Here is a 288,358-nt window from a genome sequence, read left to right on the forward strand (position 1 = left end):
GCTTACCATTGCCTGCATGCTGGGAGGAAAAAGTCCTGATGCTATAGGAGACAACAGAAACCTCCAAATGACAAGATCATGCAGAAGGATGGTGGTCAGCATAAACATACGACGCTGTATGGGCATTTGTATCTCTGGCAGTATATTTTAATCTTGCAAGAGAGACTTCTCATGTAGTAGAGTGTACAGGCAGGCATAGAATACACCAATTACAAAGTGCTGGCAGCTGTGTGCCAAAGTAAACGGAAGTAAGGAATTTGACAGTAAATTTAAAGCCAAAAAGTTCATTCACAGTAAAACCATAGCAACATACTTCTAAGTGTCCCTGACTGTCCAGTGGCTTCAATGTTCTCAGTATATCTTTTCGCACCAAACTGCCATTTCCACTAGTATAGCTTCAGGAAACTGTGTCCCACATTAATCACACACAGCTGTTGTCTCAATTGACAGTAATTGCAACTTGCAAGAATATAGTCACATGGCCATTTTTTACTAATTATTGTATTTTCAGTAATCCCAGTACCAGATTATAATAATTTTTGGTGCTTTTCTTAGGACAATTTATTCCTTAAATTGTACTTTCCAATTTGCTGAAATGTTAATAATTCATTCTGTTAGCTTTTCTGTGATAAATTCTACATTGTCATGAGTACACCTACTCCTCCCTAGTAGCTTTTAAACTTGTCCAGCAGCTTTAGTCTCACCAAACAAAAGGGAAGCACCTCAAAAAATATTAGGTACTAACACTTCATGTGAAGATAAGAATCTGGCAGAGTGCCATAACAAATTGAAAAGTTCAGCTACTCAACTGTCCTAGATACCAATTAACTCACGAGAGATACCAAGAAGCAGGCTTCGCTATTTTTTATGTTCCCAAAACTAGTTGCTTTTACTTCTACTGTGTGAAGCGGTATCAGTGTGCCCACGCTGATACCCTGTTACCTGACTAAGCATCGAAGTACAAATCACATTTAAAAATACTAATTAATGCTCTCCAGTAAATTAGTTTCTGGTTAGCTTCATGGCATTACTATCCAAAACACAGTGCTGACCTTTAATTTGAGAAAAGGCTTCCTTCTCTACACATCCACTTGCAAAATTGTTTTGACTCAAAACACTGTATTTATGATCAGAACTCAAATCTGGATTTTGCTTTTTTCTTCCAGACTTTTAGTGTCATGACAAACTGGTATTTAGCCTCGTCTCAAACTGAATCATCGGTACCAAGAGGCATCCAGAACTTCGGCAAAATAAAACCAGGTTTATTTTATCACAGTCAGTTAAAAGTATTTTTAAAGTCTCAAAAAACCCTGTTGGGGAGTTCATCGTCTGATGCGACGAACTTCAGACCCTTTCACTGTGTTGATTGCACAGGTGCTCTCCGGGAGGTTTGCCAACCTGTTCCATAGAATCCATTGCCACAGAAGGGGTCAGGTTGGGAGGGCCCAGAGTGGGTCATCTGCTCAGACCTCCTGCTCAAGCAGGGTCAGCCCAGAGAACACGGCACAGGATTGTCTCCGGACGGTTCTGGAATATCTCCAGTGACGGGGACCCCACAACCTCTCTGGCCAATCTTTTCAGTGCTTGGTCACCCCCGCAATAAAGAAGCTCTTCCTCACGTTCAGGTAGAATTTTCTGTGCATAAACTGCCAGCCCATTGCCTCTTGTCCTATTATTTGGCACCGTCGAAAAGAGCCTAGCTCCATCCTCTTAGACCGTTAGACGCTTACACACATCAACGATGATTTCCTACAGCCTGGGCGTTTAACTGGATGCGGAGCGCGGTTTAAGGCACAGGGCGGGATGATTTAGGCGGAGTGACCCTGTAAATGCCGCCTTCTCGGCCCCGCAGCCTCCCCTCCCTCAGCGGCGGGGGCGGCCCCACTGCCTGGAGGGGCGCGCGCGCGCCTGAACCCTCGCGAGAGGCCGCCGCTCGCGCCCGCCTTTGCCACGTCCAAATGGGCCGGCGGCGGGGGGGCGGTGCGGCGGGCGCGCGCAACCGGCGGGCCGCCGCCCCGCCCCCTCGCAGCGTCGCCGCCAATCGGAGGGGAGCGGCGCCGCGCCTCGCTGGCGCGATTGGCTGGCGGCGGGCTCGGGGGCGGGGTCGCGGCGCTCTCGGGGTCGCGCTGCCGTGGCCTCAGCGCGCTCCCGCCGCACGCAGGGCTCGGGTGGCGGCGGCGGCTCCCGACGCGCTCCCGCTCCGCCCCCCTGCGCTGCCCGACGGGAGGTGCGATGGCTTCCCGCAAGAGCCCCAGAGCCACCGGCGGCAGCCCCAGCCCCGGCTCCAAGAGAGGTGAGCGGCGCCGCTGCTGCGAGAGCGAGGCGGTAGCTCTGCGGGAAGGGGCGGGGGCTCCAGCGGCGGCCGGAGCCGGGGGAAGGGAAGGGGCCGATGCCGCCTTTCCCCGTGATGCGGGGCAGTCGCCAGGCAAAGCGCTGGGATGCTGCGCCTTCTCCCCGCTTCTGCTGCCCTTCCCTCCTGCCGGTCCCCCTGGTTCCTCCCGCGCTGCGGGAGCTGAGGAGAGGGACGCAGGGATAGATGGCCGTGATGTGTCCCTCGCGTTTCCGCCGGTCCCTATCCAGGGAGTTCACGTGGAGGAGAAAGTTGTCGGGCCTGGGCGGCGGGGACGCCCCTCGAAAGCTCCATAGAAGAAGATGAGCGCCGGGCAGGCCTCAGCATCTGAGGGTACTCTCGAGATCTCTTCCTCCGGGAGATGAGGTAGAACCAGGATGGCCCAATCTCAAGTATTTCATCTTCTCGTATCCAAACTTGGATGTGGAATATCTCCTCAAACTGACCTGGTTAGGTCGAAATTACTCGATCTGTTGTAGATGGATGATCAGCTGATGGTTTCTGTAACTATCGGGGCAAGGATGAAGAGTCTCAGAAAAATGCAAGGAGGAGGTTTTTTTGAGGCAGTGATTCTCCTGTCCCGCCAATAAAGAACCCCTGGAGAAATCTGGCTGTTCACTGACTGCTGTGGACAGTTTATGTAGGGAAAGTTGTTTTATGTGCATTGGCATTTCTCAGCATAGCAGTATGCGCCTGAAAGAGGGCAAAAAAAGTGTCTGTACTTCTGGGGTCACTATGCAGCCATGCGCACTGTGCTGGAGAAAAGAGGTTTTTTTACCACACACTGTGTGTCGTAGCTTCTTTGGATTGGAGCTGGCTGTGTACAGAGCTCCAGTGATAAAATGTGGTGATGACACAGAAATAATATCTGTTGTCCCTCTTTGAATATAGCAATAATAGCGAGAACAGTGTTCATTAACAGCTGAACCATATAGGATTAGTTTACCTATCACATGACGAATTAAGAGGGAAAGATTTCAAATATACTTAAGCTTGAAAGAGTTTAGAGATAATATTGTAATGTTTGTAGAACATTACAATATTGTAAACACTTGTAGAAGTGTTTTTTTTTTAAATTTCATTTTTAAATCCTTTTTTCAATTGCTGACCTGGGCTGTGCAATCTGTGTTAATTACATAGTCCAGCTTTTGCTTGGGCTGGACATGCTGTGATGTTCACCCAGTATTAAGCGTGCTGAATACAGATTTTTCAATCTGAATGCCTTAAAAACATGCATCCCTGTTGTAATTTTGAATACTGAATATGGGTTTTAATATTTTAAATATCACTTTACATAGTTGTCAATATCTGAAAAATAAATTTATTGGTAAACTGAATCTCTGACTGAATAAAAAAAAATTCCTTTTTTTTTTAATTTGTAGTCTGAGTAAAATTTTCTCTCTTTATATTAAAATATGTCTTTGAGGGCATGAAGCAGTATGGGTAATGTGTTAGGCACTCTACTGATATGTAACCTCTTAAATTTGTTAGTATGCAACGCTCCTAGTTAGAATCCCTTAAACAACTGTAGCAATTGCAGTGTGAATCTGATGCTGTTTTCATAGTTGCAGCTGCAGAAAGAGGTAAGGAATGGTAACTCCTGTGCAAATAAAGGAACAGCTGAAGGAGCAGAGTGCTCACAGCAGCCAGTAAGCTTTCCACAGTCAAGGGATGTGAAAATGTGATGAGGAAGTGATTTTGAGATGGCAAGTAATTGTGGCTGTGTCGTATGAAAACCTCAAGTCTGAGGCAGTTTTTGCATGATAGAAGTATTCACTTTCACAGCAGTACTTGAGAGTGGATGTGGCTTCTTGCCAAGGCCTTGCTCACAGCACAAACTGCTGAGGCTAACAGCTTATTTCAAAATCTGTGCACTCAAGACAATACCAGCATTAGTAATCTGCTTTTAGGTTTCTCTGTCAGAAAATATTTACAGGAAACTACAAATAGATTAAATTCAAAATAGTTCTAACTGTAGTTTATATAGGTGTTTTCAGGTGCACTATATTGTCAGAAGTGGAACTAGAAGTCTTTTAGAAATAGAACTCTGGCTTTTACTTTTAGAAGTCATTTACTAGAAGCTGTGAAATCAGTCCTAATTTTAAAAAAGCTTTTATTTTAGCTTTGTAGTGCTACTTATTCTTTAAATTACATTTACAGAATTGTATGATTGTGCCAATGACATTATTTAGAGTACAGAAGTGAAAACCAGGGAAAAATTTGACACCTTGGGGATACTTAGAGAGGGAAACATGTTTGTTATTATCTTTACTGGAAAGTTTGGCTGCTTGTTACTAGCCTGCAGAATCCATTGTAAAGATGTAGTCTCTCAAAAGGAAGACTATCAGTGTTAAAGACTAGATCAAGTAATAGATACTTTCTGCATTGATACTTGAGGCATCATTAAATGAAGAACAGTTTTGTTACAGAAACAAATGCATAACACCTGGTCATGAATCAAGTCACTCAAAGTTGATGAGATGTGAAATGTGGAAATGTCTTGGGCATTGGAGAAGCCTTCCAGCTGAGGGTCAGCAGCCCAGCTAACTTCAAATGCAGATGACTGAAAAAATATGGGTTACTTTGTAAGCTATGCTTACCTATAGAAGTCCAGATAATAAGACAACTATCATTATGCTGCTGTGTGGGTCTATTGTGTCTTACAGTATGTAAATGAGGACTTACTTAAACATGTTTTTAATGAAGATGAGTTGTGCAATTATTATTTTCTTTGCATCTCTAATGTTAAGTAGGAGAGTTCTCCATTAAGCTAGGCACTAAACAAACCACACATTTCCAATGCAAGGCATCTGTATCTACAGCAACTGTATTTTATATTAAAAAAACCCATTGTCCTGTCTCAGTTCTGAGGCTGTGTTGCCTTCAATCTCTATGATGACAAAGAACCCTAACATTGCTTTGTTAAATTTTCTTTAATCTCTACACTAATGACTTGGAATCTTCTGACATCCCCTGCTTTTCTCTGCAAGATCCCAGGAGATGGTAGTTTCCTCATTTTGCTGTTTTAACCATTTGACTTCCTTACATGTGTATATGTATTGCCATGTTTTTAACTCCTTTCAGTCATTCTTTGAACCCTCTAGTGCCCCTTACTGTAATTCTTTGATTAATTTTTGGTGTTTCAACTTTCTTCCAATTTGTTTAGGGCTTTTTTTGGTATGTATTCAAGGTCACTCAATGTATTTATCCAAATGCAATTTTGTGTTATCATTACAACATTTTAGTTCACTGCATCCCGTCTAGAAAGAAGTTGTGCCTGTTAATTTACAAGAATTTCTACTTTTTTATCTCATCTCCCTTTTAAAGACTACTTTAGAGTGTACTTTTATCTGGGTGAGGATCTCCATTAGCTTTCTAGTTTACCCAAACAGCTGCAAAAACTCATCAACTAAACAGATCATCTTTGTCTACTGAAGTTCTTTTGTTGGGAACACTGAACTTCACATGAGTGAAGCTCCAGCGCTTGAAGTGGGATTGCCCATCCATTCTGTGCTGTCTCTCAGCTGCTGAGTTATGGTCTAAGATCTCATTTTCTTACACCATGGATTCTGTTTAAATATGTTGCTTTTATCTATCTAAAAATTTGGTCTTTCTGATTTCTGGTCTCAACTGCTGTCCAGTGTGCTTGTTTATTATGCTCATTACACTTGTGTAGTGTGTCATCTGATTTCTTGTATTACAATCTATCCATTATTTCCTTTTTCATGTTAATTGAAACACTTAGGAAGAGGGGTGTTCAGGTGTTGGAGGTCATAAGTGAGATGTAAATTTGGGATGCTCTGTGGGGCTTAAAAAATGTTTTGACTTGCCAAACTGTTTGCTGACCGAATGTGACCAAAGTCCAAGCATTTGCTGAACCAAAGAGAATTCTCATGATTCAATTAGTGTGGCACTCCGATTTAGCTTTTTAAACTCAATGTCAAAATGTTTTCTTGTAACATTATTGGTCTTCAGAAATATACAGCAAATTGTTACTACTATGTTACAGCTTCTATAGGTCTATTGTGAACAAAGGAGAGATACTTTGTGTCTCACTAGTGGAAACTCTGTATACTGTTTAAGAAATTCTGTAGTGATTTCTGTTGAAATTTATCCTATTGCCTAGTTTAGGTGCTTACAACTATTTGAAGACCTTAGTTTTTTACCATTAATACCAGATGCTAATACAAATAGCAAAATCATGGAAATGTAGACAGCTCTTTATAATTAATCTGTCTGCCTTGGGTCTTATTCAGGGTGGCCTTTCTGGAAGGCATATTTAATATATTGTAAAATAATCTGCCAAATTAAAAAAACAACAGTAGCAACAGTAATGGTCCAGACATCTGTAATTTGCATGATACATTGCAGCAGTGCCACTGGTGAAATTACTGTTTGCTGATTCTTCTCCATTCTTCTCTTTTTTCTTTTAATTCCTTTTATTTCTTAAATGTCCTGTACAGAACTGGAGACTGTAACTCTTCAAACAAGTCAGTTTCCTTATCTCTGATTCAGTGACGGCGATATAAAAAACAATCTTAAAGTGGTTAATACAGGTATTACTCAGCTTGCTTGAGCAGATTTGCATTGAAATACTGAATCCTCAATAGGCTCTTGATTCATTTGTCTAATACTAGAGTCAAGTGAGCTCTAGAAAGACAACCCTTAAGGTTTATCTGAATGAAACTCTCTACACCATTAACTGTTGACAGGTGCAGTAGCTGATTGCCAAAGTTACTCTGGAAGTAGAAACAATCAATTTGAACACCATATATGCTTTTATGCTTTTTTGTTTTTCCCATGTTGCTGGGTATTTGTATTTCCTTCCTTTGCTCTATTTCTCAAGGATGTATTATTTTGCGTTTTAAGATTGATACTTAAGTGTAGCAGGATGGACATAAATACAAAGAGCCTGATACATTCCTCTCAGTTCTTTTTCTCCTGAAGAATTCTGAAGCAGTGGGAGAGTCCTCTCCAAACTTCCAGAGATGCTACCACTTGATGAAGACATCAGAGTTCTCATGCCCCTTTTGATCCAGAGTGGGCTGAAATCTTGGGCCTGCTCTGTGTTTTCTAATTGATCTTACCTGTATGCAGGAAGTCATTGTGGGCTAAAAGAAATTATTCACAGTACTTCAAATATGGAGGAAAGTTGCAGTTCATGGCTGCAAGGATGTATGCTTCAATATACTTTTTGGGCATTTAAGTGTTTAAATTATAACCTTTTCAATAGTCTTTTGAGGATAGGGCTTGTTTAAAATGCTAGGAGGAAAACCTAAAGAATCTCTGGTGTCAGGGAGACAGGAAGCTGGAGTATGTTTTCTCATATTTTGGCAACTATTCTGAGAACGCACATGAGGAATCCTCATCAGAGGTCATAACTACTCAGTGTTCAGACACCAAGGATGTGCATCATATTGGGGGATTAAGCTAAATTTTTTAACTGTTTAACCTGCAGGTCTGCAGTCAGCTTAATCTAGTTTAAGGTTGCTCTGCAGTCTTCCTCTTTTCAATACCCCTTCCCTGGAACTGAATTATTGTGTGTGCTGGTGCGAGGTGAACCACACAGGGAACTGATAAGCAGAAAGCTGATTTGTTTTATTTCCCCCCCTAGACTGGGTCATGGCTTTATAGAAGGTCATTTTGGGAGGAGGGAAGAGGTGACAATGAGTGGGTGGGCATTATGGGAGGGTGAGGTTAAATCAAGAGTTTTATGTTCAATCATGTAATTATGGAGCCATGGTGTGAGCTCCGAAAGGTGACTGGTTTGGTTGGCTATGCTAATGTAATAGCTGGATATATAAGGGCTTCAGTAGAGATAACAAAATTTACTAGCAGTAGAAGGCCTATGTTTCAAGATTATTTCTCATTACAGAGTGGTGACATTTCATTAAGAGGTGACATTTCAATAATGCTGTCTCTTAAAACTGAAAATCCCCTTGGCCGATCACCTGTATGAAAAGAAAGGGTTCGTTTTCATCTGGAATTACTTTGAAACATAGAATAAGAATTCCTGTGCTAATTCATATATTGAATTCTTCATTGTAGAGAACTTGAGCAATGAAGTTCTGATTTGCCCCAAGCGGTTCTTTCCTGATGAAGATCACAACCTGGTAATCTGTGTGATAGCCTGCAGCAATCTTTTTCCTAACTGCATCTGTGGGATAGCTCTTTGCATGGAAAAGTTTTGAGCTATGCTTTGAAGTGGAATTCATAATATTATGTGTCTTGAAACATGTTGGAAATTAAGTATGCAGATAACTATATACTGAGTTTGAACATACTGCTGTGTGGTTTGAATATACTGTGCCATGTGCCATTGTTAGAATTTTAAAGCAGTTGTAGTTTTCTTCATATGGAGTTGCACTCTTACTATGCATGTACTTAACCTGATGTAACAAATGCTACCAAGTTTTTTGTTTGAAGACTTTCTTTACAAAACATCTACTAGCTAGGAGGAGTTATAACTATTCAGTAGTGGTTTTCTGGTTTTGCAATTTTATTTCCTGAGGTTCTTTTTGTTAATTGACAGTTAATTACTAACATATCTCACTTTCTCATTCCTCATGCTGGTGTTTTTTAAATTTAAAAATTCTTAAAGGAAGTTCACATAGCAATTTGTAAATGTAGTCCTATTTCTTTCTATAGCAGCTGGAGGACACATAGTGACTAGAAGACAGAGATATATCTTTTGAAGCCAAAAGATTCTGTAAACTGCAATTCCTTTGCAACTGAGATCTTCTGAAAGCATATTTTAGTAACGTGTGAGGCACCTAAAACCTCTTTTGTACTCCATAAGAGTTGCAGGTGCATAACACCCCCGTGGACAAACACCTAATTAAGTTGGCTTACTATTGAACTTGAAACTCTGACAAGTTTTTGGCACTTAAGCTCTTTAAATTGTTCTTTCTTTCCATGAGCAGAAACCTGTGAAAAGCAGAGTTGTAGGTGCTTGCATGGCGACTGGAGTTTTTCTATTTGAACTCCCTCAAAGCATGAGAAAAATTTAAAGAACTAAACCAACATAGTCTGTTTTCTTTATTTTGTGGCTTAATTAGGACTTGTTGCTAAAACAAATTGATGTGACCCACATTACAGGATAGGAAAATGGAACAAGAAAAAATACCCTTAAATTAATGCCAGCACGGTATGTACGGAGATGAGGATTTTCAACCTTATGTAATAGAATCTTTTTTAGAGGTCACCACCAGAAAAATTTGCATGTTCTAGGCCCAAGTATTTCTTGTATTTCCTCTCCACGTTTTACCTTCCCTGAACTCTGCTCTGTCCTAAATACTACCAACAATTTAATTAACCTAGTAATTATGTAGGACTGTTGGCTACATTAAATCATTCAAATGCAAGATAGGTAGATTGCATAATTTTTAGATTGTATTTCCAAATGTTTTGTGGGAGAGAGCTGGTTAATCAAAATAGCAGCTATTAAAAATCTGTAAGTAATTTGTACAGCTAAAATTAGTATTTTGTCTACTCGTTGGTGTTACAGAGATAATGTTCCTACAGCAGGAGACCGACTAAAGTTTCTTTTTTAAGCGTTTGGTCTTAATCTTGAACCTCTTGGCTTGATGTTTGCTTCAAGTAAGTTTACAAGGGGCACATTCTACATTGTTTTGGAATTTAATTCGGTTTTTTGCTTGCATACACATAAAAACAAAACTAGAGAAAATTGACAGAAGTGTTTGGGAAAAATATGTACTTTTCTGTACAAATCTATTTAGATTAGAAAATGTACAACAAAATATTTTTATTCTGTCTTTACAGGATTCTTGTTTTGTTTTCATTTTTTCCTCCAGTGCTAATTGTCTAAGCCAGTTTTTGTGTTGTCTTTAAGATTGTGGAGAAAAAGTTTAAAAAAAAAAGTAATCCAAAGTATTCAGATAGTGATAGATGCATTAAATATTGATTTAAATATATTCCTGTTGATAGTATTTATTATAAAACCAAAGTAGTAAGCAATGTAGTTTTTAGTAATTTAAACTGTGTGCACATCTGTGTGTATTTCTTCCTTGTAATAAATCCTATTTGAGGAACTGCTCAAAAAATAGTCATCCAAATAATCAAACACTAAGATAAAAAGCCACAACATGGCTTGAACAAAATTTGAGTAGCTTTTGGAAGTGATTATCTTTCTATCACATTTAGAAAAGAAGCAAGTGCATCTTCAGGACTTTCTCTTATGGATATACATCTATTGTCTTCTTTTCTTCTTCTCTGACTTGAGTAGTTGTTCTTAGATAAACAAGACTTGGGAAGAAAGTTGTTAACAGCCACAACTCTTATGGGGCAAACAGCTGGTCTCTCCAAACCTCACTGAGAGGTGAGCCAGCACTGCAAGTAGAGTCCACTGCTGTGCTGTATTTGGATCAAGTGCTTTTGACAAGACTCTTGAAACTCTGCAGCCTCCTAGGACAGAATTTCTCACTAGGTTTCTCCTTTTCTTTAATTTGTGACTGTTTTTCTCGTAGAGTCAAATCCTTAGTTTCTTTTTTAAAACCCAAACAACCAACAACCCTGAAGCAAGTCATTATAGTGGTGGGTTTTCTCAGTAGATTTATTGGGAATGAATTTTATTATTTTTGTTGTGTATGTCTTAGAAGAATCATGTAAATGGAAAGCAATAGAATCTGTTTATAGTCAGAAAAAATGTAACTACTGAAGAATAATAAATAAATGTAAAAAACCCCTCTCTGAGGATGATGCTTAACTTCAGTCAGCCAGATGATAATCTTATTCTTGTTTTGGGATTTTTTTTTTTCCTGAAGAATAAATAATTTTGACTTAGTAACACATCACCTTAGCTTGAAACTAAAAAACTCTTCTAAATGTTATGATACTCTGTGTGAGTCAAAAAGCTATTTTTAGGCTTAAAAGTACTTTGAAATATAGCAGCTTATGTTCAGAAATGGAGTTATTAACCATCTCTTTATAAACTGAATATAAAAAAGCTAAAAACCTATATGTGTCTCTTTACTTGAAGCATATTTCAGATAATAGGATCTCAGATGTGGTTCTTGAGGGACTAAAATGGCTTTGTTCTTATACCTTTGGGTATACTTAAAATGTTTTTAGACTTACGAAGAAGTTCAAACAGTGTTCCCTAGAGGAGAGAACCGAGTCTGATCTTTCACATCCTGACTAAGTGAGGAATTCGAGGAGATGTTTCAGTGGAATCATTTAATCTCTTGAAGGGAGGAGCTTCCTTTCACTAGGGAAGTTCAGCAGGATGCTTATGATCCTAGACGTTTTTTACATATTTTGTGGTGCATCCTTTTTTTTTTGCTATTTAATTGTTTTTTCCCCTCCAGTTGGCTCTTCTCATCGTCTCCACAATCAGCCTGCTTTGTTGTCTAATCCTGAATTTATGACTTTTCTCATGCTTTCATTATTTATGCTTTTCAATTGTTTTTATACTAGGATATTTTACTATGAGAAATCTTGTAGGGATCTAAAATTAAGGACATAAAGGTTTATATTTGGATTGATTATATGTGAAATAAAGTTCCTCAAATACTAAGGTAAAAACCTGTTAAGTGTCAGCAGCAGAGCCAAAATTGCATTTCAGTTAGTTAATTTTTATTTCAAATTTACGTTCTGGTCTTTGTATTTCCTTTGAAGTTAGTGCTTTTTCTGTTCCATCAGTTTCCCCGTTCTTAATTAGTAAATTTCAGATATGGATTATTCAAGTATTTTGACAGTATGCAGGTATCTTTATAACTATATAGTCTAGATTATATAAAGTTCCAATCAGAGATCTAATTTTTAATGAGAAAATAATAATTAAAATGCTATTTCCCCCCCTACTAATTTCCCTTAAGGTTGTAATGCTGAAGAAAATTTCTTAGAAACTAAAAGGAAGAATCAATTTTGTATTGCAAGGATTTTTTTTATTGAATTTATTGAAAGTAAACCTTTACATTAATCTTTAGATCTCACTTCTAAAGACGCGGCTGCCATGACTGTAGAACAAGCAAAAAATTCTGAGTATGGATTTTAGTGTAACTTTGAGGTTGGAATGTTTCATAAACAATATCATAAGTATTTTAGTAAAAATCTCTGTTCCATCTGTAAATAAACACAGAGAAAATAGTAACTCTGTCTCCCTTTAAAAAATAAAATAGCACAGATTTATCCCTTGAAAGTGTATTAATCTACCCTTGATGTAGAATAACACTGAGCAAAAATAGAAGATGAAAATAGTTTTGATTTCAGGATAGCACTTGGACTCATTACAGTGTAGGGACTTCTTAGAATGCAGCAGTTCAATATGTGCTTATTGAATCAATTATAAATTACATATTACAAAAAGTGTGTGTGTACTTATATGACCTGTCTCTCTGTAGTGAGACAATGAAAAAAAGCTTGTATTTTAATTCAAAGGGGAAAGTACATAGGGGAAAATCAACAGAGAAGGCTCTGAATTTCCTCAGACACTTCAGTCAAAATACTTGTTACTGACCCAACCCAAAAAAACCCCTCTGTGTAAAATCAGTTTCAAATAATTACCTGCAGATCTATTACTGGATTGCAACAGTTGCTTTATCATTAACCATATTGGACAAGATAATTTGGCAAAAATTTCAAGCACTAGTAGGCCATGCTCATAAAACAGAGGTTGTTTCCTGTCTTTGCTCTGATACTAGTTCTGCTTTATTGGTGACAAGATGGTTTTTTTGTATCTTATTTTAGCTTTTTAATTCTCTCCCGTATCTTCTTTTTGTTACACTGAATTTTGTTCTTAAAATAATTTGTTCTAAAGTTTCCCTTTAATCTATTGATTAAATAAGTAGTTTTTACTTCTGAAATGTGATTTTTTTTTAGTTGTTTCTTTGAGGTTAGTGTGTTATTGCTTTTTCTTTTAGTCTGTATTTCTAATTTCTAGTAACTGCTTGCTTTTGTGCACCCTTATCTTCAAGCGATAAATCACAATTTCTTCCATATAACTTGCTAATCACCTTTGTGGGAAATAATTATACACATTATGAAAGCTTAGCTTGATGATTGGAAGCCTAACGTTTTGTACTCTAAATTGATTTTTTTTCCCCTCTACATTTCTTTGCTTGCACTTTGGTAGTGACGTAGAGGTGTTAAGTAATGCTGCTAGTCTTAATTGTCAATTAGGCTTCTGTAAAATTAATTAAAATACAAAAGCTTCATAGTTGTAGCACAACTAACTTGAAAATAGTTTTTAAATTTTGGAATGGTTATATAAATCAGGTGAAGAATAATAACTTTGAGTGTTAGTAAAGCTATTTGAATTGCTTTGAAAAGAAGCAGCACAGTATTTGAACACAGTAGAGATGAGACATTGTAAGAAGTCCACCCTGTTGACTTTGCTATCCCAATGTCAAATTGCATTGTAAGTAGTATTCAACGTAACCTTTGTCTTTCATAAAACTAACCAAAATGATATCATGTGATATTTTGAGCTAACCTTGATCCATCTTTCTCTTGGTCCTTTTTCTTTTTGATAAGTTTGAAGAGTTTACCCATTTTGGCTGTAGCCTCCCCTTTCATGAAGGAAAATGTTTGTCATTCTTGCAATCAATTAATTTCTGAAGGGCACAAGATTAAAACTCTGGGTACTCAGCTAGAAGTTGACATATATGTGTTAGTTCAGATTTGGAGTGTACATTTGAAATTAATTTCTTGATTCTCTTAACTCACTTTCCTTATAAGCCTTGTGCTTGTTATCCCTGAATGGAATACGCTCACTTAGGTCTGAATGAAAGGTGCAAAAAGGTGTGCTGAAATCATTATGGACATTCAGCCAGGTAAGGTCTAGTTCAGAACAATCCCCACAATATATATATTAATGGACGGGGAGGTTCTCAGCATCAGTTAAATGTATGCATTGTTAATGCTTTATGCATTAAAATGCTTTATGTATGCACATGTGGTAAGATCTTGGTGGTAAGATTTGGTGTCTGCAAATGCAGGTGCAGCTGAAGTGAATTTGCCATAAATTGCATGATCTGATGCCTGTCAAAACACTGTGTGGTTTATATACAGTAGAATACATAACATTGCATGCAAAATTGCTTTCAATATTATTTGAATAATATTATTTTGATTTCTCCATGTTTCGTTACTTTTACTCTGTAAATTCCTCCCATTTTGCACTTAATTGCTCATGCATCAGTTAAGTTACTGAAATGTACTGGTCAGGTGGTCTTTCTTAAAGCACCTGATCCATTTAATGTGTTCAAATGGCTTTAAAGATATTTAAGAGATACACTATTTATGGAATCAACTTCCTGTAGTTCCTTTTCATCCGTATGAAAAGTCCTAAGCTCTAGTGCTGTTTCTCAATTTTTTTCCCTTGAACTCTTGGGAATTGCATTTGGTAATCAGTTGCTGGATGTTAAAACCACAGGAGATACGTGTTTGTTTTTCAAATTAGCTGTAGCATTCTTCAGTTCACTCCATTTACCTGGTAGCTGTGTTACTTAAAGAAGCATGGGAATAGCAGGGCAGAGTGGTAGATCCTAAAGCTTTTTTTACAGTTGTAGTGAATGAGAAATTAGTTTGTGTCTGACTTCCACCTGAAGGAAGCTGGCTTTTGTTTGATAAGCAATGGGAGAAGAATAGCTTGCTAAAATTGAAGATGTAAAAAAAGTTGAAAAATGTATTAGTGGGTTTTTGCTCTTTTTCTGGTCTCTGTGAAGAGGGTGTACTGGTAATTTATATTAACTTTAAATTGTACAGGCAGTATGCATTTTGTCAGAATTTAAGGGAGGGGTGAGTGAGATGAGTTAGTGTTAACCCTTTCTGGAAAGGGTCTGCCAGTAGTAAATACAATGTGTACAGTTCTGATATGAAAATTCTTTTGCTAGAATGCATGAGGTTGGTTTCAAATAATTATTAGAAGACTCAAATCTACGTTATAGCAAGTAGGTATCTCTTTTCTTAAAGTAGTTAGCAAGTTTCAAATGAGCAGTCTCTGCAGGAAACTCAGAGCCTGGTAAGGGAGTGCCAACATGGAGAAAGTTTCTTGGATGAGGGCCAATGTAACAAATGCAAGCAGGCAAGCTTTGTGTCCAGACTTGTGTTTCAGCTTATGCGAATGGATTTAATGTCCTTAGAGATCAGGCACTGTGGCATAAATTGCAGCAAACGTACTACAGTACAATGTGCTTGGTTTCATTCGCTGTTGTTTTTGATGTTGGAGGATTAAGGGGAGGGGAAAGGATCAACTACCCAGGATGCTCTGTTTGGAGGAGTAAGTGAATTTCATTGTCGTCAGAACTAGATTGCCATATGAGTTCTGAAAAGCGTTTGGCTCCTGAGGATAACTGCTCTAAAAATAGATTTGGAGGAGAGGTTTCTCTTGGGTCCAGTTTCAGGTTCCAGCTGAGCTGGCTTTAGGAAGCTTGTTTGCTCCTGTTGCAAATAGGAGGATAACCGTGAGGATATTTCTTATTCTGCCTTCAGCATTAATTTTTGGAAATACTGACACACTCGCTCTGTTGGTGGAAATCGAGTACTAATGTTATGGCTGACGACACAGGTATAATCCTAACCTCTTTTTTTTTTGTGAGCAAATGGAAAATGTATACTCGCAAATACCAGTTATGTCTGATTTTGTAATCAGCAAAATAACTGGCTTGCTGTTGTATGTTTTCTTGCCAGCTTGCTGTCTAGTCTGTGTTACAGACTGCCTCTGTTCTCTTTGATTACATGTTCTCTGGACTAGAGGTATTCCATGTGTTTATGGCTGGTGGTTAATTGTAAATAATTTTTTGCCTAAAAGAGCATACATTAGCATAAGAGATACTGTTTTGTCTTCAAATAACTGACTTCAAAGTTATTTTTAGGGTATGTAAAATTGCTAGGTGTCTTGATGGTAAGCTAAAGTAAAAAGGTTTTCATACATTTTTTGCTAGATGTGACTTAATGGGGGGTGGGTGAGGTGTAGGATTTTATAGATTTGCTGTTGAGCAGTAGACCGTGCTTTAAGACTTTCTGATGTCTGCATAAAGACATCTGGTGGTGTAAGCACAGGCTTACCAGATATGGCAAGTGACCTACTTCTGACATGGCTGCCAGCATGTGCAGGGAAAGGGCTTGAGTTGAGAATTAACTGTTTGGAATGAGCTCTGAGCCAGCTTCAGTCCTTGTAGTGTTTTGTTCTGACCCTGCATGTAGCATTATTTGTGCAGATTGTAGGTAAATTTTTTGTTACATAACCTCCATTTATATAAAAGTGTTGCGTGATCAAGCTGCCGTGGTTGAGTTGTTATTCAAGACTTCTGTAAATAATTTTGCTATAAGGTAGAAACCCACAGCATAAAAATATGTTTTTGCCACTATTGTGAACTACGTTCTTATAGCAGAACCTATTTTTGAGGAATTTGCATGAACAGTTGTTTATACTGGAAAAAAATATAAATAGTTGTGCTTGATTACTTAAATAAGTTGTATTTTCTTTCATTTTTCTGATCTTCTGATAAGTAAAGCTTCTTTCTTCAGAGGCAAATAATAGTAAATGGTAGAAAACAGTAAGGCAAATGACTGAAATGCAGTAAGATCCTCTTTCCTGTTTGCTCTAGAACTAAGTTGCAATCTGGAATAATTGAAACTGCTTTTAACATAAGGGTTTAATTTTAAATATATACAAAGCTTTCATTGACTGCCTTGCTGCACAGGTGTAGTGAAGCCCTGCTGTTACATACTGTAGTTGTTTATTTCTCAGTATTACCATTAACAGTTCAAGAGTACTGTAAGTAATTTTCATACAGTGGAGTATATTTCTGAATACAGATGCTGTTTGTCTGTCCCTCAATTTTTAGGCTACCTGTATATTTCCCACAAGAAAGATGTTACAATGAGCTGTCTATATGGACCCTGCACATATGTAATTAGAGGACTGTGCAGTAGCAAATGATATGTGCCTGATATGAGGCTAAGTTGCCTCAGTTTCTCTCTGAATATTACTGGCATTTTGTGTTTAATGTAGAAAAGAAACTAAATACTTGGTGTTTGATCTTTGAAGGGAGTAGTGTTAATAAAAGATTTTTTTTTTCAGTAAAATGCTGAGCTGAGTAGGAGTTGATGTGAGTCAGTGGATTTTATATTGCTCTGAACTTGGTATAAAGCACAATGAGTGTAATAAAATAGTATTTTATTACAGCTGTAAACCTGCAGGCAAGCAGGGCCAGAGAGTATATACATATATATAGTTCCTGTTACAAAAATAAGTCAGTTGCCCACGTCTCATTACTTACCTTTCAGATACACCATTTTATTGTAAAAACAATTGTGTTTGTTTAGCTTTTGAGAGTATTTTTATCTTTTTCTATGATCAGTGTTGATAAATACATCAAACATTACTTTCAGTTAGTATAAAGATAACTCCTTAACTTATCACAATATTCATGGCAAAGTTTCTTGCAACATTCTTTAAATCATGTAAGAAATAGTTCTGTTTGGATAACTGGGCCTGAATGAATATTCTGTTTGAATAACATGTGGCTGAGCAGGCAAAAGTTGGTTTTTAGAATGAAGTTGAATAGACTTGAAACTGCAGCCAAGTGCCACCCTTGCAGCAGTAATGTCAGGGGGCAGAAGAGCAGACCTTGGGCTTTGGAGGAAGGCCACAGGCATATGTGTCTTTTTGGGTACATATTTATTTATTTTTAGATATATAAATACACACATTCCTCTTTCACTAAAACAATCCTAAAACAACAGTCCAAGCAATTTATGTCTTCTCTGGTGATGACGCCCATTTGAAATTTGCTACACATACGCCGGGTCAAGGTCTTTTGCAGTCATTTGTTTACAATTACATGTAATTTTTTAATAGATATTTACTTTCCATATGTGCAGTTATAAATGAAACCGTAATTTCTGTTATGTCTTTGTGTCATCCTTTTACTTCTGTGTTCCATAGGACTGAAATTCTAGAGTTGTTTAGCATGGAGTGAATCTCTGCTTAATTCTAAGCATCAGCGAAAATGGTTTTATTTGGTAAAATGTCCTGAACTTGAAGTCTTACCCTTAATATAGTTAAGGTTTTAGAGTTTTCTTAGGCTATTTGAATTGTCACGACGGTTCTGTGAGCTATTTCAACTAGTTTAGAAACTCGATTTAGGAGAAATGCTTCTCTTGCAAGGCTTTTCTGCTGGCCATACTGGCCTCTGGTGGTAGTCTGGGAACTGCGGGGAACAAATGCAAAGCATCTCAAAAATGTGAAACTGTGTAAATACACGTCAGAGGGGAGCAAGGCAGAATTTTCAGCTGACTTGTAAGACAGCTTAGATGGGGGCTTCTCGTGTTGTGTTGGTTATGAGGCTTTTGCTTAGATAATCATCAAGCTTCTCACACTATTTCACAGGGAAATGGAAAGTGAGTAAAAGTAGTGAAGTTTAAAAAACCCAACCAACCAAAAAAATGCCACACAACAAAACCCACCAAAAATTATTGCTCAAATGTCTTGTATTCTGTGTAATCATGAGCACCAAATTTTATAATTGTATCCTCAATAATAATTTTCTAGCCCTTACATCCATTTTTTCTTCTTGTCTTATTTTAACAGAGACTAAGCATGGAGGAGGCAAGAATGGAAAGAAAGAAGGCCTTTCTGGAAGCTCATTTTTCACCTGGTTTATGGTAATTGCTTTGCTGGGAGTTTGGACATCAGTAGCAGTTGTCTGGTTTGAACTTGTAGATTATGAAGAAGTTCTAGGTAAGATTTCTGAACCTTAAGATTTTTCTAATAATGTTGTGATATGCATTAAGTGAATGCCATTTTATGTTCTTAGATGATTTGTCTAGTGTTTGCAAATTATCTACATGATAAGAATAGGCAGTGTAGTTTAAAATGTATATTTTAATGCTGAACACTATTGTGATTGTTAAAGTGAGGTTCTCATAAAAGTGTGCTAACATCCTGTAGGATGCCTTTGTAACATGCCTACTGTAGTACATTTGAGGGGTCAGCTAAATATGCAGCTTCAATTTAAGCTCTCAGAAACTCACAGCAGTGGTTGAAAGTGGGCAGCTGATGTTAGCTCTGCTCTGATGGACTGTGATGCCTGTAGGGTCAGGACAACTGATCAGTCATCCTCTCATGAGTGAGATGTTGAATGACCTCAGTTTTAAGCTTATAGTGGTGATAATTGTATCTCAATATGACAATTTTAAGACAGTATTGTTAATATAATATTTAAGGTTACAAATTAATATCTCAAATATCAAGATGTATGTCCATAGGTACAGCTGTTTTCCCTGATGTAGTATTCAACATGCACTTTTGCACCTGGTCACTTTACAAAATTTACAAATCTGTTGGTACATGTTTTTTTTTTGATCTGGACTGATTTTTTTCAGAAAAAATTCTTCTGGTTTGAAACAACTGGGTCTAGTAATGCAAATAATGTTTTTTGTATTTTTGCCATGCATGCAGCCAAAGCAAAGGATTTCCGTTATAACTTGTCAGAGGTCCTACAAGGTAGGATATTAGAGAAATAAGCTTGCTTTACAGTCCCTTGGCTGAAAGTTTGGTTTACTTTATTATGGTTTTAATTTTTTTTATAAGAATTACACTTCTTCTGCAATTACATGAAGTGCAGCCATTTCTCATCTGTCTCATTCTTCATGGTTTTGAAGATGATACCACCCTTATTTCTAGATAGCTATATTTTTGCACCAGTCTATTGTGTTTATCCATAAACAGATATGGCTCCTTTCTAATGGGTTGCTTCCATACAATGGTGATGAACATATTTTTCTAGACCCAAGTCTGAATTTTTTCTTCCACAAAACTATTTTCTAATTTTTTAAGTACCATATTAAGAACTATGTTTCATTTATTTTCATAGCAAGAAAGTTCTACCTTCATTTAGAGAATGACAAGTGTAGTAAACTGTCAGACTATAAAGACACAAAGTTCTGCAAGCTCTGCAGAGTTTGATCCTGTTGAAAGTTGTGTCTGAATTTTATCAAGCCTATAATTAGATAACTTGTTTGGTGGTCTCAGGACACTTCAAATCCTGGATACCATGCTGAATGTTAATTTTGAATTTTTGAATTTAAATTAATAGGAATTTTCTGTGCTGAAAATTCTCTTTTAATAGAAACTGAGTTCTCCTTTTGTATATACTTAGCACTAATAGAGCTTCAGTTTCAAAAACAAAAAGTGAGAAAACTGATTTGTTAGTCATATATGAAAGGATGGACAACTTTTTTTGTCTGCATGGAAGGTTATACAGTTGTTGGTTAAACTTGTGAATGGTTTTCCTTTGTCTAGGAAGTAGACTGCTTACTCTTTGTTAACTTGGCACTAAAAACTATGTACCTATATACACCTATCTATTTTCCAAGAATTTAGAATTGCAGGAAGCATGTAATCAGAAAACAAATGGTGATTGTTTTACAAATTTTTGTTTTATTATTTTCCCTCAAACATGTTGGATGTTTCTCTGAACTTAAATCTTATTTTGAGCTAAGCATGTCAATATCAAGTATATAATTGCAATTTACAGGCTGCAAAATCAATGTGCAGGAGAAAGACAAATTTCTGTTTGGTCTCAAGTGCAGGAAATAGAGAAAGAAACTTGAAATATCTGAAGTGTTTCCCAGGAAATTTAAAATGTGGTTTAGAATATTACGGCTAGATTGTTAAAAAACATATAGTAGCAACCTACCATTGACAGTCAACCATCTCACACTGAAAACTGCCGGACACAGATGGCCAAATCCCTAATTGTCTTTTCTTCCTCTCTTTCCACTTCTAGGCAAGCTTGGGATATATGATGCTGATGGAGATGGAGATTTTGATGTGGAAGATGCTAAAGTATTGCTAGGCAAGTACAAATACTGGTGGAACAATCTATATAATTTAGTGGCATGTTGTTCATATTTGGCTTTTTTTTTTTAAGTCAAAACAATATTTCTGATTTGTTTGCTAGCTTTCTCCTAGCTCAAAAACTTAAATTGATTTCGTTGTGATGAGCTTTTTCCTTAATGCAAGTTGTAGGATTGGCTGTGTAGCTCACAGCAATTTTTGTTCTTTTTCTTCTAATATAGCAATGTTAGTGGAAAGTATTTAATTACTTACAGTAAGATTTTGAAATTAGGTGGTTGATGCTACTGTATTGAATGCTGAAAGATGGTTGTGATTATCAATAAATTTATCAGATGCAGGACCTAAGGTGCTTCAAGAATGAAAACATTGTTTATGTTAGCATGTTAAGCTAGGTCCATTTTAAAATTACTTTAAACGTGCCTTTGTACTCCTTAGATGACTATTTGTGTAGTGTATTTTTGTATTGTCTTTCTTCTATTCTGAATTCTCCACAAGTCTGTTCATTTTCTTTGCCCTTCAGAAACAGTATATGACATGAATTTTTTACCTTCTCTGGCATTGAAACACTGGGTTTAGGCTTCTGCTCCTTGTAATTTGTGTCTTTCTGCACACTGTGTATCTTCAAAGGAAAATTTCAATCTCTAGACATGATTTATGATATTGTTGTTTACTTACATCTTTTAAAGCACTGCCATCTTCAGCTTCAGTCAAGCATTGGATAGATACTTCTTGCATACCTGATGGTAGAAATTTTACTTAAGTTTACTTTTCTTTAGTTTTTCTTTAGTTGGTTTCTTCAAATTTAAACTTCTGCTGAGCACACAAAGCTGTAAAGTTAAACAAATGAACAAAGCAACAAACCCCCCAGCATAGTAACTAATTGCTTGAGCAGAGGACAAAATGGAATATACCAAACTAGTCAAAGTTATCAGAAGTACATTAGGATGTTATAATTTGCTATTTCAAATTCATTATCTATAAAAATCGGCTTATCATAATTTTATTTTTGCCTACTTTTATCTGGAGGCATATGCAAGTCTCTGGGAGGATGTATGTTCATTTGTTTAATCCCTTCACAGTTTATACAAAACTCCATGTAATCAACTGAAATAGTTTGCAGTGGTGTGAATGTGAGAGTCACTCCAAAGAATCTCCAGCACTCTGAATGGCTACAGAGCTACAGTTTGCGTGTTAATTATAATTTGTGACTAAGATGATACTTGGTATAGTTATAATCCTAATTTTTCTGTCTGTTATGTAGTGTGTAGAAACTGGATATCCTTTTCTTGACAGTCACATACAGGCAGAAACATTCTGCTGCTTTGTTCCATCTCTGTTTTATGCAGCCTGATATAGCCGGGAGTTCTGCCAGTACATGAAAGTGTTTCTATTATAAGCTTGTCTTATCATGCATTTAAACCTTGTACTTCAAATGTGACCTTAAAAGGTCACAGATCAAAATTTATTTTTATTATTTTTAAAAAGTTGCTTAGAAATAGGAATTTCTCATTTAAATTTGAGAATATTTTTTCAGTATGAAAGAAATTTAAATTTTTACATTTTGTGACACTGAGAAAATTCTGAACATAAAAATGTATTTCTTCTAATAACTAGTATGGTATATTATTAACTGAACTTTCCTGTAGGTTACTGTGCTTGTTTGCATTTAAAATTTAATACAAAATAAAAAATGAGCACCATAATGCAGATTGAAAGTATTTCATTGATACAGAAACTAGAAGACTGGATTTCCTCTTGAAGAATTTGTCTTCCAGAATTGTCATTATTGTAAAGGAAACTGAATAATAAGCCTACTTTGTGAATATTGAGTGCAAAGCTCCTTTTATTTATGAGAATTTTGTTAGTACATATGCTGTATTTGAAGGCTTATTACTGTCTGGAATTTTTTTCTGGGTTAGACTGCCATAACAGCATAATTGGTTTCTCCAGTACAGAAGGAGTCACTGCAGTTTGGTGTTTAAGATAGGGATTCATATGTTTTTTTCTCTTCCATTCTTTAGCTATTACAGCACTAGTATTTTGTATTGGAGTTGTGGTATGTACAGTGGTTTAATGTTATCCACTTCCCTAAACTTTAGTTTTCACTCCAAATTTCAAGACTGAATTTCATTTTAATGGTAAATATCTTTTAAGTTTAAATTAATTTAATTAACGGTTTGAGAAATGCTTCTACCAGCATGAGTTTATTTTGTATTTCAAATAATGGTTTAGTAGCTGATAAATTAATAATTTTCTGTACTATTTGCCATACCGAAATACTAGAACTAAAATTTATTATTTTATTTCTTGTTTCTATAAGGTGTGATAGGATCTGTTCTTTTTTATTTGTTGGAATCAAAGTGGGTTTCATCACCCCCTCCAGTCAACCAACCCCAAGTAATTATGCAGTATTGTAGCATTTATTAAAAAATTATCTGTGGTGGAAATACGAACTTGTTGAAGCTAATCTGCCATTATCTTGCAGATTTTGTTTTTTTCATAGATGTTTCTGAGGTTCTGTTTACAAAATTCCTCCTGATAATGGGAAGAGAGGCTTTGTACTCTGCTCCTTTGGGGGCTGCTGTTTGCAGTGCTTTGCTTCCCAGTTTTTGTTTACTTCACTCTGATTGTCCTCAGAAGGGTGTTATTCTTAGGGGGAGTGCTACACATCTGACCTTGCTTTAAATCAGTACAGCAAAACAGTGGCTTTAGTGGTATTTCCAAAAAAGTGGCGTGTATAGGGGTGCCAGTGTCTGTCGTAACAGTGACTTTGGAGCCAAGCTGTTTCTTTTGTACTTCTGTCCCTTTTAACAATAGCAATATCCTGAGAAATTCTTCTTAAATGGTTGCAGTAGTTAGTATAGTTTTGGAACTACAACTACAGAAAACAATCCCTTTATTGTTCTTGTGCATTTAGTTCAGAGTAGTCCAGCTATGCAGAAAATGGCAAAACTCCATCCACATGTATCAGCAGTCAAACAGTAATAAGTAAAAATTATTTTCCCCTGGTTCATCTACAGTAGAAAAATATATTTGCAGGCAGTCATGCTGAGATTGCACATTCAAAAAATCTGTAGTGAGATAATGGGTGTTAAAAGAATGCTTTTTCACAGTTCAGCTGTTCAGGATCTTTCATGCTCTTCCCTATTTTTCTCGTGTTCTATTGTAGCACTTTCAAAAAGTAAAGGTTGGCTTGTGCTCATTTTCATAAAAAGAGGTGTTTAAAGGACAAGAAAAGGTCTGTCTTGTTAAACTCACGTAGGGAAGTCCTGTACCCTACTGCTTGTGGTAACTATTGAACAGACAAATGTTTTGACTCCTTCCTTCACTTGGATTTAAATTGTCATGTTAAAACTCCTCTTGAAATAAAGTAGCTATATCTTGTGAGTCCCTGCTTTAGTATGGTTTGGCTGCTCTGCTTTTGTTACCATTTTCAGATACTTGTTGTGATGCTTTTGTGAGCTTATCAGTTTTACTTTGAAAAGAAGTTATTGATTATGGGGGTGAATAAAGGTGAAAAAGAGAGTATTAATCAGTTGGTGTTTTTTCTGTACTCTTTCTTAGAAAAAAAGATAAACATGTGAAATCCTGTGGTTTTTTCCTTTAACTCAGGTTGTAGTGTGTCTGAGGGTTTTTTTGGTTTTGTTCTTGAGTTTATGATTTTGGATAATTTTTGCAAAGAATTGTAAAGAAAGGGTTTAGGCTTTTTTGTTTGGTGCTTTTTTGACAAAGAATGTAAGACACATTCTTCCAATTTCTGTGGCTCCCATTGGAGTACTAGTATTTTCAAAGAAAATATGCTGCTGTACTCCATTTTATAAAGGTAATTGCCCAAAAGTCTTATTCTTGACTTAGTGCAAGAACAGGAGCATCTATATAATTCTGTATGTGTGTACAAAAATGCCTTCTAAAGCCTGAGGGAACAGTGTGTTGGATTTTTTCTGTTATTGGGTTTTTTTGTTTGGTTGGTTGGTTGGTTTTGGTTTTTTGTTTTTGTTTTTGGCTTTTTTCCCCATTTTGTTTTTATATGAGATTCTGACAGACTAGAATGACACAAGTATTAATTCCGTATTTATAAATTAGATTGTACTTTCAGGATTTTTAGATTCAAGTTTCCATTCTTATATTGAGATTTCGTACTTCAATAAATATCCTTACTTTAGTATATGTCTTTACATCTTGTATGATCCAGATTTTGAAAACAAATTAGAATAACTGAGTGCTGTGCATAAAGTTGTTTATAAAATTTAATTTTTATAGAACTAAGCCATGGAAGAAGTTGGAGAGGGATATTTATAATACCTTGATTGCCTCCTGGATTCAATCTGTCATTTTTAAACCTTTGGGCTATCCAGTGAAAAGTTAAAGAGAATGGCTGGTCACTCAAGTAGAGGTTCTGGACATCCAGGTACAAGGATGTGGAATATTATGGACTTGGAAGTTTCTTCAGAATTATCATTGATAATTTCACTATGTGCTGTAAGAAAAACATGTTGAAATGTGTTAAATGTCTCTGCCATGAACTTCTCTATCTTGAATGTTTCATTAACCTGCATCTAATATTGCTTTATAATCTGCATGTGCAACATGTTCACTTAATTTTATGTTTCAACAATCTGTCTTCACCTTTAGCTCACTTTTCTGCTTGTCTTTTCAACACAAATGAAGGTTTGTTCTGGTTAGAAGTGGGGGAAATTCCTCCCTTTGCAGCTTTAAAGCGTACCAATAATTGTTGTTGCCTGGTTGTTCTGTTGTGCTTTTCCTAGAATGGAAAATTTGAAATGTTACTTAGTAACAACTGTAAATCAGTGATTTTAACTTAAAAAAAAAACCCCAAACAAATCTAGGCAAGACCTCCCACAAAACACGAGGGGAAAAAAGCATTAGCCATGGCTTATTTGTACTTTACAAGTACCATTTAGATCAGTGGATCTTGTAACATAAAATAGTAACTATTAGTTCCTAATATTAGGGACTTTAGCAGTGATGATCTCACTCTTTGCTGTTCTGTCCTTCTCTGCTTTGGCTCTTTACCCTGCTTTAGATTTTCTGTATAACAAACCTTATGCCTTGTATTGGCTACCTATTCATTATTATCTGGTGTTCTGTATATTCTCGGGTGTGGAAATGATTCCCGAGGATCAAGTACATCACATAGAAAATCTATCATAGAAAAAAAATTATCGAGAAACATGTTAAAAACCCAAACAAGCAAACAAACTGCAAAACAACACCCCCTGCCCCCAGCAATTAGAATCCTCACTTCTAAACAAAATCAAAATTCTGCATGGATAAGAATGTTATCCTTAACAGTGTGTCTGTGATGAATTTGTTGATATACTCTTTGCTTTTAAATGTTATTTTCGGCCATCAGTTCCAAGCTCTCAAATTTGAACATGATGGTTTAAAAAGTAAAAAAAACAAATTAAGTGATTTAAAAGTGGTAGAAGATTACTGATAAAAAATTGTCTAAAGGTGATTGCTGTGGCAGAAAACCTGACTATAAATGGGTTTAGTTTTAGGCCTAGGAAGAAGGGAAAACAAAGCTACTGCTGTCTTTTCTCTTTTCTTTTTTTTTTTTTCAGTAAGATTCTGGCATAATATTTTGCATGTTTATTGCCCAAATTATAGTCTGTATTGAAAAGATTCAACTTAACATCCTTCTATTTCCTAGTTAGCATTCCTGTAAAGACTTCTGTCTGTGACAAGAGATGTCTTTCACAGATCCTCCTTTTACAGTTTCCTCTTTCCACCTAACTGCTGTCTCTTTTTTCCCCTTCCCTCTCTCTCTCTCTCTTTCCTCTATTCTGTATAGGCCTGACCAAAGATGGCAGTAATGAAAATATTGATTCCCTTGAGGAAGTCCTTAATATTTTAGCAGAGGAAAGCTCTGATTGGTTTTATGGCTTTCTCTCATTTCTCTATGATGTATTGACTCCTTTTGAAATACTAGAAGAAGAAGAGAGCGAAGCTGCAGATGATGTTGATGGTACGTCACAGAATGAAGGGGTTCAGGGAAAAAAGACTTGTGTTATTTTGGATTTACAGAACCAGTGACTGAGAGACTAATTTGATTGGCTTTCGAAAATGTCCATGAAATTATCAGTCTTAATATATCATGAATTTATGGCATTGAAGGGAACCTCCCAAATGGACACTAAAGATTGAACTAAAGTTAGACATGCAATGCTGTTTCAGAAATTGAAAACCTTTCAATAATTTTTCCATTTTTGTGACAGGATGACAAGTATTACACAGGTGTGTAAATATGTAGAATAAAACATGTTTCTGTGGTTGTGTAGTTGGTTTCTGTATGTGCTTCAATTTGTGCATTCTGTGCACAAAACTTACAAAGCTTAAGTGTAATAATCTCTACTGTTAACACTATAACATTTGTCCTTCTAGCAAACATTAACTGAAGCATTTTGTAACAGCCTTGATTATAAAGTATTCTAGCATGACTGCATTTTGTAAACACATATTTTTATGTTAATCCTTAATATAGACATGACAATGATAATTCTCTTGTGAAATATAATTTTAATAAATAACTTATTTTGTGATTCACTGATTTCTCAGATAGGTTCTTTTTACTTGTACAAAGGAAAGCACTTAATTTATAAGTGCTTGAAAATTCTACAGAAACATTTATTTCTAAGTTAGCTGACATCTTGTATTCAGAAGCTACTCTGTCATATGGTTTATTCCCACTGATTTGTCTGTTTTCAAACTAGATCTTCAGTCATTTCTTTAATATGACAATCACATCACAAGGGCTGTTCTAAATTTCTTTTAGTTTTTAAGGTGGGCCTTCTATGGAAGTGGGAAACTGTGATTCTGTATTTCTAATGTAATACTAAAGATATTAAAGATTAATTGGAAATTAGAATTTAATGTCTTCTATTCCTTGAGAAATTGAAGTATTTAATGTAGTTTTGCAAATTTGAATCATTTTCTTGTGAAACTGTTTTATGACAGTTGTTCCAAAAATACTTTCCATGTATGTGAATTCTGTCTGCTATCATGAAATTACTGGTATAGAAAGGGCAGTTTATAATTGTGTCCTGCTGTTTGTATTAAGTATCAAAAGCTGAAACTGAGCTGTCCTTTTAAAACACGAATACTGTACTCAAACAAATTACTATTAAAATTGTATCAAATTGTTTTTTGTAATGCCTGCTTTGCTTAAGCTTGTATTGGTTTCCTATATGAAGTTGATATCTAAGTTTAAACACTAGTCATTGCAGGCTGAAATTTTAACTTCTTTTTAAAATAAATAAAATTTCACTTACTTTGACATGCCATTTTTAAAGCAATTTAATATGCCTGTTTGAAAAAACTTACAATAGATCATCCAATTCAGGGTACAATATAATCTTTTAAAAGTAATAAAAATGTGCTAGTGTTAAGCAAGTGATAGGTGATGGGCTAATATTGCTGCTCAAGGTTTATGAATTAAATAGAGCCATAAGAGCATTGGTCGCATTTTTTTCCAAATATTTGGGGATTAGGATATAAGAAAGCTAACAACATATAAATGTACTGGATTTTAAAACAAGTGTAAGGCAAAGAAAATAAATAAACCACTAAACATTATCAAAATAAGTGCTAGTAGATCTGGAATATTACTAAGCAGTTTGTTAGCAAGTGTAAGAAACTTGCAGTGTCTGAGATGCAGGAAATAAGTAAGCTTGGGTTGTTTTGTTTTGTTTGAGAATTATTTTTATCTTAATTTTAGAGGTAGATTTGAATTAGGAATAAGAGTTTCATCACTGTTTTGGGATATTAAATAGTTTAATGTGGGCTACAGATATGAAATGCAGGCCAGCAGAGTTCTGATTTGATATCATGCAACTTCCTTGTTGGTTTATTAAGTGTGTATGCATCTGCGCAAAAACAGTTATAGTGGGAATGAAGAATTTGTCAGGGAAGAAGGTGTGAAGGATGGGTACAAAGACCTAGTGTAAGTAAATAACTTATACAGTCATTAATTTTTTTTTTTTAAAGAATTTTTAAAGTGTGGGTTGAAAGCCATGGCTTTTTGCCTTTTATTATTTTAGAATAATTAATTTAGAAAGCAAGGCTGCTGCTTTCTCCTGCAGTTTCTGGTCTGAGAATTTAAAATAGGAGAAAATTAGTAGCAAACCATTTTTTTTAATGTGGAAAGTATATTGTTTAAGTGATAGGAACTTGCTGGGTTTTATACCTAGGAAGGAATGAACTTTACTGATTTTATATTAAATTGGATATGCGGTTTTCATTAGATACCCTCATATTCCTTACCGTTAATTTATATTAAATTTTTGGAATGCCATAAAAAAAGTCTGTAACTAAAATTGTAGTCTTCCAGTTTGTCCAGGATTTTTAGAAATCTCTGGAATGTTTTACTTTGTCCTTTGTTGGTAAATGTTTGATATTTTAATTGCCAGTCTTCAAACAAAATACTGCATTAACCTTCGTAGCAAAGCTTTTGCTTGCTTCCTTATGATACTAATGAAAATAAATTGATAAAAGGGAAAAAACCCTTAATACCCATACCTCATACCATAGCCATCTGAAATGGCTGAAAACTTTTGGAAGCTTTGAACCCTGGATTTCTGTGACCACCTTCAGCAGTATTTAAGTTGAAAGTAAAAGAGTGTTATATGGCAGAAAGAAATCACAATGTTCATGATGTATAGAATAATTTTGAATTGAAGAGAATGAATTGTATGTTGTTTGCATATCTGTCAAAATACTCACTGCAAAAATTTTTTGCTAGTATTTCCCCCCTGCCCCCTTTAAAATTTTTTCATTATTAGTTAGTCTCAATTGACTGGCTGTAGAAGATATCAAATTTTCATAACAGTTATTGGTATGTTGCATTTAGATGGCCACATGGAAGAATATATTGAAGCATTAGAAAGATTTTAATTTAATTTAATGGTCAGATCGGAGAGGTAAAACCTATCTGTATTGTAATTTGAATGCTGGGGAAAGGTGTTGTGTGCAGATCAGCCATTTTGGAGAGATGTTTTAGTATATTCCATTAAGTTTGCATCAGATAAGCAGCTATCATAATGATGTCACAGTAGCATGAAATACATTGTCTTTCTTATGGTCAGTTAGGATGTATGTCGCAAGATGAGGCTAATAAAGGCAAGAATTGTTTATTGGTTTCTTGTATCTGCTTGTACAGGACACAGCATAGGTCTGTGAGTTCAGGAAACAAAAATGCTTTCTACCACATGTATCTGATCTGGATTTTTTCTCTGACATTAGGCAGTTAAATAAGCAAGAGATATTGAAGCAACGTATGGAGAATATACTGAAGTTTGGTGTTTTGTTGTTTGGGGGGTTTTTATGCTAGTTGTATGAATTAAAACTCTTGCACTTGGAGAGTTAAAGTCTTTGGTAAGACACGTCTCTGAGCTCAGTTTAAGGTAAGTGGGTGTTAGCTTTGTCAATAAACTAATTTTGTTTAGCAGATGACCTTGTATATCTAATATAGCATATTATAAATGCACAATCATTGTAATAATTATATGCAGGGAGATATACAGACAATCATAATTTTTTCCAGATTTGCTGTTCTTCTGGAAAAGGAAAATAAAAAGGAGAGGAAAAAGAATTAATAATGAAATTGCAGAGGGGTAGCAAGTGCTGTCTGTCAGCTGCTTAGAGCTAACCTGGCCCATGTGGTTTCTGTGGAAAATGCAAAATAGCCTCTCACTTTTTCATGTCTAAATGGATAAACTGCCTTAATTAGCTCACGTTTGTTTTGCGGTGCTGCAGGTTAAAAGTGTTTATACAGGTAGAGGTTGTGGAGAAATTGACTTAAAGGAATTTTTTCACTTGGCAAAGTCTTTTGTCTAGCAACATTAAAGTTTTCAGGATTATTAAGTGAATAAAATAGTATTTGCACATTCCAGGTTGCTCAATGTAGTGTTAAATATAAAAATATTATTTCTCTACATCTGGAAAACTGCTCAAAAATGGAGAGCTTTTTACCAATTATAATTGTTTTGCAGTGCTTATCTTTCTAAATAAAAATGGTATTTAGATATTTTTCTTCTGATGCTTAAGTTATAAATCTGTGCTCTCACTTGGGGGTTGTTTCTGGAGAATGTTCTTTAAGGTTTTTGTGGGGAAATGTAGAGTAAATGACTGGACTTTGTTAGGAATAAGAATGCTTTGTAATATTCCTGAGCTTCAAAGGATCAGTTAAGATAGCAAGTTGACCACCTTTAATCACTACAGGAGAATAAGCACTTTGAGAGGAGTATTTAATTTATTTTAATTTAATTTATAGAATGACTATTTAAAGCAATTATTTAAAAGATATTGTAAACCTATCAACCTATGTTAACTTGGAACTCAACTTTTTAATCACTTAACTCCAATAGTAGCCATTTATGACATTCCATTATACCCACGTTTGATGTTATAAATTGTATATTTTCTTCTTGCATTGCCAGCATTGGACATTTATAATGTGGGATTGAATGGAGAAAAGAAGGAACTTTAAAACTAGCTCAAAATAAGTGTGAAACCACTTGAATTGGACTTTAGAATAATAGTCCACAAGTTCAACTAAATGATTTATAGAATTCTGGACATTTGTTTGTGGGCTATAAGAGCCTAAGTCTTTGCCATGAATTCCCTTAGGTGCCAGATATTGCCACATGCCCTGAACATTGCTATCTTAAAAAGCCGTGTGGTTTGCACCCATCTTGCTTCAGCCTAATTGGGGATGACAAAGTAAAAGTAAAATCTCCCTGTGTAGGGATTTCCCCTTGTAGGGATCATGCCCAGATAGAAATCAATATGAAGCAGGATTTCAGTCTTGTGCTTATTGCATAATACTAATGTTTTAAAATATATGATTTTACATATTTGTGAACACATCTATTAGTAATACATTAAAGTTTACATGATTTATGTAATTATGTTATGAATTGTTAATTTGCTGAGAACTTTAGTGCTATTCATTGCATAAGGGCAGGTTGAAACAAAATTACTGCTTGTCTGAATATTTAACAAGTGAAATAACAGTAATCAGTGAACGATGTGTTTTGTAATCTTTCAACATAGTGCATATTTGTTTATTTAAAAATAATTTGAAATATCTGTATGATAATTTTTGTGTATTCTGATACTTGTAAAATTTTAGTTTTCCTTGTCAATACATGCGTTTAAGAGTATCTCAAAATATCCAGTAATGTTTAATTTTAATATGAAAAGAGGGCAGGAGCTGAAATGTAAATATGGCTTTGTGCAACCTTTCTCAGTACTTTTTATTGTTTTTGTTTTCATTGATTATGTAAATTAAAGTTGGAGTCTATTTTTTCCTTTTATATGAAAAAATGTTAACTTTTCCTTCCATGCATTGCTTAGAAATAGTAAGACTGAATAATGATTTTAGTCAAGTTAGAGCTCTGGACTTCATCAGTGGTGGTAAACTATGAGGGAAGAGCTTGAAAAGACTCATATCCCAGGTATGAGTTGGTAAGGAAATTAATCTAAAAGCTGTATTTTTACTTGACTAACCCTTTTTAAAACAATTTTGGCCAATGTCAACGCTTGATATGTGAAAAATGTGTAGTATAGAAGCTAGATGCAAGGTGACTACAATGACTTTGATGGCTACATTCTTTAAATTTAAGATTTCATTTTTTTAGTATAGGCTATCAGAGTATTGTTTCTTTTCTTCAGTTTAGGTAGATATTGTTTTCTGGAAACCTAAGCTCATAGTTCAGATGATCAGTGTAGGTGTTCTGTATGTCCGAATGAGAAGCCTGGTGTTGAGACATGGGAATATCTCTTCTCATTTAGTAAGATTATGTATGAGTTTAAAAATACATAGTTACTGTATATTTTCAGCTTTTCTTTACTTTCTAGCAACCGATATTATTTTTGTGGTTAAAATTGCTGTGTTTGTGGGATTTAAGTCTTAATCCACAGCATCATGATAGTGATAATCCAGCCTCTTTTAATGGTATTAAAAAGATGAAGCTAAATATTTTTTGTATTTTTAGAAAATCTTTTGCCTTTTTGCCTCTTGTGGTACTAGCTAAATAAAGTAATATGAAGAGGCTGACTGGTCTCAGTTTGTTAGCTGCAATGGGAAAAGAAGACAGCACCTGATTTTGGAGAGTAAGGTTTATTTTCTTAAATAAAAATCCAAACAGTCTTAAGTAGTCTGAAGTAATGCAGTAAGTGTTTTAACTCTAAGAAAATGGTAACTGCTTTTGGATATGAACAATACCTTTGCCAAAACATTTATTTTCCTTTGGATAAAGAAACATATATTGTAATTTATTGTAAGAAAACAGTCAATTTATATACTCCACAATTTCACTTGAAGGCCTTTTGAGTTAATATATTTATAAAATATTTATAAAATTTTATAGAAACATAAATTAGTGTGCTTGAGAGGGAACTGACAAATACTTTGCAGAGAAGTCAGAGGGGGTGTTGGTTATATTTATGTGGCAGCACTTGTCTGGAGAGAACTGAGCAATCTCCAAGATGCTTCACAGGTAGAATGCATCTGGTAATGTGGTACTTTTCTTTGATTACTTTGCCTTGCATACCAGTACCTGTGATGGTCCTGCAACTGAAATTGTTTATTCTTAATAAGTTAACGCTTTGTATTTTTCCATAGCATTGTAGTGTGCTGTGTAAAGTGAACTTTTTACATAGCATGACAGGTTGGGAAATTTCATGTCAAGTTTATTAAATATCACAAATATCTTCATAACCGATTTCCATTTTGCAACTAATTAGGTGAGGAGCCAGGAGGGGTAGCCAAGAAAAAACCTAAACTCAAAGGTATTTTTAATGTTCTTTTTCATGCAGAACTTTGTGCAGATAATGATGTATGAAATGCATGTGTATTACAAAGACCAACTGTGGGTTTTGTTTACTAATACTAGTTATATGTTGGCTAAATATTTTCTAATGGTGCAGCAAACTATTGTTCTTGCAATTTTTCAGTATTTCTTTTTACTACTGATTGAAATTTTGTGGCAATGTGAGAGCTTTCCTAACTAGAGATTATATTTCATTTGTGTGGCTAGTTTTTACAACAGATGTCTTGTTCGGATTGTAAGTAGTTTACGATAACCTGATATTCTGCATGTTTTTAAGTAAGATTTTGCTCTGTGTGAAACCCTCTTCATTATCTTCCATGAATTCTTGATATTATTACTATATTGTAATTGAACTTGAGTACCTTAATTCTTCTAAGGCTGTACTTTAATAGTTCCATCTATTTTTTTTTTTTTTGCTTTGGGAGTTGATATTTAGGCTAAGTTCAATAACTTCCCCTTTAATATTATTTGCAGGATTGATTGCAATATTTTCTAAAAGCATAGCATGGGATAGCTTGCAACCAAATTATACCATATATGTATTTATAATTACATTGCTGTATGAACAAGTCATAGTGTTAAAGACAAAAAAAGCTAATTAACCTCAGCGAACACCAAAGCACCAGATGTACTTCAGGTGCTCAGCTTTTTATATCTGCATGGTTGTCTCTCATGGCAGCATGAGGCTATGGAAACAGTCTCTATGTTACATTAATGACAGACTGTAAAGTGTTTTTTTCTAGCATATGAAAAATTTATGCTTTTCACCATACAAACCTTCATGAGAAAAAAAGTATTATTTGTTAAGGAAAGCTTGCTGCTCATTTCAGTGTGACTTTTCTCAAGATCTTGCATCAAGTTGAAATTGCTTAGCATTTGTTCCACATTGTGCTTGGTATAACTTCGTTGCAAACCGCACATTTCCCACAATGTAATAAATGTCACTTAGCAATTCTTTCCTGAGTTTTGGATTATTTTTCAGTGTTTGATATGAGAATAAAGAAATGGCATGTTTCAAATGTTTTATGTCAAAAAACATTTGGAAGGAAATATGATGTCATTCCTTTTAGACTGAGCTATGTAATTGAATTGTTCACAGAAACAGTACATAGCGGCTAGAGGCAGACCTGGTTTTTTGCCTCAACAGACTGCAGTTTCTCTCAAAAGTCTGAATAAAAATGGGGTTGTGTATATGTAAAAGTCATTATCACTTTCTTAATAATATGGGAGTATTAATTTCAAAATTAAATGCAAACATTGCATACAGATTAATGGAAAAATCTCTGAATTTTTTTGACCTAAAAATTCTTTATTTTGGAGAATTCTATTGGTACTGACAAATATTTTTGAAACTATGGCAAAATGGAAGTAAATATTGAAGATTAAACATATTGAACATAAATTTCAAGGATTCTGTTCTGATTGTTCTTACGGCATATTATTTGTATATCTCATCACAGCCAAATGTGAGTTGGAGAAAAGAAGCACAAGAGACACAACTCCAAAAGTAAAACAAAGAAAAAAATATTACTGATAACTGAAAAGCAAAGTTGTAAGAACCAATTTAAAATTATTGCTTTGATTTCAACCTTTTTTGGACTTGATGTAATTCATCAGGACCCTGCTGTTTCTTCTTACTTGTCCTTCTCAATACGTACTTCAGTTACTTTTTTTAAGTCTTTGCTTAATATGAAGTAAATATGAGTAAAACATTGTATTATAAATTTGTGTAATAACATTTACAACTGTTATGCTATTGTCAAAAGTTCAAAATTTATTGTGATTTTCACAGTCGCAGGGAAAAGTGGTTTTAGCATCCTGCAGAAGTTAGCAGTAAGATAATAGAGGCATGGTTTTCTCTAGATTAACGCTTCATTTGGATGCAGCTGCAGTACAAGCAAGATTATTTGCTGGCTGCATGGTGTGAGATGTTCCTAAAAGTCAAAACTAATTTGTTTAAATTGCTTAAAGCTTAGGAGTTAGTTACACAAGTTTAAATCTAACAAACATTAAATAAGAATTTGATCAAAGCTTTTACATTGTTGTTCATAAGATGTTTTTTGGCCTAAGAATGGTTCTCTTATTGAACATTTCCTCTTTTTTAAATTAAAAACTAAAAAGAAGCTATTAAAGAATCACTCAAGAAATTAAGGGAGAAGCAGGAATCAAAGAAGAAGGAAAATGAAGAAGACAAAAAGAAAACCAGGAAAGGAAAAGATGCTACTGATCGAAAGGACAAGAAAGCTGTTGATATGAATAAATTAAAGAAAGATTCTGACAAGGCTAAAAAAGACAGAGGAAAGGAAAAAGGCACAGACAAAAGTATAAAATCCAAGGAGACTGCAAAAAAGTCAGCCAGTGAAAAGGATGGCACTGTTCAGGTGGGAAAAGACAAAGAAACAAAAAAGCTGGTTAAAAGCCAATCCAAGGAAGACAAGAAAGAAAAGAAATAAACAAGAGTTCCTGTTCTGCTAATGAGGAACAGATCTCAAGAATGTAAAATTCAGCATATTTATATGAATGTGGTAAATATGGCAATAAGAAAATAGCATTTGGTGGAAATAAGTATGAACAAAGGCTGTATATAATATTTTTTTAAAAAACTTCAGTGTTTACTGGTATTATAAACGTAAAGCAGAAGCATCGCGGTGAAACTCAAATATGTACATATGTTAACGTGCCTGGCTACCAATGTGTATTGAAAACATTCAAATGTCAAATTGCCAGTTACTTCAAGTCTACTCTAAGTATGGGTTTGGATTTTTGTGATTGGTTTTTCTTCCTTCCTTCTTTACTTGTGTTTGCTTAATATGGAGATGAAACTCTAATTTCCTATATGAAATGCAAGTTTAAAAGCAAAACGTAACAGGCCTATCTGGACACATGTAGTGGAAACTCATAAAATAGAAATATTTCACAGAAACAACCAAGAGGAGCATTAATGGACTGTAGTGTCATAGGAACTAAACAAATAAGCGTAACTTATTCTCTGCCAAAATTTTTCTCTAAGGAAACTTTTTTTCCTGAGAAAACTATTTTGTATACAAATAGTCAAAGCAACTTGAGTGTTGCACTTTATCATGAGACACCAGGGTATACTTAATGAAAATGGTCCTGCAATTTTGTCTTTTGATCTCATGACAATATGTTTCTGGTTTTCTTCCGTTCCCTATTTATTTAATTATTTTATTTCTCTATATTTGTATTGGAAAGCTTGATTCATTATCACTTTTTTTAACCGTGTCCTGATTTTTTTCCAAGTTTGCCAACCTTTTGGTAATGAATACTGCTGAAAATTAGGCCACCTATTTCATCAATGATAAGTATTCTTGTATTGCAATTACATTTAAGATGTGATATGCTAGTACTACTCTATTCTGGTTGAACTTGTTTAGAGAACAGCTTAGATAGTTTTGCAGCTATTATCTTCAACACTTTCAAGTGCTTGATGTTTCTATAAGCAAAATCTTGTGTTAGCTTGTTCTTACAGCTTCTGTATTTTTAGCATCAAGGAAGGATTTATCCAGCAGTCTCATTAGAATAAGCAAAGTTGCAAAACATTTCTGCAGAGATAATAGAGAGATTTGAGAATATTATTGAATCTATGGTTGCTTTCAAGTTTTAGAAATGAATATTTTCCAAGTGAATTTGAAAGCAAGTGTATGGCATGGAATTGCACAATATAATTACACAAGATTCAGAAAAAAAAAATTGTGATGGAAGTTTAAGATTGATTCTTGATAAAGTGCAGCATTAGTTTCAAGAAAGCAATACTAAGGAGTGAAATTCAGAATGAGTGTATATATATATATATATGCATGTGGATGGTAATTTAAGATTGAAATCCTGAAGGTTATTTCTGCTTGTGGTTTTGCTAAAATTTTGTGTATGACAGTTGACAATACACTTACCTCAGCTGTTCCATACATATGTCTGCATCATGCTTTGATCCCTAGAGTTATGTGATAATAAGGTTAAAGATGATTTGGTTTTTTTTCTAGAGAAAGTTAAATATTCAAATAGTTATGAAAAATATTTCAGATTAATGCTGTAGAAAACAGTACAGTATCCTAAGATTCTGGTTGTGATCATTACCAGAGATGATCTATTCTGAGGTATTTTCTAAATATTTATAAATTCATGAAGAGGAAGAGACATGCATTGTGAGTGTTATAGTGCCTAGCAAAAAATACAAAAGAATGACGATCTAATAAATGCACTTCCATAATGAACATTCTCTGTTAGGTTTTGGTGGTGATAGATATATTTATTCAACTTTGCTCTGGTAAGTGTTAAAATGCATATTTTACCAGAGAAGCATTCAAATCACACCTCTCAAGGATGGTGGCGCAATGAATGGTATAGTGCACATCACTTTTTATTTTCTGCCATAATGTGACAGAACTTGTAACTGTGTGGGAGTGAAATTTGAAATGAGTTGTATCTATGACCCAAAGTTTATGGGGTTCTGGAAAGGTTGGGTTGTTTTATTTTTTTCCTTTCCAAAGAAAATTCTATTTGAGCAGCACTCCAGGCTATGCAGAAAGCCACAAAATAAAGTATTTTTGTCCCAGAGATCTGTTGTGTTGTTGTATATCTCTGTGAAATATTATTGTCATTAAACTTAATGCAACAAGTTACCACATAAGCTCAAAAACTGTGCCGGACTAGTAAAAGCTAAATACAATTTTAATAAAGAGAATAGAGAAAATAGTATCTTACAAGAAGTAAATGATTTAGTATATTACATACTTGACAAGATTGAATAGAAATCAGTGTTAAACATGATAGATGTGTATAAAAAGCTTGAAGGTGAGGTTGAGAAATGTGCAAGTGAAACAAAGATGCATTCTTGTTGGTTCCTTCTTTACTGTTAAATACCCATAGCATTCGTTGGGTGTGGAATATTGGCTGTCTTTTGAAATGCTTTGAATTCATTTGTTGTTCATGACACAGAGTATGTGGTTATCTGGAAGTGAACATGTGGGTTATTGAGGACTCTAAGACTGATTTAAAGCAGTGTTGTGTAAAGTAACTGAACTGTTTGTGAAAGCAAGGTGGCTGTTTCCATGCTGATGGATTCTGAAGTGTGAGAGTGGTTAATGTGACTTACTGGCTTTGTCTCCATCCTAAGATGATTGTAGAAGGAAGTAATTTCTTACTCTTGTAGCCATTAATATTCCTACAGGAAAAAATTAATTTCTTAATAATATCTTTTGATATTCTGGATGGGTGGTTTTTTAATGACAGAAGAAAACTGGCCAAAAACTATGTGTAAATTTGGCATTTTTCTTCTAGCTTCTTGTTTTGACTCCAAAGTGGTGGACTCTTAGTTATACTACTTTTGGATACAGCCTAACTACCTATGTTCAAATAATTTAAATTTAAATAATATAAAAAAATTGATTTAATTCTGTTATCCTGTAAGCATTACTTGAAATAAATACATGTTTTTCTCACAATACATAAAATATCTCTCTAGTCTACACAAATTTGGTTTGAGACATACTAGTCCAATTTGCATTGAGATATGTTTGACTCTAATAGAAATGTAGTAATTATTTTGTTTTAGTTATACTTACTTGAAATATAATTTTTATCTACTTAAGAGTTGCTTTTCAAGATTGCTAGTACTACAGGAGTGTTCATTTTAGTTTAGCCACTGCTTTCTTACATACTATCTTTTCTATTGATTTCCATGTATACAGCTGTTGAAGAACTATTTTGCTTTGGGCAGTGGCGTGTGTTGTGAAGAGAGTCTTACCTTAATTGACCTTGGATGTAGGATTATAGGCAAATGCCATTTAGAAGGGACTTTGGGAGATCCTTATTTCAACATCCTACTCAAAACAGGGTCATTTCAGAGGAATGACCAGGTTGCTCTGGCCATTTTTCAGTGTGGTCTTTCAAACCTCCTAGGATAGGAATGCTCAGCCGCTCTGTGCAGTCTTTTCCACCAATTTCACTGCCCTCGTAGGGGTGGAGGGTTGTGGGTTTTGTGTGAGTTTTTCTTATATCCAGTCTGAATCTTTTGTATAAGTCTTGCTTGAACTCTCCTAAAGGAGAGTTGAGAGGAAAATTAGCCTAATACCAACATATTCTTGAGCATATTGTGCCTTAAGATGTGACATGGTCTGTCACAGTTGAATGTATATCTCCTGCCATGATGATGGTAATTACATTTATTGATTGCTTTCTTTTCATTGTGTTTTGATCTAGAAGGATACTGTGATATAGATAGTCAGGATCTTAGTAGTAAAATTCCATCACTCATGCTTTTTCTATAGTCATTTAGTTGTCAAAACAAACTAATCTTAATCAGGTCTTCTAAGATGTAACACATGAATTTAAAATAACTTTTCTTATTCTGTGTACCTTTTCATAAAGTTCAAATGAGTTCTTCATAGAACCCATATAACTGATCATGTGAAACCCTTTTTACCCAAATTGAAAACAGAGAGAAAAAATTGCTGCCTATTTTTTTACTGGATGCTGAATAGATGTTGAGAATACCATAGTCATTTGTTCAGTTACTTTGAAATAAAGGCAAGTGCTTAAATTTCTGTCCCTTTTTACCTCCTCATTGTATGTTTGTCTTCCAAACATCTTTGTTTACTACCTGAGTACACTTTAGTTTTTATAAATATCACTGTATATTATGACAGCCCTGTAATTGTGAATGTTCAAATGCATTTTTGGAGAGTGTAACATCAGTTAATTTAATTAAAAGAACTTTCTTGTTTTATAAGTGAATCAGTTCAAAAAGGGCATAAAGTTAACTTTATAACTGAAAAATGCAGGCCTTAAAGAAAGATCTGTCCCAGCACAGCCAACATCACCAGAATCTGAGGAGTCTGTCCAGCCTGCCGAAAATGTCGAATCAGGTAAGACCTTTCGTGAATTGTAGGTGAAACACAAGACATGATGCTTCACTTGAATTATAATTCTGTGTCATTAACATGCAAACTCACTCATAGATTTTGTGTTGCTTATCTACTGAAGTTTATTAAGCAGGAATCACTGTTTATAACTTTGTATAACTTCACTGACCATGAAAAGTGAAAAATTTCGTGGTTACCATTGTGGCTCTATCACATCAGAATAACTTTCTGATGATGTATTGTTGTTGTTTAGATTGATTTCCAGCTGTATTTCCAACCAGAATAACAGCAGATTCTTCACTTTAAAAAATGAACAAAACCCTCTCAACAACCAGCTTAATAAGATAATAAAGAACTCACTTTTCCACTAAAACTACTAGTATATAATAAATACAATAGAGCTCCTACTGTTAAAAAAATAACTTAAACATTTTTAAAGTCCTATACTATTAGTAGGATGTATTAGAATTAAGAGGGATTCAAGAAAAAATGTTTTATGTGTCACATTTCACATATGTGATTTGCATTAGTGTTATTCAGAGAGTGTTTTCTCTTGTTTATTGAAGAGGCTTATCCTGTGTGATGTTTATGTGAACCTAATACATAAACATACAAATACAGAGCATATGGAATCTATGGAATATAGATTTTGTTTTAAATGACTTGCATTACTTTTCTTAGATATCATTCATAAAATATATCAATATATTTCCTGGTTGGGTGGGTTTTGTGTGTGTGTGTGGTTTTTGTGGGACCATTTTTCATAACTGGTACCATTTTGAATCCGTATTTGAAAATGCAGCTCTTACCTGGTTTAGAGGGTTTTTTTGTTAGATGTGTCATTGTAGGATTTCCTCAATGTTAATTTCAGGGCATTTATATGAAGATAACACTTCATACAAATTCCTATTATGTCCTGGGCTGGTGTGTTAGATGGCAATCACTTGTTCATTAAACCCATTTGTGATTTCTCCTGGCAATTCCTAGTGGAGCAAGACCTTGATATTGTAATGTTAATATCTATTTTTCCCTGTTTATGAAGTCGACAGAACCCTACTTCTGCAAGTCACGTTTTGTTGTCAAATATGACTTGCTAGTGCTGCAGCTTAAATTGTAGGAAGAGAATGGATGAAAGTGTTAGTAAATTAATTCCTTAGAAGGGAGTTCATGGTTTGAATAGTTACCTGAAGCTGTTACTATCCCTAGAAAAAATATATATGCAAAAAATGAGGTGTGGATAAATTCTTCCAATTCATCTTCAGATGGACAAATCTGATGTGATTGTTGCAATACTTTCTATATTAGAGAGTAAGCAAGACAAAATTGTTTTTCTAATTGCATGAATTGCAGAGGTTCACCAGGTCAGTCTCTAGGGAGCTTTGTGAAAGGGATTAAGAACATTATGGAGCCTACTAAAAGCTGCAAGCCTTGAGTTAATGTTTAGATTTTGCCTTTTTCACTTACCTTCACTGCAATTTATAATCCTTTTAGAGCGCAAGATTGCTGACGTAGAAGTGGAAGAGGAAATTCAATCTGTTCTTCATGAAGCTCTCCATTCCCAACCTGGTAATGCATTAATATTTAGAAATCACTGAAGAGTTTATAAATACTGCCATAAGTTAAATGAATCTCAGAGTCTGATTTTGGTATGCACTTAAAGTACTTTTGCCTGCACAAAACATTCATCAACTCATTTGTCATTTTCAAGAAAATTCAGAAAGTTCAGTCACCAAATCCTAAAACTGTGTCTTCTTATCCAGACTTGTTTGGCAGTTATAGCTCAAATCAGTCCTTTAACAAAAGCTTCCTCAAAACACTGTGTAGAAGGCAAGAGTGGACAGAGCAGAGTTGGCCTGTACTGTGAGCAAAGAAGGTCCTGGCAAGTTGGGTCTGTAATAATGGACTGTGCAGATAAGTTTTCTGTCACTCTCCATTCCCTTTGGAGACTAGCTGGAAAACACAAAGGGGCTGTACTGAGGGTTGAATATTTGCAGGTAATAGAATATACCAAAGAAAATTTATTCACTAACAATCTGCATTATTGATTAGGAGAGAGACATGAAGATGTAGATGAAAGTGTAAATGACCAGTGGCAAGTAAAGGAAGAAATACGTGATGAAACTTTAGAAGTTCCTGCAACAGATGACATGCTCAGAGAACTTGAGAATGAAATTCCAGAAGCATATGAGACACCAGACTCAATTCAGAAAGGTATCTGAATAACTAAATACAGTTAAAAATAAATTTACAAAAGAAAACCTAACCCAGACAAATGAAAATGTCTCATTAAAACCTGGACTTGTGATTACTACTTAAAGTAGAGCCTTAGCAAGTGTGAACAACAGCTTTATTTAGCAAATAAATATATTTTAAGCCAAAATGGGATATTTTAATGCTATTTGTTTTGAAACTCAGATAACTATATATTATTAATTACTACTCTAGGGGCTTAACAAAATTAACCTGTTCCAAATATGCATGTCTCTCCCCAATAGAGGCATGAATATAATCATACAGAGTGGTTTTGGTTGAAAGGGGCTTTAAGGATCACCTAGTTCTAGCCCTTCTGCCATGAAGGACCGAATTATTCAAACTCCCATCTAACCTGGCCTTGAACACTTCCAGGGATGAGGCATTCACAGCTTCTCTGGGCAACATGATCCAGTGCTTCATCACCCTCCTAGTAAAGAATTTTTACTTTATATCCAATCTAAACCTGCGCCCTTTTGGCTTAAAGCCAAAACCCATTTCTTATCACTACATGCCCTTGTAAAAAGTCCTTTTTCAGCTTCTTTGTCCCCTTAAGGTACGGAAAGGCTGCAATTAGGTCACCCCAGAGCATTTTTTATTCTGGGCTGAACCCCAGTTCTCAGCCTTTTCTCACACCTCTGGAGAGCTGTTCCATGTCCAGTCTTTCATCTACCAGCACCCCCAAGTACTTCTTGGTGTGGCTGCTCTCAATCTGTTCATTCCCCATCAGTAAAACCTGTATGGAGTATGCTTCTGAACCTTTTGATTTATTAAACTAAATTTTAAAGTTTATTATCACAGTTTTTTCTATACTTTATTCTCATTCTTCTTTCATTCAAATATAGCTCCCTAAGAGCATTAACTATATTTAAGTCCTGCAGAGATGCAGACATCATATAAAGAAGATGCTTATATCTTGTCACCTTGGGTCATTGACTGGATGATGAAAATTGTAGTCAAAATATTAAAGCACAGTCGTATGATCTAAATCCAGCTAGGGAGAAATTTTTCTGAATGCTTTTTATTTGTACTGCTGAAAATTTTACTTTTAATACCTCTTGATACCTTTTGATAAGATACACGTAATTGATGTAATCTAAAAGTTTTGGTTGCTGGAAGTGCGCTGAGATTCCTTCTTCACAACCAAAGTAACTCTTCAGTCTGGTTCTATTATACCTTCTCATCTCTGTGTCTTACTCATCCACAGCACAAGTCAAAGTAGGAGACAAGAGGAGAAATTCAAATTCCATTTACTTTAAATTTTTGCAATTAAGAAGGCAAAATGAATACATTCTTGTTTCCTCCAATTTATTCAGAAATTTCTGTGGAGAGTTCTCTTTCTTTGTGGAAATGTATATAGTTTATTCTTATATACACATTGTCAATATTGTATATAAATAAAATAGTAACTTTTTTTTCAGTCTATATATACATATCTTGCTGCCATTAGGAGAAATTTGCTTAGAATTTCAACTTAGAAATATTACTGTTCTTACATAATATCTGTTAGAGGGTTTGTGGTATTGTTTGTTGATTTAAAAATGTTAAAATTTATGCAAATGTATTTGTTTCTCAGATGCTGATTCTATGGTGGATGATGTTGGAGCAGTGGAGTCTGAATCATATGAAATTCCAGGTATCTTTTTGTTTTTACATACTCGGTAATAATGGTTTTCTGCCTCAATATAAGAAATTATATGAAAAGAAAAATGGAAAATGTTAGTCTGGTTTAGAAATATATAATTTTGAATTTGGGTTTTCTTTTCTCTCAATAACTAGTTGTTATTGTCTTGGAGAATTTTACTTTGGGATGACTGTATCATACTTGCTATTGAAAATCTTTATTACAAATAATAGGTGACAGGTATGGACAATTTTCTTTTGTTGGTGCAAAAACTTTTTATTTACTATGTGTTTCTGGCTGTTGTGTATGATTGGGGACTGGGTAGGCAAGTGATCTGTGTACAGTCTAAAAAAGTGAGAATGAGATTTATTGCTTACATTGTCTTCGTACAGTCTATAATACTAAGGTTCTTCTAGACTATATTTTTCTTGGCATTAGGAACATCCGGTTTTTTGTACCTTTCCTTCAGGACTGTTTGTTTCTTTGCGGCTGGCTCTGCTACCAGAGAGTGAGTCAACACTAAGGATGTAATTCTGAACTATCCTTATTCTGTCTTTCTGCATATCTTAATTCATCTTGAAATCTTTTTGAAATTTGGCTTGGACTAATCTGGTTACTTTATAGTCATCTTCATGTTAGGCTTGATATCATGTACAATGGCATTAGTTCATCTTTCCCATTATGAAGAAGCATTAAGTGGATATTGCAGGTTCCCTACCGTCTGATAACCATTTTCTTCAGGATTTTAACAACGTTTCTTTACAGTATGGACAGTCTCTTGCATTTACCTTAGACTTCTGTTTGTACTAGGCTTCTTATGTTTGACTCAGTGTTAGCTCTAGACTTTGCAGTTGTATTTGGTGTCACAGATGTGACAGAAAAATGGTTTTATTTGTTTGATACTGCTAAAACTGTTTATTTTCAACTGTGTGTGGGATTACTGGTTTAGAATCCAATCTAGTATAATTCCAAAGTAAAAGGATAAATTCTCTTCAGTACAGCATTTTCTCAGATGTGTCATAGTGAGTATATTGACAACATTGAAAAGAATTGTAGTTATAGAGGAAAATAATCCCCAAATTTAGCTAGGTAATGAAAGGAAGCAAATTGCTCTAAATCTGACATGCCAGAAGTAAAGTACATATTTTGCAAGGTCAGTTTCTGTTTCATATCTTGTCTTCTATAGATCCATCACCAAGTGAGCCTCCTGCACATTAGTATCAATTTTGAAGATAGATGACGTTTGCATTTTTTATTCATATTAGAACAAATATTTGAAAATATTGATGGAGATGAATGGCTCTCATTGCTCTAGTTTTCCTACAGAGTATAGCAGAAGGCTGGAAGAGGGAGCGGCCTAACACCTTCCATTAGATTGCCATGTGTCAAGTTGCAAGTGTCAGTTGATAAAGTTTTTGTTTTCCGGTTTATGGCTAAGGAGATACATTTAGCCATTGACAGACTCATCATGGATACAAGTTAAATAAACATATTTTATATTTTTTATTTCAAGATATTTATTTGTTCATGCTTAATTTACAGCCTTAGATGATTATGTTCCAGATTTGGAAGAGAGAATAAGTGATCCAGACACTCCAGGTTCGTAAATCGTCATTACTTCAAATGATAATATAATCGTACTTTTCCAAATGTGCTACAAAATGATGTCATATTGACTGTTTCTTCACAGTTTTATTTTCAAACAGTTTTTAGGTAGTTTCAAGTAGGCCCAATTTTTAGGCCACTATGTTACCATTACTTTTGTGACCATAACACTCCATGAATGCAATCTAAAAATACATAAATATTTTGCTCTATCAGGAGTTTTCCAGTCTAATCAATGGATTGATTATTTAACACCTATTTATCTTCTTAACTTTAAGCCTAGTTACAAGTATGTGTAAATTTGTTGTACTCTGTGTGTTATGGTGTAGTTCCTGGATGTGGTTTATAATTTAGCTGTCACTTTCAAATACAGTATTGTAGTATTAAGTCAGTATAATTAATTCTTTCATTTTTGAGCTAAATATGTGACCTTTTTAAGCTCTCTTATGTTATTTAGCTGTTGCATGAAAATTCAATTGGAATATAAAATATTAAATATTTCTATTTAAGGTGACTCTGAGGTAATGCCAGAAGATGCTGTGGAACATTACGCAGGTACAAGCCAAAGCCTTCTTTCTTTTTGTTGAAGATTCATTAAATTTTAGCACCAACCAAGACAAGTCAAATACACAAAAAAACACCCCCAAACAAATAAACCGCAACAACACACAGCATCCAAGACTTTAGAGCTCCTAGGTAGTATTTTTTCAGAATGTAAATTGAAAATGTAGACATAATAACTTCCTAAGGAAATCATGCGAAAACCTACATGAGTGCTAGTTCTCTGTAATGTCAGCCAAATGGGCAGAATAATACTTTGAGGGTTGAATTTCCAGAATAGATATTGATATTTTAAATTGTATGGAAGTGTTTCTGTGGATAAAAAAGAACTTAAATATGCTAGAGATGTTGCAGTTAGTGTGATATCAAGAAGAAAGTAGTATTTCTAAGTTTTTTTAAAAGGAAGTAAGCCATAACAAGTAGATGCTAAAATTACAATGTAGAACTTAGCTGTATATAGAGATGATTTATAAATAGCTCAGAATCAAAATATTTATGAATATTTATGAACTGCATAAGAAAGCCTGCTGACATTGCTTTCTTTATTAAGTCTATCTTTTGATGCCAGAAGATCAGTCTGTTCTTCTCACAGGATCTTTTAGAAATCTTCACCTTTGCACTCTTATTAATTTTATTACAGTATGAATTACTATAGTTCCACATTTTTTTTTAATCTGAATAAACTTGACACTGTATTGTATTATTTGTTTGTCTTTATTGTCTTAAAATTCCATTAATTTTCCTGGTCATTTTCTTTTTCTTTAAACAGAGGATAGAGTGCATGAAGATTATAGTGAAGACCAAGGTATGACAACTGCTATATTTAGTGAAATTAGAGTATTGAAATCTTTTGTTAATATACAAGAGGAATTACTTTGTTTTAAAATTTCCTATGCTGCCATATTACTTTGCAAGTTCTCAGCTAAGGTTTTGGGTTGTTGCCTGTTCAAACTCCCTGTGTTTTTAATCAGTCAATCAATCAATCTTTTAACACTGATCCCTGTGTAGAGTATGCGTACTCATTATGTTCCCACACTGATCCTCTTTGCCACACTTTGTGCATATGTGGAATAGGAACATTGAAAGCTTTGCCAGGCCTTTTTCCTTGTGAAACCCTGGCCAGGTCAGATGTGGTTTATTGCATCTGTTTAGCTCAGTATCACCTTTTCATGTTGTCTGCCACTACCAGTTCTTTGGGAATTGCCCTGTTTCAGTTTGATTTGGTTGATGATTTGCTAATGATTGCTAAGACCAAATCAAAAAGTAAATGAGAAGAATGGTAGTCTTGAAGCAAAGGTGTGTTGTTGTCATTCCTGCTGTGATATCCTTCTGGAGACTACCACACTTCAGAATGGTTAAACATATCTTTAAGGCACTCTTGTTTATTTCTCATGTTTATGTCACCTGAGCAAAGGATGGGGTTTATTAATCCTGTTAAGGTAAAGAAAATGGTTGCAAAATATTTGCAACAGAAAACTTGAGATTCATTCTTTGTTATCAGCAGGTAAATTCAAACATCCTTCTTCGGGATAGAAGTCAAAATTCCTTTGAAAGACTCTCAGTGGCCCAAAGGTGTACTTAGCCCTTAGCCTGTGTCTTTCTCAGTCTGCAGAAAATATTTATTTGCCTCAGTTGTGGTGCCCTCGACAAAATGTCTCAGCAGTAATAGGATAGAAAAGCAAGAGACTGTTTTTTTCCCAGGGCTTATTTTTTACTTGCCTTTCAAGGAGATAGTTATTTTATGATCAGTTCCTAATCAAGAATCACTTCTCTTGCTTCTCATACCTTGATGTGAAGAAGTGCAACTTCTAATCTTTACTTTTCATACTCTTTCATATGTAGTGGTAACATGAACAGAAAATGCTTCTATGCCGTTGTGAAGAGACATCTACATCTGCTTTTTTACTAAGTTGATTAGGGAGGTTACAAAGTAAATTGCATCAGCTTTTTTTAAAATCAGTTCCAAAAGCATTTCATATTCTGCAGTCTCTTCTGGCACCCCAGCACAATAACAGTGAATCACTGTATTCTGTGACTCATTCACTTACTTCAGGAAGCAGTGGTTTCATGTGCAGTTGCCTTTCTGTACTGCAATGAGAGTTTTAAATAATATCAGATAAATCACCATACTCTTTCTTTATTCTTACCAGTCCCCTGATTAGTATGATAAGGAGAATAGGAAGTTCAATTCTTTTTCTCAAAAGGAAATTCTAAGGTAGCATGTGACTGTCAAAAAAATTATTATTCTTGTCTATTAAATTGCAAGGCTTCTTTCTGTAGTAAATTATTCCCACAGTTCAACGTAATCCATGGAAAACTGCTTTCGTCTTGATAAAATGTGCCTTTTCACAACATAATTTTACCTTTCTTTCAAGTTCCACCTTGAAGGCATTCTGGTTGCGAGAGAAAGCACAATGCATCCTTTGTATTTTTTAGAGGAGCTTCGTTTCAGAGCTCCAGCTTGGAGCAGTGTAGAAGAAGAAGACCAGAGGCTACCTTTCTGTCACACACCATTTTTATCTTCTCAGTTCAGTCTGAGTTCAGTCCATGGAGTTTCAGGGCATGTTCATGTGCTAAACACCATTTTAGCAGTTGTACCTGGTTTTCATTCTTTTTGTTTCTAGGCCCATCTTTCTTGTGCCTTTTGACATGATTTTGGTTGGATTGAAACTGAAACAGATGTACTTTGTTTTTGGAGAAGAGCAATTTTGGCTTTGTTTTTCTAATGCCTAAAAAATGGTTGGAAATCATTGTGGAGATCTGAAATCTTTTCTCATGAATGTAAAGCCTGTGGTTTTGACATGGGCTCCAAAACTACAAGAAGATTCACATTAAAGCCTTTATGTGCAATTGTCTGTGAAATCAACAGAAGGGTTTGTGTTAATTCATCTTCCCCATTTCTATCATGTGTTTCTGCTCTTCTGGCAATACCTTCTGGTGAAATCTTTTCTCCAATCCTGGTGCTTTCTAGAGTTCTGAAATCTAAAGACAGTTCAAGATGATTGCTGGCCAGAGCAGTCCAATTTCTTTTGTGACTCTTGCTTTGTGAGGCTTGGCTCTTAATTAAGATTAGGAACTGCTCTAATAGGATTGCTGTAATCACATCACTGAGGTTATTGCTAGTGCTAAAAATTCTTCAGTGGAAGTAAGTGCCCACAGTGGAGTGTGTAAATGATTGATCACAGAACTTGTAAAATAACTGAGTTCTTGTATTCCATAACTTCCAGTTTTATGAAGAGTTTCCTAGAGTTTGTAGCCATGAAAGGAGAGAAAGAAAGCCAGTTTGAGATTTTAATTAGAAATAAAGAGTTCTGGATGTTTTTTTAAGGATATTCTATAAGAATTCTTTTTCATAGGAGTGTGGGAAGAGCCACACAACCATTCGTATGTAAGATGCAACAATATCTTAAATGATGCAACAATAATATGAAGGTGGTTGGTTTTGATTTTGTTTTTTAATGTTATGTAAATAATCTTTTTCAGATGAGAATTAGTACCTGTTAGATAATGAAATTATCCAAAACACTGAATGAACTTTGAACTTTTTTAGTCTGAAGTTCACAGTAAGGGCATATTGAAAATTCAGACAATGGATAGCATTTTGTCTATTTTCGGACATTTTCTAAAATGAAATAATTAATATTCTTGACCTATTTCTTTCAAATTGCAAAAATTAGACTGACTGTGCAAAGATTAAGAAAGTAGGAGAATTATAACAACTGTACAGAAGGAAAGATTTGTTGTCATTGTTTTCAACATTTCATCTGTGTGGTAGAAAGTCTTGAAATTTCAGCAATATATACACATATGGTTTGTTGGGTTTTTTTAATATAGAATTTCTACTATAAGCTCCAGAAAGGATTCATATAGATATATATATGTAGGTAGGTAGATAGATAGATAGATAGGTAGATAGATAGATAGATAAATTCAGGCTCCCAAACTAGGGGAAGTTATTTTTAAAGGCCTTTGCTTTTGTCATTCAAGAAATTAACTTTATGCTTAACCAAATCTTTAGAATACTTCGTGCATATCAACCACCCAGGAACCTTATTTTTCTTTCCTTTCAGAACCAAAACATGAAAAGCAGACTGAGGCTCAAGATACAGGTATATACCTCTATATATATATACATAAAAATATTTTAGGCAAATTAGTATAGAGATAATAAGCTTAATCTTGCTGTTTATGTATAGTGAAGTACATAATCTGTGTGACCTTCAGTCATTGCCAACTGACATTGCCAGTTATGACAAAGGTTCACTACAGTCTGTATTGTTATGAAGTTAGATTTTTAACTGAGAAACTTTGTTGTAGTATGCCACCCTTGAGGGTTCATCTTTAAGGTCTCAGGTGACACAGTGGAGTGTCTGAGGCTTTTGATGGACAGCTGAACAACAGTAGCTCATCACAGACACTGATTCAAGTAGTGTGTTCTGTTCATAACCTTGCAACCAATGTGTAAGATCATTTAAAATGTACAGGCTGTCAGTTCTAGCTCTGCTTTGATGCAGACTTCTTTCTGGTGCATTTGTCTAATTAGTAGGAGCAATTACAAACTCTTTGCAGTATTCTCTCTGGGTTCTGTATGCTTTGTCTTGAAATGCCAGCTCTTTAGAAAGTCATCTCAGGCAGCTGACTGAAAAAAGCCCCAATCATTTAGTTTAGAAGAAAGTCAGGAAGTTCTCTAGTATAAATTAATTGTAAGTATGTGTTTTGTCACCTTTGCTATCACAATCTCAAGAGCACAATTTAAAAAGTGCTACATTAAGAGTAAACAAAACAAAATAATTTTTTCTGTAGAATCCATAATTTAAGTTGTAGAATTTCTTTGTGCTTCAAGAAGGAAAGTAGGACTCACAAATGAATTACATGTTTATCCAAATAAAAGGACTTTTAAAGTTCATAGGTATGCATGTTTTTAGGTTGCTTTTCACTATGTCTAGCAGATGGAGTTGATGCTGCAAAAAATGAAAGTGGGAGTACTTGAATGTATATAGAAAGATTAAGAAGTGGTTTTAACATTTCAGTTATTGTGTAATAATCCAAACAGCAATTGTTGAAAAGGTACAATTTTGAAATAACTAACTGATTAATAGAAAAACTATTTAGTGGAACAGGAAATAATATTTAAGATATATTTTTTTCCCCTGGAAATCTTCAAAGTGTCTATTAATAGCAGGTAAACATGTCTATGTGCTAGCTGTGTTCTTTTGTATGATGTGTAAGTTCCATCACTTGAGGGCTTGATTTCATTATTGGTCTGAACTGAATGTTTTTAGTTGTTGTGGACCTTCCAAAGCGGGTGAATGAAGCCACAGGAACAGATATATATACACTTGAAAAACAGATATTAAAAAAAAAAAGCAAGCTGATTATACACTTTTTCCTTTTATACTTATAGGGGAAATTAATGAAGATTTTGATATTGCTAAAGACCTGTCACGTATGAACTTTTATAGTTTGTAAAACCTTTTTTCTTCCATTTATGTTTATTAATGTAATTAAAAAACAAAGGAAAAACACAGCAGATAATAGAATCATGGAGCAGTTTGGGTTAGGAGGGATATTAAAGATCATCTAGTTCAATCATCCTGCCATATATAGGGACATCTTTTTCTTAGTGTGCTCAAAGCTCTGTCTAGCCTGACTTCAAGCAGTTCCAGGGATGGAACACTACTGCTCTGGGCAACCTGTTTCAATGCCTAACCACACTCATCATAAAGTTTCTTTCCAATCTCTATCTCCTCTCTTTCATTTTAAAATCCATTGTCCTGTTGCTACAGACATGAGTAAAAAACGTCTCTATCAGTTTTTACAAGATCCCTTATTGAAAGGCTGCAATAAGGTCTCACTTGGAGTCTTCTTTTGTCCAGGCTGAACAACCCCAGTCTGTCAGCCTGCCTTCCTAGGAGAGGTGCTCCAGCCCTCTGATCACCTTCAGGGACCTCATCTGAACCTGTTCTAACAGGTTCATGTCTGTCTTGTTCTAAAAACTCTGGGGCTGGATGCAGCACTCCGTGGGGGGTCTGATGAGAGGCTTCTCTTTAGATGCAGCCGTGGATGCAGTTGGCCTTCTGGGCTGGGAGTGCACACTTTTGGCCCATGTCCAGTGTTTTATCCACCACAATATCCACATCATGCTCCACAGGGATGTTCTCAATCCCTTCTTCCACAATGTTTGTTTCTATTGGATGTTTCCCTGACCCTGGTGCAGGGCCTTGTACCTGGCCTTGCTGAACTTCATGACGTTCTTATGAAGTGCTTATTCCATTGCTCAAACTGGAGTTCTGTGGTAATTCCACATTGCTACTCAGAAAGGGTACATTGTAAATTTTTGTTTGCTGTATTGTTCTTGAAGAATTTTAAATGAGTAATGTATTAAATGTAATTTAAAAATCTGCTCTAAGAAGTTAAAAATTTTGTTAAAGAAGTTTTTCTCAAACATGATGTTGACTAAGTCAGCTAGAGCAAAGTGATCTAAGCAGTTTAGCCTGAGCACTATGTGGTAGGATTTGATGCTATATTTATTTAGGTTTTCTATTTGAAAAATGCATTCTTGTATGAATAAAAGTGATAACATACATTGTTTCACTCAAACAACAATTGTAGCTAAAATCCTTTTGGTGTGTGCAGTAGAAGTCCTACTTTTGGTAACTAAACTTTTGGATGTGAAATGCATTTAGTACCCTTTTTCCTACTCTTCAGTTAACCAAACTTGTTAGTTTATAATTTAAGTTTTCCTTTTTGTTTTTGATACTAATTCAATTGTGTGGCTGCTGAAAATAAAAACAAAATTATGAATGTAATGTGAATAATTTTCAATACTTCTTTTCTATCTAGGAGTAGAAAGTAAGCAAACAGAAGATGATGTGGTCATTGAACCAGAGGAATCAGGTTTGTATATTGTGTTTTCCATGCATTTGCTACTTTAAAAAGTTAATAATTGGAAATTATAAATATTATGGAATAGAATTGTATGCTGCAATAAAAATACATTCATGATTTTTTCTGCTGCTGTTTTCTTTCAAGGACAAATATATCTGTGTTTTTGAGCTTCTTAATGACATATTTAATGTCTTAGAAAGCAGTCTTCAGTTTTAAAAGTTGAGAGTGCTCCCAGTTCAGAAAAACTTAGATTGATAAAAATGACTGCATTTGGTTATATGATGGAACTGAAAATTTCTTTTCCATGATCTGTTTTCCACCAGTCAGTCAGAAGTGCATACTCAGGAAAGAGGGTATGTTAAGGAATGAAGTGGAATGTCCCCTATGCTTTGAGCTCTTTATGGGCTTCCCAAATCAGAGAATGTATTTCCCTTCTTCAGTTCTTCCTATTAGCTATTGTGAAGTTTCTTTCTGGTGAGCCTGACTCCTTCCGAGCATGTGTACAGACTTCAGTCTATTAGCAGTAGTAGCACTAGGTGATGTGTGACATGGTTAATTTAAACATATATATAGAAATAAAAGTAATTGAATTTTGAAGTCAAGTATTTCACAGTTACAGCTGGAAACATAATAGGTATATATAGATGTTTTCTAAGCCCATGTTGTAGTAGGATGTGAAACTGGGATGTGTGCTTTGGATAGTATAGTTGGAGAAGTTTGAAGTATCATTTTTGAAACTGTGTGATCCTACAATATACTCACTGGCCTACTTAAGTATGGATCTTTCTCTTGGAAAGATTCAGCTGAGAAAGTTTGCATCCCACTTCTGAAAAAGTAGTATTTCAGAGCAGTCTTAAAGGTCACTGCATGGAATGTAAGTGGGGAAAAAAAAAACACACTTTTTGTAAATTTTTGGGCAGCAGTCCAATTTGAATTATATTTATATTTTTTATTTACAGAAAACCCTGTTAAAGCTGAAGATTATTCAAATGATGTTCAAGTAGGTAAGTCAATCCTGGGTGCTTGTTTTTTTTTCCTTAAAAATGAAGCTATAGCTACACTGAAATGAGTAATCAAATTACTTTGTGAAGGGATATCATTATTGTCAAAGTTGCTTCTTGGTTTAGAAGCAATATTTTTTCTGTTGTACTTGATAAATGTCAATGGTAGTTACTGGGTTATATGAAAGCATTACTAATAAACTGAGTGGTTTTAATTTAAAACTTATTTTTTAATGATTTCAGATAGAAGAACTGAATACCTTTGTAAGGGAAATACAACAATTTCAGGTTTCAATATGTGTGTACTTCCTCTCCAGAGCAAATGTCATGGACAATGATAGTGTTACTTTTCTGTGTGTCAGTTGTATCTATTGGAATCTGACTGTGGCAGATTCTTTGGGCACTGATCTGAAAACAGGGACTGTTTTGTCATGCCATCACATTTTTCTTGGCATAACTGATTTTAAGAACAAGAGCACTTGCAGTTCTTCCATCTGTTGCCTGACAGTAGTAGACGTGAATTTTACCAAAACCATTTTTAGCATAGTTAAGTGGCTTCTAAATTAAAGAACTGCATATTGTTACATTTCTTGGAGTTAAGTATTAGAATTTGCTAGTTTGTTTGTTATACCAAACCAATTGCGTGGAGTGGATCACAGAGTTATATCTCAGGGCAGTACATCAGAGAAGCTACAATTTAAGACCTCTAACAGCTGTATTTTTGTTTTGTGCTGATTAGCCTGGCCCCCTTTCTGGGTTAGTTCATCTTTGTACTATGCAGAAGCTCTTGCAAGATGTAATGCCCAGAGAGCTCTGGGTTGTTGGTTTGTATTATGGTATTTACATTTGGTTCTTAGTCATGCCAAAACTAGCCAGAGAAATGAAGAAAACACAGGAGGCCTTTTGTGGTTGTCCAGGACAGATTGGAGGCATGGTTTAGCTCATGTTTGAGTTTGTATGCGGTACAAGCTGAGGAGGTTTGAAATGCTCATTTTGGTGCATAACTGTGTTGTCTGCGGGGTCTTTCCAGCCTGTTTATCACAACAGACATGTGGTGTGTTGAAAAGTTTGAAGCCTCACCTATTAACTAATAGATGCATTATCTGAAAGTGTTTTGTTTCATAATGAATATGAAATATTCTTAACCAAAGCTTATAATCAGTGTAGGAACAAACAGTAGTTATCTTTGACATCATGGGCAAGAAGTTCAGCAAAGGTAGTCTTCACTCTGTTATGCATTAAGTTGGAACGGGAGAAGAGGAAAAGATGTTTCCTCTCAGAAAAGGTTACTGTTTAAAGTTAAAATAACAAAAAGGCCCTTACAGAACTATTACAAAATTTCAAGAGTAGATAATTCCACCACACAATGTCAGTTGAGGATAATGAGATGATTTCTTGACTTACAGATGCTATTTTAAAATTAAATTCAGAATAGAAGTGCCAACTTGGAATCTTGGGGTATTGGACCATATTTCTATCAGTTTTTGTGTTGCAATTTATGGCTAAATCTTGCAGCTGTAAATTATTTTTTCTACCTTCGCCAAAGGAAAAAAAGAAAAATCTTATGTGTTTTATATAGCAGTGATGGATTGATGGATTTCAAAATATGCCATTTTGAATCATAGCATCTTTTAGATTGGAAAAGACCCTTAAAGTCAAGTCCAGCTATAGCACTAACACTGGCAAGTCCACCAGTAAACCATGTCCCCAAGTGTTGTATCTACACATCTTTCAAATACCTCCAGGCTGGAGACTCCACCTCTTCCTTGGGTAGCCTGTTCCAATGCTTGACCACTCTTCTGGGGAAGAAATTTTTCCTCACACCCAATCTAAACCTCTCTTGGTACAACTCAGTGCTGCTTTCTCAAACTACTTGGCAGAAGAGACTGACCATCACCTGGCTACAGCCTCCTTTCAGATATTTATGGAGAGCAGTAAGGTTCCTCCTGAGCCTCCTTGACTCCAGGCTAAACAATCCCAACTCCCTCAGCTGCTCTTATGATACTTGTGCCTCAGCCCCAGCTCTGTTCTCTGGACATGCACCAGCAGCTCAGTGTCCTTCTTGCAGTGAGGGGCCCAAAACTGAACACAGGATTTGAGTCACCAGTGCCAAGTGGATTTTTTGCAGATAATTGCAGATGTATTTGCAAATAAGATGGTGGAATTGAACCTAGTTATCCACTCTTCTTTTGTTATATTGTGATACTAAGTTGCTATTTTCAAACACTGCTAGAATGAGAATTATCTTGTTCTACTTTGAAATTGTATGTATTTCTGAATAAATCTTTTAGATTTATTCTTTTTTTACCTGTAGTTTTCAAAATAAGTGCAACACACCATTTAAATCACAAAATTACCTTGACATCTATCCTGGCTTAGCTTTTGGAAACACATAATAGCAGCAGCACTAGAAGGAATTAATTATTTTCTTCTTCCCTTCATAGGGAAAAAGTGAGAGAATCAATAAAAATGTGTTTTAAAGACAGTTATTAAAGACACAAGTAATTATTATATATTCATGATTCTTTGTTTAGGAAGTGAAAAATGAAAATAATTTGATAAGCACAAGATCTGAGCACTGCTCTAACTTAAGAATCCTTATAATTCGTGTAGTTATGTGGAAACCAATCTGAAGGCAGAAGAACCAATATTTATAACTTTTTCTAAAAATCTCACTGTTTCAGCACATAAAGTAAAATTCAAATAGCATCTTGGAAAACTGACAAAAGAAACATAGGACATAAACTACTGATAATGAATAAAAATTTATTAAATTATTAATTATTCCTGCTATTAAGTCTATTTACCTGTCTTTTTTTTTTTAATGTGAATATTGTGGTCTGAAGGCAAGATTACTCTCAAATTTTCCTCTCAGATTATGATATTCATGTTTCCTGGTTTGTTGTTTTTTTAATTTATATTTTCTTTGTGATGGAGGATTTTGTTGCCAGGAATCTTTCTTATTTGTTCATAATTTTATTTCATCAGTTGTTCAAAGCTAATATTTTGCATTCTTTAAGCATAACAAACATAACTTCAGACAGTGTAAAAGAAATTCAGAAATGTCACTATGCATATCTTATTCTTAGTTTAAATTCATGCAACTGCATTTGAAGCATGGTGGCACCAGTTTGTATCAGGTTTGGAGCAGCTGTTTGGTTTTTAGCTAAAACATAGTAACTTAGTTTTTTTGTAAAGAAAACAGAACATGGCTCAGTGATTGAATTTAGCTGTGAGGAACATTCTCACATTACCAGGGAAGGCACTGCATGTGGGATTTGAATATGCTGGAGTGCAAGTCAAAAGTTTTTTGCTGACTTCAGGTCATATCGCAATAAAGTTCATTCTAGTCAAGTGCATCTTTAGGTATCTGTAAATACTGTTTTCCAGTTCTCAGAGTTTACTTCCAAAATTATTGCTAGTATTTTTCAGATATAGGATACTTTAACTGCAGTTATAATCTGCACTTTTATAAGCTAATGGACTTTATAAACTAATGGTTTTATAAACTAGCTTGAAATATTAGTTATTCAGGTTTTCTGGCTAATCCTGCTTTACACTAGCACATAAATTGCAGTGGTTGTGATAGAGTGGTACTTGGACATATTTTAGAGAGTCATTGCAGGTTTAGGGAATACCATTACTCTCTGTATTTGGATTTTGATCCCTCTTGGATGTGTTTAGATTTAAAATAACTACAAGTTGTTCCACTCTTCCCCTTCACCTTGTATCCCTGACATTTTTGTAACTCTCCGTTTATTTTACCAACTGCTGAAATCCCTTATGTGTAGAGAAGTTTCCACTTTAGACCCTTGACCCTTCCTTATTCCCTGGCTCCTCTTTTCTGGTTGTCTTTGACTTCAATATATAAAACCCAAAATCAAACCAACACAAAAAACCAAAACCTAAATGTTTAAATGGATTGATGGCATGGCCTAGATATCCTTTACAAAGGATATGAATTTACAAAGGATTTACAAAGTAAATGAAGTGCCATATGGTAACAAAAAATTTACTGCCTAGAAAAATATTTTGAAGTTTGTTTCCCACCTTATATAGCAACTTTGTGTAGATTTACTAAGGTAGCTCTTAGAAATCAGAGCTTTTTCATATGAACTAGTCTGATACAAAGTTGCATTTTTTAGCATTTAAGATTTTTTTTGTTGTTGTTTTAGAGGAAGTTGTGTTTTGGTTGGTCCTCTAATATAGATTTCCCCTTATTTTTTCAGATACTTAAAGCTTCAAAAGAAAAGTCCCTACATCAGGAGGACCAGTCCTAACCATACGCTACAAAAGGGGAGCAGATGGTTGTAATAGACCTTATGATGTAATTACCAAGCAGTTCAGGGTTTGGGGAATGAACACTAAGATGTTGTAAATGGGTTTTAGCCAACTGTCATTTTAGTAAGCATTTTTAACACTTGGATGTTTAGTTTACATTCCTGTCTGATATTTTTTTTCCCTTGGTCAAGTTTAGTGAATTCATTATTTTTCTTCTGTGTTTGTGACAGAGTTACAACTTAGAGCTGCATTTCATGTACTGTTTAAGCAATTGTTAATATTCTATTTATAACATAGCAGCAAGTACATTTTTTTTCAGATTTTAATATATATCTTTTGTTGTGGATTCATACAGTATGTACAGAGCAGTTTGGTCAAATGAAACATACAATGTTATGAATTTCGAAATGTTTCATAACTGCTGATATAGCATACAGCCTAATTGCATTTTATTAAAAAATACTAATCAGGCACACACTATGCTGTGAAGTTTGACTTATTGACTTATATCTCTTTGCACTGATGTTATGTCAACAGTTAACTACATGAATTTCAGGTGATTTTTAAAATACCCTAACAAGGAATAAAATGTGTGTTTAATTCATACTAGTGAAAGGCCAAATTACAATATTATAGTTTTCAAAAACTCTTTATGTCTGAATTAGCACTTTTTATTTATGCTCATCTGATTTTTCAAGCAAAAATGTCTAGAGACTAGATGCTAGCTTGACAGGGAGTCAGTGGAGATTGCAACAAGACTGGCTGGAATCAGGTTTAATTTGGTAAAGTTATTCCATTTTGGTTTGCCTACTAATATAATGATCTCAGAGCTGGCTTTAATAAGCTTTATATTCAGTAAATTATTTTAAAAGTAAAATTTGTATGAACACTTGATTTGCAAATTTTATTTTAAAAAAATGCTTTGGAAATTCAACCTTAAGAAAAATACAATGTCAAAATTTAAGACCTACAGTTATGAATGCTCTTAAAAATGGTACATCTGAAATTTAGGTACTGTGAGTGATTTAGAATTTTAATATAACAGGTGTGCTTTCTACCTGTTCTGTGCTGCTGTTCCACAATTACGAAGACATATTTTATTCTTTAATATTTTGCATGTGTTCCTTTTTGGCTCAGGAATAATTGCTGTGATTTGAGGAATTTGCCAAGCCTGTTATAAGAGCTTAGGAGAAATAAAGATAAATTTATAAAAAGAAAAATCAATTTGGTAACCCTAACAGTTGGTTGCCTTTTGGTTTACAGGGAGACTTTCAATTTCTGTAAAACTGTTTTGAGGTCAGGGTTTTAGATGCTTATATTTGTAGTGAAAGGGGCATCATCTATGCTTGCCCTTTTTTTGGGTTTGGGATGTCAGTAAGACTCCACATGAGTGTTACATCTGATCGACAAATACAGATGTTCCAAAGTGATTTCTTTAGATTTTTCAGGAAAGCAATAATACTCTTAGACTGTGATGTGTTTTGGGATGGGATATTCTAGTAAAATTACCTGTGATTGTGAATTGCAGAGCAATAATTTTTACAAAGCCATATTTTGTGAGGAATCATGGGAATTATTTTAGAATGGTGAACGGAGGACTTTTTATATAACAGTGGCAGCCTATTTGTAGAATTCTGGGACTGTGAGAGTATATTATGCTGTGATTGAATTTTAAGTATTTTGTAACTGGGTATGTGATTTTACGTGCTTCATGTTTACAAAAATATGCCAAGCTGAGCAAGGTCAAGTGGACTATTAAAAATATGTATATTTAATCCATTTTAATGTTTGGCTGCAATAAAACACAGAAGAATATCTTTGTCTTTCTAGTGTCATTATTTATTCCCAAATGTATTAGATATTAGCTGTAGGGATAAATATTTGACTTGGCCACTAATTAATATTATTTTTTTAATTGTGAATTTGAGTATTTGAAATATATTTGAAAGTATTGTTTACAAGGAGGAAGCAGCGAGTAAAATAATTTTATCTCTGGCTGCTGTTACGTGAAGAAAATGGGCAGTATGCTAAGGTCTGTGTCTTCTATAATTGTGTTGTGATTGTCCTTTTGGAGTATTAAGATTCTGCAACCAGTTAGGCCAGAATTTTTTTTCAAGAAGCATAATTTCTGTTTGTAATTTATAATGAATGAGATAGCACTTCTTAACAAACACAAATGTCTGGGGAAAGTGATATATCTGCTTTGCATACAGAATATGGTTATGGTCCATAGTTTAAATAAGGAATCTAGTAAGGTCCATGAACTTCTGTGAAAGCAAAAATCTCCCTTGGCCATTTCAGTTTTCAAACACCTCCATAGCTTTAATGATCTGGTATTGCTGAATAGTAGATAAAGAAAAAGATTACATTTTCTTTATATTTTCACATTGCTACATGGCCTCTTGTTATATGTCAGTGAATCTATGAAATCTTGGATTCAATTGCTTTGTTGCTTTTTTTGGAAATCACAGGAAGAAATACCAGTAAGCAAGGAGTAGAATACTAAAGTTGTATTTTAATACTGCCAATTTACTACAACTTAAGTGACTTTCTAACATTCTCTGTAATTAAAAAGGTACCATATCATGACACTTCTTTCTAAGAAGAAAATGGCTAAGATCTGATATAGGAAAGATACTGAAAAATGTAATGATTTTACTGAACATCATTTGTAATTTTATGTGGTTTAGAAATTACGTATCTGTAAATAAGTTGTATTGTGCATTTATAGTGTTGATTGAGATTCATGTAAAGACTACAAGGTCTGAAACACATTTTTAATTGTGAGTTGTGTCATTCTCATATGCCATCAAACATTTAGTTGTATTGTAATATGAAAAATAAATTTATTCTTCCTGGTAGAAACCTTCTTGAGAATCCCTGGTGCATTCATTATATAGTGATAGCAGTCCTACCCTATAGAGATTAGCTAAAGCTGTTTTGTCAGTGATTTTCATCTTCAATTATTTTGCTGGAAATGAAGACATTGAGTAAAGGATGGGAGTGGTTTGAAGAACAAAGATTTGTTTGTTTGTTTGCTTGAGCTACACTTGGTTTTAGTTGATGGAAAAGTAGTCTCAAGATTTATTAACACGTCCCTGTCTTTGAGAGAGCACATTTTTAGGCCTTAGTCAGAAACAGCATAACTAAAACCTTTTGCACCATTGAAATATGCTAGGGATCAGTGTGAAAGGAACAAAGCAATATGTGCTGAATATGATGCTGAAATGGATTCTTAGCCAAGTGTGAATTCTTAGCTTCAGAGCTAACAAGATCAAGTTGTGATGGATTTCAAAAGCAGCTACCTAGAAGGAGAAGTGGGAGTATTTAAGGATCATTGGAGAGGCTTTGGTGAAGTGAATGGCAACTGATTTAGTTGCCATTTAGAATGTTTAGTATACAGGCTGAAAATAGTCTGAGAGTTTGGAGAACTGATCGTAGTACATAAGTAGGTGTAGAGAGCTGTAGGTTATATCTTGCATGAGTCTCAGGAATACAGAAATGTGAAGCCAGACAATAAATGGGAGATAAGAGCAAGCTTTAGAGTGAGGAGGTCATACATTGTTCTTCTTGTGATGGCAAAGAAGTTGCAGAAGTAACATGAATATCCAAGATGTGTGGAGGCAGGTTATCCAGTGACCTAGAATGAAGTAGAGAGGAGAGGCCAGGTGAGAATCTCAAGTGTTGCTGATAAGAGAGGATACATGGAAAATGTGGGCTGACTAGCATGATGTATTATGGTAATGGGAGGTGATAAAAATAGAAATATGAGTATATAAACTGGTTTGTGTGAAAACTGTAAAACTAAACTATTATTTAATCTGGGGCTGAATCATTGCTCCTTTTAATGGAGTGCTTTGGATGACATACGACCATTTTATTGATTGTGTGGTATGTGCAAAAAAAATACAGAAGCCAGGGTTTTAGAAAATACTGCACAATGCTTTTATTAATATACTGCTACAGTAATAATTGTCCCTAGTATGTAATTGACTCTATAGATCTTTTGTCATTTCTTACAATTTAATTCACAGTCTAGATCTCATGATGTAATTGAAGAGGTGAATGACTTTCAGTGTGATAATATTTATTTAATTCACCATATAATCAAGTTAATGCTCATTCTGCCTTGTACTGAATATAAATTAGAGTTTTAGTGTCCATACATTCCAGAATAGCAGTTGTCAGCCAGTAGTAAAGGGTGAAATTAGAGTGTTAAAAAATTTGGTTTCATCTGTGTGCATAATCCAGTTTCTTCATGAAAGACTGCAGTATTTTCCTGCATTTTTAAATGTCATATTCACACTATAATGCTTCTGAGCAGTCAGTTTAAAAAACAGTAAAGACTGAGTATTCAGACAAGGTGTCTCTAAATTACTTGGAAATGAAAGAAAATGGATTTTTATGTATAAGAATACCTCAAAATTAAACAGTACATGTTAAGGAGGACAGTGACTAGCTAAAAAGGCAACAGACCTCTCTGGTTAGTGTTCTCTAAGTTTCTTAGGATAAAATATTGGAAGCTTATTTGGAAAAAAAATTGAATTGGAAACAGAATAACAATGTTAGAATTGTGAGGCAAGATGCTTTATATGTTATAGAGTAGGGCAGGATCAAAAAGTGTTTAGGGGTGGGGAAAAGATCTTTATGTATCTGCCACCTTCATGAAATCCACATAAATTATTTTTGTCCAGGATTTACTTTGCCTTTGCTACAGACCATCTTAATGCTTACTTAATATCTACCTCTGCAGTCAGATGTTTGCAAAAACACCTGTTACGTTATTTTAAAAACTGAAAAAAGACAAAAGCTTCCAGGTGCCCAAGTCACTTCTAAAAATGAGACTTAAGTTCCCAATTGATTTTTTTTTTTCACATTTTAACCAAATGTATGCATTAAGCTAATGTTTCCAATAGATTTTAATTAGTGAACAGATTTTCTTTCTTGCAAAGTAGCTTGCATAATTATGCATTTTATATTTATATATTTTTATATTTATATAAAATTATACATTTTAAGTGTATATCAACAAAATATATTAATATCTAGAGGAGAAATTCTGTGAAATGTTTTGTGATGGAAGCAATATTTGAAGCATCTTCATGGAAAGAGACCTTTTAGGTAACTGTATAGTTCAGAAAATAATCTTTAGTTATTTTAAAAAATAAAAATTAAACAGAAAGTCCAGTTGATTCAATTATGTTTTGAGTATAAATTTTCTTGTATCTCTTTCTTACTGTAAAATGTTAATAAAGTTGTTTCAATAAAATTATATTTTTAATGTTCTAGGGAAAAGTGAAAAAGAAACTGAACAAGACAAAACAGAAAAAGGTAAGTCTGAAAGTAACATTTTGTTTAGAAATTCAAAACCATGCTTTCTGGGAAGATTGATTTACATCAAATTAAAGTGTAGTGAAGCTTCACTCCTGTACATCTTATGTAGATAAACTGCAGTTGAATAAACATCCAGAGAGCATGTACTTTTACAGATAAACACTTGGTTGTTTCCAAGGCTGGCATACATCAATGTGCACCAGTCAATCTTACCTGGTCACAGAATGGAATGATTGAATAATTGAATTGTAATGATTTAGATTAGAAAAGACTTTTTAGGTCATCAAGTCCAACTCGTAACCTAGCATTGAGCCATGTCCCAAATCACACATCTTTTAAATACCACCAAGACAGCCTGGCAACCCTTTCAGTGAAAAAATTTTTCCTAATGTCCAGTCTAAACCTGTCCAGGAGCAGCTTGAGGCCATGGCCTCTTGTTCTGTCCCCTGTTACCTGGGGAAAGAGACCAACCCACACCTCACTAACAACCTCCTTTCAGGGTACCGTAGAGAGCAATAAGGTTCCTCCTAAGCCTCCTTTTCTCCAGGCTAAATGTCCCCAAACACTCCCAGCTGCCTCATCAGATTTGTGCTCCAGACCCTTCCCCAGCTCCGTTGCCCTTCTATGGACACGCTCCACCACCCCAATGTCTCTCTTGTAGTGGGGCACAAAACTGACCCCAGGATTTGGGTGCAGCCTCTCAAGTGCTGAGTACAGGGGACAATCACTGCCTTCCTCCTGCTGGCCACACCACTGCTGATACTTGCAGGATGCCACCTGGGCACAGGGTGACTCTTGTTTCAACCAGCTGCTGACCAGCACCCCTGGCTGCTTTTCCCAAGGGCAGCTTTCCAGCCACTCTGCCCCAAGCCTGTAGCATTGCACTGAATCATGGGATGGTTGTGACAACTTCTGCTATTTAGGACTAAAATGTTCAGTATCATACTCCTAGTTTAGTATTCTGGAAGTTGGAGTTCCACCAAGTTCCTTCTGCATCTGAGGGCAAGAGGCAATGTGGGCTACTTGGCGCCTGGAACTGGGTTCAGCACTGCCAGCTGTGCTAAGTGTGAAGAGACAGGTGACATGCAAATCAGTCCATGTCAACAGTATGATTGCCTAGTCTGTCTTATATTAGGTAGGAAGGTGCAGAGACAGAGTAGAGGGAAAAGAAATGAGATTTTGCTGAAGAGCACCGTGAATCTGCTCTCCCTACAATGATACTTGTTCTGGCCCCATGTGTTCCCTGTCACTGCACAAAGTTTGCAAAACCTCCTTCACTGGGGTCATGGCTGGTTGCTGACAATACCCAGGAACCTCAGGGCCTGTGCCAAGGGATTCACTAGCTCTACTCTTTTTTCATTCTGTTTCCATTTTCTGTCTGGCTGTTATTTTATATTTGAGTACTTAGGAGTGCTGCTTTTCCAACATTTTGGTATGGTTTATTTGGTTTTGTTTTGTATATTGGTATTTTAAATATAAGTTTCTAGGACTGGCAAACTTCAAACATTTTATTTAAGTACTAAATACGTCACATGTAAGCATTACATATAAAAAGTAAAAAAAAAACCCAACCGAAACGTCTTGGAAAGCTTGGCAATTATGCCTACATTTCCACTTATTGGCAGGGTGTATCTTACTGCAATAGATTTACATATTTGATAGTAGGAAAAAACTCACCATTATGTGCTACTTTTACTGACCTGTTAGAACAGTATAATAAAATGACATACAAGAGCCATCTAGTATGGGTAAAAAGCAGTCAGAGAGAAAAATGCCACCCTGTGTAAGAAACTTACTATTGTGCAACGTTACTCATCAAAACCTGTACAAGAACTTTTGGCCATGAAAGTATGACAAAGTGGAGCTACTTTCCTTTTTTGTGCTTTGTGGTTTTGTTCTGTTCTAAACAGCAATTAAATAAATGTCACTGCAGATTACAGGATTTCTATAAGGTAGAAAAAGGGATAGCTTTGTTTTCCAGGTTAAATTGATAGGATTTTTCATCCTGCCAGGAAAAACAACTCTGCAGCTTTTTAAATTAACTTTGTTTGTAGCTACACTGCTTGTGTAATTTTCATACAAGTTGAATTTTGTTGAACTTTTTTCATAGTTTGAACTGTTTCAAGTTTCCACTTTCAATAAAAGTGGCAAGCTAAAGATATCCTAGTCACAAGAAGTGGTATAAAGTACTATTGATTTCGTTTATTTTAAATTACCATAATAACATGCAGCAATAAATTGATGAGAGTTGAATTAAAAAATATACTATACTGTAACTGGTATATGTAGGAAACTTGGAAACCTAAGGAGTTGGGAGTTTGAAACTCCATGTTTGGTTAGGGTTTAGGGTTTGCTTCTGATTCTGAGAGTACATTCTGATGTGGAAGTCTGCATTTGTTTTGTGGTACGTGGACATACAAGCTCCAAAGAGCCTTCTGTGCAGAAAGTATTTAGAACTTTGAGCAGCTCTTACAACATGATTATTTTTTACTGTGTCAGCCTTCATAGTACTAGGTTAGCAAGGTGTCCTAATAATTATGTAAATTTCAGTATTCAACAGTATTTCATCAAGTTTATTAAGTCTTACTGAAAATTCTTTGATATTAACAAAATCCCCCTCTGGAAAGTCCTCTAAAGAAACACAAATGAAAATAAACTTGTTTCTAACATAGAGTTGCTTCTAGGTTTCTCTGTTATATTTGAGTTGTATTCTTCATCTTCTCCACAAGAATGTCATCAGACTTTATATTTAAATAAGTGATTGAAATGGGATGAGTATTCCAGGTGAATCTGAGTAATAATTCTTAAAAGGATTTCACAAATAGTGCAATGAAGGACATACATGCTACATCCATAAGGTGTCTTTCCATCTGAGGTGGTCAGTTGTTTTTCATCACATAGACAAAAAAAAACAATTAATTATTTTAAGTAAGAAGCCTAATTTTTCTGCTTCTATTGGACATATATTAAATATTCATTTACACTGGTGAACAGATATAAAAACTGAAAAAATAATTCTCATGTATGAACATGTTTGTTTCATACAGTGAACTTCAGCATAGCTGTTATAATAAGAAGTAATTATTTTCCCTTTTCAAAACTGATAAAGCTTGACTTTAAAGTAAAAATGAATGCTGTTTGGCTCAAAAACTTACTTGCATTGTATTAGGGAGAGAAGTACACATGAGGCAGGCTTAGGACAATGTCATTCCACAAGTGGCCCTGCCACCTGCTATCATTTTGATAACAGGTCAGCATTCACCACTATTTACTCTAGGTATTTACCATTGAAGATATGTAGGGTTCCACTGTGATATTAGTAGACATCTAATCTGAGGAAGGTAAAGTGCTGTTCTTCTGACTAAATGCAGGGATTTGGTGCAGAGTAAGTTCAGTTATCCCCTAAATTCCATTGGGAACCTTCACCAGAGCTCTGTTGTCAGGAGAAAGAGCTTGCATGGTTAGCTCACCTCCAGTGTTGTCTCCTCAAGTTTGGTGGACTGAGTTCCACCCTTGTAAGCTCTACTTATAAGAGTACACTTAGTACCTATTGATTTGTAAAATTGATGCAGGCTACAATTAAATTTCTAAACTGTGTGTGAGAATGATCTGTGATCTATGTACAGAACGATCAACACAGAAGTGTAGTTGTCAAAGTCCAAAACTGCTATATAATGCCATTCTGAACTAAATATATAGGACATTAGAATATTACAATGTATTTTTGAATAGCAAGTCAATGCAGAAATTTCTTTCTGGTTTTGTCAAAGGATTGCTTGAGTCCAGCCTTTGAGTGAAGCCAAAAGTCTTAATGGTGAAAGAGAGGTGAATACATGAAAAACCAAAATTATTCTGCTGTTATTCCTTATGATCAACGTCTAACCAATCAACCAACAATAATTTCATATGAAAAGCCCTGTAGAATACTTTTTACTGCAAGGGAAATTGTTCTGGAATAAGTGCAGCTAAAGATTTATTATAGTCATTAGATTCCAGCTTTATTAGTCCCTAAAATGCCTCAGTTTTTATTGTCTGATTACTTCCCCAGATAAGTTGATTACAGTGGTTTTGTTTGTCCTACCAATACAGTTTAGAAAGATCTTTTAATTATTGTAGTGCTCCTTGCTGTAAATTGTCTAGATGAAGTTTACTTGATTTTGTATCTTCTAAGTTATCATCTATAGAAGCCCATAAAACAAGTAGACAACTTACACTCTCTGTATCTCACCTAATGAGCTTCCCAAACAACAGGACAATGTCAGTTTTTCATCATCACATTCTCATTCAAGTGCCCACTGAGAGGCAGCACAATTTCCAAAACTAATTTGGGTGATGATATGGGGCTAGTATCATGAGGGAGGACAATTACTTGAGCAAATTTTGAATTCCAAGTCTACTAATATATGTGTATGTTCTTCAGAACATAATTGAAACTTTGAACAGGGAAGATTGGTGGTGGATGGCAAAGGGAATTAGTAAAACAAGAGGTTGTGAAATTAGTTGGAGAACCACTACAGACCATGGTATCAGTATCTACTTGTCATTGTCCCACACTCAGAAGTTGCCATTCACAAGTTGCCAAGAGCATTATTATTGAATATGTATCACAGCAGGGATGTGAGGGTGTTTATAAAACAAAGCCTATGATGCTCCCCTGGAAATTGCTTCCTTAGTTCTTCAAAGTTTAAGACAGAGAACTGACAGGAGGAGCCTTTGCTGCAAGTGACTTACAAGACTGCATCACTTGAAGGGGTTTTTATTTCAGATTAGCTTTAGAGATGGCATAACATAAGGAGACAAAACTATATAGTTATAGCCTCTACAATTAAATAATTATAACTTCTATTAAAACTTTATTGAAGACCCAAATCATAAAATTATAGAACAGTTTGGGTTGGAAAGGACCTTGAAAGGCCATTTTGTCCAACCCCTGCACTGAGGTAATTTAATTTTCTGCCAAATGGTAAGCACAACATACAGTCAGTGGAGCAGGATTATTCCAGTGTACTTTTCAAATCAGAAACTGAGGGCCATGTGTCCTCAAGGTGGCTGTAAAGACCAGCCTTTATCTTGAATCACTTATACCTTATAAAGTAAATAAAACTGGGTTCCTAACTCCTCTCTGTTTTGCATGTGAGGAATAGCAGCTGTATGATCAAGGAAGGCACCAGGAATGCTCCCTTGACATTATAATGACAATATGAATGAATCAATAAGTGAATAAAAAAATCTAATTATAAGAACCAAACCACATTTACAAGGTGGTTTGTTAGATAGGGAGTAGTGACTTTCCATCCTCATGTTTCCTCCCCCCAGTCCACAGAGAGATTGCAATGTTACTGTCTTGCCGTTTCTGAGGAACTAGAAATTTCATTAAAGACAAGTTTAACGAGAAATACTTACGCTAATATGTAATATGGACTCTCATAATCACAGAGCAAGCCCCTCTCAATTGACTGTAAATCTTACAGCATTAGCTTCCAAAAACTGAAGCCAGACTGTTTATCCTGTGTGGAAAGCAACTTTCCCCCCAAAACTCCAAGTCAGACCAGCCAGGCTGTCAGTCAATGCTCTTGGTGTACAGATCAGGTTCAAAATGTCAGCTCCAGCACTGCAGGTAAGCCTGTCCTCCCACCCCACCAATTTTTCTAGGCTCCAAACATAGGAAAGCAAGCAGAAGGCTTAGGAAGGGAATCATTAGTACTGAGAGCAAGAGGGAAGAGGAGAAAAGGGCAGCAAGTGGAAAACTGCCTGAGGTAGTCCCAGTTGAGATTTCCTCCTGGCCATGGTTGCACATCAGCTGCCAAGCTCTCTGTTTGTGGTGTCCTTCCTTGCATGTCTGTTGGGTCAGAATAAAACAACAGAACTGGAAAATACCTGCTCCCAATAATTTACAAGGCACAGGAGTGAGAGATGATTTGTGTTAAATGTATGGAAGTGCATACTGGTTTTTAGATATGAACACTAATTGTTCTGGAAGTGTTAATAGCAGCATGATGTCATCTATTTAATTTGCTCAGGAAGAAAACTGTACATGTATCCTTTGATCAGAGACTCAGAGTATGTCAGCAAGTACAAAATGGTTCATGCTATGTCTTGTGGTAAAGATAGCCCATCTTTTAAATTATCTTCTCAGGAAACAAGAAGTTGAAGCCTTTACAGTGGAAAAATACCTTCATCCACTCAAATTTGCTATCTGTTAAAATGCCAAGTGCATGGTGTCTCTCTAGGGTAAAAAAATGTGTTAATTGTGAAAGATAATCATGATAGTATTCAATATTTTTGTCCAATTCTGGCTAATGAGGTTAACTATTTTGATGTACCAGGCTGATACTTAATCTGACAGGTCATCAGTGTTTTTTCTTTTAGGAGAAGAAGCTTTTCCTTAGCTTGGATGATGGTGTTACATTTCAGATGACAATGTGAAATTGAGAGGTTTCACACACACAACCATTCCCACTTCTCTGGAGGCTAGAGAGGATTCATTTACTTAATTATAAAAGTGGTATTAGTAGTTATTTGTGGCATTTCTATGAGTTTTTCTATATTGTTTTGGGATCATACGTAATCAATTTTTTGGCCATGTACTAGTTTTCTCTTTTTGTTTTCCTTGTTAACCATGTAACTGCCTTAACATAATTGTCTGCTTGGTGTTTTATACTGATTTCCACCCTTGGGTTCTGCTCAGTTACACAGGGATTTACAGACATTTGATCAAGTGAGGAAATTTGTCTAGAAATTCTTGAAAGTTTTAAGTCCTTGATTATTATATCTTCAGGCAGATTTTCACATTAGAAGCTATCAAGAAATATAATTCTGTGAATAAATCAACAGTTTGCAAAATTACTTTTCTGATGCTGTTTGGACAGTTATTTAAGGTAAAAAGTTCTGCTTCAGATGAAGATTTAGAAACTTGATTTTTTGAACGTTATTAGTATTTTATTTTTACAGAAAAAGCTAATAAGAGCAGTGGTAATTGAGATTGCTTTCTATCACAAGACAGTGTTTTTAATCACTTATGACTTTTTTTAAATTATAGCACTGAGGTGAAATTTTGCATTGGGAAAAGATTTGGAGCTTCAATATTCTATTGCTGGCATGGGAGGGAGGAATAGGAGGAATCTCAGCTACTGTGATGACTGGCACAGTGAGTTTATGTGGGAGTTTCTTTGGTTGTCAAGTGAGAGAGTGGAAGTTACCTGCATAATTACAGTGTTGGCACTAAAGCACATTGACATATAATAGTATATTACAGAAATTGTACAACATATGGCTAAGTGGGACCCTCAAGCTTACTTCTCTCTTTAGTTGACTGAAGGCCTTATCAGCTGTGTGCATTGTTCTTGGCAGATGCTCACACATCTTGTTATTGCAAATTTTCAGTAATTAGAATTCCACAACTGCCCTCAGCAACCTGTTCTACTGTGCTTGCTCAGAGACAGTACTCCCAGATGTTCAAGACAAATTTTTTGTTATTGCCATTTTAAGCCTTCTCTTATCCTGTGATGATACAGAAAATAATTTATTATTTTCATATCTGTAGCTATGTTTTACAGAGTAGTGTGTACCTGTCTTTTCATGGCAAACTCTTTATTACTGCCTTTTTACCCTTTGTTCTTGCTTATTGTTGCTCCCCTCCCCACCCCAAATAAAGGCAAAATATTTTTTAACCAATCTTCAAGAGTGATTCAATTATGCTTAGTAGTTTAGTTACTTTTCCTTAATTTTGATCTGATTCTCTTGTGGTCAGAAAAGTATCTAGCAGTGTGTTCATTATCATTTAGAAATAATTTCTCTGTCCCTTACTACAGCAAGTAAGACTGTCACTGCTTTTGGTGATGACAAGAAGGTGCTTTTTAACATAAAACTAAAACATGCCTGGTATTTTAGTTTTCATATGTCAATACAGTTATATGAAATATTTAATCAAATTTCATTGGATGATATGACAGGCTATTAAGTTTACTGTACCTTAATGTAATACATTGTAATACATTGCTATTTCTATTTTTTTAAAATTCTGTATCTTGGTAAGTGAGATATGAGATTTCTTGTCATCACTGGTAATTGTTTATTCTCCAGGACAAGAACTAGCATAGAGTTTCATATAAGACTTCTTCCTAGCTTGCTGCTTTTTCAGTGGAAACTGTTTTCTCTAAGGAAATCTTCAGGAATCCTATGACAGCAGTCCTAGATAGAATGCTTATTCTTACATCCAAAGCTATTATTGAAAATCCTCAGTAGTATTCTTGAAAGCCCACAGAATGATACGTAAAAGGATTATTACCATTTTAATGCTCAACCTGATTTGGACTACAAACCAAATGTTGTAAAACCATGTGTGATCATGCATGACTTCAGTGTCATGGTGAAATTTGTCATTGAAGAAAAATTACATGTATTTTCCTCTGAAAACAGATAAGTTAACTTCTTTGTATCGTTGAATTTAATATATTGGGTCACATCTGCTAAAGGATTATTGCTCTAGAAGGAGGCAATGGATAATTTATTAAAATACCCCTGCAGGGAGATAGCAGGCTATCTGGTTAATATAGAGGAATGCTTGATGGTTACACTGAAAGCTCCCTGGTGAATCCTTTAACATAGGAATAGAACGGGAGATGAAAATGATTGCTCATTATATGCTGTTTACTGTGTTATATTGGTGCCTAGCACATGAATAATATTTATGTTAACAGCTCCTTTCCAGCTTTTTATATTGATCTCATGCTGGTCTAGGGCTGATATATAATTGTACTGAAAATAGGAAGATAATACTTTTTTTTTTATATAATGGAGGGTGGCAAATAGGTTCTTCCAACACATCACCCTAGCTGGATATGAAAGATATTGTATCTTTGTGCCACAGGCTTGTAGGATTTTAACTTACTATTCCTATTTATTCCTTTTTTTTTCTGAGCTGTTTCTCATCTCCTTGTAAACTTAAATGAACTGCAGAGAGTGTCCCACAGGCAGTGGGAGTTTCTTGGTGGGTGGGAAAGCTTCTTTCCTTTGCCTCAAAGGAACCTCACTGTTGATATGCCTACTGAGTTTGAAAAGGACCAAATGACTCTGTCTTTCCATGAATGCTGAAAGCTAAAAAGCTGACAAATAGCTGTCCTGTCTCACTGAAATACAGTTCCTGCATAGCTGGCTAACCTTAGATAAAGATGTTTCTTTATGATGCTGTAAGAATTGAGAATTAACATTTTAGTTGCAGTTTATGTTACTTAGAGAACAGAAACTAAACCAAATGTTTGGTGGTGGTATCCCATTGGAAGCTCCCCAGATACTGAGGTACAGATACCCAGAGGAACTGACATGCCTCAGTTTTCTTGCTAACAACAAAGGACAGTTTCACATGGCAGCTAAGAGCAAAATGAATGAAAAAATCCTCAAGGTCACTTGCTTTCATTGGTTCCTTGGGTTGTTGTTTCTGGGTTCTTCCACTCCTGCTGTTAAGCAAGCCAGGCCTTAGAAACAGCAATGGTTTCTTGAAAAACTGAGCTGACATATTTTTTAAAATGAAAAAAAAAAACCAAATGCAAAATCCAACATATATTTTACATGTTATGGGTTGTTCTTTTCAGGCCAAATGACATGTGAAGAACTTGTCACCACACCTGTCAGTCACTGTGGACTGAAGGTTTGGGGTGGAGGGATTCTCACACAGCTGTTTCTGTGAATTTTACTGGATTTAAGGGGTGTGAACACCTGGAAGAGAGCCAGAGCTGTGCTCCTTAACCATTATTATCATTAAATGCATGAAAAGGCAGTAAAGACATTGCTTTCCTATGAAATGGAGGATACCAAAGTAAGACAGAGTAAGACTGAGGTCAGTGACAGATTCGAAAGCATTTCTCCTACATCATTTATGGGGAATAAACAAAAGGCATTAAAAACATCTATATTACTAAGAAAAATGCCATGCTTCTCTTTAGTCAGCGCAGTTCATGATAACTACATTCCTTAAGAGTATTACTGTGTGCTTCAGTATAAATGCTTAATTTCAAATCAGGTTACAATAAAAAACTTGGAACTGCTTAGGGAAGCAAATCCAACATATTAAGTTATGCTAGTTGTGAGTGTATCCTGAAAAAGGAGTAAACTCCTCAATGTCAGGCAGTTTTGTTTTAGTTTTTTTTCCTCTTCTTGTATCTAATGCTTTGAAAAGTTACAGTCCCTACTATTAAAAGAGGAATCAACAGACATATAATAAGACTAGTGTATTGCTGTTTTAGTACCTTTTGTTTATAAGTCTCAATACATTTTTTTACATTTAAACCTTTACACAACCTTTGTGAAAAAAAAAAAAAAAAGAAATTTGGTAGGATAGCTTAAATTCTGTTCCCTTCCTGCTCCTGAAAAACAATGGCATCTTTGCAACTGTGCATACCAGCACTGCAGAAGAGTTTAAAAAGGTGTAGTGTAAGAAAAACTCCACACAGAGCTGTCTAAGTTCAGCATTGAAAAGGAGAGTAAAATCTTACACAGAAAGAAACAAAAGTAGTCAAGGGTGTTTTTTGCATTCTATACAGATATTCAGACTTATGAGATGCTCTAATGACTGGATGGATGTAATAATGGTCTAGCATTGTCCAAGGCATTGGTCTTTCTCTGAGGTTTAACACAGATGACATGATTTGTCTGCCTAAAACTCTGTGTAGGATCAGAGTCTCAGAGAGACAGTGTCATTTAATGAATCATGAGCACAGCTTCCAGTAGCATTTGATGGCTTTTGTCATTCCTGAACAGGGCACCTGAGGGCTTGAGAAGCAGAATAAAATGTGGGTAGTTACTATAATTTGTTATATTGCTTGCTACAATACTTGCTACAGCATTGCAGTAGATGATGTTAAACTGTAGGATGTTTGATTTAAACTTTATACATACCAGTTACAACATTCCCTATTTAAACTTCTACAAAGAAAATAGTAATTTTACTTCTTTTTCTGCTATTAATGACCCACTTTCCATAGAGGGGAAAAAAGCAGTAATGCATAATTAAAGCAAAAAAGATGTGCTACTAATTACAGATATACTTAATGAGTAGTTCTATCAGACAATATGTATTTCCTCTACTTGTGTAAGAAAAGGTGGAATCTTTTTTTCTAATGAGGTGCAAGTGCAGAGTTAAGCTGTAGAAAATGTGGAAGAAACCAGTTACCTGCTGTCATATCCTTTCAGTAGAGTACTTCCACTTTTTTAACAACTAGTATATTTAATAACTAGTATACTTGATGTAACCAGGTAGACATTTAGAATAAACTACTATGAGGTAAATAGCTGTTTAAATTGACACCAGTCACTTAAATTTGCTTCAAATGCAGTTTACTTTACACACTTTATTTCAAGGCTGATTTGCTACATACTGCTGCTGCTCTACTGCTGTGTGATAGCTTACTAAGCTGTAGAAACTTAATCATTTAAATGAGTCTTAACCCAACATTTCAGTGTTTAATTAATCAGGAAGGTCAAGTACTTAACTTTTTGGATCCCTCCTAACCTGAGTAACTGATTTCTATGAATTCATCTAACCACAAAATGGGTAAGGTTTGAAGAGACCACAGTGGGTCATCTCGTCCAACCTTCCTGCTCAAGCAGGATCATCCTATGGCACATGGTACAGGATTGTGTCCACACAGTTCTTGAATATCTCCAGTGAGGGAGAATCTACAATATCTCTGGGCAATCTGTTCCAGTGCTTGGCAAACTGCACAGTAAAGAAGTTCTTCCTCATGTTCAGGTGGAACTTCCCATGCATTAGTTTCTGCCTGTTTCCTCTTGTCCTATTGCTTAGCAGCACTGAGAAGAGCCTGGTTTCATCCTCGTCACCTACTCTTAAGTTCTTAATATCTTAATATTTATACACATTAATGAGGACCCCTCTCAGTCATCTCTTCTTGAGGCTGAATAGGCCCAGCCCCCTCATCCTTTTATCATAAGAGAGATGCTCCCTTGATCATCTTTATTGCCCTCCACTGGACTCACTCCAGGAGCTCCATATCTCTCTTGTCCTGAGGAGCCCAGAACTGCACACAGTGGTCCAGAGGCAGCCTCAATAATTGCTCTAGACAAAGCAGACATATTCAGTCACACCTTTTGGAAATTACTAGTATGCCCTGATGATTGTGGTTTTCATCATACCATAAATGTGGAAAAATAACAGTTCCCTTTGTTCTTCCACATCAGTTGAACCACTTGGGGAAAAAAAAAAATCCTTTACTGTCATGTGACAAAAAATGCTTTAGTCTAAACTTAACTGCCAAGTTACTCAATTTGAATGTCTGAAGTTTGCTTTTTCATATAGGAATTTTTGATTCTAATAACTAACAAATCAGTTTCTTTTCAGTGTAATTTGAAACTGCCTTACTTGAAAATTATGCGCTTTGCCAGCACACTCCCTAGCTAAGTGTTACCCCAGACAATTGAAATATGAAAAAAGTAATGAACTGTGTGTTTGTTAAATCTTCTAGCTAAAAAGAAGAAGAAGCCAAAGCTCTTAAACAAGTTTGATAAGACCATTAAAGCTGAACTAGATGCTGCAGAAAAACTACGTAAAAAAGTAAGTTTTAAATGTTTCACTCAGGACAGTAGGCAGCGGACAAAAACTGAATAAATTAAAAACTTGAAAAAAGGGAGAATGAATTTTAGACTACTTTTTGTGAAATTAACTTTGTGAAATACTCAACGCATATTTGTCCTTCAAGTTTAATTTCTGCTGGATAGTTTATCTTAAATTTTTTAATTGTAAGCATCTGTCTGTTCATATTTGTTTGCTCACTGTTAACCTTGAAGATGTGTAGCTTAATCATTGAATTTCTGCTTAAATGGATCACATGGAACAGGGTAGTTCTGTCCTGTAACTTTGTCCAGTTGATTACTGAAGTCAAGTGCTACCAGAGGAGTTTGTGTGTGTTAACAGGGATCTCTCAGTAAGTGTTCTGATACCTTGTGAGCACATCATTGAAATAGGTGTTTTTTCTGTTGAGATTCTGTGTCCTGGAAGTTCCTCTGCTGCTGTACAGCTGCTTAGGGGACAAAACAGATGTTCCTGCTTCTCGCCAGGGGCAGCAAGACCTTGATGTTAATCAGTCAGTCAGGTTGGGTAGTTCTGAATTTCATAACTTGACCATGAAAAACAAACAAAAAAAACCCCAAGCTCTTTAGTCATCTCCCCTTATAGCTTCCAATTTTATACTTTTATTTGAATATTTCAGACAATAATGCTTTTGCAGAGATGTTCCTTTTCCAGATATGAGATTAAATAGTGAAGGAAGACTGTGGCTATTAAAAATGAGAGACTTTAAGTCTTTTAAATGTAGTTCTTGTTAAAACTCTGATATGTCTAGAAGACAGTCCTAGCACATAAAGAACAATCACAGATCTTTGCTGTACCCTAGATTTGAGGTGGATAAGCAGTGAGATACACTATTTTCAGTAAAACAAAATAAAAACCAATTTGGTCATTGCAGGTGCAGGATTATTCTTCATTTTCAGGCCATACTTTGCAGTTTTGACTTTATCTTGCCATCTATGCAGCCCCAGAGTTCTGGAAGGTCTGTGATGGGACTGGAGAGCTATTGCATAGGGAGCACTAACCTCTGGCAGCCCCTGCAGCAGTTCCTCACTAGAAACCTTCTTTACATGCTAGAATACAAAAAAAAAAAAGAATTTTCATGCTTCTTATTGCTTAAGCAATTAGTTAATTTGAAATAGGCATAATAGAAACATTTGATGAGCCTGTAGAGTCAGCTGCTTAACTCTTTTCCTGCTCTATTTCTTGGTAAGTTATATAGGAATCAGATGTGTATAATATTTGACGATATCAAGGCAGTTGTGTATGATTTATACACATATAACTTGTATTTATAAAGCTGTAAAGAGGTGGAAGTGGCAGCAAGGTCTATTGCCAAACATTGCCAAGCAGTTCTTAGCACCTCTTTAACAGTGGGGTTGGCTCTTCTCAAGGTCCATCAGGAGAATACCACATGTACCATTACATTCAGGCTTGTAGTTATGATACAGTTCATCATAAGAGTTATGCAGAGGGAAAATTTCCACCTATGTCTAGAGTTTTCTTCCTATTCTCTATCATTTTTGCTCTGAAATTTGTTATTAGCAGTAGGATCTTTACTTTTTTATACAGACAGGTTATTTTCACCTTGGCATTTTATCCAGTCAACAAAGGGAAAGTGAATAAAGTGTGAAAAACAAAGTTATTAATTTTAACCATGGAAAGTAGATTATATTGTTTCATAAGTAATGACAATTATTTCCTGTATCTTTCAGCATTTTTATTAGATAGAATTGCTGATAAATATCTCTGCTTTTCAGGGAAAAGTTGAAGAAGCTCTAAGGGCCTTTGAAGCATTAGTGAATCAATATCCACAAAGTCCTCGAGCAAGATACGGGAAAGCACAGGTACCTAGGAAAAAAAATTATAGGTGTTGAAAAAGTCTAAAATAAACATTTTGTTTTACCAATAGAGTTATAAGCAGTTTGAATTAATTTATAAATTTGTGGAGGTTTCCTAGGTAAAAAAAGAATCATGTCATCTGTCATATTGTATCTCTTTCAGTCAACCGTCCTTCCCCAATTACCTTGGCAGCTTTTGTGGAACTTCAGTGGGAAGTATTGTAAATAACAAAAAATAAAGTACATCCTGTAGATCTGAGGAGAACTGTCAGGTGAATGGCAAGAGATAAATACCACGTAATGGCCCAGTGCAGGAACAACAGGCAGAACCTCCCTGTTACACACTATTTGCTGTACCTGGTAAATCAACATATCTGTCAGGGATAAATGCTGCTTTTTGCTCTAGTGGGAATAGAGAAGAGGATTTGGAGTTTTTAGAGAGAAAGAATTAAAGGATAAAGAACACAAATTCTCAGGCAGTGAGGCTTAATTAGCTTTACTTGTGGAGTGAGTTATGTTTTAGGTGTTTCCCTTCAAAAAAAAAACCAAAGCCCAGAAGAGATCAGAAAATAATCTCTGCATTTATTATACTTTTAGATTGTGTTGAGATGTCTCAAAAGGGAATAATCTTTGAATTTTCCTAAATAGTAGGATAATCCTGCTGCAATAAAAGGCTCCTTGAACTCATGTTAATCAGGATGAACAAAGTGAAGCCCTCACTGTAGGATAGAATGGTGGTGTTGGACAATTGATGGGGACCTTGGAGTCACAACCAGTTTCCACTTGGTTAATAATAGTCATACTTAAACCAAAGCTGTGATTATCCAAAAATCTATCACACAAGCACTTGATACACAGCAGACCAAATGCTTCAGTGTCCTCTGTGGTAACAGTCTGCTGAACTCTTTGCCTCTTTACAGTAGGAGACCACTTTGTTCCTACATGTGATGAACTTATCTCTGTTAAGTTACACTTTTAACAGTCACCAGTTTTTACAAATCTACTCATTATATCTAACAGAACATGCTTCCTGCCTCCTCAATGGCTTTAGGGAGAAGGGCAGATCACTGCAGCTAGTTCTGAAATTTATTCTCATTCAGAATTCCCACCTCAGTGACCCAACTTCCTTTGTCCATTTCTAGCAATTTGTAGTCACTTACTACTACTTTAGCAATCCATGAAAGGTCAATACAGACCAAGATCTGAGGAAATTGTTATATGTGTTTTCTGGGAGTGTGTAAAAACAATAAATTCATTTTCTCTAGCCTTTGAAGGTTCACACTAGTCATCTTACTGAACAGTTATAGAAATATTACCAATGACAATTTTATTGAAGCCAGTATGTGTAAGTTCAAGCTGTTTGAAGGAATAGGAAGACCATGGGCATCAGACAGACAAATTATTAAGATTTGCACTGTAACACAGTATTTTTTTAAAACGGGTATTCATACCAACAAAATGCATTTAAATTTGCTATTTCTTATGACTAACTAAAAGTGAAACTGCAAAGAATAAGGTTAAAGGCCTTGAAGGTTAAAGGTGAAGAAGGTCAAGAATTCACCACAGAACTGTACTTCTCCATTTCTTTAAAGCATGAACCAACATGTGCTAATTTTGTAGATTAGGTTTTCAATAAGACATGAGGATTGATTTTTTTTTCTGCATCTTTTAATGGCTTTAAAAGGCAACTGTTTTCCAAAAAAATCTGCAAAATATTTCATTATTGATGTGGTTTTCAGAAATATGAGCTATTCTTTATTTGATATCTGAATTACACTTGAGCCAGATAAAATGATACTCTACAGAATTTATTAACATCTTTACAGCTGGAAAGAACAATAGGTTTTTGACCTCCTTATATGATTTCTACTGGTGAAGTTATGCAGATTTTATGCTAACAATTTTTGGTTCTTTGTTATGTATCTTTAATATTATTTGCCCTGCAATTCTTTTGAAAAAAGAGAAATCAATTTCATAGTGATTGTACATCAGAAAAAATAAGTTATTGCTTAAAACTGATTTCTGAATTTGTCTCTGAAAAATGCTTGATGAACTGTTTAGCTGAGTAACCATACTTTTTGGTATTTCCAATACTAAGTTTTAAAGCAACTGAAGGAAAAAATTAAAGGACAGAAGTGCAAAAAAGATTTCAGATACTTGCTATAACATACAGATAACACAGTTGAAGCAATTCCATTTAATTTGTGTCTTTGATGCAACAGTGAATTTAAATAGACCAACAACAGCTTCTGCACCATCATGCTTGTGATACATCTGCCATGGCTCTTGCCTTAAAGAACATAAGCCAATAAATATTGTAGTATTTGAGAAGAATGCATTAAACATGAGAAAAATCATGCATTTATATAAACAATTCAAAGTAAGCCTTTAAAAATTCTGCATTTGAGACAGTCATTTGCAGCTATGGAACATGCCTTACCACAGGTGAGATCAGTCATCGCTTCTGTTAGATTCATTGAAGCTGTAATTTCACTGTAGAGAGCTCATATATCCTTTGATCTGCTTCTGAATTTGATGAACAAGTTTAAGTTTTGAAGGAGTTGTAGGGTTCATATTCTATCAATGCATGCAAGGCAAAAGGCAATTCCTAATTCATTTTGGAAGAAAGAGTGTAAATAAATTTGTCAGAATAGATGAAAATGTTTGTTGGTGTGTTTTGATTTGTGTATTGCTTCCAGAGTGAGGTTTAGTACGCAAATAGTCCATAGACAAAATTTTGCATTTCTTCTGTGTTATGAAAACAGATTGCTTCATCTGTTTTTGAAAGCAGAAATTATGAATTCTACAAATATTAATCAAAAATCTGTGTTAATGAATGTTTTAGGTGCAAATTTTCTCGTACTTCTCCTTTCACACACTTTGTAGGTAACAAGATATAATGGTAATTCTAGTGTACTTTCCCATAAAGCACAACCCATAGTCTAACAATTGCATACTTTGCCCGGTAAGAAAATAGTTGGTTTTAAGATTAACAGATTATTATGTGTTCTAATAATGGTTTTGTTCTTCTTTCTAGTCTGAAGATGACTTAGCTGAGAAAATGAGAAGCAATGAGATGCTGCAACAGGCCATCAACACTTATGATGAGGTGGTTAGTTTGCCAAATGTCCCTTCAGACCTGATAAAACTGAGCTTGAAGCGAGAAGCAGACAGGCAGCAGTTCCTTGGTAAGTTTTGAGGATGGTATAAAAATTACAGCAGTTGTCTGAGCAAGGATTTCAAGACATTGCTAAGGATTTTAAAGTGATAATTCCACTGAATTTTTTGGTTGAACTTGTCTTCCTAGTATCGTAAATGAAAACCATTTTTACATTATTTAATTTTTTTTCTAGGGAACTAATGTCAATAATTTAGGATAATAGTGCCTGTAGAAAGCTGCAGCAGATGCTATGACAAGCTATGATGATAGGTGGTCAAACTTTTTATTTACAAGGAATAAAGTTTTCTTTTTCTACTGAAGCTGAAGAAAATCAAGAGGAAATGACTGGCATAAGCAGAGTAAACATACTGAGAATAAACTTTCAGTAAACATAGAGAAGAATGGAACACAGGGAGAACAGCCCCAAGATTTAGGTTTTAGATTCTAGTTTTAGATCTCAATTCTGTGATGTATGAGAAGTGATGATTAGAATATGAGGCACAATCAAGAGTTCTCTTCCCATGGGTTGGATTTTTAATATCAAGTTGTTTTGATCTCGCTTTTCCTTAGCAAGACCTCATTTAGGAAGTCAAGGATCATACTTAATTTTAGCACATAAAGCATGACAACCTTCATAATGGAAGTAGACTAGAACTTACTTAACACTGGAAATTAATTAAGATGAAGTTTATTATTATATGTTTACTTAGTTTTGTCCAGTGCTTTGCTCCAAAGATTAAATAATGTTACTTCTGCACTGTGAAAGGTTCTCCACAAGAGGCTGCCATAACACTGCGTGATTGCCGTGATTCTGTGAAATATTCCTGGTACAGCTACACCCACAGTGACAGCCAGGCAGCTGAATGTGCTCCTGTCTGCACAAGTTTTTCCATCTTTTCCTTCTTGATTGTCAGTGAAAGTGGACCACTTGCCTCTGATTTGTGTCCTTAGATGTTGTGTAAATGTCTTGCTACTGTTTCTTATATCTGCCGTTGTAATTAAGTCTTGTTCAATCAAATCAGGTCGCATGAGGGGTTCCCTGGTTACTCTGCAGAAATTAGTTCAGCTTTTTCCCAGTGAGACTTCATTCAAGAATGACCTTGGTGTCGGTTACCTCTTGATAGGAGATAACAGCAATGCTAAGAAAGTATATGAAGAGGTGAGTTTCCATTCCTGCCAAGGAAAATTATTGTTAACATTATGTTCATTTCAAAGTTTGATAGATTTTAACTTTTTTTAGTTGTTAAATATATCACATGTGAGATTTTGAAGGGTTAATACAGATACATTTTTTTTTTCTGGTGCAGTTATCTTTAATTTTAATTAATATTTTCTGATAGTGTCATGCTAAGTTTTTCCTCATTGACAGAGGAATGCAAATTATTTCCATATACTCAACTCTTCTACCTTCTGGTAGTCAGGTTTGGAATATATTGATAACACATCTAAATGTGTTGTATGTAACATGTAATATGTAATGCATACTATAAAAAAAAAAAAAAAGATAACCAATCTTCAAGACAAGGAAAGCAGAAGTAAATCAGTTTCTTTACAAGAACAGCATCTCTAACCATGTGATCAAGTAGATCAGTACTCACAAAGCTATTTAACCTTAGTTTTTTCATCTTTCTATAAGCAGCTTAAAATCTGTTTTTCATTCATGATGTTTGTAGTGTGGACAATTCATTGGAGTTATATTTCTGTCTATGCTATGGTTATCTGGCTGGGGAAACTTTGCTCTCAGGAAAGGCCACTCTGCTCCTGTGATCTAGAAACCTTGTTAACATCTGGAAACTGTCTGAAAGATGTGGTGTCTGACATCACTGGTAGAGCACAAACTTGACCAGGAATGGTCTTGTTGATGTTGGCACGCTTGTGGTGCTTGTGTAGGACAGTCTTGGTGGGGTAATTGGCTGTTTATGGAGGCTGGAAAGGGATCAGCAGGATTAGTGCCACCTCCTGAGAATAAAGGCCCGATTCTCCATCCCCCACATCTGGGAGGCTGAAGAGATTCTCATCTCTGATAGCTTCTCAAAGAGAAGGAGGATGTCCAACCACCTGGTTAGAAGCAGAAGCTAAACACTAGGAATACCATTTTTTTCCCTCAGGCTCCTCTGGTAGTCTCAGATGTTGCCAGAATAATGTTTGCTTTGCTACTTTGGCTACTTTTTAGATCCTTCCATAAAATGTTTCTGTCCGATGATTTTTGGCTTGCTGTCAAAATTTTTCAGAGGATTGGAAATACTGGCTTTTTATACAGAATTTATTAAACAAACCTGGTACTCAAGCTGCAAGGAATTTAAGAAAACAAAAACATACTCCTTTTGGTCAAGATTTTCCTGTGCAATTATTCAGTGTTTTGTCACAAAGAACATAATTATTAGAATTTCTCAATAATCACAGGGATTTTTATACATGGAGGAAGGTAATGAATCTGCTATATAATTACTTTGATACTGAGTTTTATATACTTCAGAAGAAATATATAGGGCTCTGATTGAAAACAGGTCTGCAACTGGTTTGCTTTTAGCATATTGTTTCCCAGTCTTCTTCATCCAGTGTAATTACTCTGTTTCACAGTTCAGTAACACTGAAATAGAACAGAGCATAGTGGTGTTCTGTCATTGCAAAAGGAAGACAAATTTATTTTTTTTAAGACTTGGATTAATTTTTTTTTAAAATCATGGTGGGTTATCCATATTTTACGTATTACTAAGGCTGAATTCCAACACAATAATGTAATTTTTTTGTTTTAATTCCAGATAAATTTACACTAAGGATTTTAAGAAAGAATACCCAAAGAAACAGGGAGAATTTCATGTGTTACCTGCTTTGGTTCTTGGTTTTACTGAAGGCTTCTTGCATGATTTTGGGTAGATTGCTTAGGGGCTACATGGCCTGTTTTGGAGTGCTCTCTCTGCTCAACTATTGCAATGCTTTTTTAGAAAGTTCTTGGTTTTGAGCTCCTACCAGAGGTGCTCAGATTCTCTGCATGGTAGAAAAAAGGGCACACTGAATAGTGGTTCTGAGGGCCTCAAGGAGATGTCTTGCTCTTCCCATGGTTTTTGAAAACACTGGGAAACTTCTGAAGTGTGACTAAGTCCTTCTCACTTGTGTAATCTTTTGATACAAAAATGTTAAAAGAGCACAGACAAGAGCATGAACTCAGTGCTGCAAAGTGGTTACCTCCAATATTTATGAATCCTGTATTGTGTTTCCCGCTGTAGGGATGTTCATACATTTTATTCAAGTGTTCTTTAATGCAGAAAGTGCAGACATCTTAGAGTTCAGTACACATCCTCAAGAGAACATACCCCTTAATCAACTTAAAGTCTCAGTTTTTTGTTGATTTCCCTCTAGCCTTGTTCATGGTTGTCTAAGTTCCTGTGCATTTGGTACTTGTTTCTGCTGCTCAGGAAAATTCACAAGTATTTAAATACTCTTCTCTGTGGAGGAACTTAAACTCCAAATTTCCCATTTCCAGGGAATCTCCTAGATTTATAGGCAAAATCTTAACTTCCTGCTGCAACATTTCAATTTCAATTCAGTGTTACTGATCTGTGTTAAGCATGCACTGAGCACATGCAGCCAGATGAACCCTTCATAGGTACTGTTCCCTCCATGGGATCACAGTACATACCATTTCAGACCAGACTAATCTGAGCTTGCATCATCTCCAAGGAATTGAACAGAAGCCCAGGAAATCCTAGTGGATGAAAACTTTCTGGTTTTCGTTTACATTAAATAGCCAGTTTACTTATTTTGCAGTCAATTCTTATTTCTCTTTCCAAATTTGTTACATCTTAGCAGCTTATTTTAAAACTCTTTAATATATTCTTATAGTTTATTTTTTTAGCTACAGAAGCAATGTGTATAAACACTGAACTTCAGACCAAGACAGTTTTTTGCTTCCAACTGTAGTGTGGTACAGTATAACTTGCCCAAAATATACTTTTCTAGTTTGTGTTTGCCAGAATTTTTGCTGAACCACAGATGGAAAATGGTGTCCAGCTGGAGAGGATTTCGGTTATGCCTCAAATATTAAATAATTTTCTTTTGAACATTGCACTTAGGGACATGGAAACATAATGTTAAGGGTAATCCTCATAGAATTCAGAGCTATTTGTATTTTTAAAGAAAACATAACTTTAAAAGTAGTCCTGGTAGAATTAGAACTATTTTTGGTTCAAACATCTACAGATTATAAAAAAATAGAGCATTTTGTAAGACTGGTTGCTCAGCTAATAGCACTTTTCCTGCCTGCATGCTGAGGCATGTGTGCATGGTTCAGTGAAGCATTATAAACGTGCATAAGCCAGCTCTGACTGAGCTATCTCAGGTACCAAAACCAGAATATCCACATGAACTCAGTATTCTGCCCTGGCTAATTAGCCACTGCTAGCCCCAGAGGTTAATTTCTATATTCATGATTAGTATTTAATGGGCTATGAGCAGTTTAGTAAAACTTATTTCTAAACATAATTAATATTGCATGCAGCAACAGCAACAGAGTAATACAATTTACATTAAATACTTCCAGTGTAATTTCTGCTGATTGTATCTCTTTGCTGCTCTTTAGGGGCTCTGAATGTAGATCATTCCTTAATGCAACTCAGCATAGTTTAAATGAACCGTAATACAGAAAATTCTATTCTGTCTTAATTAATCAGATAGCTTTATCCTATAGTTAAAGAAACTGTAACAAAATTATGTGGCTAATAAATATTTCTGTCAGTCATTTCATTTCACCCTGCAGGTACAGATTCTTGGATCAAAATAATTATACACAGAATGCTGTAGTCAAAAGGCATAAGATGCAGAAGGTGGTAGAGTGTTCTTATACTAGGGATCAAGCTCACCCTTACTCTGGTACTTTTTTCTAATAATGTCTCATACTATGGACTTCCAATAGATTCTCAAATTGCTTGTTCCTTAATAATAAGTCTTTTCTGTGACAAGAAGTAAAATGCTGCGATATTTAACTCATAACATTTTGTATTCTCACACCTGTGATTTTTTGTTTTGCTTGGATGTAGTTACTGTGCTGAAGATATGAGAAAAGAGAGACATTAGTCCAGAAAACTACTTATGATTTTGCTTGTAATTATTTTGATTGAAAAGTGATATCAGACAGTGAATGGAAAAGGCAGAGGGAAATAACTATAGTGTATGCAGGCATTTTATCCATGGCATAAGTTACGTAGCTACAAAAATGGATTTAGGCAAGATAAACTGCTCATCTGTCTGTTGTTTTGTACTTAACAGCTGTCTAGACATTCAGTGGATATCAGCCTCTGTAATTCCACTGCCTGCCAGGCTCCTGTGATGATCCTCACAGACTGAGGGTCTATCCTGATAAGACTGTCCACTCTTATTTTAAGGACAGAAGAGGTGTAAAAACAGATTAACTTAACCATGTAATTGATATTGCATAGAGCTAAAAATTATATTGAATATGTACATCATAGAAATGCAGAGCTGAAAAGTAGATCAAGACATTCTCTAATTTTTGCCGTTGCTGAGGCGGACCAAATGCACTTAAATTGTCTGACTGGTGTTGCGAGTGCATGTTTCAGAATTCAGGTTGGCAGCTTCACACCTCCTTCCCCTGAAACACTGCCCCATATACTGATCCTTTCCTACAGCTGTCCCTGTACTCACAAATCCTTCTGTTCCACAGTCCCCATGAAATATCCATCTCTGGACATTTTCCCATGAGTTTCCCTTTTCTGCAAAATTAAGCAAATTTGTAATTCAGATGTGATCTGAATCTTGTTGAGGGTACAAAATCTTTTAGCTGAATTTAGCATGCTTGGTCTTGGTCAAAGAGTCCAGCACACAACTATAAAAGAATAATTTATCCATCAACTTCTAGTGTGAAAGTACATTGAGTCACCACTGCAGTAGACTTTTTATTACCTCCTTTCTCATGGCCGGAAAAGTGCACACTGTTCCAGAGAGCGCTCCCGTTCACCACTGTGCTGAGACTGCCCTTGGTGTTCCAGGGCTTGCACATCCCCATCTCATGATGCTGGCATTACATTTCAGTTTCTTTCTAAATTGCAGTCATTATGCTTCACGTATTTTCTCTTGCAAAAGTTAGTTTGCCACCATTGGAAATCTATCTAACTTAAAACTATTTCAGGTATGTTTCTGCTGCAGATTTTTTCAAGAGTAGCTGCTTACCTTCTGATTAGTCAAACCTGGAATAAGTAACTCAAATGTTAATAGTGGGTTAAATTCTATATTGTAGCAAGCTATACCTTAAGAGAGAAATGTAGAAAAGGACAGACAAGTAAAAAATAAAGAAAATTCTGTTGGAATAATTTTACTTCTGAGACTTCAAAGTTTGGCTTGTCTGGAGAAAGCACAAAAGTGAATGAAGAAAAGGAAGCACAGACAAGCCAAGGGTTTACCTGAGAATCAGTAAAGGAAGAAATTACCACTGCATTAATAAATAGTCCTATGTACACAAGTTTGTTAATTTGCATAGATTCATACAGGTATATTTAATTAATTTTCTCTCAAACAGGTTCTAAGTCTGGCTCCAAATGATGGTTTTGCCAAAGTACATTATGGCTTCATCCTGAAGGCAGAAAACAAGATAGCAGAGAGCATACCTTATCTACAGGTACTTTTTCATCCACAGTAAATATTTTACCAGCAAAATGTAGAATTGGAATGTATAAAATGTGTCAGACTAGAAGTGTACTAATTACAAATTACTGCTTAAGCTATTTGTTAGAGTTATACTGGTGTATTACTGCTTATGAACTGGAACAAGCTTGTGCATTGAAAACGATCAATTCTTAAACATCCATTTTATGTTATTTGTTTTATTAATATTTGTTTTATTAATTAAATAAATTAATAAATAATAGATAATTTAAAAATTAATGAAATTTGGGCTAACCCAAAGTACAGAGCTCTGAGCCTCAAATTCTTTTGAGGTTGGTAGAATGCTGCAAACCTAAAGTTCTTGAAAGATCCATAGAAGCCTTACATATACTGTTGAGGGTTTGGGAAGAAATACTACAAAATAAAACCTTAATCCAGCTTTATAAAATGCTTATGTATATGTTTATAGAGCCAGAGGCAAGTATCCATCTCTGAATATGCCTCTGTCTTGGAAGGACTGAGGGGAGAGGCTGTGGGATTTGGAAAACTGGTAACATTCTTCACTGGCTTTCTACTGACATTTTGTATTCATCCAGTTTAAGTTCCAGGTTACCATGGTGGTTGCATTTTCTATCTAATTTCATAGCCTGTCTCTTGCATAGGATTGACTGACTATTTACAGCAATCAAATGAACTCTTTTAGAAGTCCTATTGAAATTTTCTTATACCTTTAATTTTTATTTTTTTATTTATTAGGAAGGACTGGAGTCTGGTGACCCTGGCACAGATGATGGACGTTTTTATTTTCATCTGGGTGACGCATTACAGAGAATGGGAGACAAAGAGGTACATGTTTAACATCTCCTTACTTTAAAATCTAAATCTCTGAGTAGCTGGGCTGCAGAATCCAAAAGAGCATTTAATGATGGGCTTAATAATGTTGAAAACAAGAGAAGTCTGAACAATCCAGCCTGCGTGTGTAGAAGTCAAGATGAACAACAGCAAAAAATCTGTTATAGGCATTGCAATACAATCTCAGCATTCCTTGTTTCAGATTTAACTTAAAACATTTAAGCTGGCATAGGGCAGCTTGAAACAAGGGACTAAAAATTTACAAGAATTTTAAATGTTTCTAGAATCTGTTTTCTGCTTATATCACTTACAACACAGATTTTAATGAGAGTTAAAAGAATTATGTGTATATTACCATATAGAAGTTCTTGTACGAAAGTGTTTTGTAAATGTTCCTTTCTTTCCAAGGAAAAAGCACCAATGAGTATGTGATAAAAGAGGATCATGAGAGAACTGAATATGTGGGCTGAGTTATGAATTTTTTTCAATATCTAAGTTAGCAAATGAATCAGGAAAACAGAAATTTGTACTAAGTATCTGTTGAGTTTCCAACAAAGACAAGCATATGACACTGGAAGCCATAAGAGTTTATCTTTTGTTTATTTGAAATCAAATTATACTTACAAACAAAATTAAAAAGTATGAATTACCACTGTGGTCATGGTAGGGGAGCAAAGGACCTTTTTTAAGACTCTGATTAGTCATGAACTTTAATATGGGCATGAATTAAAAAACAACAGGAAAAACAAAAACAACATTCCAATTCCTAGGTGGGAAATATGAAAAGAATAAGCGTTAAAAATAAGAGTAGAAATAGCCGTGAAAGTCACTGCTTTTTAATTACTTACCTAGTAATGTGTGCAATATTAATACCTAAAAAACTGTAAAAAATGCTGATGTCTTTAGTACTGTGGCCCAATCAGTAGGTTGTTCTCCAGTATGGGGAACCAAATGGGCTGTGATGAAGACTCTGTATGTGATCTTTCTCAAGCCTAGTTCATCAGGTTAGCTTTTTTTTTTAATAATTCATGAAACTCTTATTACAAAACTTTAACTTACAGTAGATCTAGAACAGTGAAATGTAATATCTGAATTTTAAGTTAGATTGCCTTCCCTGCAATATTATTCCAATGAGATTTTTTTAAAAATTTTTCATTTTCAAGTGAGAATTAGTTTACTTCATTTTACTTAGAAACACATGCACACACAGACACACAGAGTCTGCTTTCACACTCTAACGCTGTCTTCTTCTCTCAAATCCCTGTACGTTTCCATGGGACACTTTGGGTTGAGTTTCTGAGCCTAGAACATCCCATTGCCATGTTTGACTAAAGACACCACACAGATGTAATTAATGTACATCATCTCTAACCCCAAGATAATTAAGTGTTAATGTTTTGGAGTTAATGGCCAAATCTGCTGTGGAAAAAGTTTAATTAATGACAAATTAACTTCTTGGGGATAGAGGAGACTTCTAAATTTATCAGTGGAAAGTCCGATGTTCAGCTAAATTTTTCTCACTGACCTTGCTGGACTTGCTGAATTTCAAGATTTAATCAAGGAAACAGATCAATATTTAAGTTACATGTGAAATTGCTATCACTGAAGGTTTGTTGAAGGGAGATATTAATCTATCAGAGCTAAATCAGGAGTTATGAATGTGGCCTTGGGAAGTGTTAGGGAAAAACAGTATTGAGTATGCCCTTTCCAGCTATAATTTGATAAAATACCATATTGGCTTAAGAAAAGGGAAATTAAAACCATGGAAGTTATTACAAAACAAAGCACTCTTCACACAGAATGTATAAACTGAGTGCATCTCATACAATTTCTATCTTGGAAAAGAGCTACACTGTTGGAGCTGTCCATGTTCCACTACCAAGAGCTGCATGAGAAAAGGAATGTTTCTCACAGAGTCTTGGGAATGGAAAGGGTGAGTGAGGCAGCCTAACCCTACTCCATCCTAGTAAAGGCAACTTCCATAGCTCAATTCTTCTAATAAATAAAGATTACCTGTATTATACATTGTAATTATAGCTGATATATCTTAAAGAGCAGCAACATTCATTCTCATCACTCAGGGGCTGAAACAAGTAGTTTATTCCCCTTATCATTTGGCCTAACTCCAGACATTGCAAATGAATGCAGGCAGTCAGCATGAGCAATCTATTCTTATCTCACTGGTATTACAACTTCGGGGAACAAATGTTATAAATCCCGATGATTCCATTTCAGTTAACCAAGATAACATCAAAATTTAAAGATATACTGTGTATTGCACAAGGTAATACACAGTATTTTTTTGACCCATGCACAATTTTACTGAGCTTCTCTAGGGAGAAAAAGATGACAGTTTATATATATATATATATATTTATATGCTGTTATTCTGTTCATACATACTTTTGTGTCCTTCAAATAAATACTGTAAGGCAACAATGTATTGCAGACTTTCCTCCATACTTTGGGAGAGTTATAAAGATCAGAGTACCACATTTTTTAAAAACTTGAAGAAAATTTACAGACTGTCAACAAGGACTTTGGCCAGTTTCTGTTCAAGGCAGGGATTGCTGCCTGTGTAAGTCCCCCTGCCCTGGAATTATTATTCTCATATTTCCCTACTTAGGTGTCCTGGGTTTTTTTTAGTTTGTGGTGTTTTGGGGGAGGTTGTTTATTTGGGGATTTTTTAAAATTGTTTTTTTCTGAAATATTGCAGCTGGAGCAGCAGTGCTGGGCAGGAAGGAGGAAGCTCTGTAAAACCTTCTCTATATATGGCTTATGACAGTACTACAAACCCTGGATCTTTTCTTTCCAAGCATCTTATTTTCTTTCTTTGCTTTTTTTTCTTTGCTATGTGAGGGTAAAACAAGTTATGTAAAGGAAGAGCAAAGACAAGCAAAGGTCCAGTACTAACTTCAGTTAATTAACTTCTGTTGTGTGATCAATTTTGGTGTGGCAAAAAATATTTGAAGAAACTCAAGTGCATTTAAGTATTAAAGAGTTAATGTTTTAGATCTGCAAAGTCATTGCTGTTTTAATCATCACAGCATTTCCACTGGCAGCAGAAAACAATCATCCTAATTTGTAGGTAGAGGAAACAGAGAAAATGAAATTGACTAAAATGAGAAACAATTGGATATTCCAAGTCCAAGGACAGGGCATGAATTACTGGCCCATATTTGATGTGAATGGTTCTGAGATTATCCTGTTTTGTTAATGTTGGACTGGACTCTCTTGGTCAACTGATCTATTTTGTTTTTTGGGTTTTTTTGTTTGTATGTTTTTTTTCCTTAAAGTATTCATTAGTACATTTTATTAAAAGAATAACCCCAGCATCCAAAGAAACAGCCTGCTACCTTTCCAGAAAGTGTTACTTTTTTCATTTAGGAGCTTGGCTGATATGAATTTGGTTGTTAACAACTACAATGTTTTAGGCATACAAGTGGTATGAACTTGGATACCAAAGAGGTCACTTTGCATCAGTTTGGCAGCGCTCCCTCTACAATGTCAAGGGACTGAAAGCTCAGCCTTGGTGGACAGCAAGGGAAACTGGATATACAGAACTGGTGAAGGTAAGGCTTTGTTATACTTTTATTTTTATTAAAATTGCAGCTATAATTTCAGTTATTAAGCAGAGAAAATGCTAATCAATAAGGTCAGAACTACTGACTGAATTCCCAACACCACTGTCAGATTGAGCACAAGACTTAAGTAAGATACCATAAAATAAGCTTAGACATTTTCAAATTTGAGAATGGGGACAGGATGGCTGACATTATTAATAAATACAAAATTTGCATGGTAGACAAATGCAACATCTCAAGTGGAAAATGACAGCACAATTTTGTAATGTCTGGAACAGCCATTGTGAATTTTTAATTAGTCAGGAAAGGCAGTGCTTTTGAGCCATTGTGTAATATTTAGTGACTTTGGAAGCTTTTAATTGTATGAGAAAAACAAGTGTGGATTCCCAGTGACAGTTTTAAGAAAAGATAATAATGCAGAATTTAAATTCTTTAGAAGGTTTTTTATTTATTTAATGCAAGGCAAGTAGTGTGGTTATTGTTCATAACATTAGCTTTTATTTGCAAAATCACATTGTTTTTATTAATTTACTATAATTCTAATAATAATTCCTAAAAAATTTTTAAAAAATTAGGAAGAGCTTTTTTTCCTGTGTGCATCAATTACTGGTTTGTGGTTTAAAGAAAACATTAGGGATAAATAATTTAAACCCAAAAAAGTATATTTCTAAAGAACAAATTCCTTCAGAGTGGTTGTTTCTTTATACTTAGTTACATAGCATATTTTAAAAATAAATTGAAGGGTGGTTAGAAAAAAACCCCATAAAAGTAGTTTTAAAAGGAATATTGCTCTTTGCTATGGTTTTGTTGGCAACAAAAATAAGGCTAGAAATTTAGATTGAAGTGTGATTCTCCAGTGCAATTTCAGCCACACCAAGAAGCAGAGAGCTTTATGGACTAGCACATGAAATATGCTCATTTTGAACTAATTATTGAGGTATGTGTGGGAATGGATGCCTCTTGCCATAAAAGATATGGAGAAACTGGGAACTTTTTACTATGTTTCTCTCAAACAGAAAGGAAATATGCATATTATTTGATTGGTGTTTTAGAGCTACATGCAGTGTTGTTTTACAGTTCCTTACGTGTAAACCTTTCACATTCCTATGTCACAGAAGGTAATGATCCATTCACCCTTGGCATGAGTAAGGGTGAAATAATTCAGTTGTTGTTACAAAATGGCCAGAGCTTCACCTTGAAGGGTTTTTTTCAGATTGATCAGGCTGTATATGGAGGCCTTGGTTTGGATCAGCACCTTGAGTGGCTCCTAGAAGAGCTGCTCAGAAAACCAGCACGGACAGAATTTGACCCCTGACCCCACAGTACAACTGCCTGTCTAGAATTCAATAATACCTTTTCATTCCAATCATTTGGTGATATATATTTTAGCTGTTTTATTGGCAATATGTCAGTGAATCTAGATTAAATTATGACTGGTAATTTACTTGCACAGGTATCATAATTGGGAGTGGTAAGATTTACATTCTTTAAGATAACACAATTTAAAGTATAAAGCCAAAATGTAGTTATATGAATCAGGACAAATATTTGTACTTTTTTTTGTAATTAAAGAAAGTACTTGAAGTTTTGAAAGAAAGCAGGTTTGATATTAATTACTTACAGTGTTGTAAGCAATGTAGTAGTATTCTTCAGGAAATAGCAAAAAAAAATATTGATGACATTAGTTTTCTAATTTCTGAAGTACTCAACTTCTGTACATAGTTTAGTTAAAAAAAAAATCCCTTTCTTACAGAGCAAAACCAATCAACAGTTATTTCCTACTGCTTCATTTCATTACATTCCTCTTACGTCTGTGTGGGAAATGTGGGAAATGCTTCCAAATCACAGTGGTAGAATTCAATATGGATATATACTGTGTACAGCACTGGAGGCCCTGACCCTCTCTCTGAGTTTCACTGCTTGTTAAATGGGAATGAACTATTTTCAGTAACTTGGTATCTTAATACTAACTGAGCATTTATTTGGGGCAGGGGCAGTAGTAAAGCTGAACTCTCTTTGGTTCATTCCATTAACCTGCCCAGCTTTGATCAGTGGCATCTTATAGCACAGACCTGGCTTGATTTTCTTATAAAGGATCATCCAGGTTCTTGGGTCTAGAGATGGAGATGTGAGTTTTGACATTGCCTTGTTTTTCCATAGAAAGCCTAAAGAGAAAATTGTCTTTTTTTCAGTATTCTCAGTTTAATAACTTCCTTCTGAGGGGCATTCAGCTTAACCAGCTCTAATCATACAGATGTGAGACATACTGTCTATGCTAGTGGCATTGTTTGCAAGTGAACAAAAGGGGTATTTCCACAGGATGATTCATTTTTACTATGCTAAATACCTAAGTATGGCATGTCTCCTTTTCTGTCCTACTACTTTACTTAAAAAATGGGTCCTGATTCTTAACTTCCTGATGGGTAAGGTTAAAAAAAGACAATCTCATACTTTATCCATTTTAATATTACCTGTTTGCCTGAATGTCTTAAGGAAGAGGTTTTTGGGCTGGGCTTTTTTTTTTTTTTGCTGGAGGGAGGTGGGGAAGACTGAGAATATCTCACTAACACTTACGAGGATATAGTCAATCTTAATTAGTGGAACTGTGCTGAAGGGAAGTGAATTTTTTAATCTCTCTGCAGCTCACTGAGGCTTAATGTTTTTCCTTGAAAGAACAGAGAGAGGCACCTGATTTCTCAGGGAGAAGAAAATATAAACCTTTATATCAGGAAGGGTATGGTGAGTGATTTATATAGAGGTGTTCTTCTAGTGTTTCTGATTTACAGTATTTTAGGCCTTTGGATCTAGGAATTCAAGAAACCATCCTCCTCTTTTCATCTCAGCTGAAAGGAAACCTTACCTTCATCTTTGAAAACCTGTCCTTTTCCCTTGGGACAATTAACTTTCCTCAGCCAGTCATACTGAGTCATTGCATCTTTCTCCAGTACCTTCTGCAGAACCTCATTTATAGCATTATTCTATTCTGGTACTCATAATAAATAATAAAATAAAAAATAAAAGATAAAATAAAATAATAAAAGAGATACAATGGTGTTGGATCTTAGAGACTTTTCAGTGGTCTAAAATTAATATGTAGGCAATGACTTAGGCAACTTTGTCCTTTCTGCATGTTGTGTCCTTTTACTTTTGGAAAGGACCCAGATGATGCTTTGCCAATTGTTTACTGCAGTGAACAGCTGATTGATTAAAGTAGATCTTGTATTGTTGCTTTTCTCTGATGACTTAGATTTTATTAATTAAAGTTTAAAGTGCAGCAAGAAAAATGCAGAAAGACAATGAAAGCATTGGCAACAGCACATATCTTTATAATTTTCCATAGGTTGACAGCTGGGCCTTAATGGTTTAGGATAATAGCTAAACATTCATAGTCAAGGGAGAAATTAAATTGAAAAGTGTATTTAAAGTGTAGCTGCATACTTTAAGGGGAGACTTGTGTTGAAAAGAGCAAAGATGATGCATACAAGTGCTGATGTTTAAGCTCTGTGAGTGATTGAATGGGTGCAAGGAATCTACTTTGAATGGTTTAAAACACTGCCCCTTGGTTGGAAGTTATCAGCATTACCCAGTGAAGTGTGGTAACTGATTACAAATGCTTTCCTATTCTGTTTCAATAACAAAGTGAAGTACATTAAACTCTTCACCACAATTTCATTTTATAGTTCAGTGGATTAAAATGGATGGGTAGTCAGTAGTTGTGCCTCACGTGAAGGGTAGCAACCTCTTAATCTCTTCCTGTGTCTTTTATAACCACACATTGAAAGGGTTTGACAGCACAGAGTAAGGATGCTTGCAATATAATAGTCTCACATAAAAACCTCCAATATTAAAAAATCCCTATTAAATCCCTATTAAAAAATCTACATTATTGCCAGATGTACAGCAACTGTAAACTTCAATTGCTATTAGCAACTGTATTTAAAAAGCCATATGGAGGTTTATGGAAATCAGCTGCTAGCAAACAAGTACATATGCTCCCAGTGCTGCTTGCCTCCTGATTTTTCACTTGTAATCAGGATACTGCACCAAATATAATATGATTTTTTTTTCTCTAACCTGGAGCTTGATTCCTTACGTATCATGGAGCCATAAGTATATTCACCCTTTTTCCTGCAGATACCAACTCTTAGATCAGGAGCTGTAAGTCCAAGTCCTGGATTTATTCATTATGCTTTAATGTTTTTTTTTGTGTCCTTACTGCTCAAGGTATCCCTGAGAGTCTGTAGTATAAGGGAGACCAAGGCTGGGTGGTGAATTCCCCACTTTATTTCTCCCTAGGAGCTGTCTGGTGGTCTTTATAAAGCATAATCAGTGTGTTTTGTAGATGGGGGGGTCTATGTTTTCAGAAACCCTATTGATTTCTGAGCAATTTATGTCTAAAACACTGAGGACTTAGTTCAAAATTGATGAGATGTATTCAAATAAATTTGTATCTAACATGTTGGGGAGGGAGACTTTAAACACAAGGACAAACACTCACACTATCCTTCATCCTGGGGCACTTGAGGGAGAGTAGAGGTGACAGAGCAGCTGTTGCCTACAATGCCTTGGACCACCAAAGCTCTTCATGTGCCATCTTGTCTGCCTGGATGACTGCTCCCTCTTACCTTTCTTCAGCTGAGGGAGTAGGAGGAGTTTGAGGAAGCACAGAAGAACTTGCAATATCTTCTAAAGTTTTACCGTTTTGTTGCTCTATATCAATTTAAATTGAGGCTAGTGCGAGTGTACTATTCTTTTCTTTCTTTTCTTTCTCTTCTCCAGCCAGTTCAAAACTAGGTATTCAAGCTGGCATTTCCTTTTGTAGATAGTGTAGTGCTGAACAAGTAGCAGCACTGTTCTCATATACATCTCTGATTAGGTGGAAATTTTTCATCTTTTTTTGTACCATACATTTTGTAAAAGTCTTTCCAAAGCTTTCCAAAGACATTTAAAAAAAAAAAAAAAGCCCAAAACAACTCTCTGCATTTTTATTTAATGCTAAATGTTAAATGAGTGTTATAGAAACCATCAGTGAGGGAGAATAATGTGAATGCACCAGGAAAAATAAGTGTTCTTCCCCATTTTTTAATAGGTGAGAGAAAAAACCAATTTGTTATGATAGAGATTACTATAATAACAGAAGTGAAATCCATGTTTTCATACACTTCAGCCTAGCTAAAATTGTTCTAGTGGGAGAATGTAGCTGTATTATAGACAACATGTTCAAGCCAAAGTTTGCTTTGTTGAGCCTTTTATGATCTAGCAATATAAACCTATTTTGTCAGATCAACTTTTCCTTTAGGTAAAAAAAGCTCAAGTGGAAAATGCAACTGTTTAATTTACATGAGAATGGCTAATAATCATATGAAGTTTTAAGATTAAAAAGGGGTACTTATATCACCTAGTCTGGTCTGTGTTGTACAGACTTTTGAGTTTCACTCATCATATAAGGAGGTAGTGTGGGAACATACCATAGCTTATTTCAGTGTGAAATGGATTGAAAATGTCTTAGAGAAATGCATTGTTCAAGAGCACAAAGGAAAAATGAAAACTATTCACCCAAAATAAGGTTTAGTGAGAAAAGTAAGCTGCTGGGAAATTGAAGTTGCTTTTATCCAGATCCATTGTCATACTGTGGGGTTTCCATTTGTATTGCTATAACATTAAAATGACTTATTGCTGGTAGAATAAAAGGTTTTCCAAGCTATCTGATTTCTCCAAATATAATGTCCTAAGGCAGCAGAGAACAGAAATTTTAATTCTGCTATTTTGTGGGTTTGTGTGCATGAAGTGTAAGGCAGCTCACACATTCTTAATGGTTGTGTCCATAAATGATCGCCTGGCATTTCAAGCTGTATATGATTTTTTCAATAGCATCAACACATGCAAGTGAATCTTGGCAAGCCTTTTTGAAGGTTTAAATCATAAACTTCAACTCAAGTGGTTAAAATTTGGCCTCTTTGGTCTGTAATATTCTGCCAGCACCTGGAGTTCCAAGTTACGTGAGTAGTTTTCCAGTTGTAGGAATGATTCCTGGTCATATGCACAGCATTTAGGAAGATCAATACATTTATCTTGCAATACCAAATGATCACTTAAAGAGCCCTTAAGCTCATCAAAAAGCAAGTCTAAGTGAGGCCTCATCTGCAAAGAGGCTATTGTGGAAATCTTACAATCCCAATGTAACTGAATCTGAAGAATGGTGTGAAAATTATTTTTTTTGCTGCCTTAACATGTCAGAAGGGAATAAAATTTAAAGAAACTTGATAATAACGGTGAACACTTTCTTTTATTACTTTCAAATAAAAAATTAAAGTTAATAATGACAGGAAAAAATACAAATGGTACTAAAGCCAAACACAGTAATTTCTCAGTGCAGTAACATGGCTCTCACAACAGTCCTTAGAGAAAAACTGGAAGCTCATTCGGGATGAGGGTCTTGCTGTGATGGATAAAAAAAGAAGCCTCTTCCTGCCTGAAGATGAGAACCTACGGGAAAAAGGAGACTGGAGCCAGTTTACCTTATGGCAACAAGGTAAAACATTCTGTATTTCTTCTCTTACCTCAATTCCATGATCTCAGATTAACATAGTGTAATTATGAGTAACAACACAGCTTTTCCCAGAACTGTTTTTGTAATCAGTGTGTACAGAGGAAGGGAACTGATAAAACAGTGGTCAGGACCCCTGTGACAATGAACAGGAGTTCTTTATTCTAAACCACGTTGTCCTCAAACACTTCTAAGGGTCCCTTGAGTATGGTAACTGTTTGATGAGAGTACCCCTCTTCTGGCAAGGCTGCCAACTCTTTATCTGGTAATGCATAATATAGATCAGCCTGAGGGAAGATGGGGACCTGGGAGAAGGCACATGCTCAGCTCTGTGTTGCCAGCTAGGGGAGATCTGTCATTCAGAAATGATACAAGCAAAAGAATATGACTTTAATAAACCTGCTGCCCTGCCCTTGAGTTGTGCACTGGGAGGCCTAACTCTTGGAATGATCTTAAATTCTTATAAAATTCCACATATGAAAGAGTACTGTGAAACAAAATATTAAAAGCAATTTATATCAAAATGTAATCTGGTGTTGAAATGTTATGATACTGGGGACATTTTAATATTTTTCTTCCTATACATCCACATTAGTGATTATATGCTTAAAATAACACTTTTTAAATGGGAGAAAGCCTGGTGTTCACAAATAATGTAAAAGTAAAATGTGTGGGCTTCTAGGATATTACAACATGAAAGTACCTAGGTTGCACAGTCTGTAAAATGAGAATAGTTATATTTGTCTGTCTCTTCAGTGTCAGATCTTTGGCAGCTTTGTTGCTCTTCTGCAAAGTAGAAAAAGGAAATGTTCATTCATTGCTCTTACCGATGTTCTATCCATGATTCTCACTAGGAAGAAAAAATGAGAATGCTTGTAAAAGTGTTCCGAAAACTTGTGCCTTATTGGAAAGATTTCCAGAAGCTACTGGCTGCAGAAGAGGACAGGTACCTGGCAAACTTCTTAATTTTTGAAAATTCATATGTTGGGAGCAGGTGATTTTGAGGAATAGAGGAACATATATAGAGGAATGCACGATTTTGGTATATTTAATGATGCCTCAAGCACACGGTAAACTTAAGAATAAAAATATGCCGTATTTTAATTGTCTGCAAATACCAGGTGAAATATGTTAGCTGAAGCCTTTCTATGGAGTCTTTTGTTGAGCCATTTTACCTTGTGTTTCCTGGGAGCTTGTGGTAGTTGAGTAGGTATTTTCCATGGGTCAACCAATGACTGGCTAAACCTCAGCCTGAAGTGACCTGATCTGACTCGTAGCCTAACTCTGCTTTGAGCAGGAGGTTGGATTAGGTCCTTTCTAACCTGAGCTTTTCTTTATTTTTTGATCTGAACCTAACTTTATATGACTAATTTAGTGAGCCAGATTCTCCCTGTGATAAACTTCACCTGTCTACCCCAGCCTGGCTGCATTAGAGGGAGAATCACCTTGTGGAATCCAAATAGTGCTGCCACATGCTTCTTTCCTGAAGATAAAGGAAATAAATTTTGCATTCATGAGTGTGGGTGCCAACAAAATTTGTTTCAAGTGCATACAATGACTATTCAGCTATCAGTTGACCTCATTTAGACCTCTATGGGTCAGTATACATGCAGTGATTCTGTAGGACATAAGTTTTCATTTTTTTTCAAGTTATTCTATTTTGTCTATAATGACTACGTGAGAATGTCCTTCACATGGCAAAACTAAAGATGTAAAATTTGAAAAGCACAGTGCTAGTGTAGCCCTAATTTAGACATTTGAGTGTACGTGTTCATCTTTTTGACCAGTCCTTTGCTTTTGATGTGCAGAGCTACACTGGGTGGCCACTGCTGTGGGAATGAACAAGGCTGTTGTTTCATTGATTGGTTGTAAAGGCTGGTTATAGTGAATATAATTGATGAGTGAATATAGTGAATATAACTCAATGTGGCTGCAAGAAAACTGCTCTCAGTTGCATCCAGAGCCAAAATGGATCTGTCCCTGAGAGCAGATTCTCTTTGAGAGCTACTGTTTTGTTCGTCATATCTTGGTGTTATCACCAAAATATGGTTTGCAGAAATGTTGTATATTTACAGCTGTAGCTGTAGTAACTTGTTTTGAAGATATAAATGTAAAATAATCTGAAAAGTCATTCTCTAGAAGTCTGAAGTTTTACATCCACTGTTATGAGATGCCTAGGGCAATTTTAGTTTATGTTACTCGGATGTTACTGCTAAAATAAAATACCAGCTGATCCCTATTCACATTCATTAGCACTGCTAAGCAATGGGAACAAACAAAATCAAGAAATAAGGAATTCCGTGGTGGATAGACTATTTGGATGCTTTTGTCACCTCATGTAGTGACAAAGATAAAAGAAATGTAAAATAATCAACTACCTGCTCAATGCTGCTGAGACACTGTATAGAACAATAAGAAGTGATCAAAATTACAATATTCTTCTTAAAAATAGCAGTAAACTACATATATCACAGCTAGTTTTAATTCTGGACATTTCTTACATTGCAGCCATGGTACAACTCATTGGTAGTTTAGAACAGTTTATCTATAGCACTTGAGCACAGTACACAGATGTAATTCACAGACACATCCAGACTGATCTGCATGGGCAGATAATGTGCATGACAGTAATCAGCCTCAGTGCTGGCATGTTGGCATTATAGAAATTGTTTATCTCAGATATTAGTGAGTATCCTGCATCGCCAGTTGTTCACATTGCATTAGGGTCCAGCACATATCACAGTATAGCAGACTTGGGTGGGAGGCTCTGTGTTCACCAAGGCCACTGGAGCTCATCACTGGCTGTCATAAGAAACTGCCAGTAAGCTGAGGCCTCAGACAGCAAGGATGGCTGGGGCAAGAGGCACAAGCTGTCTTCTGCTGGTTTTGTTAACAGCTGGAGAGCATGCAACGCCTTAGTCTGTAGGATTTATCAAAACTACTCTGTCCCAGCCAAATGTGCAGATTTCTCAGCTGAAAAGGTGCTTCTCACCACTGTCATGCATTATTCACACTTCCTGTTCTCTGAGTTGTTGTAGGATGAATCAAAAAGTTTGAGGTGAGGAGGGACACCTGGAGATTACTTAGTCCAACCCCTTGATCCAAGTATGATGAATTAGAGCAGGTTGCTGTGTCCAGACAGGTTTTGAATGCCTCTAAGGGATAGACTCTACAGCCTCTCTGGGCAACCTGTTCCTGTGTACAGTAAAAAAAGTGTTTCCTTATGCTTAAATGGCATATCCTGTGTTTCAATCTGTGTCCATTGTTTCTTTGCCTTTCACTGGATGCTATTGAGAGGAGCCTGCCTCTGCCTTCTTCACTCCTCTCATCAGGTATTTATATGCATTGACAAGATCCTTCCTTGAACCTTTTCTCCATGCTGAACAGTCCCAACTACCTCAGCCTTCCTTTGTATGTTAGATTCTCCCATCCCTTAACCCCCTTTGTAGCCCTTCACCTGCTCCAGTGTGTCCATGTCTCTCTCACAGTAGGTAGCACAGAATTGTGTCCAACATTTAAGACATCTCAGCAACTCTGAGGGGAAGGAAAAGCTCCCTCAACAGGCTGCCAGAGCTCTCCATAATGCAACCCTGGAAGCTATCACTGGCTTTGCTGCAGTGTTGGCTCTTGTTTCATTTAGACACTGTGAGGACCCTTTGAGGGCCCCCTGTGAGGACTCCACAGTGTCTTTCTAGAAGGTTGTTTTTTGGACAGTTGTCCATCAACCTGTATTGGTGCATACCTCCCTAGTGCAGAATTTTATGCTTCTTTTTTGTCAAATATTTTAAGATTTGTGTTTCTCCTATCTCCAACCTGCCAAGGTCTTTATGAAAGGCAGAAAAAAAAAATAAAAAGTAGTGTATTGGTCATTTCTATTCAATTTTTTATCATTTGTAAACTTGCTGAGGGGGATGCACTCTGTCCCATCTTCTGAGTCTTCTGTGAAGCTCTTAAACAGTGCTGGACTGAGCCCTGGAATGCACCTGTGATGAGTGGCCTTCAGCTGAACTTTGTGCCTCAGATCATAACTTGTGGAGCCTGGCTTAAGCGCCAGGTTTCAATCCTCTTCATTGGGAACTTATCTAGATTCTATTTCCTCACTTTGTTGATTAGGATGTTTATGGCAGACTGATCAAAGACTTAATGCTGAGATAAACAATATCCACCAAGCTAGAAACCTCACCACAGAAAGCTGGTAAAGTACAGAATCCCCTTCACAAACCCATACTGACTACAGCCAGGTACATTCTTTTCTTTCATGTGTTTGAAAATTGTTTCCAGGATTACTTGCTCCATCACCTTTCCAAGGGCTGAGGTGAGGCTGACTAGACAGTAGTTCCTCACACCATCCTACTTACCCTTCTTGAACAATGTTTCCTTTCTACCAGCTCTCAGGGACCTCTGCTGGTAGCAGTGACCTTTCAAAGATTGTGTGGATTATATGTGGGTTCACACCATCCCTCAGACCTCAGGGTGGATCCCATCATGACCCGTGAACCAGATTGTTGAGTTTGTTTAAATGTTCCCTAACCTGATCCTTCTCCGTAGAAGATAAATCATCTGTACTCCAGTCTATTTCACTGGTCTCAGGTGCCTGGCACTCCTGAAAGTCAGTCATACCAGTAAAGATTGAGGCAAAGAAGACATGTAATGCCTCAGCCTTTTCCATGTCCTTTGTCATCAGATATTTTGTCATGTTTAGTAGCTGGGCATGTTTTCCCTAGACTTGCTTTTATTGCTGAGATATTTGTAGGAATCTCTCCTTTAACCCTTCAATTCTATCTCCAGATTCAGCACCAGGAGAGCTTCAACTTTTCCTAAGCTCATCCCTGCCTGTGCAGTGTCTCTATAGTCTTCCTGTGTGACCTGATCCTTCTTCCACTTCCTGTATACTTCCTTTTTGTGTTTCAATTTTTTCTGGGTTGCCTTGCTTCCTGCATATAAGAATTACCAAGTTTGGACAAGGACTTAAAAATCAACCAGCTGTCCTAGACCCCTCTTCTCTCATGGGATTTTCCCCAGCAGATGCCTGAGTAAGACCAAATCTTCTCTCCTGAAGCTGTGGGTAGTAATTCTGCTTTTTTACTTTCTCCATCCTCTCATGATCTTGAGCTCCACCTTCTCATGGTTGCTACAGCCAAGGCTGACAGTGACCTCCACAGATATGTGATCTGAGAGGGGCTGGCCAGTCTGATGAACACAAGCCTTGTATCTCCTATTGTCCATCCTTTTTAGTCTTTCCGTAAGAAAGAAGGTTTTTTTTTTCTGACAGTAGACAAAAGATAATTATTTTCAGCTTGAAATGTGAATACTGGTTATTTTAAGTAAAATTAAAACTATGTACTTTCATACACAAACATGCCCCTGGTTTCATACACACACACCACAAGACATATGTTTTGTGATATTAAATGCCTTTAGGATATGAGAGAAAGTTGCTGCTGAAACTCAAACAAAAGATGGCATTACACTTTTCACCCATCACCAAGGATGAGACTAAATGAAGTCCTGAACTCCCAGCAGCACGGCTGTGAAATGGAATGTGTTGAAAAATGTGCCTTTCTCTTCTTGCAGATCAAATACTCTATCATGCACCCAGGGACTCATGTCTGGCCCCACACAGGGCCCACCAATTGTCGGCTGAGGATGCATTTGGGCTTGGTGATCCCTAAGGAAGGCTGCAGAATACGGTGTGCCCAAGAATACAGGTAATGTTGCAATGTTGGGGTTTTTTTTAATTGTTTTGGGGAGAGGGGTTGCTTGCTTGCTTGCTTGTTTTTTGGGGTTTTTTCCCCCCACTTTCCTCAAGACTGAAAAAGGGATGTAACTGCACATAGTTAAAAAAAGAAAAAAAAGGGTGTTGTGATGACCGGGATGTGTAATATATTTTTATATATTATATATATATATTTTATGTATATATCATATATTTTTTATATTAATGTAATGCATTAAACAGGCATTTTGCACCCTGACTCATGGAACAAAATTATAAATATCACTTCTGAAACAGTGCCAGGAGAGCTTTTCAAGACAAACCTGCTTTTCTCTGCTATGGCACGAAAATAACAGTAGGTCTGGTCAATGGGGTCTCTGCTTACTCCTATAATGCCAGCCTAATATTGCTGCCAATGGAGTTCCTGTATTTGTTTTGATTTTGGAGACTTAGAATTTGTTGCTTCTTTGGCAGAAACTAAGATATACCTACATTTTCACTGCTGTGACAGAATACCATGGTACTTCTGGCAGAAGTCTCCTTTTCAGCTTATTTTTTTTGTTATAATTCAGTTAAAATATTCCAGTTGAAGTTGATCTCAGGATGAAGATATCTATAAAGTTTAGGCCCAATGAATTACACAGGTGGCATTTTTTTTTTTTAAAGTGTGCTTTAAGTGAAATTTCTTATCCATTAGGGGAAAAATTATGCTGAATTTCAAGTCAGTTTTATCTCTGTTTGCTCAGTCCAAAATGAAATTAAATGAAATGGCTTATACATTTATAATCAGGGCATATACTCCCCTTAGAAATATGGGGAAATGTGCTAAGTTTTTTGTATTATATTATTAAACACAGAAAGAAAAATGTGGTGTTAACTATACTGCCAATTGCTTACAGGCTTAATTTACTGAGACTTAAGTGAAATTCTCATAATACTTAGTATCTGTACATGTATTTTGAAAGACTCTTGTATTGTCTGCAGCTTCTGAGGGCAACAAGTGTTAATTTTTAATTATTTTCAATGCAATAATGAAATGGTAGAAATATAATTAATTTGATATTGAGAAATGAAATGCTACTCTTATCTGCATGACTGCAATACATAGCAAAGGAGGTTTTTTTAATAACACTTGAAAACAACCACAACTGGAAATCTTTGGAATTTTTGAGGATAGAAGTATCCAGCTGTTAATAGCAAAAAGTGTTACTGTACTCTCCTGCCAGCATGTAGCTTATAATCAATGTTACAACCTATGCTACCTACATCTAGGAAGTGACTGACTTTTTTTCCAGCATTCCAATCCAAGATCCAAAACAAGCTGGGAGGAGGGAGAGGTAGCTAATTGCCTTAGAGGACTGATATAGAAGCGTGGAGTCTTTTCACTTTAGGACATCAGTGTGAGTTCAGATTGGTGGTGACTGCATGGCGTTACCATTAGGTGGCTGTAGCCATTAGTAGCTACCATTAGTAGCTGGTGTGAACAAAAGAGTGGTTTTGCTCTGCTGCCAAGAGAGCAGGTGTCCATAGCTCACGACCTGTTACAAGGGTGGCACCCTTCTTTGTCTTAACCTGGACAGAAGGGATAATCCTGTGGAGAATGAACTTAACTACCTCCTTGGTAGCAGCAGTCCTTCAAAGTCAAGAGCAGAAAAATGCCTGTTGCTCCAGACAGAACATAGAGCATGTCAGTGTCCAGGGTCCAGAACCTGGGTCGATCTTATGCATCAGACATATTCATTTCACATATAAAACACTCAAGAGGTGATTACAACTTCTGCTGAAATGTGTTAAGATCAGTTGCTTACAGCAAGAGCTGTACATTCAGAAACAAGGGTGAGATTTTCCCCTGGAAGCACTCAGTGTGTCTATTGCTGACAGTGAAAGGGCTTTTATATATCCTTCCCCTATGCCAGAGGAGGTGTGTGAACTACTGTCAAAGGGAATGGTGCCAGGAGGAAGATTTACCTTGAGCAATTTCCAATTCTTTCCTCCTGGTGGTTCAGAGCAGTAGTAAACTGGTGGTTTCCAATAGGAGAGCTGTCTGGAGGAGGAAGATTAGCATCATGCCTTTTCTGGCCTCCTGTGCCACTGCTGTGTGCGTGAGGGAGCAAAAGAAACAATGAGAATTTCATGCTTGCTTACCTCTGTGCCACCCAGCGTGGTTGTTTAGAGAGTTACAATGCAGCTCATCATTTGATGGACAGGCAAATCAGCACTGCCTAGTGCTGTGTTTTACTCCTTCACTTGCAGAAGAGTTTTTTACAGCTATTTGGAGTTGGTATACCTTGTGGTTGAGGGCCACAAAAAAGATCAGCGGGCTGAAACACCTCTCCTATGAGGAAAGGCTGAGAGAGCTGGGGCTGTTTGGCTTTGAGAAGAAAAGACTCCAGAGAGACCTCATGATGGCCTTTAAGTACTTGAAGGGAACTTTTAGGAAAGACTGGGACAGTTTGTATCAGGTTGCAACAGGGCAAGGGGTAATGCTTTTAAACTAAAAGAGGGTCAGTTTAGGCTATGTATACAGTAGAAGTGCTTTACAGAGAGAGTGGTGAGACACTGGAACAGGTCACCCACAGGGATTATAGATATTCCGTCCCTAGAAGTATTCAAGGTGAATCTAGACAGGGCTTTGAGCAACTAATTGAGTTGAAGATGTCCCTGCTCATTGTTGGTTTTGCCTTTAAAGGTTATTTCAACCCAAACTATTATGATTCTATGTTTCATGTTCTTTATAGCATTGATCATTTTAGGTCACTTGGCCATTTTGGACTCCCAGCTCTATAAAGTGCAGGGTATAATGCACAAAAGTGGTGGATAAATAATATCTAGTTATCATAATCCAACATTGCTGCCAAGGAAGGTAACATTATGTTGAAATGAAGGTGAAGGTACAGCCATTATGCAGAAGCCAGTCTGAGATCTCATCTTTAACAGGTAACACTAGAGCTGATACGAAAAATTATCTGGAAACTACCCCAAAGTGGCTCAGCACCAGACCAGAACAATATGGTCCCTGTGTTACCACTGAAAAGTGTTTCTCACACCATCAGGCTTCTAGAAAATATTTATTTGCATGCCAATAGTGGGGTTTGTAGCCTTTTCAAAAGGGGCTAATAGTCCCGTCAGCTTTATGACTTTTTCTTTGTTGTGCAAAACAGCCGATCCCATTATGATGCAAATGATAGAGCCTGGGTTTTTACCTCTGAAGCTACTTCATCTGGGTGCCTGGGTTTTTATTGTCCTTTACCAGAGTTGCACTTTCAGGCTATTTAGAGAAGTTCTTTTCAGGCTTGATTTAATTAAAAAAAAAAGCAAACCAAAACCAGAAACAAAATAACTGAAAAAAAACCTAAACCAACCAAAAACCCAGCTACTCCCCTCAACAAGAAAAACAGCACTAGATCTCAATTGCTTCAGACAAAGCAAAATCAAATCCCCCAACCCTCCCCAAACACCATCACCAAATGCCCCTGGCACCATCTCCCAAAAAAACCCTACCCAAACCCCCCAAAATCAACCCCCCCAAAAAAACCTCCAAAAAACCCCAGAAAAAAAACCAAAAAATAAACTAGCCCAATAAAACCAAACTAAAACAATTATACAACCCAAAGCGTGCTTTAATTTCTTTTACCACGTTATAGCACTGCAAGTGGTTTACTCCCATGGACTTTAATAAAAACAATGTAACTTTGGTGCAGTAGCAGTAACTCATGGTCTATGTGACATACAGCATTTTTGTTACCAGATAACTCATGTGGTAGCACAAACCCACACATGATCATATCTGAAACCTGCAAAAGGCTATTTATCTGGGCCTTTAAGGCATGTGCAAGTTAGTGTGAATTTTTTTACTAGGTTATGCTTTCTGGTTTGTCTACCCTTGTTTCAATTATGTTTAGCTGATTATTTCAATTGATCCTATTTCAATTTCTCTTCAGAACGTTACAGCATAACCCCATACATTTTGATGGTTAGGGTTTTTTTCCTTTTGTTGAATTAAAAATATGGAGATGAATTGGAAGTTTGAACCTAATTTTCACCCTGTTTTTGAAAAAAGAAAATTGTTTTCTCTGTAAATGAATACAGCTGAATGAGCTTAAGCAATGCATTTCCATCTTTGATGGCAAGGCCTTTGTGTCTTTACCATTGTTACCGTTCATAGTGTTTACTTCTCTCTGAGGGCATCCATCCTCTTGGATTGCTTCAGCTCCTGAAGGATCCTGTTAAAAAAATTGAGTGTGTGTTCATGATAGAGTGTCTTTAGGAAAGAATGTTTCTTTGACCATTGTTACCTTGACTGTTATTCATCTAGCTTCACCTGAAGGTGTATAATGATGTGTTAAATTTCTTTTCAAAATTATGAATCCGGGTCTCAGCAGGCTGGAGAGGCTGCCAGCTGAAATGTGATGAAGTTCAACAAAGGCAAATGCAAAGTCCTGCAGCTGATAACAGATAAACACCTTGCAGCTGTAGTGGCTGGGTGATGACTGCCTAGAAAACAGCTTTGCAGAAAAGGGCTTAAGCACCCTAGGGACCAAGTTGAACATGACTAATAATCTTCTTTTGTACTGATGAAGTCTAGCTGTGTACTGGACTGTGTTAGTATATTTGTAGGAAGCAGTTTGAGCAGTACAATTTTTGCCTCTCTCTTCTGCATTCAAGACACTGCCTCTGGAGTAATATGTCCAGTTTGGGACACTTTAGTAGAAAAAAAAGTCACTGACAAACTAGAGGGACTCCAGTGGAGGATGAATAAGATGATTAGAGGTAGAAACTTAACAAACTGGTTTGGAGCCTGGAAACCAGAAGGCTAAAGAGTAGCCTAGTTACTGTTTTAACTACTAGTGGTGACTGTGAGGGAGACAGAGCCAGACTCTTTTCAGAGAGGTACAGTTGTAGAATGAGAGGTAATGAACACAAGTGACAGAGAAGGAACTTTCATCTACGTTAAAGGGAGTTTTCACAATAAGATGGTAGAGTGTCCATGGCTGCAGATATCTCAGGTTCTTCAGTAGTGGATTTTCTAATATTTCATCTAACCTCAAAGTTGGATCTAACTTTGTAGTGAGTCCTTCTATGAGCACAAGTCCTTCTTGGACCACATGACCTTCCAAAGGCATTGCTCTGATTTTTAGAAAAAGCAAATTGTTTTAAAGTAACTTCTTTTTGAACCATATGAGCATTTTACTAGTCATTCCCTCAGTTTCCATTACTTATGTTCATCACTAATGTATCTGATTAGAAATGAAGAAAAGTGGATTATCACACCAGTATTATAGCCACTCCCTGTTTAATGGACTCAAGTCATTAAAAGTATAATAAATAGCATATATCATAAATGCCTGAATGTGTTTGTGAGCATAACTGTGCAGAATGAGGGGGAAAATAATATGGAAGTCCATTAGACTGATCTTTCTGTGTTTATTTAAAGCTCTCATACTCTACTGTCTCTGGATTAGGCAGTGAAATCTTGATTGTGCAAGATGTCAAAGATCATCTTCAGAGTTGATCTTTAGCTTACCTGCTCCATGGCACTTCAAATGCTATACTAAAGTATGTTCTTTTTTGTTTCACAGAGACTGGGAAGAAGGGAAAGTTCTTATTTTTGATGACTCTTTTGAACATGAAGTATGGCAGGATGCTGAAAGTTACCGCCTGATATTCATTGTGGATGTGTGGCACCCTGAGTTAACAGCTCAACAGAGACGTACCCTTCCTGCTATTTAGAGGGTTTCTTCTGATGTGTGGAGCAGAGGAGTATTAACTCCTTTGGAATATGAAAATAGGATTAATTTATCCAGCATACAAAGTACACAAGCATTTTAAGGGTAAGAAAAGATAAGGGTGGCATTCTACAATCACAGTGGACTTGGTTTAAAAAGAAAGAAAAAAGAAGCCATGTTTTGTTTCATACTGATACAGCACTGATTTGTATTGTTTTTCTGGCTGCAAGTCTGAAAACACAAGTCTTGTCAGCCAAAAGGCAATAGATGTGGATTTTCAAACTGAGGAATGTGCAGATGTTTTTGCCATGCCTGTATTTTCTTTACAAAATCAGTCACCTGCTTAACTGTGTTCAGGCACAAGATTTATGATTTTACATCTAGGGAATACTTCCTTGCTTTCTGTCTGGGAAGCAACATGTAAGATATTTGCAAACATATGCACACAATTGACTTTGAAAATCAGTATGCAGGTGTAATGTTAGCTGCTTTAGGCATAGAACATGTCCCTATGTTATCACTGTAGATAATGTGAATGGATTATATGTGTTTTGTACTTTTTCTACCTGAGTAACTGTATTTTTCTAGCCTAATTATGAACAAATCTTCTTTAATTAACCACTATTTTTTAAAAAAGGTGATATATATATACAAGTGTATCTCCAGCTATCAGCAGAAGGAAAACGCTGTATATGAACAAATTTCATTTTTGCCAAGTGTGGCCTTCTTTTGCCTTCTGGAAATGTAAACAGAAACTTGCATAATAGCTGCCTAGTGAAGCTTTGTTCTTCTAAAACAGAATAATTCTCTTAGTTAGCGGGTGGCCTTCAGCTTGATAATGTGATTTTGGAAAATGTTGAGCAAATCTGACATTTTTAGGCTCAGATCCTAAAGTACTTGACAGTGTATGGTGAGCTGCTGTTTCTCCTATCATTACCAAAGCTTCTGCTGTGATATCCTATTTCTACCCAGTGGAGGGTCTGGGACCCCTTCTTCCAGGGGCTTCTCCTTGGCTGCCCTTGGGTGGTCATTCAGCAGAAAAAAAAACATATATGAAGAATTTCTTGTGCTTTGGGCAGAAGGACAAGGTCCAACTTGGCTTCCTGCCCAAATGGAGAGCAGACAAAGAGCTTCAGGTTATTAACTCATATTAACTTCCACTGCCAGCATCCTACAGGGTGCTAGAATGATCCTCTAATTGACCTAATGGTGTTTTCTTTGTCTTGAAATGTGTGATATAATGCTGAAGTAGTCTGGTCCCAGTAATGTTTACAGTATGTATTTGCCATACAGAATTTACCATGTGGGAAAAAGGTCTATTTTCAAGAAAGAAAACTAGCTACATGTTTAAGCAGTTGGCAGATCTTTTGGGTGTGTACTGTTTAATGCGAGACAGAGTGTGCAGGACCCTCTGCTTTTAACTTCTAAGAACACTAACAGGGGAGAGAGAGAGCAGAGATTGTGCTGCTGATGTTTATGGCTGGCTGTTATCTCCTCACCCACAGCACCAGCTGGCTCTGGACAGGTGTGCCAGGATGCTCTGGGCATCATGACTGATGCTTGTGAGTGACAAACTCTAAGCAAGGAGACACTGGGATTACTCAGTCTCTGCAGCTTTGACTTTGCTGTCCAAAAGCCATGGAACAGTTTTTATTTGAGTAGTACTCAGTGGTTTATTACTGCAGAGTCTACATCATGGCATTGGAGTATCGTGACCTGAATGTCAAATTTGCTGAGGCAAACTGCAGATAAGAGCTCTGAATTCCCATAAACTGAATGCTTTTCAGATTTTTGTATTTTACTAGGTAATTAAATCTTGTAATGCCATATAACACATGGTGACTGCGCCATAAATTAGTGTAACCAGTTTCTGGAAGTGTGCACTTTAATTTCCTCTTTTGAATATTAAACTGATAAACCCTCTCTTATCAAGAGTCATTTTTAGACAGCTAAGATAATTAGGTTTTCACATGTTGTCCATATCAAAAATAATCAAGAAACTATACACAATGTACAAGAAAGTAACAGTTCTCAGTTAATAGTAATGAAAAAACTGTAAAGATTTATAAGTTTCACACTTTAGAAAATATAAAAATACTTTTGGAGATCATTTGGAGAACCATGCAAAACTTGAAATAAGGTACTTCTTGTTGTGGGGGGTAAAAGAATAAAAATATTTTTTAAATATCTTGTTAACTGTCAAGTCAAAGCCTATATTTTATATCTTTTTGAAGTGATCAAACAGTAAAAATTATAAAGTAATTCTCTAAAATAAAGACAGTGTGTGCAAAAAAAAATCAATAACTTTTTAAACAAAAATTGATGGTTTAGGAATATTTTTATTAATGTTGCATTTTAGTTTCTATAGCTCAGATTAAATGCTAAAGGAGTGGTAAAGGCTTTGGAGCTTTTTTATGAAAATCCATGCCGTCCTTCAGATTATTTCATTGTTCCTTTGAAGGCCCACACCTTATCTTGTCCAACTGCAATTGGCAAATAGATAAAATTGGCAAATAGATAAAAGTAATCTCCCCAAGATGTGTGTGTGCCAGAGTAGCACTGTTTATTAGATTGTGTAGTGATATATCGACCATTTAAAAATCTTAAGTGCCTCAAATAAGACAAGGTGTTCCTGCAACACTGAAGGGAATCTATTCTATGCCCACCTGTCAGGGAGCAGAGAGTGGATAATTTCATTAGGTACAGTTACTGGATTAGCTCTATACGTGGTGAGGATACATAGAGCAGACTGCAGAAATTATGCAGTGAATTACTGGCATATGGTTTTAGGTGTTCCTGTTTGCCAACTGGTATTCTGTCTTGAAAAAGCTTTTTGAATGGAAGTGGTTTTTTCAGTGGAAATCCATTGCAATTTGTGGGGTTTTTTTTGTTAGATTTATTTACAGAAGGAAATGGCAGACAAGGGCAATATAGTTTGTAACACAGTATGTACTCATCACGATGTTAGGAGGTGGCTTCCACCTTGCCTTTTGTTACCTTGCTTGCACAGAATCTGCATAAGAGCCTATGGTTAAATGCAGGCTTCATACAGTTACATACAAGGCATCATATGTATTTATTCATATCACAGTTAAAGAAAGTATATAATTTATCCTTTGCGAGGTTTGATCCTCAAGGAGCAGATGTCAGTGGTATTTGCACTTCTTGGGCAGGACAAGACCCACTTTTATGAACAGTGATTGTAACAGATTATCACAAAGATTCAATGGCAATGGGGGTAAGTGTATTAACAGAAAAATCACAAACCAAAGTATTCCTTCCTTAGTGCTGCAGTATAATAGCAAATGTCTGTCTTTTTTTGTCTCTTTGGGTTTTCACTTTCTGCTTTAAGCACATTCTCTTTGACAAATCCAAATGCCTTTTAGTCTCTGTGAGCCCAGGGAAGAGAAAGGAACTGCTACCAGGACTTGACATCCGTGTTTCCTATAATAGGTGGTGATGATGTCAGGTGGGGGAGAATGGAAGAAACCCTAAAGATAAATGGGCTCAGTCATCTTATTTTTTAATGTTCTTGCAAGCTTCTGCTTCTTTTTCTGACTCCTGTGTTGCCTTGCTGGGACCATCCACTGCCTTAAAGACTGGCTCCCTATCATGGAGGCCAGGCTTTGTATCAATGACATGTTGCTGCAGTAAGAGGTTTGTCTGAGTGAGGTTATTCTGTACAAAAACTAGTGGGTAAATCCCAGGTGTGTTGATAGGATCTGGCAGGATGTCCCTTCTGTCCTGTGCAGGCATAAAATGTCATTGTAGATAAAGGCAGTATTTTGTTAGTCCATCTTTTAGGGCTGGCCATGTCCACTTCAACGATATCATCACTTCAGCCTAACACTTGAGAATTCAGTGGGTGTTCCAGTGCACATTAAAAGCCCTTGTGCCCATTATCATCTCATTTTGTATGTATGGTTTACACTGCTACCTTTGATATATTGTTGCCAAGTGCTTGTTCTAGTAAGTTGTCAATGTATGGCAATGTAATTGAAGATTTAAAGTGTGTACAGTGATTGTAACTGTTTTAGGAAATAAAGTCACTGCACATGCAATTTGATAATGATTGTTCTTTTATTTCTTTAATCTGGTTTCCATTTCAATGAAGGGATGGTACTCTCTTTGCAGCTAGAGCAAACAGAGATATAACAAACTGATCTTTGGCATTTCAGTTCTCCTATTCTTCAACATTTCCTTCTAGCAGAAACTTGTTCTGAATAATTAATTCTAAGTTTTTCTTTTTCATTTTAACCATGGCACACATCTGCAATCAGCACACCTTTCTGGCTACACTTTTCCCTGACTGCAGGAGGGAAGGGGGTAAATGGCTCTGGAAAGCTTTCCTTGCTGTTGTGACCTAAATGAAACAATCTAGATTGAACCACTAATCACTGTTGAATTTGTCCAGTGTGTCTCCATGGAACCACCCCCTTCACACGTGCACACACATGCACATGTCTTCTAGGCTCCTGAGTTGCCTGTGGAAATGTTAATCATTATTAAAATCAACTAATTGCCTTTCAAGTTCTGTGTGTCTGCTGCTCACACAGCTCATTCCACTTAGCTGACAGCTTTATAAGGGTTTCAAAAGTTAAGACCAATTTTTGCTAGATACTGAAATGTGACCCCCATATAAGCTGCATGGATGAGGCAGTCACAAAGTGTCATGTTGAATGGCATTATGCTGGCATTGGGGTTCTTTTTTAAATGTGAAATCCTTCTGTAAAACTCAAATACCCTATAGATGCTGATGACTCTACCCTCTAACCCAGACTACACTTGCTGATTACAGTGTAAAGTTTGAGATGCTTTTCTTTAAAACTCTTACAATCTTCACTTCTACAAAATGAACATCCCTGATGGAGTCTTCAGGAACACTATTAACACACCCTGGTTTCTTTAAACAGAGAATGCAGTCCCACCATTTCCAACAATTTAATGTCACAAGTCAAAGAGACAAAAAAAAAAAAAAAAAAGAAGAAATCCAATTCTTTGTATATGGACAGCCTCCTGTGTCGGTAGAAGTTTGTCGGTTCTTGTTCAGCGCCGGCCGCATGGACAGATGGCTGGTGACAGTTGTTACTTGGTCAGGAAACACGAAGGACTTGTTATCGAGCGAAACGTGTGTGTGCGTGCGTGTCTGTGTGTGGTGTGCTCTGTGGGGTTCTCTACGGTGGAGGTCTGTTCGTGGATCTCCCCTGGGCACGTGAGAGCTCAGTCCAGAGCCAGCAGCGGCTGGGTGTTCTCACTTTCCCCCTGGTCCTCGTGTTTCAGTGTGCCGGCTTCCACCACAGACTGGGACCTGAATGCAGAAAAACACACATGCTAGCAGTAACCGCTGCAGAAGCACTCACCTCCCCGTGCTTCTTTTTATGAGCTTTGCTTTAGTCCATTTTCATCTTTATGACTTTTTAATTCTTTTCTGTGGAAAGCATAAGGAATTTGGGAAACTCCTTCGCATACAAGCATAAAAGCTGGGAATGGAGTCACTGAAGATCTCAAATACTACCAAAATATTAAGTGCGTACCTACTATCTCTAGTGCTGAGCAACTTAAAGACCTGGGCCTGCAGTGCCATAAGTTCTCAATAAGTTCTCATAAGTTGGTGCTCAATGTCTTCCTTGGCAAAGCTACATGTACAGCTGCTCACTGAAAGGCAAAGTCATTTGCACAGGCACTTGCAGGAGTGAGTGACAGCTTGTGCTTGCTGCAAATCTTGAGAAATAGAAGTAAATCACATTTTTCTGATGTAAGGCTTTATGGGGCAGAGCTTCCATGAGGTACCCAAGACCAGTAAAGAAGACAGAGTTAATATGACAATGAGGGAGCTTCTGGTGTGCCCTGTCCTGCAGTTTGTCTCCCTGTCTACACCCTTGGAGGGTAACTTTATTCAGGGTTAGCCCATTTTAAAATCATTCCTGTCTTCAAGGTGGGAAGCACAGTTTATCCTTTGTTATTAATGGACTAAAAAAATCCCAACACAGAAAAAAATAATAAACACTAGAGAAAGAAGAGCATCATTTCTTGCAGCAGCAAAAATTGAATGGGCTCAAAACTGTGGGAAAGTTCAAGACTATTTCATTTTCTGAGGTCTGTGTGCTGTAATGTTTGCTTGCTGAACTATGGAAGGAGGATCTGATGCCTTTATTGTTACAGAGATTTGTTGTCCTCCATTTTCTCTGTAGTGGGCTAGGAACTGCCTCCCAGTTTGGAGGAGACAGTGACCTTCAGAGCAAGATCACTGAATGAATCTGGAACTTTTAGAAAAGGACCTTTTTCATAAGGGGGCATAGAGTCATCCAGACCAGGTATTCACGTGTTGCATAGTATTGTTATAAAGAGCCAGTTTTCTCATGGATAACTTTTAGAATCAGGAGTAGCTCTCATTCCATACATGATGCATTTGTAGTTCCCAATTGTTCACTTATGCTTTAGCTACTTTGTGAGATTAGATGTCACCTCTCTTTTGATAAGAATCCTTAATAAATTGCATCCTTTGGTACTGCAGGACTGAATACCATGACTGTGAATAACTTGTATGATAGTTATTCCTATTCTTATGCCTGGAGCTTTCATTAAAGCATAATAAAAATAATTCATTTGAAAAAAATCTTCAAAGAAAGATAAAAACTGGATGCTCAATGACTTTATGCCATAATTTTCAAAGAAATTATGTTTGCCCAAATGTTTTCAATGCATATGTTTTACAGATATGTGACATGAATAGTGATTTATGATTGCATTTTAACATAGAAAAGCAACAGATTTGGGAGATTACGCTAAATAGCAATTTACATATTTCTAGGATGAGGCAGCAAAAAATAATGATGTGGCTTTCAAACTGTTATGGAATGGATTGAAATCTCATCATCAGGTTTTTATTTTCTTTTTGACTACCAGATCAAATTATTATTAAATAGTATCTGATTAATACTCATCACCAGACAATACTCATCTGACCCACTGCCCTTCAATGAATATCAAAGGTTGTGTATCCTTTGCAGCATTTCCCAACACACAGCTGAAAGTTTCTGCTCTAAGTCAACTGTGAAAAATCTGAATTTTTTCCTTTTGTGATCACTGCTGATCATCTCTGCTCTCATCTCCTTACACACTCAAAAATTCTTGCATTTTGTAACAGCAAGATACCGGGTTCTCCACCATACTGGTACTTGGATGCGCACCACCTTGGGAGCAACATAATCCCAAATTCTATGTGCAGGTCCTCTTTACACAGAAACAAAACATCCAGAGCACCAAGTAAATGTGTTGTAACCCACCTGACCTCCAAATTCCAAAAGCCAAATGATTCAAATGCTATGTCCAGCCCTTCTGAATAATGCAGAGAGGGATCCAACCGAGGTTTTTGTATCCACCAAGCTCTGGCAGCTACAATTTCTTTTCCATTTCTGCTTAGATTACTATCCTAAAATACACAATTCTGATATCTCTGTAGGGCACAGTCATGGTTTGAACAATCATTGTTATTTGCTAAGATACCACAAATAAAGGACTTCTGTTTGGATTTCCATTTTCCAAATACATCAGGGGAGTCTTTGCTGAAAAGTGCTTCCACTTTTGTTTTTAACTTACTTTTTATGTAGAAAATTAAAAAATCAGTAAATTTTGAAAAATATTCCAAAACACTTTTTTTCATATTCTTCATTTATGGTAAATATTAAAAATGTAGATGGTCAGGAAAGGGTTTTGACAATATGAATCAATGCAGCTCACAATCTAATGTAATAACTTAGCATGAGATATGTATTTCAGTGGCCTAAAACATCCTGAATGCATTCTATACTTTATTTAATGATAGAGAAAAGATGATTTGCAGTAGGCCACAGTTGCAGAAAGCATTTTCAACCGACCAGTATCTGTAGAATCACAAAATATGCTGAGTTGGAAGGGACCCATCAGGATCATCAAGTCCAAATTCTGGCCCTACACAGCACCATCCCCAAGAGTCACACCATGTGCCTGAGAGCGCTGTCCAAATGCGTCATGAACTCTGTCAGGCTTGGGGATGTGACCACTCTCCTGGGGAGCCTGTTCCAGTGACCAACCACCCTCTGCATGAAAAATCTTCTCCCAAGATCCAAAATAAACCTCCCCTGTCTCAGCTGCATAACATTTCCTCAGGTCCTGTCACTGCTTAGGAGAATAAAGATTTCGGAACCTGCCCTTCCACTTGCCCTCATAGGGATGCTGAAGACCACAGTGAGGTCTCCCCATCTCCTCCGGGCTGAAAAACCAAGTGACCTCAGCTGCTCCTCATGTGGCTTTCTCTCCTGTCCCTTCACCATTCTCATTCCTCCTTTAGACACTTATTAATAGCTTAATAGCTTTATCTTGTGGCACCCAGAACTGCCCCCAGCACTGGAGGTGAGGCTGCCCCAGTGCACAGCAGGGCAGGACAATCCCTTCCCTTGCCCAGCTGGTGATGCTGTGCCTGATGCCCCCCAGTACACACTTGGCCCTCCTGGCTGCCAGGGCACTGCTGTCTCATGTTCAGCTTGTCATCAACCAGGACCCCAGGTCCCTTTCCACAGCACTTGTCTCCAGACTCTTGTCCCCCACACTATTCACACAACCAGAGTTGCCCCATCCCAAGTGCAGAATCCTCGTTAATCTCCATACAATTGGTGATTGCCCATCTCTCTAAATTGTCTATGTCTCTCTGCAGGGCTGCCTTGCCTTCAAGGGAGTCAACAGCTCCTCCCACTTATTGTTGTATCCGTCAAGTTGTTGCATCCACATCGTTAATGAAGCTGTTGAGGAGCACAGGGCCAAAGATGGAGCCCTGCAGAGCCTCACTAGTGACAGGTTGCCAGTCTGATGTCACCCCTTTCACTGTAACTCTTTGTGACTGACCCATGAGCCAGTTGCTCCTCCATCACATGGTGTGTTTATCCAATTTATCCAGTGTTGGCTATTTTGTCAGGAAGGATACTGTGATAGACAGTATCAAAAGCTTTGCTGAATTCCAAAGAGATTTCATTAACTGGCTTTCCTAGATCAGCTAGGTGGGTTACTCTGTGGTAGAAGGAAATCTGGCTTGACAAGCAAGACTTTCTCCTCATCACTGTGCTGAACGTGACCAATGACTGCATTATCCTCCAGGTGTTTTTAGTACCTCCCAGAGTAATTTTTCCATGATTCTACTGGGCACTGAAGGAAGACTGACAGGCCTGTAGTCTCCATGGTCCTGCTTCTTACCCTCCTTAAAAATTGGGACATTTGCCAGATTTCAGTCAGCTGGGACTTCTCCAGATCACCAAGACCACTCAAAAATAATCTAGAGAGGCATTGCAGTGACATCAGATAACTTTGAGGATTCTCAGATGAATCTCATCAGGCCCCATAGATTAGCAGGGATCCAGCCAGAGCAGCAGATCCTGCTCAAGTTCAGCTGGGTCAGCTGGGAGTTGATCGTTCTCACAGTCATGGTCCCTCAGCTCTGGGCACTGAGATCCCCTGCATTTTTTGGCTGTATAAATTAATATTAGACAAATGCTGTTTGGAAGAAGCACCCTATCTGTTGGTTTCATCTGGCTTTTGTGCATCTAGTACACATTTTTAGTTCAAGGAAAGAGGTCACATTCTAGGTATGTGCAAGTTTACACACTAAATAGAGGCTTTGTATGCTGGCTCTAGCACTGAACCTAGGACTAAGACTAGTTCTTATTTTAAAAGTACTGCTACCTGGTTTAGCTGCATTAACATTTTATTCAGAGGATTTCACAACCACAATTCAATTTTTTAAGACAATCTGCTCATGATTCTTGTAAAGGTATGTGTGTATCTAATTGCACCTTAACCTCCTATCGAAAAATAAATTGCAGTAAGACACCAAAGTACCTTTGCCCTGACTAGTCCTTGTAAATTGCAACCATCTTTGCATTCAAAGCACCCTCTTGCAGAACAATTTAAGTAATTTTGATTTAAAATGGTAAATGAGCAGTACAAAACTTCCCTTGTTTGGCAAGCAGGGTTTAAGCTTTGGCCCTGTCAATTCAGTGGATACTGTTCTGGTGGTATCTCATGGCCAGCAGAAGTTGTTCGTGGCACCAGACAAAAGCATTTCTGTTTTGCTGTCTTTCCATATCAATATGTTCAAATACCTGATGGGGTGGAGTAGTGGAACACAAAAGAATCATCTCAGTGATACTCAGTGACAGAAGAGGCAGCAGACATCAATGGAAATACAGGAACTTCCATTTTTTTACTGGGGAATGTTTAAACACTGAAACAAATTGCTCAGAGATATTCTGGAGTCTTCATGCTTAGAGACATTCAAAATCCAGATGGACAAAATCCTGGACAATCTGCTCCGCACTGAGCAGGGGATTATGTAGAAGATCTCCAGAGGTTTCTTCCTCAACCTTTTTGTGATTCTGTGCCCACAGAAATACCAACTTTTCTGAACCATCTCAATTAATCTTTCTCCATCCTGACAGGGCAACTATTTTCTTTACAAGCCTTTGGGGTGTCAGCCTCCACAGGGTGGATGACATTCAGCTGCTAAACATAGATATCTATGGCCATTTAAGGCACCATAGGGTATCCAAAACAACTGATTTGATAACTGAAGGTTATGGCTCTTGGTTTTATGAAAGTCTTGTAGAGGACTCATGTCCTTCTGGAGTAAGAGATGGAGGCCAGAAGGCCATCATAGTGCCTAAAACCATTTAATTATACTTTGCAGGATGAATGCAGCTACTTTGTGGTGTTCAAGAAATGTCCAAGTCATTTTCACCTGAGCCAGATATGAACTGATCATCTAAGCAGGAAACAGAAATTGCATTTGCCTTCTTCTGTCAATACATTTTAGTCACTTGTGTTTTGATTCATCTCATCATCAGACATCTATGGTCACTCTGTGCTATAAATGGCAGAGAAATAAACATTCTCAGGGTACTACTCGTCAGACTTGTTTGAAACATATGGTATAAACATATGATTCATGGGTTACCTACATTCAAGTCCCTGCTCTGATGAGTTCTCATCTGTTAAAACCAGGGAGAACAGATTTCATGACTTATGAGGCAATGTTTCCTACATATCATAGCCACAACTGCCTCACACCATCAATATTCACCTTCACTATATTACCTTCAGTACTCACCAGAAATGTGGCACTTGTCCTGTGTGTTCTGCACCTCTGGAATTATAAATGAGTACATGTGAATTCAAAACCTTCTGGTTTCCTTCTTTTCTCAGCTAAAAATTCTCTGTAACCAGTTTGAAAGATACTTGACTGAGGACGATCTGGTTGACTTAAATTTTAACACAAGCAGACAATTGTTTGTATCACACAGATAGGGTCACTGCCCTCAGCTGGCAGACACTGTGTCTGTCTTTCTTTAACATGATCCCTGTGGGAGACTTAGCTTCTGTAAGATTACATGATCACAGTGGACTAGGAGCTAAATCTGAAGTAATTAAAAGACAAGTCAATGCCCATAGACTTTACTAATCTAGATTCCAGGGCTAGGTAACCTTGCATAGGAGAACAAAACCAAAATGGAAAGAGAAATGAATTCTCAGTCTCACTTCTGAACCCTGGGTACCATTTGAGTGTGGTCCATTTAAAGCGTCAATCAAACCCCCCATGGTTGTTTTACTGTTCAGCAAGAATATTTGGAAGTCTGGAAAATCAACAATACCCAGCTGTTTCTCCAGCAGGCTGGCCATATATTTCAAATGACAGCACTGCATAGGTATGTACATCAATGTCTAAGAGAACAGATGGCTTTATGTGTGTGGCCACTTTTATGCAACTCTCTCCAATTCAGTCGAAAACCATGCAAGAATACTGGATACAGACTTCCTAGCTGTGCTGTTTTCAGAAGGCTCTTCTCAGAGTATAGCTGTAGTCAATCAGCTCACAGGAACTGATGTTTGTTGGGGATCAGTTTTGTTTCCCACAAAAAATACAGTACAAAATCCTGGACTGAGCTAACAGTAAGTGCCAGTGTATCACAGCACGTTTGTCTTGAGAGACATCTTCCAATTCTCTGATCCTTCAGTTTATGCTCTTCTTCACAGGAATGCTGATGTGCTGCAGCCCACAGGAGTGAGGATGTCTTTGTGCTGGGCTTCCTTTCAGGTGGTTTGTGAAGGAAAGAGGAGGGTGGCATGTTTTCTTCCCTAAATTCAGGAGGCCTCAAGGTCTCAGTGACACATTGCAGATCACATTGAGTGACTCTGTTTTCTACCTCTCACCTCCCATCTGCTCATTTCCCTTAAATTCCATTCAGATTTCACCAGTACCTTAGGGCTGTTCATCTCCCAATTATTCATTCCCTTTACAGAACATTATATTTTAAAATCACACTCATGAATGTTTGTACTGACAAAGTCTGAGGGACATTTCTTTCTTTCCTTTCTCCCTCCATTAGACTGTAGAGGGGGGTGCAGCACCTAAGAGTGTGCTCTGCAACACACCTCACTCAAGTGTATGGCTTCACTAGGTGAGATAAACAATGCTTTCACCTTGGTATCACAGAGACAGTGTAGATGTACAGGTGTGAAGTAATTGTGTCAAAAGGTACCCTTTTGTTATTGTAAGTGCTTGGAAAGGAAATGCTCTCCAGCAGGTGTGGGCAGATGAAACTCAGTGCAGCAGCCATGGCATGTGGTTCTCTGCCCAGGCTCACAAGCCCTGCTTAAACCTCTTGCCAATGCAATTTTAGTTTCTACTCCATTGTTGGCTCACAGCTCTGCTTTAGAACAGCAGTGTATTGTGCCACAGAGACCTGCCCAGAGGGGCAGCTTTGGTACACCAGCCGCAGCAAATGCAGCAGCACCAATGTCCAGGGGCCCAGGAGGGCTGGGAATGTCCACTGGCATGATGAGTCAGGGGCAAGTGCGGTATGAAAGCTCTGGCAGAACCTTGCTGCCAAGGCTCAGCCCTCAGGACAGTGGTGCCAAGCTGCTGCACTTCCCAAATGGAAGCTGTCTTAGTGGCCACTGTGGCAGCAGTATCCATCTTTTGTCCTGGTGGTGAGAACATCCTAGTGAGAGGTCTCTGAGTAGGGCCTTGGCACATCAAAGTCAGGGGCAGCCCTGGCCCAGACCTGTAAGTGCACATGTGAAGAGGTCTCTGTGAGTACATCTGCACCACTAAAGAGGCAGTTGCTGCAGAATGAACCCCAGCACAAGACCCCTCATCCTCCCTGTGCCCACCATTTCTCTCCCCTTTGTACCTGACGGCTGGCCACAGCTGCTTCTCTCCACCAAAAACCCTGAGCACACTCACTGCAGGGTGTGCACAAAGAGGGATAAGGATGACACTGCACCACATTTGACTCTAACCATGGCCTGGCTGTCTGAGCACCCAGTTCTGCCCTGTCCCTTAGTCCACACTCCTCTCCAAGGATGCAGTGCATATCCCTAGACACTTGCTGTAAACACAGGCTTCTGATGGGCTATGACAAGTTCTCAGCTTTTTGCAGACACTGAATTGTATAAACATGCAGAAATGCTTAAGTATGTGACACAGCACATACAGTCTCATGCCTTCAGGTCACTGAGACCCAGATGGAGCAGAAGCATATGGAGAGCAAATGCAGCCAGACTCCTCTGGCAGGGCCTATCCTGAGAAATGCAGGTCTGTGCCACCAGCCATAGAATTAGGGTGCACATCTCAGTCTTTTTTTACCAGTGGGGATTTGCCTGATATCTCCTGCTCCTAAGTGTTGAGCTTCTGTGTCAAGATCTTGCCTCAATCCAGGCATGGGTAAGAGCTTTTCCTGTCCATTTCCTTTCTCTGCTATGGACTGAGTTTTCCACATGCACCTGCTTCAGATAGGAGTTCCTGGAAGACCCTTAGTCCTCTGGAATCCAATATGTCACCTATCACATGGTAAGCCTAGTCATAGGATCAAAGACAACACTGCAGCAGCAAACATCAATTTACATCAGATTCAGCAGAGCTATTATGAAGTGTGCAGGATTTGATATCTAAAAAAATAATTTCAGGCCAGGTAATGAAAAAAAATTCTTCTCACACTTTATGAATATTCACACATAAACATACATGCACTTGTCATGACTACTCATGCTTTTCCTGCTTATCTCCATTTCCTTGCCCACCAAGCTCTCTCTAGCCCAACAGCTTCCTTTTTTCAGACAATCCAGTCCTTTACTCCTGCCTCATCTTTCAGTCCGCCTTTTTTAGCTCCCATTCCAGGACTCCAGTTTTCAACATCTCCACCAGATCTGCCACTGAGTCACAGTCTCTTCACAGCTGTGTGGCAATAACGGGGAGGACAGAGGACTAGGAGCAAAGGGGATCAGTCTTTCTACTTCCCCATCATACATCAAAAGTTTCCTGTCCTTCAAAAGAACAGCACTACAGCATGAAAGCAACCCTGAGATGTACTATTTAGAGTGGAAAGTCAAGCACCACCTCAGCATGAAAAGCCAAAATGTAGGCTGTGGGAGCAGCAGTCACTTGGCCAGGTGTGTGTGAGTGTTGAGACCCGTGCATTGCGCCCTGGCCCCAGAAGCACACTCTGTTCTTTCTCAGAGGGCTCTTTCCTCCCACAGTGCTCAGCATACTCACTGCTGTGCTAGTAAGTGGCTTTTATATTGCTTTCGTGTGGTGATTCAGCGTGTGGCTCTGTGACATATTTTCTGCATATTAGTCCAAGCCTGCTCTGAAGATAGCCTTTTTTAATTCCCTTCTGAGCTTTTCTGTGGAGTTTATCAATGCAGTACTTGTGTGCCTCTTAAATGCTAATTCATTTACTGCCATGGCATGACTGTGAGAGTCAGTTTTCTTTTAATTTTCGTTTTGCATGTGGAGAGCTGAAATGCAGTGAGATTAGGGTACAAGTATTCCTCCAATGGGGTGCCCAGTGCTGAGGGTCTGATTTTGCAGAGCACTCAGCCTTAAGTGGCAGCTTGTGCGTTCAAAGCACATATCCCATGGATTTCTGTTGCAGGCAAGTGCTAACTATTTCTGGAAATTAGACCCCAAAGTCTATAGCTTGACAGGTTGAAAATAAGCAATGCGCAATCTCACTGCCCATGTGAAGTTTAGCTTAAGCTACTTGCTAGGCTAAAACAGGGGCTCAGGGAGAGGGAGAGCAGGATCTGCCTCAAGGGTTGCAACCAACAGTCTGAACCTGGTCTCCATCAGCCATTTGCTTGCCCACCAAGTGCATGTCCTAGCCCATCTGTTCTAGCCCTTTGTGCCTACCTCATCTTTCAGTCTGCCTTGTGGCTCCCATCACAGTGACCCAAGTCTCCAGTACCCCAGATGGGCTCACCACTAAATCCTCTTCTCTCCAGTTCTCCTGCCAACAGCAGTGAGGATGAAGCCCTGCAAGCATAAAGTGTCAGTCTTCCGAATCCTGGCTCCATGTCTTGCCATAGATTGGCCTAGTGCAGGGACAATTGTGATCACAAGTAAAAGTTGTAATTACAAAAGCCCTCTACACCCCACGGCCTAGGCAGGAGATGCACACTGTGGGCATTGAACCGTCAACCCAAGCTGAACAAGTTTATTTATGTAGGGAGGCCAAGCTAAAGCATGAGGCAATCCGTGGGGCCATTAAATGCTAAAATTAAATATGTTTCTACAGGGTATGTGTGAATTGCCCTTTCAAAGGCTTGTAACTCAGCCAGAGGTAGGCGGATTTTTCACAGGACAGCAAAAGACATAAGCAGTGTAAAACCATTTGTTTTATTAAGTGTCATGTCTCTAATCTAAACTACTAAACTTCTGGCAAATTTATAGCCAGTTGAAGACATAATTTACAACACAATATTTTAAGCAGCCTGAACAGCACCGGTTCTGCCATTCCCACCTCTAGCCTGTGTTTGTGCGCCCGTGCACTGGGAATTGAGTGCTGCAAACAGAAGAAATGAAACTCACAGGGCCAATGCCCCAGAGAGCAACTGATTTCCTGCCTCATCCCAGGGAATCCCCATACCAAACTACCCATCCCTCCTGCCCTTGTTTCAGCTGTGGCTTTGCAATGTGCTACGGGTTCCTGAGGATATTCTCCAACAGATATTCTCCCTGTAGCCTCCCTAGGACCTGCTAATGTGCCAGATCCACCAGCTGTTTTCCACTTTTTTCCGATGTATTTGCTGGATTCTGTTTAAAAATTACAAAACTGTTTAACAGCTAACACTCTGTATTACTAGATAATGCATACATTGCATGATATACATGTCCCTGGGACCCTGTTTTACTACCAATACGTGTCTCATTCATCCTCTGTGTATGGGGGAAGCATTTCTGCAGGAGCATTCAGAAATTCTCCTTTGTTTAATTTATAATAAAATAGAGAATGTGAGCCTTGTGTTGTAGGTCTCGCATATTACAGAGGTATTTTATCACAAGTTTTTCCCCTTTCCCCTAACACAAGTAGAAATGCACCCCAGCTACAAGCACAGCAACCCAGGTGCTGTCCATGGGCAGTGGGAAGTGTTCACACATTTTCATACTGATTTTTATTTGCTGGTATTTTACTACTTCTGCAGTAAATTGGTGCTGACTGTGAACTGGCATAAAACATGACCCATAAAAGCAGAAACATATGGCGAAGGAACATTAAGGTCACACTAAGGATAACAACTAGAAAGGTCTGCCTTGCACAGCCCAGCTGGGCATATGGAGAAACAAGTCTGAATAAATAAAAACCTTACATAAGTCACCGCCATGAACGGCCCCTTTTGGTTCTAAAACTGTTCCAGTCGGCATTAGTGTGGGCCAGTGGTAATATCCATCTTTATGGAAGCAGGATCCCATTTCTGAGAAACGGCAATTAGTTTCAGCAGTGAGTTCATTTGAATATCAGGGCTTTTGAAAACACACACACACATCAGGAGGCAATAATGGCTAAACCCTCATCTGCACTTTAAAATCCTTTCACTCAAATCTGGGACATAAAAATCCACATGCTCTAACTCAGCGTCATGGGGCAGTAGGTCAATGCATTCCAACAGACTTTTTCCACTGCATTTTCAAAATGCATAATATGGGGGCTTTTGATGAACCACTGCTCAGGACATTGATTCTTTGGGTGCTCAAGTCCATCAGGAAACAGCCTCAAGTTGTGCCAGGAGAGGTTTAAATTAGATATTAGGAAAAAATTTCTTTACTGAAGGGATTGTAAACATTGGAACAGGCTTCCCAGGGAAGTGGTGGAGACACCATTCCCTGGAGGTATTTAAAAGATGTGTAGATGTGGGGTGCTTAGGCACAAGGTTTAGTGATGGACTTGGGTTAACGTTGGACTTGATGATCTTAAAGTTCTTTTCCAACTTAAATTATTCTACAGTTCTATGATTATTTTTTATTTTACAGCAGAAAAACATAATGGTGTCTTAATGCACAGATTGTACATGTTCATAATTATTGTGCTTGGCTCTACTTTAAATGTTTTACCCTGCCTCTGAATTTACAGTCTCTGATAAGCTTGACTCAGTGCTAGTAAGGCTTTTGCAATCCATGTTATCCTAAGAATAATTTTAACCCCAAATTTGAATAAAGCTATAATTAATTAAATTTTGATTAAATACGTTTGATTAAACAACTCAGATTGTTTAGCCAGAATATACATGCAGTTTAGGTAAAATTTTCTTTCTCTGCAAGGCAATTTTAAATTGCAGTAGGTTTCCAAATTTGTTTGCACTGGCAGCAGGTTAAAAACTAGTGCTCTTTTGGTGCCTGGAAGGGCAGAGAACTAACATTCAGCTCCCTGACTGTGCTTGGTACCTGTGCATGGAACAAGCGAAGCAGAGAACAGTTTTTGTCATTTGGACTGAAGATTAAGTTCAGACATCAAGAAGTGACCCAGATGCAGCTGAAGAGGGGCAGTTCTTGTAAAGAAAAGTGAGTCAGAGAGAGGGAACACGCTGCTACAGCTTGCTTATTGCTGCTGGACCCTAGTGTAAGAGCAAGGGTGACACTGGAGAATAAAGGAAACTTCAAAGAACGGAGCTCTTTCACATCTTCCCCAGACACTGAATCCATCCCTTCACGTGGGGATGCTCACCCACTGCTTTTAGGTATCCAAATAGCTACAGATGTGGATCTCCTACCTTTAGGAGATGGGGCTAAAAATTGTGCCCTATTGGCACAGTGATATGCTGAGAGCAGTCTCTGACTCTTTAACTGCTAGGTTTAACCATCCACCATAACTATTCCTTAAACTGCACACCCAGATAAAACCTCCAGCTGCTCCTAAAAACAACACCTCATCAACAAAAGCTAGCATGAATGCCTCAGGCAAATGCTTTGCTTTTGTGTGAGCTCCCTGCTGACTGAAGGCCCCTTTCTGACCATCAGAGATCACGACTTGGCCACAGATGAAAGGGAGGTGATATTCTTCCCTGTGCTCCAAATTTTTGCACCATTTACATTGCTCTGAAATCCCAAAGCTCCTAAGGGATGCCTGGATGGATGCAGACCCTTCAGAAGACAGGGGAAAGGTCTGTTGCCATTGCTGCTCCCAGGACTGTCTAATGGATGCAGTTAAATTAAACTAAGTTTGCTATATTAATGCTGGTTTGCATGTTTACTGCCTTGCCTGTTTCAGACTTCACTGAGCTGAATCTTAATAAACATACATTCTGAATGGATTTTTATTATTGTTGATTCCCCCTCCCATCCCCCCTGGTCATTAAGACTCATTATGTGGAGTCATCAGCTGTTTTGCTTCATATCCCATCTGTTCATACAGGACGTGGGATCCTAGATAATACTGCAGATGGGAGTGCCATTTCCACTACTTTGGTTTTGCTCCAGTGGGACTTCATGTGGCTACTGTTGGAAAAATTGCAATGGTTTTGATTAGAGATTTTCCATATTATAGATACTCATTAAATCTCAAAATTTTCAGGATCATGGCACTGACTAGAGTCAGTGGCAGTCTTTCTCTAAGAGGACTTTCAATCCTTTCCCCATCTACAACATCTCCATTCTCTGAAGTCAACAAGGACTCTTTCTTGAGAACAAATCTTGTGCAAGCTCAAGTCACAGGGAAAACCACCCCTGCCTGTGACTGGGAAGAACATAATATTCTGGTTCCATTCCTGTTAAATGAAGCAGAAATTGGAATCAAATGAGACTTTGCTATGCAAGTTTAATCTCCTAGAGCCCCTTCACATTAGTCATTCACTCCTGTATCAGTTAGATTGTTGCACTGGCACACTGCTTCTGGCCTCTGATGACTAGCAAACCAACTCCATTTTGCAGCCAGTGTATACCTTGGTCAACTTCTACCCATTTTATCTCATGCCTAATGCCTAAACTGTCCATTTTCTCAAATACTTGTTCTCTCTCCCCAGATTTTATTCCCTTTAAATCCATTTAAACTTTCACCCTCTGAAGCTAAACAAACTATTGTCTTCTATAGCTTCTTGCTTGAAAAATACGGTCTCTGCTTTCCTCATCCTCCTCACAGTTCTCAGGTGAACTTGTTTCAATTTACATGCACCTGCTGTGGTGTCAGGAGGCAAAGCACTGCTGTCAGTCCTAAAGCCAACCTACAGGCAGGTACCTGCTCCAGCTTCACCCCCTCTTACTGTTGCTTGGTGCCTCATTTTTTCCTGTTCTGCATTTGGAGATTTATTTTAGATCTCAGTTTTGTCTCAGGCACATCTTGAAAACGGCCTCCTCCTCTTCCCCCTCTGCATTAATTTGCTAACATAGGTTACGTGGCTACAACAGTATTTTGGTCAGTTATTCTCTGATTCCATTTTCTGGCACTTTTCTTCCAGATCTGTAATTCATATCTTGATTTCTCAGCCTCTCTGTTACTAAAATTGCAAGACACTATTTTTAGAGCAGGTGTCAAGGGTGAGCTTCTCTCCAGATGTAGAGGATGGAGGCATTTAATTGCACAGGGACGCTTCTCTGTGGTCACAGTGCAAGCTGCTATACCAGCACTGAGACCAAAGATTCCAGATGCTTTAACACTCTGCTGGTCCAGTGGCAGCTTTAGCAAGGATGAGCTTGTGTGGCTTTAAAGCAGGTGGCCACAGAGCCAGGAGGGGCTGTAGCTCTGCACCCTGTCATGCAGCAGGACAGTGCCACAGTAGGGAATGACACTAATTTCAGCCTCCTGGGTAAATCCAAGCCTCATAAGCACAGCTGGTTACTGGCCAGGTAAACCTGCAGTGATATCTGGGAAGTCAGAGATGAAAGGTCTCATAATTGTTCAGGCTTTTCAGCCTCAAAGTGCAGAAACCCAAGAAGGCTCAGTCTTTGCCATATTTGCCCCTTTCAGTGGAACATGACTGCTAAAGAAAAAGTCAGTGACCTTTATTTTCTGTTAAGCCAATCCTTTCATCAGAGAAACACATAGTTAACATGTTACCTAAGAGTCTATTGCATGAAAGGAGGAGCAGAGGAGAGATTTTCAATAAAACTAAAAATTGTTTTAATAAGGGACAATTGATAGGACAATTGTGAAAGAATTATATTTAAGATGAAGAATAATGTTAAAAAAATCACCTATGCCTAGTGCAAACCTCTCTGGAGTACCCAGGAATCTCAGCCACAGCCTGAGTTCCTCATTGTGTTAGAGATATATGAACCTAAAGAGGCAAGGAGGGGAGATATATTAAGACAGGTAATGCTGGTAGAAGTCTGGAGACCTTTTAAGATGCCTTAGATATAAATCTGGTCCAAAAAAATCTTACAAAGCACACAATCATGCTTTCTAAACATAGGCTTTTACCTGTGCTTGGGCCAAACCATAATTTCAGGAGAAGGAGAATCAAAGCAAATACTCATAGGAGAAAATCTGTTGAAGCTGTGAACTTTTCACCTTTAACAGCAAGTAATGACCACGGGGTGCAAGATCAGATGGTTGACTTAACTGCCGAGTAACGAAATTAGACTAAAAGTTAGATCTAGTCTGCCCAGAGGCAACATGACAAATTAAATTCATCCACTCCCTGTATTTGTGTAAATACACTTTTTTATTAGTGAACAGATTATAAAAGAGGTTTTTTTGCCTCAAGGCAGGGTTTTCTGGCACCGAACTAATTTTCAAGCTGAGGTTCTCCCCTGAGGGCACAATAAGACCCTCCCTTCTTTGCAGCCAGGGATCAGATCCTCAGCAGCTTTACCTGTGAACAGCTCTCAACATATTTGGAGCTTTAAAAAACTGCAGATTTCTTTCTATAAAGCTACATAAATGGAGATATATTTTAATAACAATGAAATACTTAGTATTTTTCTAAAATAATTCAGTGTGTTTCACTGACGATATTTATTAAAAATAAATTGGTCCAAACTCAACTCTCTGGGGCAGGCTTTGTAAACTCATACTGGCTCCCAGCCAGTGAGAACTGCTGGCAATGCAGGTGGCCACCCCTCTTCATGACAAGGCTGCAGCTCATAGCCTGAAAGTCTTGTGGCCCTGTGAGCTCTTGAAGTCAGTCATAAGTGTTAGTGTTTCCAGCACGAGGCCTCACTTTGCAGACACAGCTGCGTGGCATCCCTCTGACCTGCAAGGGAGCTGTGAATAGAGAACGCATTTCTTTTTCCTCTGAAGATGAAAGACTTTCAAAATTAATTGCACGACATTATGGCTTGTCTGTGTTGTCAGCTTTGATTTTGCTGTGACAAAATGACGGCCGCTCCCTGTCACGGAGAGCAAGGCCGTGCCTGTGAGCACTGCGCTCATCAAGTGGCAGCAGCGAGGAAAGCTCCACTGTGATCCTCATGGAAAGCAGTTTCGTGGAGTGGGATGCCAAGGGTGAGGCAAGTGCAGATGTTTCATCACGCAGGGGAGCCTACACGGCCATGGCTCACTGCAGCTGCTGTTGGCTGAGCGGTACCACACACAGCTCCGTGCCAGCTATCCGACTTCCTGACCCCATCCCCACAATCAGTCCAAACTACTGAGGGTAACAATCTCCAGAGGTGTCATTTTGGGCATTCTGAGCCCAAAATGCACAATCACTAGAGCTAAAATCAGAGCATTTAAAAGAGCAGCTCTGCAACTGCCTTAGCAGGGCTTTGCAGAGCAAGTGGGAACAGAAGCATAGGGAGAAGACCAACTCCTTTTCCCTTTAGAGGGCAGTGGTGTTCATTGTACGAAAGCTGCCTTTTCAAGGAGGTAAATCCCTCATCGATAACAACCGGGTCAGCATCAGCAGAGCAGCGGCAAGGAGTAGGGACCAGCACTGAAGTGGTGCAGCTGGATGCACTGTGCCATACAGGACAGCATCTCACCCTGATGTACTTTCTGTAATGCCCTGTGCAGGAGCTCATTAATTTCCCCTCATTTTCATGCACGGTAATCAGACAAGTAATTACGGTTCGACAGAGAGGCTTCCTTTCTCCCACCACACCATGAGCACAGCCCAGAGTGAAGTGCTCCTTACCATCAATGTTTGCCAGATTGCAGCCTCTCCTCCAGCCAGATGAGCCCTTCCTGCGAGACTTATGCCAAACCTGTTCAGAAAGCCAAATAAGAGGCGATTTCGAAGGCAGGACTAACCTTTTCATGGGTTTGGGGGAGGCCTCCCTCTCCAGGTTGGAGGACGCGTGTTTCACGTGCATGGCGTTGTAGGAGGTGTGGGTGTACTCGTTCTCATCGCTGTAGTCGGGACCCAGTAATGTTCGAGCCCACGTCCCCATGTCGTAGGGAGGCAGAGTCCCCCCAAATTCAGAGGGCAGGCATTCAGGGTGTATTAGCTGGTGAAGGCTGTTCAGGTTGTTACCATGAAGAAAGATCTTGAACAAATGAAAAAGAAAAGTTCCAAGTCATCATCGACTCCTTACTTCATTGAGTACAATAATAGCAGCACTAATGATGTGTGGAGTGTCATTAGTTGACACTGCAGTTTCGGGTGGGAATTTCAAATGCTCTCAGGGATGACTCAGTTGGCAGAAGAGGGGGGATTAATTTTGGGGTGAGCAGCTGAAGAATTAGGCTGGCACTAACACTGCTGAAAACTCCGATTCTCTTGCTTTTGGCACATGACAATTTCAGTTTCTTAAGTACCAGACCAGGAGAAGCAGAAGTCAGGAATTATGACTGATTATTGCTAGTGCAAGGGGATAGAGAAGATACATGAAGACTAGTGATAGATAAAGGATGACAGCAGAGCTTACTGAAGCAGCAGGAAGAGCACTACTTCAGAGTCTGAGAGGGCTACTAGCCCTGCACCCCAGGACAGATATTTTCAGGGGTGAATCAGGCTGTGTCACCACTTGGTGCTGCTTCAGTAACACTGGTTTCTCTAATCCCTCTTTGCTTTCAGTTGGGTCCTACCCTTGTCCTGCCTAGTCAGCTCAGGGTGGGCTCTGGGGTCTCCTGATGGATTATTCAGCTGTTGTTTCACAGACTGCAGAGAACAAATGGCTAGGATGACTGCAGAACCACCAGTTCACTGGGTTTCTGTGGAGAAGATCTGTCTCTTCTGCAGTGTGAGCAAACAGCCCTCAGGCATGGGTACTTTTTGTGGAAGCAAGTGAGTTACCATCATGTGAAAACAGTCACCCTGCTGAAGGAATGAAATAGGAATTTTTACTCCCACAAAAAGAGTTGAGCTGAAGTTTTCCTCACTTGCAAGTAACTTCAGCCAGGCCTGATAATCTCTCCATATTGCCAATTCTCTCTGTCCCTGAGCACGTCCCAGTAAAATATGTCCATGCTTTGTTAGTGATAACAGATTTCTGGTCCCTGGCTGAGTTACTGATTCAATCCAGACCATTCCAAACTCTAATTTTTAATAACAGCAGCGATTCTCTTATACCATGCGGAAAATGCAGAGAGAAAAACTAGAAAAGAAAACATACAGCTACATGGAAAATCCAGGTCTGCAGGTTCCTCTCCACCCCCACCCCTCACCCCCATCTAATTACCCTTTTCCTTGTCTTGTCTTTGAGGAACGGTTTGATTAGCGTGTACAGGGCATGGATGTACCAGGGCTGATTGACAAAATGGACTCCTCCAAAACGTGCAGGAAAGCTGTCCTACAGAAAGAGAGAAAGAAAGGAAGGAAGGCAGTTAAGAGATGCAGTGCTTTACTCCGGCAGTCAATAGGATGAAAGTCGCAGGAAAAATCTGTCTCTTTCCATCTGCAAACGAGCACTGGGCTGGCTGGGAGGGGGAAGGAGGGAAATAGAAAAACAAAAAAGATGCCTGTAAGCGTTTGTATCAGTTTCCTCTGTGGACAGAGGCGCCCCTCCACACGCTGACACATCAATTGCCGATGAGATGCTGAGGATTTAAAGTCGGGTCTCCAGCCACTTCTCATGAACATTTTTTAACTCCGCCAGGGCATCTGACTCGGCCGGCCTGGGAAGTGAGAAGGGGTTGATGAGCACCGCTCCCTCGAGGGGAAGCTTTCTAATTTCTCATTGTGCAGCGCCAGGCGAGCCCCCGGTTCCCACGCACATCGCCGCTCAGAGCTCACCTTTTCACCCTTCGGCCTCCCTGCCTCCCCCCGCTAAAATCATCATTACAATGGCTGACCTTTCGGGGTGAGCAAGCAGCACATTAGCGGGAGGAGGATGGGTGGGAAATGCTGATAAGTGAAGGTGTGGGGAGAGAGCACCATGACAGCACCATGGAAACTGCGGAGCGGCGCTCGCCGCCGCCGCCAGGCTCGGCACAAACACCCTGGCCATTAACATGCAGGTAGCGTCCCGCTGGCGAGCTGCTCGCTACAGCATCCCACCAGCCCAAGGGAAGAGGAGGTGCTGGCTGGCGTGTCTTTAAAGGTTATTGTACGTTGTGAAGGGTATTTTGTACCTACGATTTTATCTAACAAACGACAGTCAAGGAAGAGCCTGGGATTTCTTTTTTTTTTTTTTTTTTTTTTTTTTCGCCTGGCATAAATAATGGGACGACCGCTGTTCCTGTGTGCAAATACGCTTCCAAGGGGAGGAGAGGAGCCTGTCTCTCCGCTGTGAAGGGAGATCCTGATGAAGCCGTCCTCATCCTGTGTGTGCTCCTAACCCCTGCAGCTCAGCATGAAAAGCAGAGTATAATCAGGTCTCTTCCTTCAGGGCTTTGGCTCTGGGTCCCAGGCAGGTTCCTTCCCCCCACAATTAGCACAGGGTGTCCTGGGGCTTTCTCTCGCCTTCCTCCCGAACATCAGAGATTAAGCACAGCTGGTGAGAATGCTGGGTGGATTTGTGAGACGATATGAAAAAATCCCCTTATACACCTGCTCTGCAGTGCTTCTGTTCTGCTTCAAGGTCAATTTTTCCCCCAGATTTAGCGATATGTATGCATACACCACCTCCTGCAACCCAGGGCAGATCATCAGGATTCTCCATACTCTTTGCATGGATTGCCCTGGCAGTCATCTAAAACCATCCTAGAGTAATGTTTGTGAGCAGCCACAGCCATTAAGTGCTATCTTTTTCTTTTGCTATAAAGTGGAATAAGCCACTTCCACCTCAGGCAGGTCAGCTGACCTGAAATCATTACAAATCTGGATATTGGATATACTGTGAAGGACTATTGGATAATTAGGCCAGCACACAGGAGGACAAGCAGTGTAACATCACAAGTGATCCCATTTTAAATTCCAGTAAATGATGAATTGAGCTTTTGAGACCCCATCTGGTCTGGGGTCCTTAGCCCAAGAAAGATGTCAACCTGTTAGAGTACAGAGGAAGGCCAGAAGATGATCAGATGAATTGAGCATCTTTCCTACAAAAACAGGCAGAGAGAGGTGGGTTTTTTCAGCCTGAGGAAGGGAAGGTCCCAGGGAGACCTCATTGCAGCCTTCCAGTACCTTAAGGAGGCTCATAAAAAGGAGGGAGAGGGACTTCTTATCTGGGCAGATAGTGACAAGACAAGGTTTAAAACTGAAAAGTAGGCTTGTTGATATCAGATATTAGGAAAAAATTCTTTTCTTAGAGGGTGCTGAGGTACTGGAACAGAAAAATTATGGATGCCCCATCCCTGAAAGTGGTCAAGGCCAGGTCAAATGGGGTCCTGAGCAGCCTGATTTAGTGAATGGCATTCCTGCCCATGGCAGAGGGATTGGAACTAGATGACTTTTAAGGTCCTTCCAGCCATAACCGTTCTGTGATTCTGTTCAGTGATTCTATGATTCTATAATTCTCTTTAAGGATGGCATATGTCCTGTTGGGGTGTTCATTTTCAATAAAGAAGAGTGTATCTCCACTGCTTTTCATTAGAGTTTAAGATGCAGATCTGATTGAGATAAAGTACTGCAGTGCTGAACATTGCAGTGACTTCAACTGACTGATGAGAAATTGCTCAGAGTCTGAGTCCACCTAGGAAAACACATGGACTGACAGAAATGTGAAGTCCAAAGTGTTTTTCTACCATATGATAACCTAAAATTGTGTTTTATAGCAGATCAGAGCCATAAAATGCCCATTTCATGCAAAAGTCACAAATTCAGTTGCCTTCCTCCCACATGGGAATGAAGATTTCAAGATTTGGAGCTCTTCAAAGATTATTTTAAAAATCCCCCACCAAACCTAAGACAAACTGGAATGTTCCATATTTGCCTTTATTTATTTATTTTATTAATTCTATGTTTGTCAGGCTGGCTGCCATCCCACGAGTTGTATCTATAAGGAAGATGTTTTGGACACCTTTGCTCTTTGGGAGTAAATTGCCACAGTTGTTCCCAGGCTGTACTGTAGCAGCTAATGTCAGTGTAGAAAATCCAATCTGAGTCTGAAGCACAGGAAAGTACAGAAATGAAAGATTGGATGCAGGGGAATAACTTTAAGACACAGAGATTTATACTGACCTGAAAAAGAAAAATTGTTTTGCGTTCTTGCTGGACTGCACAAATTATATTAATCATAAGTTTTAGTGAGAAACATCAGACAGTCTTCATTTTCAAGGGGGAACATATATTTTTTAGAACATGTTGACCAGCTTCAACAATACCCAGAAAGGTCCAAATACTGAGAATTATAGGAACCAGTCAGAGGCTTAAGCTGACAGTCTGCCTGTAGAAAAAAAGGAGCAGAATGCATTTTCCTATACAGAAAATTAATTTTATGTCCACCCAACATATATTTTTTGAGTCTATAAACTAAATTCTATCCCACATATCTAGTTTGTAGGAAAGCCCTTAACATAACAATTTTATTTAAAGGCAACTGCTTTCTTTTAATTTTGAAGGTACACCCAGAAGTGCACAAAGACCCTTGAAAAAGAAACATGACAGTCAGAAAAAAAACAACAACCAAAGAACATTTTTTTTTGTGTGTGTAACTTTTTTGCTAAATTTTGTTCCTTGCCCTATTAAACACATTAAGTTCAATTTGACCTCCATCCCTCAGTCCACCTGCATTTGTAAGGCTGTCAATTAGAACAAGGACAAAGACTTTTTTTTTTTTTTAAGACCCAAAGAAATTTGATAAGGGAATCATCCAGACACTGTTTGGAACTGCAACATACTAATTTTGTAAAAGTCCCTAATTAGAGCAGAGCCGTCTTGGAAAGAAAAGCTCCTGTCTGGAGGTCTGCCTTGTGCAGCTCCAGGAAGGAGTATGAGACATTTCCCACACCCCACTTAGTGTCTCTGCTGCTTTCCCTGGGGCAAGGTAAAAGTAGCTGAAATTGATTTTCTGCTGGAGAGCTTTTACTTTCAGGAATTCTCTTTTGATTTCTCATGTCTTGTGATTCCTTGGGAAGGTGTATTTTATAATGAGGTACATTTTTTGGAGTCTACTGTGAAATGGACTCTGGGATCATGGAGCCTTTTCTTAACCTGATTCCTTGTCAAAAATACCCAATCCTGAGGATATACTTGGGTTTTATTCCAATGTTATAAATGAAATGTAGTACACATGAGTTGGTCTAATTGTTTTTGGGCACTACTGTCTTCTCTTCTGAAAACAAGGCTGGACCAATTAACATGTTGCACAGCAATGAAGTTGCAGAGTAAATAAACACATCCAATCCAGTCCTAAGCAAGCTAACCTGCTTCTTGGAAATAGCAGGGAATGACAGAATCACAGAATGGATCAGGCTGGAAGGGACCACAGTCATCAGATCCAAACTCCCTGCTCAAGCAGGGTCATCCCAGAGCACATGGCATAGGATTGTGTCCAGAAAATTCTTGAATATTTCCAGTGAGGGAGACTCCACAACCTCTCTGGGAAATCTGTTCCGCATTGAGCATAGCAAAGAAGTTCTTAATGTTTAGGTGGAACTTCCCATGCATAGCTTTTTACCCATTCCCTCTTGTCCAATTGAACTTGCTGAGGAGGCATCTGCCCCTTCATCCAAGTGATTGATGAATAAGTTAAACTGAACCTTGTGGGACACCACTAGTGACAGGACTCCAGCTTTTCACTGTGATACTAATTATGGCCCTCTGGGATCTGCCTTTGAGCCAGTTCTGAATCCACCTCACTGTACACTCATCCAATCCACACCATGGAAAGAACTCCAGATATCTTCTTGGACAGCTGGCTCACTCCACTGTCAGACCAGGCCTTATTTACTGGGACTTAAATTGATCTAAAATAAGGAATTTATCTAACAATGCTGCAGTGGCACCTTCCCAGAGCAGTATAGGCAAACAGAGAGAGAAAATTGACCAAACATAGAATTTGAGTTGATTTAATAAAACCATTGATGGGCCTACTCTTTTGCCTGATTTGTCTTTGTTTTGCTTTATATATCTGTTGCTTTGCTTTTTTCAGTTATTCTCTTTATCATGCCTAAAGAGAAAGTAATGAACACAGTGGAGCTACCACAGACCCTCCAAATCCACGCAGGCTTTAATACATCTTTTGTTTCAGATGGAAGAAGTATCCCCAAGCTTGCAGATCAGAGCAAAATGTTATGGGGACCAGTTTCATGTCTCTGCTCCTTTGCAGAATAATTTTTGAACTGAACCTGGAACTGAAAACCTTTAGTACATAATATTCCATTAAATAGCTCAGGAGGGGTGCTTGGAAGCTACGAGGTTGATTAGAGAGACAATTGTTCTTTCCTTCTGCCTGTCCTTGTCATGACAATATCTATTTCATTTGGCATGAGTATGCATCAGAAACTTTTTACTGTGGTGTTGTTTGGAACTGCCTGAAAACTAAAAATCAACATGCTTTTCCAGCATCTCCTCGCACCAAAGCATGTTGGGAATTCAAAGCCGTCTTTGGAATATGAAAAATAGGAACAAATCCAACCTGATGCTCAAGGTCATTCCTTTCAAACGACGTGATTTGACATCATAGACCAAAGATGGTCTATGATGTCAAAATCCATACTACAGCATATTTCTAGGTTACTAGAACATCTGAATTTTGATAAATAAGCATTTTTAAAATGTTTTCATAACCTGTACCTTTTTTAATTAGAAAACCAAGCACACACTCCAATGAACTTTTATCTCAACCATACTTGCCAGTTTACTGCAAATGCAAATATAATTCCCCTTGAAAGAAAATAATTGCCCCCAGATTCAGGAAGATATCAGTCATAAACAAAACTGTTTAAAGCAAAATGTCATGTAAACTGAGGATAAAAACAGCATCTTCATGCTTGTGCACTTACATAATAAGTCCCCGAGGTGGATTAAAGCTCCCAGAGATCGTATTAATAGTTCAGGAAGATTTTATTAATAGTTCAGTGATAGTTTCTCCATGGAGAATTTCCATGAGTGCTTGATTTTAATGGACTGGCACAATAAAGGAAGGAGGATTTCTGCTCTTCAGCTCTTCAGCTTCAGACCCAAATTCAGCCTTTGAAAGAGTGACAGTGCTTGAAATTTTGTTGTTTGTCAGATATTGGATAGGCTGTGTCCATCAACAACCTGTTCCTGAGCATGTTTGGATGAATTCCATGTAATTCCCTAGGTATGGGTTGAACAGGGCATGCTAGGCAAGAAGACAAAGTGTTCTCCCATTGCTACAGCTTCAGCTTCTAATTTTAATGCAGCTCCTAAGAGATGGATGCTTAGTTTGGCAGGAGGCAGAGGGAGGCAGGACCAGGACCATGAGGACACTGGGACTGGGCTGCTCCTGCACCTCTACAAGTGTTCCCTGGGGCTGCAAGAATTGAGGCTGCTCTCCCTCACCTTCTGCAGTGCCTGCACAGATCCCAGGCACGTGTCCAATCTCCACCCCGACAAGTTGCTTGTCTTTCTGTTATCTCTTTTTGCTCCCTTGTGTTTTTGAAGAGATGGGAATGCAAAATTAATGTTGCCGGTGGCAATAATTGCAAATCGTTTGCTTCTACCTCGGCATGCCCTCAGAGTACACAGGGCTTGAAAATAGCTGCAGAGTAGGGAAAAACCAGTAAAAAAAAAACATTAGTGCCTGCAGTATGGCAATCCTGACCTGCTTGAATACGGCCATAAAAAGAATTCTTGCAATCGTAAAGAATTCATTGATTTTGGGTAAGCTGTAACAGCTCACACCAAAATGCTCTCTTTTCTTTGAAGCACATAATAGCAAAGGATTGGAGCAAAATCATGGGAAATTGTGAGTTCTTGGTTTATTTTTACATCTCATGCCCACATATGTAGATGAGGATGCTCTGAAGTACTTCTGTCAGAGAAGCAGAACTGAAAAATGAACACTGGGATACATTCTCCTAGACATTTTTTCATTATGTTTGTTATCTCTCCTGCTACACTCAGTAACTTTTAAAATTCAGTCATTTGCAGTGGGTTTCTCCCAGTCAGTATTGCACACTAGTGAGGTCCTACAGAGCATCTGTTCATGGGTGTTGGCAGATGGCACCAATAAATCAGGTTATAGAACACAGATTTGCTCAGTAAACTTTGATTTGTCCTGATAGAATCATGCTGTCATGTCATCTGGTCTAACAAAATAAGTTGTAACCTTGGGGCAAAAGGAGGATTTCTTCACTACCTTTTTTCAAGAAACGCTTTACTGAACCAGCTCAGAATAATTTAGGAACAGAAAATTTCCCAGAAGCAGTAACTCTGTTGGATTGACACCATGTCCTGGCACTACTTTTTTTTTGCTTGGCATGTATCCCTCTTTTAGACACTAAAGGTAGAAAGTCTCCCTCCAGAAAAAAAACAAATTAAAAAATAGATTAATAAATTATATAGATAGGGAAACAGCAGGTTCATTCAGAAGGTTGGTTGAGGAGGTTCACAGAGAAGAGAGGAATTCAAAATGTGATTAAAAAGTAAAACTGAAAGCACTGAGACACTAATTTAGAAGTAGCCCGTGCATGTGTGCAACTGGGGTGCTGCAGTTTGCTCTAGATTAGGTCATATTAGGTAAGGCCAGATCAGGAGGCTTCTGGTGGAGCAAGAAGAGTGACAGTCACCCACTAAGCTAGAGAGGGGTAGTTTGGGTCACAGGCAGCATAGGAAGGGACATGAATTAGCTGGAGGCTATTTTTCACAGTTAGTTTAGGAACTTGGTGTGATCTTTGCAGCCAGCTCCAGCAAACCAGGCTACATTGTCTCCAGTGTTCTGATTTTTGGTGTAAACTGTAGCTCAGAAACCTGTTTATATTCAGCTTTCCTAACGCAGGGTGACTGCAAGCTGAGTTGCTTCTATTCCTGTATCTCACTGAATGTGAACGTCTGAAATTAGTTGTGGGGGAAGGAAAAAGCAGCAGGAAGATCATCAGAGCTGAAAGCCGTCTTGGGCTTAATTAGAAATGGCAAAACGTGCTGGGCACAGAGCAAGCCTGGCCTGGAGACCTGCTGGGTGAGCCCAGGTGCTGCTGGCTGCAGTGTGTGCCCGCAGGTCGGCAGGGATGTGTCACACTCCCCGCGACACCAAGCTGAGAGTGACCCCTGAGCTTTGGTTGCTCATTCGAAATCATCATCACTGTAAAGTCCCCGTGCGAGCTCTAGGTTACTGAGAGAAGTGACCTCCCTCCAATCCTCTCTCCATGACACCAGGAGATAAAGTGGTGTGTTTTATTTCCATTTGAGCTGTTGGTGGGTGTGAGATGCTCTCAGTTTTGGGGCTATGGTAAATAAGTAGGTTTCTTTTGGAGCCAGATTTTAGTGCAGGGCATTCTGAAGTAAAATGCCCACCAGCAGAATGAGCACTTTCAGCAAAGAAATAACAGTCAGCATTAAGATAGCTTTAACAAAGGAGCATCCTAATTCCCTAGCACCTGGAAAGGAGCACTGGAGCTGAAAGTTTGGCATTGAAAACTTGACCCAAAATATGTTCTATTTTTAATATACACTTCTCGGAAAATAATAGAGAGAATAGGGATTTTTTTTAAAGTATTTTTTTTAAGTCAAGCTTTAAGCAAAAATAGTTAGTACCATTAACCACTGTAGTAAAGAACACTGCTGTTTTGTTTAGCTGATCTTATTTGAAGCTCTCTCCTAGCTATTTATATTTCCATAGACAGGCCTTGCACTGGTCCTGAAGGGCAGTAGATCTGCAGGACACTGTGATTGAAAGCACAGGGAGTGAAAGAGTTTGGGCAAAGAAAATGGCACTGAGGCAAATCCAGTAGCATCTAAACAGCTGTTGAAAGGAATTATTTGACTACATGCAAAGTCAGTCATGAAAACATAACATACAGCACCTTGTTTCTTGTCCAGTACTGAGATTTTAAACAAAAAGTCCTATACAAAGACAGCCTCTATATATATGCATTGTTACGCTGAGATTCTCTACATTGTCTATGTAAAACGTTTATTTTATATTTTTTTTCACACTGCCACTTGCATATATATATATATATATATATATATACACACATATATATACATATGCAAGTACACACACATATATATATCTGTATATACACTTGCTCTCTGCTGAAATAGCTGTGTCTGAGCAAAGGGCGATGAAGGCCAAACTGCCATGGTGAGGACAAATGCCCACAGCATTAGTTAAAGTCAGCCAAAGAAAAGCAATTAAAAAGGTCTTGTGGCACTTACATTGCTTCTCAGGAGACCTACTGACTTTGCAGAGAAGCTTTTCATCTTTGCCCATGGAAGCACCAAGATATTAAACAGAATTCCTAGAGTCGCATTGCACTTGTGTTGTGATTGAAAGCTGATGATGAAGAAAAGGAGATTTTGTTATTTATAGGGCTAGGCAACCTCTTTGGTGCCGAACAGAAGTCTGATCTGAACAGAAGCCTGGCCTGAACAATGCGTGGAATCATCTTAAAAGTAGCATGGAAAGGAGATTATAAACTATCATTGTGATGAGATTATAACCAGCATGGTCAGAAGAAAATGATCAAGCAATTTTTTTATTGGCAATTGTTGACTGACTAAAACAAAGTATTTGATGGAAATTATTCCTTTTTCCAGTAACTATTTTTGCATCTAGCAATAAGTATAATAATTAGTAAGTTAAAATAATCTTTCGTGTTGACTCCTCTGTACAAGTCCTTGTAGGTATCGCAGGCTCTTAGCACTCATTTCTCAGAGCTATGTGTTGAACAAGAGCTAGATTCCTGTCTTATTACACTGAAAATTTTGTATTTTACTCTAATTTGTTTGAGATGAAAACCTCATTTTAAAATTTAAAGTTTCCCTTCACCTAGCACCTGGCACCAACCCCTTTTAAAAACAATTCTTGTGGCCCCTATCAGGTTCAACAAATGTCCCATGGTGAAGATATTTTTTCAAATTTTTATTCTCTTTCAACAGGAGTGTGTGAATGTGTTTGTGAGCAAACTCCATGAACTACTTTGTTTTAAAGGGAGTCAAAATGCTAAATGCCTGTTCAATGGGAGAGACCCAACCCTTGCTGGGTGCAATATGAGACAACTCGAACTGCATCACATAAACACCTAATAGCAGCAGCACCTTTGCCTCATATACAGCCTCTTATTCTTCAGACCAATAGAAGCCCAAGGGAAAAAACCCCACTCTTTTATTTTTTGCATGATTCAGTCTCTGTCCTTGTTCCAGTCTCTGAGTGAGATTGCTTTGCTGTCTTATTCTTTCATGCTGAAGGGAAAATTGTTTTGTGTATTTGTATTTCACAAAGTCCCACATCAGTCACCAGACTGATTTAACAGGAGCAGACCAATGTGTCAGGTCTGCAATAAAATATAATCTCTTTGTGTCTGCCCTTTTGTGATCTCTTTCTCTCCATATTTTTTTTTTTTTAATAACAGAGCATGTCTTGGTAATGAGAAACCTGACCATAATTTAATGTCCTTGAAATAAGTTTTGAAAATAAAAAAATAGGAGTAATGTTAAAAATACATGTTGAAAGATTTAAAGATACATTGTGGAAAATACATATTTTTACAATATCAGACTGCAATTCAAGCTTCGTGACATTTTCAACAACGTGCATTTAAGAAATGAATTATGAAGATGATTTCCTTAGTGAAGAGCCTTGTACTATGCAGTACAAAGAAGTGATGATTTTCACTGATGTTTTTCCCTGTGGTTATAAAAGCAAGCATTGCTAATAGCACCACCAATAGCTGAGATTGTCTGATTGTCTGACTTGTTGCAACTTTCCTGTAGTTACACATTTTGGGCCCAAAAATTTCAACAGGGAGCCAGACATATTTTTATGGGAACAGTGTTGGAGGCTGGGGGTGGGGATGACAGTTTCTCCATGGGCTTGGAGAGAAAAAAATTTTTCTGCACTTCAAAATATTTTTATGATTATTGGAGGGTGGAGATTTAAATCTCAGAGCTTTTGGAGCATGGACCCAACCTTTCACAAAAGGTTTCCCTGGAACACCTGGCTTTAATGACCCAGAGAGAATTTGCAGCTCTGTGTATATGTCCAAACTCACTCAAGGAAGTGTGGAGGCTGTTTCATAAGCTCACTAGTCACAGTGATACCCTCTTGCCTTGAAAGCTATGATCTGTCAAAATTTTTGGAGTTCCTTAGCAATGTTCTCCCAACAGAGAGAGAAGCTGCAGCCCCAGCCCACAGGTGGGAGGTAGAGCTCTCTCTGCAGTGGTTTCTCACAGAGATGTCATAAAGCACTGGTGTAGTCAGGGCTCCCTGAAGCTCTGCTTTGATGCTCAGATTTTTCCTTTCCTAAGTGCGTGACTTTGCCATTTCAATGTTCTTTTTGTGCTGTGTTCACCACCTAAAGCAATGCGAGGCAACAGTCAGTGCTGCTCATTGCATAATCACTCAGAATCAGGGCTTTTGTCAGTTTGGCAGCATTAAATGTCACATAAACTTTGTACTCTTTGCTACACGAAATACATGCTTATACTCTCTGCAACAGCTCTTTCATTTCCACAACACATCCTTCAGTTCACACTTTTTATTCCTCACTACCTGGCTTTACTGCCACCTTAGCTCTGACTACAAAATAGCTTTAAAAGACAGCAGAATAGAAAAATGGTTTCTGATGTCTGTGCAGGTGCAAGAAAAGCAGAGCATTTCTGGACTAAGAGCAGTTTCTCAGTCTTTCCAGTATCATTAGCCAAGCATGGATATCAGACTGTGGACATAGTACCAGGTCACTGTTCAGCCCTTTGGCATCCTGTATGTTATCATCTGCTCCCACTACAGACCCTAACAAGAGGAGTCTGAGAGTTACCAGTGAAGTTTACTGCCTGAGTAGTGCTTGCACTGCCTTCTCCAAAAGGTAATTCTAAACTGTGTTTTCAGGCATCACAGCATCAGTCTGCAAGCTCAGGATTCCTTCACTCTCTGGTTCCTTACAAATGTACTCTGATTATTTTTTTCAGGGCCAAGAGCAGGGAAAAAATGTCTCTGAATTTTTCTAAAACTGCACTTCACAGGAAGGTGTGACCCCATTTCTCAGCCACCTCAGATTAAAAAGCCATACAAATTTTCATTCTCCTCTTTCTTTTCATATTGGGTTGAAGTCACACATCAAGTACTGCTACATGAAGACTTAAATGAATTAGGTTTTTTCCACCCAGAGACCGGTGTATCCTCTGTCATATCTCTGGAGGTCATTAAATTTGCTAGGTAGGAACAGGACTGTCTGTCTGAAACTTCTTCTTTGAAGGCTTCCCATAGAGAGCTCTTCCCTCCTAATTGCAGGTGGCAGTGTATCCACTTTATTAAACTCCAAGCACTGGATACCAGGGCAAATTTGCAAATTACTTGGTGTCATTAACCTTGACTTCAGCAAGACTTTAGGCACAGTGGCATGTATTGTCCCTCCAGCAAATTGGAGAGATTTTGTTTGGGGTGGTAGTGCTTAGTTCTAGTTTCAAAGTTTGCCCTGCTTTAAGCTATGAATGGGATCTGATCTTCCAAACTTACTTACCAAAGATTCTGTGTTATTTCATATGTTAAAATATGTGTGCATCTCAAGTTGTCGGACTGTTCCTGCCCTGTCATGTTCCGTGCTTACTGTTGACTGATCACTGGTTATTCAGGGCTTAAGGTTACAGCTCCCATTTAAAGCTGAAGCTTTTATCACCTCTATAATATGCCACAGTATTTGTTATAGAAATAGGCAGGAAGGTAAGGCTTATTTATTATCTGCTTTGCTGCAAAACCCATGTTATGAGCATAAATGACAGCAATAAACAAAAGAAAATAACCTGTTCAGACCAGAAGAAAATCTATATCACTAACTCGCTGCATTGAACCGTTGTTCCAAGAATGAAGGATTTCCTTGTTATTAGGAATGTGCCAGGTGAAGAGAAGTTAACAGAGAAGCTGCATTCCCTATTAACTGCTACAGAATGTTGCGCATGTGCAATGCATGTTAATCCCACTTACATCCATCAACTCAATTAGAACCTCCCCATTATTGAAGTCTATAACTGACACAGCAAGGTATCTGAGCTTAGTGAAGAGTGTTTATTTATGCTGTCCACTGGACAGCTCTCCAGTAGTTCTAAGTTATTTCTGGAAGGAAGTAAAATATTTTTGCTGAATATCAAGAAATTTGAAAAACATTTGGAGATTACAACCAAGGCCAATATTTGTCTGCAAGTGTTAGTGAGAAATCAATAATATTACCAGATACTTTGAAATGCTTCATCTGGGTTTTTTTGGGTTTTTTGTTGTTTTTTGTTTTTTTTTTTACTTTTGGCAATGACACACTTTTATCATATATATACTGTAATGTGCATGTACACTACATCTTTACACAAAAAATTGAAGATAAGGCCCACTGACAACACACTTATAATGCGGAGATGACACTGATATATTTCCCCACTTCTGTCAGGATCTGTTTGGGAAAGTAATTTCACCACTTATTGGTAATTGGTACAATCAGCTTCAAAATTTTAAGAATAAAAAGTTAACAAACTTTCTTTTTTTTTATTATTTTTTTTTGTCTTCCCAAATTTTCTCTTCTAGGTACTATGTTGTTTCAACTTTTTAGTTGCATCTTAGGTGCACTGTGTTGTACAGCCTGGGAGATCTCTTAAATAGGTTCTGCTATTTGAACTGTTTGGGTTCAGACTACAAAAGTCTGCTCAGTGTGAAATCCACCACTGAATACAGCAAATTCCTCACTCAAGTTGATAATTGAATAATTGATTTTCTCAATAATGAACAGCAAGAAGATCTCCTAACAGAGAAATAGAGAAATTAAACAACTTGTCAGCATCAAAACTCTTTCAAACCACAGAAGGTAGTTGAAGTATTTCAACTGCCCTGTACTTCAGTCTTTATCCATAAAACAGATGTGCCAATGTTAAGCTGTTAAAACAGCTTAATTTCTGACAGAGAAGTTGTGAAGCACTTTGATTGTTGAAATTATTTTGGGAAAATAAGGTTTATTATGAAAGATTATAGCAGCAGTGTAAGCAGCAAGGTAAAGGGAAACATGTCAGATGTTTGTTTTCAAACAAACAATACAAGTAAGATAGTAAAAAATAAAATTATGGATGTGATTTATAGAAAGGTAAAAGAAGTTTCAAAAATTTTGGAATTCAGTTTGTGATAAAATTACAGATTCTGGGAAAAATTATTCAAGGAAGTGTGTACTGAAATACCCAGAATCTACTTAAAGCATTTGTAGGACCTGCCTGAAATTTGAGAAGGTTAAATGCTGCTTTAATGTTGTGGACATAAAAATACACTCACAATTTTTCTGCAAATGAGACTGAGGCAGAAAACTGTAACACCAGCAGTGTGGGAATCCACAGAGCCCATGATGGAGAAAGCCAGGGTGGACAAATTACACAAGATTATATGTGCGGTTCATAAAAGGATCACAACACCACATAGGCATTTAAAAGCATCAGCAGAGATCTGTAGAAGAACACACTTTTTCATGGCAGCCAAGGAAAACAGCACAGCATCACAGAATCACAGAATACCCTGATTTGGAAGGGACTCACAAGGATCATCCAAGTCTACCTCCTGGCCCTGCACAGCACCATCCCCAAGAGTCACACCATGTGCCTGAGAACATTGTCCAAATGTTTCATGGACTCTGTCAGGCTTGGGGTTGTGACCACTTCCCTGGGGAGCCTGCTCCAGTGCCCAACCACTTTAGATAAAACCACTTTTGGATAAAATACTTTTTCCTTATATCCAGCCTTAATCTCCCTGGACACACCTTCAGGGCATTCCCTTGGACCCTGTCACTGGTTACCATAGAGAAGAGATCGGTGCCTTCCCCTCTTCTTGTCTGTCCACCTAAAGGTTTATGGAACACAAACGATTTTCCATTATATTTAGGTGTACCAGGGACACCAGTATTAGCAAAGACAAAAACTCTGTTCATATAGAGGTTAACTTTTATAATATAACAAATTTGTGTTTGGACAAGGAATAATATTAAAATTTATGGAAAAGTTAAAATTTCTAATAGTACCAGAAGTAAAAACATGCTTATTACTGAGCTAAAAAGATGCCAGCTTCTGGATCTCAGAGACTGAATTCATGCAATGGTCAGACAATTGTTGGCAGCAGCTAAAAAGGAACCTAAGGATGCTTCTGGGAAATCAAGGAACTCTCAACAGAGTATGAAATAGAGATGAAAGGGTCAAGATGGTCCATGGCTCATCTACCCAGGAAAGTTTCACTTGCCATAATCTTGGCTACAATAAGAGAAGCCTATTGCTCTAGGGAGAAAAGTATAATGAGGAAGAATAAGTGAAAGTATTGTGCTCACAAATCATGTAGAAAGCAAGCAAAGCATCGAAATATTTCATTTGCATACGAATGACCTGAAAATGGCATCTATCACAATGTCTCTAATGAGAAACTGAAAAGGCAGTAACACTCTGGGAGATGACCTTATGAAACTGGGGCATCCATGTATGCAAGATCATAACCTCTTCATGAAATTATTTCCTTGGAATGCCATTGGGTTGCTCTTGGAGCCATGAGGCATTTTCTTGGAAATACAAAATATTTGACAGTGCAAACAGGACTAAGTTACACAAAAATTATATTAGATATGGCAGGAAAAGTGTAAAAAAATCCCATCTGGAGGCCACAAGTAACTCAGAAATTCTGACATAAATTAAACAAATTAAGATGTAAAGTGTAAAGATATATTCCAGTGGAACTTCCTGGGAATGTCTCCCCCAGCAGACTCTTCACATGAGGGAACCATAAGGAAATTTTCACTTATCAAGCTGCCTGCAGCAGCAGCTTGAGAGGGCCTCTAAGACACACACAGGAAGGGCAGGTCACAACCCGGTCTGAATTTAACATTGTGAAATTACCATGGCACCAGTGATGCACTGGAGGTCACATGAACTCTGAAGACAAGATGCCTGTGCTTGTCAGGCAGCTGTCAGAGTCACTTTGGTCTCACAGGTATCTTGAGACAGACAGAGCAAAGCAGCATGTCCAGCGTGGTTTGTGAAATGTGATAAAGGTGGGAAGCAGTCATGCCGATGTGCAGTGAACTTGTCCTGGGTGCAAGCGACACTGCTGCACCAGATGGACACAAGCAGAGGTGGAATAGGTTTTCTCATCTGAGACAGCTGAGCTCAAGGACCTGAGACAGCAGGAACTGAAGGACCTGGCTGTGGCAGAAATGATAGCATGGATATTAAAACTCAGATCCAAGGGTCCGTGTGACACTGCGGTACACCTTAGGAGTTAATTGAACCTTGATAGATGATCAAGCTGATCAAACTGGTCTTTGAGATTCTGAATTGCATTAGAAATCACTGATGGTATGGCTAGAAAGAGGAGTGGGGGGAAAATAATGACCTTGCTGGGGGACCTTAAAATAGACATTTGTAAAGAAATGATTACTGGTTCCTTTCCTACTTCCATCAATCCAGCCATGACCAGTTTATTACCCCCTCTCTTGCTGTACTCATAATTTTGAGTGGAAATGTGAAATGGCACCTTCTTTGTACTTCTTTAAAAGTGGCAGGAACAGCCTATTTTCTCTTTTAGGAGATAGGATAAGGTCTCCCACAAGTGCTTGCAGAATCCACATCAGTAGGAAGCAAAAGTAAGGAAAATAGTAGAAGTAGGAGGCAGTAAATACGTTTCCCTCAATGGCATTTTCAGAACAGGATAATTTCTCTGGCTTCAGATCCCCTGATCATAACAGCAAACCATCTGCTTGTGGAAAGAAGACACTTCAAGAAAGGATATTTGGCTTAATCATCCTGTCACATCACAGCTCTGCAGGGATCCTTGTATTCTGGTAAAGAGGTTTTCATTTGTAATACTGTTTCTGCACTCTTTAAAAAAAATTTAGATGTTGTTTTCATAGTTTAATCTGACAATTCTTCTAAAAAGCGTCGTGAGACAAATAATTGAGCATCCTACAGAAGTATAAATCTAGTAGTACCAGCAATTGCAGTAACAATAAAGCACAACTGCAGTTAAAATATTATGGAATCCAAAATACAGTTTAAAGCATGCATAGACTCTTCACAATAAGAATATCAGCCATGTTTAACACCAGTGAAGGCAAGGATATGCACAACACTGGCATTTACAGGAACACAGAACTCAGCTCCCTGCGGCAGATCAACTCCTCTCCAGGATGTAGCCCATATTATGGCCCTGCATGGGCTAAGTTCATAGGGCCAGCTCTTCCCTGTGTGGCTGGACCTGTCCTATGCTCATACCCATGAGTATGCTCATACACATGTGTGTTACACAGTCCTTCATTTTCTCTCTGACCTTCCCTTTTGCCTCCTCTGGCCTCATCTCTCTGAGCTGGCAGCATAATGTGGACAAGTTGGATGCAGAGGTGCAGCCTAGTGGGACATTATTGTTTCATTTTTCTGCCTTCTGCTGCATTTTCCTAATCCTCCAAGAAAATCCCTCTCTAGTAGATAGGGAGCATTTGTAGATAAGGAGTATTTGTTTCTGTTATTCTCCAAAGCTTGTCATAAGTTTCAGACTGCAAACAATGACCTGATGCTAATATTCATGTCCCTTTTTGGTCCTTTTCCCCCCCACTTGTTGTCAGTCCTTCAGACTTCCTATCATTAACAGTCCTCTTCTGGCTCAGCTAACTTTGTTGAAATAAAATTTGTGACAATATATTTCAGTGTGCATTTTGTCTTTCATTTTGATTGACTTCACATGTGTTTTTAGAGCTACAGGTCGAAAGCTTCATTGCCCCTGCTGTTTTATAAAAGCATTCTTCTAAATAAATAGCACATACCATGGGCATGCCTGATCATCCTAGCAAAATATGAAGCTATCCACACCAGCTGGAAGCTGAAGAAAACAGCACCTGCCTGCACATAGGAATTCTGTGTAAATCTAGAGACAAAATGAAAAGCCTTGCCTCTGCTGAGACATGGGAAAATTTACTGTGAAGTGAAGCTCAACATGTGAAAACAAGCACTTCTGAAAAAGCAGAAGAGATTACTGTCCTGTCATTGCTCATAAACCCCTTGAAGCTGCTGGTTACTATCTCTTGTGGAACCTGCTCCTCTGAAGGTCCCTATAACATTACATATTATCCTTTTGCCTAAGAATGGCTTAGGTGAACCTGGTATTTTTGCCCTGAGACATCAAAGAGTATTTATGATCCACAGCTGTGGAAAACTCCAAGATACTAATATGTGCCCATCTCTGGGACTCCTCCAAGTGTACACTTGTGAGATTTGAGTTCCTGTAAAACAATCTCTGTATAATTGTGCTGGTTTAGCAGCAGCTATACCATCATTTTTCACCTCCTCCAGTTAAAACATGGTAACATCTAAATTCTTATTAATTTATACCTGTTCAACCATATGTTTATTTTCTAAGTGTTTGCAAGAAAGTATCTTCTCTTGTGCCTGAGTATTTTAAAAGCCAGGTAACTGAATAAAATGTTAACACCTAGCACCTGCTAATTTTACACACAGAAGTATGGACAGTGCTTTCTCTATTTAGAAGAGGCTCTGAATATAACACTTGTTAATGCATGAAGCAGTGAAGTTTGCTGTGTACTATTTTTTTTTTCCTGCCTGATGAGAGTTTTGGCTTTATGACAGATTTTAATGTCAGTAGAAATTGCAGTTCCAAAGTACAGCCCAAGCTCCAATGGCTTCAGGTTACAGATTTGTTTGTCAAAACAACAGTTCTGAATGACTCTGGCCTCAAGTCTCTGACTCCAGTGAGCAGAATTAGGAACTTCTCCATCTAATTCTACTTTCCATCTGATTTTCCATATTAAGCTTTGCTTCAGCTTTCTATTGGTTTTGCTTATTTTGTAGTATATAATACAAGTCAAGTACATTTTGGTGGAACTGGCAACAAAACAGGAGGGAAGATTTGAGCCATGAGTTTTTGCTGTGCTGTTCAGCATTGTGTTGTGACTCCAGACATGCTGACAAATGCAGACGGCAAGTAAGTGGGTTTCAGTGGTGAGCCAGGGGGCTGGAGAGGGAGCAGATATGACCTTGCATTTTAAACATATTGCAGTGACTGTGACTGCAAGAATTTCACACGCCCTCTCCTGAAGAACCTGATCTTTCTTTTCATACTTTGTGGTATCAGACTTTGAGAAAACACCTGCAATATTAAGGCAGTGTATTTTAAAAGCTGTCTTCACTGTCATGGGTTTGGAATGATGAAATAATCTAACATTTAAATGGAGCTAACACCAAATGCTGATCGTGTGATATCTTGAAGGACTGTGTTACTGGTAGGTGCCCACAAAGGAGAGCTGACAGTTCACCTTAATGTGAGACCACCAGAGGAAATATTCATCAAAATGAAAGGGATCAAACACATGTGGCAGAAGAGTGTCATGATGGCTTGACACCTTGGACATTTGCATGAGAAACTGCTCACCTTCTGCTTTATTTTTCATTAAATGAAGGTGCACATTGAAAAGTCTGCCTTGCCATCTTTGCAACCCATCTCCATTGACTCAGCGGTCTCCTGTGTGCCCATGTTCAGGGAAACTTCTCAGGCTACCTTCCTCTCTAAGACTGCCTTCTAACTTCTTCCCTTGTGCTCCCTCCTTTGCTCTTCGAAGGACGTGTGGCTCTGGCAACATTTCAAGGTGGGTCTGCACAGGTGATCAGTGACCCAGGTGCCCTCAGGTTTGGTACATGAATGTTACCTGGTCTTTTTGTTGTCAGGGAAAGCAGGAAATACAAGGGCAGGAAATTTCCTAAGTCACACAACTAGATCTGAACATTGCTTCCTTCTCTTCCATCCTCTGACCTTGCTTGTGTAAATGACTGCTGAGACCATGATGATCTCTGATTGCCTTTTATTTGCCTCTGAGTAATTAACAACAGGACAGATACTCGGGAGCTCAATACTTTCTTGCTCAAATTCAATTTTTGAAAAAAACTTTCCTAAAAGAATAGAAAAGTCCTTGTTGAGTCAAATCCAGTAAATCCAACACCCTATCTCTGGCAGTGGCTAAAGGAAGTAGTACAAAACCAGGATAAAATTTGGTATATTCACAGAGTACTCTCAGTGTTCAGTTAAGGACTTCCTGTGTTTCCTTTTTTCCTGAAAGATCTTTTTCTGTCTCAAATGACATCTCTTCTCTAATGACAATTATGTCATAACTCTCCAATTTATGGATGAAAAAAAGAAAAATCCACTAAAGAGATGGAAATTTTGAAAATGTTTTATATCTTAGGAGTCCAGATAGCCTGCCTGGGAATAAATTTCAAGGTTTAGCTTTATCTGTCAAAACATTTTTTACTAAAACATTTCTACTAAAAGAAGGACTGCAATGCTGTCCTGAGTTGATTGTGAAAAAGGTAAGAGGACACCATCATGATTTCCTTTTCTCTGGTTTTGCCTTTTCAGCATATTTTAGTATTGCTACAGTCAATAGCCAATCATTTGTTTCTCTGAAATTTTTTTTTGGACTCTTTGGATCTTGTAGGAGGATTTTCCATGGGAAAAAAACCCAAAAAAGCATTTCTGTGGGAGTGGCCAAACCTATTGTCCTGAGAGCATGAATCAGGATCTCAAATTTTGTAATAAAAAGTTCTTTCAGTTCCTCCTCCTTCATGTCTCAAGTCAGGTACCATCCTGAGAGTAACACTGTGTGTGCCCCAGGAATATTTCAGTGCTAGCCAGGAAAATTTCACATGCACTCAGATACTAGTGAATCCTGTGAGAGCTCTGCACTCCCATGCAGTGCTTAAACAACATGGTATAAAAACTTCTTTAAAAATATCAGGATCTTTATGATCACACTGGTTATGTTGCATATATTGTAAATAATTTTGCATGTCATCCTTGGAGCTGAGAGCTGCTCAGCAGATTTCACAGTGTGAAAATGGACCCAACAGCAACAGATCTCCTTGGACTACCTGAACCTGACCTGGCTCAGCACTCTGGTGTTGAACATTTACAAGTACAAGCTGTGGCTTTTCAAAACACTTTCTTGTTTTTCATTAGGTTGACATTTCCTTTTTAGATTCACCTCCAGGCCTGAGGCATGTGGGCTTTCTAAGGTGGAAAAGGGTTGAATATAAGCTGATGATTGATTGTAAGAAAACAATTTGCAAGGAAAGGTAAAACAACAGCATGTCACTTCACCTAGAAGCATTTGCCATTTGAAAGCTCAGCACCTGCCATTCTGTGACATTCTGCAGCAGTACTTCTGGACCTCCTATATTGGCAAGTGTTTAGCAGAACTCAGTGCTACCAGTGTAAAGTATCAGTGTAAAGTAAAAGGGTTGAAAAGGGTATCAAAGCTATCTCAACAGATTTAAAAATTCCTTACAATTTGTTATATGTCTAGAATGCTAGAAGGAAATGCTGACTTTGAAGAAGAGATCATGAGGACCACAGTAACTTCTAAAAGGTAGAATACGTCCCTTATTCCAGTGCTCTTTATTTTTGTGATTACCTTTATTCCTGGGAATGTAATAACGTGTATTTTCTAAGAATTCCACTAAAACCACTGTAGCATTTACAGCTACTCAACACACTTTCTGTACAGTACCAAAACGGGTAAAGATAGAAGCAAACAGTCTTTAAAAAAATCTATTCTTGTAAAACAGAATGTCTCATCCATAAACCCCTTTGGGTTTAGGAAAAAATCAAAAACCCACAACATTCAGAAAGCTTAATTCAGCCTCTTAGTGGAAGCAATTCACTGCAGCCTTCCAGAATGCTGGAGGGTCACAGTGTCTGGTTGAGAGAAGCAACGTGGTCTCCCCTGCTTACACAGGGCATGTGCACAACCTTGCCTCAGAATCCAGACATGAATATCCTCACCATAGGTCAGCCCTCTACCTCAGGATTTCTCTTTGTTTCCTGATCCACAGGGAGCACTTAAATACTCCTCTCCCTTGGCCCTGGCAATACCATCTATTCTGCAAAGTAAACAGTCTCCAGACTGGAAAACCACAGGAAGCCCTTTATAACACTTAAGCATTCTTTCGTGACCATTTCACCCTTTAGATAGGCAAACAAGAAATGATTTTGCTGACACCACCACCAAGTTGAAACTCTGCATCCCTCAGTGAAGGACATCTACTCTTCCACTTAGTACTATCTAGTTTTTGACACAGCAAGGTGATACAATTTGGTACCAATTTGTTTCAGGTACTGACAGCTGGATCACAACAACAAAAGAACATTTCCTGCAGAGAATAAAGCATTTGCTGTCTGAGTCAAAAATTATTCAGGAAAGCTACGCAGCTACACCAACCTGAGAACTTTTTTTAAAATAATTTATATGCACACAGCTCAAGGGGGCTTTCTTAGATCAGAGAAATTGTCACCAGAGGAATTATCCAATTTTCAGACTATCGCTAGCAAGTGGGGTGATGGAGCATATGTCTGCTTCAACTGTAGATACAAGATCCATGTGGTCAAAATTTGTTAAGAAAGTGGTTTGTTCACTGAAGAAACAAAAGATTGACTGAAATTACTTGTATTTATCTGATGAAGCATCTTGCCAAAAAAAGAAAGAGGAAAAAAATCAAGCAAATGCACAAACTGAATTATTTCCAAGTTTTGTTTTGATATGTAGCTTCAGTGTGATATGAAAAGGGAGAAAGAAACATCTAAAAATTACATGAAGCCTTTTGCAAGTCAAAGAATGAACTGGATGTTTTCTGTTTTGTTTTGACCCACAACAATTGCTTTTCCAACTGTAATACTGGGACAACGACTTAGAAAATCAATTTGTTCATCTCTAGTCATTAAGTGTATAATGAAGCATTCAGTGTGGTTTGTGGCCACAATGAATAAACAATTTATTCAATGTCATTAACATTTTTGGCCTGAGTGTGAATCCATGAACACCCGATAACACTCCTTGTTGTGCAGCTCATGTGAGCTGTTTTCATTATTAATCACTGTCAAAATTCAAGATAATATTTAAGTTTTATTGAGCATTTTAAATACTTCTTTATGGCAGAATCTGAACAAAACAGTCTGGGCAAGGTGGTCTAATGATATACATGTCTTTTTGGCCAGTGGAATATTTGTTGGATTGTGCTGAACCGTCCATTAAACTAATGAGAAAAAAAACCTACAGGTATAACCAGATGTAGCAGGAAAAATGTCTGCATCAACCTGCCAGCCATGTGGTTTTGCTGCATTATGTAGATGTCTCCCATATTAAGCTTTTGCAGGTATCCTATTGTCACCCTGGGGATGAATTTTAATTAGGCACAGTATAGAATAGTTTAATTATTAAACTTATGGCACATATTTTACACTGAAAAGGTGATATGTACAGCATAAAATTATAATTTGATTTTCAGATCACCTTCTCCATAATAGCACAAAGGGACTTAGATTGGACCCACAATCTATCAAGGCTAGTATTCTCTGATAAGCTCTCTCTGTTACTGATTTTAGTAATGATACTGAAAATACAGCTATTATTCACAACTCTGTAGCTGATATATATTCAAAATCTGTCCAGAAACCCTCAGCACAATTCAGGCACATGACTTGAATACATGTTAGAGGGTAAGTGCTGTTCCTGCCATTTAACACAGAAGATCTGCAGGCTGTGAAGTTCTAGTGCTAAGCAACATGCCTAACTGAGATACTTGGAAACTGGGAAGCAGCCCTACTCTTCCTTTTGTTTTCAGCGTTATACAAGAAAGCATTCAGCAAGACCTGGCCCATACAAAGTGAGCGCAGATAGAAATTGAACAGAAAATACTTCTCTAAAACCAACCTGGAGACATGTGAAAATGCAGCCTGGGTACAGCTGAGGGGGCAGAACCAGGGTCAGGTGTTAGTAGCCAGCCCAAGTTTTTTTGGCTGAGGGTTGAAATAAACACTCTTCAAGTTATTTCCTACCCCCTCTCATGACAAAGCTAAAGTCCTTCAAGCCTATTTGTAAATATCCACTGGAAACTGTTTTTGCCTGGCCGGGAAGTGGAAGCAGATCTTCCCATCTAAACAAAAAACCCAAAACAACTATATGTCATACATCCAGGCAGAAAGAGATCACAATGAAATCTGGGGAGACTGTAGGTCTGGGGACAATGAAACTCTGGAATGCTGAATTTATATTAAGACATTAGCTCCTACTGGAGAATCCATTTCCATGTGGGTTCCAAATTATTGGAAGAAAAATGTATTTTGTGTGTCATATAGCATCAATAGAAATCCCAGACAACTACAAGACCCATCCTTGTATTTTTTCTATGGCTGTACGGACTTCATGTGACCAAATGAAGCATCTGTTTCTCATTCAGAAATGTAATAAAGGCAAATTTTTGCTCATGTGACAGGGACATATTGAATCACACAAGGGGAAAGGGAGGTACCAGGACCCAGGGAACTGGGATGCTAGAGGAAAAATTGTTACAATATTTTTATTCCTGTTTTCCTCATCTTTTTTCAGAGGGCTATAGCATGGGTTGGTCTAAAGTTGGAGTTGTTCCTGATTGGAAGCTTTTGTTTTATTACCCAGTAATCCAAACACGGCTTTACTTGTTATCTAAACAAGTAAACAAACTAACTTTGAAATATACTGATATTCTTAAATTGGTCTAAATTTTTAAATATCTAAAGTTGGTTGAACTAACCTGAGCAATCCCATCATCCCATTGGCAACTAGCCTTGACTGCAAATTAATTCAAATCTACTTTTTAAAGTCCATCATTCTCTGTTGATATCAGAAATCACCTGCCCAGACATGAGCAGATAAGGGATAAAGTTTTGCTTTAGTTCCAATATTAACACACGACTTTGAATTAATCAGGCTGGTTATTATCACTTGAAAATTGCACCATCCCCTGTTGAGTTCAATTTCTGATATAATGAATACATATCTAAGCATCTTCATTTTCTTTCTTGTCACGGCTGTTTTGCTTGAAATTATTTTGCCTGGGACATTCAATAGATTCAAAATAATTTTACAGTCTCTAGTTCACTTAAGACACAAAGATCTAAAATTCCTGAGGAAAAAATACAACAGAGGTAATACCTAAGTACATTGTTTGAAGATATGTAGTTTATAAATCAGCATTCTCAAGGACAACTCAGTGACAAAAATTTTCTGCAAACCTCACTAGGAAAGGGATGACACATGCCCAGGACAGTAACATATACTTGATATTCAGAAAAATAATCTGACTTGTAAAAGGGTAGGAAATGAGTCAACAAGACAAGTCTAAGAGTCTACAATCATCCCTACACCTCATCACAGAGCCCATCCTCTGACTGTGCATGGCCTAATTTAGTAATTCCACTTGGCGTTGTGGATGTGCCACACCACACCTGAAGCAGCATTACTTCCTTCACATCAATCTCATTTAGCCCACAACTAGGTCTTAAGCTGATTATCTCAGGCATCTTTTTCCCCTTCTCTTGCAGTATAGATAAGCTGTACTGTGTACCTCTGCTGACTCAGTCTCCAGTTTTAAATGACTTGTTTGTCTCTCCCAGCATCTGAAGTTCCTTAGGCTGTGTCCAGGCATAGGAAGACCTCCTGATGGGAGAAGTGCTGAGTGTTTTCACTCTGCATCATTATTTTCTGAATTAGTAGGCATAGTTTGCTCTGTGACAGTTCAGTCACCTTCATGCTAGAATAATGGGGATTTTAATTACATGATGTTAAACCTCTGTCTCTGATGTAGCCATGTATTGGAAGGCTCATCATCAATTCAGCAGTTGATTGAGGAAACCTTGGGTAATGAGAGTTTATTAACCCAGGTTAATGAGCCTCAGGCAAAAATGAGGAATTTTGCCCAGCTGAAGAGGAGCACTGAACACAAACAAGGCTACACAAGCAGAGCTCAGCCCTCTTGAGATCTGCCCAGGAAATGACAGAGCATTTGGTGGAAATACCAGCGACTGGATGCTGAAAGCATAACATCTGTGTTCTTGGGAGCTACATTTTTTAATCATGTCCTCCAGACCTCTGAGGCAAGGTAGTTTTCCAGCAAGTGCACTGGCAAACAGGGAGGAGAATGGTTCAGAGGAGCAGCAGGCAGGATGAGCACATCTCAAGAAGTCCCTAGACTGTTCCTTCAGGGTCTACCTGAGGGGGCTCCTTCTGCTGTCCACCCTGGAAATGATATCATCTGTGCTCCCAGGAACACCCTCTTAGTCCTTGGATCTCATATCCTGTCCTAGGTGCAGAGAGGTGCTGAAAATTTGTGGTACTAAACAGAAGCAACAAGCTACCTTCCTTCCCTGGGAGACAGTCTTCTGACAAAACAATGTCCCCTCACATAAATTCACACAGGTACAAGTTCCTGTGGAATGACTTACCAGGCATAGAGAAAAGGGAGAAATCTCATGACATCTGGAACAACTATCAGCTGTGCAACTTTAGCCTCTCATGCACATCTCCTGTCCTGCTGTTCTACCTTTCCCAGGCATGAATAGGCAAGGAGGTGAGAAACAAAGCATCATTGCATCAGAAAGAGCACTTATTTAGTTACAGCTAATCACTCTTAGTTCATTAAAAAGTATGGATTTTAAATTTGTTTTGGTTTTTTTTTTCTTTTTTGAATATTTATATATGCAGCTAAAATAATAATATTATTTCAGAAGTTGTTTACTTATTTTCAAGTTGTTGTAAAGGTCAATCACAACTAGAAAGAAAGAAAGACATTAGCCAACAGAGGAAAAATGCATGAACTTCACTGATGTGAAATACTACTCTTTCCTGTAATAAATACATTAACCACTGAAATTATAAATTGGTATCTGCAGTTCAAAGAGTTGGTAGCAATAGATTCCTGCATCCATATTTTTGTGTCCAGTCCCTTTGCTATGAAGTCTGAGAAGGGCAAATAATTCAAAATTACTTACTAGGCTGAAATCTTTAGTTCTGAAGTCAGCAAAAGATTTGCCCTTGTTGTCAGTTCTGAGAATTCGTGTGTGCGCAACATTTACTTGTCAGCTCTCGCTGTTGGCAAAATTCAAATGGATACAAATTCTTTAAGCTAATGGATGGAAGACAAAATGGCCCCAGAGAAAATGACTCTTCGTTTTATGAACTTAAGAAAAAGGAAGTTCCTATTTCATATTTTTGCATCTATTGCAAAATATAGCTCATGAATCAAAGTATCTTACCTCTTTCCCTGTAGGGTATCTTGTCAATATACAAAGAAGGAAAAAAGAACTGCCTAAAATATCAAGTGCTATGAAGTATCTGCAACTTTGGAAATTAAAATAGCTGGTAAATGGCTGAATTAATTGTATATGGCCTAAAGAAAGCTGGGTGCATGTTATTCTTATTATTCTTAGTTTCGATATATGTAAAATTGTAAAACTGTGGTTCAATGAAAATAATGGCAGCCATGTCAAAAATGTGTCTGAGATATATTTGAATAAGTTTACTGCAAAGTCAGCTGTAAAACTTCCACTGTGCTGCTTCTTTAGAAGACAAAATTTTGCAGTTCTTGTTAAAGACCTCTACTAAACAAAACACACACACACACACATATAAATAGGAATGGTCCACAGGTGTTTTCCAAAATTAGAAACTCATTGTATAAGTTCTATAATATTCTATAATATATGACTGTATATTTGTCATGCAGCTGATGACAAAACAGAAGCTCTGCATGGCCATGGATAAAACTTTGCCTGCACAGGAAAGTTACCTTTGTGCAATTTTTGTACAATTACATTTATGCAAATATTACTGTGCCAGGAATGCACCAGTGTATTCATGAGGATGTGCCACTTTGAGATGACAGCAGATCCCACAGGGCCTTCGGGCTCTTGGACAGCATGAACTGAGGTGGCTGATCCCTGTTCCTGACAGTCCTGCAGCAATTCCAGTAACATGGAGAGAGGAGTTCACTGGAGCTGCAGCAGAACATCAGTGCTGGAAAACACCTCCATCGAGCCACATCACCCTACATATATGCATATGTATGGATATTTGTTTGTATTTATAAAAATATCTGAACAAACTGCTGTTTGTACCTCAATTATTGTTGTCTGGAAGGTGGCTACTGCTGATCAGTGCCATTTCACGAGTTGTGTAGGAGCATTTAGAAATGCACAGGTGATTAATACTAGATTTACAGCGAAGAGCTCCAGCAGCCTAGACCATGACTGCAAAAGGGGTCTTGGTTTTCACCCCCCACACTCTTAATCCAAAAGGTACAAAATTTAATTGCTTTCCCATGCTGTAAGGCATGTCAAAAGCTTTACAAGCCCATGTGGCAACCATCTGTTTTACAGTCTGAGGTATTGTGTGCATGTTGAAAAATAATTTTCCAGCTCTCTGTGAAAGACCCCGGCAGCAAAGTACTGCTGGGAGGGAGGGAGGACAACTTTAGAGGTTTGAATTGGAGGATATAAAGAGCAAAATAAATAGAATAACACAAGGAGTAGTTTATAAGTCTAGATTAAAATAGCCATACCTGTCTTCAAGCCTTCTGATGAACTTTAAGAAATGTACCTGCGCCATAATATTGACAATTTAATTTATTAAATCCAAAGGTAGATAAAGAGTTAAGGATATTGATTAAACTATGAACGAGTACACTGTTTCTATTTTTATGGCTGTAGCGACAATAAACATATGGCAGATTAAGGTTTTAGCCTGTTTTGTTAGCACCACCTGGAGAAGGCTCTAGATCAGGAGGTGAGAAAATATTTAGGAATACAGAAGCATATGCAGCCAATCATTAGGGGTTTTGAGATTTCAAAGCAGAAATCCTTCCAATCTCAGTAAGCAAAAGAGAAAATACCAAGAAATACCAGTTCTTTAGTGTCTACATTATGTTAAGAGGCTTATGAATCTGTGGGCTTGGTAACTTTAGGAGGCTGACTGGTGGAGAATGGGGTACTGCAGCAGAGAGGCACACACGCAGTTGTCCTCAGAACTTGTTCTGGAGCTGACACTGCTTTCAACTCCAATTGGCTTGCTCAAAATCACAGCCCTGACCTTTTTTCAGAAAATGTTATGTATGAATACACACAAACTGTACTAGAAAAAAATGATGATTCAGTGAAATACGCTCCTGTGAGCTTTTGGTACTAGAAAGACACTCCTAGGAGTGATGGAGGCCAGCTGGTGCTGAACACTGTTGCCAGAAGAAGATCTGGGGAGTGAGAAAAACCCCCTGACTGTTCATAAGGATGCTAGCTACTTAAAATACTGATGGTATTTTCCTTAGGATGTGGTGTCAAGATTCTTCCGGCTTCACATGCTAATTGAGAGAATGATAAAGGGAGGGTAACCTCTACATCCCCACTCCTGTTTGAAACAACTCTCTTTTCCATATTTAGAGCCATCAGCGAGGTCTAGATATAGACTTTGTGCAGTATTATGAAATATTAAAGCTGACTAAATGCTTAATTGCACTGGCAGGCCTCTTGTAGGCCACCGAACAGGCCCTAGTGGCCCTGGTGTTATGGAAAAAGGAAGGTTCCTTTGCCAAAGGATGTGATGTGAGCTCCCCATTTCAAACCAGGATCACTGCAAGAACAAGAATGATGTGCCACAGATATCCCCACACAACCTCTTAAGCTTTGTCTGTCCCTTCTGGCCTAACAACCTTGGAGACCCCTTGCCCTTTCCACTGAACCACAGCACACAGCTCTTATCACGCCAAAAGATCACTCCAAAGATCCAGCTCCTGTTTATTTCTAATTCCACATATCCATCTTGGACCAGAGTTTCACAAAACTTCTCAGTGCATACCGGACCACCCATCCTCTTTGACCCAAAAATCTATCTAGAGCACCATTTGAGTCTCCTCAGTTCTTCCAGGCTTCTTCTCCAACCCTCCTTATGCCTAAACCCCCCAACTTCCCTGCTCTTCCATCCCAGGCTCTCTGCTGCCATCCCTCACTGCTCCATGGTCAGGAACCCCAAATGCTGATCTCCTGGGAGTGTGGCTGCTCAGCTCTCCATCTTTGAGCCCCTCACCACTGCTTCAACCATCTGCCAACACCTCCACCCACTACACTGAATTTCCATGGGACTTTGAGCCCACCTTCCTCTGCTACAGCCCCTCTTCCTTCACCACTCCCCCAGAGAGAATGACCCAACTCCTGCATCCCACAGGGAGAGCCTAAATACAGGTTGCAATTCCCAGAAATATACTTTAAAAGGATGCAAAGAACAAAAAGTAAGATCTATTTTAGGAAAACCAGATGCACTTAGACCTTGTATTTCCTTACTTTTACTCTACAATTAGATCTGGAACTTCCTTTTTTATAGGATTTGGGAAACAAAACTGGAGAAAATGCACATGTAATTTTTTCCTTCCCCGCACCCCCTGCCTCTAACAACAAAGAGAGCATTTTTAGGTTGATTTTCCTCTCTTTAGTCCTGTATTTCTGAAGGAGGTGGGGGAGGTGAAAGGCAACTAAGACCAAAAGAATTAGAGGTTACTTGTTCTTTTTTGTAAATAATTGCCGTGCCATTGACTGAGTGCCCTGAAGCCCAGCTGCCTGCTGACAGACTGCTGTGTCAGCAAAAATCTCTCTTGTTTGCAGGAGGCTTTAAAGTTGTGATGGGTGGAATACAAGGCAGAGTACAAAAACTGACTACAGCTCTTGATAGCACACAGTTGCTTTTCAAATTAAAACATTTTTTTTCCTTTCCACTTTCACCAGGGGTGCTACCTCAGAGATGCTTGGTTATCCATTCTTCCTTTCTCATGGAGGATGCAGACTTGTCACTGAACCACTTTTTTCTTCCCCTTGAGATCTGTCATTGCAATCAGAATGCAGGTTATTTGATTAACCACTTTAGTAAACCTGTTTTCACCTTTGAAAAAGACGTTTTGTTCTCCATTTATAGCACACTAAGACACTGTGCAAATGCAGCTCTGGATCAACACCTTATTAATCCATTTTTTTGGTGATTAAATAGCTGTGTGAGGAGCTACAAGGACCTCACAGATAACAAAACCCTGCTAGGGTGCCCCATTCAGACCTTTTCCTATTTTAAAACTCCTTGTTCTGGTACAAGAACACGTGTGCTTCCTTGTAAGTTGTACATGTTAATTTTCCTCCTAGCCTCACATTGCTGTCAATGTTAAAGACTTGAACAAAAAAACAGGATACAACAGAGCTTACAGCAGCAGAAGTATGTTGTGTGTTTGAAAAGCTATGGAGTGGAACTGAACAAGTAGGAAATCTTTTTTTCCAGCCATGCAGAGCTTTAAATGCTAGAATAAAGCAAGATGGAAACCTGGTCTGGACTATTGTTCAGCAAAGGTCACTGAATTTTCAGCAAGTGGTGACTGCAAACAGCCCAATAAATCCAGTTGGGGATAACACACAACTTCAAGTAAGCCTGAAAGCCTCCACTAGCATAGGTCAGGAGGTGGAGGATCTACTGCACTCTTAGGAAAGATGCTGTAGTGGCTGCTAGCACACATCTCTCTTTTCTGGTCAGAACAGGTCTTTCAACAGGAAGAGTAAGGGCTGTCTAATATCACTAGAAAAATTTTCTTAATTTATTGTCTCCAAATCAAACTGTGCCCATTTTTTAATTGACAAGATGAGCTGTTTTTCCAGCTAAATCAACAATAATGTGAGGCTCTTTCCTGTTCAATTATCCCTATTTCATGGGAGTTGAGAAGGTGTACAAGTGGCAGTAAAATCAAGCTTGCTGTTCTGGCTCTTCAGTGCTAGTGTGAACAAATGGCAACATAACACTTCATGCTTAAGGTAAGCCCTGTTCCTCTGATGTAAAGAGGGAGAAAATTATTTCTTAAATATTAACCTTTAACTCTGAGAGAAAAAAACACCCCTCATTGTCACTGCAAAAGTAAGCACTGAGGGTCTCTGTACTTCTTGTACAACAAAGAGAGTCCTTTTGACAACATCCAAAGGAGGATGTCTTTTGTAATGAGCTACTTCAGCTGAAAATAAACATCATTTCCAATTAGAAATTACACCAATGTGAATTTAGTGATGAGGGAAGTGATGGAGCTGATCACAAAACCTTGCTTAGGGTAATGGATGCTTTGTGTTATTTGGCTGAGAGAGGTTGTGCCTCTCCATCCATCTCCTCCTCTTCATCCATCCATCTCCTCCTCTTCATCCATCCATCTCCTCCACCATCCACCTAACCACCACACCATTGCCATCACAACCATATTCAATGTTGTTTCTTCTGTGAGGCCAGCAGCAGTAGCCAGCTAACAAGTGGGCCTTGCAGGGGAGGGAGGATGTATGTAAAACATATTCTGTGGAGACACAGAATCAGCACTGGCAATGAACTTTGTGATTTTCAAAGATTCTCTTAAAGACTGAGCATGAAGTTCCTGTGATATTGCATGAAAACTTGGCTTTTATTCAAATGGGGAGAAAATGTTTCCAGGGTTCATGGCAGCCAACAAAATCTTGAGGACATTAACTGCAAGCACCTAGACTGCAAATGCAAAGTAAGGGTTTTCAGTTTTCTGTTTGCATCCCTATCTGTTAAAAAAAAATAAAAAAATCAAACCCATGGGCCTAAGGAGATAAAAGAGAGGAGTGTGGGATTTTTGGATGTTTTCAGAGGAAGACAGTAAGCATATTATGAAGCAGCTGCCTTGACTGACAGTCTGTTGCCCACCTGGAGGAGAGGACCCAGTGTGAGATTTCCATGCAATCCTCAAAGGAAGCCAGGTAGAGCGCAACGGTAGCAGGAGGGGTCTGGATGAAACTCTCCCCTTTGATTCCTGTGGTTTGTGCAGAACTCCTGCAAAGTTTAAAAGCTCTGGGGAAGACTGTGTGGTTTTCTGCCAGAGCACAGCTGGGGAATTCAGGGCTAGTTTGCTGTTCCTGGCTTTTGGTCACAGAAGTAATATTGCTGCAGTCACCTTTCATTTCACAGTCCCGACACAGGACACGACGTGGGCAAAGAGCTGCTTGAGAGAACGGAGACAAAGGCTCTGTGGTTCTCCCCTCCCTGCCCTTCCCACCAGCAGTGCTCACTCCAGCATTACAAAACAAAAAATAGACCTGCAGCTCAGCAGGCTCCTGCCCCCACCCACCAAACCTTCACTCTGTCCTCTGCAAAAGCATCAACAGTGCCTCTAAGGAGCAGGCGAAAGATCAGTGGGGATGACTGAATGCTCCACGCTTTTGATCCACCAAACTCTGCCATGGTAATGCTTAGATAAGCATGGGGGGAAATATTGTCAGTTTTCCAGTGAATTTCAGAATTTACTACATTTTACTAGCATCTTGTTTGCTTGAATATGTTTATTTTTATCCTTCAGGCAAATATTTCTGCCTCCTGTGAACCTTTTATGTAAATCAACAGAGGCATTTGGCAAGCAATATCAAAACTGCAGCTTTACATATCACTGAAGCAGAAAATAAATGGAAATAATTACTGATGCCTCCAAGTACAGATTTGTTTCAAAATGAAACGTGCAGCTTAGAGATGGTGGGCAGTATATACCTAATGATTTCCTGTTAGCTTACATAGCATTAGCTCAGACATTTTTATTTCATTCTAGGATGTGTTTTTTCCCTCTTTTGGGGGAGATCAGGGAGAGATAGTGGCTGTTTGCTCATTTTAACCATATTGAACAGAATCAGAAATTCAGTTATTTAATAAACTGCTTCCCAACAGGAAGCTTATGCTTAACATGATGCTGTGGGACTCATTTACATAATTCTGACTCTAGACAAAAAAAAACACCCAACTAACAAAACAAAAAAAACCACCCAAAACTCAACACACACACAAAAAAAAAGAGATGGCATTAACTGTTCTGCTTCACAGCATCTCCCATCATGGCAGTATAACAATACTCCAGCTTGTTAAAGCACTCTGCTGGGCTTTAATGATTGGAGAAATGCAGGGGGAAAATCAGCTCATGACTGAAAGTACAAAAAGATAGATAAAAAGAAAAAGACAAATGATTTTCAAGTTGGTAGTTTGCTGCATTTATCATGTACAAACAGCATTTTGAATTTTTTAAAAGATGCAAGATCTGCTTCACATGCAACAACAGCTGAATGGCAAAAAAATCAGAAAGGCTGTAAGTCTTCACCTATGTCACATCTCCCAAATCTGTCCCTACTGAGATGGCAGGCTTCTCAAAAGGATGCAATTTACACAGAAATCAACAGATGTTTCGTTGTTAGCGAAATGTTCCTGCCAAGAGTTATTTCACATCTTCTTTTTGAGTGCCAACCAGCCCAGATCAAAGAGGTCTGCCTTGAAAACACAGCCTCCAGGGTCTGGGGAGAGGTGGCATGGAGCTGCTCTCTGGGCTTGGACACCCCCTCCCAAATAATGAAAACAAAGGAGACAACGATTTTTGCCTGTGGTTACCACAATCAGGTTTGTTATACTGGTGACATAACTGAGCATTCACCGCACTGAATCCTTGATTGCTTGCCCCTGTTTATGCCAGAGGCATGCATATTTACTGACCAGTCCAGGGCAATTTGAGTAGACCCAGATCTGAGATACTGCTCTGAGGGGAAACTGCAGCATGACAACTCACTGCTCGAAAGTTCCTTTAATTCATGGATTTATTTTCAACAATGTGAGTGTCCAATGAAACACTGCTGTTAAAAGATTATTTCTGAAAATCATTTCTGATGATATTACAGAGTTTGTACTACATAAAATTTCCAATTAAAAAAAAATATCATCAGAGGGCTAATTTGAAAAATCTCCTATAAGCATGAAAACTTATTTTTTTTTCCTTCCTTCCTTCCTTCCTTCCTTCCTTCCTTCCTTCCTTCCTTCCTTCCTTCCTTCCTTCCTTCCTTCCTTCCTTCCTTCCTTCCTTCCTTCCTTCCTTCCTTCCTTCCTGCCTTCCTTCCTTCCTTCCCTTCCTTCCCTTCCTTCCTGCCTTTCTTCCTTCCTTCCTTCCTGCTTTACTTCCTGTCTTCCTGCTTTCCTTCCTTCCTGCCTTCCTTCCTTCCTGCCTTCCTTCCTGCAGGCCTTCCTGCCTTCTTTCCTTCCTTCCTTCCTTCCTTCCTTCCTTCCTTCCTTCCTTCCTTCCTTCCTTCCTTCCTTCCTTCCTTCCTTCCTTCCTTCCTTCCTTCCTTCCTTCCGCCACTTCCTTCCGCCACTTCCTTCCTTCCTTCCTTCCTTCCTTCCTTCCTTCCTTCCTTCCTTCCTTCCTTCCTTCCGCCACTTCCTTCCTTCCTTCCTTCCTTCCGCCACTTCCTTCCGCCACTTCCTTCCGCCACTTCCTTCCGCCACTTCCTTCCGCCACTTCTTTCCTTCCGCCACTTCCGCCACTTCCTTCCTTCCTTCCTTCCGCTACTTCCTTCCTTCCTTCCTTCCTTCCTTCCTTCCTTCCTTCCTTCCTTCCTTCCTTCCTTCCTTCCTTCCTTCCTTCCTTCCTGCCTTCCTGCCTTCCTGCCTTCCTTCCCTTCCTTCCTGCCTTCCTTCCTGCCTTCCTTCCTGCCTTCCTTTCCTGCCTTCCTTCCTTCCTTCCTTCCTGCCTTCCTGCCTTCCTTCCTTCCTGCCTTCCTTCCTGCCTTCCTTCCTTCCTGCCTTCCTGCCTTCCTGCCTGCCTGCCTTCCTCCCTGCCTGCCTCCCTGCCTGCCTTCCTGCCTTCCTGCTGTTATAAATTTGTATTGTGATATTGGCTTTTACAGATGAATATTATATGTTAAATACTTTTTAGCTATGTAACTATGTATAACTTTTTTCTTGCTGACAAGTCTTAAGCTTAAAAGAATTTCCTAGGTACAAGGCAAGGAAACCCCAGAGGGCAAGGACAGTGGGGCCCAAGCTGCTTATCAGGAGAACAATAGAGCCCAAACTGTTATCAGCAGAAGATATGAAGCCCAGCTGCCCTCAAAAGGAAGGGTGAGAGGCCCAGATGGTTATCAACAGTGACCATTTTCAAAAGAAAGGAAACCAAACTTCAAATAATGCTGACCAGCTAGAATAATGATGACCAGCAAAAAATATGCTGACCAGCAGAAAATAAAAAATTGTAGAAAAGCATGATCTAAGAAGGCGGAACCAGGGAGGGGACATGTTTGAATATGCATAAAATCCTCAAAGCAAGAGGGGATAAAAAGAGTGTTCCCAAGATACCAGGTGTGTTCCTGGCAAGCCGCCAGGGCGCCCGGCCGTTTTAACCCTTTGCTTTATTTCTTTTGTCTCCTAATTGTCTTTTTGTTTATATTAAATTCTTTTTTATAATTTATTAAGTGAATCTCGTTTTTAAGACTGCCTTCCTGCCTTCCTTCCTGCCTTCCTTCCTGCCTGCCTTCCTTCCTGCCTGCCTTCCTGCCTTGCTGCCTGCCTTCCTGCCTTCCTGCCTTCTCTCCCTAGCATCTTACAGATGTACTTTCTGCATTGGCTTCAAAGAAAAGGAATCCACTACTAAAAAGTGTTGTTTTTTCTTTTTTTTTTTCCCTACATACACACACAAAGCTGGGCAATCCTTAGAGGTAGTTACCAAATAAATTTACTCAAGCTAATAGCAATGTTCACCTATTTTGTTAGATTAACAAACATTTCCAAGCTAATTTGCGTAGAACATCTTTGCAAAATAAACAAGTTTTGCAAGCAGTCAAAGTAAAATACTTCAAACTTTTGAATCAATTTTATCACAGATGGCAGGAATTTACTAGTAAGGTTATTTATACTTTCTCTGGCAATACTGTTCAGGCATAAATTATCTCTGGAACAGAGACAAATCTAAATTATTTCCATTGTCTTTTAAGACAGTTCAAACGGAATTTATTTGCCTTCCTCACTCAGCAAACTGGGTAAGAGGTCTAGCTCTTTAAATGCTGTTGTTCCAGTTTCAGAGTAGAGAGACTATAAAATGGGGGTGCTTCATTAAAATACCATAGCTGGCACCTCTCAGAGGCACAGGAAAGGAATATTCACTGAGTAAGTAACACATTATAAATTATAATTGAGATTCAATTCTCCCAGGGAGCAAAGAAGGTAACTTGTCATTTGAAGTGTTGTGAGTTTCTGAGAGTGGACCAGAAGTTTAGAGGGTATAATGATATCATTAAGAAATGCCCTTGCAAAGCAAGCAAAATTATACTGTGCTGTTTCTTGAAAACCGCAGGAACTCTTTATTGTTCTGTCAGCAGCAGTTCAAAGAGCTATGTGACCCCATTAACATTCATTCAGGCATGTATAACAAATTGGAGGGGGGAAATTTCTTGAATAGTTAATTATATTTTGTGTCTTTGAATACCAAACACTGTTAGCTATAAGAGCTCAGCACCATAGAATACACACCTTGCACACCTGGTTTACCTCACAGCTTTATTTTTCTTTTAATATTTAGAGGAGAAAGCAGTATCAAAGGTAAAGAAATAGTTGGAAGGTTGGAAAGTGGAAAAAGTAGATAGTGGCTTGCTGATTTGATGGCTGTGGTTGAACTGCTCTGGTATTTGCAATCCTTCTTCCCTGAGCAGCAACTTTTATAAGATGATTAGAAAATCCTTTGAACACATATATCCATGTCAGATAGGAATATGTGGTGATACACTATAAACATAAGCTAGAATCTTGCAGGGAAACCAAAGTGATCTCATTTTGATAAGACACAGCTCTTCTGGCCAAAGTATTCATTCATTTATTTGTGAGTGAAAAGTTGCCCCAGAAGCTCTTTTACACACAGTGGCAAATTACTAGAGTCCCCATGCTGCAGTGATCATTGTCTCAGCTGAAGCAAAGACAGTGGCCAGAAACAGAAACTGAAGTTTGCCTGGTTGGTTTTGAATACAAAAGTTAATCTTATTTTTTAGAGAGAATGATTGGTAGATATAGTCTCCAACGTTAGCAGGAAGCCCACTCACAATGATTAATTAATTTATCTATACCAATTAATTAATTTCAGTTCCACTACAGATTCAGAAATCCTTATCTCTTTAGGACTGTCTCCTTGCAGCTTTCCTTGCACTTAGCATTGAGATTGATAAATTATATGATAAAGGCAAGGACCATCACAAGGAGTTTAATGCTCTCTGTGCTATCCTGAGGAGATGTTGTTTCCTCAGAATTCAGTTCAGGTTCTCTGTATTTCTAAGTGATGCCAAACAAAGTTAGGACTGTTAGTGGGACTCTTCAGGAAACTTCACACAGAAGCTGGACTAGGATCCTTTGTAGCTACTGCAGGTGTCCATTTACATAAACATTCCCACCAAGCCACAGGAAATTATTTCTTCCAGACACTGGGCACTCATGCTACTGAGCACACTTATTAATTCAAAGCTGCTTCTAAATTCTCTTGGAATATAGAAGAATAAAATTTATCTTACCCTCTAAACCTAGGCAAGCCTGCATTCTATTTTCAGTTCATTGAAATTTCTGCTGTTTTTGTCTGTAATTCTTACACTGTGATTAAGTACTTTGCTCATCACATATATATTCATACTTCTGCCTTTCTTCTGAAATATTGTCAATCTAATGACCTTCTAAATGTATCTGCTATTTGAAGAATATTTGCATTGTAATTGTACTTGTGTTAGCTATGTTTTTTCTTAGCTGCATTTTTATTGCATGTAGATTGGAGCTGGTCAGAAAGCCTCCTCTGAAATGGAAATTATTTTTATTACCTTTTGGCCTTGCTTTAAACTGATCCCACTGCAAAGAGTTTGTAACAGTGGGAATGTGCTCAGAGTGAAAATCAGAATGCACATTCGAGTGCTCTAGTTGCCTAATATGTGTCTACCAGAAAGGGATGAAAAACACATCCTGAACTAATAACAGGAAGTCTTGAATTACAGGGAAGTAGAGCTACTAGATGAATTTCCACTGAAATGCTTTTTTTTCGCAGAAAATGCCCATTTGCTGAAACCAAAGCTTAGTGGGGGCAAGGGGTAGAGATAAGGGGAGAAGGAATTAGGCTGAATATTTCTCTTGATGTTTTCAACATTACTTGGAAGACTGTGGTGTTTGAGGTTGACATTTTTGTGTCAAGAAACCCCTGCTATTCAGGAATGTTTGTATAATTGTAAGGTTCCACATGGGTAAGAGGCGCAAAAATATTTGAGAACAAAACAGAGTTCTTCAAGATCCTTAGGCAAATGTTCTTATTGGTGTACAAAATTTCCAAAAAGTGCTCAGACATTGAAGGACATTTTCTGCAAGCCTAGAAAACTCTCTTAAAGTGGAAAATCAGTTTCTGCCATGGTTTAATAGTGGTGGAATTACAGCCTCCATCAAGACAGTGGTAAAAGCTCCATTTGAATCAGCTGGGACTTCACCTCAATCTTACTGAAAGCATTGTAGTCTCTTTTGACCATGCTGATCATACACATATTTGCCATACAAATATGTATGACCATACAGGGTTTGAGGAATTTAGAAGTTCCTTTGCTGAGGAGGAGGTAATAATAGATGAGACTTTAAAGAAAGTTATTATATGTGTAGAAAAGTCCTAGTTTTCTGCACATAATCAAGTCAAACAAGGAGGCAATGCTTCTAAAAGTCATTGCCTTCCTGCAGAATTTTAAAATGTTTCTGACAGCAGCTTTGTGTTAAAAACTTGCACCAGAAATTACCTTGCTTAGGGGAGCAGAATGAACACAGAGTCCTGCCAAGAGCCCTCTCCTGCATCTGTGTGAGCTGAGCTGCTGGGTGTTCCACAGCAGCAGTCAGGGACCCTCAGCCAGTTCCACCGATGCAGCACGTCCTTGAAGGCATGCACTAAAGACAGGGCCGTAAGCCAGAGGTGTAAAGGAACAGCTGATCTTATACTGGCACAGCTGTCTTCCCAGGAGATATGAATTTCAGTTCTGCAGTTGTTAGTGAAGGCTGCAGCATGAGTCTTGTCCTGGAGAGAGCCAAGTCCTTATCTACCTGTGCTTAGGGGATAATCTGTGCCACTGTGTGCAGTCATGTCAGAGCGATGAATCCTCCTGCTCTAACTTCCTCCATTTCCCTGTCCACATGTACCTCCATTGCCACCCCTCATCTCAAACAAAATAACACCCATTCCAATTCTCACACAGCTCTCACTGAACTGTCACTATCCCTATCTCCTTCTGATCTAGTGTGGTATACACAGTCCCTTTCATACTCTTGCATAATCACTGTGTATATTTGTCACAGCAAGAAATTGCCTGTAGTAAACACTCTCCTCAGGAAGCATTCACTCGTTTCCCATGCTAAAAAGGAGAAAGCTTTTGGAGTTGTAAAAGAAGTTAAACATATTACAGATGCATCATTCCTGAAATTTTATGAAATTATGAAGCAATTGATGCAAGTACATTAGACCAGGTTCATATTTTGTGAGAGGAAGAAATATTTAACATATAACATGATCTATTTATGCATGTGTTGGTGGGAAGGTTTGAGCATGACTGTTGTTAGCTCTAGGCTACTTTTTACTGTCTACTACTGAGAAACAGCTACTTTCTCTTCAAGGCAGATTTACTGCAATAAACTTTCACATTTCCTTGCTGGGGATGAAAGAGTATTTTCCTTTCTAATGCTTATCAGTAACTTGGTGAGATCTTTATTAAAATGTAATAACTGGCATAAAAAAAGACCTTCCATTTAACATATGCAGCTTGTCCTTTGCTTACAGCCAAAGCATCCAGCTGGCAAACATGACAAGGCTGATCAATTTTACTAAGCAGTTAATTCTAGTTTTCAAGTGAAAAATGTGAGTCTACAGTCTGCTATCCTTTGCTTTTTCCTTGTTCCAGTCAACTCCCTAGAGATGATAGACACACAATGAACATAGGCCTTCCCTTGCAGAGAGCAAAGTCTGCTTATCTACCTTTTTTTTTTTTTTTAATATAAAATGAGTCAATCCCTCTTCTCATCTCCTTTAATTTCAAAGGCTCCCTCACTGGCAGCTCAAAGAGTACTCACTCTACATATCACAACAGCTGCTGGAGACAGATAGCATGAGCGTTTCTGGAATGATTCAAACTGACCTTCTTTCAATGGATACTAAATGCTCATCCTTAGCCGTGGCTTCATGTTCAGCCGTCCAACACAGGTCTCTAACATGAAGCACATTCTAATACTGAGGGGAAAGGTAGCAAGGTAAACACATGTGGGAACTTTTGAGGCAGTCTTTAATGAAAAAGAAACCAAAAATTAGTATGCTTTTTATGTGTACATATTGCAAATTATTTCACTCAAATACTTGTGTAAATATGCAGTCTGATGTCTCATATGAGCAGTGGACCTGAAATCAAGAAAGTTTTTTTGTTACATGTGTTCACAAGATCCAATTGCATCTTACAGCATCTGATAAATTCTGATCATTAGGAACTTTCCCACTGCTGAAGACCATTAGAACTTGAAGCTATCTCATTTTAGGAATAGTTCAATCATTCTTACTGGGAGGAGGTCTCTATTTCTTTCACAGATTTGTAGGTCCCCTTCTGTAGGTCAACCCATGTTTATACAGCTCAAATTGCCTCTATGAACATTAGCTTGAGTTACTAGCATATATTCTAGAGTTACTGACAAGCACTCTTCTTTGGGAAGCTGCAACATGCCTTTTGGACACTTGAACACACTCTGATTACAATGAAGGAACATCCTGCTTTTACATTCTGAGGAAAGCTCTTGTCTTCTGGTAGGACACTACTAAGGCTACAGTTATCCATCCTCAAGGACCCAGCCTAGAATATCCCCTTTTCTTCAGTTTCCCTATTCTGGGGGAAATAATGACAAGGCTTTTGCAAAAATCAAAAATATAAGCATTTCCCTAATTTTTTGCAAGTCTTTAAATTCTGGACATAAATATGCAAAAAATGCCTTCAGGTAGGTTTCTTTCTAACAGGGGAAAGGAAAGAGGGACAGATTCTGAGCTGCCACAGATCATCGTTTCTCTGCAGATGTGCACAGACCCACAGCCAGTTGCACTGTCCCAGCAACTGGCCTCAGCTCTCTGCTCACTTTTATCAACATGAAAAACTGAGGAGAAGCTAAACAATTGAATGAGAAACTTTTGAATCCACAGTCAGTCTCCCAGAGATAAATTGTTAAATCTACATTTAGGGGCTTATTATATGAGGTGCTAAGGTTTTTTGGCTTGTCCTTGTGCAACGCAGTGGATACATGAGCCTATATATGGTTTTCCTTGCCTAGCTTCTGTCACTGAGGATTTTACTTGTTCTGTCTTCAGTAAGCAGTGACAGAGAGCTCTGTCTTTCTATTAATATGACCTGTTATAAGTACCAGTGGAGACATAATAGCATCATAGGATATTTATAGTACAGACAGGCTTAACCTTACAATACAGATTTCTACAGAAAGTCTGAGTGTTCCTCAGCTTGTTACAATGAGAATTGTGATTCACTCTAAATTTTCAAGTAGCAGCAATGTTATGTTCAGAAACTCTGTGGAAAGAAGAGTTTTGTCTTATACTCACTATGCCAGGCATCTTACACCCTACATCCTTCACATGACTCATAAGGAGTTCCACTGGAAGCACTTATTCGGACAAAGAGATCACATTTACCTCGGGTTTCAGAGTACAAATATGTTTAAGCACTGAAGGAAGAGTCAGCTCCTTGTTCCATTGTCTGGGCTGATGAAGGAGGCATCAGGTTTTCAGGGCAGAGGGCTCGGTGAAGTTCTCCAAATGCTTGAGGACTGCCTGGATTCTGTTCAGATGCTCAGTTTGACCATAACAAATATTAAATTATGCCCATTAACCCAGGTCATGCTGACCTGAAATACTGTTCCATTACCTCCACTTGATTTCAAATTTCAAAAAACAATTAAGGCAAAAATCAAATGTTTACCACTCATAATGAATTAGATTATTAAGTATTTTGATTCCCATATGAAAATTATTGAAACAAACATACTTCCAGATAATTTTGGAAATCTATTCCACTGTAATAATGCTATTCTGAAAATACAGCATAATTCCAGAAAAAAAGTTTTTTTGAGTTGAAAACTTTCATCAGTTTTAAAAGGTCATATTTTTCAGTAAAATTTGGAAAAACGAGCCTAAAAAATATTACATCTTTGGCGTAATATTGAACTTAATTTTTTTCCTTCAAGAACTACATTCTTCTTCACTTTTGAACATTTTAAAAAATATTATAGCTCTTCCTTCTGAAGCACAACATGAAAAATATTTGATTGTATAAGACAGTGTCAAGAGACAAGTGATTTTCTGCTATTATTTAACTGACATTAAGTTTCTTAATCCTACAAAATTACAGAAGGAAATTTTTAAAAAGGACTTTTAAAATCTATTTCTAGTGTTAAAGATCAAAAAGCTTCATATAATTCTAAACAGGCTGAGTTTTTCACAATCTGGGATCTCATTCTAGATTTTGAAGTAGGATAATCTCCAATAATATCTAAACAAACCTGTTAGCTTGATTTTCTGATTTCATCTAAACATTAATGATATTCTGTAGCATTAGCAAATGTACTTTTGACAATTTTCTAAGAGAATCTTAGACCATTTTCCCTTATTTGAAGATTTTTTTTCAAAGATTTTTATCTATACCAGTATCTGATCAAAGTATTCTTAAGTTAAGCATCATTGATTTCCTTTCATTTTCCTTTCCTCACAGAAATACCAGCTTCAAATTTTTGCTGGATTATGATAAACTGAAAATAGCTTAAAAGAACTAGAGAGATTTAATGGCTCTCCCAATGTCCCTTGTTGGCCAATTCATCTGTCAAGTTATTGCCAGTGAAGATCTGGAGTCAAATTCCTGTTTGCAGGTCTGGTTGATCCCTCTTGTTACTGCTGTTTGATGCAATGATTGTAGAATTCGAATCAAAGCCCTATTGAACCCTAGAGATCACTCCTGCAGTGATTCATCATTGCCAAAAGTAGGAATATGGTTTATTTCTTAAGAGTCACTGTAATCACATTTGAGTACACATGCATGTGACACAACTATCAGAGAAAGAAAGAATACAGCTGGGAAATAACCATTCACCCTTTCTCGTTTCACTTCCTTGAGACAGCCTTGGGGCCAGTTACCTGCTAGGTAAAGCAGTACTCTGGAGTGCAGACCTGAGCTTCAGGTCAGTTTTGAATCCAGCCTGGTGATTTGTGTCATAAGCCACTTAGCTGGGTCTCGGTAGACCATGGCCTTCTGTCTTGGCTTTCACCAAAGAAATGGCAGGCAAGGTCAAACCTTCTGCTGTTTTGAAGGATTTGGAAGATTTCTGGATGCTATTGAGAAGTTATTTGATTTCAATTCAGAGTACTAGCTGGGGAAATTTCTAAATTGCTACATGCATGCACTTTCATGAAGATAGCTCTAGTGTTGGATAAGGCAGGAACAAATAGTGATTCTTTATGCTCACTGGTATACCAAAAAATCAAAAGTCCTGTCTGGAGGCCAACCAACTACATCCTCGGAGCAGAAACCAACCAGCCATAAATGAAAAAAATGTCTGGGCTTCACTGGACATGGAGGCTGTGTTCACTGTAACAGTTCAGCCTCGGTTTCCAGAATTATTAGAGGTCTTTGGATGCAGTGGTCAGTAGCAAACATCCTGCATACGGAGAAGTGGCCATTTCTTATATGCTTCACCTGCATCACTATTGTAACGTGGATTTCTGACCTTTGATATTGGACTCTGATGTTTCTACTCTGTTATGCAAAGTGCCAAAAGATTAGTCTCTGGTTAACTTAAGCCACAATTAAATTTTGTCTACCATCATAAGATAATTATAAGCTCAGCATGACACACGAAGAACTGTAGCTTCACAGACTAAGAAAACAGAGGAAAAGACATGCTGTGAAGGGGAAAAGCTGTTCGCATTAAAAGAGTAAAGATTAGAATTGGAAACTTAGAAAATCATTGGCAAAATAGATTTATTTTAGACACAACTCTTTCCCCACCTTTCCATCCACGTGAAAATCTTGTGCTTAATGTGTTAAAATTCCAGAGATCTGTAAGGTCTAGGAAGGAGTACAGCATGAGCTCAAAGCATACAGTGACAATTGTCTTCTGCTAAAACAGCAGAGCTTGTTAATCAGAGGTGGCTTAGGCACTACAAAGACATTTGTCCCCACACTGCTGTGACATGATGAGAATTGCCACACAGTACAAATACTTATTTAGCATCTGAACTACTGTTGTTTGAAGTGGAGGCATAAAGCTATTTTTATGTCATTAAATAACATGACTGAGGTACAATGAACTGTCTTGTGTGATGCAATATATAAAGAAATTTATACAGAACAAGAAGTAGTATTGAGCAAAATGTGCATTCAGCAATGTGGTGATGTAACTCCTATGTCATCTTTCTAAGTATTTACAGATTTTACTGTGTTTGGAACTGAGCAGCCTATATAATAGCAATATATTAATTTCTGCAGCCAAGTCCACTAGATTTGACTAGTGTTTGTTTTACAACCCAAGATGAATTAATATATGCACCTTTTTAATGCTTGCTGTCTGCACTTTAGTGGTAATGCATTGTAGCAGCAGTTTGAGGAAAAGTAAATTGAAGGCAAATGCAAAAACATTGAATTGCCAAAAGATTAATTGGATGAAAGCATTTTGAAAGTAAGAAAAAAACCCAAATGCATAAATTATTTAATATTATTTGTTGGTTTTTTTAAAGTTGTTCTATATGTCAGCATGTGATGGTTTGAGACACTGAATAAAAGTCTAAAAAATTATAGGAAAATTGTTCTGCTATGGCATTAAAATTGCCATTACATAGGGAGAGCCTAAAAGTTTCACAAATAGCAACATATGGGTTCAGCTCCAGGAGAAATTGTAAGAGAGAATTATTTTCCTTCCATCCACTTAATTAGACTTACACAGGATTTAATATAACCCAAAATCTCTTAATAGAAAGGAGGACTGAGATAGCCATGTAATCTGCCTGTCTGAGGATTTGTACTTGCACAGTGCCTTAGCTATGAGAAAAACAAGGAACTGAAACAATCTGCTTTTTTTTTTGTTTTTTCTGGACATCATCATCTCATGGGACAGGACCTGACTTTTTTACTTTCAGTAATTTCCAGTGCAGTGACAGTTTTTCTAAAGTATGTAGGTCTCGTCTGCATTTCAACTACATTTCATGTAAATTTTACATTAGGATGGCACTAGTTCTTTTAAAATAGTAATAGAACAAAGTCTCAATGAAGGTACTTCTACAGCAATGGTGAAAGCCAAAAAAAACCCCAAACTAAAAAATCCCCACCATCATTGTATGCTAAATATGTGCTGTATCAGCATGAATGAGTTGCTTCTAAAACTGGTAAAAAGGAATGCAGCATTCACAACTCCTATTACTCCTACTGCTCAGAAGCCAGTGGTTAGCTAAGTTTAGGACACGTTGTCCCAATTTGTACTTTCAGGGAGTCATATTTTTACTAATCCTTGAGAAGACAACAATAACTTGACTTCAAATATGAAATTAAATGCACCTCAAGAAAGACAGCCTTCTTAAATTGCACACCACAGGATGTCAAGCTAATGACAGAATTATAAGATCAACTTTGGTACTCCCAGGCTTCAGTACTTCCAGAACTTTTGGCAACAAATGCAAATAATCTGGAGGCAGACAACTTGGCAGTGCCATGGCCAGAAATCAAACGGGGTTAAGGCTGGACTGGCCTCTTACTGAATAGATGCAAAAGCACAATTTGGACAGGCACAAGGACACTTTTCTAGAATTTGATCTACTTATGAATGTCACTTGGCTTTATCTTCCTTCTGACTAGAAGGGTTTTTTTAACCACAGAATGTTATTCTGAATGAAGTGATAGTATCTGCAGGAGAAGATAAGGTATTGTCCTAAGGACTAATTGCACAGCTTGACTTTCTATTTTGTTAGAATAGATGAAAATTCCTCACAAAGGGGAACACAGGCTTAAAATTACTGGCAGATTTTTCTGCCTCATTTTTGAATAATAAAACAAAGCAGATCACAATCAAGATCTACTTGTAGATAATTTACTAGTCAAAAAAATTGTTCCTTCATAAGTTAAAATAAAAATGCACACACCAGAAAGAATTTTACTTGATGTGTTTATGACAACAGGATATCTGGTAAGTACTAAGCAAGAAAAAAGCAATTACTTATATCTCCTTTTAAATATGTAGCTGCATGAAAACATGTGGTCCTTAAGCAAGCAGGTAAAAGATTGAAGTCATCCCTGCTTTGAGCAGGGAGTCAGACAAAATTATCTCCATCACTCTTTCCAACCTCAGTAGTCCTTGGATTCTACCAAATGCCCTCAAATAGTAAGGTTATGTAAAACTATTTCAGACTTAAAAGTCCATCTCAGGTCTAACATCAGAAATGGGCTCAGACTTTAGTGGATGGGGCCAATCTCCTCTCTGAGCACTGCAGTTTATCCTCATGCTCAGGTTGCCCCATCCTCAGGTTGACCCATCAGGCCCCAGCTGCCTGGTCCTCACTCTCCACCTAACCCAGTAACAGCACGTGGTTTTAGCTTGCTCCCATTTATCTGCAAGCACCAAGTGGATGTGCAGCCCCTAAACAGTCTGAGCCATAAAGTAACAGGATCCTGTGTGACAAATGAAGGCAGTCAGAATGAGGGCACAACAGGGAGCCTGTCCTCCCTCTTGCCCATTTTTGTCCAACTCAAATGCATCCCCGTGAACACAACAGCACTCTTCCATCTGCTGAGGGATCTGCTCTCATCTCCTGTTACCTTCCCTCTGCATACACATGTGCTTGCATGTGGACTGCACACTCCAGAAGGCAGGCACTGCTGGGTTCTAATCCCCCCAAATTCTCTGATGGATTAAACATCAAATCTCTAACCCTCCCTCTTAATGCTGTGGTAAGTAACGCACATGCTGGCTACATTGATTTACAGCTGAAATAAAAGTGAAAGACAGACAAAATGAGATGTCTGAAAATCGATCTGTGCTGCAAGTGGATAGAACATTAAAGCATTCTGGATTATTTTCTCCTCCCTTCACTTTGCCCAGTGCCTAATGAAGCAAAAATCACTGTCTGCAGCAATAAAAGTTGCAGGTACACCTGCCACCCTCCACCTACCTGTAACCCTTCAATGGCCAGTTTGAGGATAGATGGTGTCAGCTTGGAGGCTTGCTTGAAGGAGAAGTTGCTCCAGTCTATAATTAGAATGAAGCCATTTATCTGAAGCTCCTGATCTTCAATGAGTACTTCCAAGGAAAGCAGAATAGCCCGAAGGATATCTATGAAAGAGTTCCTAAAGCAAAAGCAGAAAAAAGAAATCAATGGTTGCAGTTATTTTCAAACCTCAAGATACTCAGTTTTGCTGTGGGTGGGGCATGAGTGAGGGACAGGGATTTATTCTGGTAGAATTATCCTGAAAAAGAGTTGTTTCAGAGGTGTCCTTAAAGAGCGCCTGCTCTAAAACTGTTTGGTGGGCTAAATCCTGCTCACTGATGGATAAAATAAACACTGAATGAGATCTCCTCAATTTTGCTAGCAGTCCTCACAATAGATTTTAGCTAAGCTGCATTGGGAAACTATTTGTCTATGATGAAATGAATCAAATTCATGCTATCAATTTAAATCCTTGCTCGTTTGGAAATATTTTAACAGTTTGCTTCCCTTCTTCTTACTAGCTTTTTGTTTCCCTTATTTTCAGAAAAGGAAATAAATCAGTACAATATTAATATAAAAATATTACAACTAGGTTCTGTGTCTTCCTCCTTGAGTGTAGGGAATGATCCAAGGCTTTACCCAATAAAGTTTGACATTGCCTTATTTTTGCAAACCAAATGCAATACGAAAAATGGCTGCATCCACTCAAAACGAGAACTCTTTATTATTTATCAGTAGTCCGGCCACAAGGCTTCCCTCAGCTGTGGGAGATTAATTAAAAACCTTGGAGGGCCTGAAGCATATAAGTAAAAGAGAAGAAAATGCTGAAATGTTTTCTTTACTGTGAAAGCCTGCACTGGGAAGCCTGGGTGCCTCTCCTGGTGAGCCTCTGCTCACTACTTCCATTTTCTCAATACTTCCACAAAAGTGGGACTTGGACACTTTAATGACTTGTCCATTATATATATATCCAGCTTATACCCAAGTAAGCTGAATTAGGTCCTCTCCTCACCTGTCCTTCTCATTAGATGATTTACAAACAATACATTCTATTAGAGAGAAACAAGCAAGGAAAGCTTCAGAAAGTGCAGCTTAAATTTGTGTAAGATGAAACTGTAATATACTGCTAGTGCAATCTGCTTTATTTCACCATAATTCTCAAGTTTTTATGAGGTCTGAGGTCTTTTACAGGGAAGGTTCATACCGTATTCTCCCATGGAGATATTAATTTAGTTATTTTCTGCTGTTTTAATTAATTTAAAACAAATCCACCCAAACCTTCAAGAGCATTGTTTCAAATTCTGCCTGATAGAAAAAACATATGTGCACTTAAAACAAAGTTCTCTACCATTGACCTGTACCCCTGAATGGCATCAGAACATGGTAAATTTTTATTAAAAGTAAATGGTGAAGTGTTCTCTTTCTTTTTTCTCTTAGCAGGTTTTGAGCGGAAATATATACATTCCTTCTCTAAAGACCTGATCTCTTGAAAAAGCTGCTTCTGCACTCTGCCTTTCTGCAAAAGTTAGAAGCTTCTCTGAAGTATAATGCTGGGGCAATAAATTGAGCTTGAAGATACCTAATATTGTTCTTGCTGCATACCAAGCCACCCCTCCCTCATTTACAGTCACAGGACAACCCTGACCTTTTCAAATCCTATGGGGAAGCTCTGCAAAACAGCTAAAATGAAGGAGTATTTCCTTAGCAACGTCAGGTGAAGGCATACTGACTGGGTTGGCAATTGGCATGTACTTTTAGTCTGAATTTATTTTGAAAAACTGTGATATATATGACCTACTGCTTAGCTGAAATAGATGACTTTCAAGCAGCAGCATCAGACGACCACGCTTTCAATAGTGAATGAAAACAAATACACCTTGTCCTAGGGTGACTTTATGATGCTTGTATCCCCAATCATCTGTTCTATTTATGCTGGATGTTAAGTTCTGCACCTTTAAGACAGGTTCTGAGAGCAAAGGGGGAAAAGAAGTGCAGAGTTTGTTTTCAGAAGCTGCCCTCACTCCTCTGCATCCCTTCCCAGACTGTGCTATCTGCAGCACCGACAGCAGGAGAGAGATCTCCTTTGCTTTTAGTTATTTAGTTAGTTTTTTTTAGCTAGCTGAGGCAGAGAAGTTCCATGGACTGTGGCTTTTCTTTTTCTTGGAACTGGTCAGCCCTGCTCTGGACTGAAAACCCAGACAAACACCAGGAGCTCTCATCTATGGCCCACTGGGGCCTGTGATGAGACATTTTCCAGCACTGGAGGGACTGATGAGAGACTGAGAGAGCCCAGCTACACCCCACAGCAAGGATTTTCTGAATTTGCCATCTCTTCAGAACATCAAGAGGTTTTATTGTTTAATATTATTTAATTTTTTTATGCTTGTGAATATTTTGCTTATTAAATAAACAGGTTTTTTACACTTTTCTCCAAGGAAATCTTTTCCCAGACCAGTTGGGGTAGAGGCTGTTTGAATCTGCTTTCTAGAGGGACCCTTTTGGAAGTTTCCTCCCAAATTTACCCTAAACCAGAACGTACCCCTACATCATATCTACTTAATATATCCTACACTACCCCAGAATCCTCCTTCACGGTGGTCAGCCTTCCCCAAGAACTGCCCCATGGAAGCTCTCAGATGTGCAGTGGCTTGAAAAGTGTCCTCGCATACATGCCAACCTTCTTTGCACTCTTGTTGGCATCAATTCAAAATTATATCATTGACTAGCTACATTGGGGAAGATGGAATAATCATGACCTCAATCCCACAGCTGAAAAACTTAGAATGAACTGAAAGTTTTATATTAACAAAGGTTTGAAAACATGGCCACATTGAGACAAAAAAAAAAAGGTTTCATCCTTCATTTGTGGAAAGTTTTCTTAAAAGTACATTTAAACTTATATTCATGATCCTGTTAGCACTGATGATTTTAAAGTCTGTGTAATGATTCCAGTGGGGCTGTCTGGAAATGGTGGATACAAGACATCTTCTGTAATCCGCTCAAACTCTAAATGACAATTGAAGTATTTCAATGCAAAATCTTCCCCTCAGACTCCGTGCTGAGGAATTTCAGTCTTTCTTTGAGTGTCTGCATAAATTGCCAATTTATCAAGCAATTACTCACCTGTACTTCCCTGTACTTTCAGTAGCAATTATTTACCTGGGAGCTATGGCACTCAGTTTTCTTAGTTTTCTTAGTTTTTTTCTTAGTTTTCTTGCTACTAATCTGTCTGTCCCTGCCTACATCCCTCCCCTTTTTATGTATTTGCAATTTGAAGACATGATGTAGGAAATAACACAGAGTGAACACAAAGACGTTTTTCTGATGAGTACAGGGAGACATGAAAGCAGCACACAAGTCCTCCAGGTGGGCTGTTTGCAGACACACTGTTCCGTGAATGCAAAGCTTGGATAGAAATCAGACAGAGTGCCACTTGAGGCTGAAGCCCTCTGGTCTCTAGTCTTGGGGCTTTGAGACAAATCATTCAGCTGTGTGACTGATTTGCATCCAAATAATTTTCTATGCATGAACACAGAACCACTTTTTATTAGTCCATCCCTTTTGTTCCTTTGCTTAATGTTCACTTCCCCTCCTCCAACCCCTCTCTTCACTGGTTTAACCCTCTCACACAGAAAAAAAAGTGAAATAAATTACAATTACACAAAGGGAAATGTGTAAGGTTCTGTAAGGATTCAGCATGGAGCCTACTGAAGTGAGCCACTAATGAGTTACGGAAGATTTGCACAAGCCCCAGAAAGAGAAAAAGGAGGAGGGAGAGAGAGTATGCTTATCTGCCTTGGCTGAATGGAAAGGTACCACAAAAGAGGCTCTCCAAATACCCTTTGGAAAATGGGAAGTTAGCCCAACATAAGCTAGTGGTAAGGAACAATAATGTAAGACAAAAGATGAAGATGGTTTAGCTGAGGGATTTGGTGGGGAGATTAGCCAAAGGCATAACATGAAAATAAATAAGAAGAAATTACTTAATTATAAGAGGTGTAAGCAGGCTGTGAGAGAACCATAAGGCTCAGTGGAGTACCAGGGTGCAATGGGAACAATTAATGAGGATAAAGACATTGCAAGGAAATTAAATGATCTATTTGCATGTATCTGCCATCAGTCATTTTGAAGAGATCCACGGATAACAAAGCTGAGGGACTATTGGAAAATACAGGGTCAACTAAGACATACGGGAAAAAGTGATACATTTTGGAGAAGACAGCATCAGTAAAGGCTTTTGACATTAATCTTTCTGAAAGCTAAGCATAGGCTCTGTTTTGGGCATGCTAGTGAAATTAATTGGATTATTCAGATAGTTAAAAGTACAAATGTACAGAAGTACTGGCAGCTGAAGCCATTAAGATTGTCTGGTAGTAAGCAAAAAACAAACGTCGCTACAAATCCTGACTGTCCCACAAGACAGCAGACTCAAAAAGTTTGGACCAGTGCCGCTATCTTGGCAGTTGCAGATAATTCAGCTTAACATTCCTAAGTTAATATGCAGTAAGAGCCTCTCTCCTCTAAGACTAAAAAAAGATCGCCAAAGCTCTATAATATTTGGCTAGCTGCAAACATGGCATAGATACAAATCAGGTAAAAGACTGCATCTTGCTTTGTTCCCTCCATACACAAAAAATCACCAAGAGAGCAAAAATGCATATTTTGCTTCTAAGTGGGGAGAACTGACAGTGCCCTGCAAGGAGGATTCCCACTGGGAATAAAACACAGAAGAGGAAGCAGACAGAAAGATCAGAAACACATCTTCAGGTTGCCCCAAATTACTCGACCTAATCCAAGTTCAAGAAGCTGGTTGCATCTCAAATCCTGTGTTTAGTTTTGGGCCCCTCACTACAAGAAGGACACTGAGGTGTGGAGCAGGACTATAAAAGGGTAAGGAGCTGGTGAAGTGTCTGGACCACAAGTCTTGTGAGAAGTGGCTGAGGGAGATGAAGGCATTTAGCCTGGAGAAAAGATAGCTCATGGGAGATCTTACCATCCTCTACAACTACCTGAAAAAAGGTGTCAAGGTGAGGGTCAGTCTCTTCTCTCAGGTAACAAGTGACAGGACAAGGGGAAATGGCCTTAATTTGTTTCAGGAGAGGTTTAGATTGGATAGCAGGAAAAGCTTTTTCACTGAAAGGGTTGCCCTGGAGACATGTGAAGATGTGTAGATGTGGCACTAAGGGGCATGGCTTAGCGGTGGACTTGGCAGAGCTGGTTTAACAGTTGGACTCAATCTTAAAGGACTTTTCCAGCCTAAGTTATACCATGATTCTATGAAAAGCTTAGAAAGGGAGACACGAGCAACACAACAGATCCATGCAGGTGGACAAGGAGAGCCCAGGAAGGCACATTTTTAATTGTTCCCAAACACACCCAACCTATGTTATTCATAAAATATGAATAAAGCAAAGCCCTTGGAATCCAGTCAATAGTGGGCTTTGAAAAGGTGTTCATAAATCATACTAAGTCATTTATTTCATCAGATTTAATTCTCCTTTCTGCTCATGAAGTACTGATAAGAAAGCCCCCATCTTCTATTATTGTAATATTGGAAAACATCTGTGTTTTTTTAATGTGCCTATTTATTTTAGAAAATTAAACCTCACCCACCTCTACTGAAATCAGTACCAGAAATTGTTAACACACAGTCCTTGAGGATTCATGTTTTGATTCAAACTCATGATCCTGAGTAACCACCCTGCTTCTCTGACATCAGAGGGAAATGGCAATCACCCTAGCTGCTGGAAGACCTGATCTTCACAGCTTATCACTTTTGGTGAGGAAAGGTCTCTCATATGAACCATGCACAATGCAAGGCAGCCCCTTGGCTAAAGAATAATCAGGAAGAGTAAGTTCAAAATGAAGAATCACAAATGGACATGGTGACTCACTTGACTAATCCTGCACTTGAGAAGATGAACAGTCAAACAGAGGAGCTCACAGCTGAGTCATGCACTGAGAAGGGCTTGTCTCCTCTGTCTGAGGTCTGAATAGAGCATGTATGTGCAGAAATTATCAAGGCTTGCCTGCAATTCACAGAGGAAATAGGTTGCATTAGCAGCAAATATTCACAAAGAATATTTTGGCCTGCTGTAGGTAACTTCCTTCATGGAACAATTCAAAGTCATATAAACTTGTTAGCTGCAAAAAACACGAATAATTCATTGACTTGCAAAGCAGAAAAAGTATTGCACAACAATATAAGGGTAGTTTTTTTTATTTTGTATTAACCCTTCTTGCCCAAGCTAAATTACCTACTTTTTTTTTTTTTATTTCTCTGTCAAAACAGAATACATGCACAGGAAACTCCTACTGATTAAAACACAGATTGCCTTAAGTTAATGTCAGAGCTCCAAATTAATTCTTCTGTCGCATCCAGTGTAGCTATCTTTGGTTGTTCCAGTATGCCAGCTTCAAACAAGAACCTCCCCTGTTTTGTAACGAAAAGATAGCAAGTTTCTCCCCACAGCATCTGTGTCATTCTATAAATAAAATTCACAAGTAACTTTACACCCAGGACTACACACTGGATGGATAGGTGTACTGTTTTTTCTTCTTCACAAGTGCTTAGTCCAGTAATGCGTTGGATACAAAGAATAGCATAGACTAAGCTGAGACCTGAACTGTATTTCACATTTCTAATGTTAAAAATGCATGGCTTGGTTTGTAACTGAATGAAGGCCATTCACACACAGATATCTGGCTGGCTTTGAATTCCTGCTTAGAATGAACTGGAAGCCTGTGCACAGACAGTAAAGACTAAATGTACAAGCCTGAGAAAAAAAAAATTACTTCAATTTTTTTTTTTTTATCATGCAAAAATTGCCTCTCAGTGACTTCCTTGAAGATATAAAAAATTTCCCTTGTTATGTTTCTGCTAGAGAGAGGTTCTTGTACATAGAAGTATTATGAGGTTTTTTTTGCTGTCACTTTCCACTTCAGTTGGACTCCATAGCAACCAATAGCCCACGAATTACACACTCTGCATTCAAGTCTGTGCTACGAACGTCCTCCTACATGCACTCATTCATATTGCAGGCACCCTTACCAAATGAATACTTTGTCCCTGACGTTAATGTGACTGAGCAAGGACCCTTTCTTACATGCAATTTGGCTGACAAACAGGAACCTTCACAGACCCTGGGTTTTGGGAGGGAGACTTGGGAGGTGGTGGGGCTCTTCAGACACATAGATAGAACCAGCTTCCACCACAGAGAAGCTAGCATCTGTTTTTCCCTTTGCCTCAGCCCACAGACGTGTCACACCACTTAGCAGGGGATCAGTCCATGATAAAGAACAGAATTGTGCTTTATTCACTCTCATATTCCTGAGAGTTCAAAAAAATCCATCCCAGAGCTCTCAAGAAACTTGATCCAAAACAGAGAAGGCAACAGATTGCAACCTATCACAGCACAAGCTCTTTGACCGCTCCTAAGGAGTTCTTGTGGATGCAGCAGGGCTTGGCTGGCCTCCCATGAGCAGTGTACAACTCTGCTCAGCAGCCTGCTGCTGACAGAAAAGGTCAGAATTCAATCTTGGGTGCAATAGAACTGTTCCTCTGGCTGTGGGTTTGGTTTATTCCTTTAAGAATTAAATATTTCTGAGATACACATTGTTCATTTTCTCACCTTTTTAGTACCCTGGGCCATGTCATGCTCGCACACTGCATAAATTTCTCTGTTGAGAAGGAATAAGTGACAATCACAGGCAGTGTGTTATGATATTGTAGAAATTATTAAATGCCCTATACTACAACTCCTAAGTTCAATCAATAAATCAGTTTGACAGAGCCACTGCTGTAATTTGGCTGGATATTCCCAAAGGCAGTGTCCCCTGCAAGAAGCATGGGAAAGACAGGTAAAGAGTTCATTCCAGCATGAGCAGAGCTGGGGACTCTGTGGTGGTTTCAGGTTAGTGGCCTCCACTGTTGGAAATTTAGGAGATGGCATGTGGTAACACACAGATCAGGATCTTGTTCAGGAGGTAGTTTTTAATCTCCTGTGGTGATCTCACCAATGTTGTGATGGTTTCCCCAAAGCACAGCTGTAGTAATAATGAACAAAATGAATAGCAGGTACATGAATGGCTATGGCTAGAAGCATTAGGATTGATGACCTCTGTTGTTTACTTTACTCTGTGTGATTGCACAGCCTTTTCTTATTCCCTCTTGGCACTGAAATCCATCCTTGCATCACACTAAGCTATTTGCTCAATTTCTTGCACCATTGCATTTCACAAGTTAATTTTTCATTACAGAAAGGGAAGGGATTTTCTTTTGAACATTATGAAGCTACTGTTTAATGGCTGAAAGCAATTATGCAGCTCCTTTGCTTTGTTATTGGAAGGTACAAATGGCACCGCTGATGCAGTTTCCCTGGGATCATGTTTCCTCTGCGTGATTCTACTCTGTCCCCTCTAGTTATATCTCCTCTGCATCTTCAGCATCTTCCCATCTGAAATCACACTGAACTTTTTGTGTTCTCTCCTGATGCAATGGTGATGACTTCACTTGTTCATAACACTAATGAATTCCTTTCCTTGCCTTTTCTTTTTCTTTGGTCAGATAGTTATAGTTTTTTGCATCCCCTTCTTTTTGAAATAATACAGTGTAAAGTGAATTTCATATTCAAGGTTGGTTTGGAATATCAGCATGCATAAAAGAATTTGTTATATTTTCCTCTTTGTTCTCCATCTCATTCTTAATGCAGCCTAACACTTAATTAACTTTTCTGACCAGCACTGCACAATAAGTACACTTCTTAATTATGCTGTCCATAATGACACAATGCTCTCCTTAAAATGTTAAAAGCAATTGAAAATCCAGACAAAAGTGCACAGAGTTTAGAAAGGGTGAGAGATCTCCATATCAAATGTGGCCACAAATTTAAACCAAACATTTTCTTGGACTTTGCACAATAATGCTGTTATTCTAGGTCATTCTAGAGTTTTCCACAATGTTTGCTAATCCTCACTAACTGACATGACTTTTCATTTACTATCTGTCACATCACCTTTTACCTCACCTGTCTGCCAAAAGAATATTACTACTGGGGGTTATGATAACATAATTTTGCCACTTGCAAATCCTACTCTCTGTCTAAAATACTAGGACCCCTTTTATTTGCAAAATGAAAGTTCAGCTGTATTTTTTTTTTTTTTAATTAATAAAAAGTTCACAGGAAGATCTTTTATTAGCTAACCAATGGCATATTTACATACTTTACCTTAAATAATTCCAAACAAATTATCTAATTGTCCCTTTGATTGCAACCAGTTGCCCTTACAGCAGACCTCAGTGATGACTAGATCAAATAATAAAGTTAAAATCAAATAAGTGCTCACCAATTCACATATTTTGTGAGTGCTGTGTTCAGAATGACAAAAGTCACATTATCGTTTGTAGACATCCAAACAGCACCTGGTTACTCAGCCCAGAAAGCCTCAAAAAAAAATGTGTCTCTTGAGAGATATTGGGAAAGAGGTTACCAAGACATTGAAAGAAGTGGCAGAAAGTAGAAATGCAGGTATATATTAGTAAACAGATATATATTAGTAAACACCTAAATTGGCTGTTAAAACAGGCAAAGAGCATGTACTTGCCTGTACTTAAATCCAGGCAGTGAAAGTAGCAGATATAAGAAATATGTACAAAATTCCTGTCAACCACAATAAGGTTTATAATTTGTTTTAGTTGGAGCCCTTCAGGGCACATAAAAGACAGACATGAAATTATTCTAATAATTTCTTATAAATAAATGAAAAAAATGTGTCAAGTATTATATATCATAGAGCTTTCCCTGGAACAATAAGCAACTCTGATATAGCGATAAGATGGAAGAACCTGATATTATTGATGTAGAAATAATCATTGGGGAACTCAAAAGAGATGCAATAAAGATTCATAAGACAGCAGTCAAGAAAAAAATAGCTTCATGTTTCTGCAGAAACAATGCTGAAAACTTGTTATAATGATTCGAGTGAACAGGAGAGAAGAATCAAGAAAAAAATGTGATATTGTGTAGATTTATGTAATAAAGGCTGATAAAAGTATATAGAATCATGGTGCTGCCACTTTGCACTGGTATGTTGAAAAGGATATACAGTGCCATGAAGTTTGAGAAAAATGAGCATTCTCACCCTATCTACTTTTGAGTGGATCATATTTCACCCAACTTCATTGAAGAAAGTGAAGGAATAAAGAGCAAAAACCATTCCCCCTTTTTTTTTTTTGTCTGCAGAAAGAACAAATAAGCCCCTTCTGTAGAAGACTGCAGACTTTACAGAAACTTTAGCAAGATGAAAATAGGTTGTGGTCCAACCAGCAGTGAAGAGTCCAGCGACATGTCACCAGTGAAATTTAAAAAAAGGTATGTCTTTTTACTCACATTCTCCAAGTCTGCCCCAGAATTCACTGGGTATCCAACCTCCTATGTGGACAACAGCTGACAGAAGTTGCTCTGGGAGGTCTGGATTCCAGACACATGACTCCCCAATATATCAATCAACAAAATATGATAACTGAATGAATTTTATAAGTAGCTGGTAGAAAAAGAAAATTATGGAACACAATCAGTCTCAACCACACAACATTGCAGTAGAAACCTTAGAAATGTAATTCTCTGGCAGCATAAATGACCACCACTGTAACATCTCCTAAAAGTGCAGGGAATGAAGGGGAATTACTGAATACAGAAGCCAGATATAATCAGTGTTGTTCTATGTGGTGTTACAAGCATTTCACTAAGGGTATTTTTGTGTGGATGGCAGCAATGGAGAAAACCTAAAGCCTAACAAAACCTAAAAATCTCTTTCTGTGGATTTGGGCAGAATTGGTTGGGTTTGAGGAAGTAAAAAATGTTGAGATTCTGAGATGGCTACAACCACCTAATGTGAAAGCAAGGATGCAAGTATTCCTGGGATGTGCCAGGTTCCTTTGAAAAAATTAGTGCTTTGGAATGGGTTGAGGTTTTGGGGATGTTTGTTTTACCTTCAAGTTGAAAATTACAGTTTCCTGAGAGAACTGAAGGACAAAGGGAAAAAATGTGAGCCTAGCATGGTTTCCCTGAATTCTTTCCAAAGCAGCAACCTGTGCAATATAATGTTACTGGCCCAACTCATTTAGAAATATAACAGTGCTGAGACTGGCCTTCTCAAAGTAGATGAAAAAAATTATTGAACAAGAACCTTAAAGTTCAGGCTGCAAATTGAAAATTAGAAGCTGACAGGGTTGCAGTTGTTTTCAAAATGCCTTTTGTGCAAGATCAGTGGACAAAATAAGCTAGAATCAATATTTCAAGTATAATTTTAGATAATCACAAAAGGGAAAATTAAACCTATTTTAAAACTCTAAGACCAATATTCATAGTTTCGAGTACTTCAATTTATGTGAGTGTAGAGGCTTAGTACATTATTTACGCATTACTGAAAAAAAAGTAAGAAAGAAAAAAAGAGGAAACAGCTCTATCAATCTACCTGAAGCAATTAATCAATGCTTTACTTATAGTTCATTATCTGGATTTGATACCTTAAATTTCTGAAATAAAGTCTGCCTTTTAATTGAGATTTCTAATTCTGTGATCTAGCAGCATGAAAGATTTTTCTTGAATGGGATGGGGTAGACCTTGGTGTAACATGCTAACAGCAGCAGTGGGTAGCAACTGCTTAAGCTAAGATTCCAAAGACAGCAGAATTTTATATCCTTTGTACTGGATGTATAGTAATTTAGAAAAGAAGCCCAGCCTGATATCCTTATTCTCCTGTAGCCACTACACTTTCATGGTACATGCCAGCAATTCCCAGTAGGGTAAAAATGAGTCTTGCAGGTGCAATGTAGTCCTTGCCCTGGAATAATAATGTTGTATAATTATTTTGGGGAGACCCTCAAATTTTCTTAGGAATTTCCAGTGAAAAACAATCTAAGTGGTTCATAAACTATGAAAGTGAGTTGAAATGAAAAGAGATTTCTATATGAATTGCATTGCTAGGGATACTGAAATAAAAGTTTCATTAATTTCTTATTAAAGAAGTTATCAGCAACCTCCTAAATTACTCTGACTTCTAAACAATAGAGTATATTTATATGTGTGGAGATTTAGTCTCTTCTTTCTGGCAACTGATGTTTTTGGTTTGCTGCTTCTGGGGGAAAGGGTTGCATTTTAAGTTTCTAACCAACTCGAAACTATAAAATGACATTGTAATTTATACACTTTAATTTCTGTTTGTATTTCTTTTTATTCTGAACCTAATATAATTAATTCAAAATAATTTTTTCACACCTCTAATAAGAATTTTCGCATAGTCAATACAGAGAATTACTGAAGAAATGTGATTAATTGAAGTCATGACTCTGTACTACTAATTAAATTATAAATAATTGTTAATGAAGCAACATATGTAAGAATTAAGTACAGATCATAACAGGAAAAAAAAAATCGGTGCTTTTGAATTCAATGCACAGTTGATGTCCTGCCAGACCCTATGCTGGAAATTGAAGGAAGCAGCTCTGGAACCAGATAGCAGGACTTTTACTTCCAAACACAAGCACTGAAATAAAGATACAAGACAGCAAGGAGGCCCTGTTTGTCAAAAGGCAGCCAACAAGAGGCAAAAAAGGATCAGTAGACATTGCCACAGAAAATACAGGTGCATGGCCTTGAGAAAAATTCCAGAAGAAAACTCAATATTAGGGGTAAATGTGTAAACCTTGAACAAATAAATCACTCCTTGTTATTACTTCCTCTTCTTTGTGGAAAGCATTTACATGCAGTCATTCATATTAGGCTGTCGTGGTTTATGTCACCCCATGACATAGGTTTTTTACAAAGAAACACCTAACTTTTTCATCTTTTCCTTTCCATAAAAAAGGAAACAAAACCCAAAACCCTCACAAAAAAAACTGTCCCAAAAATACAGAAAATTTTTAATTCTTTTTTTAACCTTTTAACTTTTTTTAAAGTTGCAAAGCCTGTTTTCCAGGAGATGTCATCAGACATGTTTTCATGGTATCATGGGATAATTTGTTAAAATTGCCACATTTCTTAATACTGCACTGGTAGTCATTTTTTTGTATGTTTTTGTCTCACAGTTTAGACTATATTGAAAGGGTAAAATTAGGTATGGACAGTCCATTTTACTGTCTTGGCTTTACTGTCTGGCAGATCTCTGCACAGCCTTAGGACACATTGATTGGAACTGCAAAATTAATTTTCATAAGAGTAACTGTAATACATACTTCTCTTTATTCCTGACAATATTTTGACTTCACCAAAAGACTACTAAAAGGCCTTATGCAGTATCAAAGAATAACTACAAGTGATCAGGTCTTTGCACAATGATTCCAGTTATGTCACAGCTAGATTCACTCTATAAAAATACATTTCAGGCTCTCTGTGATTTTTCATCTTGATCTGGCAGAACTCTTGACCACTCCATACCATTGTATTAGGCTGACTTAGCTTTGGTTAATATTTTTGCAACAGTGTTTAATGGTCAAGTAAACGCACTGCTTTTGTTTCTGCGTGAGAAGTATGTTAAGTCATAAGTTATTTAAGCAAATATCTGAAGCAAAGGGTATCAGTAGTGTCATTGCTGATGGGGAGCCCACAGAATGCCAGAGTTACCTGTATCTTAATCATTGCAAAATATTTTCTAATATTTGGAAATCTAATTCTGTTTAAGATTTGGGATATTTTTGCTTTTATTCCATATACCCACTGTTTACTACCACATTTTGTTAAGGTAAATTATTATATATAGGAATAATTGAATCCCACCTCTTATTATCTTCAACTTTTACTACATTGTCATATTCTCCAGACTTCTTGTTGTGCTATTGTTTTGTTGACTTAGCTCAGACTTGTCTCTTGTGCTAGAACTCAGGTTCCAGGACAGTTGAGGTGGGTAAAGGTAGCTACTGCTGTCCTGCTGACAACGTTCTCGTAATACAGCCCAAACTCTTTGCTTCCCCAACGGTATCACTTTATATAATTTCATTTGAAGTCCATTCTTTACCCTCAAATCCTTTTGTGCCCAGTCAATATTAGTTACCCATGAACACCTGATTTAAGAAACCAAGAGGTGAGAAAATCCCAGTAGAGACAAACCTGTCAGCCAGGACGGAACCAGTAATGGCAGGTGTGTCTGGTGTCTCTCAAGCCTCCTTGGCTTTTAACATGGAGCCTACGTCTGCTAAGCCTCTTTCTGAAGTAAATCCCAAAATGATCCTGAAGTACTTTTAAATGATTCATTTAAAATGTTCTCTGAGAGAAAGTGAATGTGCATGTACCTGCATATACATTTTATCAGAGAATAACAATAAGATGCTGGAAAAAGAAGAGGCACTCATTGGCAGCACAGCATACACAAATTGCCATTTTCCCCAGACTTGCAAGACTGTTTTATTCAAACAGAATTGAAGGCTTTATCAGAATAAAAGTGAATTTAAATTGCAGGAGCCAGCAAGAAGTGACTTACATGTAAATGAGAACCTAAGAAATGGGAAGATTTCCCACCATCTCTCCCTAGGTTGGAGTTTATTCCTCCTCCTTTTTTACTTAGTTTTCAAATGAATATTGCAGTACGCTTGGAAGCAGTATTTTTCATCAGTCTCCTTCAATATAAATCACATTTCTTCTTTAGTACCTATACAACAGACAGGTAGGATTAACCCTGGGAAAGCAAGGCAATGCACACTTACGGTGAAACCTTGCAAAGTGGGAACAGCTTAGATGATCACAGCTTCAAGATAACAGAAGAGGATGAAGATGACTTAGATAGGGTTATATCACATTCAGGTGTAGATTCTCCTGGTTAGAAATACCCATACAAAAGCAATCCTGTGTGCTAACACACAGCCTAGCACTCTGAAGCTCTGAAGGCAGCACACGTGCTCTGTAGATTGATCTGTGCACATCTAAAATGCGTGACTGGCATCTCTTGGATTTGCTGTGAAAGGCAGCCAGGAGAAAGAAAACAGTGAAATTTTTAGCCCTGGCAAGGGGAACAAATGTTTCTGATCACACCATAGCAGTGTGATCAGTCAGCAGTGGCCCTGTGTTTTTACCCCTGTTTTTCCACCTGTGCTACTTCATTCATACCTGAATTTATGGAATTCAGTTCCTCTACTGATATACTATAAAACCAGAGGAGATGAGATTGCAACTTTGTGGAAAGGAACACAGGACTATCTGTAGGACTGAATGAGGAAGGTGTGGGGATAGCTTGACACAATGAAGAAAAGCATATTGGTTAAAAAATGTTAAAAAAAGTCTTCCTGCTTTATTAATTCAGACCATCAGGTCTTGGTGCATTATGTGAGAATATGTGTGTTTTAAAGTACACTTGAGAGTGGTTCTATGGGACCAGATCAAAAGTTCTCCTGCCAGGAACAGGCCTCTAATAAGAGGTTTGATGCACAGCAGGTTGGCAAAGTTAAAATAGAGACCATACTAATTTGACACTGAAAATCAAGTGTTTTTTCCTGTGTATGTTGATACGGCAATCACTAGCATACGCTTTCAATCAAATCCTCAATTTTGGTCCCTAAAGATGTATTATTTATACATAAATACTCCATATACCCTTTTCAAATATGTTGTGATTGAACCTCTAGCATCATAACTTTACATGGTGCTGTGGTTTACATTGCACATGTGAAAGAAAACAGCACCATGTGTTAGTGCATGCAGACATGTGCCATCCACTGCTCCTCTGCAATGGGAAAGTGGAAAAGAGATACCATCTCTCTATAAAGAAAAACATATTTCCATATTACCTTTCTCCTTAAAATGAATCTTTACTAGCTTGAGTTTCCTCAGCATGGACAGTTTTCATAAGCAGTTACATAGGAAATAGTGTCAGCAGGAGGCTAACTGGCTTGCTTTGCCCTCTGTCCCTGCAACAAATGGACCCTCCAGGGAGTTCCCAGAGCTGGGATTATCATAGTCTGTGAACAAGGGGTAGTTGCTTTTTGCTGCCTCTGTGGTTGCTGCAATTATTAAAAACAAAAACTGTGGGAGTGCAATCAGAATTTAAGACCAAAATTTCCTCTTTCTTAAGAAATGATTCCATTTTCTCATTTTTAAGAATCAAATCTCCAGCCATGTTATATTAATTATGACGCACCAACTCTTTTATCGTTTTAACCATGACAAAGGAGGCAAAATACAGAAGATCTTTAACAATTCAATTTTTTATCTGATTTATTGGAATGACTTTACTCCTCCACCCTTTCCCCTGTCCTCTTATTCTATCTGCTTGGTTAAATGTTTAGGTGTACATGGCAGCTGGGTGCTTGTACCGCTGAATTTCCCACATCACTGAGAGCTTCTTGTGGTCATGGCACTCTCACCAGTGCAACCACAGGACCAACCTTGTCTCCCTCATCCTCCACCCTCACCATGGCAAAGACATACCCCAAAGCAGGGTGGCTGTGGTGGCAGGGTAGAATTCACCCCAGTGTACTGTTCAGTTATTATTGCATGGAATTGAGCAGCCACCCACAGCATCCACATCCTGACCAAATCCAGGCTGTCTGCTGTAACTCCTGTGGGATCACCTGGTCTGCTAACAGCACCAGCTCCTGAGCATCCCTTCTGCTGTTCTGAAGGTGCTGGAATTCGAGGATGCTCAGCACTTGCCTGAGTGAAAAAAACCAGATATTCCAATGTAAAATGCAATCCATACAGGGCTCAGAGTTCAGAGGAAAGAGTCTAAAATAAATCATGGCCTGAAGAAATAATATATCAAGATAGTATTAAAATTTTAAATTTTCAAATATATTTAAGGATTCCAGCTCAGTATTTCCATTCTTTTTTGATGTTTCTAGTGCATGTAGCTTATTAAATAGCTGGCCAGAGAATTAATTTTTTTTTCCTTCCCTGACGCCTTTCAGTCTGTTCCTGCTGCAGTGACTGAATTTGCCTTAGCTGCTTTTATTTAAGTTGGCAAGTTAGAAACAGATCAGAATATTAGATATTTAGAAAAGTTGATTTGAGGAATTCTGTGACAAAAAAAAGTGTTCTGGTCTCTTCCTACAAAGCCTCACCTCAAAAAGCTGTTGTTTATACCAGCATTCATTTATAGTTTCCAGCAGTTTCCAAAATTCAAAAGGGCAAAGAACCATGTGGGATGTCACATTGCTTGGCTTCTACTACTCTGTGGATGTAGCTCTGTTACAGTGCTCTCATGCAGATCCCGTCTGTGAGGATGACATATGCAGCCCATGTAGGACTATGGGCCACAAGCGCTATCCCAACTGTATGCAGTTTCTCTTTTCTGACACCCAGACAATCCCTCATGCAAAAATTGAGTCTCTTGAGAGTCTGGGAAGAAAAGCAGGGGATGTGTATTTGTGCCTATGTGTTTGCTGTGTAGATGTGTTCGTACATTTGTCTTTACCGACTGCCCTTCTTTCCACTTTATAAAGTATGGGAATAGGATTTGGTTTCTTTTCACCACAGGAAGAAGGTGGCCCAGAGCCACTTTCCAGTCTGCCCTACATTCTCCTGTGTTATCCTGTGGGTGAGCTCCTAAACCATGTTCCTCACCCCCAGGCACTGTCCTTCACAGCTCTTCAGTCAGTCCTCAGCCCAACACCATCCAGTCACCTCTTCCCTCACAAAATGTGTCTCATTGCCAACCCCTCTACATAAATTGGTTTGTTTTCTTTCTTTTCAGTCAAGCTTCCCTCATTCTTCAACATATGCTTCATAACTTTCCCAGCTGTTGTTTTTCTTTCTCTTTTTTCAGATATTTTCTCTGTCTTGGATTTCCTACGCAGCCAAACACAGGATTCTCATTTGTGTATGTCATCCTGCTGTCATTCATATGGGCTACAATTGCCTTCCCAAATATGGCTTAGGTAAGAAATGAAACTAACTGAATTAAGTTGCTGCCTACAAGCAAATTAAAATGTTTCAAGACAGAGCTTCTTTTTTTCTTCTTTGTCCAACATTTAATTTGCACATCTGTTACTCTTCGAAATGAGTATTCTGCTTATGCTATGCTGCCTTCCCCTACTATCCTGAATTCTGTTACCATTTCAGACCAGCTCAGTAATGTAATATTAATTATTTTTTTTGTGCAGAGTGCTTATAAGCTATTTATTGGTCAATGCAATGCTTGAACAGCTATGTCAATCTACATTACTGTAAGCATCTCCCAACACAGAATCACTACCTCCTAACCAAATCCAAAGACTTGATGTGTAAAAATTATTACGGTGTTAGGGCTGGCTGCACTTCAGCCGTAATCTCTCATGATAAACAGACATGAGGCTGAGTTATTGCCACAGTTTGCCTGTGACTATAAGTCAGTCTCAACAGATGTTTATTCCCTCATATTCTATTAAGCACCTGAGACTATGCTTGAAATACATTAGAAAAATCAGCACTTGAGATGTATTCTTTTATGCCAATAGTATCTGATGATGATAATATCCTTGTAATTACACCACTTTGAGCTTCTCTGGAAGGTCATACTTGGGTTTTACCACAATCCTTCAAAATATTTGTAGCTGTTGGTTTACCTCTATGCCAGAATATTTCCTTTCCCTCTAGCCTCAGTACACTGTCCTACAGAACAGTAAGTATCTGAGATTCCTTGGGTTTATGGCTAGCAGTTGAGTTGGGATTGTATGCTGTAAACAAAGCAGCAGGTTTTCTCTGACTCATAGAATTTTTGGAGCTATGTGACAGCTTCTAAGGCACAGACATGAAGACAGAAATTAATTACCATCTTACTGAAAAAAATGATGAAAAACATTCTGCCCCCTACCCCAAGCCCTATTTGCAGAGGATTGGAGTCCTTCTCCTTTCTCTATACACAAAAATAAATTTTACTCTGGCTAAACAACCTTGAAAGAAACATTTGCCTGGAAGATTAATGAACACCTTCTGCTGAATTACTTGTTCACCCAAAGCTCCATCTCCTTGGTGTATAAGCAGCATGTATTTGAAGACAGCAGCAGACATAGGAACAGCTGTGGTAGTTACTGAAGGCTTTCCTCAATCCAACAGCTGAGAAGACCCTCTTACCTAGCTTCTTAAAAGCTTCAGTTTCACTACAGGTGGATCAGAGGAGTGAAGGCTTAGATTTGGTGAGAGTGATGAAATGAAAAAGTGTGAGAAAGAGTATTTGTATTCCAGCACATGGAACATGGTTTTTCACATTAAATCCTTTAAATCCATTTAAATCCATTAAATTCAGGTCTCATCAAAACTGTGTGTATGCATTTGTTTGTTTTACAAACTGGAACTTTTTATCATTCAAATTATTTAATAAAAAAATTCATTACACAATCAGTTTGACATCCTTATCTGTTTTTATTGCTGCACAAATTTGCATTCAAACTAAGGTGCTCTGTAAGCACTGGTGTAAGTAAAGTCTTTGTGGGTTTCAGGTGGGTTCACACCTTGAGTTCTGATCAAAGTGAAAAGTGTCCCTCCCCTGTACTTGTGTACAGTAATATAGCTCAACAGTTCTTTTTTCTCCTTCACTAAGGAACTTATCTGATCTCTCTCTTTTCTATTCATCCACTCATTTTCATTCATTCAATATTGAACAAGTGAAAATGAAGGTGTTGAATTAACTTTAACAAACAATTCCAAAATATACTATGTAAGACCTAGAGAGAAAGTGATGACATCATCTCTAAGAAATCTGCCTGAACAATGGAGAGAAATTGAACCTATGCAGAACATGCTAAATTAGTGTAACTCTGGAACATGATAGATCTCAGCTTGTGATTTGGCAATAAGAATTATCATCCCCAGTGGTTTTTTTCCCTGTCATCAAAGAGGTTTTGTTCAAAACAATCATTATTATATTTTTTACCTGTGTGGAAACAAAAACAAAATTCCTGTCAGTGTGCTCTGCAGATGTCACAAACCCCTTGAAATGATAACTGGGGAGCAGGACAGTTTTAGCTCTGCACAAGAGTGTGAATCACATGCTAGACTGTGCCCACATTATGGATGAGAATCTATGACACATTTACCAGTGGCATTTGTATTTTAGGAAACTGACTTGAAAGCAAATTTGAGCTGAACATGAGCTCAAAATGGGATAGAATAGTTAAGAACAGAGTGACAATCTTGTATCTAAAAGGAGGGAACTACTAAACAGATGAGATAGGGTTATCACTTGAAGGCTTATTAGTGAAAATTTTTATTCAGTTCATCCACCTGCACCTTAGCAACAATACTAAAATTATAGGAACAGTCCAGAACAGAATGATGAAGAGTATTTTAGACTTGGAAAATCTTCCCAATTCTGAGAGTAAAGAAGTTAAAACTGTAAGCTTTGGCATCTCAAATGTATTGCAATGCATTAAGCTGGTGGATCACTTTGCAGAAAATTCCTTTGATGTGCTGGCTGCTCAGAGGTGTGTTCTTTACCTTGTGGACAACACAAAGCTGTTTTTCCTTGAGGAAAAGGGTGTTAGCTGTTTTACTTTCCCCATGGTTAAAAATGAACACAAGAACCTCTGCTGCAGAGTCACTAATGCACTATCTTCTTGTTGCCTGACAGTGACTTACCCTACAGTGCTGCCTCCCCAGTGAACTCAAAAATAGGTTAAATGTGACGTGGTCAGGACACAAAAGTACAAACATGGGAAGCTGTCATATTTTTGAGGTGCATTTAAACTAACACAATCTAGCAGCTGGAAGCTGAAGCTGAAAACATTGAGACTGGAAATTAAAACCTAGTTTGTTAGAGATGTCAGGTCTATCTATTGCATTCTGGTGGCTGAAATTGCAAATGTTTCTAGAAGCTTGCATGGAAATTCTATCTTTGATACAGAGAATACCTTAGAAACATCTTGGATCTGATTTGTCCAAGCAGTCATATTACACAAATAATGACATTTCCTGTAAAAATTAATATATTTGTAAGCACAGAAAGTTTCAAGGTTTCTTCTGCCTCTTTGATGTGTGACACCAACAGTAACCATACTCCCAGGTGTATAAATGGTAAAGATGTCCGGATTGAAAATCAATTTATGGACTACAGCTATCCTGATTTTAACAGACCCTTTAAAATCTATTATTTCTTTATAAACAACCCCTCATAAATTAGAATTTGATAATAAAGAAAGAGAAAGCACAGCCAGTGGCAAATGAGATTAAAGTTAGGAAGGTCAGGCTGGAGGCTGAGCTCTTGCTCTTGCATGTCAACATCATGGCCAATTCCATTAGCATTCAACTGAAATGTGAGCTTGTGAACATCTTGCCATCACTCAAGACACATCTGCAGAAAGGTTGCCCAAGATACATTTATGTAAGATGAGCACAATGCCTGTTTCAACTTTTTTGTAATATTTGTGTTTCTTCTGGTCAATAACCTGCTCCCATGCTGCTTAATAGAACATTGCACTCACCATTTCCTTCTCCTTAACAGCTTTTCCACTTGTTGATGCCTTTAGACCACAAATAAGGAGGAGGACAACCATTTACTTAAAGTCCCAAATCCCCATTGCACCTGGAGTGCCACAAAAGCCCACAGAAAAAAACACTTTTGTCATCTGAATCTACAGAAGAGGTGAGGTTAAGTGGCTGAACTGAGGTCAAATTTGCACATGATTTTTAATGCCACTGAGGAGTCTTAGGAAAGTTCATCCTATGCTATTTGCCTCAGCTTTTCTTCTTTGAAGGTTAAAATTGTAGTTTCAAAAATATGCAGGTCTGCTTTGCACACACACATACACATACACACACACAGATGCATACTAAAGGTCTTGCAGAAAATATGAGCCAAAATCTGACAGGAACTACTATTCTGTCAAAATTTCATTTCAGGAGCCTTAGACACCAGCTCTCTCAGTTTTCCAAGAGCAGGGCCTGATGTACAAGGTTAATCACAAAGATTCATTTTGTTGAGGGATCAGAAACCCAAAGCTGGCTCTATGTAATACCTAAATCCCTTAATGCAACCAGCAAAGCCTCAGTGCCATCCTCTAAAGCTGATGCTTTCTATTAATTCCAGATACCTGTGCATTCATCTTTCTTTTCAGGCCAATTGCTAACAGAATTTAATAGTTCTGTGGTTGAAAGAAAGGCAAACTTGCAGTTCAGAAGGACAGGAGATATACTGCTGGCCTCTTTGTAGTTAATAGGACTTTTATTACTGCCCTCAGTTCATGATTTCACCAAACGTATTTGATTATGCAAAGTTACACTTCTTTATCATTTTCTGTACATTTATTCACATGCAAATGAAAATCAGAAACACTTCTGAACTCTGCTTTTCACATGGCAATGAAAGGATTTCCCAGAAAACAAATAACAAGAAAAATTGCAGGCATATGTGTATTGTTCTTTAATAATTTCCCTGGTTTAAATTCAAAGCTCCAATCTACTGACTCCTAAGATTAAGACCTTTTCATCAAAACCTTAAGACCATGACAAGACAAAATCCTACCTTTAAATCATCAGAACTGATGGTATTTAAAACCTGATTCTGAATTTTGTTCTTTCATACGGTTTTTATAAAGATTCAACAGAACACACGGTAACCCTACCACTGATTACACTTCTCCATCTCACCATGAAGGCAGGGAAAATGGAATGGAATAACTTACAAAGACAAGGACAATGTGAAATTATATTCCTGGAATAGCCCCTTTTCTCTGTACCACTTCAAATAGGTAGTGAAAGCTGACTAATCACACTAACATTTAAGGACATTATTTTATAATAATGGCTGCAAGACATCTTTGTTCATACCACTCTGTAAAGAAATGGCCTGAGCAAAAAATATGTTTTGTGTCAATCTCCCATTTATGGGACTAAAAACACAGAGCAGCCACAGTGTGTAAAAATCACAATACAGTTTGTAGAAATAAAGCAGAGGCTGCAATTCCCAAAATGGTTCAAACAAATAATCAAACAAACAAACAAGCAAGCAATCTGTTAGAAAGTCTGAAGATAGAATAAATATTGTCAGCTTTTTCTGCACCAGGAGAGCTACAAGAATGTCCTTATATTTTGAGGTGCTTTCTGTCAACCCGTTTGGCTGGTCCATGATACAGCTGAAGTAATTGTATGATAGACATTAATGTATGCATTGCAAAAACACTTTATCTGGCTAAAATTTGGAAATATTTCTTTAAAAAATCCCACATATGAACTGCTTATATGACACACTGATATAGCCTTATCTCTCAATGGTCCTATATCCTAAGAATGCGGACTGACAGGTGATCAGGTGAGATGGTAGTTATAGTGTAATGGAGATATGGTTACAAAATCTTTTGCTGAAAATGGCCTTGCCGCTTCAATGATGGCCACAAATATTCCATTACGAGTTGAGTGTGTGTGTAAAAAGATAAGGACACTATCTACATTTACCTACTCTGATCCCAGTTGGCTGCAAAAAGCAGAAGAATCTTCCTGCCACAGTGGTCGCGATTTTCCAATACTCCCGGAAACCCATCTGTCAGAGCCCGTTTGATTCCTGGATCATCAGCCTTGAAGTTTTTGAACATATCCAGATTTAATTGGCGGTATTGGAAGTACTGAGCCAGCAGTCTGAAGGCCTCAGTTTGGTGAAACTTTCTGGCTCGGAGAAATCTCAAGATGAAGGCATCATCTGTACGTAAAAACCCAATGTCAGGCCTCGTGATGATCATGTCCCTGACTTGCTGGATATCCTGGTGCAAAATGTCTGGGTTTTCATTCAGTTCCAGGCGGGCTTTCTCTATAGTCTCTGGACTAAGTCCAGCTTGTAAATGGGTCATCTCTGCAAAAACCTCTTTTCCAAATCCTTAACTTCAGATGTTTTAGTAGAAGTGCTGATCCCATTCAACTGATGGTCTGCTGTGAGCGTGAGCCATTCAGATGCTTTTTGCTATCAAGCTGGTATTTAACAAGTGAAAGCAAAAGGCTTTTTTTATTCTTGCAGACGAACAGGCAGTTCACATGTACTATAATCCATCCAAAGGAAAGTGTTGCTTATTCCTCCACTTACTAAAAGAAAAAGAAAATATATAAAAGAAAGATTAAATGTGTATATAAAGCTTGTAGGAATGCATTTCTGAATTTATTTAGCCATAGAATTTCTTTGTGTAGGAGGATACCAGTCACATAATTTCAGAATGGGTGCATTAAAGATAAGGCAGTAATGCAAGTAAGAAAGTACATCTTGAATGTATGTTTTCAGGCTTTCAGAAAAGCAATCAGATTTATTGACAATTAATACTAAGCTGTATCAGCTTGCTATTAGAATACACTTCTCAAAGTTGTCTTACAGAAGTGTGGGAGTTTCAGCATCCCTAATTTCAAGCCAAGAATGATAACTGCAAAAATAATAGTATTTTTTTTCCTACCATTAACGTGAGCAACATTTCAGCTTCAAAAGTAGACAGATTTATCCTCATCATACTAAGCAGAACAACTGTTTGATTTAGTTTTATCACCTGTACTATCAGCTTGTAGCTCTTCTTGAATAAGACCCTGAGCTGACTGTAAAACTTATTTTTAAAAAACCCAGAACTCCACCAATACCAGGGATAATTTCTACTTTTTAGAAACTCACTGAAAATAGTTCCCATTAAGACTCAATATGTCTTCATGGGAAACTTTGCACAAATAAGGCTCTTGTTCCAATCTGGCAGGGTTGGTGTTTTAGTTGACAAGGGATGTATTTTATTCAAAATTCCTTTCTTTCAGTATATTGTAGCTTTCCTAAATGCCTAGTTCTGAATTCCATTTTGATTTTCGTACTTTACCTAGAGTTTGTTTTTACAAGTGTTAGAAGAAAATCTGCTTAAGCCGTTATGTATGAGCAAAATGGTACAGTGAATCTCTTACATTTCAGCGACATAATTAGCAAGAGGCTGTCATCGAAGTCTGTGTAGCTACACTTGTGTGAAATAAGATCAAGGTCTGTTCCAATGTGATATGTGTGTGAGGAAAGATCAAGATCCATAGAATTTTTCAGCTATCACAGAAACAGACAAGCAAACAACCCCCACCCCCCGCACTGCTTAACTGATCTCTATTTCTAATTTCTGGAAGAGAAAAATTTGTTTTAAACATTTAAAGAGAATTCCTCAGTGAAAGACATACTTTTTGTATTTGAAGAAAGCTGTTCAGAGAGTTGTGAATTATTTATGGCAAAACAACAATTTCATTCAGATACTCCCCTGGGTTCAGCATTGTCAGATCAAACAAAGGGGAGAGCAGCAGCCAAAGCACTTCTTGGTCCCGGATTTGCTCAAAGTTATGTTGCAAGACCTGGAAGTCACTGAGCTCAAGAGATGCCTCAGTTCCCTGCTTTGTAACCTTGCATGTTATTGATAAAAAATACATTTTAGATGCCACAGCTGCAGCCCCAGGATGAAATCCCAAAATTTTAGTACAAACTGTTTCTGCATATTTGCTTAAAGGACATTTATGGTGGGAGATAAGCTTTTCATTTAACAGCAATATGAATTGGACATTTCTGTGGGTGACACAAAGGAGAGTTTATCAAGCATCCTCTTTCTGTATTCACTGTGGAGCTGGAGTTGAAAAGAGCTACCTGCAGAGCAGAGTATCTGATGATTGATCAGCCTGGGAAAACTCGAGGAAAGGCAGAGCTGGGAGAAAAGAGGGCTTTGAAAAGGCACTACAGAGAGCAAATGATTCCAAAAAACAAGTCCCCAGGTTTTGAGGGGTAGTCCATGAGTGCAGGCTATCTAATTCTTAAATAAATTAGAGCTGTTATAAAGGTGGATTCCTTATATAAAAATAATGTAGCAGTTATTTTCTTTACTCTTGCCTCTATCAGACCAAATTAGAATAACTCCAGTGGTATTAAACGAATTCCACTGATGTAAAATTACAGTAGGCTGCAGAGAAACCAGGTTAATATTTTTGTGACTAAGATCTCAAATTAATGGTGACATCAGCATTTTCATGCATAAATCATGGATTTTGTTACGATTGCATCCATGAGCTAGTTAGGAGAGCTAGGAGTATTTAAGGGTGACACTGTCATTAGGGACTGTGGTGCCAGGATTGGTCCCTCCCTAGTTTTAACAGCAAGTGTAGAGTATAGAAACTCTTTGTTCCCAAGGGTGCTAAATAGACATCCAGAAGCAAGAAGCTTATCTGGGGTCTGCGTTAGCTCTGGCTTAGAACCTAGTATGAATTACAACACATTTAGCATTCCTGTGGCTTAGAATCGCAAAACTGTGGAATCACGGAATGTTTTAGTTTGGAGGGGATCTTTGAAGGTCATCTGGTCCAACCTCCCTGTCGTGGGCAGGGACATCTTTCACTGGATCAAGTTTTTAAAGTCCCATTCCACCTGGCCTTGACCATTTCCAATGTTTGAGCATTCACAGCTTCTCTGGGAAATTTGTTTCAGAGCTTCACCACCCTCATCATAAAAAAAAATTTCTTCTTTATATCCAATCTGAATCTGTTCTCTTTCAGTTAGCGCTTGTCCTATAACTACAGACCCTAGTAAAAGGTCTGTGACCATCTTTTCTTGTAAGCCCCTTTTAGGTACTGGACAGCTGCTGTAAAGTCTCCTTGGAGCCTTCTCTTCTCCAGGCTGAAACCCCCCAAATCTCTCAGCCTGTCTTCATAAGAGGTGCTCCAGCTCTCTGATCATTTTTGTAGCCCTTCTTTGCATCTGTTCTAAAACATCCAAGGATTAGCAGCAGATAACAGTCACACACACACACACATATACAATTCCCAGTGGTTCATCCATTTTCTAGGAGTTTATGGGAATAAAACTGTTCCTTCCTCTGGTCCTTTTCTGTCTCCCACCTCCACTAAGATGCTTCTTTGGCAATAAGGGAAATTCTTGAAAGGTCAAATGCAGTCTGCTCCAGAAAAAAATGAAATTTGATCAAGGAAATAAAGTCTGGCCCTTTTCATTGGTTCCCCAACTATTTAATGTCAAAAAATATTCCTATTTTTATTAAAGTTTCCTACTCTTTTTTACTAATTTAAATGCTCAGGATTATCCCAAGGTGAGGGAGATACAGTCCTTTCTTGTCAGATGTTGTTGCCAAAAAAAGACTTACTCATTCTAACAAAAGATCCATTTTTAAATGCATTTCAAAGTTTTCTGATAGTGAGCTGAGTTATAACCACAGATTACAGTTACCTATAGACTATCCTGATTATCACCTGGAACAGACTGCACTAAAATACTTTATTGGTGTGAAATTATATATTGCAAAACAATCTAAAATATGTATGAACAATTTTGTCACTCTCAGAATTGCAGGGCAAATCATGAATTTAGCAAACCACATTAGCACCATTGCCTTCAAGGAGCTTGATAAACATCAGTGAATGATTTGATTCTCCCACTGCTAACCTTGACAATAAGTTTAGTGCTCCATAGCTACCCAGTTTAACTGTCGCTGCACTTTCTCAAATGGTTCTGATTTATTCTGATTCCCAAGATATAACAGAAGCTTCATCTCCATTTTCACCTCCTCCCACACATGGCAATTTCTTCTTCTCTTCCGGTGTTGTGTACAGCTCTGATCCATCTGCCAATGTTTTAGATGTTTACATCTTTGTTCAGTTTGGTGCAGGGTTGTTTTTTCTTCCAAACAAGCATACTGGCCTTCTTTTCCTATTTTGAATATTGTTGCTGTGTATTGGCACACTAGAGTGTGTTACAGTCTCAACAGCTGTTTTTCTATCTTGTGACTCTTTGTTCCCAAGGGACTATTTCCTCTTCTAACATCTTTTCACAGCCATTTATAATAAATCATCTCTCCAAAGGAACAAAATTCAGCCTTAAATTAAAAAAAAAAAAAAAAAAAAGAAATTACAGGGATTTGCAACACAACATACTAAAACCAAAACAAAGAGGGAAATTTCCACCAAAATTGTGGCATCACATACAATTTTGGTTAATTCATTTTCAGTCCCAGCAAGGGAATGACAAGGGACAGTGAGTGTTCAGCATGGGTAACATACAGAAAGTCGGATACAATTTTCAGACAAGCAGTTTATATTTTTGTAAGATCCTAAAATAAAAAAATAATAAAAAAATAATAAAATGTGTAATAATATTTACTATACAAATTAAACTGAAAATAACACTTTTCCAAAGTATACAAAACACTTTTCGTTCAAAGATTTTAATATGCCTTACTGCTCTCTCTTCAGTGACAGCTTCTGGGTCAGCATCCAATCCCTATTTGCACTGCATGGCCTGGAAAATTGGCCAAAACCTGCCTTCAATGATGATGGCAATTGTCTGGATCATTGTGTTCCTGTCCACTTACCAGTCCCTGCAACACCACTTGCTCCTTTAAGCACCTCTTGTCCATTTGGCCCTTCCCCATCCAATTCAGTTCCACAAAGATTTTAGCTGTCTCTTAATCTACCAAGTGTTTTCCATCCAGTCCAAAGCTATCTGCCATGAGAAATTTCATTACCACAATTTCCAAACTGAGAAGTCACTAACATTTCTTCCTCACCTGGTATTAAGAGGCATCACTGCTAAGGTTTGGCTCCTTATATAATTCCTAACTCCTAGCTTTTATACAGATATTAGCTGCTGAAATCATGCCAGAGAGGAAGGGAGTGGGCAGAGAGGGAGGGAAAATGGTAATATAGAATGATTTTATCTCAGAGTGTGGGCGCCATCTCATTAAATTTCTTTTTGAAAAATATTTTGATGTTAATTCTGGAAAATCTTTTAGGGTTATGTTTTGCTTCGCAGAGGTTGCTCCATTAGGACAGGGAAGGATGAACCCATACCTGTACCTATAGGAATGGTCCTTTGTGGCCTTGTGGTACCTTGTATCAGCACTGGAAGTGGAGTAGTCAGACCTAGAAAGGAACCTACCCCAGCTCCAATTGAACCCCATGAACCAATTTCATGGAGGACAACATTTCATGGAGCTGGGAACAGCTATATCTCCTGAGCCATAAGCCTACATGTTAACATCCAGGGAATCTTTCCTTATCATCCCCTTGACCCTTTTTTCTTTTGCATGTTCATGTCTCCTTTGCACTGAGGAGCCCAGAAGAGGACACAATACTCCAACTGTGGCCTCTACTTCTCTGTAGTCCTTCCTTCCTAAGGGACTAGATTCTCCCAGTGAACATAAATGAGTTAAATATTGCAAGTCTTTCTGCTCCAAGTACTGGTGCTCCTGTAAACCTTCACTAGGGATTTGTTGCTCCTTGTCATTATGAAAAGAGTGAATGTTTGTGACTGTAACAGCTGTGTGGGGAATTTGATGGTTTCTCACAATTTCCCAGGGTAGAATCTCTCAGCTCAGGTACAAAAACTAACATTTCCTTCAGTTCAGTAAAAACAACACATCATGCATTCCTACTCATTCTACAGTCTTCTTGTTAGTTTGAGTTAGCTACAGATTGCCCTCAGGCTACATCTAAATGTCCAGTGGTGGTAATTTAGCCATGGCACAGCACAAAACACAGCAGAAACTCAGCTGATCTTTACTGCTCTCTGCACAGTATGTAGGGCAGGCATGTCTGCAGCACCGACCCGAAGTTGCCCTGCTATTTCTACAAGCTGCCAGGCAGGAGGAGAGACAGACAAGGTTGTCCAGCAAATGTAAAATTAAAAAAAACTGTTATCTTTTGACCTAAAATGTGCAAAACTTGTTCACTACCTGAATATTAACGAATTGGACCACATACTAAGGAGGGGAACTTATATGACACAGAAATAAAAAAGGTAAACAAAATAGCCTTAACCTCAAAGAGTTTGGTTAATTTTTTCTTAAAATCATAGTTTTTAAGTTGTAAATATTCACCAGTCACAGATAATCTGCAAACCCCTGTGGGAACCTGTGGCCTGGCTTGTGGCATGCCAGAGAAGCAGCAGTTCAGGAGGAACTTCCATGTCAGTCATAGTGCAAGCATCACCAAACAAAAGCATCCTGGCTACTGTGGCACAGAGGCCAGTTTCTCCAATAATATAGAAACATCTTGCAGCAGAAATTAACAGCTTGCAAAACATGAATTCTGACCCCCAAGCATCATAAAGAAGCTATATGTAGAAATCTGGTAGTACACAATCATAACATTGGTGTCAGAAAATGCTGAAATGCTGTCAAAGTTGTTACAAGAACTGCACAAAGATATACAGAAGAAGGAACAAAACATATCAACAAGATATTCAGGTCTTCATGTTTAAGAACATGAAGTTTAACTAATTTTGCAGTCCTTTTTACTGCATGTTTTGAAAAATTATGTTCTTTAAAAATATATGAAATGCAATAATGATACATTAGTGTTGTCTTTTTTCTGCTTTTTACGTTGTGCCAGAGGAAAGCATCTGTCATCATCATATCATTGTGTGGCAGTGGGGAGGGGGAGGGGAAGGGGAAGGGGAAGGGGAAGGGGAAGGGGAAGGGGAAGGGGAAGGGGAAGGGGAAGGGGAAGGGGAAGGGGAAGGGGAAGGGGAAGGGGAAGGGGAAGGGGAAGGGGAAGGGGAAGGAATTTCTTCATCCAGGAATTCATGCAATCCTCCTGGGTTTTTTTCTTTCATTCCTACTGAAATCTGAGCACAAGCACAAAACACATAGGAACTTCTTCCAGACTTGTAGAAATAAAGCATAATGTAACTTTATAATACCATGTGGGTTTGTTTTCTCAGTGGAGGAACATTTCAGACTTAAGGAGTTTATTTCTATAAATATTACTGAAAGAAAAAAAATCCAAAGCAAACCAAAATCCCTCTAAAGTGCTTGGAAATTCTCAAATTAAATCAATGGAGCAGCATTAGATCAAGAAGGAAAGGAATTACAACTCATATGACAAAAACTGTGTAAACTTCTGCTCAGTTTTTCCACTCTATAAGAGATTAATATTGCTTTTTTTTTCTTGTTTCATTCTGCTTTACTAGTAGTACCCAATTGTCACATCTTGTTTGTGTCTGTGCTAGAGAGACACTACAGTACAAGGCTGTGACAGAAAATAAAACTCACTTGCCAAGCAATAGCACAATTGCTTCAATAATTGCATGCTTAAGTTAACAACTGCATGAGTTTACAGTCTTTGTGAAGGAAATATTCTCCATCCGTTTATGAGGCTGATCATTACTATTTCAACTGACATAGTCCTTTTTTTGGAAGATGAGGAGGCTGCTGTTACATATTTCAGTGAAATGACGTCTGTGTTCAAGGCATGTAGAGTTTAAGGAATTATGACCCAGTGCTATGGTGTGGATTCTGCAGTTCCCCCACTGCTGAACTCAGTTGCATTGCTTTCACCACTACTCAGCAGCACTCAGTGCTACTCAGTATTCCGTCTCTGCAACAGATTTTAAGTTATAAATTATGATATAGTAAATCAAGGAGTTTTTTTGAATAGGTTGTAGTATCTTTCATTGTTTTGGGTTTGCCTTACAAAAGTTTAATTTTTAGAAAATGCTCAATAGTTTTCAGAGGTAGATGAGTCAACAGAATTCTTAAAATAATCATCAGCATTTTATAACAGATACATGACAGCACAAGCTGCCCCTGTAAACTTCAAGCTGGGATACAGACTGTAAATGAGGAAAAGCTCTACAAGGTTGTCTGTTTTATCATTATAGGAAAAAGTAAACCGGTACCTTCACTATGCAGTGCATGGCATAATACTGTTACATAATATCTCGTGTAGATGTTGGCATTGTATTAACATTTAGTACTGGAGATAATCCATATTATCATCTGATTACTCAGAAAGCACATGAAAGCAGAATTTCTGTAATTTAATTTTTTCTTCCAAATATGATCCTATCACTATTTAGTGATGGACAAAGAGTAGCCATCTGCTCCTTAACTTAATTATTCACAGAGCTTTTTAAAGTTGAGGAACCAGCATTTTGAAAAGGGGAAACTCCCTTTCTCCTATGACCTTCCTCACCCTCTCAGGATTAAACCATTGCAAACAGAATTAAAGTCTGGACAGTAGTATGCATGGGGTTTCTCCAGCTGTTGTTTGCTTTGCATTTATTTTCTGTATGAACACCCTCACTTCTTGCAAAGACCGAAACTTAATTATTGACTTCCTGCAGCAAGGGACCCACATGCTAGAAGTGATTCACTCACTTCTTCCCTGCACCCATCACTATTTACCTCTAGGAAAGCAATACAATTGACTGACCTGGCACATTCCCCCCTCCCTTTAATCACTCATCCCTCTTTAGAGTGAGTACAAGTGGTTAAAACAGGCGTCAATTTGCTGAGGAGCAAACAGGTATCTGCTGCTCTTTGACAAGCTCCTGTATGTCAACTCTTGGCTGTAGCCCTTACTTCATTAACTTAGCTCCCAGTTTTAGCCCTTTCCTCTACATGCCTCTCATCTCTCCCTGGTCTCAAATTGTATCTGGACTTTCCCTTCCAACTTGCGCTCTTTTCCTTCTATGCCCAGCCCCTGGGCTGCTGAGCTGATTTTTACAGTCCCATGCCCCCTTTCAGGAAGGATTGAGGCCAGTGATGAGGAAAGAAGACAGGAGGGGAAGAAAGGGCAGGAAAGGGAGGAATGTGAGGAAACAAGGGCAGGGAGGAAAGGAGGCAAGGGAGCAGGGCAGGGAGGAGAGCAGACAGGGAAGACAGAATGCATGAATGCAGAGAGAAGAGAATCAGAGAAGCAGGGCAAGGACAACTGGAGTAAGAGGCAGGATATATAGGAGACAGGAAACAGTAAGCAGGGCAAGGAGAGGCAAGGGAGACAGGTGAAGCAGAGGAGGGAGGGGAAGTAAGAGAATTAAAGGCAGCAGGGCAAAGAGAAGCAGGGAGCAGGATAAGGAGACGGAGGGAGCAGGTCAAGTAAGAGGCACAGGAGGCAGAGAGTAGGGAGTTAGGGCAGGCATGAGGCAAGCAGTGGATTCAGGGAACATAGAGACAGGGAAGGCAGTGAGCAGGGGAAAGAGGCAGGCAGGGCAAAGAGCAGGCAGGCAGCAGGGAAGCAGATGCGGGAGAGGTAGGTTGGCAGACAGGAATGTTGGGAGGCAGGAGGTAGGGCAGGCAGGGAGCTGGGCAGGTAGGAGTCAGCAGCCAGAGCTGGCCGGAGGCAGGGAACAGGAGGAGCAGGACAGGCAGCAGGCTGACCAGGCAATGATTAGGGTAGCAGCAAGCAGAGAGCTTGGCTGGCAGGAGGCAAGGGATGAGAGGGAATAGAGCTGGCAGGAGACAGGGAGCAGGACAGGGAAGAGGCAGGGCAGGCAATGGGGAGTAGGAGAGTCAGGAGGAATCAGGGGAGAGCAGGGCAGGCAGGAGGGGGGCAGGAGGGAGCAGAGCTGGCAAGGGGGAGAAGGGTAGGCAGGGGGATCAGGGAAGACAGGAGGGAGCAGGCAGGGAGCAGGCAGGGCAAGCAGGAAGGCACAGGCAGGGCAGGCAGGAGGGAGCAGTCAGGGCAGACAGGGAGCAGGCAGGAAGGAGCAGAGCAGGCAGGAAGGAGCAGAGCAGGCAGGGGGGCGCAGGGCAGGCAGGGAGCAGGCAGGGCGGGCAGGGGGCAGGCAGGGCGGGCAGGGGGCAGGCAGGATGGAGCAGGCAGAGCGGGAGGCGGGGCAGGGAGCGGCCGAGCCGGAGCTGTCCGCCCGGCGGTGCTGAAATGCCGCACCCCGGGCCCGGCGGGGAGGGGGGAGCGCCGAGAGCCGCCCTGCGCAACCCGAGAGAAGGCAAATCCAAATACCTGCACAGCGTCGGCAGCTGCCGTGGGGCGGCGGGGGGCTGCGTGGGGTGGGAATTTTTCCCCCGTAGATGTCCTTGCTGCTGAGCTGTGGGGGCGAGAAAGATCTCCCGGCTCCGGCTCCCGGGTTCCGGCTCAGATCTCTCTAGAAAACTGAATGAGCGAGCGCCAGCTCCACGGGGCTGAGTTTTTTTTTTTTTTTTTTTTTTTTTTTTTTTTTTTTTTTGGTAGGAGGCGTGTGCACCAAAGCCTGGGTCCTTCCACCGCCGTCCCCCTGGGTCCTAAGCCCTCCTGCCGCCCGCCCGGCTGCCTCCCGGCGCTCCCGGCACCCCGGGATGCGCGCTGGGAGCTCCGCGCCGCCGCGGGAGGGTGGGAAGGGGCTGCTGGCGGCCGGGAGGGCTTAGCTCGGCGGGCTTCCACCCAGCAGCATGGGCTTCACCGCCTCTTTTCTAGCATCGCCTCTTTCCCAGCGAAAGTCGGGCAGAGCACAGCCTCCTGCGGCATTTACTGTAGCCATGGAAAGGGTGATCTTAATGGGCCGTGTATTGCCGATGGGCTGCCTTAGTGAACATGGCAGCCCGGGTTTAGAAGAGAAGTTTGTCTGGGTCAGGGACTGTCATCGACAGCACCCACAACAAACGTTTAGTGAAGAATGTAAAAAGCAGGACTTTCTCAGCCCCTGTTCCAAGGACTTAAGGTTCAGGAATTTCTCCAGCAACGTAGTGCCTGTGTTTTCAGGATGAATTTGTCCTCCTTGAATTCTCACAGTATCTCCTAGAGCACTTATACATTTCTAGAGTGTCCTTCCATAATGTCTTTTGATTAGGCCATCTACCTACTTCACAAACAATCTTTCATTAGAGAGATGCGTAAGCTTTAGCTGGTGGCGTGGAAAGAACAGGAGAAGGGAACTTCTGTCATTAAATTCAGTTCTGAAAATAATTTTCTGTACAAGCCACACAAGACCTACCTTAAACTGTACTTGAAAGACTCTGGGTGTTGTAATGATCAAATTCGCATCCATCTGCTCCTATCAACACAGTAAACCAAATTAAATGTACCAGCAAAGTGCATTTCTTCTTTCGTTATCCCTGTACATTGAGGAGCATAATTCCTGGGGATTGGTGGATTGAAGTCAGCTGATTTTCTTGGTCTCTTTGCTTTGGACATGTTTTCTGAGTCAGTTACTGAAGGATCTTGTATAGTGGAGAACTAGGTGGTAAATGATAAAGACAAGGAACAAATTCTGCATAGGAAATGACTAAATAGAGTAGGATTCTTCAGCATGGAAAAAAAAAGAGAGAAATAAGTGTAGATAAAATAGCAGTGTGGGGTTTTTTCATCGTTCATAGTATTTCATAATAAAGAGCAGCATGAGGAAGATAAACCTGAACAATATCGCAGTATCATTTTTGCTTTTAGGAGTAGGAGAAATGAAACCCACTAGGGTCTAGCTTTGATTCAAACAAAAGGACATACTTCTTCACAGAATATTTAGTGAATCTGTGGAACTCATTTCCACAGGAATTCACACTTCAGAAAATTGTAGGACATATCTGTGGAAGAAAAATCCATTAAGGCTCTTTAAGTATGAAGTCATATCCTCTGGCTTGAGAAGACCCTGTCCTGCAAATTACTGAAGGCTGGAGTAATATTTGGGAAAGGATGATTATATCTGTTCTTATCCTTTACCTTAGCCATCCAGTGCTGATCATTGCTGGAGATGGACACTGGGCTAGATGCACCTTTGATCTGCCCGAGTACTGGCTTCTCTTATATTCTTACATACAAAGTAGACTTTGAGAATGTGAACACAGTTGGATTCCTTTCAGCTTTGCTTTCCCTTAAAAGGGGACGATCCAGTGGTCTTGCTCTTTTTTAAAGTGTGTACATCCAGAGTCACTTACTTTTTAGAGGAACCCCAATATTAATGAGCAAAGGCAAAAGGAATCTGTGGGGAAGATGACTTGTGCTTTTAGAATGATTTCCATGCAGAACCGTTAGTTTAGCCCACAGCATGTGTAAAACTGGAATATGAGGTTTTTACATCCTGTGACCCAACCACATTGACTGGAAGAGAAGAAGCAGAAGCTCAAAGGCCAAGAGCTCTCACAAGATCATTTGTCCAAGCACTTGATAGAAAAGCATTTCTAGCCCCAGGGAAGTTAATACTCAGTTAGTAAGTAGTCTCATTAGATCATTATTTTCTGCATAGAGATCAGTTTGGAGATAAAAGAATAAGCACTTTGTTTTCATAATCCTGTTCCAAGCTTCCACTCTTGCACATATGATAAAGATTAATGTACTAGCTACTGTAACTATGCAGTGCTTCCCTGGGAATTGTTAATAATATTAAGTGGAATGAACATGACTCTATAAACCAACTGCCTGAGGCAGTCAAATGAGTTGCCAAATTGGATGTATGCTTAATATTTGGGGATTTATTATTTTCATTCAGTTTAATTGATGTGGTTTTTTCCTCCCTTACTGTTGCTGTTAAGTGACCAGTGCCTGCTGAGCCCCTGGATGATTGACATGTACCACAATACGATGGTAGAAACAGATCTCTAAATATATTACAACAGGGCCTTATATTGATCCCAGTGCAAATATTCTTAAGTTTCTTTCTCATCACCACTTTATCACTTCTTCATCACTTTCTTTGTACAAAATCTACTCTGTAGTCTAAGACCATGCTCCAGGTCGTATCATTCTTTGCATTGTCCCAGCCATTACACTTCATCTGACATTAAAATCTCAGAAACAAACAGTGTTGAAGGCATAAAACTTTGAGTTTCATAAAGCTGTGTTTGGGACATTAGGAACTCCCTTGCTGGTGTGCACAGACTGGAGCTGCAGCCCTTTCTCATTTACAGTGCTGAATATACACTGCTAAGGGGAGAATAATATGCTTGTAGTCACGGTTTGTCACTGAAGGCATCAGAACTCACTGCACACATGGAAGGAATAGATGAGTTTTGAAGGGGAGGATATTTTACACAGCCTTTTCTTAAAGAAAAATAGAACTTTGATATTAAAATTATTCTAAACTTACCTTCTCTACTGACACACATATTGATATTCTGTTAAAAAAACCCAAACAAACAGGGAGATAACAAACTTGAAAAGAAAATATATATTTTTACCAGAAGTTGAAAGGATCCAAGTACCTTAACTGTCAAATAAGCCATGGAAGGTCAGAGTAGCTGATCGCTCCATAGTCTAGGCATAATAAATAGTTCATATTCTCTTTGCAGCAAAATATTTTGTTTACATTTGTTTGGACTAGACACACATTCTCTTGCAGGATTTTTGACTCCCAAGATATGCCATGAAACTAGGGGCTAGTCTGAACATTTCTGCATCTCTGATATTGCTCTCTAGTTCATACAAAGCCCAAAACCATTGAAATATTTTAATTCATCACCATAAGGAATGAATTTTTTAACCCTAAATAAAAAAAAATTCCAAATAAGTGTAAATCTGGTCTCACTCTGCCTTATGGAGATATATATCTTTGTAACACAGACACATATCGATCTTCAGCACTTTATAGGGTTAGTGTATGTGCATGTATATTCCTCAAGCAGGGACATTGGACCAATTAACCCCTCTGGTGGTCTCTTCCAACCTTACTTATTCTGTGATTTTCTGATACAACAAAGGGAATCCTTGACACAATTCAGTATATACCTGGTGTCATTTACTTTCTCTGTGTGATTCCTCCAATATTTAAAATGTTTTTTACCTCTTGTGAACAGGGAATTTGAGAAATAATATAGTATTCATACTATATACAATAATACAATATATACAATAACATAGTTCTTGTAGCTTTAAATTTTCTTTTGTGAACAATTTGCTGCAAGTTTCTAAAATTAACAGTCAATTTTAATAATTAATTGGGAGTTCATTCTTTTTCTCTAATCTGCAATTATCATCTGGTTTTATTTCCTTTGAAAGTAACCGCACTGAAAGCCCCAGTGGGTTAAAAAATAATAATGTTAAAACTGCTTAGACCCAGTAAATCATTATTCTTAAGGGACAAGTAACTCTTAGATCACAGTTCAGAGGGATTCATGTTTTAAATCCTCCCAGGTTTCCTGAACCTTTAAAATATTTAAAAATTTATACCCAAGAATGCAAAACATATGCAAATTGATAGTTCATATGATTTATTTAATGAGAAGGGTCCAATTTTTCCATTTTTAGTCTTGATGTAGAGAATTCACTCTTCTGCTGAGTTCACATGCAATCACCACTTCTGCCACTCTCAGAATAACATGTAAGTGGGACATGAGCAAAGCTTTGGCCTCGAGCATGTAGAGGGGTGAAGCTGAAATGTTCACAACTCCATGGGAATTACAGGAGCTGGTGATGAGATGCAACACAGAGCTGGAGGCCAGCAGCAGAATTCAGGTAAAGTCAGGCTCTTAGAACTGTGATCCAGAAGTTTGCCTCTAAGCTCTTGCTTATCTATGAACCAGTCTAAACCCCACAGGTGGCTTATTTTGGGATTGTGAGGTTCACGGTGTAGACCTAGGCTGAGTAGCTTAGCTCTAAAGATCAATCAACATTCAAAAAACTACAAATATCTCTTTGACATTTGGATGTTGGAAATGTTGACTTTAGGCCCAGATGTGCTGTTAAAGTAAGATTTGGCCTCATGTCTTTAGTCATTTTAACTTGGCAGCACTGAGTGTGCTGTCTTTAGTGAGGTAACTGTGATTTAAATCACCTGGGGACACGCTTCTATTGAGTTCAGTAGTCAGTGCTACTCTGTCTAAACAATAAGGCAGTGTCTTGTTAAACAGCTAAGTGTCCTTTTGCAGAGAGAAATAAATTGTGAGATGTCAGGTTTTGCATAGTTACTACCTAAATATGACCTTTAAAGAACAGCACAGCAAAACTTTGCCATAATGCCTTAGAAGATGAATATCAGAAATAATTCTTCCTGATGCTGGGGAAAGGCAATCTAAGGTAGGCTAGTAGGGCAAAAAAAAAGCATACAAGGAGGTAAGTAGTCCAAAAAGTAGATGAGTTCCTCAAGGTTTAGGAAGACTGTTAAAGAATTGATTCAGAAAAATCCTCTTGGGAAAAACCTGGCTGATAACTGCTACCTTCTACATTGGGATCAGTTTGCACATGAGCAACATTTCAGTCTGATTTGCAGAATACTGATCTCGGATATGATTTGTTAAAAGCTTGAAATACGTAAGCTGTTTCATGTCAATTCTCCAGTGTGTTAACTTCAGGGTTCCTTAGCTTCCCAAAATCTATTGTATATTTCCCTTTCTGCATAATAATTGTATCTTGCCCCTATGCATTTGCCCAAAGTAGCTTTAACAGTTGAGCTCAAGGTGAGAGAATGGAACATGTGAAGGGATAAAAGATGATTTGAAGGTTGGTAGCTGGATTTGAATAGGCAAATAATAGGATACTCATCTTATTGCTTAGTTTGTTATGTCATGATTTATTTCTGAAATAGTTTTAAATGAATGGTGTACATAAATGCATGCAGTTTTGGATGGCAATAACATAAATCAGCAACAGTAATAATGACTGTAAGTTCTTGCGTGTGTAAATAAGCATATGTGCAATATAAATTCTATTATCTCAATGTCACTGAGGATATAGAATAATTTCACATTTGTGACTGAGCAACTGCATAAATTTTTGTTGGAGATATAAACAGATGGAGGACACAACACTGCACTGGATAACTGAAGTCTGTTGAAAACTGAAGTATGTGAGTGTATTTGTATACATGTACAGAAATAGAGACAAGAATTATGGCTGCAATCCTCAGCAGATATAAATCACCACTATTTCACTGACTGTGGTGGAGCTGTGCTAACTAGCCAGCACAGGGGTAAATCTCTGTGTATAAAACAACTGTAACACCCATCAGCAGTCTGATGTTTACATTACTACTTCATCCAGGAGCGTAAAGGATGTATCAATCTGCTGAACCCACTCCACTGAATTGTTTCATTCTTCCCGGGATTCAGCACTGGAATCAGGGTGTAAAGAGCACCAATGTCATCTTGCAAACACTGGGTATGTTTTAATGTTATCTGGCACAATCCATCTAGAATATATATCCAACAGTGGGGCATACAGCAATCATGTACTTTTTAACAGGAGGGAGGTTTTTTTGCTTGTCACAGCTCGTGAGCCTCGAGGGAGGTGAGGCTCCTGCCATCCTGGTTCCCAATATATGCTGATTCAGTCATTAAAATGTGCATTCATCTTCCTTCTCCCAAGACCTAGCTGTGCACAGCAGGTTTAACTAAATTGCCAATAAGAAAGCCTCTTAAATCATCTGCAGTCCTGACTGGCAGCCTCACAAGCAGATGCAGCAACTGATCCTGAGGCAAACGGAGTCTGTTCAGCAGCAGCTTTACACTTCTGTGTGTACAAGCTAGGGTTGTTTATTTGGGGTTTTTTTAATCATTAATGGGTGAGTACATTGAAGACAGGGGAGGAGAGACAGAAGAAGAATGAGAAAAGCATTTGGGAAGGGAAAGGTGAGACTATCGAAAAAGTCTCATTTCCTTTTCTGCTGTGGTACCCCCTCTGCAGCTGTGGGACCAAAGGAGCAACCCCTTCTCTTAAGTGCCCCTAGCTTCAGGGTATGGACAGCTATTAATCAGCTTGTTCTCATGCAGCAAGGACCTGCAGAAGAGCTGGCTGGAGAAGTGCCAAGGTCTGTCACATCACACATCCTGAGAAATCTCCTCCCTTCGGCTGAGATTTTAATGGCTGTGGGACATGCCTGTGTACATCCATGTACGCATGTGGAAGAGAGAGAAAATGTATTCTCTTGTCCCTCTTCCATCTCTTACATACACTGCTGCAAATACCTATTTTTTCCAATGTGTACACATGAAAAGTGGTTTCAGTAACTGTATGCAAAAGTGCTGGAAAGACCTGGTTCTGGCAGGAAGCCCTCACTGTCAGGCATTGTTGGAGTCTATCACAGCTGCCAGTTCATCTCTGGAGAGCCATAAAATCCCAGAAATGAGGTGTTCAAGCTCAGTTATTGCCTAAATAGCTGGGCACAGCTAACCTTGCTTCTTCTTTAGTAAAAGGTTAAGATTTAACTATGGGCTGTGATTTTCCAGAGGGGACTGTGTCTGGTCCTCCTTGATTCAGGGCTTATGGTCAGTTCCATGAAAGCATGCAGCAGTTTGCTCCACACTAATGTTAAATTATTGGTCTGTCACTCTTCCTAGGATGTGGTGCCTCCACTGGACAAAAGCCAAGGAACCATCATTAAATTGAACTGGCTCTCTCCATGTACTGGACATTTCGTTGCAGAACAGAGGCTGCCCAAGTCCTGCTGTTGCATGTTAAGTGCCACAGACCTGCAGCACTCTTCAGGAGATACCCTGCATTGGTGAATAACCATGTGGCAGAGTGGCTCAACATGGGTATTTGTGTGCGACACAGTTGTAGTCTCTCTCCTCTCACATGTATTTCTTTCCTGCGGAACTGAAGTAAAATGTGAAGAGGTGGCAAGTATCCACTTAGATTTTGCTGAAAACCATGTGCTTTTCAGCACCTCTGAAAAGCTACAGACAAGTGTAAAACCCGAAGAAAAGAACGGCAAGGCACGTAGTACTCAAAATATATTTTAAAAAAATCCCTCCTTGAATTCCAAACTAATCCCCTTAATCACATAAGCTTATGAGATCTGGAAAACATGAAAAGAAAAAAAGAAGTTAAATGTCTTCCAAAAGGGAAGACACTTAAGATGGAAGGAATCTTTGCTAGCAGATTTATACATTGCCAGACAGCAACTTGTCTCCAGCGAGATCAGGAGGAAGACATGTACTTTAGATCTCCAAAGAAATCACTCCACTCTAAGCCACTGAGAGGGAGACATCTGGTAAAAAAACATGAGCCCAAGGGAGACCTCATGAAGAACATTTTTCAGTATAATTGGTGTCCTAGTGATAAAAGCATCAATAGTTGATGGTAGTTAGTGGAAAAATTATTTTGTCTCTTTTGCACCATCTTTAGTGTAAAAAGACTTTGTTTGCAGACAGAAAGATTTCCACACACTGGGTATTAGCACCCTGTGTCTGACTGCCCAGTTCAGTTTGCTGACTTTCCTTCCTGTAGGCAAATGTTCATCACATAAAGTGGCAGACCAGAGATTCACAGAATCAATCAAGTTGGGAAAAAACCCCTGAGATCATAGAGTCCAACTTGTGACCAGTCACCACCACATCAACTAGACCATGGCACAGACTGACACATCCAGCCTTTCCTTAAACACCTCCAGGGATGGTGACTCCACCACTGCCCTGGGCAGCCCATTCCAATGTCTAATCACCCCTTCTGTGAAGAAATTGTTCCTGATGTCCAATGTGAACCTCCCTGCTTGAGACTACATCCTGTCATTCTGTCACTAGGTCCCTGGGAGAAGAGGCTGAACCCCACCTTGCTACAACCTCCTTTCAGGGAGCTGTAGAGAGTGACAAGGAGCCTCCTTTTGTCCAGGGTAAACAATCCCAGCTCCTTCAGTTGCTCCTCATCAGACCCGTGCTCCAGACCCTCTCTGGACCTGCTCCCACATCTCAATGTCTTTCATGAAATGTGAGGAGCCCAGAACTGGACATAGCACTTGAGCAGTGGCCTCACAAGTGATGAGCACAGAGGGAAAATCCTTTACAGATCACTGTAAAGGGTGTGGAAACTACAAGACAGCTCCTGTAATTTCAGTTTATTTTCTGTGACGAAAGTTCTGTAACAAGCTTTCTTTTAAAAAATCAGTCACACAAAGCTTGAATTAAATATGTATTTTTTCCCATAAAGTAGTGATGAGATAACTTCTTGAAAATTAGCACATTCCCTAAGAAGTAATAGATTTAAACCAATAAGTTGATGATTTGAAGTCACAGAATAAATCAGAGATTAAAGGTTTTTTTCTGGGACCATTTTGGAAAAGAATATTAATAGAGGATGTTAAGGAATTTGAGCTCAATTTTAAAGCAAATTTGTTTTCTTCCTTAAGCTCACAGCAAAATCTCTCTTTTCTGCTAGTTACAAAACTCTCTTTCTTGTCAATATATGTTTATTTGATTTTCTCCCTGTTTGCTGTTTTTTTTTTTTCCTTAACATTGCTTTTCTAGGAGACAGGACAGCTACAAATGCCAGTGTTTCTTTGTAGAGAGCAATGAAGTTCCCAGCTAATTTTACTTTTTTGGGCCATGAAAACTATCTCAGGGAGGACACATCTCTGTTGCACCATGGACTTGTCCTGTCTGGGGCCCACAAATCCATCAAGCAGGGCAGAGCACTGTGCAGGGAACCTGTCCAGACCCGTGGGCATGGTGGGGACATTTATGTAGCTATCTTCTCTTTGCACTCACAGAGGAAAATTTCCTGTCTCCAGCACTAAGAAAATCCCAATAGCTGATTTGACTTCCATTTCCCATTTGAAACTTTTCAAATAAAGAAAAAAATGTGATATTTCACATGTTTTTTGATTAATGTCTCGCACATTAAGCATCCCTGGCTATACTAGGAAATTTTCCAGCTGTGGCACTTTCTTTTTTCATGACCACACTGTACTGCTGGCTCATAATCCTCCTGTAATCAACAAGTGCCCCAGGGTCTCCCTCCCTCCTTCTCTGTCATTTTCCTATGAAACTCCCAATTTGCAGAAGTTCATGTTATAAGCTCGTTAAGTGTATGACTTTGCACATTATGCAATTAAATTTCATCCCATTTCTAATACTCTACTCTCAAGGTCATTTAGTTTTTCCTGTATAATATTACATTCTCCCTCTCTGTTGAGCTTTGTGTCACCACCAAACTTCATTAGTACACGCCAGCTTCTTATCAGGGTCATTAATGAAGATGTTAGAAAATCAATCCCAAATGTTTAAGAGTTTCCACTAGTGACAGTTCTTTCCAGACTAATTATTGTTTCTTTTCTTGTGCTGAACTCATATTTCTGTCAAGTGTTGGTAGCTAGCTGCAATGCAGGTAGATTTAGTTTGGGATTTAGTGGGTTTTTTTCATGTATTTTTTTCCTGTATTTTACACAGATTTAGTCATCCTATTGTATATATAGGTAGTATGTTTGCTGTTTTCTAGTCAGATGATGCTCCTCCATACTCCACTAAAAATTCACAATTGTTTTTCACATTTCAGTGGGTAAATCACCTAGTTTCTCAAAGAAGCATATTAAGCATTCTTACACCCAGATGTGGTCATCTCTGTCTCTCTGTGCATTCATGTCTATTAGCCATTTACCTTCTACATTCATCTCATCAGTGTCATATTTCTTAATGAAAAATGAGGCAGTAGTAGTTTGGATTTGGAGTTCTATCATTATTAAATTTCATATTTAGCCTGTATCATTACACAGAGGACTCACTTCATTGTTTATTTGCATGATGAGATTTTCACTACTTATTTCCATTTGATTTGCAAAATCCAGCCTTGTTTTTCCAATTCATTTGTACACCTAGTGCTTTATTGTTTAGAGCAAGCATGGATTGCCATCCTTTGTCAACTCCAAATGATGTACAGATCTTTCCCTCCACTGTTACATCTAGTGCACCTTCCCCATCAACTTTTATAAATAATCCTCAGTGAGACCACTGGTTTGGGGCACTTCAGTAAAGCAGCTGGAACTGCAAAAGTGCATGAACTCCTGCCAGGTCTCAGAACCTGCTGGGGCTGCCCTTGGCTCCCTCTGGATCCATCAACCTGTGGCTTCCAGAGGCGGGAGAGAGCGAGCGAGAATTTCTGGGAAAGAGTGGGATGGTGTGAAGTGTGAGCTCATTAAAATCAGTCAAAACCTCTTTAAATGTACACTGGCATGTCTGAGGTTTGTGAACCCCAGAACCAACGTGTTCTCTTTGCTGCTCTTGGTATTAAGATATTTAACACATGCATGAGAACATTACGTACAATGGCTACTACACAAGCATTTGGAAAATGCTGGGAGAACCCATTGGTGTGACACATTTCAAGGAACAAAATTAAACATTAATTAAAATTAAAACATTGGTTTATATTCAAGGTGCTGAGGGGTGGCTGAACATATGCCATGAACGTATAAAGTTGCCACCTCTCAGCAGAGAAACACTAACATATAGCATATGAATATACTCACTAATTTAGCTTGTTTCCTTTGACTTTAAAGCTCAATGGAAGAGCAACACTTCACAGATGAACTGCCCTGAGAACCCACAAATGACTGGTTATTCCAAATTCCTGCTAACTTGCCATAGCCTGATGGAAGGCATGAGTCCTCGCTGTAGTTTCTGATAATTCAGTTGTTATTGCTTATAACAGTAAAAGGAGAATCCTGAAGTACTGACACCCCAGTTCTGGGATTCAGGAGGCCTATCTATCTCACATATCTACTAAGTGATAGTGAACAAAATTGTTACTTTGATTTCTTTACATTTCCTTCTCTGTAGATTGAGAATAGCAATGCTAACCTGGAGCGGGAGATTATATAGGTCCTAATTCTTTAACAGGGGTAATGTGATTTCTTACTCATTAAAAAAAAGTATAAGGAAAGGTCAATATATTATAATGATAAATAAGCCACACATTTTGAGGATTCAATATATAACTTTCTTTTTGAAAGCCAGTATTTTAATTCTTAAATAACAGTTTCTCTTAAGCAAATGCTTCTGTGTCTTATAAGACACAGTGTAAGAAGTGACACTACAAAACAACAGTTTGAGGCAGTGCCAAGATAATTTCTACTCCTTCATACTGGAACGAGAATTTCTCAGCCTTAAAGCATGACAGCTATTCAGGAGTCGATTTTTCTGGCTTTGAAATCTGAGTTGTACTTAGCTATGGGATCTGACAAGTTTCTGCTGCCTTATATCATCCCTGCTCACCTGACAGCACAGAAGAAGGTGTCTCACACTAATCTTGTCAAGCTGAAGCTCCACTGAGAGGACAGTGATGAATATCAGTTTGAGTCTATTGAGCTTGTGGTGGGCAATGGATAAAGGTTAGATAAATAAAGCAGCAAGAACTATAAAATGAAATATAGTCTATTCATTCTAGTGTATTGCATATAGTCTGATTCTTTGTGCAATCAAATGAGGTTTTCTTGACCAAACAGTGACCTTTCCTAACTCAGCTGTCCCTAAAAGCCCATGTCCCAATGAGGTTTTTGTCTACTTGAATTACTGGCCCCAGCAGACTGTTCCATACCTCTACTAAGAGGAATATGGTTTGGGGAAAACAATAACCACTCTGCAAGAAAACAATCATCTTTTGACTTGTATATCCCTACACCCTGCTGACTGTTCTAGTGAATAATCTCCAGCTATGCATGAAGGCTCAGTGTATCATTCCTCAGGTGAACAAATTTCAAAAACAAGATGAGCACAGTGAGTGATTTTTAAACTCTTCTAATGCTGCCAAACCAAATAAAAATTCCTTCAGAATAAGGCTGCTCATTGATGCTCCTTAAAAGGTATTTTCATAATGTCTACAATTAGGTTGTGGATCAATACAGTTGTACTCTGTGGGAATATTTTAGTTCATCACACGGTGCAATTATCCATGACCACAGACACAAAACCAGCAATCACTGATCTACTGAACATGTGTTAATTGGAAGCGTGAATGCTCTAAAACAACCAACAGCACCAGTTCTTACATAATCACTGCTTTTGTACTTCCTTCTTGTGGATACCTCTCTGTTGTGGATGCAGCTAGGGTGCGGGTTTTATTCCCTGCTTCCAGTTTGGAGGCATTTATCAATGTCACACGGTACAAGACACAGCCTTTCCTCTAGATCTCATCAGTCTCTTTCAGTAAAGGGCAGTGCCATAGCTACCACTAAGTTTCAACTCCCTCTTCTTGTCTGTATTCAATCTTCCTGGAGACCCACAGGACTGCACCCCATGAGTGCCAGCTGCTGGATATTGTGACAGGATACCCTGAAAAGTAAAGAAAATGAAAAAGAAGAAGGAAGAGGCTGTTTCATTCAATCAGCCTATTAAAGCAGCCTGATAATTTTTTTCATTGTTATTTTTGTTAAGCATCTATAGAAATTCAAGTCTGTATTAAATAATAATAATAATATATCTTTTAAAAAATAAGCCCTGACATGATTCAAAAGAGAAAGGCTTCCCATCTGCACAAAAGAAATTTAGTTACACACAACCCCAAAAATCTGCTTGAGACTGAGAGGAAAAGTAAGTTCAGAAAATGCTTTCAATATCAGAGACAACTGCTTTTTACTGCTACATTTAATGAGAAAAGAGGAGGTAGTCAAGCCAGCTGATCTGTCAGAAAGATGAAACAGTCACAGATGACAGAATCTGGCTAGATAGGGTAGATCTGCCACTTTTTTAGTGTGGAATGTGTCTGAGGGATTTTAGACATTAAATCTACTAAAACACCCACTGAAAGGCATACCCTGTTAACCTGAATATTCTTACCATGTAATCACAATGTGGTTAGGGACCTTTGGGCCAGAGATGCTCTCCTCTCCAGCTTTTGGCTCTGGATCACTGATCTCTGGGCAGGACCTTCCCTGGAGTCAGAGTTCTGAGTCTATTCCCCGCTCTCTGCAGGAGCCAATCTAATTGATAATCTGATAGATTATTTTAGATACTAATCTAAATTTAGGAGTCTAATTGACTGACTCCAAAGTCAGCTCCCTCACTCATAAGCACAATCATGAAGAAAGCTAGAAGAAATATCCTGCTCACCAAGCTTTCCCTTGGGAGCTGGAGCTCTTTAGTTTGGCCACGTCTCTTCTTCATTACAGCTCTGTGAGTGCAGCCTGAATGCATCCTTGGGCCTGACCCTGACCCTAATCCTGGCAGAAGGACTTGACTTCCCATCTGGATCCCAGACCAGCCTGGGTTAGCAAATCTATCTTTGGACCAATGCTGACCCTCATCACTGTCCCTGGACCTGATCCTGACCCCTCCTGGCTAAACTTCCTGAATTCCTGTTGGGGAGGTCACAGACCCTGCCTGCCTTGCTGCCACCCTCTGCTCCTGTCCTTGCAGAGCAGCTTGTCCTTGCTGCTCCCTGACATCTGGAAAGCATAAACCCACATTCCTTTTTACAGAAAATAGATGTCTAAAAGACACTTTATGGCTCTAAATATATACCGAAGCATCTCAGAGGTCACAATATAAGGTTCTGTGGTTGAATCATGAGAACACCAATGCAGCAGAATAACACAGACTCATAAAAGCATTGTCTGGGAAGGACTTCTGGAGAAGTCTAGTCCAGTCTCTTGTTAAAAGAGTTAAAACCATGTCAAATCAGCTGTAGTTTTGTCTATCTCAGTTTTTGAGACATCCAAGAATGAAGAGTCTCTGTACAACCTGTTTTAGCTGTGCATTACCCTCTTCTCATCAACTTCACCTCCCAAGGTGCAATTTGTGGTCATTTATGGAAGTAATTGGCACAACACTTCAATTTCTCAAGTTCCTCTGAAATCCTTCAAGTCCCTTATTTATGGAATCACTAAAATCCTTCTGTACAAAAGTCTGAGTTATCCTCTGGGCCATGTCAATGCTCTCTTTTGTCCTGGACACTTGTTCGGTGTTTGTTACTTTTTTTTTTTTTTTAATAATTTTCAAAAAAGTTCAAAGGTTCATCATTTCTTTTAAAATATTCATGGAAAGTGAGACCCCTGCAGTACATTTATACCTTTCCAGCAGACTGCTGGGAGGGTGGACTGCATATAGCAGGCCACGATATTGCAAGCTGTGGAAAGATCATCATACTGGGTACCTGCTGGAGTCCTGGGTTGGCAAGAGAGACAGGCATTGCCCTGGCCACAATGCCTGGTGGAATTGCCTCTGATTGATCTAACCATCAACCCACTCATGGGTTTTGTTTAAGAGATACTTAGTTGTTCCCATCCAGAGAAGATTCCAGGACAAATCTAGTCTGCATGCTGAGCTCCTGGTCAGGGAAGCTGGACCCCGGAGTGAAACAATGAATAATGCAAGCTGACGGGTTAGTGACCTGCTGACCCTTGGATAAAGAGCTCATTATTGATGCTGTTAACACAGGGAAAAGAGTGATCCAAATCTTCTTAAGTATTTCCACTAGATGGACAGTTTGTCAGGGAGCAAGACATCTTGATTGACATCTCTTGGTGAGTGAAAAGGCTGCATTGGCCAAGTTCCACTTTTATTTCTGCCATGTGACACTTAAGGTGTACTTTACCAATTTGTCATTGCTGTATTTTGCTCAAATGTTCCATTTAGTATTTAGTAAAAGAAATACCATAATGCTGCTTATTCTTTTGGAATCAAATGGAGTCAGAGAACTGCAGACTTTACTTTTGATGAAGGCTTACTACAGCCTGATATGGCTGTTTTGGAGCATGGGAAAAACAATGACACAGAAAAGCAGTGGGCATGTTCCCTTTCAGTATTTCTTGTGTAAGAATTTTAAGTAAAGCCCTCCATACCACTTTCTTTCTGAAAACTTAGCGACATATTTTGGTAATGCAGAGATGGCTTTTGCTGATATTGTAAGACCTCATAAGTATATCTGAAGAATGTGGTGAGGGACTCTCCAGTCAGTTATCACGCTTACAACTATTCTTTCAGGAGGAGACTCCACTGCTTTGGAGAATTCCAGGCAAAATGCTCTGAGGGGGCTAGTGGCAATTCTCAAACTCTAAGTTGTGGCAGGACTGAATACCAAACCAACACTGAACACCAAACAGGAAGTGATGGAGCTGAGAAAAAGGGAAAAGAAAAAGCAGAAAAACACAGTGTTGGGTGCTTCAGACTATGACAGTCAGACTGTTGCCAAGAGTGAAAAAATGTTAAAAAGCTTATATAATAGACATTTACAACTAATATTATCTCTGGATTTCCCAAATGTAGGCTGTGTTCTTTTCAGGCAAGCACATCCAGTTTCTACCTTATTTTTGCCCTCAATGAATCATAAATACTGACTCAGAGAGACAGGAAGTGCTTGATAGCTATTTCTCTTCTGCATTTGGAATAAAGCAGGCACATGTTTCTGTGCCTCAGGATATGCTGGATAAAGGACATGTCTGTGACAAAGAAGGAAAAGAAATCTGCTAAAGAAGCCCATATAATATAAATTAAAGAGGAGGTTGGTAAGGATCTTCCTGAGCATGCTAATGGTTAAGCAACTTGAAGAATGTAGTGTTACAAAAGATGGAAGGATTATTGGTCAAATCCTCATATTTGAAAGGGGTTTGAAGACTTCAGCATCTATAATCTGGTTAGCCTAACGTTACCAGCATGGAAAACGAGGAATTTCATCTGAAGCAATGCACAGCAGAATTTAATTTAAAAACCCCAAACAACCCTTCCCACCCAAAACCCTCCAACCCTAAACCTTTGAAAAGACCACAGCATAAAAAGAAGTTTTCTTTTCTTTTTTGAAAACAAAATAAAATAAAACACAGAAAAGTTCATTGGTTGATAAAGACTTTGTGTTGGCTATCTCAAGGCATAGATTCAATGCCATATTACATCTTGACTAAAACTTTACACCCTGAGTATGAGGTGCTCTCTTACGATGTGATGCATCACTATTCTCCACATCCCTAGGAGACACCTCTTTGAATAGATCTGCTCTTCCTGTCTGACCTTGAGGAAAGTATAGTGATGAATAAAAACACCTGTAACAATAACAAATGCCTTTCTAATCTAACGAGGAAAGGAGATGAAAAATTAAGGTACATCTATGCAGATTATTGAAAAGGGCTGCTCAGCTCAGTTCAGCTCAGCTCAGTTCAGCTCAGCTCAGCTCAGCTCAAGTGTCTCTATATAGACAACATTTGGCCTGCACTTAGGTGTGTTAGTATCTCTTACGTGTATTTATCTAACTTTTTGTTCATATGTCAATAGAGCTAGAATCTTGCCTCAGGATTATCTTACTTTATTGCTGTAGTGCCTACTACAGTAGATAAAGCTTCTTATAAGTTATAAATTCACAGAAATAAAGCAGCTTATTTAGGTCTCCAAAATGGAGACCAGAAGTTCAGCTGTAGATTTTATGGACTCTTAAGAAACAGTGATGGGTTTGAAAGTTGGGTGGTCACTCTGCAGGTACTATCTTATTTTGGAAGTCTGAATAGAGGAAATGAGATTTCAGGTGGGGACTGCTCAGCAATGTGTCCTCACAACATTAAACATGTGCCTAACATTAAAAACAGTAGCTGAATTCTGCATTTCTCAAGCATCTGGAGAATCATTTAACACACACCTTTTAAGGCCTCTTAAAATCCAGTGTAATGAGGGACAAGCAGGGATAGGCTGATACAGAATCTAGATGTATTCCTGGAAGAACATACCTCCATACAAAAAAATGTGAGGAAGATTTGACTGTATTTACAAAGGGAACAGCAGGTTCTCAAATTAAACGAGGCAATAAGTTTTCAGCTCAGAAATCTCCTGTGAGGTACTGTAAAAAAAGCAACAGCACCAAGTAGTGCGATGTCCTCTGATCAAATCAACTGTAGGACATGAATGCAGAAAAAAAAACTGGATCAGATAAGCAGCCTGCTCCAGGCTGCTTCCCTCTGTTACAAAAATATGTGCTTCATCCCATGACTTTCCTGGCATTGTCTGCCACAAAAGGCTTTTCTTTGCTAAGGACAGAAAACAGCACACGATACTGTGTCGCTCCCCACCTGATGATGCCTGTCCAACATCCTTATCCACAGCAGCCAAAGAGCAGCTGCACCTGCCTCTGTCTGCAGTGTATCATTGTTGAAAGGATTTCAGATGGCTGGCAAACGCTGTGTTGGCTAAACCTAGCTGTAGGCATGAGGTAATTCTTGATGTGAATTCAGAATATTCAAACAAATAGGTCTTAGCATGTGCAAAACCATGACAGAAACACATGCACACTAGTTACAAAAATAAACACAGTTATTAGATGAAACAACTCTACATCTGCCTTAAATACACGAAAAAAGGAGTTCTGACTGATTCCACAAGTTAAGTCTCAGGAAGCAGACTTGAAATTTCTATCTTATATTAAACATATAAACATGTTAGAACCCTACTAGCTGCTCTAGGCCTATCCTGTCCTCTTTCTTCCATGTTAAGTGTCGTCAGAAAATTCCAGCACGAGCAGCTTGCTGCCACTTTGATTAACACCCAACTGACTATAATAGTCACAAATGTATCTCCACACAGTTATAGCCATTTCAAAATAGTCAAATAACCAGCCAGCATAGCATGTTATATGCTGCTAGTTCGATGTGGCATAAACTTGCACAGCCCCCAGCAGAGCACTGAGCAGAGTTGTGTGCCGCAGTGCACGCAGAGCCAGGCATCAGCTGAGACACTAAAAGCAGTGGATACAATTAAGCTGAGATAAAGTGCAGCCCTTAGAATGCTGCTTGTCACTCCTCACTCACTGTAAATGTAACCAAACAGAAAATACTATCAATCTATCAACTGCTACAGTAAGGAAAGTACTGGCATGTTGTGCTAAAATACCCTTGTGCCGGGCTGTTTTCAACACTGTGTTTTGTTACTGGTAGCCTTACAGCCAGGGACAGGTGGGAGAAGAAAATACTTAGCACAGGCTGCTCCAAAGAACTGCCTTTTAGTGAACACCCTGTTTCCTGGTTTTCAGAGTGGCTGCTGTGGACAGAGTTTTACAGGAGAACACACAAACCCTTAGATCACCGTACCTTGTACCAAAGATAAAAGAAGAACTGGATATAAAAATAGGGTTTAAAAAACAACTTTTCTTTGCATTCTTTAATCTGCTTATGTTGAGAGACATCTGTTTTCTTCTTATCTCTAAGACTTCTTTACTAGAACTTGATTTCTTCCAAGCAATAATCCAAATTGATTTCATTATGGGAGCTCCTTGGGATAATGGAAATAATTTCAAAACAAAACAGATGCAAGCAAATGAGGAAAGAAGAACCTGAATACTTCAGGTAGATTTCTTTCTTTATTGTTCACTAGCTCACAAATCTGTGGTGAATGACAACCGAAAGGGGAGGACGTCTGTTTAATTTTCTCACATTGGTTATTTGCAGAATCTTCATGTTAAAAGAGAGAGCAGAAGATGTATTTCTTGATGTTACCACACCAAAATGTATCTTTCATTATAGAAACTATTTTCTTATTAATTATTAGGGAAATATCACTTTTCTGGTGAGGTTATTAGAAACAGTAATTGGAATATGCTTCATGTCATAAATTCAGTACATTGTAAATGAGCAGTCATCTATATTAACATTTGAAAGAATCATTCCTACTTAGTAATAACACAAGAGGTGCAGGACAGGTTCAGTGAATTGATGGAGAAGTGGGAAGAGCTGATACTTGAATCAAAGGCCATTTATCCCACTCAGCCAATAATCCCCAGGAAGAACACTGAGCCAAGATTTGAAAAGATATAAGAAAGGTTTCACTTTTGGGTGAGTGAATCTTGTGTCTTGAACACATTGAGGAACATATGCATGCTGTCACGTAAAGATGTTGTCAATTTGTCATGTTTTTACATTTGTGTGCTATTGGATAAAGCTGGTTGAATACTAGCTGATGTTTAAGGCACCTACATTCTAAGTTCAAAGATTTCCACCATTTTGGAAAGCAGAATATATGTTTGCCAGTAGCTTACAAAGCACTGGAATAAGAATCAATAGTGAGTTTGGATCCAGAGTTCATTTGTGACACCCTGTAAATCAGTTCTGTGAGTTCATTGCTAAACATCTGCAGAATGGGGATCAACAAATGCAGAAAGAGAAATTTAACAAATATTGGTCATTATGCTAATTAGCAAAGACAGTTACAAAGGATTTTGCAATCTGTAGAAAATTAAATATAAAGTAAATAACCAGATAGGAAGAAAACAGAGAAATTCTGTTTCAATTAATACAATTATTTCAACTACTACAGTTATGTCAAAGTTCCATGGAAATCAGTGGCAGTTTTTAGAACAGTATCATATGAATACAGATTTATAGTGAATATCATAATCCCCTGGTGGCTTTTGTCTCACAAAGACCCTAGCAAATCCAGAAAAGTCTGTGGTAGGATAATGCGAAGGTTAAAGCTACTAAGAGGACCAGGCACAAATTAAAAGGGAAAGGTACAAGTGAGAGAAGCAAAGTGTATGGAACAACAAAACATGAAAAACATGCATTTGAACATGGTTTGGCCTACAGATTATGACAAGGAAAAGAAATATCTATACTGAAATGCAACAGACATAAAATAGTACAAGTACTGCATTTTCCACCATTTACAATTAACCTGTGTGGATTGTTGCCACAGGACTCCACTGAGAGAAAATAGTATAGTAAATTCCTGAAAAGAGTAGCATCTGCAGCTCAGCCTGAGATGACCATGGAATAAGAACTATGAATCCTCTCATGTTGCAGTATCAAGCCAGGACCAGCTGGATCTAAGGGAAAAGTTCTTTTGTGGCCCAATAGAGAAGGGAGCAAAAGTGCTACAGTTGAAGGGCAGATGTTACAACAGAAGAACTGCTGCTTTGTAATGGCATCACAGCTTTTGTCACTGGTTTAACACATCTGGAGAATAGAATTTGGTATTTACTGAGAAATGTAGTATTAAAATGCCAGCATGCATGTCACACCTTTTTAGTGCAAGTGATTCATATTCTTCTAAATCACTAAAACTATGAGAATATATTTAGCTTTTTGTTGATTGCAGGAAGTGAAACAACTGAATGGCATTGAGGATTTTGCATTGAAATCAAGTTAGCCATGTATCATAAATTTCATGGAGTTTTTATTTTTTAATCTAAAAACAAAAACTATTTTAGAACAGATTGTTGGTTCATGGTTAAAACCAAGATGAAGTCTTGGTTATTCTAAATTATATTCTCAACTCTGAGTCAGAACTCTTGTGTGAATTCAGACAAGTTATTTAACTTCTATGCATTTAAACTTCCTCATACCTGAAAAATGAATCTGCCAGATGAAGATGCTGCTGAATCATTGAGTGCATTTTGTGTTCCAGACATGAAAATTTTATGGAAATGCAAAGTGTTATTACTGAGCTTTGTTTTGAAGCTGACAAATGAGTCAGATTCCTCTAGCTGTCACCCCACATAAAATAAATGTAATTATATAGTAACATCATAGCTAGGGACATTTATCTGAGTGAAATTCTATAGCTGCAGTCTGGTTTCCCAGATACAGCTTGGCATACTTTCCCAGGTGCATAGTGGGATCTTTGGTAGACTGTTCCCTTAAGATCTGTGTTTGTTTGGGGTTTCTTCTGCCTGTCTCCCTCTTAATCTTTTTCTCTCAGCTCATCTCCAAACAGTTGCCAGGTCACTGGGCTAGTCACAATTTTCACATTGAAAAAGCACCAAAACAAGGTATTTCTCCTGCATTGCATGGAGCGGTGCCATGGATGCCAGGTAAACTCAAGCCAGGAGCTGCATTCCTGTGCTATCTTCCCTTCCCTATCAATAGGAAAAGCAGCTCCTTAATAGTGAAGGATATTATGTGAGTGCTGCTGATTTTACTACTGTACATTACACACAAGTGTCCTTCAACTTGTCAGCTCCCAATTACTTGTCTGGACTTGTCTGGTCCCAAAAAGTGGAATCAAAATAATAATCCTCTTGGATCTGGCAGATTTAATTACACCTTGCTGCCAGGCCTTTTTGATCCATGCTGGCTCTTTTTCTCCTTATAGAGAAATTTTGCCTGCATGCTCACAGGTGCTGGATGATGCTGGAGGGGCTATTTGGGCAACCAGGAGGAGACACACAAGGCTTGGTATTACAGCTGGGAGCCAATTTACTTCTATCTGCCCGAGCTTGCTGCAGGCAAAAGGATGGGATGAAGGTTGTATGCAAGAGATAACCAGAATAAATGCTCCCAGCAATAGCACCATGAGGAACAGACTGTGTAGAAAGTACAAACACAGAGACACTTTAGGCAACGTTCATGGTGAATAGATGCCTGCAAGTGAAGATCACTGTGCTGTTCTCTATGAGCAATGTCATCTCCTGGTGTCCTGGATCAGGCCTAGGAGAAAGATCTTTTCTACAATGGATGAAAGAAATAATAAAAATGCACTGAAACCCACATAGATACAAGAATTGCTTCCTGTTTGTGTGAATGTTGTGATCCAAGGAGCACTGTTTCATTATTGCTATGCACCTCATTTCATGTCTGCAAAAATAAAAATTGTTCCTCTTGAGCATTGTGAAATTACTGGGAATTGTAGATGCCCTACTCCAATTTGTGAAAGAAATATCAAATGTAAGCACTCATTCTAAAATGTTGGTTCTGGTACCTTGGGCAAGCTCCAGGGTGGAAGACCATGGAATTGCATCTAGCAAAAGAGTGTTATAACATAGGAACTAAGGCACAACATCCTTGTTCTACATGGTTCAACCTCAGCCTGAACAGTGCTGCCACTGGGGGAAAATAGCTCAGATTCTCATTAAACATTTGCTCAAATGCTGAGAGAGCTGGAAATGCTGTTGGTGATATAAAGTGGAGAGCAGAATAGATTCGCTCATCTATTTCCCACAGCTGATAAACAGTAATGCCCTTCAGTCTCTCCCCAGCTGGCCTGGCTTCAGATGAGTAGCACAGTAATGAGAGCCTCCATATCCCATTAGCAGTTCTCAGGCCATCCGTGGTTCATTGGAGAAATGCCTGCTCCAAGCTGAGATGGATGGCTTCCCCCGTAATGAAAACAGAGCGAGGAGCAGGACTGCACGAGGAAGACCTGCTTCTATCTCATCCCTGTGCAGGAGGAAGGATACCTGCAGGGGGGAGTTTTGGTAAGTATCTGGTACCTTTGTTTCACCTAACAAAGGAAAGACAAATGGTAACACATCCATAACTCTAACACCAGTTTTGACATAATAGGACAAAATGGTGCCTGAGGATTCCTGTGTATCAAGCAGATGGGCCATCCACTATTTTCCCTCAGGTCAGGGGTCATCCTAAAACGAGAGTCAGCAATCATTTTGCAGGGTATAACAAAACCATTTTTTTGCCTGCTTCTTAATCCCAGAAAGCACTACTGTCCTCTACTTTTGTCCACATACATTATCGTTTTTGTCTATTATCTGCATCCCCAGAGACCTAATAGTCTTTTCTTCAGTGCAGCTTGATCTGGAGCAGCTGTAAGCTTTGCTGCAGGCAGTGTCTGACAACTGCTTGCTTCTTGGTCAGTGTCAGCTCCCTGGGGGAGGGTAGGCATTCATTTCATTATTAAAGCATGGAAAAAAATCCTATATTCATTTAGATCCAGAATGAATACGTAATATTTGGAACAAAGGGTCCGTGTTCCAGTCCAGCTGGCAGTGCTTTTACCATTGCCGTTCTTCAAGGCTAGCTCCTGCTTAAAGCATGCATTAAGGTCATTTATTTAAAAATAATGGAATGTGCTTCAAAAGCCCTTTTCCCTCTGTCAGTCTAAATTTCACCTTCCAACATCTTTCATTGATCCTCAAGCACTAAGAGCTTGAGTGGAACAACACTTTTGTGAAAATAAAGATTGTTCAGTTACAGTGCTTGGGAGAAGAAAGCAATAGCTAAGAACAAGCCCAGTGGTGTCTTCTTGTGGTTTGGTTTTGTTTTTTTTTAACCAGGTCTGAGTCTTATTTTGTCATATGTTTTCTCCTTCAGGTGTCAGGTGAGTGCAAATTTTATCTATAAATTACCTCCTTCATTACTGGGGTAGAAATGGATGTTGATAAAAGGGTTTATTTTTGGCTTACTACAAGACACCATAGTACTTCACATGATTAGCCAAGGCTAATCATGTGAGCTTCAAAACTGTTCATGTGCTTTTGCTGCAGTTGTCCAGCACATCTGTTTATGTTCCCTTCAACTGAGAGATGGAAGAAATGGGCTCTGAACCATTTCTGAACCAGCTAGCTCCTCATGATTTCAAGAAGCTAACCCTGAAAATGTGCAGCATTGTAGAGGACCAGGATGAAATCTTGACCCTATTGATATTAATGGACACAATAATTTACATCAACAAGACAAGAAGGTAATCTCTGTGATAAAACACAGTTTATATTTCACCAGATTACCTTCTTAGGGGCCTCCAAGGTGAGTGAGCAGATGGAGGCTCCATCCTCCAAAGACTATGCTGAAAGGTAACCAAAACTGAAGTGAAAGGCACTTCAAAGGTAAAATCACTGCGTCATTTGACACCAACTTTGAAAAAATTTAGGCTGAGATTTGTCTGAAGCAATGGTAGCAACTAAAAGCTAAGCATGAATTCTGAATGACTATGTTCAGAGTGTGATTTATCCATCCACTCACCCTTACTTTAGATGGTGGGATTATCCTTATTATAATTTGTTTTGAAATGAAACCATACCTGACAGATTTTTGTTTTTGTTGGTTAGACTGACTTTTGAATTCAGTTGCTTCAGCTTTTTACAGATTTTCACCCCTTGGGAAATAAGCTAATCCTGTTACAGGAAGGTAGGAAGTGTTTTTTTTTACACTGCTACTTTTTATATAGTCTTTTTGATAACAGAAACAGGGGGAAAATATAATGAAAATATTTACTGATACCTTCCTTAAAATTTGTATTTGAACAGGTAATTGTTTGTATAACAAACAATTTTCCTCCACTTTCAGACATGTAAGACAACGCTGTCATAAGCAGAACCAATAGCAAAATTTTTGCCTCACAATTTCCAAATCCTTCTGAAGACATTTTACAGACAGACACTTCAAGCTTTAAGGTGGTGATAACTATTTGGAGGGATTGAGACCAGGCTTGCCATCTCTGCATCATGTACATCTGTTTTCCCTCACTGCACATGCTTCATTCTAATTACTGTTAATAGGAACTGGTTGTGCAGTCTGAGGAAATCTGAATTAGTTGCTGTTCATTCAGCAGAGATGAAGATGTTTGTGACTAAATAAAACCCTGCCATTCTGCATGCCTAGCACACAGCATTAATTGGGCCACCACCTTGACAATATTAAAAGGGCACAGAGTGGGGGGAGCAATTTTGCCTTTCTTTTGTACAGTCCACATGAAGGTCAAGAAGACTTGCAGCTGCTTTGCTCTGGGAAACATAAGACTGTCTTCCTTCTTGCTTCTGTCTTTCCCTTCCCTTTCATCTCCTATTTTCAACAGCAAAACATGGAAAACGTACCCAAACCTAACACATCAGGAAAGGAAAGTTGAAAAGAAATCTTTCAATAGCCTTAGATTCTATGCATTATGATGCCCTGGGGGAAATAAAGCTCATCCCAAAGGACACCAGCCCTGAAGACAGGTGGTGTTATGCACGAGTTCTTGTTTCTGCCAGGTCAGAGTTCAGACACACACATAGCTCAGTTACAGAGAGTGTACTGGCAGAGCTGTAGTGGCTGTTGGGGTGCACTGCTGAAGAAATAGGTTGTAAACTGGTATCCCATTCTAAGTCAATCATGTGGCTATGTCCTAATTTAAAATTATATAAACCTCATTTGGATATTTGTTGTAATCTCACCCTAGCTTTTTTATATTATTTTTTGTTCTATCTTGAATATCTCCTATATTAACTTTGGCTTCGTACATCTGCTCCATGTTTAAACTTCCTGAAGACCCTATATCTCACTACCAGCTCTGAGGACTGTCCTGAAGGCTACACCTCACACCAAACCCCTTACAAGGCACAGTGCCCTGGCAGAGATGACTGCTGCAGACTTTCCTTGATCCTGACTGGAAGCACCCACTTAAATTGGCCAGAGACTTATAGGTTGGTGTATACCAGGAAATAAAAAGAGTTGGAGCACAGGCTAAAGCTGTTTCCGTGACAACTTGTACTGTTTAATCGAATTTTCCCTGCCACATGTGGCTTTGGCCCATGAGAGCTGTTATCTCCATACGGCGCTCAAATGCTTCACAAGGTGACACACACCATGGGATACTCCACATTTTTATACAGATAAAGATTCCCTGCAGTTTTCCTCTTTTACTTTTGGGATGGAAGAAGCCACATAATTATGACCTATGCACTTACTTTCAGGGTCAGAAGAAGTCTCTTGGAACTGTTCAGCTTAATATGGACCTCATCTGGGGAAGGGAATGGGAAATCTGGTGAACAAAGAATCATAGAATGATTTGGGTTGGAAGGGACTTCAGAGATCATCTACTTCCAACTCTGTTGCAATAATCAGGGATGACACCCAGTAGACCAGACTACTTAAAGCCTCACACTACCTGGCCAAGTTACTACTCTCTAGTCGACTATATATTTCACAAGGAGGGTTGAAGAGAAGTGTCCTGATTCTGGCCAAAACAGGGTTAATTTTCACCTAGTCAAGAGGGAGAATGGCTAGGTTCTGGAGGTTATTCTATACCACCTCTCATCTTTTTCCAGGGGCAGGGGAAGGACACTCTCTGGGTCAGGGTAGGGCAGTGGAGGAAGTGGTTGGGTATTTTTGGGGGTGGGAACTCACATGCAAATCATTCATTTCGTGTACCCTCTGTCATTCTTGCTATTACTGTTCATTTTCTTATCTCATTGCTGTTTCCAGTAAATCATTCCTATCTTAACCAAAGATCTTTACCTTTTGTGCTTCCATTTCTCCTCTCCATCCCACTACAGGGGGAGGGGATAGGGAAGGAAGGAGTGAGCAAGAGACACATAGTTAATCTTAGTGGGGAACGTTAAATTAGGGAGTACCATTCCTTAACTAACAGAGTTATATAGTCTTTCTTCTTTCCATCTACCTTCTAGCAGCCCAAAGCCACCTGCAGTTTACTCATATCCAGCAATATTTCCATTATTTGCACTTCTCTGCTGGCTTTAAGAGTTCAGTTGGACCCAGGCTGTGGCCAGGTCTAGGCTGTCTTTATTTGTTTCTGGAAGATTTAAAACATGGTATTTTGCTTGGGGCAACATTAGCAAAGGGATTTATTTTAATATTTTATCTGAAAGAAAACAAACCAAAACATCACTTTGAAATGTAGAATTTATCACAAGAAAGTCTAAATCAACTGCTCAGTTTATTAGAGATCCCTTTTTTAGAGGGTTTTTTTTTTCCAAACACCATAATGTTGGATTTTTCAGTTGCATACATACATTGCATGCAAATGTTCAAACAAAAGTATTTCTTGCAAAATGAAAATATGGATCACAGTGAATAGATTCAAGAATATAATGGGATAGGATCTCATTTACTCTAAAAATGTATAGGCACGTTATGTGCATTACTATAATCAGGTAACTGGATCTTTTTACCTAAATTTGGCTGGAATCTTATTGTTTTTATTTTGTTTCCCTTCAGAGTGATTAAACTGCATGATTAAGGCTATGGCACCTGGAAAAGAAGCAAATACACAGTGTGCCTGCAATTCAAATTCTTTCATCTATGTATACTCCTGGGAGCTGGCACCTGCTACAAGAAACACTGGAGAAAAGGGCAAAAGTAGGTGTTCAAATGTCATTATTCTGCAACCGTTTTTGTAGTACCTGACCAAATTCTTCAAATGGGAAGTGACCTTATGGAAAAACACTGTAATTCAGAGAAGGCACTATATGCTATGTTTGGTCAACACCACTTACTTTTAGTGAAACAAAGCACTTCCAAGGCCCAGGTGTCTGTGGACATCAGGGGCCAGTCCTGCCTCTCAATCAGGACAAAGTGCATGGGGGATTCTTACCCTCTCTTCTGCCCTGGTTGTCACGTGAATAAGTGCCCAGCAAAATGACCTGGAAGGAGTTGGAGGTACAAACTCCACCCAGGACCATGGCCACTTTGAGAAGGCCAGAGTGAGCATGCAGTCCCAGCACTTCAACTAGATGCAAACTTTCAATTCATTTAGAAAGCCAGGATCTCTATTTCTGCATGAGTTTAGGGCTGAGCTTTTTTCCTGTTCTAGCACATGTGTGGTAATGCCTATGGTGATATATTACTTAAGGTCATGTATATTAGAAAGGACCTGCAATTACTGAGTAACACTTGAAAGAAGTAGGATCTAAAGACAGGCCAAAGAGAGATCCAATCCACACATAGTACTTACCTGTTTTCTTTCTTCATGCTCTGCCTTTTGGCGTGAAGATGAGAAATTTCTGCTTGTTCTACTGCCACCAGCTGCCAATCCCCTGAGCTGCTAAAGGCCAACCCACCTGCTCCATGTTCCTTCTCACCAGCTAGCGGTAAAAAACACCACTAGGAAAATGATGTTTTCATGCTGCAGAAACCAGCAAACCAGAAGTAAAGCAAGGAACAGCTGCTGCCTTGAGAAACCTCAGCCTGAGCTCCAGGCTGAGCACTCATCTCAGCCACAGGCTGCAGAGCAAAGCAGGAGCAACAAAAGTGAATTGCTCAAGGGAGTGCAAAAGTTTGAGCATGAGGCAAATGAAGCATGAAAAACGAAGCAGTGAACCAAACAATTATTCACCACTACAAGAAAATCCATTAAAGAAAAACAAAGCCATCTACAATAGCGCAGCTGAGGGAGGTAGAGATGAAAGCATGGAAAACAATCCCCCCCTGAAAAGCTATCTTGAAATTCTTGGAGTAAGGAAGAAAAGTAGGAGAACAGAGAGGGGGAAAAGGAATGGGGGAAGGTAAAATATCAAAATGTAAATTAGTAAGCTTCATCAGAGAACTCTTTCCAAGACATGCAAGGAAAAGACTAAACAAGAGCTACTGCCTCTCTGGGCATAATGCCATCTCATCACATGCAAGGAGAGAATCTCAGATAACTGAGGGAGAAAAACAAATGATCATGGAAATGGTAGGGTGAATGGTGAAAAAAAGGGGGTTTTGCCCTATAATCACATTCAAGGTATTGTACATTCATCATCACTGTGTAGTTTTGTGAGGGTTTAATTAGCAATGAATGTAATTGAGGTCAGTTTACTGTGTTACTCTGTTACTAAGTAAAATTTTGAACATACTAATTTTGTCAAGTGTCTTTTTCTTCAAAGAAGCTGCTGCTTAGTGCATGGCAGCAGCAGCACTGAAGATAGGGGCACATGCCCTTTTTCAGAACTGTCTCCTGTTGAGCTGCATTGACAAAGTCTTACAGACCTTTTTCCCCCCCATGATACTCACATATTAAAAGATGCTTGGGGCAATCCATTCACCATTCCATTTACAATCAAACAGGGTATAAAACTCAGGGAAGTGTACATAGTGACACCAAAAACATGTATGTAACACATTCTGGGATGTCACATTGTTCAGAACAAAAAGACAAAGGAAGTAAGCTGTCTATAATCCTTGGATATATATGGTAGCAGTCTAGAACACAAAAATAATTTAATATTTATCATGCATAAGCATCAGCTTGCTTCAAATGCCAAGATGTCTATGCTGTCTCCCTATTATATTTATTGAATCCTTTTGATTTCCAAACACATTTATTGTATGTTGAAACTTTGTTGTCTGACTAGGAGAAAGAGAATATTTTCCAAGACACAAATGGCAGCTAAAGCACAACGAGGCGGATCCAGGAGCTGAAGCTTTTTCTGTAAATCTGGATAGCATTGGGTTACCCCATTTGCATAAAATGGCAAGACTAAACAGCAGATAAGCTACTGTATTGGAACCTAGATATTTATCCCAAATAAAGAACAGTGCTGCAAGGGTGACAGCAGAGATTCCTTCTGTTTGCAGTATGCTATATCTAAAAAGTGAAAAGGCAGGCTTTAAGTATAACATGGGAGATTTAGAGGTGAAAATTATGATTTGGATTAATTTCCCTGAAGAAAAATTCCATTTTCCAAATTTTGGGTTAGACCAGCTTGCATAAATAACATCAGGCTAGGCTGTTTGCAAGGGTTAAATACTATTAGTTGCTATGAATATTAGCCTAAGATTAACACACATGAAGGCATAATCTATATTTGGAGTCAGCTACCAGTTAAAAAATAATTTAAAATTTGATTTGAACATAAGACTTCATCGTCTCCCTACAAATAGAGTCAACATAACTTACCTAAAACATTTAAATCCAGCTAAGGAAATAGATTAGAGAGATATGGATTGCATGAAGCACTCAGACATTTTAACATCTTTTTAAGAATAGAGACTTTGACTTTTGCCATTATTAATTCAATTCTACTCAGACTCATTTTCCATTTTTTATTCTCTTTAGATGACACTCATTTTGCTTCTATTCGAGATACTTCTTCTGCAAGCCCTGTCAGCCTCTTTCCCTGATACACTGCCAGTATTCATTTTTCTCATGCTAGGAAACATGGTCAGCATTGCTGGCCACAGGCAAACTCTGTAACTTATCTATGCAGAGCACTTGTTTTAGGATTCATTATGAATACTTGGCTCCAGATTCCTAACAGAGTTACTGAAGCATCCCCAGAGCAGAAAAGAGCACAAAAGCTGCCATGGTGGATGAGACACATGGTCCATCTAGCACAGCATCCTGTTAAAAACAGAGAAAAGCCTGTCTGCTTCCAAGGAAGTGTCTGAGTGGACTATGTCTTCAGAAGAGTCTTCAGAGGAGCCTTTGACTAACTTAACACGTCCTCATTCAAGCGTGTCTTAACCTGGATGCAAGAGACTTCACTCCCCCATTCTTTTTGTGATCTTAATTCAAATATTTCTTAGAATCATAAAGCTATGAAAAAAATGAGAAAAAGAACCCCTCAAAGCTGGTTCAGGATGCTATGAACCTGTGTTGTTTGCCAGCATATCCTGCAGGTGATACTACTGGGCTCTGTTCATTCAGCAGTCCTGTGAAGAGTAAGTCTGCTTTGTCTTCTCTCTAATTACATTAGAAGTAGAAAAAAAACCAGCAGACTATCTGAGTTAGGGACATGAGGGTTTAGAGCTGCTACTGATGAAACCATTTTTCTACTAGATTGTAGAAAGTGGGCAGACTTCATCAAGGTTGAAAACAGCTGGTGATACCAGACAGGCTTCAGCCTCTTCAGCCCAGACTGAGCAAAGCTGCTGTATTCAAGTTGCTGCTGGTGCCCTCCTAACAGGGACGTTCCATGCAATTAAGTCAGATTCTACCATTCCTACCAGGCTGTTAATGCACATATATTCTGATTTTTTTGCTAATTCTTTTCAATATTGTTTGTTTTATAAGGGAAAAGGAGTATAAAACACTTGAGGACGCAGGTCATGAAGAACAATGGAAAACTGCTTTACAATGGTATACTCTTATTTATCCTCTGTACTAATAAAATGATTTTGACATTCTGATAATTATATCTGGCTATGAAGATTTAGCTATGTCCTAGAGTTAGTTGCAATTTTTAGGATTTATCTCACTGGGGAAACTTGAATAGTTACATGTAGTCAAGGTTTCAATTACTCATATGCTTGCATACAGGTCTGCTCTCTTTATTATATCTGTACATGCTCTTACCTGATGGCACTTTCTATCACCTTCAACAAATGTAGATACTTGAAGTAGATACAATGCTTACTCAACACATTTAGGTTCTAAAATTAATGTATGTGTATGATATTGATCATGGACTATTTAGTTTTCCCACTGTTTCAAGAAGATACAAGTCAAACTATTTGCTATTTTTAAGTTGAAAATCAATTCACTCTACTAAAGTCCAGCATATCTGCATTATTATTAATTTATTTCAAGACACTGCCCCATGGACTATTTAGGAACAAGGTTCAATACTTATTTCAATAGTATTTCATTGGTTGGTTTTTTTATTGAACTGGTTGAATAAAATTAAATTCTCTCATGTGTTCTGAGACACAGTGCATTAGGAATATCACCTTAGTCTCTAAATGTGAAAGGAGTTGAACATTATGTATCACAAAAAAGGAGCCCATGAGATGAATCATTGGTATAAAGCTCTTTGAAACATTTGTTGTTTGGAATACAGCAGTGGCATTTGTTTTTAGAAATTATAATGTAAGAAAACCCAGTGCATATTAGTGAATTGCAAGGTTGTACAGAATTCCCTGAGCTGGGCCCATAAAAACAACATTTGCTAGAAGAGAAAATCCAAAACCTATAGCAGAAGGAACCCAAATTGTGAACAGCTCAAGGTTAATACAACAGAGCTTGCTCTACTCTTCTCTGACAAGGCCAGGTGAGAGGCATTTTGATTGGGAGACCAAGTAGCCAGCTCAGAGTGCTGCTGAGGGCTCTGCCCACACTTGGCTGCACAGGTGTGTCCTCATGTGTGACTAGAGAGCACAGATTTGCTGGGCTTTTGGCTAAATATTTGCTTGATTAAGGGTGCAAGGGGACCTGTATATCCTTTTTACCATCTCCTAAACGCAGGGCTGGGTACAGAAGTGCCCATGCTCATGCCTGCTGCGTTGCATCAGCATTTACAGCAAATGAAGCGTGAAAGGAGGAGACTGTGGAAAGGACACAGAGGTATTTTGTGGACCAGCACAGCACAAGTGTCACTGAACTGAGATAGGCTTCAGACCTGTGCTGGGGATCAAAGAAGAATGAGCATAGGGTGCTTGGTGCTTTCCCATTTAACATTGCTCTATTTTCTGCTTTTTCTTGTAAAGAAATGATTCCCTTAGATTCAAGACCCTCACATTCAGGCCAATACAGGCACAGAGGAAGTCCAGAAAGGAAGAACAGGCAGTTCCCCCCTACACCACTCATATAATCTTGGCAGTGCAACTTCCAAGTCAACCTTTTCTCATTGAAAAAGGAGATTCAACATAGATCCCCACAGACTGCTATGTCTTAAGAAGGAAATTGCCTTTTTGTCTCCTCCTCCCAAGACAGGCACCTCTTTCATTTCAGTTCAGCAGGTGATGCCTACAGAGCTCTCCCTTGGAGTATTGCTACAGCAGAGCAAAGCTTTACCCCTTCACACAGCTCCTGCCTTACCCTGTTCTGTCAAAAGACCACAAAGATAAGGAAAAGAACATACTCCCTAGTGGCATTTAGAACCTGTTAGTATGTACCTAAGGGTCACTACATTTTCTTAAATTGACTAAAAATTTTAAAAAGCTATGAGAGAGAGTTCCCTTTCCTTTTCTTTCTCTCTCTCTTTCAGATGAGTGCTCTTTTCCTCTGTCTTTACAGGGGTCTGGAAGAAAGATCCCTTTTTGTGTTCACAGCAACAAGAATTTTCATATGGCTTCCTTCTCAATACACTAAATGTACAAAGTCATAGCACATAAAAACCAATCCTGTTACCAAAAGCATTGATTCACATATTCAAGAGACTAGAGAAAGACTTGATTTTTTCTTCAGAATTGAGAGAAAACTGATTATGTATAAAGGTTAACTAAGGTGTAAATTAAAAAAAAAAAAAATTGAAACAAACTAACGTGGGTTTGAAGAACTTTTCATAGAATCATTTAGGTTGGATAAGACCTCAATGATCACAAAGTTCAACTGTTAACAGTTAACACATCTCTAAAAATGTTTCCTTCTTGATAAGAGACTAAGTCACCCTCAGAAACTTCAGTCAAGATACGTTGTCACTGGAGGGCAAATCAGAAGTATTAAAATCAGGAGTTAAAAGTGTCCAGCTAATTCCTTAACAGAACAAAAATCAACAGCTAAATTATTAAAAAAGGAGAAAGATGAGGTCCTGGCACTAGCTGTACCATGAAAATTTATTAGGAAGTCCGAACATTTGGAAATACCAGTGAAAACACACAAGCACAGCCCCCTCAAAACCTTTTGAATCTATGGAAGATTATAGAAATATTAGGTCTGATGTCTGATTTCCACAGGAGAGTCCATAAAGGCAAATTTCCTTCTGTCATCTCCTTGAGGAAACTGATGAGTGTGAGGGAGTATGGGTGGGACAGATATGAGCTGTTCTCTGTTCTCTTTTCAGTAAATTAAGCATGTTCAGGTTTGCCTTGTTTTAGTTTTCTGTTATGCTGAAGCTGATGGTATTTATTGTGCCTGAAGAGATATTTAACATTTATATTAAACATAACAACAGTCTGATTAAAAAACCCTAGTTTACCCTCATATTGGGGACTGATTGGTGTCAGGGACTACCTGTTAGCTGTGGTCAGAGGCAAACAGGCCAGGCCATCCCTTCTGAAGCAGGTGCTGTGGTCTGTCACCACGAGTCTGACCTCACACTTGTCTTTCTTAGAGAAACATGGATCTGAAAGTTATCTCCATCTGGGTTTGTCATTTGAAGCACAGCCAAAACTGAGGCAGCAGAATCTAATCTTTCAAACGTGACCTTATTCCACTCCTGTAGTTCAAAGGGTTTTAAATTAAAACTCTCCATTTAGATCACCTTTACTCCAAAGTAATTTTCATTCTTCTCTGGAGTTCAATGCCCTTAATAATTCAGTCTAGCTAGCCGCCCCACAAAAAGCACAGTTATACCTTTAATCCCTTTTACTGCCTTTCTTAGAAAAAGCCTGCTACTAAAAAATTCTAATAGGTTCTCAATCCTGGATTTTCAGAGGTATTTCAATATCTAGCTAGCCAGCATTTCAGTGCCATTCTGATACTTAAACTGTTTTTTAAAGTCTCTAATATTGCTTCAGTTGGGCTTTTTCTTGTTTCCTATATAGGTATGTTGATTTGCAAAAGATGAAAATATTACCTGTAACACCGCTAGACTGATAGATCCTGTAACCTGTAAATCTCTATACCAATAGGTCCATGAATCTAATCTAAATAGTTTTCTAATTTTTATCCTAAATGTCCTGAAAGCTTCTATTTTATCCCTGAATATACCTATCCTGAATAAAATCTAAAAAACTTAAACAATCCATTAGTCTTTGCTGCTTTCTAACTCCTGAGAGCTGCCGGAGCACCATACCTAGGGTTCTTACACTGAGCGCCAAAGCAGAGATGGCAAACACAATTCTCAATCCTGCTATTCACTGGAATTAGTTAGTTCACCAGAATCAACCTGCATTATTTTAACCAACCTCCCACAGACTTTGAAGGGCAGGCAGGACAGAGAGAGGGCATTTGCCAGTTTTTTTCCCAGGTGTCTAGCCACTCACAACAGGCTGAGCTCAGTGCATAAATCCTGTGACGTTGTACCACCAGGGGCCTGGGCGCACTCACCAAGTATGCCATCATGCCTGGTCTCTGCATTCACAGCCATTCCTTATCTTAATCCTTGAGGACCTGGGGGGCTGGAAGCATGGCAGCTCTGTATTGAACCCCTTGTGTCTTCTGCTGGGTTGACAGGAGAAAGGTGGGGTGCATGAGGATGCCTTGTGTCCACCAAAACCCAGTTCTGCTGGTGGGACATTGCAGTGGCTGACTGGCAGTTTACAATAGGAGTTTCTGGGGTGTCTGGCTCTATTTCAGTCATACAGATGAAGTGGTTGAGATCCTAGGGAATGCTTTTTAAATTCAAAACCACAGGTTCCTGTCTTTCCAGAAAGGAAACATCTTGGCAGTCCTAGTCTGAGAACAGTTTTCAATTTTCTGGTATTATCCTACTTCCATGTGATAAAACTGTCTGCCAGTCACCTTCACTTGTGACTTTTTCAAAGTTCACCTTTCAGCCCTGCTTGATATCATAATACCATTAGTGCTAATGATCTCTCCAGCAAACATTGCATTATTGCTCCCTTACCTACTTACTTTGGGAAGAATAAAGGACAAAGATGCTATGGCTATTAACTCAGAGCCTGCATTCACTTACATTTTTGCTTTAACTATCTCTATTCACTGTAAATTTCTTTCACACTCTGTGGTGTCACGAACACATTATCGGCTTTTCACTGATCTCAGTTTCTCAGGTGCCTATCACTGCATGTGTTGTAAAATCAGCATCTGTGTATGCATGTGGCCAGGCTTAGCAGATGCTTTTACAGGATAAGATGTGATATATATTCTGTACATGAAATCAGATTAAACCCCAAATCCATCAAACATTTTATTTTAAACAAAGGGAATGATGCCATTTGATGCAAACATATTTCTTTATTAACAGTTTCGCAGCATGCTCCTCAGCTCCAAATTCTCTGGATGTGGGATTGCATTTCATTCGTTCACTCTTAAGAGAAACACTCATTCATTTTGTATTATGCCTGCTATATATAATACTGTGCTACTACACAAAACAGCTACTTGCCTGCAGCTCTCCAGCTGTCAGGGAAAAGATCCATCCTGGCAGGTCGGTCTATCCTGGATTGGCCACCATGGGGTCTTGCATTAGTGTCAGGCTTTGCAGAGGACACTTCCTAAACCTGCTGATCTCTGGTCAAAGCTGAAGAAGAACGGTCAAACAGAAATATTTGTCCTCTGGCAAAGATCCCATGGAAGGCAAAGGAGTGCCCCCCCACAAAAACACTATCAATATTCACTGTCTCCACCGGTCCTAGGGAGAATGGCTCCAAAGAAGAATTAGGGCCCCCAAAACTCCTAAATGGAAAGCAAAATACAATCTCTCTGTGAAGCCAGCAGATGGTAAAGGGAGATAGTAATGAGCAGTGCCACCAGCAGCAGTTGCAGCTCAGCAGCCACCGCCACAGCGTTATTGAGTATTTGCTGCGGAGCTGTGGGTGTGAGGATGAGCCCCCTGAAAGGAGCCCTCAGCTCCCTGCAGGTCAAACTCTGTCTCCTGAAACTGAGCCCCAGCTACAGCCCCACAAGACAGCATTTGAAAAATTTTTTCCCTTGCCCTTGACCTCCCTGGCTGCTTATATAGATCAGTGACTGTTGTTGCAGGGTTTCTGTACCCTCTGGCAGGATTCAACAGTGTGGGGCTGTAAACCCTAACCTGGCAAGTGGGGAAGACAAAGGAGTTGGGATTTGGGGATAAGAGTGCACTGGTAATTTCAAGAACATAGAAGAGCTGAGTAGAAAATCAATACATCTAAATGGGGAAAGAAAAACTTGAAGAAAGAGGAATAATTCCCCAGCCTCTGTGCAGATATGACTAACACTGGAGAGCAGGACTGAAGCAAAAAGCCTAAAAGAATTACTAGTTGGAATTCTGTCATGATTGTCCCCTTAGGCTTTTCCTGGGTCTTTCTCTCTAGATCCCATAGAATGTCATCAACAAAGGAAAGGACAAAACACTTCAAGACATATTTTGCTATCTACAGCCTTCCTTTCTTATCTTCTCAAGCTGCACAGGAAAAGTGAAGTGTTGTATCTTAATAGGATTTAGACTATAAGATTTCAAGTCATCTGTTCTTTCTCTAATTCATACTGAATGGTCAGTTCCTGACAGTGCTGTAGGTAAGACTTTCACAAATCCTCAGTACCAGCCTGACTCCTTTCTTGTTCAATTAATTGGAAAGATCTGTGCTAAGAAAAACGAGTTATGCAAACTGCTTGTTTGAGGGACTTATACAAGCCCTGGTATAAGGGTAGGCCACTCGGTCTCTGCTTCAGTCACTTTCTTTCTCAAACAGGTCTGACACAAACACCAACACAGCATGCAGAACTACATCTGATCCTTCAGGGTACAGCTAAACACATGACTGACACAGCTGTTCTGGCACAGGTAGCTCCACTGTATTTTCTATATATGTTTACAGCAAGATACTTCAGCAAAATCTGGGAAGATGGTCTGGGTAGCTCAGGAGAAGACAGGAACCCTGGGGACCAGCCAGATGCAATCAAATATGCCACAGGCAGCAGGACTTCCAACAGAGGTGTGATTGCTGCTGTCAGGCTAAACTTTAGACCCACCAGTGGATAAACTCACCAATGTTCACTGCTGCCATAGCTGACAAGCATTTTTTCTGCAGCTGAAATAACCTCTTGTACCCTGGGGTCCAGCAGGATCAATCAGAAGTCCTCACAGACTCTACTGTCCTTATTCAGCCCATTTTCCTCCCTTGGGAAGCAAAAGAATGAAGATTTTTAATGTTCTCCTTCTATTGTCCAGGTTCTATCCTAGACAGGAGCTTGGAAGCTCTTATGTTGCCTTTGACTTAGAAAGAATTTCAGAGGCGAACCCTGCCAACCCCAGGAACTGCCCTGCCATGAATGCTATCAGTGACTACAATACTAAGTCACTCACAAAACATCATTGCTTCAGAGGCAGAGGAGGTGAGAGATGCAGTCCTGGGACCACTGAAAGGGGTTTAAAACCCCAAAAGAGAAAGCTGAGGATATATCAAATTGAATTACTGTAGCTCAACACTGAATTTTTATTCACAGATATTTTCTTCTCCTGTAGTTATAGTTGTTTGATTTTCCTGGTAAATTTCTGTTTGCATGAGAGCTTAGAGTGGAGCCAGAATTTGATAGTGTACTCTGACTATACTGATCTGCCCAGGGGTATGGATACACACATGTGTTGGCAAGCAAAAATCCCTCCCTTCTGCACACCGACACCAAGCTACGCATGAAAACCTGCTGGTTTTGAGATTGAATTTCCTGCTCAACAAAAAGGAATGCCAGGGCTGGTCTGTTTGCAGAGCTCCAGATCAGAGGCACTAACACTGTTAATCTTGTGGCGATGTGAATAAATCCTTTAGTGCAAGGCCCCGCAGGCAGAGCTCTACCAGGAGGAAATGAACCCAAAGCACCCAGCTGTTCACAACTGGAGAGAAATGTGCAGTGTGCAACAAAAGTACCTGGAAACAAAACATTTTGTCCAAAATCTTCCAAAAATATCTGATAGAGCCAAACTTCAACCATATATCTATTTTTGGTGTTCATGTTGCTCTCAGTCCTGGGTGAATACTCTAAATTTAAGGCTTGGGATCCATTAACACAGGCTCTGGTCCATCCCTTCTTTGAGAAGTTCCCACTCAGATCCAAGATCTTCTTTTCTTTATAGTATGTAGGGAGTTAATAATCTACTCATAAAAGAGAAAAAGACATTTATAAAAAATGTCTCATATGTGAGCCATTATGACCTTTTTCAGACCTTTCTGACCTCATTTCCCTGCATAAATATGGCACATCACCAATCAGAGGGAAGCAAATTGGATGGGGGAATTATTTCACCTTGTGTTTCCTAAATAGTGCCATTGCTTTTTATGACAGTTTCTTTATTATTTACCTTTCCAGGCATGTTCCTTCATCATGAAATCCCTTAAGGACTGCTAGGAAAAAGAAATAGCTCTTTTAGCCTCTCTTCCTAGGGCAGTGAAACTTAAGAGGTCCTGTTATCTGTCTGTCCTTTGCCCTTCTAAAGACGTGGAAAATGTTAACTTAGTTTCAAGCCAATAAAAAAAAAAAAAGGGTGGAAGTCTCAAATATATTAATATTCCCACAAACCATGTGAAAGCAGCTGAGGAAAGGCAAGAGAGACAAATTAGTCCATTTATTTCAGTGAAGGAAAAGTTGCAAATTGCATCACTAACTACTAAGGGCATTTTCAAAACAGAGCCATATGTATGGGAAACCTTCATTAAGAGCTAACACTGTCTCTCAGAGGATAATTTAATTGTATGAGCCCCTTGTTTACACAGGCTTAGTTTAATATCAACTAAAATAACTTGAAGGTAATTGTGAGAATTATTCTGGCTGTCCGTGACGGGTCCTGGTGCAAGGCCCTACATTGATATTTTATGAGGGAAAATTGAGTAACTTGAGAAACATAATTGACCTGAAGTAGGAAGGAATTTTTGATGCTCTTCATTCCATTCTTTGAGACAGAAAGTACAGAAGAAAAGGGTTCCTCACCCCTGCACTGGTGTTTCCTAAGTCCACCTCATCCCACAGCCCTTCTAGACTACGGCAGCTGTAAAGCTCCCCATCACATCCAAGAGGCACCACAGGGCTGAACTGATTCCAGCATACTGGACAGACACTGCAGTCAGCAGATTCTGTGCATGCACAATGCTGTAGTCCTAAAGATAAACCCACCCCACATAGTTTGGCCCCAGCAGAAAACCATAGCCACAAAAGCTGTCCATTGTGGCCCTAGCCCCTGTCCTGCTGCAGTGGCACAGGAGGACTGTGCATATCCACCCACCTCTGTCCTGGGTGGTCATCTGCTTTGAGTGACTGAAGAGTTACACTGGGGGATCTTGTAAAGCTCTAGGCAGTGACATAAGGAGCCACTGGCCATTCACTGAGGAGCCTTGTAGCTGCTATTATGGATTCCATGACTTCACCTGCCCCTAATCACCACCCCCACACCCCTGCAGTCTTTTCTTGAAGCATTGTGAGTCAGCAATGCCTTCCTGACCCAGCTGAGATGAAGCAGAGCAACTGACCTTGGATATGCTGATAGCAGCAGGAAGAATAATCATCCACGTCATAGCTCAAGGGCATCCAGATCCTGTGTGTGACTCAAATGCAGAAATCAGACAGATTTAAAATGATATCTTTCTTAAAGTGCATTTGGGAATTTTGTCCCCTTCTGTGGCTTTTGACTGCTTTTTGTACTTTCTTTTAAGGGCTGGTTCCTCCTTATACCTACTGAATCATCGTTATGTTTTCACACTGAGTGATTCTGATATAGTTGTATTCTACACTGCTTGTGCTCCAGATTCACTGCTCTGAACCTAGCAAAAGATGCTGTGATTTTATTCACACTTTCTGACCTTGGGTGTATTCATCAGACATCTGTTCAAAAATATTTTGCAAGGACCTAAATCATGACATTTTCTTTTACTGAGCAGTTCTTGGTGGTGTTTAAAGAGCAGCATCTCTAATCAGCAGCCACTAAAGGACAGGCGTCTTGCTGCCTTTTTCAGATCTGAAGTCTGAAAAATTCCTCTCAGTTGCCTAGCACCTATGTTTCTGCCAAAGACATTTACTGCTGCTAGACAAAGAGAACTACCTAATTTAGAAGGTGACAAACAGATCCAACAAAAGGCATGAGTACTGTGGTGAGTGGAACTGCTGTGCCAAATACTTAGGTGCTCATCTCAGGTGCAGAATGTACAGAGCCGAGTTAATTACATACCCAGAAATCTTGGAAAATGAGTGTGGGAGGATTCAGTGCTAAATCGTCTAACTTATAGCCAAGCCACAGCAGTTACAAGGTAATAGTAATGCTTGCAGACTGAGGCTGATAGGAATTCTCAGATCTGCTCCTACAGATGACAAAGAGCCAGAGCTGATGAAAGCCTTTTTTCCCAAGTAGTTTAGAGGATAATGGGCTAGCCAGATACTGGGATATCATGGGTCAAAGGACACTTATTTTTAACTCCCTCTTTTACCTCCAGATATCTGATGTCTCTTCTCTTCTAAGCAGAGGGTCTCAACAAGACCATATAACACATTTGTGAATGTGACTGTCTGTCTTTCTGTTGAAGTTCTATCAATCTGAACAGCATAAATAAATAGGCTTTGTGCTGGAACTGGGTCCAGAGGCAGTACTCCACAGTCTAGAGGTTAGAGCGCTCAGCTGGGAAGGAGAAGCTCTAGGTGTGCAGCCCTGCTCCAGTGAATATTGACACATTGTACACAAAATACACCACTGTTGCCAAGAATAAAGGAGAAAGAGTCACTTTCTGGGCAAACTACACCTTGCCAGTTTGACTGAGTACCTATGGGAACTGGGGAGGGAGTGATTTGAGATCAAGTCTCCTCAGATGTAGGTAGGATTTAGGTACTCTAACATTTTCAGGCTAAGTAACAAAATGCTTACCAACTGCTGAAAGGGATGGATTTTATTGCTTTTATGCATTGTTTACTTACCTTGTAACTATCTAAGGTCACTCACAGTGTCAAAATCTTCCTAGGCTTTTTCCACAGTTCAGCATTGTGCAGAAACATTTTCCACTTAGATTCTGTCATCCTCCGGTGCTGAGAAATTTAATCAGTTCCCAGAACACTTTCTGTGGTACGTTAACTATTGCCTATTGCCAACCAATGGTTCACTAGCACTTGTAAAAATACCATTAATAACAAAAATATTATTTTTAAAAACAGTAATTTAACATAGTCCATTCAAATTTTCATCCAGACAAATGAGTCACATAATCAAAACCAGATATTTACTAGTGGACATGGTGAATTTCAGAGAGATTTGTAAATTAACACACTGACAATAATTCATTGTGACTCATTAGTAATCACGTGGAAATTTCAATAATTTCTACTCATGAGACGCAAAACTACTAGTGGATGTAAACCAGCAGAATGGGTGCAGACCTCTAACCAGATTAAAACCATGAAAAGGAAGAATTTGCAATGATTGTTTTAACCATTGGGCAAGGTGTACCCTTGGTAAAACCACTATTGTTCATAAAATGTGCATCCTCTTCTTCCTGGAATTGCTGTAGCAAACAAGGTAGCAAGATCACCCCTGTTCTTCCTGAGAAAAGCCAAGAGAAAAAGGTCATGTGTGTACTGAACTGAAGGCAATAAAGGAGCTGTGTGTGAAGGTAGCTTTTTAAGTAAGTGCTCTTTTTTTGGCAGATGTAACCCTGTGGTCTGGGGAAAATTTCTTTGTGCATGAGTGAAAGCAAAAGGCTGAAAGAGCAGCCATCCTCTTCCTGGGAACATGTCCAGGGCAAATGTTATCATTTCAGTTAAAGCAAAAATAGCCCCTGCAGCAGCACAGTAAAACATTAATATTTCCATTGTATAACTGCTGTTTGACAGATCACATTCTAATATGTCCTGACTGAGGTGTTTGTTCAGGCAGCAGCTCAGCTGCATATTCTAGGCAGCAAAGCTGAAGGAGGCAGGAGATTTACCAGCTTAGGTGTTATTTAGAGCTGTTGGAAGTCATTAGTCATCTCCACAGGGAAAGAGCAGAAGTGAGATCCCACACCTAACACATCAGTGGAATGAGACAGCAAACCCTCTCTGACTCCTCAAGGGCAGTGCATAGGGGTTTTCCTTGTCAAACAGAGCTGATCACTACACCAGAGAAGGAGTCTCACAACTGAGAATAGTTATTCAGCAAGAAGAAGACCTGGTTTCCTACTGCAGTTATTGGCATACAGGTGATAAAGTCACATGAGGGATGCATTCCTATCACCCAGAGAGCTGACATCATGGGGGCGATGCTTTCAGAGCACATTTTTGTTAGAGCAGTGTTTGGAAGCAAAAACAATGGTGATAAAACACACCCAGTAATGACAAGAGGATACCCTACAGAAGCAAGCCCTGTAGCTCCTCCTTGAAGAACTAGAGATGGGCATCTGAGGGAAAATCCCTGACCCTTCACAATACACCAGATACAAAAGCATAAAGCCCACAGGAGAACAAAAAATGGGCATACACTGGGGTCAGCCAGTGCAGGGGACTCAGTATTTGTGAATGGGAAAGAGGTACTCACTGTCATGAAGTGACTTACACTTTCCATGTTTTCTTCCTGTGATAAATACCTCTCTCCTGGAGTTAGCCTGAGTTTGGGAAACTGTACAATTGCATAATCTTGTTCCAATACATCTGGGCTTAATTCCCATTAACTTCAGTGCAATCAGCAATACAAAAATTCCAGATTTGGAAAGTGCAGCACAAGGTGAGTAAATAGTATCTGTAACAGTTTATAAACTCAAGCATTAAGACACCAGATTGGAAGGCCTCTTTCCCACCAACCTTCATAATTCACACAAATCTTTCCACACACACCTGGATAGTTTCCCTTCTTGGATTTTTTGTTGTAAGAATTTGCACACACTAAGGGTTTGTGCTTTTAAAGGCCAAGGTTTCCCCCAGTAACTATGTGAGCAGTTATAAAGATTTACAGAGAAATATACCCTGGGCTAGGATTGGGATAGATGTCCCTTCACTACTTTTTTTTAAGAAGCTATTTGACAAATCAGTTTTCCTGAATGCTGAACATGGCCTGTTACATAAATCTTTAGACATCCTGGGGTTTTTCCTCTTTTAAATCTCATATGCTGCCATATTTCCAAGTAGTGTTTCAATGCCTTTTTTTGTCTCAAATATTGAGTAACCTAGAGTTACCTCATGCTTTCCATTTCTTTGTCCTTGGTTTTTGTGATTTTGAAAACAGTGTTTCAAAAACTGTTCAGGATACACAAATAATTTTAGCAACTGCTTTTCTCCTTTTTCTGCTACAATGGAGGATGCTCTTTTTTTGTTTTTTTTTTAAATGGCATTTAAGTCTAGTCTTGCTTTGTCTCAAAGATGGTTCCTGGACATATACTGAGCCCTGATAGTAAGGTATGGTCCTGGATGACTTGTGTATCAGAAGAGTTTGCTTATTTGGAGGTTGCTGTTATTTTCCTTGCTGTCTTTCTTCATGGATGGCAAGCCTTGCATCTCACCTTGCTAGGGCCCACTGAGTTGGCTGCTGGTGCTGTTCTCCTCATGGACTGTCAGCCAGGGGACAGCTTGATAACTACCTTGTGTTTCAGCCTCATGGAGAGCTCAGACTCTCAGGGACAAGAGGTTAATTGGAACAGATGTTATTTCAGAAATTGCATGATGCCCAGAAATCACATCTTTGCCTCCCTAAGCCTTTTCAGTGGTGTTGGACTGCGTGATCTCTCTTGTTTCTCTCACACTGGGCTCCTTTTCATCTTTTGAATCACTCCAAACAATGGCAATCTTTACAAATACAACAAGACCTCCTCTTTATATCAGGCATTCTTCCCTCTAGGGGTGCAAGCAATCTGAGCTGAAGCAAGACATAATTAAGGCCATTTTTAAAGCTGTGTTTTTCCCCCTTTATAGCTTTAGCAAAAGTTGTGTCTAATTTATACTTTGGTGGTATGTTTGTGCTCTCTGCTGGCTTTGACCTCTTCCTTTGAAATATGCTTGTGTAGTTTCAAAGAGGTTTCAGATTTACTTTAAGTTTCCCCAAAAGGATTGATGCAAAAACTTTTTGACTTTAGACCATTCTGCTTCTCTCTGAGTGGGAAACAAATAGAGATTTCCTCATATCTTTGAAAATTTGCTCTTTGCTGGTTTGAAAGAATGCAGCAGAAACACCTCTGAGATTACATGCACAATTATGTCCCAGTACTACTTCTGTTAGTGGGAATGATAAAAAAATGTTAAGGGATTCCCCTCCTCCCAGTGAATCAGGTCCCTGAGCTCATTATTATGAACAGCAGATAGAGAGGTAAGAGATGGAAACTAAATCTGAAATCATAAACTCATTAACAGACATGTATGGCCATCTCCCACATGGCCATGAATGTGGGCCATCAGGTATTTCTGAATAACTGTTGAGGTCTGAAGTGTTCCATAGGGAAAACAAACATTTCTTCACTGAATAATCCTTCCCAGCAGCTTTATGGTAAGGTTGAAGTTATGCAAAGAAGCAGGTGTAAGTGGAAGAACAGAGTTGAGGAATATTGGTGGCCTATCCCTCTTGGGAAAAAGCTCAGGTCTTGGCCAAATCATCCATTACTGGCAGTAAAGCTCTATTACTGCAGAGCATGATCTGTGTGACCTCTTCCTTGCCTGTGGGCATTAATTGATCTTTGGGTTTAAATGCTGCTGGGAAGTCAAAGCCAAGGTACAGCCTGGATAAAACCAGAGGAACTACCTCTGTTGTTTGCCACAAACTTTCAGCCAATATGAGACTGTACCTTGTCATCACACCTCTTCCAGCTGTTCCACGGGTGCCTGTATCACATCATGGCTCATCTCCAAGCAGCTGCAAAAGTTAGTTCGAGATCTTCTTGACTCTTATACGGATGTGTGGGGGTAATCTGTAAATTTTTAAGATAAGTGACATGCATCTCGCTGGGACAGAGATAGCAAGTGACAGGCTTCAGTATTATTGCCGTAATAAAAACCCTAAATTACTGTGCTGATTGCAATAAGAAGAGGACCCAGAACTCCGCAAAGCCACTTCATCTCATGATCCGATCTTCATATTTTCTTGCAAACTTGCTGGACTTGGACAATTCCTCAGTTTTCTTGGTAACCCTGAGACTATTTTCCAAGGATCATTTGCAGTCATCACTTGAATGAGTTTCCAGTCACATGCCTAGAAATAGAATTTAGACATTAATAAGAATGTGTACTCCAATAAGAATGCTCACAGACTGAAATGAAAGAAAAAAGTACACAATATCTTATTATTCCTACTAATATCAGTGGGTAGGTTGTTTTCTCTTAAGTTTCTTCCTAATGTGTGAGAGAATGCTATTGATAAGTGAGCAAGACTTGAGAGAGTCTAACACCATTGTTAGGAGAGACTGCTTTCCATTGCACTTTATAACTCTGGGCTTCAGGAAGACTAACTGAGATCTACCAACAGGCAGCACAGAGGTGAGAAAGAGCTGAGGCCTCTTCTGATAATATAAATCCAACCAAGAGCCATAAAGTAGGATCACCAAAAAAGAATCTTTAATCTCACACTGTCACATGTTGTCTCTCTCTTTCTCTACACTGGTCTCAGTCAGCAGTGAAAGTGATTTTCCTTTTAATGGTGATGTTCTAAGAAAATTTGTGATAGCAATCCTAAATTCCCCTAATAAGACTCATTCATAGATTCTTAGTAATGTGAAGCATTCTTTATATCTGCTCAACAAGGTGACGTAATCTGTGGTGGCAAGATAGAAAAGGCAAAGAAAAAGAGAAAAAGAGAAAGAAAACTATACTTGTGGAAAAATCCTCAAATATGGAAGAATATTTGTGCATAAGCACACATATATTTTTATTTAAATATTTATTTTTTTATTTATTATATAGGCAAGATATCAAAATCCAGCCTGATATAAAATCTAACAGTGAAAGACAGATACATCCCTGTCAATATTAGCCATGTCCAAGTTCTGCTGTTATGTGGCCAATAAAAAAAATTAGTCAGTGATTGGCAAGTTCAGTGATATTTTGGTGTCCTGGGTTGATTATGATGTTAAATTGTATCTCTATTCATCTACTTAACTCAGACACAGGTTTTGTATTCTTAAAATTCCATCTCAGAGTAAAAGTGAGTGGAAAAGAAGCACCGAGTCTGTTATCAGAGACTGTACTTGCTCCCCCCGCATCGGGAGTTTTGACTACAGCACAGACAGACAAGACACAGATCGCCTTGGCTTTCCAACTAGCCGGAGCAGAGAGGTCTTCCTGGACTGTTTTCTTTCCCTTTTTGAAACAAATCAAACCTGCTCTGGACTGGGGACTCGGGAGAGCACCGGGAGCTTGCACCTGTGGACTACCGGGAGCCCAGCCTGGGCAGCGGCATTTTCCAGCGCCAGAGGGACTGATAACAGAGCGAACACCCACAGGAAAGAGACCCTCTGAAGTTTGTCATCTCTTCTGAAGGGCGAGAGGTTTTGTAATGTGATATCATTCATTTTTGTGCTGGGTAGTGCTGTGCCTGTGAAATAAACAGGTTTTTTCCACTTCTCTCAGAGAAATCTCTTCCCGAACCGGTTGGGGGGTGGGAAAAAAAGGGCCACGTGAGTTTACTTCCCGGGGGGAGCCCCACTGGAAGTTTTCTCCCAAATTTGCCCTAAACCAGGACAAATACATTCATTGGCGCCTGTACTGATTGTACTGAAGTAGCAATTACTTTGTATTGGGATAAGATAAAGCAGTCCCTAGCCATCCAGCCATGCTGCTTGAATTAATAATGTCTTTTGGGGTGCAGGCCTTCATGTGTTTCTGGTCGCTAGGCTTTTTTGAGGTTTTAATGCCTTTATGGTCCCTTGGTTTATTTTCTGATCCACAACTAGCCCCGGTATTGTCCCTAACACATAGCTTTTACAGTAGAGGGGCACGGATTAAAATAGCTATTGGGCTAGGCCTAGTGATTATGATTTCCAAGAAGTTTATTCAGGTGCTGCAGTCTGTTCCAAATATAAAGGTTTCATGAGTATGGTTATGCACCCAGTTTGTTAGAGGAAGAGCAGGGAATGAGGCTTTTCAACCTTTCCTTTCCTTCTTCTCCTCTGAATCGGTTACATCACTATTAGTGAGTGTTCAGTTTCCCCTGAATGTTAAAGAGACCATCTTTCTGGCATTTAATCTGGTAAGTTTCCTCTATACAGTCTTCAGCCTCTCTAGAATGAGGGCTGAGATTTCTAGAGAGACTGATGAGACCCCTGAACCAAGCATGGAAAGTCCTGAGTGAGGTGGAGAATGGGAAGATATGGGCCAAATCCTGAAGGAATTTTCTAACCCTGTAGTTTGAGACTTTCCACATGAACAAATTCTGAATCCAGCTGAGGTGGCGAAATATCTGAAAGAGAAGTGTCACGATAATTCCAAAGAAAAAAAATCATTGCAGTAAGCTGGGCCCTGGCATATGCGTACCGTACATTGCTAGATACTGTAGGGCAGCAAACAGGAGGAAGGGGACAGAAAGATAAATCAACAGCTACCCCAATTACTCAGGCTGCTGCAGCCAACCTCCCAGTTACAAAGCTGGTAGCTAAACCTGACAGCAAGCCTCAACCAATGGCTGTTGCTACTAGCACAAGAAGTAGAAAGTGCACAGATAAAACCGATCGACCAGTGGATGATGATGATGATGATGCAGGAGAAAGACCCTCAACGCCTCCTGACACAAAACCGAGAGTCAAAGCAACTGGCACAAGATCAGAGGCTAATATTAAGTCTTTTTCTCTAAAAGATCTTCGTGACCTGAAGAAAGACTACACTTGACGACCTGATGAATCTATAATTAGTTGGTTAGTCAGTCTGTAGGATGCCGCAGGTGAAGCTACAGTTCTAGATGGCACTGAAGTGAGGCATCTGGGATCCCTGTCACATGATCCGGTTATCGACCAGGGGATGATGAGGGGGGCTAACCCTCGCAGTCTCTGCGCACAGGTCCTTGAAAGTGTAGCCCAAAGATATCTGTGTGTAGATGACCTCTACATGCAGCAAACGCAGTAGAAAACCATCGAACAAGGGATCCAACGCCTGAGAGAAATAGCAGTGGCAGAGAGTGTTTTTTCAGATGACATACCAACTAAAAATCCAGACTTGGTGCCATGTACATCCGTGATGTGGCGAAAATTGGTACGACTTGGGCCACAAGAATATGCATCTGCTTTAGCAATGATGAAACGGGATGAAAGGAAAGAGACCGTGCTGGATATGGCGAAAAAGCTTCAAGCATATGCAGATGCCGTGCATGGCCCCACACATGCAAGAATTGCAGCTGTGGAAACACGTCTGCAGAAATTAGAAGATAAGATAGAAGAAAATCACAAGAAACTTAGAAATGAGATTAAAGAGGACCTTCTCCAAATCTCAGCAATACAGATCAGAAGTCCTAGCACTCAACACAGACGTTCCCCCGATCGAGAGAGAAAGTATACCCCACGAGCTGAGCTGTGGTTCTTCCTGCGTGATTGCGGAGAGAACATGAGGAGATGAGATGAAAAATCTACTGCAGCTCTAGCACAACGGGCGCGTGAATTGAAAGAAGAGAAGAGTCACAAAAGAAGTTCCACCAAAAGGGAAGCAGCTCCAGTTGCACGTAGCCGAACTGCCAGGTATGATGATGATGACATGTCCGATCCCCTTGAAAGAACATCCAAGACATATACCAAAGGAAAGAAGGATAACCAGGCTTAGAGGGGCCCTGCCTCTAGCCAAGTAGAGGCTAGGAAAAATCGTGTTTTTTGGACTGTGTGGATTCGTTGGCCTGGCACATCAGAACCACAAAGATATGAGGCCTTGGTTGACACTGGTGCACAGTGCACCCTAATCCCATCAAGACATGTAGGGGCAGAATCTGTTTCTATTGCTGGCGTGACAGGGGGATCACAGAATTTTACCTTAGTGAAAGCAGACGTGAGCCTGACGGGAAATGAGTGGAAGAAACACCCCATTGTGACAGGCCCAGAAGCCACATGCATTTTGAGCATAGATTACCTCCAAAGCGGGTATTTCAAAGACCCAAAAAGATTCAAGTGGGCATTTGGAATAACAGCTGTAGAGACAGAGGGTGTCCAGCAACTGAACACCTTGCCTAGACTGTCCAAGAATCCATCTACAGTAAGACTTCTGAAGGTGAAAGAACAACAAGTACCAATTGCCACCTCGACGGTGCACCGCCGACAATATAGAACAACTCGAGATTCTGTGATCCCCATCCACAAGATGATCAGAGAGCTGGAGAGCCAAGGAGTAGCCAGCAAAACCCACTCACCCTTCAACAGCCCCATCTGGCCTCTGCGTAAATCTGAAGGAGAATGGAGATTGACTGTGGACTATCGTGCATTGAATGAAGTGACTCCACCACTGAGCACTGCCGTGCCGGACATGCTGGAGCTCCAGTACGAGCTGGAGTCCAAGGCAGCGAAGTGGTACGCCACTATTGACATTGCCACTGCATTTTTCTCCATTCCCCTGGCAGCAGAATGCAGGCCTCAGTTTGCCTTCACCTGGAGGGGAGTGCAATACACCTGGAACCGACTGCCCCAGGAGTAGAAGCACAGCCCCACCATTTGCCATAGACTGATCCAAGCTGCCCTGGAAAAAGGTGAGGCTCCAGAACATCTACAGTACATAGATGACATCATTGTGTGAGAGAACACAGCAGCAGAAGTGTTTAAAAAAAGAAAAGAAATCATCCAGATCCTCCTGGAAGCTGGTTTTGCCATCAAGAAGAGCAAAGTTAAAGGACCAGCTTGTAAGATCCAGTTCCTGGGGGTAAAGTGGCAAGATAGACGGTGTCAGATTCCTACTGATGTCATCAACAAAATCTCAACAATGTCTCCACCAACTAATAAGAAGGAAACGCAAGCTTTCTTAGGTGCCATAGAGTTTTAGAGAATGCATATTCCTGAATACAGTCAGATTGTGAGCCCTCTTTACCTAGTCACTCGGAAGAAGAATAATTTCCATTGGGGCCCTGAGCAGCAGCAAGCCTTTGCTCAGATCAAACAAGAGATTGCCCATGCAGTAGCCCTTGGCCCAGTCAGAACAGGACCAGATGTGAAGAACGTGCTCTACTCTGCAGCCGAGAACAATGGCTTGTCCTGGAGCCTCTGGCAGAAAGTGCCTGGGGAGACTCGAGGCCGACCATTAGGATTTTGGAGTAGAAGCTACAGAGAGTCCGAAGCCCACTACACCCCAACAGAAAAAGAAATTTTAGCAGCCTATAAAGGAGTCCAAGCTGCCTCTGAAGTGATTAGCACTGAAGCACAACTCCTCCTAGCACCCCGACTGCCAGTGCTAGGATGGATGTTCAAGGGAAAGGTTCCTTCCACCCGTCATACAACCAGTGCCACATGGATCAAGTAGATTGCCCTCATCACGCAGTGCACCCGTATTAGTAAACTGAATCGCCCTGGAATTTTAGAGATAATTACAAACGCCTGAAGGTGAAAATTTTAGTCTCACAGATGAAGAACAAGAAGAAGTGACAAAGGCTGAAGAAGCTCCACCATATAACCAGCTGCCCGCAAAAAAACACGCTACGCTCTTTTCACTGATAGTTCCTGTTGCATCGTAAGGATGAACCGGAAGTAGAAAACAGCCGTATAGAGCCCCACACGACAAGTCGCAGAAGCCACTGAAAGAGAAAGTGGACCAAGTCAACTTGCTGAACTCAAAGCTGTTCAGCTGGCCCTAGACATTGCTGAAAGAGAGAGGTGGCCAAAGCTCTACCTCTACACGGATTCATGGATGGTGGCCAATGCTCTGTGGGGATGGTTAGAGAGGTGAAAAGAGGCTAATTAGCAGCGTAGAAGAAAACCAATTTAAGCTGCTAAAGAGTAGAAAGATATTGCTACCAGGATAAAGAGACTACCAGTGAAAGTCCGCCACGTAGATGCCCATGTCCCCAAGAGTAGAGCTAATGAAGAACACCAAAATAATAAGCAGGTAGATCAAGCTGCAAAGATGCAAGTGTCAAAAATAGATTTAGATTGAGAACATAAGAAAAAGTTGTTCCTAGCCCGATGGGCTCATGATGCCTCAGGTCATCGGAGTAGAGATGCCACCTATAAGTGGGCACGAGACCGAGGAGTAGATTTAACCATGGACAGCATTTCTCAGGTTATCCATGACTGTGAGACATGTGCTGCGATCAAACAGGCCAAGCGGTTGAAGCCCCTCTGGTACGGTGAGCGGTGGTCCAGATGCAAGTATGGGGAGGCCTGGCAGATTGACTATATCACACTGCCCCAAACCCGCCAAGTGCTATGTGCTCACAATGGTAAAAGCCACCACAGGATGGTTAGAAACCTACCCTGTGCCTCATGCCACTGCCTGTAACACCATCCTGAGACTTGAAAAGCAGGTCCTTTAGAAGCATGGCACCCCTAAGAAGATTGAGTCAGACAATAGGACTCATTTCAAAAACAGTCTTATAAACAGCTGGGCTAGGGAACATAGCATTGAGTAAGTGTACCATATCCCTTACCATGCACCAGCAGCCGGGAAAGTAGAGAAGTACAATGGACTGTTAAAAACTACCTTAAAGGCACTAGGTAGAAGATCTTTTAAAAACTGAGAGCAACATCTAGCAAAAGCCACCTGGTTAGTCAACACCAGAAGTTCTACCAACCGAGCAAGTCCTGCCCAGTCTGGGTCTTTACATGTAGTAGACAGAAACAAAGTCCCAGTAGTACATGTCAGAGGTCTGCTAAGGAAAACAGTTTGAGTCAATTCTACCTCGAGCACAGACAAACCCATTCGTGGGGTTGTCTTTGCTCAAGGACCAGGTTGTACATGGTAGATAATGCAGAGAGATAGACCAACACAATGTATACCTCAGGGAGACCTGATCATTGAGTAAAAGGTTACTGCCATTGTCTGTACATTAAACCACACAGACATGAAATAGAAGGAAATGTGTAAGTGTTGAAAGTATGAGCAAGTGAAAGATGGTGTTTTGAGTGAGTAAAATGAGAGAGTGAGAAATCCTGCAGCTCTCCAGCGTGGGAGTCTGGATTCAGTAGCTTAGTGTGGGGCGTGACAGGGGCATGATAGATATATTGCTTGTATTTTTTGAGTGGAACAGAGGAGAAGTTTCTATGTATGTAAATGTGTGCAGAGTTGGAATGTTAGTTTTAGCAGTAAGTCGACGATATGAAGATAAGGGGTAGAATGTCCTGGGTTGATTATGATGTTAAATTGTATCCCCATTCGTCCACCTAACCCAGACACAGGTTTTGTATTCTTAAAATTCCATCTCAGAGTAAAAGTGAGTGGAAAAGAAGCACCGAGTCTGTTATCAGAGACTGTACTTGCTCCCCCCGCATCGGGAGTTTTGACTACAGCACAGACAGACAACAAGACACAGATCGCCTTGGCTTTCCAACTAGCCGGAGCAGAGAGGTCTTCCTGGACTGTTTTCTTTCCCTTTTTGAAACAAATCAAACCTGCTCTGGACTGGAGACTCGGGAGAGCACCAGGAGCTTGCACCTGTGGACTACCGGGAGCCCAGCCTGGGCAGCGGCATTTTCCAGCACCAGAGGGACTGATAACAGAGCAAACACTCACAGGAAATAGACCCTCTGAAGTTTGTCATCTCTTCTGAAGGGCGAGAGGTTTTGTAATGTGATATCATTCATTTTTGTGCTGGGTAGTGCTGTGCCTGTGAAATAAACGGGTTTTTTCCACTTCTCTCAGAGAAATCTCTTCCTGAACCGGTTGGGGGGTGGGAAAAAAAGGGCCACGTGAGTTTACTTCCCGGGGGGAGCCCCACTGGAAGTTTTCTCCCAAATTTTGCCCTAAACCAGGACATTTGGATATACAGGGGAAAGAAAAGAAAGGAGTTATTTGTTACAAACTCTTGTCCACATTCATTGGAAACGTCTTGGAAGACAAGTAAATTATAAACACTATCAAGAGATCTGATGCAGCACTGAGCCCGACAGCTGTTACTGAAAGTAGTTTGCTGTGCTGCAGGCATCAATATATCAATATTATGGCTTTAACTTCTTCAAAAGTTTTATTGTGTAAAAATATCAGATGAGGAAGAGGCTTCCTGTAGTTATTTAAAGGAAAAGCCTGGAGGGATTTTAAATGCAGTCAAAGAGAATAAATGTACTACAAAATTTTGGAGTTAAAAGAAACTGTGCCATTAATGATGTATTTCAGGGTTGCTTTTTACAGATGTGGTCAACACTCAAAGTAACAATATTTTTAAATACTCTGCTTCTACTTGAGAGTTGTATTTGTGGGTATGATAAGCCTGCAAAATCAGTGCATTAGTGGACAGAAAGAAATGCCACATCCATGGTCTGCAGATGCTGAAGCACCTGTGTTGACAAGTGTTCTTGTAAGTGACCATTCATGTTTTGGTGTCTCTTCACAAGCCCTGTGCCACAGAAGATTGGTACTGTGCACAGCCCAGGACTTGATTGACACAAGAACCTGGTGGACTCCAGAGAATGACAGCTAAATGCAATGGGAGTCTAAAGCACTTGAAGAGTAAATGTTGCACACTGCCTGAAAGTGGCTACTGGGTTGAGCCCAACAGCCAAACTTCACTATGTGAATGGAAAGATTGTTATGCCAGACCTTGTGTACCTTGAAACTTTCTGTGGATTAAGGAATTCTGAAAGGAATTAGTCAGATTAGCTGCAAATATCTGGTTGTTCATGTGAAGTCTGGAAGACATGTAAGGAAATAATTCTAGTTTACACGGTGCAACAATGAAAACTCTCCATAGAGAAAACAAACTGTCCTTTCAGAATATCTCACAACTAGAAATGACATTTGAAATCACTTTTGAAATACCTTGCTATACATCATGAGGAAGATTCACAACTGAAGCAACATCTTGTGTATCATGGGGCACAGGGGGGAAAGGTGGATATTGAGTATGCACATGAATCATATTGAGCACGCTGAGTCTATGGGATGAATTAAAAATTGCTGGCCATTCTAGAGTTTCAAAAGTTTTTGAGAAGTTTAACATGGTCACAAAAAATTATAATGCAAAAACATTTGAAATTTTGAAGATTATGTTCCTGTAGGCTATGAGTTGTTGTTGTTGTTGTTGTTATTGTTATTATTGTTATTATTATTCCAGTTATTCCAAAGCCTTGGTGAGCTCTGGGAACCTGTCTCTCAAAGGAACCAAAATATAGCAGTGTCATTCCATAAACCAGAGCTTAGGACTTCAATCTCCTGCACCATCAGCCTGGCCCATAGAAAGCCATGTGGTCATAGGGGCTTTCTAGAGAGAGGACAGAGGGAGGGAGGAAGGGAGGAAGGGAGGAAGGGAGAAAGGGAGGAAGGGAGGACTGAAAAAACTGTTCTTGTGTTCTTGTGTTCTGGGCAACAAGACTTCATCCCATGCCCTATTCACATGACAAAATTAGTTGGTAGAACTGGAAAATTCCATCGTCAGCTACCTCTGGCAGAGATAACCAAGAGTGTGTAACAGCTAACTGTTTAGATTGAGAGATTTGTAACTAAACAGTTATATGCTTTTTATTCGTATACTATTCTAGCTAAAGATTTTAAATATTAATATTTCTCCCAGTCCAGGTTGCTCACTGCCAAGCAGCTTCCCATGATGTTAAGTGATGTGGAAGATTTACCTTTCCTCAGTATTAAAAAAAATCATGAGGTAGCATTTCATTAGTGTAATGTGTGGTGGCATCTCTCTGTGGTAATATGATTTATTATACCCACTCTGCATTTTGCAGAATGATACATGTGGGCAAGTATCTTTCATGAAAAGGGATGCCTGGAAAAACGTTTCCCCAGAAAAAAGAGCATGAAAAGCAACTGCTGACTACTCCACATCTACGGTGATGCATGCATTCCTCCAACACCCAGCGAAGCATGGAGTTACATTTTCCTGATGTAAATTGAACTAAGATTTAGTGTTTTTCAAAGTTTCAGTGATATTTTATAACCATTTCTCACATATGGAATGAGAAACCTGAAGACAGAGTTGCTGGTTATCAGATCATCAGTGGTGCATCCCTTTGTTTACGCAAGAGAGATTGAAGAGCATTGACATGAAACAAGTTATTTGGGAATGCCAAATTTTATTGCTGGTTCCTACAATACCTTGCTTAAAGGTTTTGAAGAGGTGCTTTTGTTTCTCAGCACATGAGAACGGTTTTCTGTACAGGAGTGGAGGGTATTAATTTTTTCTGCATTTAATATTCCTGATTTTAAAAAGAATGCAATCTATCAAATTTGTACTGAACTTCAGTGCAAAATTACCATCTGATTGGACACCTGAGAATCCATTCCAATCCTGCATTTCATCTGCAGGAGCCATGGGCCCTACCCATAACCCACCCATATCTTACTGTGATATAACCATTCCTGACAAATTTCCCATTAATACATGAAACCAGCTTGCCTCAGTGTAAAGTGAAATACATCCCGGCATTTGCCTATGTAAACCACAGCTGAAACAAATGTCTGCCTTGCATTCTGATTGTCAGGGTGAAAGAGGTGAATAGTGCACCCCATAGGCTGACAGGCTGCAACTACAGCTATTAAACCTAGTGTTGGGACTCAAGCATCAAAACTCCTGTAGACTCATAAGAAGTTTGTCCCTTTTTAGAGAAAAAAAAAAAAAAATTTATATGTATATGTATATGTATATGTATATGTATATGTATATGTATATGTATATGTATATGTATATGTATATGTATATGTATATGTATATGTATATGTATATGTATATGTATATGTATATGTATATGTATATTTTGGACTGTAGGCTGATTTTCTTTTCCAAGTGTGGGAAATTCCTCAGCTGGAGTCTCTTTTGTTCAGTGCAGTATATGTGCTCAATAAACATGCATCTAACTAAATAGAATGAAGAATGAGAGAAAAATACTTTTTTTACCCCAATACAATATTCCTTCAATTTACAATATATTTCCCCACCTGATTTTGTCCAGGACCATGCTGGTCTGCCTGTTACAGACATTCATTTCAGCTCTGAACCCCTACTGCTGACACAATCGAGGTTTTACAGAGGTTTGTACATCAGCCTTTATGTGCTCTTGCTTTTCTATAAGATAAATGAAGTTTAATTTCTTCAACATAAAATTTAAGCCTGACAATCTTTTCTTTTTGCTGGAATTATGTGATAAAACTAAGATCAAACTCCCTTAATTGACAGCATTCCATTAAGCAATGCTTAAAATTTAATAAGCTATAATTGTCTTGAGCCTTCATCCACATTTTTACCTTAAAAATATTTCCAAGACTATCTGACACCCAGTTACAGTAATCTGTAACTTACTGTTGTTTGAAGGAACAGTCATATGCTTTATTTTCAAAGATCTTACTGATAATCTTCCTAGGAGGCAAAAAGCAAACATTACATAAGTAAAAGGCTGGGTCTTTTTCCCCTACAAACATAAGCATGGGGCAAAATTTCTTTGCTAAACTAAAGGAACAGATTTTATTTTCTTTCTCTAGAAAGGTTCCTGGCATCAATATAATTTATCACTGCATCATTGTACTCAACATATGGAGAAAATATTAAAGTTATTTGGAATTGAATGTATGTTTAGTGTTTGTGCAAAGTTGTTACAGTAGTTTTTTGTCTATGTAGGGCTATCATCTGCACATTCCATTGCATTTACTTTTCAGTACCATAAAGTAGATTTTCCCTTCCTCTGATGTTTTCCTGGTTTCCAATCAGAATTCCCACACTATATGTAATGTACCAGGTTTATCCTGATCATTAAGTGAATATATAGAGGGTGATTTTTGCTGTAGGGGGACTATATTAATCTTATGGCAAAGGTAATGCATATAATATTAATATATGAATGCAATGCAGTATCTAAAGATATATACCCCCAGGAGGCAATTTATCTGAAGGGCTGTTTTTCTGGTGTTCATTCATTTGTGTGAAGATGGTATTCCCAGACTGAAAATGAAGCAAATGAAGGGGCTTCCCTGGTGCAAAGTGATGGATGATGATTTTGTTGCTACTGTCAAGAGATGCATTAGACTAAGTTTTTCATTCTGGAAATGCTAGATGAAAAGGGATTAATTTCATGACCATTTGGGAGACTGAATTTCCATTCTTAATTATAAAATAATGCCCTATTATAATTTTCTCTGAGGTACCTTGATGATTGAAGCTGAGTTACTTGACTCAGGGACACAAAGAGATTCCAGAAGGCTCAGAGGTAAAACTTGAGGCACATGATTTACATAGCAGCATGCACCGTACTGTGAAAATCCAAGCTCCTCTCACAACAGGAACCCAAGGAGACTGCCTCTCTGGCCCTCACCCTCCCTGCCTATTCTGGTAAGAATGAATTTTTGAAAAAAGGCCTGCATGTTGGGAATTAAAAGTGAGTGCCGTGATCCAAAAATATCATTCACATGAGAAAATATGGAGTAAACTTTCCATGTATATCCTTGATGTTTGACCCTATACTTTTCCAAGACTGACACATGAATACTTTTATATACAGCATCACTTTTATACAGCATCACTTTTTTTTTTCTACCCAAGGCAACCAGTTTGTGTTGTTATTCTGTTAACCCTTTGCTCAGAAAAGAGCAGGCTGAACTCTGAAATCAGAAAAGGTATCAATGGTGGGACTTAACTCTTACAGTATCACTTTAGAGACACTAAGACATCATCTATGGCCTGCATTTGCAACCCTTTCAGGTTGCAGATCCATGCAACCTCCCTGCCACTACTCTGAAGATTTAAAGTTACATGAGACATGCCCATCTGAACACAACTGAGCCCGGTTCTCACAGTGATGGGTTTGAGCCAGGGGGTGTGTTCAAGAGGAGAAAGTTCAGCTTTTTGGCATTGTCATTTCATGTCATTGTGTTGGCATCAGAAACACACTCAGCCTGTGTGATATTCCCTGGTGAGAAATGCTGGTGAGATCTAAGGCTGTGCCTCATAAATATGTCCTGACTGACAGCTATTTTGCGGTTTTGAGGTTTCAGGGGTTTTTGTTGCCATTAGTTTGTGTAACAAGAGTGCCTGAGTGGTAAGTGGCAGTTGTGTAGATTTTAGCAGGAGTAAATTATAATGACTTATCATACTGAGCTTCTGTGTAGTGTAATATGATGCAGTGCAAGGATTACCCAATATAAGCGGATGCTCAGTTCTGAATTTTCATGAAACAAATGGATATGGCTACACTTGCCTGAAAGCCAGTGATGGATGAGGTCAGGTTTCACTAATGTTCCCTGATGCATGGTGCTACATTTCTTTAATATAAACTAATCCATGTCAAGCAGTATCCTTGACTCCATTTGATACATGAGATTGGGTTTTTCCTTTTTGGACGTAATGGGAATACACAGACACCTTTTTTAGCTGTGTAGTCACAAGTGATGCTGTGTTTCTCTGTGGTCAGAGGTACTCGCTTATGCCTTTCTATGTATTAAGGAGTTGCAAGGATTTGTATTACAATAAAACCCAGCTACATAACATTAATGGTTATCGGAAATATATGAGGTTGCCCCACCATTTATATCAGTAATAACAGTTCACAGGCAACATTTTCTGTCAAATATGCCAGTCCCATGCAGGCCTAAAAATCAGAGGGGAAAATAATTTTATTAACCATTTTGCTGCACATTAATGGCTTTTTGGATATCCAAAAATGTCATGTTTCTTTTTAGGGTAGGAGGGACATAACATAACAGCTGTTACATAACAGCTCTTCTCTTTAACCCTCAGTCTTATTCATCATCTCTGTCATTTAGGAAGTTTTATACTATAAAACAAACACTGATTCTGTTTAGTTCACAGAAAAAAAAATAAAAAAAACCCAAAACACTGCACATTACTGATTTTAGACAGAAAGAAAACTAACTGTGATAAGCTGCATTGTTTTTTCATGTCTCAAACTTAAATGAATTAAATGACTTCTTCAAAATGTGATTTTCTTTGTTCAACTCCTATCAGAGAATTGAGGCCTTAAACATCAATTGGCATTAGAAAAATCCAGCTCTATGTGTTTCTTTCCACACAAAGGGACAAGTGATGCATTTTACACACACAAGGGCATTGTAACTCACTTTCAGCTGTTGTGACCTCCACTCTCTAGGTCTGCCAACAATTACCTTCAATAATGGAATTTTTGTCAGAAAACTGAGGATGGTTAATGTTCAGTAGTCCAAAACCATTTCAGTGCCTGGGTAATACCCAGAATCTTACTGTTGTTAGAGTTTATCATGGATTTAGCCTACAGTAAAAGATTTTGTATAAATTTTTGTGGTTACAACTCCACCATCTGATGGTCCGACCCAGCCCTCTGACTATGTAGCTGTGGAAGTCCTGCTCCCATAGGACTTCCACTCAAACTTCTCTATGGATGCTGAGGACAGACTTTACAGAAATCTTTACGTTTCTGCTCCTATATATTTCTCCACTGGGTTTTTCAGGCTAACCAATATTTAAAACAATAGCAGACAGTCTTCTACTTCATGTTAGTCCAAACAAATACTCCGAGTTAAAAAATGGTGCACAAAGTGCAGCCCCATATCCATTTTGAGGCTACCTCAACCTTATAAGAAATTATATCTCTACAGATGCTGGTAAATTCTGTTCCCTGGGGACTTAAGTGAGGAAGATACCCATAGTATGCAATACAGTGGATACCAGAGTTAGCTAAGCTTGTGCCATATAAGCACAAGTTCTGGAATAGCAAGCAATTTAGTCATGTAGCTATCACATGCCTAAATAATAATGCTGTGGGCTGGTTAACATCAAATGAGGTAGAAAACACAGTTAAAATAGCTCTACTGCTTCTAGGCACATGTCATACCTCTTTCCAGTGCTGCATCATGCCATGTTGGTTTGGCAGCAGGTCCAAAACTGCCCCAGGTGCCTTTGCACAGAATTCATGCTGGATATATTTCTCTTCCCTGTCTTTACATGAGACACCAGCGATGATTATCATCAGTGTAAGGTGTCGTGGTTTTAAACCAGTAACTAAAAAAAATTATTTATTTCTTGTTGTGAGATATGGATTAGAATAAGACATAAGGTTACTCAGTTCTATATCTCCCAGTTGATGAAATAGAATTTCACTTGGATGTTCCTACCAATACTTCAGAAAACCCCAGCCTCATAAAACATGAAAAATTACTGTGTCTCATACTTTATTTTGGAGAAACACAAATCCAAGTTTCCATTGATAGTGAAAATATTAAATATTACAGAAATCCAGCCTCTTTGGATCTGGAAAAGAATACACATCATTTTAAGCAAAGCACTCAATCAGTTGCAGTTCTTTTTAGCTAGGAAATCACTGGCATGATATCACTGGCACTACTTAAAGCTTTACATCACTATGGTTATTAATTATTTCATATCTCAATAACTGCCGGTTCACGCAACTCTGCTATAACCAACGTTCTCTTACAAGCACTGCTCTACTTCATAATGATGTGAAGCAAGCCCTGTCTATGTTTCTACATCTGACCTCCCTTTTTAATTGGGTGTTTTGGCATTTGCCATCATTTGGTCTGGAAGGAACCCAAGTTCCAGCATTATTCTCCAGAGAGACAGGCGTGATGTATCGCCTTACATTAAGGAAATCCAGTTTCCTGCACTAGTTTTGAATCAAGTAATCCAGATATAAAACGATTCATGAAACTGAGCTTTCCTGGAAGAAACATCTCTGTGAAGGAGGGTTTTACTGATTAAGTCTGATGAATGATCTTATGTCTACACTGTTCAGTGAGAACCAGTGTTGTGAAAGAAAAAGGTGCAGCAGGATGGGTGTCTTAACAGAGTGACAAATGAGTTTTTTTTCCATTTTATACGAATAGTAGAGGAAATTTTATTGCTGTGAAAGAATTCAGGTGGGAGTTTTTTCTCATCCAAAGTGCTATGTCAAGCCACCTTCTTGAATTTGGAAAGCATATACGAGGTCAGAATAAAGAAAACATCAGTATCTGCTGCTGTTTTGTCCCAGACCAGAGGATGGAGTGTGCCGCTCACGCACTTGGTAGGAAGTAACTCCAATTCTTGGAGAGAAGGGCCCTGCAGCATCCCGGCAGCAGCAGCAGCAGCAGCATCCCGGCAGCAGCAGCAGCAGCAGCATCCCACCGGCAGCTGCTCCATTCTCCCGGCTGTGCTGACCTCTGCTGGTATTTTTCCGAGGCGCGACGTTTCCCATTCTCTCTCATTTCCAAGCCATTCGCATTACATTAACGCAGTGATGTTTTTCTTTCACAAATCTGTCCAGTTTTCTCTAAAACGTTTGTTCCACCATGCGAAGTGATAAACTCATTTTCTGTTGATGGCGTCCTCTGAGGTGCAGAAGCGCAGCTTCAAATTCAGCTCTTCTTCATTGCTCTGCTTCTCAGTCGTGGACCAAAAGCAAACTTCCTGCTCTCCTTTTCCCAAAAAGCCATCATCCCCCGTGCTCTGCTACATGCCCAGTCAGGGAAACAGGGCTTGAGCTCTGCTGTGAACCAGGCCCTCCTTTATAACACTCCCTCCCTTTCCTATTCAAAGTACACTAATACACCCTTATTTTTCATTTTGAGAGCTATGCTTGATGTGTTTGATCAATGATTTGGTCATCTGTGTCAACTGCTGTGTGATCTCATCCTCTAGGCTTTTCCAGTTGCTCCAGTATAATAGTATAACTTTTGACAAGGGCATGTAATGATAGGACAAGGGGGAATGAATGGACTTAACCTGAAAGGTGGTTTAAGTTGAGTGTTAGGAAGAAATTCTCAACTTGGAGGTTGGTGAGACATTGGAACAGGTTGCACAGAGAAGCTGTGGCTGCCCCATCTCTTAAAGTGTTCAAGGCCAGGTTGGATGGTGCTTTGAGCAACTTGGTCTAGGGAAAGGGGTCCCTGCACATGTGAGGTGTTTTGGAACTAGTTAATCTTTAAAGTCCCTTCCAACCCAAACCATTCAATGGTTCTATGAAAACCCTTCCTATTCTTAATAGAGCAGCCTTATTCAACTGATTTGGCTTAATGTTTTAACTTCCTTTCCATTCATGCAATTCATGTTCAAATGATCAAAACAATAAAATTCATTCCAGGCTGGTGGTTCCTCTTTGGTAAAATAAGACAAAACTCTGTATAGATACATTCAGAATATCAGGCATTTTCCATGTTCCATTCTCAGTATGAGTCATGACATTTTTCTTCTCCAAATACACAAAGAACTGCCTTTCAATATCTGAAAAACTACTCCTGACATTTCACTGTGAATTCTGGATGTGTAAGTTTCAGGTGAAGCCTGATCAAGGACTGCAGATTAAACCCCAGAAGAATTTTGACACCCCTATTTGAACACAGTTTTGAGTGTGTGTTGTCTCACGTTTCTGAGTAAGTCACTTTGACTATTTCAGGAGGTGTGACTCAGTACTTTGGACACAGATTCTGTAGGTACCTCTTGTGAAGCCGAACTCAATTCCTTCCCTCACCTGGGAAACTGAAATCCTCATCTCCCTTCAGTATTCAGTGAGGAGCTGGAAGCCAGATCTCTGCACCTTTGCTGCCACAGTCATCCAGAGGTACAAGAAGAATTGAGGCATTAGGCAATGCTTACTTTTTTTAAAAATTAATTTAGTGCTTCAGGATTTGACCTCCAGTTAACTTGATTGTCCTTTGATGTCATCTTTGAGTGTTCTGTTTCATTTTTGGATAGTCTCTTTGGATATTCTCCTTTCTTCACAAGGAAACATGGATCATTATTAGCTTTCCCCCAAAAAAAGAATATATTGTAGTTTTTTTCATTTTGTTTCACTAATGATAGCACAAAAATAGCATCACAATCCAAACACTAATAATTGTCATAAAGCATTTGCATAATGATCTGTTCCCAACTTATAACCCTGTTTGTTTTTTGACTGTAAAATTGCTCTTTCATTTCAGTTTCTCAGAAAGAATGATCTTTCTCCCCATCCCTTGGTTTAAGTGGCAATACCTTCATTCGTCACCTGAGTAAGTAGAAGGCTGAATCAATTAATCAAAGGCTTGCAGAGCAACACTGTGCAAGGAAATGGTTGGTTAAACCTTGCTTTCAATGTAGAGTTGAGCCTTAGAAATTCCAAAGTAGGTGTTTTCTTTTTACAAAAACAACCTTGAGACTGAAAAACAATTTTTTCTTTCAATTCTCTTTTGGCATCTCCTTTACTCTGAATCAAACTGAAGAGCTGCAATAAAAACCGTGTCTGCAACCTCATTTTTGGGGCTTGCCTGTTTAGACATACCACCACAGGCTTCTGCTTTTGTAATTGCAATTTAATGGAAGGATAAGTTAAGGGCAGGAAAAGAAAACTTCTAAAGTGTTAATTAATGGCTATGTAAATAATATATCCTTGTCACATTCATATAATGCCTCATTATAATGGTTTAGTGTGTATAGTAGCAAGGTCTAGAACTGGAAAATGGTATCAGATCAGCTCCTTACTGGATTTCCAGTTGGAGACTTCACTAGATCTTGAGAAATTTTATCTGCAAAGAGTAATTTAAAGTAATGAGGGTATTTCTGTCAGAGAGTGCTGGATAACCAAGGACAATATTGACACCTGGGAGGATGTGGAAGAGAAATAGGATGAACCCTCCTTGAACCTAGGGCTAGAGGAGTGAAGTTTCAGGCAAGAGATGAAATGGAAAACTTCTTCAAAAAAATGGGACATGACTTTGATCCCTATGCTCAACTCAATGCTCGAGGACCTGAAACGTACAAAAAAAAAAGACCAGAAAACAACAGAGAGGAATACATTGAAGAGTTCTTCTCCAGAAGGGCTTCCAAATGGATAATCCTCAATGTCTTCCTAAAAATTTCATTGGACTTAAAAATCTCCCATATTATGCACTTGATCTCAAGGGTTTATATTTAAAATGAAGACATTCTCATTTCTTTATAGCCTGAATGCAGGAAATTACTTCAGCTGACACTAAAATGCAAAGCAATACTATTAAAATATCATTTATCTCTTATTCTATTTAAAAAAATAATTTTGACTACTCAATTTAATGGTATCTGATTCCAATTTTCTTTTGTATAGTCAACAGGAGCTAAATATCTGTGTACCTGAATGCATTGACCCTAATCACAGAGGACTGAACATAGAGACTGATCAAAATATCTCACTCTAAAGCTGTGTCAAAATATTACGTCTGCATTTTTGGATGGGTCAAGCTTGTATTTAGCCAGTAATGCTCATCAACAAGTCATGATACACAGTAAAAGCAAGAATAATCTTTATGCTAATTTGCTTTTTGAAATTAAAGAGGAAATTATTTTTCATGGCTCAGTAAAGGTAGTAATAATTACTGACAGGCTTATAACAATTCACAGAGAAGGTGTTTGCTGGTGGTTGATTTTCAAATGCAGAACCACAAACAAATGAAATTAATTTAGAAAGCACCTTGAGAAGTGGCTACCTACTGTTCTGCCTCAAGACTGGATCAAGCACTCAGCCATTTCTGACAGATGTCCATCTTACCTGTTTGTATAAGACGTTCAGTGATGCATACTCCACAACCAAAAAACCTATTCTTGAGCTTCAGCGAAATAAGAATTTCCCTGAAATCTAACCTGAAGCTTCCTTGCCATATTAAGACACTCTACTTCCCCCTAACCTTCTTTTGAGATGAAGAACAGATTTTTCTTTTCTTTTTTGCACAAATTTTTTATATTTTCAAAACTGTTATAATGCCCTATCTGTTTTCTTTCCCACTTCTCATCACCTTGTCTTCTTCAGGTTATCATTTTCACATCACCTTGTCTTCCACGTCTCATAGACCTCTGACCATTCTTGTCACTCTAAGATTTCTCCAGTTAGCCCAGATCTCCCTTGGAGTGTGATACTTGAATCTGGACATGGAGGTCCAGCTGAGTCTTAGTACAAATAAAAATCATAGGTCCTACATCCTGCAGATTTCTCTCTAGTTTTCCATGTGTACTCGTCTATTCTGGGATAACACACCAATGATGAACCACAGTCATCTCACAAATCTCCGGGACTTTTCTGGAGAAGTGATTCTTAACCAACCAAGGTTAAGGTACCTAATCTTGGTCTGTACATGTCTTTCAAATTACTTCAGTCTAAATGCAATATTTTACACCTCCTTTTTCTATTGTTTTTATTGGCCTTATCTCAGGCTACAACCCCCCATGAGGGGAAGAGAAGGGCAGGCATTGGTCTCTTCTCTGTGATGCCCAGTGACAGGACCTGAGGGAATGGCCTGAAGTTGTGCCAGGGGAGGTTTAGGTTGGGTATTAGAAAAAGGTTCTTCACCCAGAAGATGTCTGCACACTGGAACAGGCTCCCCAGGGAAGTGGTCACAACCCCAGCCTGACAGAGCTCAAGAAGCATTTGGACAGTGTTCTCAGGCACACAGTGTGACTCTTGGGGATGGTGCTGAGCAGGGCCAGGAGTTAACTCAATGTTCCTAGTGGGTCACTTCCAACTCAGCTAATTCTGTGATTCTGTGATTCCATTTTCACCTCTTTTTTCCAAACTAGTAAGTTTTCCAGTAATTTTCTTTCCTCCCCTAGTCCTTCTGATCATCACATTATCTGAAAACTTAAAAACCAATATATTATTCCTTACGGATCACTCCAACTATTAAGGAAAATATTAAATAATACCAGACCCTTGCAGAATTAAACTCTATATACCTCTGGATTTTGCCAGGGAATTGCTTACTAAACAAACAAAATTGTAAATCCTGTGATTTCTGGGCAATGTTGTATCTGCTTTATATGACTTACATGTAAATCTTTTTCTCTTAAAATGATATAAGAATCAATGTCAAAAACTTTGCTGAAATCACCATATATGATATGTTCTCACTTATTTGTAAGGCCTGGTGTCCCACAGCAAAGCAAATGAGATGGGTGTGATATGATTACCTAATGACAAATGTGGGATATTGTGGACTGTTCATTTTTCTTTTTATGTTCCAAGGACTAGTAAATATCCTCTTTGTTCCAGTAAGGAAATCAACCTAAGGTAAATGGATATCTTCCTCTCATTTTTTAAAGCTGTGTGTGCTCTGGTGCCACAGCATCTCAGCTGCATCTTCACAAACCCTTGGGGAGCTGTAGTTGAGGTGTCCCATGAGCAGGTTCTGTAGGTACTGCAGAAGCTCACAGGTTTCTGGTTTGAAAACACCCAGCTCTCTGCCCACTCTAGTGTTGCTCAGTCATCTGTATACAGCAACAGGGCAGAAATTATGTGTTATGTATTTTCAAAATTTCATTGTATGATCTCAGTCATAGAAGTTTCATGTATTACCAGTAACTTTGCAGATTCTCTTTCCACCTAAAAAAACAATGAAAGATGCACCACATCAGGGTGATCAGAGCCATCAACACCTGCAATTCTTGTAGGATGATGCTGTCTAACACCTGCTTGTGCCCCTGAAGCCTCCCTGTGGGTGCAGCTTTCACTAGGAGCAGCACTGTAGGGGAGTTGCCAGCCAAGGTCTCTTTGCTGCTTGTGGAGCTGGTTTGTACCTGCAGGACACAGCAGCCTGTGGGGGACACGCTGTGCTTCCTCCTGGTCCCACCCTGAGGAGAATCTGAGGAGAAATGAGGGACTCAGCCACCTCTGCACCAGCTCTGATGTGAGCTCCTCTTTGTGGGGTCACAGCTCCTTCCAGGAACCTCCTCCAGTGTGGGCTTCCCGCAGGATCACAGCCTTCTTCTGGAACATCCACCCACTCTGGCATGGGGTCCTCCGCAGGCTGCAGGTGGAAATCTGCTCCACCACAGACCATGGGCTGCAGAGGCACATCTGCCTCACCACAGTCTTCACCATGGACTTCAGGGGAATGTCTGCTCTGGTGTTAGGAGCACCTCCTCCTCCTTCTTCACTGACCCTGGGGGGTCTGCAGAGCTGTTTGACATTTTTTCACTCCTCTCTTTGGCTGCTGATGCACCCCAGTTTTTTTCCATCATTCCAAGACCCTTCCACCATTGCTTATGGGCTCAACCTGGACCAGTGATAGGTCCACCTTGGATCCAGCTGGCATTGGCTCTGCCAGACATGGGGGAAGAAGCTTCCAGCAGCTTCTCATGGAAGCCACCCCTGAAATGCCCCTCCTGCCCCACAGCCTTGCCAAGCAAACCTAATACAAATGAAAGGGTTATAGCACATTTCCACGTTTCTATTATTGACTGTGTGTGCTAGGTGAAGGTTTCCCAGATGCTGTCCTTAAAGACAATGGAAACATGGGCTGTACTTTGGAAGTCTGCATGCTATATTGAAAGACATGTCTCTATCAGCATGTCAATATTTTTTGACAGTTTGACCATTGTAACACAAGTTTCAAGGAAGAATTACCAAATTCTTTGGTTATAAATTTATTTCTTCTCTTAAAAATCAGACTGTTGAGATATGTTAGTGATCCAGTCTTCATGTGGAAATCAAAATTATTCACGTTTGACTAAACTTTAAATGCTAAGGGCTAAATATAGGTTTCTCATTCCCTCTGAGACTATATTGCCCTTAATAACTTTAAGAATTTAGACCTCTGCCTGATTATCTTTTATCTGAACCAGTACAAGGAAATAGTATTACCTTTAAAGTCTGTGAACAATTTGTTGTTCTGAAAATTAATAAACTAAATATTAATAATATTAATAAACTAAAATTAAAAATTAACTGAAATTAATAAGAAAAGCCTCTGGTGAGAGCAGAGCTGTAATCACGCCTAATGACTACACTAAAACTAAAACAATATGAGAGAAGAGACAGATCATTGGTTTCATTTACATGTTTTAATGATATCATGGCATTCTATTCAGCGGAGCTGGGATCTGACACTGAATGCCAGTTCTGGTCACTTGGGTTATTTACAGTAAGCCAACAGGAGGAAATCACCCCATTAAGAAACAGTACTTATTACTTCCAGTCTCTTTTTCATATCACCTAAAATCTGATTTTCCTTTCAAGCTTTCAACGTTTTATGTCAAGAGGCAATCATAAAGCAAACCTGAAAATAAAAAAAAAAAAAAAAGGCTTTGCAGTTTCAGCCATGCAGATTAAATGTTTTTGATGGTGATGGGAGAAATATTAAAAGCTGCTGAAATAGTTGCTGCCATACATGCAGCTTCAGACCACAGGGCAGAGGCCAGGTTTTGGAGTTCCCCCTGCCTCACTGCTGCATGCTCAGAGTCAGTTCAAAGTGCTAAACCAATCATCTAGGTTCTTCCCATATCCTGGGGAACACACAGGAGTGTCCTGAAGCCAATTCCTTTGAGAGTGCCCATCTGCCACCTCCACCAGGAGCTCAGATAGCAGGTATGAAATCCCACCACCTCCATATGCCCTAGACTACGGCTTCTTAGCTGCCTGCACCTCAGGGTGAATGGGGAGGGAAGGCTGGCTCAGCCCCCAGGCTTGTCCCTGCAGGTTCAAGCTGGGGTTGCCCCCAGAGAATGGAGAACTCAGACCTTTCTCATGAGGGGCTGGTGAACAAACCCAGGATGCATTTCCCTTCCATGAGGGCCGTGGAGGCCAGCAGAAACCAGTGTCCCTCCTTCCCCACACCACATGGGAGGAGATGATGGTGAGTTAATAAAAACCAGACCATTTTGCTCAGTGGCCATGTCAGTTTTTGCAAAGCTGTTGGCAGTGCTGTAACATGCCAAAGAGTTTGTCACTGAGCTTTGCATACTGGAGAATTGGGGTTATTCCTGCCCCTGGGAATCTTAAGGAAGGCAACCTTAAATGCCTTAAATACCGGCTCAGCTCAGGCACCATCTGGAAACAATGAGCTGGTACAAGCCAAGGTGCTGATGCACCGAATTAACACAGGTCCCAGGTGCTGACATGTTACTTCCTGCTCTCCCCTAGCCTTGTTGTGTCCCACACAAGGATTTCATGGATTTGGGCAGTGGGGACACTGCAGTCTCGGGATTTAAGGGCTGGTGTGTTCAGTGCAGCTGGGGCTGGGCGACAAATGGTCAAGATTAAAAAAAGATGTTGTTTTCCTTTTCTGCAATAAATCAATACATTTCTCCTGGATTTTTCAGTTCATAGGTCCTTTTCTGCATATCTCTGTCTCATCAGTTTTCTTAACTTTTTTTTCCTTAGACTACGTTTTCTTTTTAGTCATCCTTTTGTTTCATTCAAATGAAAGATTTTCTCATTATTTTTGCTTTGCATTTGTTTATTTTATTCCATTTCATTTTTTACCCTAGCTTTTCACTGGCTTCATCTTAGTTTTCCCCTCCTCCTTTCCATCACCATATTTACATTTCTCTTTCAAGGCCCACTTTCTATAGCCCTCTTCACATAATCCCTGGATACACACTCCAACCCCCATATCAATCCTTTCTCTCTTTCTACTTATAACCTTTTGTCCTTTTACTGGTTTTTTCCCTTCCAATGCACATTTTCTCTCCCTTCTCATATCCAGATGTTTTTCCCCTCTATCTCCAGCTGTGCGAATAAATGACTTTTTTGTTTGTTTCAAGGAAGTTAGGTCAATCCTGAATAAAAGTACTCATATTTTCATGAAACCAAAACAATGCAAATGATCATTTTGGGTGAATGTTTCAAAAAGAAGAAACTGAAAAACTGTTGAGTTTGAACTCTGAGAAATTTGTAGTAAATCATAGCTGAAGTAAATTTGTAAATGTTGGAGTGACTGAGAAAAAAACAAAATAATTTGGGCTTTGAGGGTGGTGGTGAGGGCAGGGCAAGTAATTTGCCATTTCTTTTTTGAAGGGAGTAAAGGAAAGATTTCTACCCAAAATAATTCAGGTAGCTCTCACTACACCTTCAAAGGATTTTTGTTTCAATCAAAATAAATGCTCTGGGAGCAAAAAACATTTGTCAGATAAAATTATTCTGCCCCTGATTTCCATTTCTTTCTCTTCTCCTGTCCAGACTGAGTAGGTACAAGTAACAGGGAGGCACAGTGCACTTTTTAACTGATATTTGGAAGTTACTTTAAAGAAAATGTTGATCACCAAGCAGAGATGACCAAGCTTGATCACTTGATGACCAAGCAGAGAGCATCAGCTGTACTTCCTTGGGTTGCCCCAAAGCTTCCTGGGACAACAATTAAAATAGACCCCAAGTGGCTTAAAAATCTTGAATCACATCAAAAGCACAGAAGCTTCTTATTACTGACAGTAGTTTCTAAAATGGAGGGGGGCCCAGATATGTTTCTTGTAGATGTTCTGCTCTTCACTAGACAGCATTAGTCTCAGATGAAGGCTGCAAAGTGAGAAACAGCAGCTGAGGACAGCTAGGCTCTGTCCTGAGACATGCAATATGATTTCTAGTGATTTGGATCAGAGTCACATCTGGGTACCTGGGAGAAGAATCCAGCCCAGACAAGGTCCTGAATGCCATGCTGTTTTCTGTCCATTGTGCCTAGATCACAATCAGCAAAAAGATTTTGTGGGAGAGGAGGGGAGGAAGAGGAAACTGCCAGTGAGAGGATATTCTTCACTCATAAATCCCAAAGCATTGAAACACAGATTAGACCCCTGCTTTCTTTTTAACCATCCCCTGCCTAGAGTCACTCAGTCCTGAAATTTGCTGAACTGCTCAGCTCATGTCTGCCCTGAAGTAATGAATTGGCAGGCCTATTTCTAACGGTGATTAATGAAGCTTTTCAGAGGCAACCCATTATTTGATCCAAAGTTAAAACAGTGCTTCATCATTAATCACTACACGACACAGGCTCACAGATTCATAATTCTCAGCAAGCCCATTTCATTAAGGGTCCCTCTCTTTCTTTTGTTAACCCCGGGCTCCCGTCTCCCCACCCCTCATGGACGCCTTCCTGGCACTCCACTTCCAGATTCATTTGAAGAAAAATTCACATGCTCTCAGGGATATTTTCCCAGTCTCCACTGCCACTCAAAGCTACAGCACTTTCCTTTAGATTTTAAAAATTCCTCTTCCCATAGAAAAATGTATCCGATTATCAAACATGAGCCAACATTGGCACCCAGTGGCTGAACAGATTAATCACAGATACATATTCCCCTGAGCCCACCTTTTCCATTCTTCAAAGACAGGTTTTCCCCTGGGATGGATGTGGTACTCTTATGCAGCCCTCCAGCTCTAGGCCATCTAGGCATGGCTGTGGACTGGCTATGCTAAGTGAGGAAAATGCAGGTTGTGGCTGGTTCTCCCCAGGGCCCATCAAAGTCACTTCACAGAAGTCCCAAGGTGAGACCAATATCATCAAAGCACCCAGGGCGAGGAGCCCTTCATTGGTCCCCGGGAGGCTCCATCACCCACACAACATCATTTGTCATCCAGCAAATGTCTTGGATCTGCTCCTGCAGGCATCACCTGCTTGGAGAAGGGCTGAAGCTGTTTGCTAGCCCTGTTCCCCCACAGAACCTCAAAACACTTGTAATGGTATGAATTGGCAAAATCACAGTGAGTTTTTTATTTCTAACTATTTCCTGAACATGCCAGTGACTTGCCCTGGGGAAATGTGGTGGATTGACTTTGGCTGGATGCCAGGTACTCACATGCCACTCTTGCCACCCCCTCCTCAGCTGGGGGGAGCAGGGTGGGTAGAAAATAAGATAG

At 38.7% G+C, this 288,358-nt stretch overlaps 2 protein-coding genes across 8 annotated transcripts; one reads left to right on the forward strand and one right to left on the reverse strand.

Moving 5' to 3' along the window:
• The first annotated feature begins 2,159 nt into the window (after positions 1 to 2,159).
• On the forward strand, positions 2,160 to 115,092 carry ASPH (aspartate beta-hydroxylase). 7 transcript variants are annotated; one of them, XM_088053047.1, is made up of 26 exons: positions 2,160 to 2,293; positions 18,909 to 19,058; positions 21,109 to 21,177; positions 33,948 to 33,992; positions 40,834 to 40,917; positions 42,406 to 42,480; positions 42,964 to 43,125; positions 44,741 to 44,800; positions 46,331 to 46,387; positions 46,904 to 46,948; positions 47,724 to 47,759; positions 51,025 to 51,063; positions 53,798 to 53,851; positions 54,802 to 54,846; positions 64,414 to 64,455; positions 76,935 to 77,023; positions 78,796 to 78,882; positions 81,914 to 82,064; positions 83,059 to 83,195; positions 88,569 to 88,667; positions 89,411 to 89,500; positions 92,941 to 93,078; positions 99,487 to 99,622; positions 100,492 to 100,583; positions 105,212 to 105,345; positions 110,933 to 115,092. In XM_088053047.1, exons 1-26 carry the CDS (start codon positions 2,233 to 2,235, stop codon positions 111,081 to 111,083), a joined length of 2,328 nt encoding a protein of 775 aa, XP_087909173.1. In that variant the 5' UTR covers positions 2,160 to 2,232; the 3' UTR covers positions 111,084 to 115,092. The 7 variants fall into 7 exon arrangements, with proteins under 7 accessions (XP_087909173.1, XP_014110595.2, XP_014110609.2 ...); XM_014255131.2 differs by lacking the exon at positions 33,948 to 33,992 and adding an exon at positions 8,399 to 8,463 and having other exon boundaries at positions 2,179 to 2,293; XM_014255120.2 differs by lacking the exon at positions 33,948 to 33,992.
• Positions 115,093 to 115,140: 48 nt separating this feature from the next.
• Positions 115,141 to 216,421, reverse strand: CLVS1 (clavesin 1). Its single transcript, XM_005517129.2, has 6 exons — positions 216,286 to 216,421; positions 206,014 to 206,631; positions 182,627 to 182,801; positions 134,937 to 135,047; positions 133,567 to 133,802; positions 115,141 to 116,387 (listed from the first exon to the last, which is right to left on the reverse strand). Exons 2-6 carry the CDS (start codon positions 206,400 to 206,402, stop codon positions 116,300 to 116,302), a joined length of 999 nt encoding a protein of 332 aa, XP_005517186.1. The 5' UTR covers positions 206,403 to 206,631; positions 216,286 to 216,421; the 3' UTR covers positions 115,141 to 116,299.
• Positions 216,422 to 288,358: the final 71,937 nt, after the last annotated feature.

This window comes from Pseudopodoces humilis, chromosome 1, assembly GCF_049639895.1.
Source record: "Pseudopodoces humilis isolate 2021_Gansu_Grassland_sample_001 chromosome 1, ASM4963989v1, whole genome shotgun sequence".
In the NCBI taxonomy this organism is placed as follows: domain Eukaryota; kingdom Metazoa; phylum Chordata; class Aves; order Passeriformes; family Paridae; genus Pseudopodoces; species Pseudopodoces humilis.

What these genes read in the sequence shown, in the direction of transcription:
- ASPH (XM_088053047.1), top strand. Translation starts at nt 2,233, where the DNA reads ATGGCTTCCCGCAAGAGCCCCAGAGCCACCGGCGGCAGCCCCAGCCCC. An exon ending in AGATTATGAAGAAGTTCTAG is followed by an intron (nt 19,059 to 21,108) that starts GTAAGATTTCTG and finishes TTCCACTTCTAG; the next exon opens with GCAAGCTTGGGATATATGAT. An exon ending in GATATACAGAACTGGTGAAG is followed by an intron (nt 93,079 to 99,486) that starts GTAAGGCTTTGT and finishes CTCTCACAACAG; the next exon opens with TCCTTAGAGAAAAACTGGAA.
- CLVS1 (XM_005517129.2), bottom strand. Translation starts at nt 206,402, where the DNA reads ATGACCCATTTACAAGCTGGACTTAGTCCAGAGACTATAGAGAAAGCC. An exon ending in TGGCCATTGAAGGGTTACAG is followed by an intron (nt 135,048 to 182,626) that starts GTAGGTGGAGGG and finishes CTCTTTCTGTAG; the next exon opens with GACAGCTTTCCTGCACGTTT. An exon ending in AAGACAAGACAAGGAAAAGG is followed by an intron (nt 133,803 to 134,936) that starts GTAATTAGATGG and finishes CATTTGTTCAAG; the next exon opens with ATCTTTCTTCATGGTAACAA.